This window comes from Rhineura floridana, chromosome 1 (assembly GCF_030035675.1).
Source record: "Rhineura floridana isolate rRhiFlo1 chromosome 1, rRhiFlo1.hap2, whole genome shotgun sequence".
Taxonomy (NCBI): Eukaryota; Metazoa; Chordata; class Lepidosauria; order Squamata; family Rhineuridae; genus Rhineura; species Rhineura floridana.
Window position 1 is genome coordinate 135,495,086 of NC_084480.1, and position 288,358 is coordinate 135,783,443.

Below are 288,358 nucleotides of genomic sequence, written 5' to 3' on the forward strand. Positions count from 1 at the left end.
ACAGCTCAATTATTATTGGTAACATAGGCTGCAATCCTAATATACACACATAACTGGGAGTATGTGCTATTGAACTCAGTGGAACTTACTTCTGAATAGGTATGTATAAGATTGCACTGGCAAAAAACCAGAGCACTCCTTGTCTTCTCCCAATCAGTACAAGGGAATTAAGTCCCCATAAAGACAGCCTCAAGATGTTGGACTACAGACCCTATAGTATCATCCCTGACCATTGAACCATGCTAACTGGGGCTAATGGGAGATTGAGTCTGGAGGAGGCAGGTTTCCCAGTTCTGTTCCATTTGATCCAGGACTCCATACAAACTACTGTCCTGAAAGTTTGTTAGAAACAGCAACCACAAAATAGCTAACTACAACTCTGAGATAGAGAATTTGCCAACTGTATGACCTACCTGACAGTTGTGTGACATTGGCTCCAGACACTAATAAGCAGGAACAAATGTCACTGAACACCAGAAAAGAGAGGGAGGCTTTCTTTAAAGAAGAAACCTGCTGAAAATGTACCCTGGGACAAGGAGTTGCAAGGGACAGGTGGGCGCATGAGCTACTGAAAGCCCCCCACCCCACCCCCACTGAGCTGAGTGAGAGAAATATCAACTTTCTGGATGCATGACAGGAGGATGGAGAGTATATGGGAGTTCATTGTTTACACACGTTCACCAGCCTCGGATTGGGAGAGGGGACATTTCCAGTGGGAGCTAAGAATCTATTTACCCTTGCAAATGACAAGCAGTATTTGACATGTGTGAAGGAGCCTGGCTGTAATACTATACCCTATATTTATCTGACAGAATTGTACATTAACTGCAGTGTTTTAGTAGGAAGGTTTACGCTATGAAAAGAAAAACAAAGGTCCACCTGACTCTCCCTGTATGTCTGTTGTAGCTGAGAGAATTCCAGCTCCGGTAGGCAGTCATTTACACAAATCCTCCACTAAGCACTTCACGGATATCTGGGAGACAATGTGCCAAATGGCTTCAGTTTAAATATTTATTTCACAGTACACGAGAACATTTTGCACTTATTCCCCCAGCAACTTTTTCTCAAAAGCAAGCTCACTCTTCAGCACTGGGAGAGCCCTCATTGTTCATCTGACGCTAAAGATAGGTCTTTGATTTATTAGGGTGTGGGAATGTTTTTTAAAAGGCAGCATTTGGGAGGAAATTATACTGCCTTGTCGAAAGATATGAACATTACACCCAAGAAACTATGGGAAACAAAGAGCACTTTCCTTCAGTATACGATGCTTCTCCAGCCCTGAGTTTTCAGGCCATATTTCCCGCACAAAACTTCTCATACTAGTGTCCTTTAAAATGTGATAATTGGCATTGTGTATTTTCATCCTCTTCATCCTTGCCACCGCTAGTTTATTTGTAGGGCACCTTTCCTTAAAAAAAAATGCTCAAAGTAGTTTACAACAATGCATCACATGATCCACAGCTGTGAGAATAATTTCATAACAGCAATAATAAAAGAGCAATTTATAGCAACTGTAACAACACTGCAAATATAACATTTCAGTATTAGAAATATGGCAACATTACACAACTTGGCAACAGCAAAAACAACAAGGGATGTTGAACAATGTTGCTGCAGTCTGAGATGTTTTAGAATGAGCTGAGACTCAAGTTTGATCAGACTAATGTCTAGGGGCCTCTGCTTTCCCAAAGGATCATTGTCCCTTTGACATCGCCATTTAGGGAGTAGCTCATCCCAGTATGTTTCTCACAGTTCGTCTTCTGCAGCAGTTTCTGATAAGGCTTTCAAAGGTAGGGGGTGGGGTAGGTGGAAACACTCCTCCGTTGACATTACTATTTTTGTAGCACGTGTGCTTGGAAAAGTTACTTTTTTAAACTACAACTCCCATCAGCCCCATCCAGCATGGCCACTGGATTGGGCTGATGAGAGATGTAGTTCAAAAAAGTAACTTTTCCAAGCTCCTGGAAAATTCTGTTTATTGCCAAACGCACGGCAAGAGGGTACACATATCCATTTCTGGAAATCCAGAGGAGGAGGATTTAGGCTCACAATTATGCTCATGCTGATGCTTAGATTTTTTACCTGCCCTTCACAATGAGATCCCAGGGTGGGTTGCAACATTTTGAAAATACAACATTAAAATCAGTTAAAACAAATTACACAATCAATAGGATAGGATGGTTCCTAGAAATATATAACTCAGGTATCAAAGGCCAGGGTAAAGGAGTGTGTCTTCAGCATAGAAAGGGGCAGTTGTCATTTGTCATATGTTGGTATTGATATAGGGCTTATGTAGAATTAAAACCCACAAAAATAACATAAAATAAAATAAGGTTGTGGTTGTTGTTTTTTAAAAAAAATAAATGTTAAAAATTAGGGCTTTATTCAACTAATTCATTGCACTAACTAACTCAGAAGCCAGTGCAAGGATTCTTGCTAGTGCAACAGGACTCCTCCTCCTCCTCCCTCCCCCATGGACCCTCCCCAAATCTCGGTTGGTGGGCTGAGAGCACGTGGGCTGAGGAGAGGGGAGATCATTTGGCCAGGCAAGGGGATGCTTGCTCTGATGGAACGATCTCCTTAGCACTCCATTGAATACAACACTTGAACTTGAAATATATATTAACTGCAGGCCCTTCAGTGCTGTTGAGTGTTTTACTCCACCCTCCAAAAAGCTAAATGGCACCACTACTGTGAACATATCATTTGTCAAAAATGTAAGGCTCTTAAAAAGGCAGGGTAGTTCTCCGGTGCTCACCTGTTGCCCATCTGCTCATATCCTAGTGGGTGCTGACCCAGAAGAATATTGGCAGTGACTGGGGCGGAAACCACCTCTGGGTACAAGTGTAGATGATTTATCTAAATTTTTGGATGGGGTTGCACTCCCCCTGAAGGAGTAGGTTCGTAGCTTGGGGGTTCTCCTAGAACCATCTCTGTCACTTGAGGCTCAGGTAGCTTCAGTGGCATGGAGTGCTTTCTACCAACTTTGGTTGGTGGCCCAGCTACCCCCTTATCTGGACAGGGATAACCTGGCTTCAGTTGTCCATGCTCTGGTAACCTCCAAGCTAGATTACTGCAATGCGCTCTACGTGGGGCTGCCTTTGAAGACAGTTCGGAAACTGCAGCTTGTGCAAAATGCAGCAGCCAGATTGGTAACAGGGACCAGATGGTCCAAACATATAAAACCGATTCTGGCCCGCTTGCATTGGCTGCCTGTATGTTTCCGAGCTCGATTCAAGGTGCTGGTTTTAACCTATATAGCCTTACATGGCTTGGGACCACAATACCTTATGGAACGCCTCTCCCAATACGAATCCATCCGTACACTACGCTCAACATCCAAGGCCCTCCTCCGGGTACCTACTCTGAGGGAAGCTCATAGGATGGCAACAAAGGAGAGGGCCTTCTCAGTGGTGGCCCCCAAATTATGGAATGATTTCCCTGACGAGGTGCACATGGCGCCCATACGGTTATCTTTTCAGTGCCAGGTCAAGACTCTTCTACCAGGCATTTTAGCATGTGTTTTAAATTGTTTTAAATTGTTTTTAAAAGATGTGTTTTTAAATTTGTATATTTGTTTTTAATGTTTTTATTTATTGTAAACCACCCAGAGAGCTTCGGCTATGGGGCGGTATATAAATACACTAACTAACTAACTAACTAACTAACTAACTAACTAACTAACTAACTAACTAACTAACTAAATAACTAACTAACTAACAAATAAATAAATAAGGAAAAGTTACAGTTTGCAAATTCAATTATGCACTTTTCTTCTACCCTTTATGTATCATTTATTCTCCAATTCTGCCACCAGGAAGAATTGATTGTGCAGTCCTAGATTTGCCTACTCTTGAAGTAAGTCCAACTGAGTTCAGGGGGAGCTCTTCCCAGGACTACAGCCTGAGTCTGTTTCTTCTATTCATAACAATGAAGGCCTGCCTCTGATAACTGGGACCATTACACCGCAACAATTTCAACTTTTAAGACAATGTCCAGAAGCAGGTAGTCACAACCATAAGGCCTATTCAAAACAAATTTGAGATTGTCAGGAAGCTGAATTCTGCAATACCACATCCATCTTGTCACATTACATTTATTCCATTCTGGAAATTACACATGCGTTAAGTGCAGCTTGAAAATGATACCATCAGACCCCAATACATTAAAGAATAAACTTGCAAAATATAGTCTCCTCCTCCCCCAAAGGATAGACCATTGAAATAATTCAGGAACAACCTGTTCCCGCCCACCCCGCTCAAGAGATTCTATAAAAGAGAATAACAGAAACCACATAGTGAGGAAACAGGGAGCTATTTTGTCAGTTGTGTTCCTAAAGATCACAGGGGATTTCCAACACTTTCATTACATCTTGCCTGCATGACCGTGCCCCTCTCCTAATTTGCTTTCTAGTGAACACCCCCCCCCATTTTCCCCATATGTTCCTCTAACCAGCAGCAGGTGTTCTCCGTGATTGCTTTAGCATCAAGGGAGCCAGTTTTCCTGCTGCGATTCTCAGCTTGCAAAGGCAGCAAGTCCCAGCGCCCTCACCCTTTCTTTGCTCACAAAGCAAGAGGGAAAAGGGAAGCCGCACACTGCAGGAGAATTCCAGCGTGGCAGCCACTTTGCGGAGACCTCTGAGGAATACTGCTGAGAAACCACTCACACTGTAAATTGTCTCAAATACTCACTTAACGTATTTAAAGAGCAATTATGGTATGTTAAATGAACACCAATCAACTGTAAAAACAGCAGTTACAGGGGTTTAATAGGTATATAAAGGAGAAACCCTCGCTACCCTTCAATTAATTCTAAATCACACAAGAAGTGTAACTTGAATGCTTATTGCTTATTAATACATAAAACATGTGTGGCATGTTAAAACGTTTAATTAGCATTTTAATAGCAAGCCGAACATTAAATATCAAATTATTGCTAAAGCACTTGTTGATCTGTTTAATCAGCATGTTAATGGACCTCTCGCATGTGGCGCTAAGGTCAGTGTAGAAATGAGGTACTTGCTCCACATTGGCATTTCATCGTTGAACACAAGTTATGCCCCCATTGCCCCTCTTCCCACTGGTGTTTACGACGATGCCTGGTGCAATGTAACCTTCTCTCCAGGAAGACTCTGACTGCATGGCCAATGCTCACTAGGAAGTGGCTGAGAAGCACAATGTAATACAGGAGCTGTGATCTCGTGGGAGAGCAGAGCTCTGCTTGTACAGGAAGTGGAGCCAATTGTATTGGTGCTTTTTGTGACTCTCTCCCAGCTTAGCACTGGCAGATGGCATCTTTAGGCAGATGCTAACATCAGTATCTTGGGCCAAGGCCGGCCCTACCACTAGGCAGAGTGAGGTAGCAAATGCCACTGCTGGTGAGGTGTTCAAGAACAGAGTTCTGTGCTCCGCTCATTGGCTGCTTTGTGCCCCTAAGCGAGCATGCTGTCCTCAGGTGGAAGATGAGTTGACAGAAGATTCAGCTGCCATTCTGGCAGGATTTTGTATATGGAATCGGAGAGGCAGGTGGCAAAATGTCTTAGGATGGCCATGCCTTGGGCCACCTTTTCTGACACAGTGATGAATGCCAGGTGGCCACCATTGTAATTGCCCACAATGCCCCACAGCAATACTCATCAAAGGAGGACTCTTGTCATCCTCATTCTCTATTGGTAAGCTTACCTAGCTACTCCTGCGTTTGAGCAGAAATTTGAGCAACGGGATTCCCTGCCAGGCACTGCCATGGTGAGGTGGCATTAGAGGGCCAGCTTAAACCTGGAGCCGGCTCTGGCGTCCAAATAACAATCTCCATTTATTTCTTTAATTCCTTTTATGGACTTCTATCCTGCCTTTCAGGGTATCTTCCTGCCACAATAACAAAGTTCCAAATAACCAGTGACTGTGCAATAACATGAAACATTAACATCAAAATATTAATGTTAAAATAACAACAGCTGATTTTTAATTAATTTAAGAAATTTAACATTGGAGTCAATGACAAGCATGGGCGTGTTCAGTAAGAACCAAATGTCAGCATTCTAAAAGCTAAACTTACAGCTGTTTGGCTTGGCCAATCAGGGGGCCACACCCATGCCAGACCATTATTCTACTTCCCCCCCTCCCTCTTCTCCTCCTCCCCCATGGTCAGTTTCTCCTATCCTAAGCATGATTGCATGGGAATAAATCCCACTGAACTCAATAAGTGTGTATCTGAAGTTGGGTGGCCGGGACAGAATAGGGATTCTGTTGGTGTACCACCCACCCCACTGCTCAACAGTCTCCCTTCCTGAGCTAGCTGGGGTGGTCTCGGGGTTGGTGTTGGAATCACCAAGGTTTGTTGTACTGGGGGACTTCAACATCCATGCCGAGACCGCTCTGGCAGGAGTGGCTCAAGATTTCATGGTCTCCATGACAACCATGGCTCTGTCCCAAGTAATATCTGGTTCCACTCATGCTGCTGGCCACACTCTGGACCTTGTGTTCTGTGCTGGATGGGATGATGGTGTTCTTGGTGTGGAGGAACTCTCTGTAGTTCCGTTGTCATGGACAGATCACTACCTGGTTGGGTTTAGACTCACTCGGACTCAAAACTTCTGCAGGGGTGGGGGACGGATTAGGATAGTCTGCCCCAGGAGGCTGATGGATCCGGATGGTTTCCTGAGAGCTCTTGGGGTTTTTCCTGTCACCTCGGCAGGCTATTATGTTGAAGCTCTGGCTGACCTCTGGAATGGGGAAATGGCCAGGGCGGTGGACATGATCACTCCTGAGCGTCCCTGTGATGTTCCTATATTAATGTATATATGGTAAGTGTTGGTTGTTTAGAAGATACATGGTAAGTGGAGTGAAAGAGGAGGGGGAGTGAATGGGCAGTAGAATGCGAGATGATTGGCTGAGTGTTTAAAATGGCTGAACGTATAAAAGGAAGAGTGAGAGTGGAATCTGGGTGGTGGATGAGGTGAAACTGAGTGGGTTGCTTGGTGGGGTTTAGAGAGTTGTTTGCCAGGAGAGAGTGGAGAAGGAGGGGGGTGGAGTTCGGATTAGTATTGAGTAAAACCATATGCTTATGTGCCTTAAGAAGAAATCTTGTTAATCTTGTTAGCTTTGTTATCTTTAATAAATACTTAATTTGGTTTACCAAAGGCCTGATCCTTGGCTGGGGTTTCACAGACCAGAAGGGAGGGTAAGGTAATGACCAAGGCTGAAGGGAAACTGTAACAAATGGTGGCAGAGGTGAAGAGAATAACAATACCAGTATTCAGAGTCTCTGGGAATACTAGTATTAGGACGTGACTGGTGGTTGCCTAGCAGGGGGATCTGTTGAGATCTGTGCTAGAGTGGGGAGAGAAACAATAAAAAAGGACAGTCCGGACTGGTGGAGTCCCTGGTGGTGCCTAGTGACAGGCAGTAACCACGCGCAGGTAGGAACCTGACAGGGAGAGCCAGGGAAGGGCATCACATGTGGTGGCAGTAGCAGTGGGATACGAACCAAAGAGAGTCCCAAAGACACGTGGTGACAAAGGAGAATACGTCACAGGTGGTGGCAGTAGCGGTGGGATACGAACAACAGAGAATCCAGATACGAACAACAGAGAATCCAGATACGAACAACGGAGAATCCAGATACAGTGGTGTGGCAAACAGAAATAACAAAACAAGATTTCTTGTGAGAGTGACTGGCAAAGAGTGTGTGGCAAAGAGTGAATGAACTCAAACACCATGGCTGAATACATAAAAATGAAAAGAGAGGAGCTGGTGGAGAAGTGCATAACATTCAATTTACCTCACGAGGGTAAAGGGGTAGATGAATTGAGGGTAGCACTTATAGGATTTGCTACTGCCCAGCAAAAACAACCTGTCAGAGAAGAGACCCCAGAAGGATACTTAAGCAATCCTGCTTATATAGAGTACTTGAGAGAGAAGTTAAGATGGGAGGCTGAGGAAAAAGACAAGCAGAGGGAGTTGGAAGCTGAGAGATTGAGGATGGAAGCTGATGGGAAAGACAAGCAGAGGGAGTTGGAAGCTGAGAGATTGAGGATGGAAGGTGCAGAGAAGGAAAAACAGAGGGAGTTGGAATTTGAGAGAATGAGAGTGGATGCGGAATTACAGGCAGAAAAGTTAAAATTTGAAAGAGAGAAGTTTCATTCTGATGAGACAAGGAAAGACAGAGATGGAGCAAAAATAAAAATTACTCCAAAGGACTTTGCTGTCTATGAGCCTGGTCAAGATCCTCAAATTTATCTCACAACCTTTGAAAAGGCAGCTCAGTTGTGGGGGCTACCTGAAGATAAATACATGCAGTATTTATCAAACCTGATCAAAGGGGAATTGGCAGAGGTATACCAATATTTCCCCTCAGACAGGCCCGTCACCTATGCTGAATTCAAAGAAGCAGTGTTTAAAAGATTCAGACTCGGGCCTGATTATTTTAGAAAGCTTTTCAGAAACTGCCAGATACAGACAGGGAGGTCTTTCGTGGAGCTGGGGACAAAACTGATGGACATATTTGGGAAATGGCTGACAAGTGCAAAAGCTCAGTCTGTGGAGGAGGTGAAAAACCTCATGATATTGGATCAATTATACCATCAGTTACCACCAGAAATAAGGCTCCTGGTCAAAGACCGTTCCCCTACATCGGTGCAGGAGGCCGCAGAGATGGCGGATCACTTTGCCTCCAACAGAACTGGCTGGGTGGGGAAAACAGCAAGAGATTTTAAACCCAGACCATATAACGCTGGCAGAAGGGATGTGGTACCACAGCGAGTGAGTCCTCCAGTAAAATCTGAAGGGCACAGGACACCCCAGAATGGATCTGTGTACCCTAAAAGTGAGGAGAAATTATGCTACAAATGTGGTAGACCGGGGCACCTACGTTTTCAATGTGAGGTTGCCAACCCCATTAGTAATCCTGCTCAGACAAGGGCAGTGAAAACAGAGCCCAAGGCTTTAGAAACAGCGAAAAAGGTTCAGTTCTGCCAGATAAACTGGACAGAAGTAACAGACCTGGATTCAAGTCTGAGAGAGGAAGTGAGTGTACAAGGGGCAAATTATTGGGCATTGCTTGATACTGGTGCCGCTCAGACATTACTGAGGCCAGATTTAATAAAATCTGAGGTAATATTACCTCAGGAAACTGTGACTATCCAAGGAGTGAGGGGTCAACCAGAAAGTTTGCCTGTGGCCCTGGTGGAAATGACTTGGAGAGGCTGAGAGGGCCGATATAAAGTAGGCATTAATGCCCAGCAACAAGAACCAGTAATACTGGGAAGAGATGTAATGGGAGCCCAAGGAAAGATCTATGTAGTGACCAGACAGCAACTTGGCAGAGAAAAAGAAGCCATATTAAGGGGGGCTGAAACAAACAGGGTGGAATCTGTTAACCAGCCTCAGGTCGCCATAGCAACCACTAGCAGGCCTGCTGAAGGAGACAAACTGTATCAACTGGTCTCTGATAAGAAAGAAGCAGATCAATTCAGGGAAGAGCTGCATAAAGATATAAATTTGAAGCAGATAAAGGAACAAGCTCTGACCCAACAGATTCCTTTCACTGACAAACTGAGGAATCAAGTTGTGTGTGAGAATGGGATTTTATATAGACTGTGGATGCCCGCTGAGAGAAAGGATGAATGTGAACTAGTGAAGCAATTGATAGTACCTAGCAAATACAGAACCAGATTGCTAGAGGTAGCCCACGATGTCCCATGTGCAGGACATCTGGGAATAAAAAAGACCAAGAGGAGATTGGCGGCACACTATTATTGGCCAAACATCTCCAAAGATGTAAAACAACATTGTCTATCTTGTGGAATGTGCCAAAAGGTGGGAAAAAGTGGAGTAAAGACTAAGGCACCCTTAAAGCCCCTTCCTATAATTGGACAACCCTTTTATAGAGTGGGAATAGATTTGGTGGGCCCTTTTTCCAAACCCACAAGGCATGGCAAGAAATATCTAGTGGTGGTGGTGGATTTTGCCACCAGGTACCCAGACGCAGAAGCACTGAGATCTGTAGAAGCCCCTGTAGTGGCAGAGGCTTTATTAAAAATCTTTATGAGGCTGGGTTTCCCTCATGAAGTGCTGACGGATCAAGGCAGTGTATTCATGGGAGAAGTGATGCAATGTATGTGGAAATGTTGTGGTCTAAAACATCTAAAGACCACTACTTACCATCCCGCCACTAATGGGTTAACAGAGAGATTCAATGGCGTTTTGAAGGGCATGATCAGAAGCTATGTTCAAGATCACCCACAAGACTGGGATGAACATTTGGGATGCTTCTTATTTGCATATAGAGAAGTCCCTCAAGAGTCAACAGGCTTCTCACCCTTTGAACTCATGTTCACTAGAAAAGTGAGGGGACCTTTGGAACTATTAAAAAATTCATGGGAAGGAACCCTGGGAGAGTACAAAACTTCTGTAGTAGATTTTGTATTGGAATTCCGCAATAAATTAACATCAATGATGGAGGTGGTGGAAAAGAATTTGAGTCAAGCACAGGAGAAGCAACGTTACTGGTATGACAGAACAGCCAGGGAACGTGTGTATGATGTGGGAGATATGGTTATGGCGTTCATACCCAGGAAACATGACAAATTACAGGCTAACTGGGAAGGACCATATACCATCAGAGAAAGGCTTGACACAGTGACGTATGTAATCACCACAGACCAATTAAACAAAAGCAAAGTGGTTCATGTAAATATGTTGAAGCCTTACCATACCAGGGATGTACAGGTGTTGCAAGTTACCTTATTCCCTGAGGGAAGTGGGCCTGAACTTCCAGATTTGGTACAGGAAAGCAAAGACAAAGGAGGGGTAGATCAAGTGGAATGGTCAGAGGAGGTGAAGGAGGAAGTAAAAGAAGAGATTCTGAGAGTTTTGAAAACCTATAGGAATCTCTTTAGCAACAAACCTGGCCGAACCAGTATAGTTATACATTCCATTGATACTGGAGATCATGCCCCAATCAGATCTGTTCCATACCGTGTGAATGGGAAAGTTTTGAATGAGATCAAAAAGGAGGTGGAAGAGATGCTGGAATTAGGAGTGATCAGGGAATCCATCAGTCCCTGGGCCTCAAGTATTGTCCTGGTTCCGAAAAAAGATGGAACGACAAGGTTTTGCATTGATTATCGGCTAATCAATAAAATTACTGTCCCAGATGCGTATCCTATGCCTAGGGTAGACTCAATGTTAGAGTTATTGGGGGCAGCAACCATTATCTCTACACTAGATCTCTGTAAAGGATTTTGGCAAATGGAACTAGACGAGCAATCCAGAGCCAAAACTGCCTTCAGTACACCAGATGGGTTATATGAGTTTGTGACCTTACCCATGGGACTAAGGAACTCACCAAGTTCATTTCAGAGGCTAATCAATACTGTGTTGCGAGGCATGTCAGTGGCCTATATCGATGACGTGGCCATTTTTAGCAAGTCGGTGCCTGAGCATGTCCAACACCTGACAACAGTATTGGAGGCCTTAAGAAAAGCAGGCCTCACAATAAAAGCTAAGAAATGCCAGTTTGGACTAAAGGAAGTAATCTATTTAGGACATAAGGTGGGGAGTGGGAAAATCACCCCCTTATGGAGCAAGGTGGAGGCAATACAAGCGTGGCCGATCCCCTTAACCAAAAAACAAGTAAGGGCATTTCTAGGTGTGGCTGGATTTTATAGGAAGTTTGTGAGAAATTTTGGGGGAATAGCAACCCCCTTGCATGAATTAACAAATAAGAAGTGTTCTGAGCGTGTGGTATGGACGGATGAATGTCAGAAGGCTTTTGATCTACTGAAGCAAGCCTTGTGCCAAGGACCCATATTAATAGCACCAGACTATGAGAAACCATTCATCGTGGCTACAGATGCGTCGGACCTCGCGCTGGGAGTCGTCTTGCTACAGGAGAGAGAAGGCACCAGACATCCAGTGGCGTACCTGAGTCGCAAGCTGACGCCGAGGGAGAAAAATTATTCGTCGGTCCAGAAGGAGCACCTAGCGGTCGTGTGGGGACTGAACAAGTTGCGCCCATACGTGTGGGGACGAAGATTCACAGTGACTACGGATCATTGGGCCTTGTTATGGTTGCAGACTATGAAAAACCATAACACTATGCTGCAGAGGTGGTCCTGGGCCCTACAGGACTATCAAGTGGACTTCCAGTTCATCAAAGGCAAGGACAATGTACTGGCCGATGGACTTTCCAGGCAAGTGGCTGGGACTGCAGTGACGTGACCAGACAGAGGAACAAAGAAAGACATTTTCCCCATAGAGACTTTTATTTATTAACACGACATATAAATCCTGGAACAGGAATAATACTCTGCCGTTTTAAGGGGGGGGAAATGTGATGTTCCTATATTAATGTATATATGGTAAGTGTTGGTTGTTTAGAAGATACATGGTAAGTGGAGTGAAAGAGGAGGGGGAGTGAATGGGCAGTAGAATGCGAGATGATTGGCTGAGTGTTTAAAATGGCTGAACGTATAAAAGGAAGAGTGAGAGTGGAATCTGGGTGGTGGATGAGGTGAAACTGAGTGGGTTGCTTGGTGGGGTTTAGAGAGTTGTTTGCCAGGAGAGAGTGGAGAAGGAGGGGGGTGGAGTTCGGATTAGTATTGAGTAAAACCATATGCTTATGTGCCTTAAGAAGAAATCTTGTTAATCTTGTTAGCTTTGTTATCTTTAATAAATACTTAATTTGGTTTACCAAAGGCCTGATCCTTGGCTGGGGTTTCACAGACCAGAAGGGAGGGTAAGGTAATGACCAAGGCTGAAGGGGAACTGTAACAAATGGTGGCAGCGGTGAAGAGAATAACAATACCAGTATTCAGAGTCTCTGGGAATACTAGTATTAGGACGTGACTGGTGGTTGCCTAGCAGGGGGATCTGTTGAGATCTGTGCTAGAGCGGGGAGAGAAACAATAAAAAGGACAGTCCGGACTGGTGGAGTCCCTGGTGGTGCCTAGTGACAGGCAGTAGCCATGCGCAGGTAGGAACCTGACAGGGAGAGCCAGGGAAGGGCGTCACAGTCCCCTCTCACGGAATGGAGCCAAACCAGCCCCCTGGTTTACCAGGGAGCTGATGGTGATGACACAAATGAGACGGAGACTAGAGTGATGTTGGCGGAAGACTTGAAGCGAGTCTGACCGAACACGGGGTAGAGCCTATCTGAAGGCTTACTCCATGGCAGTGCGGGCAGCAAAGAAATTATTCTTTTCAGCCACCATTGTGTCTGTGGGGAGCCGACCAGCAGAGCTGTTTCGAGTGGTCAGGGACCTCCTACATTCTGGCCCCCGAGAGGGTAATATAGTCCACTCATCAGCCCGCTGTCAAGAATTTGCACGGCACTTCGCAGACAAAATAGTTCAGATTCGTTCCGACTTGGATGCTATAGTTGATACAGGCTCAGTGGATATAACTTTGGCTCCTGCTTGTCCAATAATAATGGATTCTTTTCAATTTGTACATCCTGAGGATGTGGACAGGATCCTTGGAGAGGTGAGGCCCACCACATGTCTGTTAGACCCTTGCCCTTCCTGGCTTATTAAAAGTGCCAGAGGGGTCCTGGCCGAGTAGGTGAAGGAAGTGGTCAATGCCTCCCTACAACAAGGCAGAGTTCCAATGTGCCTAAAGGAGGCAGTTGTAAGGCCTTTGCTGAAAAAGCCCTCCCTGGACCCCTCTATTATGGATAATTATCGGCCAGTGTCTAATATCCTAATGATCTAATGATGAGCTGTGATAGAACAAATATGGCCAACTACTCTTTTTACTTCTAAGAAGAGGAACATCGCCACGGCGCAGGGAGGGAGAGCTGTTATCATCACTGCCCTTCCCTGTCGGACTGCTGTAGTTGGCAGGTGCCACACCCTGCAGGACCAGGTCCCTGGTTCCAGCCAGCTGGGGCTAGTTTCCTTTTTCCATCTGTCCCTCCTTGGAGGGATCTATAGGCTGGCTGGCTGGGGGGAGCTTGGGGAGACCATCTGCCTGCTGGAAGAGGAACATCGTCGGAGGATGAATATCGTCGCTGCCCAAGGAGAGCTGCTATTGCCGACGTTGCTGTTACTATTGCTTTCGGTTTCTGGCCACTACCATCATTGCCTTTTCCTGTTGGTCTGCTGCCGCTTGACTGGTGCCACACCCTGCAGGATCAGGTCCCAGGCACTCACATAGCTGCGACTGACTTCTCCATCTGTCCCTCTTTAGAGGGATATATAGATTCGCTGACTGAGGGGCCTGGGAGACCTTCTGCCTGCAGAAAAGGAACATCACCACTGCCCAGGGAGAGAGAGCAGCTGTTGTTCACCACTGAACATTGTGGGTCACGACTGCCATGGCTCTACGTCGTCGACACCGCCATTGTTGCTGCTGCTGTCCTTTGCTGGCCGTTGGGGCACTATTGTATTGCTGCTGTCTTACCGGCTGGCTTGGATGCGGATACCATCTTGCACTGGCGTTGTTGTCAGACAGTGCTGTGGCTCTGTCACCACGATGACTGTCTATATGCCATTGATACCATCTGTTATTAGGACCACTACTCCATTTACTTTTACAGCTATAAAATTGATTATTGTTACTGGGTGATTGATGTATGATTGTGTTGTAATACATTTAGGTTTAATTGTATGAGTGTGGATAGTTTTTATTTAATTTATAATGTATGTTGGAATGTATGGATGTGGATAATTTAGGATTTAAATCTTTCTTCATTACTGCAGTTTTAAAGGAGCAGCTAGCAGTCTCCGGGGTACATCGGGTGATTTTCTTGTTTTTTGCTTTTATTATTGGAGGGTAGGCCTGCCCTTCAGGCAACAGAGACAGGGGCATGTGTAAACCTAGCGGGGATGTGATAGAGAAGGATGGGGGCCAAGTCATACCAAGTTTGGGCAGCAGGCGCTGGATTGATGTTAGTGGCAGAGCACGTCAACTTAGAGGAACAAGGGATAGATGCTTAATACCCATCCCCTGTTCCGGGTCTGCCCAAAACCAGAAGTCAACTGGGGGAAGCAGGATTCCTACCGACCTTCGACTGCTGCTGTGTAACGCCAGGTCTGTAACACAAAAAACATCTGTCATCCATGATATGATTCTGGATGAGTGTGCAGACCTGGTGTGTATCATGGACACCTGGTTGGATGAAGCCTCAGCTCCCATTCTTGAGGCCATGTGTCCACCAGGTTTCCATTGCGTGCAGCAACCGAGGGTAGAAAGGCGGGGAGGGGGAGTGGCAGTCATCTATCGGGAGTCTCTGGTTTTCACCAGGCCTCCGCTCCCAAGGACCAAGTTCATTGATTGCATGTACTGGAGATTGGGCCCGAAGGGCAGTTTGGGGATTCTGCTTGTGTATCGCCCACCCCGCTGCACGGCAGACTCCCTGACCGAGGTGCTTGAGGTGGTCTCGGATGTACGAACACTGACCCCAGAACTGTTAGTGTTGGGGGACTTTAACGTGCATGCCGAGACCACTCTCATTGGAGCCCCTCGTGATTTCCTGGAAACCATGGCTTCCTGGGAACTGTGCCTTAGTAATATTGAGCCCACACATGTAGCTGGTCATGCTCTCGACCTTGTATTTGTCCTGGGAACGGAGGTGAGTGGTCTGAAGTTGGGGGCTATTTCTTCTACCCCCATGTCATGGTCAGATCACTATCTGGTGAACTTTGATCTCTCAATGCCACACATCCTCCACAGGGGTAAAGGACCTATTAGAATGGTCCGCCCCAGGCACCTGATGGATCCGGTTGGATTCCTGACTGCGCTTGGGGACTTGGAACCTGCTGAAGGTCGCCCGGTCAAAACACTGGTGATGGAATGGAATGAGGGAATCACCAGGGCATTAGACCGGGTGGCTCCGAAACGTCCTCTCCCCCTGAACAGAACCCAGACAGCACCATGGTACACACCCCGGTTGCGCAGTCTGAGACAGGAGGTGAGACGACTAGAACGCCGGTGGCGGAAATCCCGTTCTGAGGATGTTCGAACACAGGTTAGAGCAGCAATAGCTGCCTACCAGGTGGCAGTGAGGGCAACAAAGAAGGATTTCTTTGCTGCCTCTATTGCATCTGCAGAGTGCTGTCCCAGGAAGCTGTTCCAGGTGGTCCGAAGCCTGGTCGGTCCAGTTGCCCAGGAACCCCTGGAACATTCTAAGGCTTCCTGTGACAAATTGGCAAGGCACTTTGCCGATAAAGCCGAACACCTAAAGAACTCGATTCCGTACGCCGTGGATGCAGTAGATGATCCAGAGTTGGCCAGCTGCAATCCGGTTCAATGGGATCGGTTCCGGCCTCTTCCTTCTGAGGATGTGGACAAGGTACTTTCAACTGTAAAGCCTACCACCTGTCTGATTGATCCTTGCCCTTCATGGTTCCTTATGAACTGCAAAGAGAAATTGGGCGAAGGGATAAGGGCGGTGGTAAATGCATCCTTGAAGGAGGGTGTAATGCCATCGGCCCTCAAGGAGGCAATTGTAAGACCTATCTTGAAAAAGTCCTCCTTGGATCCCCAAGTTTTGAACAACTTTCGCCCCATTTCGAATTTGCCATTTTTGGGCAAGATCATTGAGCGAGTGGTGGCAAATCAGCTGTCAGCACACTTGGAGGAAACAGATTATTTGGATCCATACCAATCGGGTTTCAGGACTGGACATGGTACTGAAACAGCCTTGGTTGCTCTGGTGGATGATATGAGGAGGGCATTAGATAGGGGAGAATTCACCTTTCTTGTCCTCCTGGATCTCTCAGCGGCTTTTGATACCGTTGACCACGGTATCCTGATGGATCGCCTGGGAGGTTTGGGAATAGGAGGCACTGTTTTACAGTGGTTCCATTCCTTTCTGTCTGACAGGCATCAACAGGTAGCATTGGGGGATGAGGTTTCAGACCCTTGGCCCCTCACTTGTGGAGTGCCACAGGGTTCTATCCTCTCCCCCATGCTATTTAACATCTATCTAAAACCGCTGGGAGCCATCATCAGGAGATTTGGGCTGAGATGTCACCAATATGCTGATGACACGCAGCTCTATCTCTCGTTTAAATCTTCACCAGAGTTGGCTGTGGAGACCTTGTCCAAGTGCCTGGAATCCGTGAGTGGATGGATGGGAAGGAACAGGCTGAAGCTCAATCCTGACAAAACCGAGGTGCTACTCGTGGGTGACAGGGGAAGGTTGGGTATTGTTGACCTGGAACTCAGTGGGATAAGATTACCCCTGAAGGATCAGGTCCACAGCCTTGGGGTTGTTCTTGATTCCAAGCTGTCCATGGAGGCTCAGATTTCAGCAGTGAGCTGGGCAGCTTGGTATCAACTACATCTTATCCGGAGGCTGCAACCCTACCTCCCTATTCATCAGCTCCCACTGGTAGTACATGCCCTGGTCACCTCTCGATTGGACTACTGCAATGTGCTCTACGTGGGGTTACCCTTGAAAACGGTCCGGAAATTACAGCTGGTACAAAATGCGGTGGCTCGTCTGCTCACAAATAGCCGCCGCCGTGACCACATTAGGCCGGTGTTAGTTCATCTACACTGGCTTCCAGTTGTTTTCCAGGCCCAATTCAAGGTGTTGGTATTAACCTTTAAATCCCTATACGGTCTCGGCCCAGTTTACCTGAAAGAACACCTCCAGTACCACCAATTAAGCCGCCTGACCATATCAGCCACGCAGGGCCTTCTCTCAGTACCACCAACAAAAACAGCTAGGTTGGTGGGAACTAAGGAGAGGGCATTCTCAGTGGTGGCCCCCACTCTCTGGAACTCCCTCCCGTTCGATCTTCGACATGCCCCCTCCCTGGATGCATTTCGCCAAGCATTAAAAACTTGGCTTTTTGAACAGGCCTTCGGGACCTCCGGGGTGGGCTAATCTTTATCAATATTACTGAATGCCCGTTGTTTATACACTGTTTTATGATGCTGTATTGTATTTGCTCTGTATTTTAAATTGTAATTTTACTGGAATTTAATTGTGTACGTCGCCTAGAGTGACTTCGGCCAGATAGGCGACACAAAAATTAATTATTATTATTATTTTTTATTATTATTATCCCATTTCTGGGCAAGGTAACAGAGCGTGTGGTGGCCTCCCAACTACAGGGATTCCTGGATGAAACGGATTATCTAGATCCATTTCAGTCTGGTTTCAGACCTGGTTATGGGACAGAGACGGCTTTGGTCGCCTTGGTAGATGACCTACGCAGAGAACTGGACAGGGGGAGTGTGTCCCTGTTGGTTCTGTTGGACCTCTCAGCAGCTTTCGATACCATCGATCATGGTATCCTTCCGGGTCGCCTTACCGGGTTGGGACTTGGGGGCACCGTTTTACGATGGCTCTGTTCCTTCCTGGAGGAGCGAACCGAGAAGGTGGTGCTGGGGGATTCCTGTTGGACTCCTTGGCCGTTGGCCTGTGGGGTCCCTCAGGGTTCAGTTTTGTCCCCCATGCTATTTAATATCTACATGAAACTGCTGGGAGAGGTTGTCCGGAGGTTTGGGGTTCGGTGCCATCAGTATGCAGATGACACCCAACTCTACTTCTCCTTTCCACCTGATTCCAAGGAAACTGTCTCGGTTCTAAACCAGTGTCTGATAGCAGTGGTGGACTGGATGAGGGTGAACAAGCTGAAGCTTAATCCAGACAAGACAGAGGTGCTCCTAGTCAGTCGAAAGGCGGATCAGGGAATAGGGGTTCAGCCTGTGATGGATGGGGTTACACTCCCTCTGAAGACGCAGGTCCGCAGTTTGCGTGAGCTCCTGGACTCAGCCTTAAACCTGGGGGCCCAGGTTTCTGCGGTGGCCAGGAATGCTTTTGCAGTTAAGACTAGTGCGCCAACTGCGTCTGTTCCTGGAGTCGTCTGATCTGGCTACGGTGACACATGCCTTAGTTACATCCCGCTTAGACTACTGTAACGCGCTCTATGTGGGGCTGCCTTTGAAGACTGTTCGGAAACTTCAGTTGGTGCAACGAGCTGCAGCCAGAATGTTAACTGGGGCTGGTTACAGGGACCATACAACTCCCCTGCTGCGACAGCTCCACTGGCTGCCAGTCTGTTTCCAGACACAATTCAAAGTACTGGTTATGACCTATAAAGCCCTATACAGCTTAGGTCCAGGCTATTTGTCAGACTGTATCTCTCTATATGAACCTGCCAGGGCCCTCAGATCTTCAGGAGAGACCCTTCTCACGATCCCAACACCTTCACAAGTGTGACTGGTGGGGACACGAGATAGGGCCTTTTCGGTGGCTGCCCCTAGGCTCTGGAACTCCCTCCCTAGGGAGGCAAGAATGGCCTCCTCCGTGCAGTCCTTCCGCCGACAGCTAAAGACTTTTTTCTTCCAGCAGGCCTTTGGAACTGAAGGCTTTAAGGGTAATGACTGAAGAGGATGCTGTATGTTATTGTTTTACTTGTATGCTCCTAAACTGGGTTGCAGTATTTTAAGTGTATATCTAATTGGTTTTAACATCTTAATAGTTTAATCCTGTTTTAATGCTGATTTTATATGTTTATATGTTTTATATTTTTATAGGTTCTTAATGATAAGTACTTGTTTTTATCTGGAAGCCGCCTTGAGTTCCAGTTTGGAAAAAGGGCGGGGTATAAATAAAGATAATAAAGATAAAGATAATGATAATGATGATAATGATGATGATGATAATAATAAGAATAAGAAGAAGAAGAAGAAGAAGAAGAAGAAGAAGAAGCATGAAAATAAACAAACCTGCATCTTGGGCATGCCAAATTTGGTTTTTTCCCAATAGCTAGAGTCATTCCTTAAGTAGCAACATATTGTAATCAGTCTGAAACTGCAGTTTCAGATTCAACTGTTAATACACCCAGAATAGAAATAGAACATAACCTCCAATTTGAAACAGATAAGGCTGTCTTCACCATCATATGACATTGACCTATAAGAAGACTTTGAAATTAATAAAAATAAATTTGACACATTTCTAGGATGACTAATGAGGGAAATAAACTTTTCTAGTTTAGATTCTCTGTAGAAACATTAGTAAGACAGGAAAGAAGCAAAATAAGAACACCAACAAACATACAAAAATATAATTCTCTATCTTTGGAGATGGCAAGTGTTGCCACCACTCCCCATATGCTCAGAGGTACATGTTACCAAATTCTTCCAAGCTACGCAGCAAGTGGATTGGACTGTGAAAGACCAACCCAAATGGTGTTTGCATTTTGACCAATTTGTAGGGCAGTACAATATTTCAGAGAGGAGGTCAGGTCTCCTGCTCCCCTGGTGCATTCACTATAGCTGCCCAATTTCCCTGCTTTTAAAAGTTGGCTATAGGTATGTTCTTAAACTGCAAGGATTTTTGCCTATTACTGAAGAATATATGTGAGGAAGCAGGCATTCCCTCTGCCTTGAGTCTCCATATTGTTGTTGCAAATAGAATGGAGCCTCAGCAGAGCACAAGCCTGCTGGGAAAGAGCAGCTCAGGTCATCAATCTAGACATGCTGAGATTACAGGGTCAGGGTGAGGAACAGACCCAGCCTTGCCCCTTTACTGTTTGTGATGTCTGCCTTAGTTACCGTTGTAGAAGACTACGGAGATGTTATTTGGCTAAAACTGGGGTGGGTGTGTTGGCAGGGTGGGCTTGGATAATTCATAAAGGTCCCTCTGTTTTCCTGTAATTTAAGCACTGAGGACCATCTTAACAAAGTATGATGATCATTTTGTGTTGTATTCAGTCGGAATAGACCCATTGAAATTAAATGAACCGAAGTTAGTCATGTCTATTAAGCTTCAGTGCATCTACTCTGAGCAGGACTAGCATTGAATACCACCCTTTCTTTCCATGCACATAACAACATATGCACGGCAGGAAAAAATTCTGCAGGTACACTTTCCCTTATAAATGCACTTCCCTGCAAAGAAAGCTTCATCTGTTTAGCGTTTGCCTGCTGTGATCTGTTAGAGGCAAAGGAGTTCTGTCAGGGTTGCTGTGAAAGACGACAAGTGTCACTCCCGGCCAGTGCTTCTCAGACTGGCTGCAGCAATCTTTCCCTTAAGACACAGCTCTGACAAATGGAAGCCGACAGCTTGGACCAGATCCACTTGATTTTATCCAAAAACTGATCAGAATTTCCCCCCTAATCCAATTACTCTGTAGTGTAAATTAAATTAAGCCACACAGTATCAGCAGCAGCAGCAACAACAAGTCACACTCCTGAGAGGAAGCATTAACTTAATTGCTAATTGGGCCGCCAGGTTGCAACCCTGGAAAATCACCCTGTCTGTTTAGCTGCCTTCCTCAAGGCTTTCCCTTCCTCTCTGCTGCAGGGTAAAACAAGAGAAACTGGCTTTTCCCATGCTCTTCCTTTATAAAATCAAGTTTTAGGGCTGCATATAGCTAAAAGACATTTTGTAATGCGAAGTTAGGAGATGAAGCAGAAGCTCCCACTGAAATCCTCCCCCTACCCCCAAGTTCTTCCACGCACATTTGGGTGGCAAATAATTTCAAACTCAAATTTTGATCCCAAAGTTCAAGTGTCAACATTTGAACTACTTTCTAATGCTTCTATAGTTCTGGTTGCTTCATCTCAACAATATCATAGATTTGGAAATGGGTGCAGGTATAGGGCACTCAAAATAAGGGGGGGTGTTGAAGCACCTTCCCTGTGAGGCAAAACTAGCTAAAACATTTGGGGTTCTTTCATTTAAAAAATAAATAAAAATAAAACAAAAGTGTGGAAGATGCATTAGAGATGTGTAAAGTTATGCATAGCATGGGGGAAGTGGAGTGAAGTTGTTGCTTTTGTCCCTCTCTCATAATATTAGAACTTGAGATCATCCACAGAAGACCTCTTGGAGGCTGGGCCTGCCAACCAAGAGGTCTTCTGTATCTTTAAAAGTTGTGCAGGGGGAAGGGAGAATTTCACCTTGTGGTTTTTCCCATTACAGTGTTGCAAGAAAACCTGCACATGGCTGAATTTTCTCTTCTCTTAAAGATACAGAATCATTCTCAGGCCCTGAGCCTGGCAACCCTAATAGAGACTAAATAGAATGTAACTGCCACATAAGCTTTGTACAAGCAAGTCAGGATGAATGCTCAATAAACAGGTCATCTGGATGAGCTCTTAGGTGTTGGCTCCAGTTTTTATTTTAGGGAGGTGCAAGGCCAATATGTTCTCTGAAAGGGCCCATCTCCTCCTCACTGTCCCCATTTCCAATTTGCTTGTCCTTTCCCTCTGGGACCAATTTGGTCTACTCCTGGAAAGAGAGGGCAAGGGGAGGGGAAGGTATGTGACCCTGATCACATGCTTGGAGAGGGCAGGTAGGCAGGAAGAGGGATGGGGGCTCTGGAGGGTCAGCTTGTGCTCAATAACGGAGTTATTGCTCTAATCTGTTGTTTTGTGCTCAAATTTGCACAATGTAGATACCTGTGATGCAGTCCTCACCAACATTTTACCTATGCACCATAGCGTTAAAAATTTTCCTAATTTAATGATGTAGAAAACAACCAAACCTCTGCTTAGCAGCAATGACTCCACATAGTTTCTCCTATAACCTAGCTACATGATGCAGTGGCAAATGCTTTCCTTGGAAACACACAGCCTTTTCCCCATCCCTTGTATCAAGGATAAAACACACACGCATCAATCAGCAGACCACAGAAAATGATGTAATTTGGGCGATAGAGAAGGGCTCATTTGTATAAGCACCTTGTTCCTCCATGCCCCCCAATCACATTTCTACTAATGTTTTCATCAGAGCTGTGATTTTCATGTTTGTTATATGGTTATTTAATTGAGAATCTTGAAGGTTCATCTTGCAAAATATATTTTGCATAAGAATCAAAATCATCACCTCTTTCCTGAGAACAAATTATCTACTTATACAGAGTTCTGCCTCTCACTGATTGATACTATATATAATTATAGTTTACTCCTTGAATTCTGAGCATGTAATAGCCCAGTTTATTTTCTAAAAATAACAGTGATATATGAGCACCTAACTTTCTTGCAATTAGCCAGTACACATCTAACTGGGCATTAAAGATCCTTTGCGGATGTCATTTGCAGTTAGCCAGTTATAACAATGCTACTTAGCATTTATATAACACTTGTGAGTAATCAAACTGTGTTATTCTCCTTATCTCAGTAATCCCTATAAATGATTTTCTTTTTATCCCTTTATTGCTGTTGCTCCAGTGAGCAAAGCCAAATACTGACATAATGGTGAGATTTGAAGTTAGTGGGGCATACTGGTGCTCTGAGGAAAATCCCACTCAGCCATGAAGCTCATTTGGTGACTGTAGGCTAGCCACTTCTCTTGCCTACCCTACCCTACAGGGTTGTATGCAAGGATAAAACAGGAGGGACCACGTGCATCACTACTCTGAGTCCCTTGGACAAATTACTGAGATATAAATAAATTGAATTGGGAGATTCCCAGTTCTCATCTCAACCTCTTATCATGCTCTTATGTTGGTTTCTTTTCTGCCTCTAGGTTCTAATGGTTGGATGGAAGGGGCTTGTTCCAGCTTTAGAGTAAATTAACTAATAGGAAAAAACACAACCTTGTGATTTAAGAACGTACCCATAGCCAATAGATATTTCCATCAAACTTTAAAAAGCAGGGAAATTGGGCAGCTGTAGTGAATTTTACAATACTATAGACTGTCGGCAAGAGCTATTTTATTATTTGCGGGGCTAAATTTCCAGGCCATTGCACATTATTCACAACTCCAGAAAACTTTCCTGTTGTCAACTTCATCCCTGGAACGTGTAGAATCCCTTATATTACAATGTTGTCATGTGTGTTTTGCTGCCCCTACCCCCATCCCCAGCAAAAACAATGATGTAGAGCAGGGATCTGAAGGGCAGGGCCAAGTTTATGTTCAATAGGGAAGGGAAAGGGAGGCCAGGATAGCGATTTGAACATCACATTGTCTGAGTGATGTGAACAATTTTGGCAGTGGTATTGAATCTGCTTGACTGGTTCAGTCCAGCAGAATATTTACTGTGATTGTCCCACTAGTACAGAACCTGTTGAGAGATGGCCCTACCATTAGGGAAAGTGAGGCATTCCCTGGCCAGTCTGTTCCCCTCAAGTGCTATGGAGGGCTCTATCTCACTGGCATTGTTGAAGCAACATTCAACTGCCAGCTTAGTCAGCTACTATATGTGGAATGGGGTGTGTGGGCTGAGCACCATTTTGCCCTTTGCCTCAGGCAGAAAAATGTCATGGGCTGGCTCTGAATCAATTTTCTAAGTATTCCTTCCCAGGCACATCTGGTAAAATCCTGCTTTCTTTAATTTTGACAAGCTTTTAACAATTAACAGCGAATAACAAATATTTAGGGTGTTAAAATTATTTTAAATGGAACTTGAATTACTCATTTAATATGATCATGATCCAGCCAGTTAAGCACTTCTAAGTCCCACTGGTTTCATTGGGGACTATGGTATGAACATAAGTGTGTTTACTCAGAAGTTAAGTCGCATGAAGATTAATGGGATTTAACAGTGTACTTGACAGTAGTCTTTGAACTTTGGCTGGATAAATGTAATAAATGTCTGTAAGGTTTTATTTGGTATAAACTGTAAGAAAAATGAGAGGATTCAAAAATAAAAAATAAGTAAACCTTTCTGATAAAAATGCTTGAAAAGTGCAAACAGTCCTTGCCTTTCAAGGATTTTTAAAAAAGGAAATAAAAGCCCCCCCCCCCGTCAGTTTTGAAACAAGACTCAAAATAAACCAGGAATGGGGTTTAATTCTCAACTGGATAGAACCATACACACACTCGCTTTTGAAAAGTCTTTATTCGTTTTCTTTTGCCTTAAAAAAAGTTATCAGTGCAACATTTCAGAACTTCCACTCCATGTCCACCAAACACTGAGCAGTAGATAATTTTAATTAGGAAATACTGAGTTCTGAAGCCAGTGGGTTATCAGTTTGCTATTTATTTCCTTCTGTCAAACTCTGAAAAAGTCCTCTGTATAAATTAAACAAATGAAAAAAATGTTATTCTCAATCCTAGGTCATCATTACAGCCAACAGAATTATAATAATGCATCTAAAATGTGTGTCCACAATATATCAAGGTATACATTTGGGGAGGGGGGGAAACAAGAAAAAATATGACATTCTAGACTTGTTAAAAAGGATAATGGTCCCATATATTTATTAACAGGTTAGCAAAAAACAAAACAAAACAAATCCAATGGATTACAATATTTACATGTTATTTGAAAAATAAAGTAGTGATAAAAGCATGTCACAATCATTTAGTTTTATTTTTTTCATCTTTTTCATTTTTGGTAACCATTACAAACACCCAATCCAGGTATGGAACTGTTTAAATACATTTGAAATGAGGCCAATTAAAAAGGAAAACATTCAGACACAAAATGTATATTTATACTTGTCCTCCAATGTGTTTTCCACATGACTCTCCCTCCCTCCAAATTAAAAAAAATAAAAAATCCCACCCCACAAAATATGAATCCTCAAAATCAAAACACCATGCTTTTGGAGTAGCACTTATTCCACAAATGCAACAGTATTATTTCTCTTTTTTCTCCACCAATTTGATGAGAAGTTCTGTTGGATACCGACTTCTCAGCAGCTTCCTGTCTCCCACCCTCCCCACCCCATACCCTCACTTAAAAAAGCGCCAAACAAAAAATGAAAGAGGAAAAACAACAACCCAAAGAGACACATGCATTTCTAAAACTAGGTTTCAGTCAAGTACTTTCTACTTTTTGGAAAGAAACCCCTTTGTTCAAAATCAGACCATCACCCATAGACCCAGAGCTTCTGTCTTCACCTTCAAACAAAATGCCCAAAGACTTTTGTGTGAATAAGGAACACAAGCTCCATGTCCACGAGTGCAAATTCCTATTTATGCTGCGCTGTTCCCCCTCATGCGAGGAGCAAATGGGAGGTGATACCAACAGTTTAACTCCCACCTGCAAATCCACAAAGAGTAGATCTCCAGGTTCCAAATATTACAGAACTTGGTCACCTCAAGCTTTCAGAATGACGCATTTTATCAGCTCCCCCCCTCCTCCCCCCATCGCACCAAAACAAGACACACCACATACCAAAAAACAAAACAAAACAAAAGCAACCATCCTGAATAACCAAAATAACCAGTGAGAGATGTTCAATTTGACAAGCAACAGAATGATTATGAGGACCCGTTTGATTGGTCCACAACCTGCATAGCTGTGCTGTAAAAGTTTGGTTCTTTAGTTTAATGGGTTTTTTTCTTTTTTTTCTTTTTTAAAAAAAGTTACTTCTCTGCTATTTTCATATGTTAAAAACTAAAAAAAAAAACCAAAGGAAAAAAAGGGGGGAAGAAACATTATATTCACAAGGACTAATCCTCTTCCCAACTCCATCTCCTGGGTGGGTGAGTGGACCAGCGGGGGGAAATAACATTACTTTACATGGAAAAAAAAACTTAATTGTGCTGCATTTGTAATCCCTCAGGCTGAGCAGACATAGACATGGGGCAAAACAAGAACGGCACATAGTCACATGACTTTAAAAATCATAGCTGAACGCTAACAAACAGCTTACCTGGAATAAAAGATGACAAGTCACAGACAGGTATCTAGGAATTCTCTCTCTCTCTCATTCTCTTTTGTATTTTTTTTACTAAAATAATTAAAAAAATCACAGTATTTTAAGAAATAAAACCCCCACAGGGATTTTTGAGCACAATTTTGTTTTCCTTTCTTTTAAAACTTTGTGGTGTTTTTTTCTTCCATTCACCATCTTGCCTAGCAGTCTCTCTCTCTCTCTCTCTCTACATTTAACCACAATGACAACAGGTAGTACTGACAAATGCAGAGATTTGTATTTTTAAAATTTCCCTTGGTTAATTCTGAGGTACTAGGAAACAGGTGACTGTTTTAGCAGTTTCTTCTTCTTCTTCTTCTAAAGCAAGTCATTCAGTCATTCAGTCAGTCTGGAAAAGCATAATATGCATATTAAAACTAGAAAAAAGCGCCCAAATCTGTGCGCTGAACATTTTCCTCTGCACTCTTCCACCCTCATGACGATTCCATTCTCGAAACAATCCAGAGTTTCCAAGGCAAAGCACAATGGCATTATGCAAGGAACATTTGGAAGTTTGCTTCTCAAGTCCAAAGGAACATAACTTCCCACTGTTGAGATCCAGAAGAGTCGCAGAGATGTACTGGAGCCACATGTTTTGTCATCCTCAATTAAATAAATTTAATATATGTACACACACACATGTGCGCGCACGCACACGCACACACACGTACACACACACACACACAGGTACCAGTGCTTTGAAAATAGATCATTCAGTCCTAAAAGCAGCTTTGATTCTTCCTTGTCCCCCTCCCCACCCCATCACATCCATCACTGTTCAAGTAGGTTGTTTGAAATCACACCAGGTGCTCATTCGCTTTTGGCCTCTGCATTCTCTTGGAGTGATTTATCAGCAGCAGCAACAATACAGACAGCAGTTTCATTCTTGTGGGAAAAGTCCACCACTATATTCACGCTGCTTTCCATCTCTTCCGCCAATGGTACCTTAACATTCTCTTCTGTGTTTTCTTTTGGCTGGCCATCTTCACCAATCACCCGCTTGGTTTCATTCACAGCCCTAGAAATTCAGACAATGGAGAATAAGACATTGTGGACACACAGCACATGTAACCTATAACCAGTGGCAACTGATCACTGGAGCTGCTGGGATGAAAGGCAGGGCAGAGGGTAGAGCTAGGGGTAGGTGGAGCCAGAGATCACACTAGGCAGATCATACTTTACAGAGACACAGACAATGCTGAGGCAGGGGCCAGAAGGGAGCTGAAAAATAGTGGAGCTAAGGGGTAGGATGGGAAAGAATAAGCAAAACGTTGAGACGGGGAGAGCTTTTCTGTCGGGCAAGAAAAGAATTTTATTCCACTACAACACATAAACCAGATGATTTTGTTATTGTTGTGACCCTGGAGTCAGATTCCTCATGGATGAGGGTGATGACTCTGAAGCAGAAGGTGAAAGGCATGCAGGACCAGCCCCAAATGTGCTCTCAGATGAACTTGTGGGGCAAGCGTCCCACCACCTGAGGGTAAGGTGTTGCCATCCCCTGACTCAGAGGACTGCATTGCAGAAGACCCAGGAAGACCTGAGGCTCCTCCACTCTGTTGCAGGAAGAGGTTACTGAAGAAGGCTAGGCCCTTTAAAGCAGCATCTTGCAGCAAAGATAGTGCTCACAATTAGGCTGCATCTGCTGCCGGTATTACTATACAAGGGCTCAGCTTGTTCCTTGCGAAAGCAATCTTAGAGCTGTGCTCCCCAGAGCCTAGGCTGAACCATACCTTATATTTCGCCTGAACCTTAGCTCACTTTGCCTTGTCTTACATCCCAGCAGGGCCTTGCCACACTGCACTGCGCAACAGTCATGGTTCCCTGCCCTGCTTTGAACCAAAACAACACAACCTACCTGTTCCTCCTGCTGTTTCCCATCCTGTCTCCAAAGTGGTGTGTTGCTAAGCTCCTCCTTCTCAGAACAGAACTGCAGCAGCAGTAATGTGATTGGCTGAAAGTATCCTGAATGGATTCTGATTGGTCCAGGGACATCAATCAGAAAAGGGGGGATTATTTTGAAATGCTTGCAGTGTATTGATTGTGGGCATTGGTCCAAAATGAACTACTTACGCAAATTGCAGCAAATGACTATTCTGATTAGCTAGGTGTTTTCAATCTCAATGAAAGAAGCTATTTGAAGGATCTGTAGCCCTTATTGCCTTGCCTGAATACCACTTTTCTATGGGAAATTGCTTGAAAAAGCCGGGATTTTTCTGGAGCGTTATGAGGCTGAAGCCAGGCCACACCAATGCAGACTCCAAGCAGGAAGACAGACAGAGTGGGAGATTACAACATGGGAGAAGTGGGGAGTACACTGAAGCTGTGGGGTCAAGGATGGTGGACTGGATATTATTGGTGTGTCACTGCTCCTTTTGTCCTTATGAGTCAGCCACCCTTGTAATAACTGAGAAGCCCGTGCTGCTATACATTCTAGAAGGGTAACCCACATTATTCTGGGGCAGCGAGCACACCAGTCATGTGCTACCCTGAAGACTAACACATGTATTGTGGCATATGCTTTCTGTGAGGCAGTATGCACTTTGTCACATGCATGAAAGTGCCACAAGACTTTTTGTTGTTTATGCTGCAATACAGCTCTAGAAATTGCGGTCTTTATTTATTTATACCTTAAAAAACAAAATTAGGCCAAAAAGTCAAGCAAAACAAGAGAGATCTGCACGTGTATCAAGGCACTCTACAGAACACAAAAGAATGGATGTAATCCACTCCTAAGCAGTGATAGTAATGAATAGCCATAGCCACACTTGGAACCAGTGAGAGAGCATTTCAAACTCCCATAACATTCTGTAGCAGACCTAAAAGTCACCTTGATCTAACAGAAGTATTTAAAAGGGAGACTCCAACATGAAGCAACTGAATTGGAATTTATCAGCAAATTTGACAGGGTAGATTTTGGTCTCAACAGATCCTGGAAATGTTGAACTCGCTACAGAAAGTATTGCCCTCTTTAGATGCTTATTTACTCAACTGACCTTGCTATGTTTTTAATTGCCAGCAGCTGCTAGTTAGGAGTGGGTCACACCCATGCCAATTGCATATTGCATTAATTCAAATGGATTTTATGTTCATTTTGTGCTCTGCACAGTACTGTGGCACATTTGTTGCTATCTCTTGCGCTGAGTGATTGGCTTCATCTCTCTTATAACAAATGTTTTCCCTTCTCCCAGCTGTACACAAAGGATATATAAACAAACCCAATTAGATGACAGTTACACATATTGGATAAAGTGGCTTCTGACCCATGAAAGCTTCTGCTACAACAAATATGTTAGGTTTTAAGGCAAAGATGAGGAAGCTGTGGCCATGCAGAAGTGGTTAGACTCAAATTCTCCATAGCCCTAGCTACCAACGCCAGTGGTTGGGGGTTATTGGAAGCTGGAACCCAACAACGTCTGGAGGGCCACAACTTCCCCTTCTCTGTTGAAGGTTCCACAAGACTCATCTGTTATAATAGAACCTGATCTTCTGAAAAGTTCAGGTTGCGTAAGAAAATGCACTGCTGTTCCCCAGATCATTGTCTACAGAACAAATGGGCCACCAAGAATACAAAAAGCAGTCACCCCAAGTAGTTCCATAACTGTGTCTGTGTCCTTTGTGTTAAAATGTTCTGCATCAAAGCAAGCCATGTTCTTCAAAAAGAAAAGTTAGGGCAGGGTTGGAGACATGCCAGCCTAGATGTGGCTCCCAGGGGCCTCTTCATTCAGCCCACAGCATCCGCTCCTTGCTGCAATTAGGCTTAGAAAAAGCCTTTTACTAGTCCCAACATAAGGCTTTTACCAAACTTAATTGTTGTGATGGGGCGGAGTGATCTTCCTAGAATGCCTAATTATGGGGTGGGTGGGGTTGGGGAGGGCAAATGTCATGCATGTGTGCATGCAGATGTGCATGTCTATGTGTGCGGTTTGGGGGTGGTTGCATCCACTTTTGTCTTGGCAACGCCCACCACTGGCATGCACCCACTAGACCGTGGGCTAAGCAGGAATGTGGCCCCTCTCTCACCCCTAAGTTAGAGGAGGCAATCTGTATATATTAGGCTAACTGAGCAATTTTGTATACTTTTCTTTAGTTTGCATAATTTATTCTGCTTCTGCAAGTCATGCAGAGGGACAATGAGCTATGCAGGGCACTGTAGCCATACTCCTTGTCTATAGGAAATTTCACTGAGCCTTCTCATGATACCAATAGGTGATGACGGGGATGATAGTCTAGGGTGAAGACAGGGAGGGTAACTGTGAACAGTCTCATCAGTTTTTCATGTGCTGCTGCTTCTTTCTATTTCTTGCTTTTGCTTCGGCCATCTTATATTGTTCCTGCCAGCTTGCCTCCTTCTGTCTTTTTTCCTATCTGTCCTCCTTTCCACCTCTCTGCTTCAGCAGCTTCCCCAAAAATCTCTTACGGCCATACAAGGCCCTTTGGGGTACATTTGAGAAAACATCAGTCAAGCCTAATTTTGCATGCCAGGCACCAATAACTTCTGTGTTGGAAGGCACTCTTCTTCTACATGATTTACTTTATAATATTCCCTTTGATTGTTAAGAGCAGCAGGTATTAGACCAACTTACATGCCATGCCTCAGCACATGCCTTTCCCACTCTGAGCCCTCTGCAAATGTCCGGCCACAAAATTCACAGGGGAAACGTTTTTCTGGAGGACCATTCTCAGAGAACCTCATGCACCCTAGAAGAAAACAAGGCATATGTTAGTCTTGAGTAACGGTCATCCTATTTCTCTAAGAAAGCAGAAAATGAAGTTTCTTTTGAAGTCCAAAAGAATGTAAAAAAATTATCTTAAAAAGGAATTTGAGATGGCAGTCCTGGACAATTCCCACTGCAAAACAAGATTAGTTAGTATCGGTGCTCCAAACCTGATTATTGAGGCATATGCAAATTTGGATTCAGCAGTGCTCATTTAGGCAAATATGAAGTGGCCAAACAGAAATATTAACATTTTGCTAGAAGACTTTGCTTCGTGTATAAATCCTTTCAGCCTTACCAGTCTCATCTGCTATTCCAAATGTAATTGGCTAGTTATTAATCTCATACTTTCCATTCTATTTTTACCCTCACTGCACATTATCCTTCTTCTTTATACTCGTTAAAACAATTCTAAGTGCAAGGGCACAATTTCACTACCACAGTCACACTGCTTTAACTGCTACTAGTTTGTCCCCAAGAAACCCTGGGAATTTTAGTCATGCAAGGAGATTAAAAATCAGTAACACAGTATTCCCAGCACTCAGAGAATGGCTTTGGACATTACAATGATGTGAAAAGAACAAGAAATTTAAGTGTCCAGCACCTTTTGTTCCTTTGCATCACTGTCTTGTGCAAAATAGATTTTTCTCAGCTCTGTATTAGCTCTCTTGTGGGAGATGAAAAAGATCTACTTCATCTGAAATGGGAGATCCAGATGAACAGTATGAGGCATGGGCATTTACCAATAGATTTCCTCATGTTGATATAATGACTGAAGCAGCTCACTCAGAAGTATGCTTTTTCAAGGGTTCTTTGGGGTTAGAGTTAGTTCTAAGTGCAGTCGTAGAACTGGCTTGGGGGGAAAGCAAGGTAAACATTCTAGTTTTCTTGTATGTGCAAGCATCTTTTTTTCCACTGTGATGTGAATATACAGGTGATGGGAAATCTGAAAAGACAGAGCAGCTGTTCGCACAACTGCTGTGAACTTTACAATGCAGTCCAAATTCACTGAAATGAACATGGGGTTTTGCCACTGGTTTCAAATCAGACATGGACTGCAGCTATTCCACCTATACACAGGATGTCCCTTGTGTAGGGTAAAACCCAATGAAGTGTTTTATTAATATGGGTAGGTCCTGCCAATCATAACCGCAGGCACGATCCAGCCAAAGTTTAAACACTTCTAAATCCCATTGATTTTCAGCAGGAAATAACAAATAATGTGCTTAAATCAATGGGACTTAGAAATGCCTAAGGTCTGGCTGGATCATGCCCTGTCAAGTATAATTGAGCACTCCTAACACCTTGAAGGCACAGTGGACATTCCACACGGCTGAGGTGCAGGCCCTCTTTGTGAACAAGAAAGCAGGCCACCAAACAAAAGATGAAACGTTTTCTCACAAAATTAAGATGATTGCCACACAGGCCATTAAAAATAATTGCTTGGACTATCTCGCTTGATTCTTTTCACTGAAAATGAGATGGCGCCATCTGCTCCAAGCATTAATTCTTTACTGGGGATTATCTTGAGCAAGAAAACAACAGAATGCCAATGCTTTTGCCTTCCTGGAGTCCTCTCAAAGTACCTAATGAAAGAAATTGGGATTTTGCTTCATTTACTGCTGATCTCTGCTTGCCTCATTTCCACGTTTTATTATAATGTACACAGCTTATGAGCTAACTTAAGCTACTGACAATCTCTCTCCCTCTTTCCCTTTCTCTCTCTCTCTCACACACAGCTTGCCCTTCTTTCTCTGGGCAATTCCAGTGCTAAGAAGATATATTGTCACTTTCTTCCCAAAAGCCTTTTCCCATGCACTGATTGTTAAATCTATCTATCAAGGAGTGTACATTACTTTAGAGGGATTTTTTTGGTTCTCTTGATGTGAGAAGCGTCTTTCACAAAATGTTGGTTTTTATCCGCTTATCTCAGTTTAGTCCTCAAACAGAATAAATTTGCCACAGCATGGAGAAGGAAAGGGGTGTGTGTGTGTGTGGGGGGGAATTGTCTGCAGATTTATTGAAAAATCTCAACTTCTGCTATTGAAAATTAATTTTTACAGAGTGGGCACATTTGCATAGTTTTATTTCAATAAGCGTATGTTACACAGTCTGTATAATTTCAGAACTTGCCTCTCTGGGTCCCACTCACTCCCTAATCTTGAGTTTTATTTTAGTTGGAAGGGTGAAGGGGTACCTGAAAATGTTAAGTGAACAGCAAGTGATGTGGTAACCGCTTTTAGAGGTCTAGAGTTTAACTTCTCCCCCCCCCAAATCTGGTGGTTTAATAATGTTCATTGGGGTTGTAACTTTTTGAATGGGGATTATGTGTTTTATTCAGCTCAAGATGGGGTTTTTACTGTTGGCATTTTGTTTAATGATAGCTAACTTTATGTATTTCTAACATTTATATTTGTGGTACTGTAATGTTTTGTTTTAACTTTAAATTCCTTAGAGACATGTAATGTAAATGTAATAAACAACAATGGTTACCAGTTGTATATATGGAGAACAGATCTATGGCTAGCCACGACTGCCAATAATATAACTTGCATGTTATGTGTTCTGAGGCCGTATATCTCTGATTTTCTGATGCTAGGAACAAACAAGTTTTTATTTTTATTTTAAATGAAAATAGGCAACTCTTCTGGACATGAATGTCTACTGAACAGAATATAATGGCAAATGCAGAGCAAGTGTAGTCTCATGGCTAACAGAATGAGCTATAAATCAAGACATTTCCTATTCAAATCTATCATCTACCATGAAACCACTACGGGGCCTTAGATAAGTCACTCTGTTTCAACAGCAGATCTTTCCCCTGACCACTAGTATGGGAATGATAATATTGACCTGCCTTATAGGGGTGTTGCAAGGATTATTAACTTACTGTATGTGAAATGCTCCAATGCTCAGAAAGCAATCAAGAAATGCCAAGTGCCTTTATGAAACTGGTGGTGCATTTGGACAGACACACCGTAGATTCCATTATTTGAGAATCAATGAATATGGAAATTTGAACTTGCATGTCTCATAAACTTTGCAGCTCCCTAGTAAATCAGACTTGCTGTTTGCTGCTTGCCAGATTGTTATGGGAGAATATACGAATGCATACAGCCAGCCAAGTACTATCATCAGCTAAAGCCACTCCAAGGAGCAGGGGAAAGCACTAGAGCTGGGGGCCATCACACTGCCAGGCTGTGTATCCACCTTTGTGGAGAAATAATTTTCATTTCTGAGGTAAAGTTTTGTTTTAAAAGAATGTATAAATTGTATAATTGTATGTAAACGATCTTGACTTCTTGCTGGGAGCTGCAGGTGGCTTGACTGTCTGTTTAACTGGCAGTTACATCCTGTCAAAACAGAGAAAGTTCTGGGAGTGATGTTTCTGACTTTATATATAAGCCCAGCGGATTGAAAACTGGTGGCTTCTAATTGGTCAGTCAGTGGGCATTCTGCTGCATTTCACTGGACCAAAGTCATGTCATGATGGGGGACAGAGAGAAGTGAAGTGACTGGTTCAGGACCCATCTGCACTATACATTTAAAGACGTATTATACCACTTTAAATAGTCACGGCTTCCCCCAAAGAATCCTGGAAAGTGTAGTTTGTTAGAGGTGCTGAGAGTTGTTACGAGACCCCTATTCCTCTCACAGATCTACAATTCCCAGAGTGATTTAACAGTCAATCCCTCCTCCCAGAGAACTCTGGGAATTGAAGCTCTGTGAGGGGAATAACAGTCTCCTCACAACTCTCAGCACCCTTAACAAACTTCACTTCCCAGGATTCTTTGGGGGAGGCCAGGACTGTTATGTGTTATGTCATGTGGTATGTGGTACGATACTGCTTTAAATGTATAGTGCAGATGAGGCCTCAGGTTGCAGAAGTCAATGAGTCTGAGTGTGCCAGAGGATGTGTGAAGTAGAGGACAGAAGAAGGAAGAGCTGCAAGATGGAGCCAGGCTGAGGACCTCAAGGCTTAAAGGTTTGGAAAACCCAAGAGAAGCCTAGAGCTGAATTCACTAGCTGGAGCTAAGGAGGTCTGTGGGAAAGTGTGTGTGTCTCAAGAAGCACCCTTTGTGAGACTCTGTGTAGCTAAGAGTCAGTGGGGTAGCTGAGTCCCTGAGGTGGCAGCATAGTCGTCAGTGCCTAGTTGATGAGTCTTAACTGGGTAGTGAAATTTAGGATGAAGAAATGAATATCTCATAATGGTCTTCTTAAAGAAACAGCAAGCTCATAGTGTAGCCATTCTAAGTTAAAGAAACACTAACCAAGTGAGTAAGTGGAGTGGAGGAGTGAGGTTCTCCACAAGCTCTGACTTCATTGTCCCTTAATAGCTACACTTTCTTCAGGGCAGATGGGCAAAGTTCAAGCAAGGAGAGTTTGAGGTGGATGGGCACACACACACCCCTGAAATATACCTACAGCACTGTACCATTTTCTGCCCTTTCTATTCTCCTGTGGGCTTTCTGGCCAATTTGGGTTGCAAGTTTCTTTCCCATGCGGGTCTAACTGAAAATGTGCTCAGCCTGTCCAAAATATATTTATAGTGGTTATACACTTGCTTTCATGTGAAAATCCATTTGCAAACACAGAAGAATATCTGTCCTGTATCCTCACTCCCACCCCCACCCGTTGTTTCAAACTTGCTTTAAATTAAATTATCACTTAATCATTAACATCAGAGCTTGAAAAATGATGGTTGTGCAGGTGCTTAAATAGTTGATGCTGGCATTGTGGCGTATGTACAATTATATATGTGTCAGTCATGGAAAATGTTCTGGCATTGTATTAGCCATGGTCTAGCAATCTTTCTATTTTCATATTAGTTGAAAATCTGCATTAGGCCAAGAGATTATGAACTATAGTAAAGGTGATTGACTAACCGACTATTAGTTTTGAATGAACATTGGGGAAAAACATTTAACAGCTTTTGCAATTTTTTCCTTATGGTTGTTTCCCCATATCTGGCAGTTGGTTGAATATATCCTGGAGACTGGGAGTGATCATTTTACAACACCCTAGAAACAGAGTGGCTAGACAATGGCCTGTTTCACACATAATGCTAAACTATGGTTTGTTCAAGCTATGATTTAACAAACCACCAGTTAAATATGAGTTACCCCACAGATAATCAAACAAATCATGGCTTATTTCTTGAAAGCATTGCTTCTTTTCCAGCTAGTCTTGCCTTTTGCCTTTGTACTTTAACTTTGGAGTGGCCAAACAAACCATGGTTAAAGAAAGATGCTGGGCTTGCATGCGGTGCCAAGCCATAGTTAAAACAAACCAAGGCTTGCAGGCCTGCAACAAACCATGTCTTCACATTGTGGCTTGTTGGCAGTAAAAGCAGTAAACAAACTATAGTTAGTTTGGGAAGGGTTTGCACATAATGTTAAACCATAGTTTAATAAACTATGGCTTAGGCTTAGCATTATGTGCGAACCAGACCAATCTGTGTGTGTGTATGTGTATATTGCCTTAGCAGTTGTGTATCTTAGTTCCTGAAGAAAAATGCAGGCGAGCCAAAAAACAGTTGCCCTTTGAGGGTAGTTGGATGCAGCGATATGCTGGGCATCAGAGACAACACAATGATACTGACCTCTCTCTTCAGTCTTGGGACTCATCTCTTCTTCCTTTTCTTCCTCATCGCTGCTGGAACTCTCCACTTTTCCCTTCATTTGTTCCAACTGATCTAAATTAACCCGTCCAACCAGCTCAAAATTGCGACTCACCTTTGGGGAAGAAAACAATATAGCATAACCTCATTTATTTGGATTTCCCAGTCTATACATCATGCATGTTTCAGATTCCCATTTACCATTTACTAATATTCTTCACACAACAGAGGCTCTTAGAATTTTTCAAAACCAGGTCTCTCCATGTGAGCAAAGCAATAATTCAACACTCCAGAAGTGTTAAATAAGGTGTAACAAAGAAAGATGGCTTCTCTATCAGCATCCGAAAGTATGTAAGTGCGGAGGTCACTGTGAAAAGCAGCATAAGGGTGGGGGGGAGAGAAGGGGGTCAGCACCAACTGAGCTCTATAGGACAAAGCAGGAAGGGAGCATGTTTCTTGGTATTCCATCTCCTAGCACAATCAAAGCCCATGACAAGGTGGGAAGATTCAAGGAGAGGCTTGCACCACCCCAGAAGTGATTTTTTTAAATAAATCTATGCTGTGTGTGATGAAGAGGCTTCCTAGATGGTGACCCTTATAAATGACTCCCATCCCAATGCAGCCACAGCCTTGCAGTGTCAATGGCTAGTTGCCACCATGGCTGTAAGGAGGACGAATGGGAGACTTTTGCAAGATTTGGGCTCTGTACTCCTGTAGGAAGATGGCAGGAATTGGAAGGAAGAGCAGCAGAGAAGGGCATCCTTAAGCACGGTCAGTCATCCTAAAAGGATCAGTCGGGGGAGGGGGGGGAAGAAGAGGCAAAATGTACCTCCTTGTGACTCCCCAAACTGTTTAAATGAGCAGAATACATTTCATTAATTTGATAGTACCTCAGTATCACTACAGGGCCACACCTGAATAAGGCACATAATTAGCCTATTGCAAAATAGATTCTGCATCAATTCATGTACATATTCTCATATTAACAACTGCTTTATTTTCAATGGAAACTATTTAGAATGGGCACGAATGGCATGAACTCACCTTATGCTCATCTCGAAGGTGAGCATCCAGCTCATCTGTGTGCTTGGTCTCATAGTAGCAGAGTTGGCATTTGTAAGGTCTCAGTTCATTGTGCTTCTCTATGTGCTGCTGTAGGCTTTCATCACTGGAACATGTGAAGGTACACTTGTCACAGCGGAAAACAATTCCCTGCAAATATTTGGACAGCTTGGAACGGCACACTTCTATGGGAACCACTCGCTCTTCTATTGGGGTGAAAAGAAATGGTAGGAGAAGTTCCATTACTAAGTACATTATTACACTTTCTCTAGATCTCTGAATGCACTCACATTGTTCACTTCTGTTCTGCTGTTTATTTGAAACCCATCAATTTGAAATGTATTTGAAACCCATCAATCTGTTTCTCTAGTACTTTTAATCTGAACAGTACTTTTGTAACTTCCCCCGTCTCATTCTCATAATGACCAATGTGAATAGGACATAGTTCTCATTTGCGGAAGTACTTAGTTATTTAAGTTTATCGTCCAATCATTCTTAAGACAAGGAGCAGATAAAACTGTACATGTCACATGAAAATATCATTGATAATCTCTTCTTTATGCTTAGCCTTGATCTCCAAAAGCCAGTTCCCACAGACAATATGCATTGAAATATGTCTGCACTTGGTAAGTCTCTGGGGGAATGTGGTGGTATTCTATAATTTGTAGGGGGAGGCAGATGAAATAAGACATAAGCAGATTAACTGGTAGATCTGGTATAGGTGTTAACTTACTTAGCAATGCTAAGGTGATTGTATTATCACCAATTACTGCTGCTATGAATGAACTCTGGGCTTCTATAGCATAAATTTAAACTCTAACAATTGTCACAGACTGTAATTTTTATATTTTGTTGCTATTTAATAATAATAATAATAATAATAAAATTTTATTTCTGAGTCGCCTATCTGGCAAAAAAACGGTCACTCTAGGCGACGTACAATCCATTAATAAAATACAATATAACAATAATTAAACACAATAATTAATAGGTTAAAACCAAGAACTATAATTAACAGCAGCAGCAAAACTAACTCGCCACAGAAATCCCATAGGCCTGCCTGAAGAGCCAGGTCTTTAAGGCCCATTGTACTGCTTGTACTGCTCCTACATTTCTGGGGCAGCTAGGCATTCTTTTTAAAAATAACGTAAAAGTGTAAAGTAACTGCTTCCAGAATGCCTTCTTTGAAGGACCTCCTTTTTCCTTCTTTAAGAGGAGTCAGAAGGGGACATCCTCTGCAGCCATGTTAGCAATGGCAAAACATAAGGGAAGGGGAAAAGGAGTGATGGAGAAGGCAAGCAAATGGGGCTCCGAGATGTCCCATAAATTTCATTTGGGTGGGTGGGGAAAACAACCACATAAACAAGTTTTCAGTGACAAATAAATTTGATTATGCTGAAAGTATTTTTCTCAACCACCAGTAAAAAAAAAAAAGTTTGGCATTCCTCTCAAAAAGTTGATCCTCTGGGATTTCTATTCCGAGGAACATTATATTGTCTGGGACTATTCTCTTTTTGGTCTATTTTATTTTGACGAATCTGCTTCTTCACGACGCCACTAACTGTTTTGATGCTGGGAACTAAATTTGTTTTGTATTCTTGAACATAGAGAGATAAGGCAGGCTGCTCTGTTTATACTGTGATGTCATCAAGCCTGGAATATTAACCCAATTGTTGCTGAAATAAGAAGTGGTTCTTCTTTATTTTTGTTTTGTTTTGTTTTCGTGGTTTTAAAAATGGCAATCAAGAAAGTGGCTGAGAATCTGGAAGTAATTATGTTTCAGAAAATAATGGATGAGATTGAGATAACGAAACAAACCCTGCGACAGGGCAGTAAGGAGCTGAAAATGGAACTGAGCAAAATGACGCAGGAGCTTAAAGAAATAGGGGATCCTGTGAGAGAGGAGAATGAGATCAGAGATGAGAAAAGAAAAAATAAAGGGAAGATACAAGCCCTGGAGATTGGAACAAATGTGGAATTGGAAAAAGATCTGGAGTTTATGGATATTAGAAATAAAATCTACTGTTTGGAATTTAACGTTATCTCTGAAGAAATTAATGAAGATATTAGAAATAAAGTTATCAATGGCTTGGATAATCTTCTGGACTGGAATGATGTGATGGAGCTTGATATAGAGAAAATCTATGGAATTAACTGCAGCCATGTGACAATGGAAAAACTCTCAAGAGATGAGCCAGTGCATTCTGTAAAAAAGAAGAACAGAGATATGACTTTACAACAATATTTCAGCAACTTATTCAGAATTGATGGCAAGAAAATATTTGGGATAGAGGAAATTCCCATCAGACTTATTATATGACTATGGCTATGACAGCAAGATTATTATGGAATACTGATAATGGAAGATTGGACACTGAAATTACTGGACTTAACAGGACTATTGAAGATGGAAGATGGAATTAATATGGATAATGGAATAATGGCTATTGAAATTATTGGACCTAACAGATTTTGATGAGATGGATTAATCGATATGTTTATTTGGACTATGGTTATGACAATAAGATTATTATTATTATTAACGAGATGGATTAATCGACATGTTTATTTGGAGAAAAATTGATAGATATATTTCTTAAAGAATTGAAACCTCTCTTTGACTTTTTGTGGAAAGAATAAAGTAATGTTTATGAGATTTGATGATTAATTAAGATAACTACTGGAGGAAAGTGATTTTATAATATAATTTAAGAGACAGGATTGTTATATATTGTAGACCTATAACTGATTTGATCTGTGACAAATGGGAAGTCAACATTTTATTTTTTTGTTTAATCATTTTTGTTTTGTTTTGTTTTTTGTCTTTGAATGTTTTATGATTTTGTTTTGTATGTTTTATGAAAATTTGAATAAAAATTATTGTAAAAAAAAAAAAGTTGATCCTCTGATCAGAAACTTTTCCAGGAATGTCAAAGAAGCCAATGCGTCCCAAAACACAAAAAACAAAACCACACAATTTCCCTTCTGCTGAGCAATGTAAAACAGTAACACTACTTAGAAAAATTAAAGGCCTTGGGCATATTGTACTTGGTAAACTACATTTAGCACTGGAAAAATGTCAGGGCATTTCTTCAAAGGCAGCATGGGAATGACTTAACAGAAGATAACCGCAGCAAATTGCAATATCTGGACACGCTTTGGTTGGGCATGAATTTGCATTTCAACCACTCTGAGGATGGGAGTGCCAAAAAGGTTCAAGAGGTTAGGCTATTAGCAAACCCAAATACATTTATGAGCCAGAAACTATTCTTTACTATCAATGTGTCCATGCAACTACCCATGCTAGTCTTTTAAAAATCCCTCCTTAAAACCTTATAAAGTACATAGACTTCCAGCTCCCTCTGTGCCCATATAAGGTAAGTTAAAACCACACTTATGATGATGTTCAAGTTGACTGACCTGAATGAAGTGACAAAGTACTCTCTGAGGCAGATTGATAACATCCTGTAGCCTCTAACAGTTTAATGAGAAACACATTCCTTCTTTTTAAAAAAGCCCTGCTCTCTGCACCAAACAACCTAATAGTCTGGCTATAAATTATTAAGTTCTACCACCGTGCCTTAACAGTGGTTTAATGAAACCTGGTGTGCATTCTACTCTTGAGTAGAACCCATTTCACTGCCATCTATTTAAATCAAAGTTTCCCACTGTTTTCATTGTAAGCCAGCAAACCTAAGTAAAAAAAGAAAGAAATGAAAATGGATCTATCACATTCAAGAATAAAAATATAGTTATTCAGCATTGCAAAAAGCATTTTTTGGTAAATTTCCTTTGTAAAAATGTATGTTTTAATAAAACTGAATAGCTTTTTAAAAATAAAAAAAGGAAAATGAAATGGAAGGAGAGTCTTAAGTTCATTTAGAGTGGAAGAATAGGGAGCCAAAGAGCATAAAAAAAAATAAGGAGCTATCCTGACTGTCAATCAGCACAAAGTGGGAGGAAAGGGCAGCATACAACCAATATACTGCTCTTTTTTAAATAGAATGTCTCTTGCTGGTGGAATCCTGCAAATGGAATCAGGACTAGTCCAAGACAGTTCATGTGAACCCATAGTAAATTGCATCTGCTAAGTTGCTCTGTGGAGTGACCTACTATTAACATGTGACACAGTTGAAGCAGTTGCCAAATTTCAGTTGGATAATATTGGCATACAAAGCCACATATAGCTCAGGACCTGGTTATCCCCTCTACACTCAGCTGGGGAATCTTTGTTGGAGATGCCAAGTGCAGTTGGCTATAACATGGCATTAGGCCTTCAGATGGGTAGTCCCCACTTTATGGTACTCCATCTCCACCCATACAAGACTGCCATCAAATTTATCTACATTTGAGTGCTGGTTGAAATTTTGATTTACCCAAGCCTTTTCTGATTAGGGCTTAACTGTAGTGTTTTTTGTTTAACCTTTTCACATATTCTTCCTAATGTTATACATCTGTCTATGTTGCTGTAATTGGGATTTGTATTTTAACAAATTTTGCATATTGCATATTATTTTACTGTACACTGCTTAGATACTTATATACCACTTTAGAATGATGTAAGTAAATACATAGTTTAACAGATAGATGTTTGGCAAATTTTGGTGAAACATAATATTGGGCACAAAATTGAAGCTCTGTGATCAAAAATAAACATATAACAAAATCTTGGCACAAGTCAGCTATGTAAAGTGACTTCTGCCAATTGGGTCCAAGATACTGAGTGACACATTATTATTATTATTTATTACATTTGTATACTGCCCCATAGCCAAAGCTCTCTGAGCGGTTTACAACAATTAAAAATATTAAAAACAAATATACAAATTTAAAAACACTTAAAAAGCAAAAACAAATTAAAACCACATGCTAAAATGCCTGGGAGAAGAGGAAAGTCTTGACCTGGCACCGAAAAGATAACAGTGTTGGCGCCAGGCGCACCTCGTCACATGAATCATTCCATAATTTGGGGGCCACCACTGAGAAGGCCCTCTCCCTTGTTGCCATCCTCCGAGCTTCCTCTGATGCTATGAGAATTAGTTGTAGGAGACATAGCATGATGGATCAAGTCATTAATGCCAGTAAACAAGGAGACTGGAATCTGAGACTTCATAGAAAATGTTTTGATAAGGGGACTAGCATTTCTGGGTGGAAGACACAAAGGACATACCTATATCAAAGACTTAAAACTGGTTTAATAGTTATGCTATCTTCCTAACCCTAGTTTGCTATGGGGTGGAAGAACTAGGGACCTTGAACAGAGAATCTGCAGCACCCTTACCAAATAAGAACTTCCAGGATTCATTAGGTTTAATGATAAATGATATAAGGTCAACTTATGATTCTAGTTATATGCAATAATGTACCAGAAAATGATGGAATGAACATGGAATAAATGTTGTACACTTACTTTGTTTCTTAATTATAAGCCTTATTATATCATAGCAAGAGAGAAAAGGGACAGTAGTAGAAAGTTCTTCAGGAGCAAGACTGTATGATACAAAAGGTCATATGTATCTGACTATGACCCCAGCATAATGACCCTGTAATGTTAATGTAACATCACAGTCCATAGCACAGTTGTTAGTTTCCTCCATCCTAAATACTTATTTCAGTATTAAAAGTTCAGAAAAAGTTCACCTATATTATTCTTTATATTGTTGACATGTATTAAGAAAATTACAAAGTGGCAAGTGAGATCTAGTGCAGGGGTTCCCAAACTGTAGTCCATGGGCCACCGGTGGTCTGTGGTGTTTCTGTGGATTTGCGGTTGAAGATGGGAGACAGACAGCACATCCATCGCAATGAATATTCGTACTGATTTGTAATTGTGTTCTTATTGCTCCTTTTATTTCTTACATTGTATTTTATTGTATTACAATTTGAATTGTATGGAATTACAATTGCTACAACAGGCAGAAAAGTAATTAAATAGTCCGCCAAGACCCTCAGTAATTTTCAAGCAGTCTGTGTGGGGGAAAAGTTTGGAAACCACTGATCTAGGGCATCTTAACTGGTCCTATAAGACAAATAAAAATGCTGCTAAAGATTAATCCAAAGGGTTGCCTTTGGCAGTGAGGCTTCTCAACCCCTCATTTTGAAAGCAGCCCACTGTGTTGCCCAACAAGCTGCTCCTGAAATGTAACATAGGAACACAGGAAGCCGCCTTATACAGAGACAGACCATTGCTCCATCTAGCTCAGCGTTGTCTACACTGACTGGCAGCAGCTTTCCAGGGCTTCACATAAGGAGTGTCTCCCAGTCCTACCTGAAGATGTCAGGGATTGAACCAGGGACCCGTTGCATGCAAAACAGATACTGTACCACTGAGCTATGGCCCTTTCCTGAGCTATGGGAGCAGTCTCCAATGCCGGATAAAGAAGTGCAGGTGGATGGGGAAAGAGAGACAGTCCTATGCACAGGGCTCTTGAGTACAGCCAAAAACTTTCCCCCAATATAGCATGTGATATTAGAAGGTTTCTCCCTCCCTGCAACCTTACTGAAGTGCCCACCTTCACATCCACCACCCATCTTTCTCAGATCCACCCCTCCCTTTTCCTTCCTATGGAGAAATACAATCACATACACAGGTAACCAATAACATGTAGTGCTGTGAAGTGTTTCAGAAGAGGTGGTAACGGAGCAGAGCAACAAAAGAGAAGCCATCATGCAGCCTTTGGGACACCTGACAAGCACTACTACCTTACACAGTCTGGACACAGAAAGGCTCAGAAAATGTGTGATTTGACTGTCACCTTTTTGATGGTGTTTTTACATGGCAACAGGATTCATTCACTATTTCACGTTGTTTGTTCCTTGAACACCATTTTTGATGCTTGTTGAAAGGCAATTCAGGAGTGAGAGAAAACAAACCAACAAACCAGACACTTTTATGAACTGCAGACAATGTTAAAAGGTTAACTTAAAAATAATACTGTTTTTGCCACCCAGGAAAGAGTTTCCTTTTCTCCCTGTGCATGGACTTTAACTCAGATGAAAGACTGTCTTAACAGAGTCATCTTGACACAGAAATACACCTGCTTTTACTCAAGGAATTCTGAAACCCATGTAGAGTTCCTCCAAAATGGACAATCCTGTGTATAGCTCTCAGAGAGGCAAGAGGCTGCCTCTTCTTTCAGGGAGGTTATGAAAACCATCTAACAAAAGTCATGCAAGTTCATGTTGAACAAGCAAAAAAGGTGGCAAAGATGCTAAACTCATTTAACAGTTTTTGCTTTCATCCATGTTTGGACATTGTTCCAACTGTAGCTATTTACAATTCAAAAGATTTTTTTTTGGCAGCCTATTCCAGACATGGCTGAAACACCTCAAAAAGGAAATCTAGGAGGAACCAGCAGCTCAGTTGATCCACTTATGCATTCCAAAAGGTATAAAACAAAGCCCAGCACCAGCTCCAGAAGCCTCTGTGGACATGCTCATCGCCCCAGGTAAAACAGATAACCCTTCTAGCATGCCCTGGAGGTCAACAGGCTCTGGCAGTCTGGCGCTGTAACTCCCTCAGAGGTTAAGATCAACACTAGAAGCCATTGTTTGCTCAGCTTTTGCATTCACTGAGGTGGCTCTGTTACATACATTTTCAATCCCAGAAAGATTTTTTGTTGATGAAGGGCCATCTGTGAAAGTCATTGGCCTGCCTTTCTTACTCAGCCAGAAAATAACTGTGAACTCAAGTCTTCTTCTGTACCCCGTTCAGGTACTCAGAAGCAAGAGAAGCAGCAACTTACAAAGAAGTCGCACACCACCATGTGTGCTGCAAAACAGAAAACCCCAAACAAAAGATTTCCTCCTGGAGAGATGGCACATACAGCTCTCGTTATCTCGCCACCAATATCCTGCTGAGGGATGCTGCTCAGCCTGTGATCAGGCAGAATGCCACCCCAACACATGGGTATGGTTTTCGATAGCCAACAGACCATCTCCAAGCATCAAGTGTGATAACTATGGGCAGGAATCCCAGCTTGAAGAGTCCAAACAGTTGTCTCTTCAGAGCTTATAATTCAGCAGCCAACAGAATCTGAAATACCTAGTTTACTGAAAGGCGGATGGAAGTGGGGGGAGAAAACCCACAACAAACTAAGTGTTTGCAATTCTGTGCTGGAACACCAGGTGAGGCCTGATGCCAGGCAGAGAAAGATATTCTAGGCATAAGATGGCACAGAGATAGCATTGATATATACTCTAGTGATGCGCATACACACAGTATAGCGAACATTTTCTCCCAAGTGTATATGTAACCAACAAGAAGGTTCCGAGAGCAGCAAAAAAAATGCCTGCATCTTCCCTGTTACTTTCAGCTACCAAGATGCTGAAGACAAAACAACTGACAATGAATATCACTATTCTTGTGAGCTTTCCTGGGGCAGTGGGCTTTCCAGTGAGCAAAAGGAGCCATTAGCATAGATCCATGTTGACCACTGGTACGTTCTTGTGGGATTCCTTTACCTCTATGAAGGACGATATGATCAATCATGTTCCGTTTATATTTGGTGTGGTACAGACAGAGAGGACAGCGGAGATCTTTGGGTCCTTCCTCAGGAACTGCTGAATGCCCAGCTTCCACGTGCATAGTAAAAGCAGATCTATAAACACAGGGAGTAGTGGACAGGCTCAGAACAGGGTGCTGTGGAATCACAACCATTGGGTAATGTTGGTTTATTTTAGAAGCTACAGATATCACTCTGTTTTATTTCATAAACACAAGGGTTATCAAACCTTGACATGGCCAATGTCCACAAGTCACAAAACAATTGCTTTGTGCATTCCCAAGGCTCCGTCCACACATTACACTTTATTTTTATTTGTAAATATATTGGTATATTGCTATTTCATTTAAAAACATCAAAATGGGTTACAACAAGTTAAAAACAAAAAACTCTTAGCTGTCATTAAGAAATTGGGAATGAGCCACTGGATCATGTACTCCCTCCTTTCCTCAGGCAAATCCCCTTTAATTATAGTTAAACATTACATCAGCACCAGTATTTAGTCTAACTAGGATTCCTTTTAACCAGTATTTAAAACCATGCTTAAGAGGTAAAGAGCAATGTTACGTTTGCACCAGCTCCAAGTGTAACTAAAACAAAACAAGAACTAACAAGGCTGACCAGGTTTCTAGACATGAAGCCTAAAGAAGCGCTGGAAAGGAAAGAAGGTGAAATGTACCTTGCAAAGCATTTCGGGAAGCAAAAAGAAATACTCCACAAAGCAGGGAACAACTCAATTAGCCCACAATACCTATCCACTGGTACAACTAGGGATGGCACATCTATGCCCCTCCTCCCTTGGGATGGATGTGGAAGGAAAGCCATACTTTTGCATCATGATCCAAACCAGACATACAACTAAACTGGTTGGGGGTGGTGGTCAAAAGAGGAACTCCCTAACCGACTGCTCATCATTCCATAGGGAGGGCACCTTCACATGTTGAGAAGTCTAGTTTCAAAGCCAGTGGCTACTTAAGTTCTAGAGCTTCCCCAAAATTATGGCAAATGCATGCAAAGCAATTACAAGATCACATTCTTCATTAGTGATTCCAAAAGACAAATCTATAAGAATAGAGATGGGTTGGATCTGATTCTGTTAGTTAAAGCAAAATGGTAACTCCATCTTCACTTTTGTCTGAAATCTTTCATATACTGTCTGTGAAGACTTTGAGCAAAATCAGCTTCCAAAGTTAGGAGAATGAAGGTTTTGCTGACTGCAGAACACTACACACTCCATAGGAATCTACTTTTAGTTCCCCTACGCTGGTTTCTAAATTCCTCTTGTTTCAGGCAATTATCACCCTCTAACTAAAGGAGATAAAGGGAAAAGGCTGTGGGAAGATTTGTCTGTAGAGTATTTTGCCTTGCACCTTCAATCAAAGCAGATCTGTGTTTTTAGAGTGTACCAAAATGTAATATGGGACGAATGTAAGAACAGACAGAAGCAAATGTTGGTACATATGAATAAATGTCCACACTCCTTGCACCTTTGAACTTTCTTGCTTTCCCCCCTATGCGTATGAACCTTCCTTTATGGCTTATCTCAGAAGAAATTCTGGGCAAAACACAACATTGTGAATTATGTTACTTTTCAACTTTCAACTTGTAGTGCGCCCAGGGCACTCCTTAACAAATCATTGCATTGTTTGTGGAACTGTGATATGACAGATTGGACTAATTTCCAATAAAATAATGGCCATTTAAACAACTTTGAGTGCTTATTGGCAAGCCGACCAGAATGGTCCAGTTACACTGTGGTAGGCTGAAGGAACAATCAATTTAATGCTTTGTCCTACCTATTTCCTACGCTTCTATTCACATCTTAAACAAAACATTTCTACTCTCCAGTGAGATTAACCAGTGGAGGCTGGTGGCTCCGATGTCAGTGGGGCAGTGAATCCGCTCTGGAGTGTAGTTCAGAGTAAAACCTGAAGCGGATTCACTGCCCCAATGTCATCAGATCCACCAGTCTCCACTGATTATAACACTAATCCTGAATATAGCATATCGTATTAATTTTTCAAATTAATAATTGTTCTTAACTTATTTATGTATACCACTTATTGCTTGACTGGGCAGTTTATAATTTTTCCTAAATAATTTTTAATTGAATTTATTCATAATTATTGTTTTATGCTGATTTTTGTTTTATGTTTATTGTTAGCTCCCCTGGGCTTCTACAGGAGAAAGAGCAGGATATAAGAACAATAACTAAAAGGAGCCATGTAGTCCAATTCCAAAAACTGCATTTTGATGGGAATTGCACATTTATGACGGAGGGAATGATGATTTCTGGGTTAATAGACAGGAAACAGATGTGGAGGGACAAGTAGGGATAATATGCTATTTGAGATACAACAACCCTTGCCCCAGCTATTTCTCCAAATTGATCCTGAAATTCCATACCCACTTACCTGGGCATAAAACCCACTGAATTCAATGAGACTGCCTGCTGAGTAGATGTGTGTAAGATTGCACTGTAGCACATATACAGTAGGGCCCCGCTCATACAGCGGGTTACGTTCCAGACCCCCACTGTAAAGCGAAAACCACTGTAAAGTGGAACCCATTGAATAGAATGGCACGTGATGCCCGAAAACTACCGTAAAAGCAGAACAAGCACCATATGAGTGGGGCTTTTGTCTAATTCAGACCGCTGTATTAGCGAATCGCTGTAAAGGGAAGCGCTGTAAAGCGGGGCCCTACTGTACGCCTAACTCCAACACTGACAAAGGCATGCTTAAACTAACTGAAACCAATGGGCTGCAACATGCCTAACTCTGTGTTGGAATTAGGTGTTATATTAATTATATTTTAATTTTCCATGATGAGGTCAAAGGACCTATTATTTTGCAGTGTGTGGTACAACTATAGCGATACACATTTCTAAACTTGTTATCTGTGTGCTACCAGCAAGGCTTGTCCTATCATTTACAGTTTGTGGTTTTGTCTAAACCATCCTTTCCCAACTAGTGGGCCACCAGATATTGTTGGACCACAATTCCCATCTTTCCTGACCATTCAAAATGCTGGCTGAGGCTGATGGGAGTTGTGGTCCAACGACATCTGGTGGCCCACTAGTTGGGAAAGGCTGGTCTAAACCATGGTTTGGATGGCACGCTAAATCAAACCATGGCTTAGCTCAGTAAAGCACAGCACCTGATCAACTGGGGAGGAGCAAAGCAGCATCAATTCCCTCTTTGGGAGCATGCATTCACACTAAACCATAGTTTGGCTTAGTATTACACGCAAATTAGGCCTATGTATTCAAATGTGCAACTTCACTGAAGTTGTTACGGAAGTGATATTTAACTTTTTTGTACAAGTACTTACTTAAAGCCTGTATAAAAGGAGCAGTCTTTACACTTGAAGAGTTTCTTCCCTCCATGTTTGTCACGATAATGACGCCGAATGCTCTGAATGTAACCCGAGGAGAATTCACAAAATTCACAGTTAAGGATGGCTTCAGCTTTCTGGTCTGCACCGGAAAGTGGGATGGGGCTAATGTTGTTATTGTTCCTTGCCAGAGCTGCCGACTGGTAGTGGTTCAATTGCTGTTGGACATCTGGAGGCTCTGAATAGGAAGAATCTGTAGAGAAGAAGGTGAAGAGACAGTAACACCAACTTATTGAAAAACATGAAGAATCCAAAAGATTCCTCTGAGCAAAGTTATCTAGACTTTGGTAGATAGGTGCCATCAATATGTGGATGACTCCCTGCTCTGTCTCCCTTTATTTATTAACCATTGCAGCCAGAACTTTCACATCATGTCAACTTGAAACACAAATCTTTTCAATGGAGGCAGTTCATACATTTGGCTGATACTTATCAGGTAATGAGAGATCAAGCAATGCACAGGCATGTGCACATCAACCCCTGAGACAACACCAGCTCTGACTCTCTTCAGGAAACAATGACTGGTTAAACTATAAATAAAAATGCAGTTATGGCTATGGCCACACAAATGAAATGATTTATTTATTCATTCTTTTTTTTGTTATGTGTGACCTAAATGGACAGAGATGTAGAGTCTTTACTCAGAATTTCTACCTAACGAATACTACCCTAACTCACTGGCCTGATTCACACAAAATGATAAACCATACTTTTGGACTTATCATGGTTTAGCATGAATGAGCAACTTCTGCCCAATCATTCCTCCCCCGGTATGAGCGGGATGAACAAACCAGGAAGCTGTGGCTTCCCGTTACATCCATACAAGGGTTGTGGTTTGTTGCTCCCTAACAAGCTATAATCACTAGCCAACTTTAAACTATGTTGTGTTTTTGGCTGGTTGATTGTGGCTTGTAAGGCAGTAATAGTCCCTGGTTCAGGCATACTGGGAAGCTAGACCTTTCTGGTTTATTATCCTGCTTGCACAAGGAAAGGCAGAGGAAGTAATTGCACACTAGCATGCTGCTAATTTATGCTAAATCACACTAAGTCTGGCTTATCATTACATGTTAACATGGCCAGTAAGTCTTTTATTTTTGAAATGGTACAGAGAGGAAGAAAGGTGAAAGTTACAGATTGTTTCAACATCTTATTTAATATTCCATAAATAAGTTACCATTGTGCAAATATAATTTCTTAAATTTGATTGTGAAATATAGTTTGAAAAAATCTGAAAATGAGACTCATATGGCAGGACTAATAAAACTATTCAGGTAAGATTCGATGCAGTCTGAAAAAGAAGCAGATTAAATACCACAAATCTTTCTTCTTTATGTCCAATGTACGTTTACGTCCAATGTATTGTTCTGGCATACTTTATACATTATAATAAAAATGCAGTAAATAAAGTATACCAGAGCAATACATTGGACATAAATATAGCCACATCAATTTGTGTAATGGATAAAACTGTTGATTTGAATGAACATAATTTTTAATAGAGGAAATATGGGAAACTTAATCTACCCTAAAATTTGTGCATCACATCACATCATGAAATTTGAAAACAGGTTATGGAACAATATGCAAAGTCTGGCACCTACGTAAAATAAAAACAAAACCATCCTGCGCCTGAGCCCTACAAATGGAGGTAATATTTGAAAGATTTCAGATCTCACTAAAGGGAATATCCAATCACATAAATTATTTTCTCAAGTTTGGTACAATGGAAAAAAAGAAATAAAAGAAAACCAGTAAACACAAAGTGGAAAGCCAGAGATCTGTGTCCAGCAGGAAAGGTGATGATAGTGGTCACAAATCTTGCAGAATTATGATACCAAAAGGGAGGTCTTTAACTCTTGTTTTGAATGTGGAGATGAGGGATTTACAGTTTTTCCACAGAACTTCAAACTGTTTGTCAAAGGAACTGATTATAGAAGCTTCTTAATTAAAAAGAGAAGCAAGGAGAAAAGGGGGAGCAAACTCTCCACCTGATGCAATGGAGGACTGACTATGTCTAACTCACACTAAGTTAGATAATACTAACAATTAGGAAAACAATTAGAAGGCAGTAAACACTACATAGTCCTTGATAAGGAATGTTCATAATTATCATTTATGGGGGAAATGGCAACAGCCACAAATAATAATAAAGCAACATCTGAAAGGGAGACTTCCTATCTTATAGCCATTATTCTTCAAGCCTATAATGTATATGGTGAATGCTAGATGGTCAAAGCTAATTACAAAAACAACCTTCAGAGAGTCTCAAGAGCTCAAGTTTTGGTGTGTGTTCTACACCAAGTCATAACTTTAGAAGCCCACAAAGCACATCCTCAGGTCTGGGACACCGATGCAACCTTATAAAACTCTTATACCACAGTTGTAGATTTAGCACACACGTAACAGAATGAGCAGCAAATTGCACAGACCATGCAGTTGTAACTCTACATCTCTGGCATGTTCCTTAAATCACTATCGTTACATCTCATCTGCACAAATTTATTTATTTATTATTTGATTTATATCCCGCCCTTTTTTGCAGCAGGAGCCCACATAAAACAGCACATTTTTGCAAATACAAGACAAGGAGTAGTCTCTCTTGAAACTTTATCATATTTTGAGTTTAATTTTCTGTTTGGAATTCATTCTGCCTATAACTCCCTGTAAATATTCTGAACTAAGGGGGGGCTTTACACTTTATCTGAGGTTAACTGAGGTTTGCAACCATTAAAACACTTGCTGTGTAGCAAACATGCCTAATGAGTGTACCTGAATAATGCAGATGTTTGCAAATAAGATTTCTCATTCACCTAGACATTCACTTTCAAACATAGCTCACATCCACGCCGTAAGTATAAGCACTCTTATATCGCTTTTAACAGCCATGGCTTCTCCCAAAGAATCCAGGGAACTGTAGCTGGTCAAGGGCGTTGGGAATTGTAGTTCTGTGAGGGGTCTCCTAACAACTCTCAGCATTCTTCCCAGGATTCTTCAGGGGAAGCCATGTCTATTAAAATTGTGTAAGAGTGTTTTAAATATATGCTGTGAAGGTGACCATAATGCATCCTCGTTTGGGGCCAGCTATCAGAAGTTATGGATCAGGAAGACAGAGAGGGAATAAGCTTCGCAACCCTGTTGTCCCACCTACAAACAGCCAATGTAGCCTCCAGAATGTGCATCACAGATGAAGCCAAGTCTATGAAGGAAATTCCTTAGGTCAAAATGCCCCACACAGCAGCTTTGCCTTTACTTAAGACAAGATCAGGCAGTATTTTTCCTGTGTATCTCCACTTTCTTTCCATAACACAAGCACCCAGATGTTGAGAGGAATCACTCTTCTTCCTCACTTCTCATAATCTTATGTAAAGGCCCAACCAGAGTCATGGCAGCTATGCTCAAGCTCTAGGTTAGGTCTCCAGCTAATGGTTTCTGTGGGTCTGCTCTCGTAACAGGAACCAATGGCTTGAGCTCAATCTGAAAGTTGGAAACTGGCAATGTGCTAACACAAGGATGTGGAATAATATTCTGCCCAAGGGCCACATTCCTTTCTGGGCAATCTTCTAGGGGCCACATGCCTGTGGTAGATGGGACCAAAGGCAGAAATGGGTGGAGCATCAAATGTGAATTTTACCTTTGCATAGTAGGCTACTTGCTACACACACTCACACATCCCTCTATATCCTCCATCCAGGGAAGCAACAAGCATTATTAGGATTTATGTAAGCATTCCAGATGGGCAAAAGCACTCAAGAAGGGGGCACAGCAGAGCTGGTGAAGAATGTCGCCTGGGGAGAATCCTAAGAAACAGGCATGGAGTGCCACATTTGGTCCCTGGGCCTGACGTTTCTCATCCCTTTGTTAACATGAAGAGCAAAAGGTACTTGTCTGTTAACTGCACAAGAGCAGAAGGCCAGGTTCAAACTATTTATGCCCCTGGCCCCAGCAATCCAAAGCGTTCCCATTTCTAGCCAATGGCTAGGCCTCTTATTCCAACTGTTTCCTTTAAACACACATGTATGCGCACGCACACAGCTGAACCCTGATATTTATTATTATTATTATTAATAATAATAATAATAAACAACCCACCCTTTACCCAGAGGTCCCAGAGTAGGTTACAACAATTTTAAAACACATAATTTAAAACAGTTAAAAGCAACCTAAACAACATCACAGAAAATAGGGTGGATCCTAAAAATATACATCTCAGATGTCGAAGGCCAGGGTAAAGAGGTGCATCTTCAGCATTCACCGAAAGTTGTACAATGAAGTTGCCAGATACACCTTAGTGGGGAGGGAGTTCCACAGCTTAGGGGCTGCCACAGAGAATGCCCTCTCCTGGGCTACCACCCCCTCAACTTCCAAGGATGGTGGAACTACCAAAAGGGCCCCCTCTGCTGATCTCAACACCCAAGAGCGTCTGTAGAGAAGAAAGCAGTCTCTCAGATATTTGGGACCTGAGTCATTTAGGCCTTAAACACGAACATGAGCACCTTGAACTGGGCCCAGAAACGAACTGGCAACCAATGCAGCTGTTTTTAAAACTGGGGTTTTGTGAGTTCTACAAGGAACCCCCACCAGTAATCTGGCTGCTGCATTTTGGACCAGTTCAAGTTTCTGAGTCATCTTGGGGTCAAGGACAGCCCCATGTAGAACACATTGCAATAATCCAGTCTGGAAGTTACCAAAGCATGGAGCACTGTGGCCAATCTTCCCTATCCAAGAGGGCTGTAGCTGGCGAATGAGCCATAGCTGGAAAAAGGCACTCCTAGACACTGGCCACCTGAACCTCCAGTGACAGTGTTGGATCAAGGCATACCCACAGGCTGTGGACCTGCTCCTTCAAGGAAAGAGCAACCCCATCTAGAATAGGCCATCTTCCCACCTCCTGGACATGAGAACTGTGTACACATAACACCTCTGTCTTTACATGTAACATGCATTCTGATAGGTAAAATAAATAAATAAAAACACAACTTTAGAGACATGTTAGCTTCCAGCTGAAAAAGAAAAAGGGAGTAGGATGATCAGCGTTTTTACCTAGATAATTGCTACGAAGGAAATATAAAGCTCATTCGTATTCCTTATGTTCAGTATGCATTCATCAGTTTATATTTCCCCCTCCAATTCAGGGAATATATATGATCAGAGGGCACCTGGATACTTGAACAGTGCACTGCCCCCGGATTTGCAAATACCATCTCCTGCTACAAGGATGTCTGCATTTATGGCTAAGGTTTTTTATGGTTATCTCCTGCACTCTTGCTCTGCTCTCTCATGATGCTTCTTTAATTTTGGATCTCCAGTACTACCTAAATGAGTATTTCCTGATGGAAAGTAATGAGGACTGATATACACCTATGGGTTTCTTATTATAATAGATTTAAAATAATAGATTGTTTCAAATTGCCTTTCTGCAATAAAAGCTCCTAAGATTATGTAGAAGCACAATACATGTTTTTGAGGACACATGTTAGAACAGTAATTATTTTTTGTGCGGTAGTTTTTAATTATTTTAAAAGGAATTTATGTTTTAATTTTTTTAATTGTTTAGTTTTGTATTGTTTTATCTTATTCTCCATAGCTTCATGTATATCTATGCAGCAGAGAAGGTGCAATAAAACACTATATTAAATTAAAAACAAACAAACCTTAAAAGAAAAAACAAATCAAGACTTTCTGTGGCCCTTAGCTCACAAACTAGCAACACAATCCCAACCATGTCTACTCAGTAGTAAGTCCTACTGAGTTCAGTGGGGGTTATTTCAAGGGCGCAGAGCAATCCAATTCAGGGGAAGCCAGTGGAAGGGGAGCTGGCGGAAAGATCCGCGGCATCCATTTAGCATTCTGGAGCCTCTGGGCTGGCTGAATGCAGGCTCAGCTGGGAGCTGCGTGCAGGGATTGGAAAGTAAAAGCCAGCCTTCACAAGTACCCCTATCAGGGTGTAAGCACACTCCATAGGCTTCCATTTTCTTAGACCAACCTTTTTCCTGGTGTAACTTCGGCCCAGATCGGGAACTTCAGGATCACTCTGAACAGGAGATGGATGTTGCACAAATCTCCCCCTCAGCCCCTCCTCTGACACGCCCCTGGAATGCCCTTTTTCGAGCCTTCCATTAGCACTCCTTCTACCAGAGTTGGGCTTCCCCAGCGGACCCCTGGCTGCGCCACAGTGAGGGGCCCCTCACCCCAGCATAAATATGAGTTGGTTTATGCCCTAAGTGCGGTTAGGAATGCAATCTTGGCCACCAGAATGGAAACAAATTACAAATGTTCTGCTGAATAATCTGGGAGTAGAACTGTTTTAAGTTAATAGATATGGTCCTAATGGCTACTCTGAGCTTTCCAATGAACAGCTAGATATTATGTGCCTCCAACATGGTGGGTTGCAATGAGTGAAAGGACCTTTTCAGTGGTGGCACCCAAGTTGTCCAACACCCTCCTGAGAGAAGTCTATCTGGCACTTACGTTAATGTAAAATTCTAAAATCTGTATTAGGGCAATACCAATCAATAGTATCCAAGTTTTTGGTCGTCTTTGGCGTTTATTTTAATGCTGTGCTTTATCTTACTGTATTTTATTGTTATATTTTGCATTTGTTGTTTTGTAAGACAGAAAATTTATTTGTTATAGGGTGACCTATACATAACATGTAAACAAATAATAATAATCAGGTAAAATATTACCAGAAGAAAATAAAAGAAAAACAAGGGAGAATATTATTACTTATCGTGGAAGATAGAAACAAAATTCAAAGGGACCTTGACAGGCTGAGCATTGGGCTGAAAACAACAGAATGAAATTCAACAGGGATAAATGCAAAGTTCTACACTTAGGAAAAAGAAACCAAAGACACAGTTATAAGATGGGGGCTACTTGGCTCAGCAATATGACATGTGAGAAGGATCTTGGAATTGTCGTTGATCACAAGCTGAATATGAGCCAACAGTGTGATGTGGCTGCAAAAAAGGCAAATGCTATATTAGGGTGCATTAACAGAAGTATAGTTTCCAAATCGCGTGAAGTATTAGTTCCCCTCTATTCAGCACTGGTTAGGCCTCATCTTGAATACTGCGTCCAGTTCTGGTCTCCGCACTTCAAGAAGGATGCAGACAAACGGGAACAGGTTCAGAGGAGGGCAACAAGGACGATCAGGGGACTGGAAACCAAGCCCTATGAGGAGAGACTGAAAGAACTGGGCATGTTTAGCCTGGAGAAGAGAAGACTGAGGAGAGATATAATAGCACTCTTCAAGTACATGAAAGGTTGTCACATAGAAGAGGGCCGGGATCTCTTCTCGATCGTCCCAAAGTGCAGGACACAGAATAATGGGCTCAAGTGGCAGGAAGCCAGATTTCGACTGGACATCAGGAAAAACTTCCTGTTAGAGCCATACAACAATGGAACCAATTACCTAGAGAGGTAGTGGGCTTTCTGACACTGGAGACATTTAAGAGGCAGCTGGATAGCCATCTGTCGGGAATGCTTTGATTTGGATTCCTGCATTGCGCAGGGGGTTGGACTTGATGGCCTTATAAGCCCCTTCCAACTTTACTATTCTATGGTTCTATGATTATAACTCCAAGCAGCCAAGCACACTACTTAAGACACTGTCAAGAGCTTACGTACTCTAAATGGGATTTATTTATTTGAACAGCAGATCCACTCATCTCTGCACACGCACACACACACACACACACACACACACACACACACACACACACACACACACACACACACACACACACACACACACACAGTGTTGCTATATTGTAAACTTTTGAAGAACCCCTCAGTTTCATAAGCAGTTTGATACTGAAAATGAGAAAGCCACTATTCAAGAAACACAAAGCCAAAGGGATGCTTGGGTATACGGAACTATCATCATCATTTTCCTTACCTTCCTTCAAGGAACTCAGGGTGGCATACATGTATTTTTTTCTTACAACTGCCCTGTAAGGTAGGACTGGCACTTAAAAGACTGCCCCAAGATGACCCACTTTGTTTCATAGATGAGCAGACATTTACACACAAGTTTTCCTGTAAGCCAAACATATGTTATTCACTACATCAAGGGTAGCCAATGTGGTGCCCTCCAGAAATTATTGGACTTCAATTCCCATCTGCCCCAAACAGTATGGCCAATGGATGAGGATGATGGGAAGGCACCACATTGATAATAATAATAATAATATTTAATTTATGTGTTGCCTATCTGGCCGATGGCCACTCTAGGCGACGTACATGTAAACAGTTAAAACACAATGCGATAAAATACATTAATACAATATATAAACAATACAGCAGCAACAACAATACTAGTGCAGGGTAAGAGGCATTTCAGTCATAGAAGTTAACCCTCCCCGGAAATCCCAAAGGCCTGTTGAAAGAGCCAGGTCTTTAAGGCTTTACGAAATACATTTAGGGAAGAGGCGTGCTGTAGATCTTGTGGGAGGGAGTTCCAGAGGGGGCCGCCACTGAGAATGCCCTCTCTCTAGTTCCCGCCAATCTAGCTGTTTTTGTCGGCGGGATTGAGAGAAGGCCCTGTGTGGCTGATCTTGGTTACCTATGCTGCACTACACCAATCTGGGTCCTCAACAAATAGCCATGTTCTTTTGGATCCTGGTTATTGTAACCAGAAGACATGCAACGGGAGAAGCTGAACACACTCTTAGGGCAGGCTACCATACAAACATAACAAATTAATAGTGACATAAAAAGTAATCACTGTTTTTTTTATAGAAAGTTCTTTCTCTCCTGACACAGACAATAATTAGCAGACTTTAACCTCTGCCCCGATCGCTGTGGTTCTATGCCAGCATATTTCCAGCTAAATGTGTCACCAACACCTCACAGTATGTGCTAATAGTCCTTGCTGGAGCATGGCAAGCTGACTTAAATAATTAATACAAGCCTTAATTATTTTAATTATATGTTCTGGCAACACAATTCGGGGCACGTTTCTCTCTCTCTCTTTTGGGGAAAGGGTGGTATACAAGATCAGCAGGATCTGAAAAATGCAAGGACTAGTATGGCCAGTAATAACAGCAACAAAAGCCAAAACATGCCTTGCTGACTGCAACTTAATTTGTCTCTTCTGGCAGAGGTTTCACTGATGAGACGTGGCAGCTCCCCCACTCCATCAAAACAAGTAGGACAAGGAATATTTGGCAGGTAGCTGCTTAGATGCCACAAATGTATGGCAAATCTCTGAGATATCTTGGCAGGCTGCCACACTATGTTGCTGTGTCTCTGATCCAGAAGCATGCCGCCCTGGGCTCCTACTGGGAGGAAGGGCAGGATATAAATCAAATAATAAATATAAATAAATGAATAAATGAATAAATAAATAAATAAATAAGCAAGGGGACCTTGGTTTCCAGACTGCCAGAGTGGACACTGGAAAATTCCTACGATGCAAATTCCAAGATTTTTTTTTTTCATTTGCATCAAGTGCTAAGAGGTTTTGTGATTCACTGTGTCACCTTGAGTTGTGGTCTTTTTACAGGTTTCCAACAAAGTCTATGTTTCAGATGATCAAACCTTTGGCCTAGTAAATATCGCAAACATTACTTACACAATGCAGTTTGCTTAGAGTGGGAGAAAACTGCGGCGCACACCAAATAGTAAAGGAGATATCTAAAAAGAATCTCTAAATGTTAACAGCTAGCATAAGTAGCTGCAGTCCTTAATGCAATAGTGTGCAAACCAAGGTAAATAAAAAGGACCAGTGCTTGAATTACAGCAGAGCGCATATGGAAAACTAAACAAAGGCTCACAGACTGGAAGCGTTCAATATACATCCCAATTCCAAAGAAAAGGGATCCCAGGGAATGCAGTAATTATCAAACTATTGCCTTAATATCCCATGCAAGTAAAGTACAGGAATACCCCGCATTAATGTACACAATGGGTCCAGAGTGAGTACGTAAACTGAAAATGTACTTAAAGTGAAGCACTACCTTTCTTCACTTGCGCCGCCACTGTGCCACCTCTCCTTCACGCGGAGCCTCAAAGTCCCGCGCTAAAGCCTCTGCTGCTGCGCTGCTGCGCCTCTCAGCTGATCACGATCGCACCTCCCAGCTGATTCATGGTCACGCAATCGCGTCTCTTTCCACCCCCCCACGCACCGAAAGAACAGGCCACAACCAAAGGTTAAGTGTCTGTTCTTGCGAAGCCAGCGTACGTAAACAGGGGAATGGTGCTACTGTAAGTATGTCAGTACTCGCGAGTGTCCTTAAAGTGAAGGTCCATATAGCATAGCAGGGTATTCCTGTAATGCTCAAGATTCTACAGCAAAGGCTCTTACCATATATGGAGTGAGAAATGCCAGATGTCCAAGCTGGATTTAGAAAAGGAAGAGGCACCAGAGATCATATCGCAAACATACGTGGATAATGGAACGGAGCAAGGAATTTCAGAAGAAAATCACCCTGTGCTTTATAGATTTCAGCAAAGCCTTTGACTGTGTAGACCATGAAAAACTATGGAATGCTTTAAAAGAAATGGGGGTGCCACAGCATCTGATTGTCCTGATGCACAACCTATACTCTGGACAGGAGGCTACTGTCAGGACAGAATATGGAGAAACCGATTGGTTCCCCATCGGAAAGGGTGTGAGACGGGTGTATTTTATCACCCTGTTTATTTAATCTATATGCAGAACATATCATACGGAAAGCAGGATTGGACCAAGAAGGAGGAGGTGTGAAAACTGGAGGGAGAAATATCAATAATTTAAGATATGCAGACGGTACCATACTATTAGCAGAAACCAGTAATGATGTGAGAAGAATGTTGATGAAAGTTTAAGAGGAAAGCACAAAAGCAGGACTACAGCTGAACATCAAAAAGACTAAAGTAATGACAACAGAAGATTTATGTAACTTTAAAGTTGACAATGAGGACATTGAACTTTTCAAGGATTATCAATACCTCGGCACAGTCATTAACCAAAATGGAGACAACAGTCAAGAAATCAGAAGAAGGCTAGGACTGGGGAGGGCAGCTATGAGAGAACTAGAAAAGGTCCTCAAATGCAAAGATGTATCACTGAACACCAAAGTCAGGATCATTCAGACCATGGTATTCCCAATTTCTATGTATGGATGTGAAAGTTGGACAGTGAAAAAAGCAGATAAGAGAAAAATCAATCGTTTGTGGAGTTGGAGGAGAGCTTTGCGCATACCATGGACTGCGAAAAAGACCAATAATTGGGTGTTAGAACATATTAAACCAGAACTGTCACTAGAAGCTAAAATTATGAAACTGAGATTATCATACTTTGGACACATAATGAGAAGACCTGATTCACTAGAAAAGATAATAATGCTGGGAAAAACAGAAGGGAGTAGAAAAAGAGGAAGGCCAAACCAGAGATGGATTGATTCCATAAAGGAAGCCACAGACCTGAACTTACAAGATCTGAACAGGGTGGTTCATGACAGATGCTTTTGGAGGTCAGATTCATAGGATCGCTGTAAGTCGTAATTGACTTATAGGCACATAACAACAAGAACAGGGGGTGGATGGGCATCTTCTTACTGTTTCTTTTTAGAATGCTACTGAGGGTATGATTTGGCTAAAATTAGGAAAAGTCAGGATGTGGTCATGTGAATTTTACTAAATCTTCCTGCCTTTCCCCCCAGAATTTAAGCTCTGGGCAGAATCTAAGGACGGTAGAAAGAAAACAGGTTTACTACTTTACTGTGCCTGGCGGAGAGGTGGGGGAGGCCTTGGAGTGGGAATGAAGAGACATTTTGTGTTTGAGGATGTCTATGTATATTTCTTTCCCCATATTGAAATATTTATATAGGGTATCCAGCTCTTGTAATTCTCACAAGATTGCCAATCAAAAGGCAGTGTTAGAACATAACAGGCAATAGTTATAGTGAGTTGCTGCCCAGGCCCACCTCTGCAGAGTGAGTGTACTTATACAGAAAACTGAGGACTTAATATTTTGAGATAAATATAAGTATGCCACCCCTATGCAATAAGCTATCTCAAGAACTCCAAATCTCATCGTTCCTGCTTGCTTTTGCTGTTATTCATTTACTGGTGATCACTCGTGGCCGAGTAAGATTGTCTTCCAAGATAAGGTCTTTGCTTGGAAGACGCCTGTGCGTGAATTTGTTTTATGTGGGGAGATCGGCGCACGACGATCAACACACAATCTTGACAGAAAAAGGCTTTGATCCAATGGCATGGATACCACAACGATTGGAAGTCTTTTATCTGCTGCAGCCTTCATCCGCCTTCACAGCCGCTGTAACATACACATTGTTATCCTCCGCCTGTTCTGCCGTTGAGGACTTTCTTGGATTATTCTTTGTCTGGTTCCTCTCCCTTGACCTTACCGCCATGGGTGACCCTGCTGGGAGTACATGACTCCCGATGGCATCGCTCACAGGGTTCATTAGAACACGCAAGCCCACTCAGGAGAAGGAGACAACTACAACCACATTCTCAATTTCTCCTTTATTTTCTGTGGGCAGATCTTATCCCAGGGGAGAGGGAAAAGAAATAACATTAAAAGGAACTAGGAAGTTTTTTCTCTCCAGACAACTGAATTGTCACACTGTTCTTGCACTTTCTCTAGGGCTGGGGTCTGAATGTGTATCCCAAGGCCTCTCTGTTGGGCCCTCAGGTCTCCCTCCAGGCTAAACTTCCTCCCTCTCTCCTCTGGCCACGCCCTTCACTAGCAGTGCTCTGGACTCTTCCTCTTTGCCTGTCTGGAATGCATTCTTGAACTCTGATAAAGCGTCATGCTTGCCTGGATAAAGGATAGAGAGGGCTGTGTAAGCAAGTGTAGAAACTAGCCTATTGCATAAAGCCAAAATTTGCATTCGCTGAACCACTCGTGTTTGCCTCTGGCCCTGCCCACCACTTGCATGCAGCCCCCAGATGATTGCTCAGAAGGGCTGAAACAGGTTTCACACCCCTGCTCCGCACGGTTTGCTTTGAGAGCCTTTTTTTGTTTCTGGACATGGTGCTGCAGACAAGTGAGCCCAGAAAGTGAGATAAATCTATTCATTAGGCCTCAGTACTGCAGATACCACACAAGCAGCAACACTTTGTGCTCTGAATGCCCATTACAACCTATGGGGATGTAAATTAAGATTGATTGTTTATCAAACGTTAGGCTCAAAATTCAGCAGAGCAGATTTCACCACCACCACAGCAGAATGTGCGTGTAAGTTCAGACTATGGCCACAATTCCTGCTGTACCAACAGAGAAGCAACATGAGCAGCAGTTGTATGTTACGCTCTTCAGGTTTGGAAGTGGAGGTGATGTAAGTTGCATGTATGGATGAGAGCTAGCAGATTTCCAATGGAAATTTTCATGTGGTTAGATACACAAAAACAGAGAAAAGGACTGGGTATGAATTTGGTTGCTAGACTGAGAAAATAGCTGGACTCATTTACTGTGAAGAGATTAACAAAGAGCAGATAAAAATGCAGCCCTCAGACTTCCCACACTTCAGCAAGTGGAACACATCAGTCACTTGCCATGAACCCCACCCTTGTTTTCTTCTCACATTCACCCTCCCAAGTTTGAAAATCTTCACCCTAAAGCAACACATTAAATAGCGATGAGAAATGTGTGGGAGCAGTGCAGAAAGTAGGTAGATAAGAAATCAGAGTTCAAGAACACTCCAGATTTGCTCATTTCATGCTGCACAGAAATGAGGGTGGGAGAGGTACTTGAAAGGACACTAAAAGTAAAACAAAGAGAAAAATGGGGAAAACAGTAGAGGGTTTAGGAAAATATTATATAGCTACATCTTATGCCCTTAGTCAGCATCTATCATTTTTAAGTGGGGGTGACCAGGTGGGTGAATTTTGAATTGAGTAAGGGCTGAAAGCCCAACAACATTGATTATGTCCACTCATTAACAGGTATATGGCTCTTTAACCCCTACCTACCCAATGTGGACAAAAACACAGTTCTGTTATGGGGAGTGGTCCTCCTTGCCTGTGCATTGGCTTGTTCACAGGAGTAATATAAACCAGCTACTTTCCGCACTGCTGCCACACATTTCTCCTCACTATTTAATATGTTGCTTTAGGATGAAGATCTTCAAATTCCTTTGGGGAGGAAGAGCAGGATATAAATTTAATAAATAAATAAAATAAATAATAACACACACAGGGAACTCTGATATATGCTCTGTTGGTCTGGTGAAGGCAGAAAACTAAAGATCCTTTGCCTGTGTGCTAATTTATATGTATGCATGTAAATTTAGAAATGATTACTAAAATTTAAGTAGAAATACAATACATCCCAACAATGCGCAGATGACTATGAACAATGTAATGTGCCTTCTCAGTCCACTGTCCAGGTGCTAACTGTTGATTGATGAAGGCCCCTGCTGTTCCTTCTTAGGATTCCTTTGTCATTAAACTGGACTTGGACAAGACAGGTCTTCAAACAGAGTACTATCCTCTGTAAAGCAGGACACATGGTTAGCCTACTGCTACCCTAGAAAGCAACAGAGGCCTATAACGAGGTGTCTGTGGCACTAGAGGCTTTGATGAAGGACAGCTGAACCCAAGGAGCTAGATATATTTTATTTATTAGACTTTTACTCTGCTTTTTTTAAGGAGGTCAGACTAGGTTATATATGGTTCCCAAGCCCTCTAAACTGTAATTAATTAATTCAAGCATTTTATCCCACTCTTCAGTCCCTTGAAAATGTTTCCAGATTAGCTTTTATTATTATTATTATTATTATTATTATTATTATTATTATTATTATTAGACATGAAAGAAAAAAGGACTGGAAGGGAAGAAGAAAAAAACCTCAGGTAGTAGTTCTTAGTTACAGAAGTTTTTTTTTTAAAATGAACAGATGGAATATTAAAAAGGAGTCAAAAGGAGACAGGGATAACCTGGCTTCAGTTGTCCATGCTCTGGTAACCTCCAAATTAGATTACTGCAATGCACTCTACATGGGGCTGCCTTTGAAGACGGTTTGGAAACTGCAGCTTGTGCAAAATGCAGCGGCCAGATTGGTAACAGGGACCAGATGGTCTGAACATATAAAACCGATTCTGGCCCGCTTGCATTGGCTGCTCGTATGTTTCCAAGCTCAATTCAAGGTGCTGGTTTTGACCTATAAAGCCTTACACAGCTTGGGACCACAATACCTGATGGAATGCCTCTCCCGACACAAACCCACCCATACACTATGCTCAACATCCAAGGCCCTCCTGTGGGTGTCTACTCAGAGGGAAGCTGGGAGTCTGGCAAGAAGGGAGAGGGCCTTCTCAGTGGTGGCCCCCAAATAATGGAATGATTCATGTGACGAGGTGCGCCTGGCGCCAACACTGTTATCTTTTCGGCGCCAGGTCAAGACTTTCCTCTTCTCCCAGGCATTTTAGCATGTGTTTTAAATTGTTTTTATATTGTTTTGAATTTTAAAATTGTGTTTTAAATTGTTTTTAAAATATGTGTTTTAAATTGTATATTTGTTTTAATGTTTTTGATTGCTGTAAACTGCCCAGAGAGCTTCGGCTATGGGGTGGTCTACAAGTGCAATAAATAAATAAATTAAATAAATAACTAAATCTTGCTGTTCTCTTGGCTGAGTCAATGGAGAGGGCCTGCAGTCTTTCCTTAATTGTGATAGATCAGGAGGGGGACTTTTCCTTACTGGCAGACCCCCATTTTGTACAAGGGTTCCTGGCAAAAAGAATAATGTTAGGCTGCCACCAGACAGCATGAACTTTCTGACACACCCAAGGCTGTTCAACTGCTTGGGAAGCTTCTGACACCTACTGCCAAAGACTCCTCCCTTCAGGCCAGCTATAAGGGGGGGGGGGAAGAGTAACTTTAGATTTACTTTCTCAGAACCTAGAGGACACAGAACTTAGCATAACTGGGCTTTGCTTCAGCAACAGAAGTGTAACATGTGCTTTAGACTATTCTTGAGTTCCTAGACCACCAAAGCCCTATCCCAACTGTATGGGATTTAATACCCACAAGCCCATCAGTGTGATTTGTGATCAAACAAGTAGAAGAGGGCATTTGCCCTCACATTGGGAGCTTCCAGTTCTAAACATTCAAAACTTAGGTGAATTCCTACATTATTTTTTTCTTCCAGGAAAAACAGCTGACATTTTTCCAAGGTCAGAATTTGAATTCTGCACACTTCGCAGTTTGGTTAGCTGGGTTCTTGTGGCACTAGAAAGGTAACGAAGAAACAAAGATTTAACTAAAGATTGCATGTGGCAAGAACAGGGGAATGGGGTTTAACCCACAGCTCCCTCCACTAATACTCAATTCAGTCTCCTGGGAACAGGAGCCACCACTGGACCTGCCCCACACCAGTGAACCCTCCTTCCAACAATTGCAGATGCATCCTTCAAAAGCGTAAGTTTCTTGTTTGTTGGAGCAAACAAGTGAACATTTGCAGACTGTGCTACACACAGTCATGCTGTTTCATTATCATATGAGACCGCAACTGGCAATTCTTAGAAGCTTTTTAAAAAGGTCATAGGACAAGCAAAGCCTGTACCTTATGTGTCATCACATAACCCAAGATGTGTGGACTTATTTAGCAGCAGCAAGGGTTCATGCATGTGGCAAGAACATGGGAATGAATGGAATATGTAAAGTCTATCTATCCTAAAGGACACAACCTCCAAGTTTTGAACACTATAAAAAAAGAAGCTTGGGACAGACATCAAAGACAATGTAATGCCAAATGCCTAGTCTCTTGCCAAGCACAAGACTAGTAAGCTCGGAATTTCAAAAGAATCATGAACACTGCTGGTGGTGAAGAAACTGAAGGCTTTATTAGCAAAGCTGTGTACATTAAACTGTCGTTTACAAAGAATAAAACACTAAACTGAAACTAATGGCAAATGGGCCTCTGCCTCCCCCCCATCTGTCTTTGCTTGCTCTTACATTTGCCCTGTGAGCTGGAAGCCTTTAGAACAGCTGCAGTGAGGATTCTCTTGCCTGGGAGGAGTTACGGCTCTTGAGTCTTGATTGATCTTGTTGGTATCTTAGGGCATCTTCAGCCCCCTGAAGGCTTAATCTCCCTGATCTAGGGGTTCTGTATTTATCCCCCCCAAAAAACCCTGGGAGGGGCATCTTACACCTATTAGATCATTATCTTCCCATCATCCAGGTAGCTGGCTTTCACCATCGGGTGATGTCTCCTGATCTTGTCCTCGTGACAGCTGTATTCTCAAGGTTGACTGTTTGTTTTGATTATCAGGCCACTTGTTTACATTAGTCAAGTGAGAACATTCATAAGCCAATTAGCTCATCATCCCTTCAAAGGCTGAGAAGGCCATAAACAATCTCACCTGACAGAGCAGAAGCTTGGGACAAGCTGCATTGTTCTGGTTACTTGAACAAAACTTCTCAGACTCTGTGTTGTTTTGAACACAGAGGCATAGGAAAGGTTCCCAGATGTTGTGACTGTGTCAGGGAGCCTGCATTTTGAACTTTCCAGACTCTAATTCTAAGCAGTAACAGTGTGCAGAAGCAATCAGCACCCCCAGAAATCAGGGGTTTAGGGCATGAACTTAGGGGACAGAGGCCATTCACATGCCATTTCTACGCCTCCTCGATATACATCTAGATTCTTCCGGTGATTGGTAATACAGACAGTGAAAATGAAGTTTTGTCATAAAAGCTCAGGGAGTGAAGACAACTATCATTCAGGAATATATGTTCCGCTCTCCTTTTGTGCTCATCAAGAAATTGCATAGTAGCCTATCAAGGCTGGATTTGGATTCCACTGATCAACTCTGGCCATTTAAATCTATTATATTATAGAAGGTACTGTAGAGGGCAACCAGATGATGTGGGCTGAAGGAATATTAGCTACTGAAAAAGGCTGGAAAGATCTTATCCATGTTCCTTTGAAACTTTTAAATCTTTCTCCCCCTTTGAATTATGAATGTGTACAAATCTGAATGGATTAGAGAAGACAAATGCAATGCAAGTGTCAAATTTGCTTAGGAGAGAAATGAACTTAATTTAAAAAAAACAAGTTTAAATGAATTTGGAAGGCATGGGGTCCATACTGCTCTATCTGAAGTTTTTAAAAAAAATAAATATTTCCATTGATTATTCTTTAAATTAAAACAAAACCCATAAAAGCTTACAATGGGGTGGATTATACATGATAGAAAAACTTAATTGGAGTTATCTATATAAACGTACAGAAAAAGAATAAGAATTGGTATTAGGGACAGAACAGAACATCCCTCAACAATTTCATTTTCTATTCTCCCAGGCTATGGTATATAACGTACTATGTGCACACTCCCAAGTATTCAGAACATCACATATATAAGAAGGAAAGACAGTACAGTAACATATGTGGATGGACTTGTGTTATGGTACTGACAGCATTAGCCAGCCACAGCATTTTAAATATTCCACCGATTTCAGTGGACAGCTTTAGTATGTGCTTAAATTCTCTGCCACTGAAATTAATGGGACACTAAAGTGTGTAATTTTAGGTGTGTCATAGCCAATGTTTTCTTCTCTTATCATTCTTGGGTCCATGCTGACTATTTCAGTCTGCTTTCCCAAGAGAAAACACAACATTAATAAGCAAAGTAATTTGCAAGGACATATGCCTCTAGATTTGACTGTTCATCCTCTTCTTTATTTCCTCCCACCTCAAGTGAAATGTTTTCCAACATATGCGTGCCCATTGCTCTTTTTGCCTGAAAAAAAAGGAGCTTGCCAGCATATAACAGGGGATGTTGAGTGATCAGATAAAACGCAACAGGAAGTGAGGGATAAGCAGGACTGAAGGTTAGAGGTAACAGTATCTCCTTTCTGCCAGGATGAGTCAGAGATAATTTGGAACTATTTTACACTTTCATTTGCTTGTACAGCAGCCAAGGTAATCTAGACGTTTACCATAATTCACTTTCCCTATTTCCCAGGGATCCACAGCCAGTTTTTCCTCATTTGCATCGCTCTTCAAAAGAAGAGGAAATGGCAGCCTGATCCTCACATTTCCAAGGTAGTTGCTAGAAACTGCTCTTCCATAGTTCTGTTCCTTATCACTTTGGTAATTTCTGAAGCTTTAAATGAGTAGAATGATGCTGTTAATTTCTCTGCCAGTTCTGCAGCTACCACTCCCAATCTCACTGCTGGTGCTCAAAAGACAAACATGATCAGCATGACCTCACCTGATTCAAAGCGTCATATTTAGGGGCAGACTTCAGATCTACTTTGCGAGATTGTTTTATGCTAGAATCCTGAACGCCACCAAATGAAGTTAAATGCAAAAATGGTGGCTCACAGGGTGGACACAAGTACCTACTATACCTCATGAGCCATGAATTGGGATGACCTACATAAACATGTATAAATCAGCATTTGAGTCACTACCAATCAAAGATTCTAATCTCTTGTTGCTACTGTTAAAGAACAGGGAGTCAGAAACATCTTGCTCATTTACTGTACATAATCTAGAGACATCTACCAGTAGATCTTATCTACCTTCTGCCCACCGCAAATCATAAAAGGAGCACATCTTCAGTAACTAAGCTGTCCCAGTAAGACAACTGGTCCTCAACAGAAAAGTTTTATCCTACGTCTCTTTATCTGTGGCACCAACACATCAAAAGCCTCACTGATCTTCATCATGAAACACAGGAAAAGGGATACAAAACTTATGAGATAATCAAGAACACATCCCCAATTAAGAGGCTGCTGTGACATCAATAGCTAGTGTCCTTTTACTACTTTATCTGATAGGGTTTATATTGATTTTGTCTCCAAAGAATTTATACATTAACCAAATATTCTATTCGTAACTCCATGGGGTCTTGATAATTGTTTTCTTTTTAGCACAAAATTATTTCAGTACTGTAGATGACATTCTACTTAAGAATTTTATTTATTATCCTTCTACAAACTATGTGAAAGAAGGAAGTTTATTTATGCAAGTGTTCATTTTGCTTGTGTTGTATGTGTGACATTACTTCTTTTTAACTATCTAGCAGCGACTATTTCCTTTAAATTAGGGCTGGCCACTACAGACATAGGAGTTTGCTGCCACCTGGATGTACCAGGCAAGACTTTTTGAGATCTACATAACTCATCATTCAAGCAGAAATACAGTAGAGATATTCTACAAGGGGTATTAACCAGGTCACATCAGATGTTCACTTTCTGGACATTACTGTGAAACTACATGATAAGCATACAACAACAACCTTATATAAGAAACCTACTGAGTGCTACACATATTTGCTTGCTTCCAGCTTCCACCCAGAACTCACCAAAAAATATATTGTCTAGAGTCAAGCATGATTATACAACCACTTCTCTTTTGACTCGCCAGACAGACATCCACACATAAAAAATTTACATCGGGCATTCCTGAGACTACAATACCCACGCAACAAAGCGTGCATTTGAGGGGGGGGGGCCGACACATCAAGAAGGCCATATTAGTACCCACAAACAATATACTACAGGGCAGACATAATAAAGAAAATGACAGGCCACTACTTGTTGACACTTATAGCTCCAGTTAAAACCTTGAATTTAGCCCAGTAGCTAATAGGTAGCCGGTGCAATTCTTTCAGCAGTGGAGGGACATGTTGGCAATATCCTGTTCCAGTAAGCAGTCTTGCCACTGCATTTTGCACCTGTTGCCCCTTCCGGACCAACCTCAAGTACAACCCCACATAGAACACATTACAGTAATCCAGCCTGGAGGTTACCAGTGCATGGACAACAGTGGTCAGGCTATCCCGGACCAGAAACGGCTACAGCTGTCTTACCTGCCAAAGCTGGTAAAAGGCACGTCTAGCCACTGAGGTCACCTGGGCCTCTAGCAACAAAGATGGATCCAGGATCGCCCCCAGACTACAGACCTGCTCTTTCAGACGAAGTATGATCCCATCCAAAGCAGGAACTGACCAATTATCCAAACTTGGGAACCACCAACCCACAGGGCTTCTGCCTTGCTAGGATGCAGACTCAGTTTATTGGCTCTCATCCAGCCCACCACCGAATCCAGCCAATGGTCCAGGGCTTGCACAGCCTCTCCCACTTCAAATGTTACAGAGAAACAGAGCTAGGTATTGTCAGTACCTCCCACAAATCTTCTGATGACCGCTCCCAAGGGCTTCATATAGATGTTAAACAGCATGGAGGACAAGATGGTACCCTACAGCACCCCACAGCATAACTGCTAGGGTCTGAAAGACAATCACCCAACGCTATTCTCTGAAAATGGCCCTGGAGATAGGATCAGAACCACTGTAAAACAGTGCCTCCGATACCCATCTCACCAATTCGGCCCAGAAGGATACCATGGTCAATGGTATCAAAAGCTGCCGTGAGATCAAGTAAGAATAACAGGGTCGCACTCCCCCTGTCCTTCTCCCAATAAAGACCATCCATCAGGGAGACCAAGGCCCATTCAGTCCCCTAACCAAGCCTGAACCCAGACTGGAATGGGTCAAGATAATCTGTTTCATCCAAGGGTACTTGCAATCGTTGCGCCACAACCCTCTCAATTGTATGTATGTATGTATGGACTGCCTTCAAGTCGATTCCGATGTATAGCGACCCTATGAATAGGGTTTTCATGGTATGCAGTATTCAGAGAGGGTTTACCATTGCCTCCTTCTGAGGCTGAGAGGCAGTGACTGGCCCAAGGTCACCCAGTGAGCTTCATGGCTGTGTGGGGATTCGAACTCTGGTCTCCCAGGTCGTAGTCCAACACCTTAACCACTACACCACACTGGCTCTCTAACCCTCTAAATTACTGTCCCTAAAAAGGGGGTATTTGCGACCGGGCGGTTGTTGTCACAAACCAATGGGTCCAGCGTGGGCTTTTTCAGGAGCGGTCAGATTACTGCCTCTTTCAGGCTGGGTGGAACCAGTGTCCCTGCCACAACAATGCATTGACCACACCCTGGATCCACTCAGTCAAACCTCCTTGGCAGGCTTTAATAAGCCAAGAAGGGCAAGGGTCGAGAGGACACGTTGCTGGCCACATCAACTGAAACCAATCCCAAGAAGTTGCAGCAGATGCTGCACTAGACATCTCACTGGGGACTACAATAGATGTAGATGGGACATCAAGATTGCTATGGAGGTGAGCAACATTACCCTCAAAGTGCCTTGCAAACAATTCACAGTGGGCCTCCGAAGGGTCTAAAACTCCATTTTCTGGAATTAATGTCAACAGGCTGCTGACAATACAGAAAAACTCCACTGGACAGCCACTTGAGGATGCAATGGTGGCAGAGAAATAGGCCTTCTTTGCTGCCCTCACTGCCACACAGTAGGCATGGTTATGCTGCTTTACCTGTGCCTAATCAGTCTCACAGTATGTCTTTTGCCACTTGCACTCCAGCCATTGTCCATCCTGTTTCATTGCATTTAGTTCACTGGTGTACCAAGGTGCAAACCAGGCTCCACAATGCCGGACAGGGCACTCACGGCCAACCGTGTTAAAAGCCTGACGCGCCTTGCTCTTCCACAGTGTGAGAAGGGCTTCAACAGGGTCACCTGCTCTATCTATTGGGAACTCCCCCAGGGCATTCAGGAATCCAGTGGATTCCATTAGGCTCCGGGGACGGACCATCTTAATCTGTCCACCACCCCGGCAAGGAAGGATTGGAGCCATAAGTCTAAACTTTACCAGGAAGTGATCTGACCATGACAATGGGGTGACATCCACCCCTGCTATCTCCAGACCACCCCTTCCTCCATATAGAGCAAAAACCAAGTTGAGGGTGTGCCCTGCCCTATGTGTTGGGCCAGTAACAAGTTGAGACATCCCCATGGTCATCATGGAGACCATGAAGTCCCGAGCCAGAACACAAGAGGCAGCCTCAGCATGGACATTGAAATCACCCAGCACTATCGTTCTGGGCTCCTCCAATGCCACAGCCGAAATGACCGCTACCAGCTCGGTCAGAGAAGCTGCTGGGCAGCAAGGTGGATGGTACACCAGCAGCAACCCTAGTTTACTGTCTCCTCGGCCCAACACTAGGTGCAGGCCCTCACAGCCAGCTCCAAGACAGAGTGGTTTCCTGGTGACAGAGATGGAAGTTCTGTAGGCCACAGCAACTCCTTCCCCCCGTCCCTACAGCCTGTGCTGGTGCTGCAGCGAGTATCCAGGTGGGCAAAGCTGGGTCAGATCAACTCCTTCCAACTCGCCCACCCAGGTCTCGGTAATGCACACCAAATCGGCACCTTCATCCATGATCTCCTATCGTTCAGTTCACTGCACAGGCTCTCACCCTGCACAGGAACTACACATGTGCCATATGCCACCCCACTACCAATCTCCTCTGGATTGGTTTTAAAAAAATAGAAGGGAGAGCCCCCTTGCCCTCGGGACTCCCTAAGGGGCTCCTCAAGTGGTGACCTGCAAGGGCAGCTGGGCTTTTATGCCCCCTGACCCAGCCAGGAGCTGATGTAAGAGGCTACAAGATTAACTGCAGCCTTTGTCTGGAGTCACAGTCAGGCCAGTCCTTGCAGCACTTACCAGGGACTTCAGCTGTCTCAAGAGACAGCAACCCAGAGAAGCAAGCAAACAAGCACCCAGATGCTCAGGCACTCACTCCCACGGTAGGTCTTCTCTCGTCCCCCAGCGCTACAGATCATCAATGATCTGCAGCCCATCCTGGACAATAACACTTCCTTCTCACAGGCCTTGGGTGGCAGCGTGTACTACAGAAAGGTCCCCAACCGATAACAGCTACTCACCAGCAACAGTAGGGCACACACTAGGGATATGGACCCAGGGATCAGACCCTGTGGCAGACTTAGATGCCACATCTTAGTGTACTCTGGCAACACTATTACAGCACGTAAGAATGTCATCCACAACAACAGGGGTTTGTTTACCTGCTCACCTTCCCATGTAATATATGCCATCATATGCCAGCAGTCCCTATCTACATTCTACACAAGGCACATAGGCCAGTCTCCATGCAAAATATTAAATGGATACAAATCTAACATCAGAAATGGCCATATAGGAAAGCCAGTGAGGGACCACTTCAGCCTCCTAGGGCCTTAAGAATGTAAGGTCTGTGGGTGGCCTTAAGGTTGCCCTCCTTGAACCAAGAAACTTGAAAGGGAGATTACAATTTGAAAATATTAAAGAGGTTCAGTGCCATTACTTGTGCACTGAATCAGCACATTTTAAAAATCACACTACATGCATTAATTTGCTTACCAGTGGCAGGATATCTGTGTTATCAACCACTGGGTTTGATTTGGTGAATGGCAACGGTTAATAAGATAAATATCACTGTCTGTTCTTTTCTGAATTACATTCTGCATTCTTCTAACCTCACTCTCTTTGTGTGTGCGCGTATGTATGTATAGATATATGCATCTGCCACTTAGAGGATCTGATGAAACAGAATATAGCCCTCAATAGCTTCTGCCATAATGAATGTGCTAGCCTTAAAGGCGCTACAAGATTCGGTTGTTTTAACTGGAAATTCTCGACATACCAAGCTTGTGCTCTGTTACTGGACGACTGCTGTTCACAATTCTCCCTCCCTGTTGACAAACTTCCAAAAAACTTTGTTTCATAATGTACAGAGTGTTATAGATTAAATGACTTGCTAGATGAGTAATATATTTGTAGAATTTCTGGTTCAGAAGGGTCCCTATCAGAGAACGAGGCTAACACACACACACATGGACACAATCACACTTCTCTCTCTATCTCAGTTCAAAGCACATACATTCAACACCAAGGAGGTAGCTAAAGTCCTTTAGCATCAAGCAATTTTTCATTGAAAGCTACTGGAATAAGGGACTGGACTTCCATTTTCTTCCTAAAGGTTTCCCTATACAACATGTGTGCAGTGCCACAAAGTGTCCTGGTTACCTAAACTACTTGGTGCATCCCGCAACGAGCATATTCTCCCTTCCCACCCTCTTGTGGTTGCTTTGGGAGTAAAAAGGGACTCAGCTTCCATTTATTCTCAGTGCAAATGCTGAGGGGTGTGTGTGGAAGAGATGGAATCTTCTGCTATGTATCTTGGCTGAGGAAAACAAGATGTGTTCACGTCCCTCAGCCAACCTCATTAGTCCACTGTCCCTAGCGAGGGCTAGCAGCGCGATGCAGGTGTAGCTGTTCACAGCCAGAGCCAGTTTTGAAGGCTTGCGGGGGTGGAAAGCAGGGAGCCATAAGCATGCACCTCAGTATTTTCCTGGCTCACTTGAGTCCCTAGGACCTCTGCATGCTGGAGACCTTAAAACCCCTTAAGAACATCTTCAAAATCTAGAGCAATTTTAATGGCCAAGGTGCACACTGTAAAGTTGCGAGGCTGCTGCATGGAGAAAGTAGAGCTCCACAAAGGAAGCTTATACCTCAGCCCAGCTCACTGAGCTCCATCCAGCAGATCCCTTTCATTTCAACCTCCTCATGATGCAATAGCTCAATAAAGGAAAACCTTAAATGTCTAAGAAGAGAGATAATATATGACCTGGTTGTTGCAGTTAATTACTGAACTGTGTTGCAAAGGCTTGGGATAAAGCCTTCTTTTGTTGCCATCTGCTGGCTTTCCCCTTTCTTTTCTTGAGTACTCCTCCAGAAATAAAAATAACACTAGTTGTGAAGAAAACTTGCAACAAATTCTCTGAAAATAATGATAAAAAGGAAGCTTCTGTTTTGAACATTACTGGCACCATGATTGGATTTCGAGTGCACAAATATTTTTTTTGGCACGTACAGGACAAGAGGGCCTGATTCAGGAACAGGTGGGAAGGGTATTGTAATACTTTCTATCCTTTTTTTTAAAATAGAGTATCTGTGTCTCACTCTTCTAAAAAAAGACATTAACATAGCAGATTGGATGGCAAGGAACTAGAAACCTTCTGCGAGAACTTGATAGTGAGCACAAAGACTTTGAGATACGAACAGGGAGGTCATTTCCTGCTGTAAAAAAAAAGGAAAGGCAAAGAAAAGAAAAAGGTTGCTGTTTCATTTCTTTCATTCTTCTTTTCTTTTTAAAACAGATTTTTAAAAATTCCGATTGTCATAAAGTGGCTGTGCTTTCCACTATGCTGTGCGTTAAAAATTTGAGCACAATGGCTGAGGGAAAATTCCTGACTTTACCAGCAGAACCACTACCAGCAGGTAGAAAAATTGCATAAGCCAGGGGTCAGTGAGGATGGGGGAATTCAATGGAACCAAGGCATACAGTATCAGTGGCAGGGGATACCAGGCTTTCACATTACTTCCCCTCCTCCCATTTAGCTGCAGACCCACTCAGCATTAGAGGTCTCATTCACACTTACAGTTTACCCCCATGCAACATGTCCGTCACACATTCTTAGCTGAAATCACAGCAGAGTGCTGCCATGACTGCTACAGGTCAAATGAAGCCAAATAGAGCAGAAAGGGACTGTGATCCAGAAGGGCATGCCGCCTCCCCATCAATGAACACACCCAATTATTTTCATGATTTCCCCAACAGGAACTGTATTTTTTTAAAAAAAATTAAAAGCAGTTTGGTGGGGTTGGTGAAAGAGATGCTCAAAGGGAAACTAATGCCATATGTGGTAACACTGTTATTCCCCTTTTCTTGTCTAACACAATTGTATTTAAAGCCCCAAGCTGTTTTTTAAACTGAGGTTAATTTAAAAAGCAGTTTTGAGGATATCTAATGAGAGGCAAATTCTAAATATATACATATATATTGGTGTTGATAGATTTGCATAGGCAGCCTTTATGGAAAACATGACAGATATCATGCCAGCGTAGATGCCATGATGGCACACATTGTCAGTAGCAACTTCTTTAGAAGCCTCACTTAATAAAGGCTCAATCCTGACTACCAGAGTGCATTAGTTGGAAGAAAAGGACCAATCCAGCCAGTTTCAATGAAAGCACAAGTAAAATGCAGCTTCCCAAGTGCCCCTAAGAGGCATGGGTTAGATTCCGGGAGTGCCATCAATAGCTGGTTCACAGTGGCCTGTTTCAGAATTGCCCAACAATGGCTACATGAGTAGAAGTATCTAGCAAGCTCAAACATGCCTCCCCTCCCCTCTGGTGCTGGCATTTACTCTTCCCTTTTAGTTCTGGAGTTAACTAGGGTTAGTGTTATGTCTGCACCGATGACAACACTTACCAAAATTAGCCCAAACCATAGTTTGCAAACCCATTTCTAAACATTGATATAAACTCTGGTTTCATTAACTGTTGTTAGTGAAAATGCTGGTACAGATGCGAAACTAACCACAGGTAGAGATCCACAACTTAAAGTGGGATGATGGCACATGCAGAAAAAGAAGGCTGTTTCTATATTCTTGGTTGTTCTTTGGTCCTGCGCCTTCTGGTGTGTTTCTTATTGATTTGCCCTTCAGTTCCAGCTTAGTCCTAACAGTGGGGAATGAAACTGTTTCTGTGATGCAATTGTTGAAGAGAACCTTGATTTGAAAATGCATATGGTGTGCACCCTGTAGATCATGATTTGGAGAGGGCGGGAATAATACACCCAATCTTTGATGATTTTCAACAGGCCTTAAAGATTAACGTCACTTAAAATAATCTCTATACAAATCCAATGTAATTAAAATAATCTCTAACAATCCAAATTTCTGACAGAACATTCCTCTTGCGGAGTATCAGTTGTTTTCATTTCTAGTTCCCACTACCAGCTCAATTGTTTGTACATTTGGAGTATATAAGTAAATTAATCCCATAATGTTATTGGCTGGATAGGTTTATAATAGTGTGTATTCGCCTCTTCGCAGGCAAGAGGAGTACTTCCAGTTGTGGGGGTGATGGGGTTCTGCCATGATGGAGGCTTCAGCTGTGCCCAGGTGGATGGTATGCCCCCGTTGGCAGTAAGCAGCACAAACCCCCAAAACAGTGTCGGGAGGAAGTAGGCCATTAGTGGCTTTGGATTCACAAGATCCAAACCCCCATGGATCTCCTGAGGGGCCCAACGCTTGGACCCAACAGCAAAAGCAGCCTGAAACTGGTGCAACAAGAAATCAGGTGGAAACAACCCACTCCACCTTCCAATCTGGGTGGCATGAGCAGCACGGCTTTGGATGCAGCAGTGGATCTCCTGCTCTGTGCTGGCCTGGTTTGGGATTGTTCTGTTAGCATCTTACTTGTTTTTTGTTGCAAACTCACATGTGTAATGTAGTTTATCTGCCATGTGATTTTCAGAGCAATGGCTATGTGATTTTAATAAATAGATTTTTTATTCTTTTAAAAATGGCTGAAACAAATTATTATTCATGTAATTTGGGACTTTGCAAATAATAATTCAAATGCAGAAAATTATGAATGGAAAAGCTATTGCTCTTAACACACCCTGTAAGACTGTAAAGCAAGACATTTACACTGAAACCAACTGCTAAATAAGAAATTAAAAGTTAGAACATAGCTGTCACATTGGCCCTACTTTATAAAGCAAGATAATATAATCTCAGCATACTGTGGCTCCTAGTAATTATGTAGTCATAAATCAAAAAAGGAAACATTAATAACTTCTTTGACAACTTTTCCTGAAAAGTTCCCAAATGCATTAAAGGATGAATTGAAGTGCACAAGTTTGCGGAACAGAAACTTTAAAAAAAGTTTCAAGTACTATGCTTAATAGGATCAGTTCCCTATTTTTTTAATTACCTTTCCTCACCTTTTAAAAGTAAAATCTCTGTTGACCCTTGAACAATCAAGACTCTTGCAATATTTTAAAAGACTAATACATTTGGTTGCTGCAGCAGATTCCCTAAGCTTTTGTAAACTAAAGCTCACTTTGCCATATGAAATACTCTCCTGTATGGAAACATTTCAAAGAAATTCCCTTTATGGGAACCTATTAAACAGTGTGTTATGTTTCAAAATTAATTTATATATATATATATATATATATATTTACACACACACAGTGTGCATATATATATAAATATATAAAATAAAAACCCCTTGATCCATTCTATATGGTGTGACACAGTTTAACAAAGTTTATTTGCTTGTACTTTATGGTCCCTGGAGGGAGTCCCTGGGGCCATAGAATTTTGCTCCTCTGTTTGTCGGAGGAAAGGAAGACTGATGGGTGGAGCAGGAGGCCTCATTCATGGTGGCCTCCTCACTTGCAGTTAAGGAAACCTCTGCGGCTTTTCCCTATGCCATCCATGCTCTGGTGGTGGAGAGAACTAAACGAGGGAATTCTAGAGGCATGTCAGGGCACCTTTGGATCCCAAGCCCTCTTGTTCCTCCATCATGCCCCCACAATAGAGGAGAGGGGTAGTATGTCAGGTCTTGGAATTTTCCTCCTTGCCCTCTTTGGATTGGTCTGCTCCGTTGTTTTAGTGGTCAGATTTGTACCATGTTAAAAGACACACATGAAGTAGAGTCAACAGACAACTTGATTTAAATTAATCCATCCCGGCCTAATTATGTTATTTTCCTACATTATTTAGAAGTAGTCTTGCACACTATATGGCAGAAAGGCCTAAAAATCCTCATAAATAAATACTACTCTTGCCTATTAATGTGAACATTGATTGAGAAGACTTACAGCGTATATTTAAACACAAGCTCTTTGATTGGCACTGTTCATTAACTTTAATGGATCTACATTCCAGTCTCTTAACTTCCTATAGGATTGTATCTAACGCTGCTGTTTTGCTCCCACAACAGACTTCCATTTGTGCAATGGAACATCCCCTTCCTCTCTTCCTGCATCAAAATTGCTCCAGAAGGCTCAGAGATTTTGAGGAATGTATTGGGGAAGCAGAGGAAGGGAACGTTCTACTGCATAAGAAAAACTATGCTCACGCAGCATTGGATACAATCCCAAGGTTTTTTCCTCCAAACTCATGCTCACCATTGATCCAATTTTGTATCATCAGCAAATTTAACTAATTACAGCTTGTCCTCAAACAAAGGTTGCTTATACACCCTAGAACAGCAGAGATCCTCCTGTGTCATGTCTGAACACATTTTGTGCTCCCCTCAGCTTAGATGAAAACTCATTGCATATGCATCCTCTGCTTCCTGTGTACTTCAAGCAATATCTTATTTCTCCCTTATGTATCACCAGCAGTGTGTGCAATTTCAAAACCAGTCAGAGCCATGTAGCTCTGCAATTCCCTTCTAGAAATTCAGAAACAAACCAAGTCACTACCACAAACCAAATTAATAATGTCTATGATCAGCACCATAAAGTCTAGAAAATGACTGAAGAGATTTCTTTTTTTATAAAGTGGTGCTGAGAATGTCAATTTGATTATTTCAACACCTGTAATCTGACAGCCTCCTTAGCAGGTTGCTTCTATAAATTGTCAAAAATAATTTGATTAATAAACCTATTAGTTAAGGGTGAATGGGGATTGCCTCTAACTAACAGAGACATCCTGATAATAGATGCATTGGTTGCTGATTATTAGGAAGCATAACCAAGAAAATATTATTTGAAAATAGAGAAGTCCCTCCCCCAACACCAGTGTTAAAGATTTTGAGAAGATATGCACTGTTTCTTCAACAGTGCTTCAAAGGTGTATACTAAGACATTCCAGATGTTGCTGGACTCCAACTTCCATCAGCCCCAGCCAGCACAGCCAATGGTCATGGTCAAGAATGGTAGGAGTAGTCCAACAACATCTGGAGGGCCACGGGTTCTCCCACCCCTGCCCTACAGGATAGCTGTATTATTATTCCCTACTTGCAGATGGAAGATATACTGCTGTAAGGTTACAACTAGATAATGCACATAAAGCATTTCTAGCCCAAAGAAAATACTATACCAAGTAAAGTATTATTTTTTTGTGACAGAGGGATCTACTGAAATTGAGTTCAGTCCTGAAGTCTAGTTCTTTGATGCATCCATTGGATTTTCCAGAAAGCCCAGCCTGGAAGCAAACCACCAGTGACTCCCTGCTCATGCATTCATTAGCAGGTGGTGAAGGTAGGATGGGATTGCGCACCTGCCTTCCAGACTGCAAGCATCGCTGCTATTGACAGACAGGGATGAGGCATGAGGAGAATAGAGCAGTGCGATGGAACTCCTGGCACTGCCATGCCTCTCCTCTCCTCTCCTCCTTAGTCAGCAGCAGTGATGCTTGCCATCCAGAAGCCAGGTGTGCAACCCCACTTTTACTGTCTCACTGACTGCTACTGTATGTACTAAAACATTTAATGTGAATAAGAAAGGGTAGAATGTGAGCTAGTGCCTTTAGAAGTGTGTACAGTAGGGCCCCACTTTTCGGCATTCCACTAATACGGCGGCGCCAGCGGGGCGATCAGCTGTAGTGCGGGGAGCTCCAGCCGCCATGCTCCAGCTGACAGCGATCAGCTGTAGCGCGTGAGCTCCCCGCGCTACAGCTGATCGCTGTCAGCTGTAGAGCAGCGGCTGGAACACAGTAGGGCCCCACTTTCCAGCAGTTTTCGTTTTTCGGCAGGGGCCTGGAACGTAACCTGCCGTATGAGTGGGGCCCTACTGTAATAGGTGTCTGCCACTTGCAAGAAGACAAGAAGAATTCATAGATTCTTAAGATTGAGCAAGATCATCAGGATTACTCAACTGCAGCCCATTCTGCCTATTATTATTATTACTGTTGTTGTTATTATACCCTGCCCTTCCTTCCAAAGGGAGCCCAAGGCAGCAAACAATAAGTGATAAAACACTAAAAACATTTTTGGGGGAAAATTAAAAACAAAGCATCTTTAAATCCATCTTAAAAACTATTTTTAGTAACACAGACGCAGACTGGGATAAGGTCTCCACTTAAAAGGCTTGTTGAAAGAGGAAAGTCTTCAGTATGTATCAGAAAGACAACAAAGACAGCGCCTGTCTAATATTTAAGGGGAGGGAATTCCAAAGGGTAGGTGCCACAATACTAAAGGTCTGCTTTCTGTCCTGTGCATAACAGACCTCTTGATGACATGGCATCTGCACAAGGCCTTCACCGGCAGAACACAGACATCAGTTGGGTATATAAGGGTGAGATGATCTTGGTCCCAAGCTGTATAGGGCTTTATGCACCTTGAAAATAGCTAATTGTAACCAAGTGTAATCCTTTCACCACTGCCTGATCGTGCTAGAGGAATAAGCCATATAACTCCAGATTTCCTAGTGTTTCAGGAACAGATAGCACACCATTACAGGGAAAGTCTAAAACAGCTTATAGTTATTCTAATGAACCATAGGGTGCATGACTCCTGTAATGCTCTCCTCACAGATGCCATAGTTGCTACAGAATGTCAAAGGGTTAATACAGGTGCAACACAGACTGTCCCTTAACAATTGTGAGATGGGGCCGGGCCACAGGATTTCATGCTACCTCATCCACCCTCCTCGATGACTATGGATTATGCCAGAACTATAGTTATCTATGGATTAACACTAAACATATTCTCACTTAAACAGGAGTTGCTAACCAGTTCCGAAGGCTGATTTCACACCCTAATTAACACAAGGAAGTGTATGCAGGAATTTGAATGTGAAGGGAGAGCTGGAAGAAGGTATTGCATGGTCCATTCCTTAACCATAGTTGAGAAAGGGCCTCATTACATCTGTACTGGCTCAAAATGGGCTTACAAAAAAGTGAATAAATTGGTTTGTTTCCCCAAACACCACTCATACTATACTAATATATATATATATAAAAATTTATATATAATATAATTTATAATTATATTTCAGGCTTTTTTCTACAACAACAAAGGGAGTCCACCTTGTACTCCTCTGCTGGGGAATGCCTGCAACATACTTCTGTGCCTTTTGTTCTAAAGTAAAGTGTTAACAACATGGAACCCTAAAACAGTCAGGCAAATAAAAATATTTTACATGCCAATTATAGGGGTGGAGTGTGAATTAGCACAGTTCTCCAGCATCTTGTTAAACATGCATTTGGATTGTGATTCACTTATTTGGAAACTTTTTCTCCTTTACAGAATTCAAAGCTACGTCTGATCAAGCTGCTTTTTTCCAATAAAAGAGAAGAATTTGATTCCTTCCTCTGGATTGTGCGTTTGCTTGCTTTTTTAATGGAAGCGCCTCTTACCATTAGAGTCTTCCACTTCTTCAGCAGTAGTGTGGTTCATGGAGGCATGTTGAGCATGCGAGGTTACAAGGCTGACAATGCGTGGTCTTGGTAGTGTCAGTGCTTTCCCATGCACTTTCAGGGAGTGCTCTTTCAGCAGGCTGATTGTCATGGTGGAAAATGAGCAGGAGGAGCATTTGTAGGCATGTTCACCTGGGTGAGCGAAATAACAGGCAAGTCATCAGCTCACAAGACGAGAGGGGGGGAACAGGAAGGGAGGAGGGGATGGGGGGGAAATCTCTTTCTCCTCCTATTGAACTCAGCAGTGAGAATCCCCTGGGTTCCTCCTCTGGGTAGTCCTAAAAAGAGAGTATAATAATTTTAACTGTCCTATTTCTATTGGTCTCAAGGCCAATGCATACAACTGCTGCCATCATGGAGGCTGCCACTGCCTTCACCCCATGATGGTAGCTCCAAACTGTTCAAGGCAATTTTATTCACCACAAGTAGAAGCTGCCAATCCTAAGCTACACTGAGGTTGCTGGGGGAGTGGGCCGTGATGCAGAATGGGCAGCTTTTGCCTGAGGCAAACAAGTCAACTTCCAAGATTCAAGACGGGAGACACCAAGAGTTGAAGTCAACACCACACACACATTGTTTATGTGAAATGGCTCTTAGTGGGTAACCTGGCCAATGATGTGACCCGTGACCAGTTGTGACTGAGGTCATGTGGCCAGGGGTGAGGAACTGTAGACGCTCCTATAAAATGTCATTGCAGGGAAAAAAACAATGGGGGAAATGGAACTAATTAAGTTACTAATTAATACTGTCTCTGGAAGTGAACTTGACAGTGGAGAAATCATGTTTCCTTGAAAGCAAGAACAGCAGTCTATATATAAAAAACAAACCAGAATGAGCCTGATGTAGGCTGCAAACAGCTCATCAGAAATCCCTTGTATTATTGTTCCTCATATGATGTCATTCTGTTTGATAGCACCTCTTTCCCATTAGTCTTCAAAATTATTCTCTAAGAGTGGGCTGTTTCCCCCAACATGAAGCCATCTGCCAGACTGATAATCCTTGAGCTATGCAAACCTAACACAGTGAAGCAGGGGTCTGTGAATTAGATGCAACATAACCAGTGCTTGGGCCAGAGCAGGTTTACAATAAGGAGAGAACTTGAGAATACCATGTACCGTGAAGATTACAAAGGCAGATGGAAACTGTGCTACCGGAGACAAAGGAGAGAAGAAAGCCATGCAATCAGGAATTGTTTTCCAAGCCACAAAGAAGTTGCAAAAGCTGCTTTTGAAGCTTATGTGGAAGCAGTCATGACATGAAAAGCAAAAGTGTCCAAGATGGGGTTGTGATGTGGCATACAAAAGAGATAGCATCCACCTAGAGAAAATAATTTCATTTTGGAACTACTAGCCCTGTCACACGCTAATGCTTGTTGTGGACAGTCATTCATATTAAGTAAACCTGCCACTATGAAAACCCTATCTTTAACAATATATAAAAATATATAAAAGGGGATTGCCCAGCATTTAGAACCTTTTTTGGGGGATTGGTGGATAAACACCAGCCCCGTGCTTAGGATTTTCCCATTCTCAGCCAGGATTGTATCCAAGGAAAGACAGCATCATGTTTTTATCCTTCTTTGCATACACCTTTTCTGCATCTCCCATGTCCCCTACACTGTGGAGAGTGGCCAAGTTAGGAGATTCCTTGGAGCCCATGGAATAAAATTTGATGTAAGAGTGGTTATCCCACAGGGTCAGGGAGATCCCAAATTCAAATAAATGGGTATCAGTCATTCACTTCTCTGTGAGGGGGACAGGAAGTCTATGTGATCATGTGCACAAACTGAGCCCTGCTCTTGGTCCTTCCTTGGACAGAAAGCCTGAGGACCTAAATAAGTACATGGGCCATAGACCACAACACTGAATGTGTGTGTTCGAGGAAGGGTTATGATAAGAAGAAAATAAATCAAATTAATTCCTTTGAAAAATTCTGACTTAAGAGGATTGCATTCACATGAAAACTTATCAACCATCCTATTCTTTTTTTTTTTTTAAAGGTGACAGCTCAGATTGCTTGATATAGAAAACCCAGGTGTTAAAGTCCATAGCAGGGTCTTTAGAGTGGTTCACAGTACCCTTTGGGTTTGTATGCGAAAGAGAGGTTTCAAAGAGATGTATAATTTGCTTATTAAGTGAATGAGCCTCGTAAAACAAGTGTTGGGCCAATTAACTTGGAAGATAAAATTGTTCTGAAGTATTTAACTAAGCAGAGCAAACATTAGCACCTCACTCCCCGGAAAACAGATGAGGTGGTCATTGCTGAAATTCCAAAAAGATTGCAAGCAGCTAAGGCAGAATTGGGCAGAAGCCATTTGGGCACAACAGAGAAAACAAGAGAATGGTGTCACTCTCCACAAAGATAAGCATACATCATAGGACTGAAGTATACCGGAGAATATGGTGAGAGCTACTCCTCTTTTCTAACACAGAAACTGATTACATGATTTCTCCAATAAGATAGTAATGCATACCCTGAAATACATTTAATCAAGGCACAGTAGGCATCAGGGTCTCCTGTCTTTCCTTTAGTTTATGTCACCCATGCCCATTAGGCATGAATGTGACACCTACACATATAAAGCAGGGCCACAAATCTTACCCCTCTGCTCCACTGTGCTTATTACTGTTTCTGTTGGTTAGACATCACACATAGTTGGGCCTATATTCTGTGTACATAGGCAAGCTAGGTCCTGGGAGGAATATAGGTAAACTAGGCTGGGTTAAGTAAAGGAAATTCCCCTGCCTCAATGGGTGTTGCATAAATGCATTTTCATGCTCATATGAATAGGGTTTATATGTTACTTCATCTATGGATGGCTGCCATGCCCTGCTATGCCAAAACCACTACATTCAGGATTTTGAGATTTCGTCTACAATTAAACAACAACCTCTCTCATAACATTAGAACTCGTGGACATCCAATGAACTGAATGCTGGAAGATTCAGGACAGATAAAAGCAAGTACTGTGGAATTTGCCCCCAGTGATGGCCCCCAACTTGGATGGCTTTAGAAGAGGATTAGACAAATTCAAGGATGATAACAGTATCAAAAGCTACTAGCCGCAATAGCTATGCTCTGCTTCTGCAGTCGGAGGCAGTATGCTTCTGAATACCAGTTGCTGGAAACGGGGGGGGGGGGGGGAAGAGGGCTCTTGTGCTCAGGTCTTGCTTGGAGGCTTCCCCCAGGCACCTGGTTGGCCACTGTGAGAACAGGATGGTGGCCTAGACAGGCCACTGGCCTGATCCAGCAGGCTCTTCTTATATTCTTAACCACCGTTGTCCCAAATTAAGAAATCAGAAAAACATAGAACAATATAATATTTGATAATATTCTGCAGACTGACAGGTACCATTAAAAAGATAACATACTTTAGATAAGGAATCTGATATTTACAAAAAAGAAAAGAAAACGTAATGACAGCAGATCCAGTGAAGAGGCCTAAGTGGGATTTGCTGCTATACATTTTAATCCAAGTGATTTTCACACAAGTAATCCAAATTATTTGGTCAGTAAAGAAATGGGGTGGTATATCAAAAAGAAAACTTTGTTGGTTCCCCTCCCCAAGTTTTCAGAAGATAACTGGAGCATGCCCAGATTTTCCATTAAGTCAAATGAAACTAATTTTGAGCTGCATAAAAGACAGCACACCTGAGCTCAAAAGACTAGTCCTCCTAGATCAGAAAAAGGGCTCATCCAGCCTACCATTCTGTTGCCAACTGTGGCCAACCAATATCTCTGGGAAGCTTACAAGGTAAGGCGTGAAAGCAAGGGCCCTTCCTGAGCAACTGGTAATTCAGAGGCAAAATCACTCTGCGTATCAGGAATGGGGAACCTGTGACTCTCCTGATATTGCTGGACTCCAACTCCCATCAGCCCAAATCAGCATGGCCAGCAGTCAAGGATTATGGGAGCTGTAGTCCAATAACATCTGGAAGACTACTGGTTTCCCATCCCTGTTCTAGAAGAACCCACAGAAAGTACTTTACTTATTCTATGAGGGGGATCTCTCTTTATCTACTCTCTTTGTGCCTTTCATAATTTTATATCTAGTTGGAAACAGTAAAAACAAAAAGCCAGCAACTGGTTTAGAATTGTGATTAGTTTCTTGAATATAATTGTGGAAAGAAACAGTTAAGGCAGAAAGAGGCCATATAACTCTGCTATGTAAGCTTTGGTACAGATTACTATACTACAGCTTTTAGAAAAACAAAGTAGTACTGTAAAATCACACTGCTTTGATGTTTTGAAATGCATGCCTTCAATAATGAGGACTAGTATGTACTTTAAGAAAGCTTGTGGACCACATATAAATGCTTAGACTACAGGTGCCCCATCCATTTTCTCAGTTATTGTTGGAATAACAGAATTAAAATAATTGGCCTTTGGGGAGGTGAGGGCAAAATGTGACACATTCAGTAAGGCAAATTCAACCTGTCCTGCTGTCTAGCAATTTGGAAGGGTTAACTTAACACTAAACTAATGGTCATTTAGGAAGAGCCCAAGAAACCCATCAAGGAGCCAACCCTACCATCCCTCAAAACAGACAGACAGACAGGCAAACAAAGTAGTGAGAACCACAAGAACGGGACTTGGCACAGATATAGTTACGAATGATAACATGCTCAAACAACAAGTTAGTATCAATATAAAAACAAACAACATTTAAAATGATAAATGGAATTGCATGAAGCTCTCACCACCTTTATCTTAGAATCTGGCACTGTTACTGAACTCAACAAAAATATTACTGTTGCTCAACTTAGAAGAGATGCCTCTTCAACAGACAGCTCAGACTGAAGCTCTTGGTTTTGAAATGAATACCGAAGTTCCCATGAGCTAATGGGTCGAGTTCCTAAATCCAGCTACCTTCAGGTTACTGTTACAATATTGCTAATGAAGACCATGGCCAAAAAACCCTATCCTTACAAGGTAAATTTCCCACTGAACACACCCATCCATGAAACTCTGACTGCCTAGGGGCTGTTGTATGAAGTTTGGGTTTCAGAGAACAAGCAGGCTGCCATGCTGTTCTAATTCTTACTACAGCTGAGCCAGATCAGGACAGAGTTGCATGAACACATTCATACACATCATTTTTAGAATTTTTTAAAGGGGGGAGAGATTCTTGAAGAGGTCCACAAATATTTGCATGGGGGAAAGGATGCATCCCAGTTGCCTTGGCAACCGGGCTGACACTCCTTGTTTTGATGCACTGCAGCAGTTAAGGCACTGCAGTGCAGCAAAATAGGGAGCAGCAGCTGAAGTGCATTACAGCCCCTCAGAAAGCACATTTGGATGTGCATTAAAATGTGCATTCACACACACATTCCATTGTTCTCAATTAGATGTGTGCTTGAATGTACATTCTGATGCGCACCCTAATGTATGTTCTGTTGTGGCTTCATTTGCTTTCACTTGACACCATTATGTTTACTCTGGGACCCGATTGGCTGGAATCACATAGGGAAAGAACAAGATTTAAGTTTTTTTTAAAAAAATGTGCAAAGCAGCAAGATGTTTTAGCAGGGTCCTAGAGAAAGGTCATGAACAGGTGCAAAACTCAGCAAGAAAAAGTGAAAGATAAACCCCTTTCAGGATGATTTTCTTACTTTCTGAAAGCATGCATTTGAACTAAAAAGGTGTGAGGGTGAAAATTTGACACAGCTCTCTTATCACAGTAGTCAGTGTGTTTGCCTCACCAGCATCTTCCAGCCCAAGTACAAAGCCCTACCCTCAAAACCTGAGAAGGAATTTCAAGTGTATTCCTTCTGCTTCTTTTCCTGCTTTCTACCCAATAACAGCTTAACATTTGTATCTGATTTCCAATCCGGCTTGCAGTTCTGACCTGCCAGCTTAGGATCACATGATTTGTCCAATTCCAAGTTCAGCTCAGTCCAATGTAATATTGGCTTAACTCCAGCACCACACCAACATCTTGCTTCTGGTTAAATGCACACTCCAGGGTAATAAAATGATACAAGCTGGCTGATGAACAGCAGCAGTAGCTACCAGGGGCAGGGGGTAAGAGAGGCTTTCAGACCTTCTTCACTGTGAAATGAATGAACAGGACTTACCAGCATGAGCTTTGAGTAGGTGAGTTTTCAGCCGGCTGTTATAGGAGGACTTGAAAGGGCAGAGTTTGCAGCGGAATGGTTTATGATGTCCATGGTGGGCTTGCATATGGCGATCCAAACTTTGTCAAGGGGAAAGCAGCAATGAGAAGCAAAAGGGAAGAAGGGGAAAATGTGAATCGTTTTTCAGCTAAAACTGGATGACAGAAAAAAGAATGAAATGTACAGGCCATGTTATTATGCCACCAGTACTTAAAGCTTCTTTGGCTTATACTGGCAGAAATAAATTCTCACAAACATGAAGGCAAGTGGAGCAAAGACAGTAGCATAAGATGTAGACCAACAAGAGCCAAATTGGATCATATTGGGTTCACCTCTTACACCCAATGATCATGACAAGTAGGCACAGCAATTGATAAAGCCAAGAATAAAAAAAATAGTAAAAAGGAAGCTTGTTGAGAGATGACATAACAAGTGAACACCAGGACTAGGAGCTAAACCAAACTATATCTACCAGACCAAAGTTAGATGTGTGTAAACAAGATTCTCTTAGTTCGTCCTAAAAACTCAGGAATAACACAGCGTACAAAGATTGCAAGAATCACAGAAACCTAGTTGCCTGGACACCAATAAATTTGATACTTGCAGTTGCAAATGTTTGAATTATGAAGGGGCCTTGTAAGCCAACACCCTGCTTGATGCAGGAAATCCAGAGCTAGAACATTCCCACAGATGGCTGTCTAGCTTCTCTGTAGTGACCTCCATCGAGAAAGACTGCTGGTCTTAACAAGTTTTTCCTAATGTTCAACTGAAATCTACCCTCCTGTAACTTAAGCCCATTAAGTCTAGAAATATTTTTCCAGACCTGTGCTTTAACAATAATCCAAATAAAATTAACACTAATGTCAGTTTCAAACTTTCACTTGCATCACAAACTGAAATGTTAACATGACTGGGAAAACAAATCCTTAGAATTTTAAAATTTTGAGAAGCGATAACCTTGCCATGCTAATTCCCATCCTTTTATATCCAGTCCAAATATGCCTGCAGTATATTAATATGAAGAAAAGAGGTAGTTGGGTTTCTAGAGCTAATCTCTATGCAAATATGCTGTAACTTCAAGTGCTTTCATTTTTATCTGACTTGCCATTGTTCATTCATTTTAATGTTTACCAGTTGAAATAAGAATATTCAGCAGGTGGTTGAGAAGTTCCTGCTCTCTACCATGAGGAAAAGGTCTGTGCCAATTCGCACAAAGGAGCACATTTTCTTAGCAGTCCCATAGCCGTGATACCACTAAGGAGTATTTTTTAAAATTGCAAACAAATTAGATGTCCATGGTGAAATTATTGCTGTCAGAGCAAAATCAGCCTGCAAAAATGGGTAAAATTGCCTTGCTGGACTACATTGTAATAAATCCAGTTCAACATTCTGCTTCTAATAGCAACAAATTAGATGCTATTTCAGGACGGTGTGAAGAAGACCATCCTCTGTTGTTGGTCCCAACATAGCCCCACTCATATATCACATGCCCAGAAGAAAAAAACTAGCCATGTTGGGGGGGAGGGGAGGGAGTTCCTGGGATTTAAGCCCATGCAGCAAATGAGACAGAGCGGTTCTCTAATCACTTAGCCACAGTAGAGATAGCAACGTCACACATCATGGGGCATTTTCTACCTCCCCTGAACCCAGACCAAGAGCTTAGGGATTGCAAAAAGAGCCCTAGCTTTGTGCATGAGCCAACCAGCCTTTCTGGCCCACCCTTTCCTGGCAATCCACACAATCAAACCCTTCCATGCTATTTTGCCCCACTGGCTAAACTGCTGGGTGGTACCCCAGCAGGCCTTGTTGTCCTTCTCCTGCATAAACCCACCCTTATTATCCATCCCCTCCTCATTCCCCACACCCACCCTGTTTGGGTCGTATACCCATCCAATTTGTGTACGCTGTAAGGCCTACCCCCACTCAATCTAGGGAACCAAACAGAGAGGAGGAGGAGGGATTCCTGCCCTCTCCTCAGAGAGCCATCCTGAGGCTAGCAGAAGCCAGATCCTATTATGGTGGGAGAAGGGGTTCCCTATCCACCACTCCCCAGCAATAAAGAAACAACACGTGAACCAATAGCAAAGCCTTTACTAAACAGCATCTGGGAAGAAGGAGATCCTGAAAAGGAAAGACACATATGTGTGAGGTTGCCAAGCAGTCACCCCTGCAGGGTTCCTGTGCCTTGGACAGCAGCTTTAGGGATTCAGGTACCAGCTCCTGTTAGGAACATCTTCACCTGTTCCTCTAACCCTTTCTCATGGAACTTGCAAGGCTTCAGGACCCTGCGTGCAGCAAGTAGGTTCACAACTCCACAGAAGAATAGGTGGGAGCATCCTGGTGACTTCTGCTGGTCATGGGGTGGGCCTCTGTCCTGGCCTGCATGGAATGGTATGTAGGATGGATTCTATATCTGTGAGAGAACAGCCTGTGGAAAGCAACAGGAGACAGAGAAAGAATAATGAGCAGTAGTCAACAGCAAGAGCATAATACACATATGTGAAGAGGTGATAGGGAAGAGGGAATGGTGCCCCCTGGATGCTCAGCCACTGCTCACACCTCAGCCCTTGTCAACCCACCATCCCCTGGAAGGGGAAGTTGCAGTGACTGGGAGTATATTTCCCCCTTGGGGTTCAAAGTGAAACACTGAGTGTACAGTGGCTGTTTTGTTTTGCTCTATGCATTTAGACTGTGATCCTCGAAGGAAAAAGTGTTATTTGAGTGTTTGGCCTGCATTGGCAATAGTTGGAATGGGGTGCCTGGTTTTTACTAACATAAAAACTTACCTCTATGTGGGGATGTGTGCCTCCCCTGTGTGTGTGTGGGACACTCCTCCCCACTCTTGGGAGGGTGGGAGGACGTAAAAGCAATGACACAGGAAATGGGAGAAGCATGGGAGTCAGTGGCAGCAATTACACATTCCAGTATATGTCCCCCACTGCCCTTGCTTACCTGTGTTGATTGAGTCCTCTGTCTTGGCTCTCTAGTCGCTATGAGCAGGGTTTGATGACTATGTCTGGAGTCCCAAGGTAAGGTACCTGTTAGTGTTCTAGGCAGACAAGGGTTAGCAATGTCCTTAAATCCCCCATGTATATTCTGAAATTGTTTTGTGCAAAGTGTCCTTTGTCCATAGCTTGCCACTGCCAGAGTCTTGTGAGCTCCAAGTATGCACAATGTGTGTTAAGAACATAAGAAGAGCCTGCTGGATCAGGCCAGTGGCCCATCTAGTCCAGTATCCTGTTCTCACAGTGGCCAGCCAGGTGCCTGTGGGAAGCCTGCAAGCAGGAACCGAGTGCAAGAACACTCTCCCCTCCTGAGGCTTCCGGCAACTGGTTTTCAGAAGCATGCTGCCTCTGACTAGGGTGGCACAGCACAGCCATCATGGCTAGTAGCCATTGATAGCCCTGTCCTCCATGAATTTGTCTAATCTTCTTTTAAAGCCATCCAAGCTGGTGGCCATTACTGCGTCTTGTGGGAGCAAATTCCATAGTTTAACTATGCGCTGAGTAAAGAAGTACTTCCTTTTGTCTGTCCTGAATCTTCCAACATTCAGCTTCTTTGAATGTCCATGAGTTCTAGTATTATGAGAGAGGGAGAAGAACTTTTCTGTATCCACTTTCTCAACGCCATGCATATTTTTATACACTTCTATCACGTCTCCTCTGATCCGCCTTTTCTCTAAACTAAAAAGCCCCAAATGCTGCAACCTTTCCTCATAAGGGAGTCGCTCCATCCCCTTGATCATTCTAGTTGCCCTCTTCTGAACCTTTTCCAACTCTACAATATCCTTTTTGAGATGAGGTGACCAGAACTATACACAGTATTCCAAATGCGGCATTATGATATCGGCTGTTTTATTTTCAATACCTTTCCTAATTATTCCTAGCATGGAATTTGCCTTTTTCACAGCTGCCGCACGCTGGGTCGACATATTCATCGTGCTGTCCACTACAACCCCGAGGTCTCTCTCCTGGTCGGTCACCACTAGTTCAGACCCCATGAGCGTATATGTGAAATTAAGATTTTTTGCTCCAATATGCATAATTTTACACTTGTTTATATTGAATTCATTTGCCATTTTTCCGCCCATTCACTCAGTTTGGAGAGGTCTTTTTGGAGCTCTTTGCAATCCCTTTTTGTTTTAACAACCCTGAACAATTTAGCATCATCAGCAAACTTGGCCACTTCACTGCTCACTCCTAATTCTAGGTCATTAATGAACAAGTTGAAAAGTACAGGTCCCAATACCGATCCTTGAGGGACTCCACTTTCTACAGCCCTCCATTGGGAGAACTGTCCATTTATTCCTACTCTCTGCTTTCTGCTTCTTAACCAATTCCTTATCCACAAGAGGATCTCTCCTCTTATTCCATGACTGCTAAGCTTCCTCAGATGTCTTTGGTGAGGTACCTCGTCAAAAGCTTTTTGAAAGTCTAAGTACACTATGTCCACTGGATCACCTCTATCTATATGCTCGTTGACACTCTCAAAGAATTCTAATAGGTTACTGAGACAGGACTTTCCCTTGCAGAAGCCATGCTGGCTCTGCTTCAGCAAGGCTTGTTCTTCTATGTGCTTAGTTAATCTAGCTTTAATAATACTTTCTACCAGTTTTCCAGGGACAGAAGTTAAGCTAACTGGCCTGTAATTTCTGGGATCCACCCTGGATCCCTTTTTGAAGACTGGCGTTACATTTGCCACTTTCCAGTCCTCAGGCACAGAGGAGGACCTGAGGGACAAGTTACATATTTTAGTTAGCAGATCAGCAATTTCACATTTGAGTTATTTGAGAACTCTCGGGTGGATGCCATCCGGGCCCGGTGATTTGTCAGTTTTTATATTGTCCATTAAGCCTAGAACTTCCTCTCTCGTTACCACTATTTGTCTCAGTTCCTCAGAATCCCTTCCTGCAAATGTTAGTTCAGGTTCAGGGATCTGCCCTATATCTTCCACTGTGAAGACAGATGCAAAAAATTCATTTAACTTCTCTGCAATCTCCTTATCGTTCTTTAGTACACCTTTGACTCCCTTATCATCCAAGGGTCCAATTGCCTCCCTAGATGGTCTCCTGCTTTGAATGTATTTATAGAACTTTTTGTTGTTGGTTTTTATGTTCTTAGCAATGTGCTCCTCAAATTCTTTTTTAGCATCCCTTATTGTCTTCTTGCATTTCTTTTGCCAGAGTTTGTGTTCCTTTTTATTTTCCTCATTCGGACAAGACTTCCATTTTCCTTTTTTTTTTTCAATAATTTTTATTCAGATTTTCATAAAACATACAAGACAAAATCATAAAACATTCAAAGACAAAAAACAAAATCAAAAATAGTTAAACAAAAAGAAAAAAAGAAAAAAAAAACAAAAATAAAAAATAAAGAGTAAAATATTGACTTCCCATTTGTCAAAGATCAAATCAGTTATAAGTCTATAATATATAGCAATCCTGTCTCTTAAGTCATATTATAAAATCACTTTCCTCCAGTAGTTATCTTACTTAATCATCAAATCTCATAAACATTACTTTATTCTTTCCACAAAAAGTCAAAGAGAGGTTTCAATTCTTTAAGAAATATATCTATCAATTTTTTTTTCCAGATAAGCATATCGATTAATCCATCTCATTACTAATTATGATAATCTTATTGTCATAACCATAGTCAAAATAAACATTTCAATTAATCCATCACATCAGAATCTGTTAGGTTCAGTAATTTCAGTAGCCATTGTTCTATTATCTCTATTAGTTCCATTTTCCATCTTCCATCTTCAGTAGTCTTGTTAAGTCCAGTAATTTCAATATCCAATCTGCCATTATCAGTATTCCATAATAATCTTGCTGTCAAAGCCATAGTCATATAGTAAGAGTCTGATGGGAATTACCTCTATCCCAAATATTTTCTTGCCATCCATTCTGAATAGGTTGCTGAAATACTGCTGTAAAATCATATCTCTGTTCTTTTTTTCAAAATACACTGGGTCATCTCTTAAAAGTTTTTCCATTGTCACATGGCTGCAGTTAATTCCATAGATTTTCTCTATATTGGGCTCCATCACATCATTCCAGTCCAGAAGATAATCCATGCCATTGATAACTTTATCTCTAGAATCTTCATTAATTTCTTCAGAGATAACATTGAGTTCCAAACAATAGATTTTATTTCTAAAGTCCATAGACTCCAAATCTTGTTCCTGTTCCACGTTTGTTCCAATCTCCGGGATCTCCTCTCTCACAGGGACCCCTATTCCAGTCTCCAGGGTCTCCTCTCTCACAGGGACCCCTGTTCCAATCTCCGGGGTCTCCTCTCTCACAGGGACCCCTTCCAGGGTCACCTCTCTCACAGGGACCCTTATATCTTTAATCTCCTGCTTCATTTTACTCAATTCAATTTTCGTTATCTCAATCTCATCCATTATTTTCTGAAACATAGTTATTTTCAGATTCTCAGCCACTTTCTTAATTGCCATTTTAAAAGAAAAATATAGGAAAACCACTTCTTATTTCAGCAACAATTGGGTTAATACTCCAAACTTGGTGACATCACAGTATAAACAGAGCAGACAGCCTTATCTCTCCAATAGTTAAGTAAACAAAATGCAGTTCCCAGGATCGAAACAATTAATGGCAATCGTCAAGAAACAGATTCGTCAAAATTAAATAGACCAAAAAGAGAGTAGTCTCAAAACAGTATAATATTTTTCAAAATAAAAATCTGGAATAGAAATCCCTCTTCTGTGTATATCTTTAGAATGCAAATCCAGGACAGCTTTTTGCAACAAAAACAGAGATAAGCTATTAATTAGTGCGTAGCAGAGAGAAGTTACGGCTCCCCAGTGAGATGTCAAAAACCGATCAATCTGGCAAATCTCTTTTAAACAGCAACAATTTAAGTCAAGTAAAAAAAAAAATATAGAAAGAAGGGTGCTTGCCTGTTAGTGCGTTCTCTCTTAGAAGATAAGATGAACGTTCGCTTTAACAGATAGAGCTTGCTGTTGAAAATCCGTCCCACCTTCGTCGGCTGGACCTCGTCCCATAAATTAATGAGATCTGGTCGTCCCAACAAAAATAGGCTTTGAGGTTAATCTCTTCGTTTCTCCCTACCCGGGAGAAGTTTAATCAGTCAAAAAAAAAAGAAAAAACTGACTGATATATCTGAATAAGCTTCTTTTGAGGCAGGAGCCCGTCTCAAAAGCAGGCACAGGCTAAGTCACCCTTCCCGGAAGTCAAGACTTCCATTTTCCGAAGGAAGACTTTTTGCCTCTAAGAGCTTCCTTGACTTTGCTCGTTAACCATGCTGGCATCTTCTTGGCCCTGGTGGTACCTTTTCTGATCTGCGGTATGCGCTCCAGTTGCGCTTCTAATATAGCATTTTTAAACAACTTCCAAGCATTTTCGAGTGATGTGACCCTCTGGACTTTGTTCTTCAGCTTTCTTTTTACCAATCCCCTCATTTTTGTAAAGTTTCCTCTTTTGAAGTCAAATATGACCGTGTTGGATTTTCTTGGCAATTGGCCAGTTACATGTATGTTTAATTTAATAGCACTATGGTCGCTGCTCCCAATCGGTTCAACAACATTTACATCTTGCACCAGGTCCCGGTCCCCACTGAGGATTAAGACCAGGGTTGCCGTCCCTCTGGTCGGTTCCATGACCAACTGGTCTAGGGCATAGCCATTTAGAATATCTAGAAATTTTGCTTCTTTGTCATGACTGGAACACATATGTGACCAGTCTATCTCCAGGTAGTTGAAGTCACCCATTACTACCACATTTCCTAGTTTGGATGCTTCCTCAATTTCATATCTCATCTCCAGGTCTCCCTGAGCATTTTGATCAGGGGGACGATAGATCGTTCCCAATATTAAATCCCTCCTGGGGCATGGTATCACCACCCACAACGATTCTATGGAGTCCTCTTCTTTGGGTGTTTCGAGCTTGCTGGATTCAATGCCTTCTTTCACGTATAGAGCGACACCGCCACCAATACGTCCTTCCCTGTCCTTCCGATATAGTTTATATCCAGGGATAACCGTATCCCACTGGTTTTCTCCATTCCACCAGGTCTCCGTTATACTCACTATATCAATGCTCTTCTCTAAGACCAAGCACTCCAGTTCTCCCATCTTGGTTCAGAGGCTCCTAGCATTAGTGTACAGACACTTGTAAGCAGTGTTTCTCTTCAAGTGTCTTTGGCACTTTTGGTTTGGCCTGTGGTAATTTTGCCCTTCTGAATTGATATCCTGTGCCCCTGCTCTCACAATGCCTACTTCTAGGCCTACCCCTTTTAAAATTTCATCATTTCTTTGGTCTTTATCCCAGGGGGGAGGTTTATTCCAAACCGGACCTTCCTCAGCTCCTGTCGGGTTTCCCCCCTCAGTCAGTTTAAAAGCTGCTCTGCCACCTTTTTAATTTTAAGTGCCAGCAGTCTCGTTCCATTCTGGTTCAAGTGGAGCCTGTCCCTTTTGTACAGGCCCGGCTTGTCCCAAAATGTTCCCCAGTGCTTAACAAATCCAAACCCCTCCTCCCGACACCACAGTCTCATCCATGCATTGAGACTACAAAGCTGTGCCTGTCTGGCTGGTCCTGCGCGTGGAACCAGTAGCATTTCAGAGAAAGCCACCTTGGAGGTCCTGGCTTTCAGCATCCTACCTAGCAACCTAAATTTTGCTTCCAGGACCTCACGGCTGCATTTCCCCATGTCACTGGTGCCAATGTGCACCACAACCACTGACTCCTCCCCAGCACTGTCTACCAAACTATCTAAACGACGGGCGATATCCACAACCTTCACCCCAGGCAGGCAAAACGCCTTGCGGTCTACACGCCCATCACACACCCCACTGTCTATATTCCTAATGATCGAATCGCCCACTACAAGGATCCCTCTACCCCCTGGAGATATATCCTCAGCACAAGAGGATAGCTGCTCATCCCCCAAGGAACGGGTCCCTTCTAAGGGATCATTTCCCTCTTCCTCAGCTGGATGCTCTCCTTCCCTGAGACCATCGTTCTCCATGATAGCAGGAGAGGTATCATCCTTGGAGTGGGACACAGCTATAGTGTCTCTGAAGGCCTCACCCACACACCTCTCTGCCTCTCTCAGCTTTTCCAGGTCAGCCACCTTGGCCTCAAGGAAATGAAGTCGTTCCCGGAGAGCCAGGATCTCATTGCACCGAGAGCACACCCACGACTTGTCGCAGAGGCAGATAGTTGTACAAGCTGCAAGCAGTGCAAAACACTGGAAAGCCCCCGCACCCCTGCTGGCTTCTTACCTGCATAGTTTTGTTTAAGGTTTATTACGTTAATGGGTTGGGGACTGTGGTTTAGTTGAGGTCAGGGAACAGACGGGCAGAGTGGGGGGCCCTGGCCTCCTCGCCCTGCTGCTGAACTCGCTCGGCTGCTTAACTTACCTTGACACTTCGTCAGCTGGGGGCTCCCCTCTAGCTTGTGCAGCAGGTTCCCTCGCTAGGGTGCTCTGAACTTATATGTGTGGCTGGTCCCTCCCAGCTGCTGCTGCCAGCCAATGATGTGTTAATTGAGGCTGATGGCTCAACTATCAGCTGGGGCTTAACTCCTTAGGATTATCTCAGGCTTCCTTCCTTTGAGGGCAGGAAGGCAGGCTTCCTTCCTTCCTTAGTGTTAGAGTTACAGCCTCATGCCATGCACCATCATCTGTCTTATGGTCTCCCCAGATGGGATGTATATATTGGTGGGTGGTGTGCTGTAATTGGGTTACACGATATGCCATGCTCTATTGTGGTGACATGGATGGTGCAGTTGTCGATAAAGGGGCAGCTATCATGTATGTATGTATGTTCCATTGGAATTAATGGGAGGGAAAAGTACAGCGTGAAGTTGCACCGTCAACAGGAGTGTGGCCATAGACTGAAGCAGTATAGGATGTGGAGTAAGTGTGCTCTTGCTCTCTGTTCCAACCCACATCCCATCCATTCCTCTGGAATATCTACACTGGTGGAAAACTGGTGGAGTCTGCACCAGCTTATCCAAGATGTTCCACCAGCATATTGGTTGTGGTAGTGGCCACGTATCTGGCATTTTGCCAGCATAGCAGGGCTTCCATTGAATCCTATGGTCCCTCAGTCACTATATCTTCCATATAGGGTTGCACCCTACATCATTTATTTGACTTCATGCATAGGATGTTTTAGTGTTGCAGCCTCTTAAATTCCTATTGTAAAAGTAATATGCAAGTTTCTCTTGGAGTTTTGGTGTTGTTTTTCCCAGGATTGCTAGATATTTGGTCAATCAGTTGGATAAATGGAAACAATGGTCTTCTCACTTCAGAATTTATAAAGTCAGCAAGTATTACATTAAAGCTCTGTCTTTTAAATCTCTTGTTATTTATGATAACAAAACAAAGATGCTAAAATTCATCAGAATTCAGAGTGAGTAATTACCCTTTTTGTACTACCTCATCAACAGTCTGAAAATGATGTAGCCTACGAAATGTAAAAGTGTTAATGCACAGCTTGGGGAAGTTTATTAATCTAATCACTATAGGATAATGGCCTCAAAATATTAAAGATCTAATAAGTCCACCATACTAAGAAGGTGTACTGTGAATGATATTCTGGGAACATTGCAAATGACATTTCCAATATAGGAAGATATTCTATAGGCCAGTGGAGTGTCATGCACAGTCTCTTGAAGAAAAATAATTTTAAACAGCCTTGAGCTCTAAAGAGTGTGTGTGTGGAGGGCCCTCCCCCACAGAGAAATCCTATCTTTGTCACCCTGTGAATGGAGCCCCCTAGTGGTTCCTTGTTTCTATTCAGGAGAAGAAGAGAGAATCCTCTCTTTCGTTCCAGGAGAGTAGCCAGGATGGACTGAGACAAAATTGGTAGAATTTTGAGAAGTGGTGAAGAGGCTCAGCCGGAGAAAATCTAATTATAGCCTGTGTGGTGGAGGACTGACAAAAAAAAGAGAAGAGGCCTACATCCAGCCCAAGACCCACAAAGACCCTCCAGCATTTCCTATACTAAAATAGGGATTTTAACCTCCCTCGTAGACCATGGCAATGTTGTGGACATAATATATCTCAACTTCAGCAAAGCTTTTGACAAAGTGCCCCATGATATTCTGATTAGCAAGCTAGCTAAATGTGGGCTGGATGGAACAGCTATCAGGTGGATCCACAGTTGGCTACAGAATCATACTCAAAGAGTGCTTATCAATGGTTCCTTCTCAAACTGGCGGGAGGTAACGAGCAGGGTACCGCAGGGTTTGGTCCTGGTCCCAATGCTCTTCAACATTTTTATTAATGACTTGGATGAGGAGGTGCAGGGAATGCTTATCAAATTTGAAGATGATACAAGATTGGGAGGGATAGCTAAAATGCTGGAAGACAGAAACAAAATTCAAAGTGAAATTGATAGGCTGGAGAACTGAGCTGAAAACAACAGAATGAAATTTAACAGGGACAAGTGTAAAGTTCTACACCTAGGAAGAAGAAACCAAATGTACAGTTATAAGTTGGGGAATACTTGGCTCAGCAATATGACATGCAAGAAGGATCTTGGAATTGTTGTTGATCACAAGCTGAATATGAGCCAACAGTGCGATGTGGCTGCAAAAAAGGCAAATGCTATTTTAGGAAGCATTACGAGAAGTATAGTTTCCAAATCACATGAAGTACTTGTTCCCCTCTATTCAGCACTGGTTACGTCTCATCTTGAGTCCTGCGTCCAGTTCTGGACACCACATTTTAAGAAGAATTCAGACAAACTAGAACAGGTTCAGAGGAGGGCAACAAGGATGATTAGGCGACTGGAAACAAAGCCCTACGAGGAGAGACCGAAATAACTTGGCATGTTTAGCCTGGAGAAGAAAAGACTGAGGGGAGATATGATAACACTGTTCAAGTACTTGAAAGGTTGTCACACAGAGGAGGGCAAGGATCTCTTCTCGATCATCCCAGAGTGCAGGACACAGAATAATGGGCTCAAGTCACAGGAAGCCAGATTTCTACTGAATATCAGGAAAAACTTCCTATCTGTTAGAGCAGTACAACAATGGAACCAGTTACCTAGGGAGTGTTGGAATATATGGGGTTCAACTCCAACTTGGGTTGAGGCTGCACTGGGTTAAAAACGGTAGCTAGAGAGGAGACCTCTTGGTTTCTAGGCTATACCTGTCCTTTGATCTCCTGCTGTCTCTTCCTTCCTGTTAGACTGATATGCAGAGGATGTAGATCCCAGTTCCTTCCCTCCTTCCCAGTGTTCTTCCTTCTCTTGAGAGGGGAGCAGACATATTCCTTTGTCTCTCCCTCTCCTCCAAGCATGAGGGCAAGCACTGGGCTCAGTGTTTGTGCCTCCAATTTAGCTAGTTAGCTAGATATAGGACTCTTTCCTATCAAGCATGTACTTCCAGAATAAAGTAGTTATTTCTTATTTTAAAGCTTAAAGTCTCTGTCTGACTAATTTGCAGGGAAGGTAGAATCTTTAGCAAGGATTCAAACACACACACACAAGCTCGCTCAGTACTCTCCGTTCCCAGCATCGCGACTCTCCGACAGGGAGGTGGTGGCTCTCCAACAATGGAGGCATTCAAGAGGCAACTGGACACCCACCTGTCGGGTATGCTTCCAGTTGGATTTCTTTATTGAGCAAGGGGTTGGACTTGATGGCCTTACAGGCCCCTTCCAACTCTACTATTCTATGGGAAAAAATCCGTATGCTCATATTAAAAGTGTGACTTAGTACATACATGTAAATATGGCAAACTAAGCCAGACAGCAAACTGAGCAATTTTTTTAAAAAATGGATCTGGTTTTCCTTATTATAGAATTACTTGCAAGTCAAACACATTCACTAGTGTTTAGTAACCAGGTAAGCAGTTATGACAGGGGATTGAAAGAAAGCAGTGCACTGCAATCTGGGGTCCACACATGTACAATTACATGTATGTGCCCTAGAGTCAAGATATAATCATCTTCACTCTGCTGATTTAGGAAGGAACATAAGCCTTAAACTGAGTCAGACCCATTAGTTCATCTAGTTCAGTACTGTCTATACTGACTGGGAGAGGCTCTCCAGGATTTCAGGAAGGGTTTTCTCCCATCCCTAGCTGGAAATGCTGGGGATTGAACCTGGGACCTTCTAAACAGAAAGCAGATGCTCTATCCAAAGCTCTTCCCAAAAGCAGGCAAAATAAGGGCAAATTAGCTAGGGCATTTTACAATGGATGGGTCCTGAAAACAGGAACAGTTGTGAAGACCCAAATGTGCTCACCCTTCCCATATACAAGTCAGGGCTCCATCAAGTCTGGCACTCCACAACATATCAAGCTCTCTACAGACCAGGTAAATGTTATACTGGAAGTGTAGTTGCTTCTGGGAGCACAAACTTTGTGGTATTCCTAACTGCATGGGGAGCAGTATGTATGAATGGGCTCTTTATGTGGATCAGGAAATACTTTTCCATCCCAGGAAAAACACCTGAAAAATAAGACATTTGCTTGTGTGGTTAAGACTATCTCAACATCCCTCATTTTGAGTAATGTAAGATTCCCAAGGTGACAGTGGCAGAACTGACTAGAATCAATTAATTAATCATCCATTTGACCCTGCTCCCTGGTCAGTTAAGTAAATAAATTGTTCCCTTGCATCCACTTCATATAAGGAACACAAACTGAAAAGGCAAATCTCTGGACTGAGATTTGGCCAATTTGAGTTGTTCTGGGACTATACACTGACCTGTTTTGCATGTGTCAAATGGCTTAGCACAAATACACGAGTGTGCAGGTTCCTGGTGAGAGTATGATCACTTTGGTCCTTTAGAAGTCCTCCTGCTGTTATGCTGCTGTGAGCTAAGCCTTAGTGTGCCATCCAAAATCTGGGCTTGTGGTTTATCTCACTCCAGACAAATCATAAGGTGTAAACCCAAGAACACTCCTTGGCTGCAACCCATGATTTGCCTGGAGTGAGACAAACCACAAGGGAGAAGGTGACATGTAAATCTTTTACTTCCTAATTTTTAAAGAATACGTTTTCAATTAAAAACATTAATTTCTTCCGTTTCTCTACAAATTTAAACAAACATCATTTCCCCTAAATATTAAATGGCGACATAAAAAGTATGCAAGATGATACTTTAGTGGACCATCTTCTGTTGGTAAAAAGGTTCAGACTCTACCTAACATTTCCACCACAATCCCTTGGGCAAATGAGAGTTCACTTTAGTCATGGATGATGGATACCTAACGCTAGGAAGAAGTTAAGTTTTCCTAATTCTACCCATCAAAAGCAAGGGTTTTTTTGGGGGGGGGAAGGGGGGAGTCTCCTATTCCTTTCCGTGTATTTTTATTTCAAGCAGACAAATAATTTCCATATGCAGGATCCTGTGACAAAACTTTTAGGCAAGTTCAGAGCCACTGATTGAATACAGGAGTGGGCAACTGTTTGGGGCAGACAGCTGCATTCCTGTTGAGGAACATGGTTGAGGATTGCATTTCAGTGGGGGGCAAGGCCAACCCCAAAGGGCAGGGACACCTTGTTCTTCTCTCTTCCTTTCCCTCTCCCTTTGATCCCTCATCCAGAAGTATCTCCCTGCAGCAATTCAAATTTTCCGATTAAAAATTATCCCACAATTATTATTTGGAATTCCAATCTGGATTCAGGCCTTTAATCCTTCGGTAGAGGCTATTCTTTCATCTTTTTTATACCAACTAATGGGTTTGCCACGGTGCGCCCCTTCGGCTGCACTTAGGCTAGAAGCTGGCCTACCATCTTTAACATGCCAAGCATGGCAGCTGGCCCTAAATTACTGGGCCAAAATATCATACGATCCTCCAACTAGCTATTTAATCCACATGTGGGGAGATTCTTATCCCTCATCCTGGAATAATAAAATTAGGAGACACCTTTTGACAATTGGCCTATCTTCTGATTATCTAGCAACCCAAACTTTATCCTCGGCTAGATTAGCTATTCATACCCGGCTCAATGATATTGACTTCCAAATGGCAATCATGAAGGCTACAACAGTTTGTTCGCCCATATATTTCAAATTTCAATTTAAGCCTTTAATTCAGGCCCTTTATTTAGATTATCTTGTTAACCCTAATTTACGTTTGACTTTTACTAGGGCAAGATTTAACTCATTACAATCTGCCTTATTGTTGGGTAGGTATAAGGCAATCCCCTACGAACAACGTTTTTGCCCTTGTGGAAGTGGAAAAATTGAAACTCTTGCGCATACTATCCTCGACTGTTCTCTCTATGACTTTCTACGATCTAAATTCATAGCCAATATAACAGAAAACTGCTCTCTGATGCCGACTGATAAATTGATCTACCATCTTATCTCGGGTTCTAACAGAGAAATAACTATGAATGTGGCCAAATTCTTATACGCTGCTCAACGTTTACGCTCAAATGCCTTTGATATGTAATTTTCCGATCTTCTCCTGATCAAATGTATATGTTGTTCTTATTTGATAATTTTTGTACATATTTATTTTACTATACTCTCAGTATACGGGTCTCCGACCGCAAATAAATAAATGAGATCCCTCATCCATTCTCTCTTCCTCCCCACTCTCGTCAGTAATCCCCCCCATTTCTTTCTCTCCCCTACCTACCAGCCAGCCTCTCTCTGCTCAGCTCCAGCCAGCCTATTCCACTACAGTAAGCCTCCCTCCTCCTTAGATTATACAGGCAGGCAACATACAGAAGTGTTCTTTCATCTTTCAACTTGATCAATTACTACTGATCCTGAGCCTCGGAAAATGGCTCTTTCCCACTTTCTTCCTCAATTCGGTGGACTTTTCAAGGCTGAGATAGGCATCTGAGCTGCTGAATCTCAGCCTAGAAAAGTCCATACAGGTGAGGCAGGAAGTAGGGATATTTGGGGACATTTGGGGAAACCATGAAGGAGATCCCAGAGGACTGCTTGTAGTCTGAGGATTGTCCACATGTGAAACACCAGGAGAGGAAGATGAAAACTGTTCACTCTGTTGTAAAACAAGTATCAATCTTTCTAACCAGAGTAGTTCTCACTCTGCCTTCAATAGGAGAAGACATAAAGCTGAAAACCAGGTGATTCAGCATTGAGTTATGGTTTCTATTAGCATCTAAAAGCCCAATCCTAAGCATGTCTACTCAGACATAAGTTCCACTGTGTTCAAGGGGGTATACTCTCTAGTAAGTGTGTTTAGGATTGCAGCTTAAACACTGTCCTGGCCCCTGAATTGGGTGCACAATAAAACGATGGCAGTCAGTGTCTCCTGAGAGCAATAGACAGGCATGAAGCCAGCTGCCTGCTTTTGAAGAGCTTCACCACTGACAAGTCAGTGGGTTTTTTAAAAAAATGTTTTTTATTGCGTTTTGAATACATTCAAGACAAAACAGAAGAATTTAAGTAACAAAACTATATGAGAGATCAATGGAGCAGTTTATACACATGTACATGCAGGTCATAATCAGGATTAGTAAGTATATGTAAAATAACTATTGATCTATTTTGTTTTACAGGGATCAAGAAAGTGTAGCCCACCACATTTGTCCATGAGAAGCCAGAGGACATATTCCCATCACTGTGATTTACATGTGTAATAAAACAATACCAAGTTTCATAAAATTTATCAACTTTTGAAACTGGTCTCGTTACTCTTAATCTATGTGTGAGCTTCTCCATGAGTGCTAATTTCCACATTTCCACATTTCTTGGTACCATCTGTGTGGCATATGAGAGTCAAGTGTTTTTTCCAGATTAAGACTATCACCAAGCGGGAAGCAATGAGAAGGAAGTTTGTGATATCTTTATGGGCTACAATATTGTGGTTTCCATCAAATATGAGAAACAAATCCATTAAGGGATCAGGTTGAAGAGCCTGGTTAGTAATTTTGTTAATTTCTTGGAAGTTTGCTAAAAGGGAAAAATAATTGAACAGGTCCACATGTGAAAAAATGTACCTTGCTCCCCACAGCCCTCCAGCACAGTGGGGAGAGTGTAGTATTAATCCTATGTAGGATGTGAGGAGTGAGGTACCAGTGGAAGGCCAACTTCCATGCATTTTCACAAGCCCTGGCAGAAACTGATCCATATGGTGTTCTGTTCCACATGCTATCCCAAGAAGAATCACATATTTCCACTTGTAAATCCTATTCCCAAAAAGCTTTTTGATTGGTGGATAACCCTGTAGTTTCATCTAATAAAATATAATATGTGGTAGACAATATTCCCCCCCCCACTTCCCCTAGACTGTGATTAAAAAGTTTCAAAGGGAGTTAAAGGTCTTGTTGCTGGTTGCACAACAATTGGCATTGTTATGAAATTATGGACTTGGTGAAGTTGAAACCATGAGGACTTGCCATTCTTTAAATGGACTTTCAACTGAACAGGTACAGACAAATCAGGGGTGACACTGTGTGTGCAAGAAGAGTTGAGAGGGGAAAAGCTCAGATGGAGGGGAGAGTTAAAGGCACCTACATCAAAGAAAGAAATAATTGCCCTGCATTCTCTGTCATTTTCCATTGTGAACATTTTTGCAATGAGTGATTTATCCAGTAAAGAATCGCAAAAAAAATAGATGTAGGGGCATGAACATCTGAGCTGCCAGTTCACTGTATTACTTTCTGTAGTTACAGTCCCCCCCAGCACATATTTTCTTTATGAGAACAAGTAGATTAAGAAGGCCACATAAGTAAGTAAGTAAGAAAGAAAGAAAGAATTCACAGATACAGAAAGTTCATTCCCCAAATCATAGCAACAATAAGTTTACAATGAAACAAACACCTCACAGGCCACAATTCAACATAATAGGAGCAAGAGTCCCGAGCTTTGGACTGCAGTGTAGCTAAAAGCTTGTGTTGCCTTTCATTTCTGTGCCCAATACAGAGACAAATCTCTACCCTGGAACAATGGTGTCAGCAATTATGATTAAATTGGCAGTGTATCCTAATTCTAAGGGCCACCTTGAAAATAATTCATTTATTTCTATACATTTACATATTCAGAGCAAATATAGCTGTTGTACCTTATTCTCTCTGATATGATGCACATTTGTGAGACAATTTACTAAACTCTTTAACAAAAGATGTGCAGCACATTTACTTGCGTGTATAACAGACTAATTGGAAGTTTGGAATCCATTGTGCATGTGCCTTTTGGTTTCTGTCCTACATTTCTGCCCCACATTTCAAACTATATCTCCGGTAGATGAAGTCTGGAGATTTTAAAAGATTCCCAGAACCAGAAGGCCATGGTAAACAATGGGCTGAGGCTTACTGCTCTATTATATAATTACCTTGATTTCACGTTGGCAATGACAATCTAATATTAATGCAAAAAAATAACAATACATATTTTGTTATAGAAATGTGTTCTTTAGCACATGGGAAGTGCTAGCTTAATGGTAATTAGAAGAAATAGTAAATAATATAAACTTACTTGTGCCTGAAAGCAGAGACAAAGGAACAATACTGGCAGCTGTACTTGTCTTCGCGAGTAAACATGGCCAGTGCCAAGTGACTCCTCTCATGCGATCGTAGACCCTGCATAGACATCAAAACCCGGTCACACTGGCTGCAGTGGTAGCCACCAGGTCTGGTTTCATCTTCCAGTGATGGTCCAGATTCAGCTTCTGCAAGTTCCACAGTGGCAACACTGCCAAGGTCTTTGGCTCCCTCAACACCCTCCAAGAAAGCTGCATGTGAAGGATCTTCAGCTTCCTGCTAAAAGACACACATCCCCCCAAAGACATCAATTCTCTCTCCCTTCTGCCCTATTTTTACTATTAAATCTATGGAAGTCTATGATTTTCCTCTAATAGTAGAATCTCTACAGCTCCATCTATGAGCAGATTCTCTATAAACAGCCTTGCAATCACAAGAGAAGATCCCTCTAAAGAGACAAATATCCTGATTGCATTGATGGCTGACAGTGCTGCCGGAGCGCATCACTTTCCAAGAAAATATTTTTTCACAATAGCTCATTTTATCAGATGGAAAACAACACAAATTCTAAGGAAATGCCAATCTTCTTTATAAAAGGTGATTGGAATGAATGCTCTCATTCCTTCAGTTTATTGATGTAACACTGGCATAAAATTTTACTGCTAACGCTCACTTTTTATGAGAATTGCCTAAATGTTGTTCCATTTGCTTCAAACAGAACTATGCACTATCAACTACTAACCTATCCAGAGTTTTCCAAAATAAAGTAACATAATCTCTTTTGTTACATAGTATCTGAAACGACTGCCTCCTTCCTACAGACCCTCTCAGATGTTAAGATCGGCAGAGGGGGGCCTCTTGGTAGTTCTGTCACCCTTAGAAGTACAGGGGGTAGCAGCTGGGGAGAGAGCATTCTCTGTGGCAGCCCTAAGCTGTGGAACTTCCTCCCCGTAGAGGTGCATGTAGCATCTTCACTCAACAACTTTTGTTGGATGAAGGCATACCTTTTTACCTTGGTCTTTGAAAGGTACAATGTGTTTTGATACCTACCTCTACTTTCTTATTTAAACAGTATTAGTTTCTTATTTAAATTGTATTATTGTATTATTATTATTCAAATACTTTTATCTGATTTTAAATTGTATGACTACATTGTTATAACCTACCCTGGGACCTTATGTAAAGAGTGGGTAAGAAATCCTATAATAAATAAATTAATAAAAATAATTGAAGAGGAGAAATGAAGAGCACGAGAAAGACAACATAATATGAATTGCTCTTCTCAAGTACAGTGATTTAGGTATTCATTTTCTTTGAGTTAATTTGCAGGATATATCTAATCGGTATTCCTCAGGCAAAGTTCTGCAGGCAGTCAACAAACCCTCTCCTACAACAAAATACACAAGATCTAGTCCTGGACAACAAAATTCAAGGCAGCTTTGTCACTGATTTGTAGAAAGACAATTCTGAGTTTGTTACTGCATCTGAATAAGGAGATTGCTTTTTAATATTAGCATGCATCCAGTCCTTGGCTCATTCCGCATAAGAAGGCAGGACTCAGTCCAGAGAATTCCTGGAAAACCTACATATGAAAGCTTTCACTTGTACTTAAAGAAGTGCATTCAGAATAAGCCCACCTACTCCACATACCCCTATGATACAGCTCACACAGTTTAAGTGAATGATCTTCTGTAAATGGAATAATAGGTTTTATTATTATTGTTGAGATTTTTAATGTTTTAATGTATTTGTATGTTTTTATTTTGTACGTCGCCCAGAGTGGCTGGACAGCCAGCCAGATGGGCGACTAATAAATTTAATAAATAAATAAATATATACATAGGGCTGTAAATAATAATAATTTGGATTTGGATTACCAAGGTAATCGAAATTCTTCAGAAAAAAAGGTATATTATGCATAAACTATGCAAATTGAGCAAACATGGATAGCTTCTCTTTTTTGCTTAATTAATCTGCTTCTGCTAGTCAAAGAATGACGGGGTGGGTGGGGCAAGGGGTTATACAAGGCACTGATGCCTTGCCCCAGAGCCCTGGAAACCTTATTCATCAACTCCTCTGGCTCATGAGATTTCATCAGGCATTGCTAGGTGTGAAGATCTGCAGGTGATCACCTTGGGCAGAATAGCTGCTAACAAGACCGCCCCTTTAAGAAGCCCCCAGTCTACAGGAGCCAGGCCTGCACTTCAGTCAAGCAAGCCAAGAGAGCGTTGGGGCAGCTGCTACCACCTGAGAATAATGAAGAGTTCTTGAGCTTAAATAGCCAGAGGAAGCAATCAAAGGGAAGGGAAAGTAGACTGTCTGGTTAGCTAGAAAGGAAGTAGAGCCCTTGAGCAGGGCTTGTTATTTTGATACTGTGCGGGGAGGATTTGAACCTTGTACTGCCTGGGGAGTCTCTAACAAGGGCTAAAGCCTCAAAGCCAGAGATTCTGCCGTCCCATCAATGCTGTTGATAATTGGAGCTCATAGTGTAGCCTATTTCCCCATTGATCTAAGGTCATTCACCACTCCCCCAGGAAGGGTCCATACTAGGGCTACCCACACATTTTCAGGCATTGCTTCACACCCAACAAGGATTAGAAAGTTGCTTTAAAAAAGAAAACAAAAACAAAAACTGATATTCAAAAGGAAGCTGAATTCTGCAGCATATATCCAGATTTATATATATAACTTGTAACTACATCACCACATTAACAGCGCATGCTAGCATGCAGGGCACAAAAACACACTAACTTCTGGAAATGTGTGTTCCAATCCTCCTTTTCTAAAATTTATTTTAAAAAGTACAACAGTAAATCAGAGCAATAACTTTGCTCAACAGGACCCACTGTTAAAGACCTTACCCTGGAAGACAATCTTACTCGGCCATGAGTGATCGCCAATGAATGAATGATTTCCATGCATCAGAAAAAGGACTATGATCCAGGAAAGAGCCCATAAGAAACAAGCTAACATTAAAACCAATAAAAAGAGCAAGCCATATTAAGAAAAAATCTGATTATTTTTGATATGTTTAATTGCAGTAATGAGGTGCCTGAGCCAGGATACCATGTAAACTGGTCCATTTCCCTCTTGATGCAACTATGTCTTTAGTCCCAAAACTAGATCTTAAACTTTCTCACCTTGACTGCACCAGACACAGAGGAACCATTCCCATACTGGACATGCTTACGAAGGTGATTGCAGATGGCTCGAAGGGTTGGGTGAACTTCCACACAAAATTTACACTTGTATCCCACTATCTTCCTCTCCTTCAGTTTTGAAACTTCTTCCACATTACCAAAAGGCTGTAAAGCAACACAATGTGAAACTTAAAACAATCATTCCTTTCTAGAAACAAATTGAAACAGATTTCTAGAATACAACAGAACATTAGTAATATTACGCTTGTTAAAATAAGCAAGCCATTGGTTTAGTCTAAAGGCCAACATTTACAAGTCTCTAAATGCCTAAAGTGTACCATTTAAACATTACCCCAATACCTTGGACATATAGGAAAACTCAGCTCAGATTTGCAATCTCCTAGTGTGATACTGAAATATGAAAGTAAATATTTCTTATAATGAAGAGAATAAAGCATAGGTAATATGGCATTTCCCCTCTAAACCAACATCTCTTCAGCTTTGCCCATGCCACCAATGTAACCTAATTTTAAATCAGTGGGATTTTTATAGTTGTCTCCAAGTGGAATCTTGGAATTACAGTTTGCGTTTAGATACACATACAAGCACTAAAAATCTTTTCTAAAGAACCCTAATCATCCTATCACAAAGCTTCAATTCCTAAGCTTTCTTGGGAGAAGCCATTATGGATTTAACATTTGTAGTGGAGATACAGTCTTCATGAGAAGTATTCACAGTTTTGAACTGTTATGCAGGAAGAAGATTTGAATGAGTTTTGACTGAAAAAATATTTTAAAACTTTCTGAAATTATGACTCAAACACCGGAATGTGGGTCTTTTGCACCTGAAGGCAGAGATCTCAAGTACTAAGGGAGCAATCCGAACCTATGATCCACCAGGATAAGCAAGTAAAGATCTGGCGAATCTCCAGCTCAGCAAATTGAACCCCAGTTCAGCCAGGGCTGAGTTAGCGTACGTCCCTCCAAAAGGGCAGGGGGAGATTGGGCCGGGCAGGGGGAGATTGGGCCGGGCAGAGGGGGAATTATGTTGAATCTTAACTCCATTCAGCTCAGTCACATGACCTGGCAACCTGGCGGAACTTACACGGGCTAAAAGGATGGTGTAAGTCAAACCCTATTTTACATGTTTGTTTTCCCTCTTCTGCCAGGCTTGGGCCAGCTCAGCTGGCAGTAGCCTCCCTCCTGAATAGGGTTTGAATCTGGCATACTTTATGTCAGCTTATCTTCAACCATTGTAAATTATGCTGGTTTCCCATAGTTAGGATTGCTCCCTCAGCTAGCATAGAAGGCATGCAAAGTGCTGTATTTTCTGTTGCAAAACTATATTTCAAATGACTTTAGCCCAGAACTTTTGACATTTGACTTAAATTGCCCCAGAACTGTTTTGCATCTGGTCAGCCTAGTCATCGGCAGTCTGCTTAGGATCTGTGGCCATGAAGTCTTCCCTGACTTGACCTCCTTATATAACCCTTGGTTCTCATCTTCCCCTTGCCTTTTCAATGCCCTGTCCAGAACTGATTCTGTTTCTCTAAAACTGATCCGTTGGGCTGGTAGACATGTAATATTAAACTATGGCTGCCACTACATGGGTTAGGCTCTGCAAGTTTGAGTGAAGAGTCATGCTCACATGTATCCTTTCTTCCTACTATTCAGTACAGAAGGCTTCTGCCAAGATTACTTTCAGTTACAGGGAATCCCAGCTTAGCATTACGTGTGAACTGGGAATCCTGGTTTCAAACAATGACTGACTGCTACACAAACCACTTTCAAACCATTAATTATGAGTCTGATTGTTTAACTTAAAAGCTTTTTAAAAACATGTTTTTAAAGTTGTTTTGTTTTGGTGTATTTTAGGGTCTGTTTCTATGATGTTTTTTGATGTGTTTTTAGCGCTTCTGTTTGCTGCCCTGGGCTCCTGCTGGGAGGAAGGGTGGGATATAAGTAAAATAATAAATAAATAATAAATAACTGCATTGTTCATAACTATAAGACAGGATTCTTCCACACTGAAAGTCAGCAGAAGTCCTCCTTCTGACCAAATGGAATCCCATTCAGTAGGGTTCCAACTTGAGAACTAGACTCCTGGCAAGCCAAAATTCAGTCTCCCATCAAGTAGCAGTTGATCCAATTGGATGCACTTATTGTTTTCCTCTCACTTTCTAGGACCAACATGGTGGTAACCTCCAAGCTTATAAGAAGGCAGGAATGGAGAACCTGTGGACTTCCAGATATTGCTACACTCCAACTCCCATCAGCCCCAGCTAGCTTGTTCAATGATCAAGGATGATGAGAATTAGGCCCACAGGCTCCTCATCCCTGTAATAAGAGGATATTAAAACTCCTGAAGTGAGCTGTTCCAAGTAAACTAAGGATGGATTTGAGGTAGCCAATGTGGTGCCCTCCAGATGTTTTTTTGACTACAACTCCCATCATGCTGGCTGGGGCTGATGGGAGTTGGAGTCCAACAACATCTGGGAGCACCACGTTAGCTACCCCTGCATTAGGCTTTTTCAATAATTTTTCATGTTGCCTCAATGATTTAGCTGATAAATAAAAATTAAATCTTGGCTACATCATACCTGAGGGCAAAGGAACAGGTAGGAGAAGCAAAACAGGTAGGAGAAGCTTTCATATTGGAAAGCTAGTAGTATTTGCTGCCAAAGAGAAATTAGCTTTGAAATGAAGAGGAGGTGGGGGTAGAGGAAGAAAGAACATGCCAGGACTTCGAAGAAGGGGGTGTAATCAAGTGGCAATGTTTAATTAACTTAAGGTTATTGGCACACTAAGTCACTGATGTGCCCATAGCTCCTCAGCTGCCAAAGGGAATGTGCATCTGGACGCTAGTAATGAGAAACCTCCTGGGGATGGAAAAGGAGAAAGAACACCAAACATAAATCTAAAATGTGAAAACATATCCTTACCCTCTCTTGTTTGAAATCTACAAAAACACCATCTGCATATTTTTGCTTGCTCAGAAGCTGCTTCCTCCTCTCTTGACGTTTGGCACGCTTCTGGAATTCCTCATTGTGACTGTTCAAGTGCGAGGTCAGCTCCGCTGTGCTATGCAGTTTGCTATCACAGTGCCTGCACTGGAAGACGGGGTTCTGGAAACGGGCACCACTTCCCAGTATGGTAAAGTCTCTCTTCAAGTCCTTGCTGTGGTGATCAGTGTAATGCATGCATAGCAGCTCGGCTGTGCTGAAGGAGAGTTTGAAACACTTGACGCATCGGAAGGGCAGCCACTCCATTTCGGGAGCCTCTGCCTCCACCTCAGACTTCTCAAAGTCATTCCTCTCCTCTAGTGGAGCTTGCTGCTTCTCATACTCATCTGCATACACTGCAGTGAAGTAACCCCCCAGCTTGCTTGCATGCTGTTTCTTAGGGAACACTCCAGGGTGGCGTTTCATGTAGTGGGATACAATTCCTTTTTTACTAAAGGACTGGAAGGAACAAAGAGAGCACTTCTTTTTCTCCACTGCCCTCCTCAGCTCCTCACTTAACTGAGGAGAATCTTCTTTTGGGGGTGATGGAATGATCACTTTGTTGGGTTTGTCACTTACAGTCCTTGAGGCTGCTAAGCAATGAGTGTAGTAAGCATCAATGTCATGGCGCTTCTGATAATGCGCAGCCAAACCTTTACGGATAGGGTTCGTGTAGGAACACAAAGCACATTTGAAAAGGTTGTTCTTCCCTTCTGGCTGTGCCCGAACATTGTTGTGTTTTATTCGGTAGTGCCTAGCTATCCCTTTCCTGGTGGAGCAAAAATACTTACAGAGCTGGCACCGAAATACAGTGTGGGAAACCAAATGGGAACTTGAGAAGTGTGAAGGAGGCACCGAATCATCTCCAATGATCTCCTCTGGAGCAATTTCTGGAGTGGGCTTAATTTCAGTGATGACTTCAGGTTCCACAGAGGGAGGCAACTTAGGAGGAGACTGTGCAAACACATCAAATTCAGGCTGGTTATGGTATTTCTCATAATGAATTTTGAGTTTCTCTAAAGTACCATGTGTATAAGGGCACAATTTACACCTGTAAGCACCATATCCTTGTTTGAAAATTCTACTGGTCTCTTCCACATCATTCTGGCTCATGTCAGTAGGTTGTTCCACATCATGCACAAAATCTTCTGCAGTGACTTTTACTAAGGGATGTCGTTTCTGGTAGTGTGTAAGAACACCATGGATGCGTGTATTAATATATGGGCAATGCCTACATTTGTACACAGCACCTGGGTTGATGTCTATGTCTTGTGCAAAATCCGCAGCCTTAACTTTCATCCCAGGATGTTTTTTGCCATAGTGGGTGAGAAGTCCGTGCAAATTGTTGTATTCTGACTGGCACACTGTGCATTGGTATGGTGTTGAGGATATTGCAGGGTTTGCAGAAGTGAGCTGGATAGCTTTGTCTTGGGAAAGGTTTGTATCCTCTGCATATTCTGTATCCTGGTCCACCTGTGGTGCTGCCATCTGGCCCTCAGAATTTACTCTGGCCCCAGCATCACTGAATGCTGGGTTGACTTTATCAGCAGCATCTTTCTCCTTGATAATATCTAGCAATACAGATTCATCCCCATTCATAGCCCAAGGGTGAAAAGCTTGGTAGTGATTAGTAATGTCCCAAATGGAAGATGCTTCAAAAATGCAATCTCTGCATTTATATGTTTTCATCTCTGATGGTATCAGTAAGGCTGGGGGTGAAGGATCCGGCCCTGCCCACAGCTTTGTTGCCATATACGTATAGTCAACATAATGCTCAGGATGTCGCCTTTGGTAATGCACAAGCAAGCCACTGGGTTCAGTGTGAGAATAGATGCACCATTCACAGTGATACCCAGCTTCTATTAAGCCATCTAAAAATGCCCATCGCAAAATAGATGTGACTGTGGCCTTCAGGCTTGGGTGGTCCTTTTTAATGTGCTTTCTCAGTGCGTAGAAATAAGGAGACGTATAAGAACATTGCCTGCACTTGAGAGCTCTCAGCTTAGCCTTCTCTCGCTCAGCATTGGAAGCGGGAGCCTGCAGGTTGCCAGGGGAGTTTTTCTGGCCACGATCACAAAGGCTCCTGATTGTGGCAGTGTGCTGCCTAATCACATCTGCATTGGCTTTGAAATCACGGTGCTTCTTTTGGTAATGTATGAGCACTCCTTTCACAGTCCGGTTTCCATAATCACAGTGCTGGCAGAAGAACATCTCATTCTCTAAGGGAGCTACAGTACTCTCAGAGCTGCCCCTATTAAGCTGTTGCATAGATACTGTTGGTCTGTGAATACCAGGAGGCATCTCTCCAGATCTCATCATTGCTGCAGTGGGAGGTGCCTGCCTAATGTATTTTGCAGTAACTTTTATTTCCGGATGCCTTTTCTGGTAATGCACAAGCACTCCTACCACTGACCGGTTGCTGTAAGAGCAATGCTTGCAGTAGTAAAGCTCAGTGGTAAGGTCTGGAGGTGGTGGAGGTGGTAGCTGTGAAGCCATACTGGACATTTTGGGGGAGATGGGCGATCCCAATTCATAAGCCATCTGAGCCAGAGCAGAGCCCCTCTCAACAGACACCACACGCATGGTCTTCTGAATCCTGAAGTATGACGCTTTCTCTTCAGGATGTTTTTTCTGATAATGCACTAAGACAGAATGCATATTAGGACTTGCAAACGAGCAGACATCACAGTCATAAACCACAACACTGTTTACTGATGACTCCTTCTGACTTTCAGATTCTGGGCTATTACCTTTCGAAGAACTTTTGTTAAAAGCAGCAGGTACGCCAGTCCCACGTGCAACTGAAGTTGAAGCGGCCAGACTTTTCGGAGCAGAGTTCAAGATCTCCCTCAGAGTCTGAGACTCTGAGCTTAACCCTTCTTGCTGTTCAACCACATAGCTTGAGAATATCATTGCATTGTTAATTTTAACTGTTGGATGCATTCTTTGGTAATGCGGCATCAGGCTCCTAACATTAGGGCTGGTGTAAGAGCAGAAGCGACAGCGGTAGATCAAATCAGAATGATCAAAATTTAGTACATTCATAGCTTCAGGATGATGCTCACCATAGTGCTGTTGCAGGTCTTCAAAGTTTGTATAATCAATGTAACATTCAAGACACCTGTATACTGCACTGTGATCATTGGGATCCAGGATATACCTAAAGCTGAATTTAATGTATGGATGCATCCGTTGATAATGAGTGCTAACACTCCTGGCAGACTTGTTGCTGAAGTCACAGTGTTTACAATAGTAAAGCCTTCCAGAGTCACCGTAGTCAGAATTGTCATTGTTTTGATCAGACCCATATATACTTGACTGGCTGCCCAAAGCAGAAGAATTCAGTCCTTGGTCCTTCAAGCCAATAGAAGAACAATAATAGTCCTCCTCATCCTCAGATATAGTTAACTCAATTTCTGCCCCATTGGTGGAACTGTAATCATGGCCGATATTCCTGTAGTTGGACTCTTTCTGAGACTCGTTGGTATCTCTACCCCACATTTGTTGTGAAGCAAATGATGCCATTTCCATCAGTGGTTCTGCTTGTTCTTCTTCCTTGTCCAGTTCAACTTCTATCTCGACTTCATTGTCATCGTCTTCCTCCTCCTCCTCCTCTACATTAATAACTGCATCTTCTTGCTGCTTGTTTTGACTGATTTTGCTTTGCAAATTACTAGCTATCTCATCAATCCTAGTTCTCTTCTTCACTGGTGACAGATCGAGGGGAAAGTCATTGGACATCTTTCTAGAGGCTTTAGCTACAAAGTTGTTTTTAGAAGACAGCCCAAGAATTGAGGTCTGGCTTTTCTTCACAGTGCTGGGGGAGGCATGAGCATCAGGCTCACTGTCTTGTGGAGTATTTGATGATGGGCCCTCATATTTTGGCAAGTTGTCACAAAATGAGTGCTTATGTTGCTGATGAACCCGAAGACCTTTCAAAGTAGTTGTGGAATAATTGCACATGGTACATTTATATGGATGCTGTGAGTTGGATTGTGGAGACTGCTGCTGCTGCATGGAATCCATTATTCCCCCAGACTTCCTGCCATTTATATTGCCCCCTTCATAGGATACTGTGCTTTCATTTAAAGAAGAAGCTATGCTTTCTGTTTGGGAATTCACTGCATCCCAGTCTGATGCTGCACCAGTATGACACTGCTTATGAGCTCCAAGTTTGAATGAGCTCTTACAAGTGAAGGGACATTCATCACATTTGTATACCGCTGTCTTTCCAGACAGATGGATGTTTTCAATATGGCGGGAAATGCTCCGCCGATGCATGGTAAGGAAAGGACAGAAAGGACACTGGAATCTGTTCATAAACCTTCTAAATGGGATCCCCTTTGTTTCCAGCAACTTGTGGCCCTCAGACCCCATCAGTTGCTCTGCAATTAGTCCAGAGCTCTGGTGATCCATGGAGTTCAGCCCATTTTCACTGTCCAGTTCATTTAGCTCATCATCAGAACTGGAGTCATTCAGCATACTGTTTGTATCCATATCAGCGGAAGAATTGGCCATGTCAGCAATCCCGTAGCGAGATCTGTCAGACAAATTAATAATGCCAGAGTTGTGAGGTGCCTTGTGTTTCATATGAGGATAGGAAACAGAAGAAAATTTTGAAGAAGTAGAAGAGTTGGACCTGACAAGGGAATTGTTCATAGAACCTCTGTAGTTTGGGAGGTTGGCGTTAGGCATCTCTCGTCCAGAAGCATTCATAGGGATGTAGTTCGAGTTTGGAGTGGGGCTTGGTGGGCTCTTGCTTGATACATCTGGTATACTGGTCCCATCCTGTTGCTGCCTCAGGCTTGACAGTATTTTCACCATGCTGCGATGCTTTTTCATCATATGGTCACACCAACGTTCCCTTCGAGGCGTCTGGTAACTACACCATTCACAACAGAAGTTGCCTCTTGACTTGGTTAAAGGCTTGACCATAGACTCCAAAATACTGCGCTCTACAACTTCAGCTGGAAGTTCCTTACAAGAGTCCTGTACTGGCACAGATGTAGATGCTGATTCAGATATAGCAGCTGAAGCAGAAGGAGAGGTGGAGCTCTCCTTCAGGCTGTTTTTGTGGTACATCTTCTGGTGCTTAATAATCCTTGCACGCCTTGGTGATTTGTATGTGCAGAACTGGCAAGAAAAAACCTTACCAAAGCCCTCGTGCATCATAATGTTGTAATTTAAGGAGCCAGTACCAGGTGATCCAGCTGGGGATCCTCCCGCCTGAGCGCCATGGACTTTCCGCGTATGCTCTATGAGAAGGTTTTTGGATCTGAAATAACGCACACAAAATTTACACTGGAAAAATTTGTTTGCTGGTTTGGAGAGCATATGTTGGCCATAATAATTCTGGCTATAATAATTTCCAGTCCCCAGCTGAGCTGCATTTTGTCCTAAAAACAGAACAAAACATTATTTTAGAAATTGTTGCACTTACTAACATGTCTTTTCTTTATTTTAATTTTAAATTGAGAGTTATTTACATGTATTAAACAGGAACATCAAGAAACAATAAAACTCCAGACCAAAGGCCCCACAACAATGGCATGACAGCTGAAGTAACATGCCTTTAAAAATAAGTAAATTTGCATCTATCTATAAGTGCTAGGTTCATAAATACTTCCTATGGCAGCCTTTCCCAACCAGTGTGTCTCCAGATGTTGTTGGACCACAATTCCCATCTTTCCTGACCACTGGCAATGCTGGCTGAGGCTGATGGGAGTTGTGGTCCAACAACATCTGGAGACACACTGGTTGGGAAAGGCTGTCCTATGGTGTAATAAAATGGACCTACCCACTTACAATTCTCTTGTAGGGAAGTGTTGGTGATTAAAGGACATAAATATTTTTGCCATTGTTTGACTTGCTGTAAGCTATTTCATATGCAATGTGTTTTTTGTTTCCTTTTTGTACGTTGCTTTGAGTCCTATTTTTGGAAAAAAGTGACTAACAAATGCTATTAATAAATAAATAATAAATAAATAGATGCAGCATGTAAACCACAGCGGTAGAAAAGGGCAAAGACTAGTTCTCTGCTATTCCAGACAGCAGGAACAGATCTAAGGGGCTGAAGTTACAGGAGGGCAGATTTTGGTTGAATGTTAAGAGAAATGTCTTGATGGTGACAGCAGTTCAACAATGGAATCAGTTACGCAGAGGGGTAAGTAAGCTCTTCCCCTTGCTGGAGGTCTTCAAACAGAGAGGCTGGACAGCACTCTGTTGTGGATGCTGTAGCTCTGGATTCCCTGCACTGAATAGGGAGTCGGACTAGGTGGCCTCTAGGAACACCTTCTAACTGTTATCATTCCATGACTCTAATTCACATTTCACATTTTAAAATGTAAGTTGCAGAATTCCAAATGATTAAAAATTATGCATAAAACAACAACAACAATAATAATGGAATAAAATGCCAGTCTAATTTAGATGTCTAATTTAGCTGGGCAGGACCACCTACCTGATATCAGATGTTCCACCCACCTGTCAAAGTTAGTCCACTGGGGTGGGGAGATAAAGTTCTGGCCTGCCAGACAAAAAAGTTTCCCCACCCCTGACATAGGGCTATGACTGTTTAAAACAAAAAGAAAAACTTGTTCAGGGGTTGGATCGAACCTGTGATGGGCACAATTGGACTGGTGATCCACTTAATTAAAACTCATGGGAATCCCTGTAGTTGAATGCCACTGATACAATTTTATGGGATACTGCAAGAAATTCAACATAGGTTTGTAATGGAATCGCAAAACTCAACAGCAAAACATGGTCACTGCCCACTTAATATGGATGCCATCTATAAAGTGATTTCTGTTATTATATATATGCTTTCATAAAACAGAAATATGGTCGACAGGATACTAATCTGAGAATGTTGCCATCGAATAAAGTCTTAAAACTACAACATTTCAATAGCAGACAATTTACTTTTTTTTACCTGCCATCTCATCTGTAATTCCAAATTCATCTTTTATAGAAGAATATTCCACCTCAGCCTGGTCACTGCTATTCATGGAGCTAAACCTCGACTGGCTAGGAGTTTCCTCAGCAACATCTGTGGGTTGCAAAAATGCGGTGTGAACATCTTGAATGTGAGCTTTAAGATCTTCATAGGATGGTGCTCGAAAATCACACCCATCACACTGCAGCACCTCCATAGTCCTTATTGATGTTTTACATTAGGAAATCCTGGAAGGGAAAGAAAAAAAGAAAGAAGCAAATTGTCAGATAAATCTTCTATCAATTTTTTTTTTTAAGCATATGATTTACTATCCAAAAAAAAAAATGTTTCGGTAGCATAGTTTTAGACTTGTGCAAACATAGGGAGATGTCATCCAACATTCACCTTTACAAAAAAAAGCAAGAAATTATTCCAGAAATTTTAGATGTGCTTCTGGCAACATTCAGATATGACTTAGTTACTTTGTGCACAGGGCTTGCCCAAATGGCTTTTCCTCCACTCACTTTGTTCAGCTAACCTTACCTGCTGCTAACATCTCTAACAAAGAACAAGGAAGCATATAGTGGAAAGCTATATAAACAATAAAATTCAATGAAACTAGTTAGGAAAAAAAATCTTTTTCCTACACTGCCCTAAAAACTGAACAACATTATTTACTTATAACATTTTATCTGGCACTTTCCATGAAGCTCAAGTGACATGCAAGGCATGTCTCATCCCATTTTTTAATCGTTCTCACATTCATCTTTCTCAATAACCCTGTGAAGGAGGTTAGTGTATGACTGCTCTAATAAAGCTGATTTGGTACTGTAGCTACTGTACTAGATAACTGTTTCACCACAAGACTTTTAAGTACTAATCTCCCTTTGCAACCTTTTACTTTTTGGTATTACATGTACAAGGCTTGGCTCATGTGTCACACTAAACCAAACTATTGTTGTTTGTTGTTATATGCCTTCAAGTCAATCATGATTTATGGTTACCCTATGAATCAGCAACCTCCAATAGCATCTGTTATAAACCACCCTGTTCAGATCTTGTAAGTTCAGGTCTGTGGCTTCCTTGATGGAATCAATCCATCTCTTGGTCGTCTTCTTCTACTCCCTTCTGTTTTCCCCAGCATTATTTTCTTTTCTAGTGAATCAGGTCTTCTTATGATGTGTCAAAAGTATGATAACCTGTTTCATTTTAGATTCTAGTGACAGTTCTGGTTTAATTTGTTCTGTGACCCAGTTATTTGTCTTTTTTGCAGTCCATGGTGTGCGCAAAGCTCTCCTCCAACACCACATTTCAAATGAGTTGATTCTTCTCTTATCCGCTTTTTTCACTGTCCAACTTTCACATCCATACATAGAGATCGAGAATACCATGGTCTGAATGATCCTGACTTTGGTGTTCAGTGATACATCTTTGCATTTGAGGACCTTTTCTAGTTCTCTCACAGCTGCCCTCCCCAGGCCTAGCCTTCTTCTGATTTCTGGACTATTGTCTCCGTTTTGGTAAATGACTGTGCCAAGGTATTGATAATCCTTGACAAGTTCAATGTCCTTATTGTCAACTTTAAAGTTACATAAATCTTCTGTTGTCATTACTTTAGTCTTCTTGACGTTCAGCTGCAGTCCTGTTTTTGTGCTTTCTTCTTTAACTTTCATCAACATTTGTTTCAACCAAACTATGGCATAGTGTAAATGTGCAAGCTACTAGGGAGGCGATCACGGCAACTTAGCTCCTGCCTGATGCTGAGCTAAACCATGTCTTGGATTAGCATGTCCTCCCAACCCGGGCTTATGTTTTAGCTATCTCCAGACTAACCATGAGCTGTAACCAAGTTCTTGATTTGGCTTTGCATGACACTGTCTGTCTAATACTTACTGATTTTTTAAAAATCCCTTTTTTTTTACTAAATTGGAGAGAATACATCACTTAGTCCTTCCATGATGTAAAAGGAGCATCTCTACAAGTTGATAGAAAATAATTAATTTTCCATGTTTCTTGGGTTATATGATTCTGTATTTGACTAAATGATGCAACAGACTGGTACTACCTAGAGGTAAGTATAGAACTTTAGTAGATGACCTATTAAATCCATTGTTTCTATAAGTCTTGGGAATTACTGAATAGACTGAAAATATACAGCTTCCTGATCTGTTTTTGTTGTTGTTGTTGTTGTTGTTATATAAAAGGTAGGGTTTTTTTTAAAAAAGAGGCAATTCCACCCCAGCATTGCACGTATCCAGCATCAAGTATTATCTTAATCAATGAACTGCTTATCTTAAAGTCTCCTCACATACTTGAGCAGGTCACATTCAGACTAGGAACTCCAGAAGCCCAAGAGATGGAACAGCAGCCAAAATATGCCCCAATGGGAATTCCATTCTCTTATTGTGGAGAGATATAAAGTTACTTCTACAGAACATTCAAAGCTCAACAGTATTATGTCAGTGTAGTAAAGAAAGGGGCTGCTGTGAGAATTCTGTATCAAAAGCAAGTTTCTCATGAGAACATGGTATTTTTTAAACAATAAATAATAATCATCCTCCTTTTTGGACACAGAGAGCACAAAGGCACATCCACTGACAGGACTTTGAACGGTGCAATGTGTTAGAGCCCCCATCCATCCACTCTCCCTCCTCTTTGCCCCCTTCTCCTTCCTTGTATAGAAAGTATGAACGCTGGCACGGCCTTATTTTCAGCAAACAAAGTTAGCAACAATCAAGATCCTCAACCTTTTATGTGCAAGCCCCAGACTAGACTCTATGGAAAAGTTGCTATCTGCTCTGGATCAAATTACAGCAGTGAGCACTGAGGCCCCACCCCACAAGTCTCCTTTAGCACAGTCCATTAAACCTAAAAACAATTCCACCCCTCCTCGCTCCATGGTGCAGCAGACGACTCCTGAATTTAGAATGCACCATTGGAAGAAGGAGGAGGAGGAAAGGGGGAGAGGGGTAGAAGCAGATCCTTCCATCCTCCTGACCTTCTCCCCTGTCCATGTATAGTCCTTTCATCTGAGCCAAACAAACCCCACAGTTCTACTGAATGTGTTCATCACACTTTCAAGAGATATGAGCTCCTGCGTCACTGAAGCTTTAAGACTCACTAAGCTGCCCTAGTCCTCTGAGCTTCAGAGGAGAGAGAGAGAGAGAGAGAGAGAGAGTGCAGCCATTTTAGCTCAGAGAAGGCATGTACTGAGAGATACAGGCTCAGAGCTCCTAGCCACCCACAACATGGCTTCACTTATCTGAGCCTCATCTCCAGCATACAAGGTTCTTTCCCTCCACCACCATTCCCTTCCTTCTTCCTCTTAAAGAGGAGCAGGACTTCTTCTTTGTGGTTTAGCCCTTTCAGGAAAGAAACCAGATGCCTGAAGACTTCAACGTTCCTTGTCAGACCAGCATTCCCCCCTCTCCCCCCCCGGACATAGCCATGGGCAAAGAGATCTCTCAGGCTCCTTTCCTCTCCCACAAAACATTCCAGCAACAGCAGCCTTTGCTGAAGGAAAAGGTTTGGCCAAATTGTCCTTCAAGCGGAAGGAAGACGCGGAAGAGTGACCTTTTCTGAAATAAATATATAAATAGGATAGAGAGAGAGGGAGGGGAAGGAATGGGGAGGAAGAAAAAAGGGGGAGGGGGAGGGAAAGCCCTTCAGAATGCTTCAGCCTCTTGGGAGACATTCTCCTATGCACAGAAGACATACCATCTGACACTGCCTGCCAGATTCCAAAGTCTAATGACCTTTGTTAATCACCAGCCAAGCTGTCTGCCTCGACAAGCCTTGCCAATAGGCACACCCTTCCAACACAAAGGCTGGAGCTATTCCTTTTGGAGAGAGGTTCTCTGAAAGCTCCATTGTGTAGGGGGGGGAACAAGGGGAAAGAGAAGGGGGGAAATCTCTTCCTTTACAATACTGTTGGGTTGTTAAGGAACAAAGCGACAAAAATGGCCTTCCTCTCCTCTGCTCTACTGTTTCTCCTTGTTTGGAAAGTTCTCAGATTGGCTTAGGAAACAAAAGAAGATGGGGGGGGGGAGGAATTAAACATTTCTCTCCACAAGGTAAAACTCAGTTTCTGCGGTAAACAAGGAAAGCAAGAAAGAATTGTCATCACTCAGCGCAATATTGTTGCAGTTGCCTGTCCTTAACTCTGGCCTGCCCATTCATAAAGACTCGGACCAAACATCCAACTTTTTTCTAGCAAAGTAGATTTTAAAAGCTGATCAATGGGGAAAAGCCAATTGGGTGTCAATGGGGAAAATACCTGCGGAACAGACCCTGATGAAATGAATGGAAGTTGCACAAGAGCGTGTGGGGTACTCTCAATAGAGATGGCCTCCCACAGCTCCCATTACTTTCAATGGAGCTTGTGCAGAAGTTCCTGAAGGACTCTGCCTGTTGATCTTTTTTATTTTTTTCATTAAAGAAAGAGCTTTTAAAAATGGATTCAAACTTTAACAAAGCATTCCCAAGTCATGCAAAAGGTTAATAATCTCATAGGAACTGCCAGCAACAATTATTCTCAGGTCCATCTGAGTGTCCTTCAATTTAATATATTCACCAAAACCAGAAAAGACTTTTTAAAAAATGTTTTATTATTTAAGTATTTCTCATCATGGCTCAGTCATTTCAAGAGTGAGAGAAATCCCCCAAAGACCTAACACGGTTTAAGCGATCAAGGAAATCCAACATACGATGTCTGTATTTCTTTGTCTGTGGGAGATAAAGAGCAGAGGGACCCATCTGTCAGCCGAAGAATGAAGCTCATTTTCGCTGCAGATGTTAATGCGCTGTCAAGATGCACATGAAAGAGAGATATATGGAAACAATAAGGCATGTTTATCCATAATGACAAAGGCAGCAGTAGTAACATTTTCATATGAGCTATTCATACTCTGCAGTACAAAAAGCTCCAACCCTGTAACCAAGGTTAGCCAAATTTTGTATCAACAAAACCTAAACAATTATGCAACCAGAACAAATTTATGCAAATATAATAAAAATTCATGGAAATGTTTGTTTTTTATAATTCATTCTAAAACCCAGGTTTGTAATAATTTACCGCTGAGATATCTTCTGGGAGAAGGGTGAGCTGTAAGTGCAAGAGATAGAAACATACACACACGGGCCTGTGTCTATGGCATTGAAACCACCATAACCAAAAGTCACACATGCCACATACCCTATCCAAGTTTCCAATTCAGTTTTGTTGCAATCAAAATCAAAAGAATCACAAAGCTACTTCCATCTACCAGGAGGGAGCAATGGAGAGAGTGAAACTTGTTTTTATTAAACAGCAGGCCCTTCTTATGCCAAATGGCAAGCTGCTTTTGAAACAGCTGTTTCAAAAGTAGGTTGTGGTACAGCATAGGGCTGAGGGGTTCAAAGTATGTCTGGGGAAAACAAAATTCCACTGGCCGAACATAAGCATCTTTAAATTGTTGTTTTGATCCTAGCCATTGCGCTAGGTAGTTCTTTGGATCCTAGCCTTTTTTTTTTAACATTACCCCAATATCTGAAGTCTTTCAAGCTTCAAAGCACATCTCCTTAGTAATTTAAAATAATGGATACATATGTGCTTGGCCACACAAGTTACAATGCTCCAAGCTCTTATTGTGGAATAGTTGAATGCATGTTGGACATTTTCACAAGACTCAGTCAAGACAGATCTCTAGATCAACACAGGAAGACCAGAGGAGGGGAAAAAACTTTTGTGGTGAGAGAAAAATGTTGATATGAATCCACCTAAGATATGCTTCAAGAAAACAAACTGTAGTGGGGTTTTGCTTTCCTCATACATTTGAGCAAACTTTTCTTAACAGAATCCAGAAGGCCTTAGTAAGGTCTAATCTTCTGCCTGTGCTGGAGAGAGATTAGTCTACCAGAAATAAACTCTGAAAGAGCAATGTGATTCCACAGCCAACTAATTATAGACCTTACAAAACTTTCAAGAAATAGAACCTGAAGTACCATAAGCAACACTATAGGGCAAACATTTATTCCTTTTTTCTGCCACAGAAATCCTGATTTGAAATTAAGAAACACCAGTATTTACTACTTCAGAACCTTCAACTGCTACCTCTACATTGCAAGTGCTTTACTTAGCCTGCTTGCATCCCTAGGACATATTTGCTGAAAATAGCAGTCTATTAATTAATTTTTTTTTAAAAATAGTCAAGCTTGTATCACTCATGTTAAGTCTAGTGCAGACAAAACACTGCCTTGAAAACAACGGCCATTCAGAAGCCAGGCTTGGAATGCATGCTCTCTTCTCCTTCCTTTGAAGAGAATCCCTATTTCCCTTACCTAGCCACCAGTAACCATGGTGTATATTATATGTACACCAATGTTTCCAACCCCCCTCATAATTGTGCTTTGCAAACATACATAAAAACTAGAAGTTTCAAATACTGATTCACAAGAGAACCATGGTTAGCACTGACCATAACTACAGGTGCACATGTAATTCTAAACTGGCTGATGCCAAGGGAAGGATTGCTGGAAATTTGTTGATTTGCAGTGAACCAGCATAGCATCTCTACTGAGCCTTCGCCGTACATTCTCATCACACATGTAGAAGTGATATTTCCCTTTCTTCCCTGTTGGCTCTCCTTAATCTGTCTGGGGTGTGCTTTCAGAAAGCAGGAAGATATTTAGAGGAGACAAACTTATTCTGACTTCCAGCATATTGACAACAGAGATGGAAATATGCCTTTTGTAGTATTGCTGAAGAGAGAGAGAGGGAGGAAACGAGTGGTGGGATGTGGCTACTATAGAATAGCAGCAAGAGTTGGTGTGATGATCTTGCGCCTGAGAGATGGCTTAGCTTGTAGAGGCCATCTGCCTCAGATGGGTCTAATGTGGTGAAGGACCAACAGCAAGGAAGGAAACAGACAGATGCTGAGCCTGTTAAAAGCAGCTTATGAACACTGAAGAAAATACCAAGCTACAATTTGTGGCTTCACAGGACTCGGCTGAAGTTTCCAAATATATAAATAAGCTCATACTTGAATATCATGTTACAAAAACAAAAAAAAAGGCAGCAGAAAGATTTGCATGCATCACACAACAGTGACTTCTCTCTGGTGATACCAGGTATGTAAACTTGGCAATCACCAGTGGACTTCCACATATAATACACTGTTAATTTGACCCTGTGCAATAGGTGACTCCAACTGATGTATTCGAACAAGAGGTCACTGCAATGTTAAGAGGAGATTTGGCCTTATTGGTCAGCTTGCAAAACTGTCAGCTTTTAAAAAGAAATTCTAACCCATGCTATCAGAGAACAAGACTTTTTAGCAATGGTAGTGAACAGAAGCTAGACCCTGAATTCTTAGAATATATCTTGTTACCTTCCTCTGAGACCCTCAATACAAGGGTACACAAAATGGTAAACAAGACAGGCACATAAACAGAAGTGCTCCATGATGAAACCATAGTCCAAATCTGATATAACACAACATAAGCGATTAATGAAGGTTTATACAGTGCCCAGGCGTGAAGTTTATTCATGCAGCATGGTGTAGTAATGGATAGATTGTGCAGGTGGAGATCTACTCGTGTAGGGCTTAAAGATACAGGGCTGTGTTCAGCTAAGTCCTACTCATAGACCCACTGAAATTAATGAACCCAAGTTAGTAATGAGTATTCACTTCAGTCTAGGTCCCGAGTCTCAAGTGAGTCTGTGTATGTTTATGCAGAAGCAGAGCCTACTAAGTGAAATACAATCCTAGGCGTACTTATTTGGCAGTGGGGTACGATCCGCGTGCAGGTCAGACCGGGAGGGCAACCTGCTAGGCCGGTGCCGTCTCTCTTCGCTTTTGCTGCTGTTGACCCAGGACAAAACTATGCTTTGCCCCCCTCCAGTGCACGCGTTCTAATAGCTTTCCAAGTTTCTCCACCTCTCCTAATGTCTAAAGGTTGAAGCTATGATGGACGACGACAGAACACTGATTGTGAAGTCAGGGTAGGATGGATGCTCAGTGTAATTTGTTCAGAAGACAACCTGAGGGCTGAAGAGCTCATTCACGCTCTGGTAACCTCTAGATTGGATTACTGTAATGCTCTCTACGTAGGGTTACCTTTGAAAACGATTCGGAAACTTCAGCTAGTGCAGAATGCTGCGGCCAGAGTTCTTACTGGGACGAAGAAATTCGACCACATAACACCTATTCTGGCCCAACTGCACTGGCTTCCAATATGTTTCCGGGCCAGATTCAAAGTGTTGGTCCTTACCTATAAAGCCCTTAACGGCACTGGACCGCAATATCTGATGGAACGCCTCTCCCGCTATGTTCCTACCCGTTCACTCCGCTCGATGTCTAAGGCCCTTCTCCGGGTCCCAACCCATACAGAGGCCCGGAGAACAGTAACAAGATATAGGGCCTTTTCGGTGGTGGCCCCTGAATTATGGAATGCCCTCCCAGATGAGATACGCCTGGCGCCTTCTCTGTCATCTTTTCGGCGCCAGGTAAAAACCCACCTCTTCGCCCAGGCATTTTAAAGTATTTAAGCTTTTAATCTTATTTTTTTTAGTTTTCTTTCACTTTGTTTATAATGTTTATATTGTCTGTGCAATACACACTTGCTGTATTTTAAATATTGTGGTTTTATCATGTTGTACACCGCCCTGGGAGCTGCTAGCTATAGGGCGGTTTAGAAATGCAATTAAATAAATAAATAAATAAATAAATAATACTCTGAATAGGACAAGCATTGAATACCACCTATAGGTTACAAAAATTGTAAGGAGTGGCACATGACCCAGAGTTACACCTATATACCATCTTATGGATAACTTATGACCAGTGCCTGTGTCTGCCAGCACATAGTGTCACACTGGGGAAAAAGTCAAGAGATGGGATAGCGACTGGGAAAATCTAAAAAAACGATTTCTGCTTATTATAATAATAATAATAAAATTTTATTTTTTAGTCGCCTATCTGGCCGAATAAACGGCCACTCTAGGCGACGTACAATATCATGATAAAATACAATATAACCAAAAATATAATAATTAAAATTAAACAGCATTAAACAACATTAGAAACTGACCCACCCCCAGAGACCCCATAGGCCTGCCTGAATAGCCAGGTCTTTAAGGCCCGGCGGAAACCTGTCAGGGAGGGGGTGTGGCGAAGATCGAAAGGAAGGGAGTTCCAGAGGGTGGGGGCCACAATCGAAAATGCCCTCTCTCTGGTCGGCACCAGCCTAGCTGTTTTAGCTGGTGGGACCGAGAGAAGGTCTTGTGTGGCTGATCTTGTCATGCGGCATAATTGGTGATGCTGGAGGTGCTCCTTCAGTTAAACTGGGCCGTATAGGGTTTTAAAGGTCAATACCAACACCTTGAATTGGGCCCGGTAAACAACTGGTAACCAGTGTAGATCCACTAACACCGGGGTGATATGATCACAGCGACGGCTGTTCTTAATCAAGCGTGACGCCGCATTCTGTACCAGCTGTAATTTCCGGACCGTTTTCAAGGGTAACCCCACGTAGAGCGCATTACAGTAGTCTAAGCAAGAGGAGACCAGGGCATGTATCACCCGTGGGAGCAGATGTACAGGAAGGCAGATGTAAGCCTTTATAACAAAAAATTAGGTGCTATGAGGGAAGGAACCATAGTTTAGTTGTAGAGCAGTCAGGCAGAGGTCTTTCTGATACTTTGCGTGCAGAAGGTCCCAGGTTCAATAACTGGCATTTCCAGCTGAAAGTTTCAGGCAGCAGATGATGAGAAAGACCTCTCTGCCTGAGACTTTGGAGAACTGTTGCCAGTCAGAGTAGGCAATACAGAACTAGATGGACAAATAAGCTGAGAAGGCAGCTTCTCATATTTACACACACACTCTGACTCTTCACGGTTCCAAAATGTATCAGTGACAAACTCAACAGAGAAGCTTTACTATTTCTCAAAAAAAAAAAAAGGTTTAAAATGATCCACCCAAATTCCTGCACATCAAACTGTGGAACTGAAATCAGACTGCAGATAACAGCCAAAATTTAACCATGCAACAATCCACAGAGTAAATAACAGTGCAATCCTAACTTGGAGCCAAGGAGCAATAAAATGGCAGATCCCCTGCCATATCTGAAGCCCTACTGATACACACCACCTCCAGGTTGGAAGGTGGTGGTGGGGAACAGTTCCATCTAATTTTCATTTATGGCACAGCTCCAGGTTGGCCTAGTTGAGGCCTCCAAAGATCAGCCCCCTCAAGGGATCCAGTGGGCATTAGATCTAAAGCCTACAGCACCCTGCCCTGTTCTGACGGTTTCTGATTGCTACTGCTGGTGTGAAAACCGCTAGCTTTCTGCCTGCCTGGGCAAAGCAGTGGAGTCCTCCCAACTGGCAGGACTCCTCTCTGCCAATGGAGGCCAGAGGAGAGGCAACTAATCACAATCCTAATCATGGTCACTGTATCCTATTATTTGCATTATTTATCCATGATTAGTAGCAGGCTTTCATCAGTCTTTATAATGTAGGATTATCTTTACCTGGAGACATTCCTAATAAAATATTCTAACAATTTGATTCCATTTTCAAATTTACAATCACTTTCAATATGATTGTGCGGGGTCTTCCCCTAGAGCATTATTATTATCAAAGCATTTAATAATTGTCTTCTTCATCTGATCTTCTGTTGTTTTGCATGGAATTAGGATCAGTGGCCAGTTATTTGTGTGATTAATTAAGCATTTTTGTACTGAAGATTCTTCAAACATGTCTATAGAACTCCCTTCCAGTTGAGATCAGACAGGCCCCCTCCCTGTTGAATTTCTGGCACCTATTGCAGACTTTTTTTGTACAAGTATGCATATGGGCTAATTTTATAGCTTTAATTCATTTTTATTTTCATTGTATTGAGTATCTTGTACGCCACTTAGAGATGATTGTAATTAAGCAATATATAAATGATCAAAACTATAATAATAATAATAATAATAATTAATAATAATAATAATAAAAGAACTATTTTTAGTAGCTTAGTACTGTAAAAAAAGTGCTGGCTAATATTCTTGACAATTTGCTACACGCATTAAGTACAAAGTATAAAATAATGCCACCCTAACACACATGGTAGCACATGCACAGCCCCAACTCCCCTTGGTAAAGTTCTGCTTCTAGCTTGCTGAACCAGGAGGAGGCAATAGCATTCGATGGGAAAGGCAGGCAGGAGTTCACGCTTGATGCTATGGCTTAAGCCAAACCTGTGGCCCTCATTCACCACTCTGGAAACACCATCAAATCCCACTGCCTGTGCCACTTGTGGAGCCCTCTGGTGCAGGCAGGACAATCAAGTTCTATACCTCATGTATTTACAGAGCAGTCAATTATTTTGTCTTAATACCAATCAAACTGGGTGGGGACCATGCTTCATTGTAAGCAATATCCTATAAAGTTATGGTCGGTTCAAGCATTTCCTTTATTATTTTTACACCTTGATAGCTTAATGGTCAACTGCACTCTTAAATGCATTCTCCCATGAAAACTACACACTCTAAATATTCATAGTTTGAAAGTCAATTATAATCAAATTCCTTTCGATTACTATTTTAAATTGTATTTGCCAAAAAAGTACACTCCTCTTGATTTCCCTCTTTCCTTGTCTGGCCAATACAGCAAACACAGACTGCAGCTTCAACTGTCTTATGCTGTGACATGTTTTCTCCTGATTTACTCTTGGAAAAAAATATATTTGGGCGAACAAGTAGATGGGCTGACCTTATCTCTGAAGTTAATTTAAACAAACCCTACCTGGGGAAATTCAAACCCCAAAAGAAAACCCCATGTATACATTGACCTTTCCCATTCCTTATGTCTGACTGGTGTGTGTGTGTGTGGGAGATTAATTCAAAGCACTTTTGAAATGGCATCTACTAGGAATGACATTTAGGGTGGACAGGACACGGGATGGAGTCCTTTTTCTGCTATGCTTTTTAGACCACTTCTATTTATGAGAGCACCAATTTCTCTTGCCACCACACATGCTGCTCCCACTTGGTGACTGGTATATGTGGTCTACATCATCACCATCATCATTATTATTATTTGATTGATTCACATCATCAAGATGCATGTCACTTTACCAAGTAACTATCAAGAAGGCCGGTCCCTGAGTATATTAAAATCTAAAATGTTACATGAAGAAGGTCTACAGTGGGAGGAGAAGATAAAAGAGAGAGAATGTGTGCTCCCTTCAGTTGCATATCCTTAGCCTAGAACAGTAAGAGAAAACCATTTTTATACAAGAACCTGTGTGGTGTGTGTTTTAAAAGATAGTTATATTCCTTGTGATCTGTCCCGGTGTTGGTGAGAAATGCAATGCATTACAATGGCTAAAATTTTGTCTACCACAGTTCTTCCCATCATTCCTTTGCCCTGAGTTGAACTAGTTATGCTTAGTGATTAAGAAACTTAGCTTTGAACAGGAAATCCAGAGTTCAAAGCCGCTCTCTGCCATTAACTCAATAGACAGACACAGACAAACCACTCTCTCAGCTTCAGCACTCTCCACCTCTAGCGTGTTCAATATGGAGATAACACTAATCTCAAAATGAATTGCTAATATATGTGAATTGCTTTAAACACTCTCTAAAATGTAGTCTGGGGGTGGATCCAGGTCAAGAGGTCTCTGTAGCTAGGAGTACCTATTTCCATCTATGGCTAGTTCATCAGCTATGGCCATTCCTGTATCAAGATAGCCTTGCCATGGTCCTGCATAGTCTTGTTACCTCCCATATAGATAACTGTAATACACTCTACACTGCCTGCCCTTTAATATATGGAAACTGAAGCCAGTGCACGATGCAGCTGTGAGTGTTGGCTGGCATTTCTGTTCTGTGTGATGCCATATAATCAGTAGCAGCAAGTGTGGTGGGGCAGAGCTGCCCTCCCAGCACTGACATCAGATGGGGATAGAGTGGGGAGGCAGAGAGGTTGGAGCCACGCAGGGAAGCAGCAGCAATGCCGGTGTTGGGAGAATGGCTCTACCGCACCACTAGCACACATAATCCATACGGTACTGGGCTCAATTAAAGGTACTAACATAAAAATAAAAAGCTCTTAATGAGTGCCTCTTCCCATATCAACCATCAGAGCCTTGAGATTGGGATGTGTGTGCTTGTGGTTCCACAAATGGGTGTAGCTTGTTACTTGGGGATCCTAAAAGGGCATTTTCTGTAGCAGCAGCTCACTTGCGGACCTCCCTTCCCTTAAAGGCATGGGTGCCTATAACAGTAATGAAATTTTGCTGCATGGTGAAGACCTACTTGTTATCTCAAATTTTTGGAGGTCATCTTAGATTATTTTCTGCCTTAGAATCTTTCTGCATCGCTGTTGTTTGTTGCTGTTTTAACTGTGTTCTATTAATTTTACTGATACTACGATGTTATTTGCATGGAAACCACTTTGGGATCACTTGTAACAGAAAGTGATATAGAGAAGCCTTTAATAAATAAACCTCAACATATGATCTATGTATTGTATTCAATGTACCCCGTCATGACCAGTGCCAGCAGAGCAAGAAATCCCTCCCATCCCCCGGGACTACTTCATCTCCGTTTTCATAGCTATGTTTCTTCACCACAAAACTATCCATCATCATCATCATCTATTATCTGCCCTTCACTTCAAAGTCCCATATCTACAATGAAATACATTTGGTCAATAGGGGGGGAGTATCTAAATGAACACAAATCTATAAAAATAATTGAGACAATAAAAAGCTAAACTTGAAAAAACATAGGCGTTTTTTTTTAAAGTTGTCAGTGTATTGAGGGCAACTGTTAAAATGTAAACTTGATACTGATTGGGCTGATCATAAAGAACTGTGACACACCAAGTTCACTTCATCATCACCAGGGCTGTGGAGTCGGTACACCAGACCTTCGACTCCGACTCCTCTATTTTTCTACTGTCCGACTCCAACTCCGACTCCTTCATAAATGGCAAATGTATATTAACTAGAAATAACAAATTTACTGTAGTAAAATGGTAGCACAAGGCATTTCATCACCACCACGTGAATCCAGAGCTCGGAAAAGTTACTTTTTTAAACTACAACTCCCATCAGCCCCAGGGATTGGGCTCGTGGGAGTTGTAGTTCAAAAAAGTAACTTTTTCAAGCTCTGGATTCACGTGGTGGTGATGAAATGCCTTGTGCTACCATTTTACTACAGTAAATTTGTTATTACTAGTTAATATACATTTGCCATTTATGAAGGAGTCAGAGTCGGAGTCGGAACATTTCTACCGACTCCGACTCCACCCAAAATTGCTCCCGACTCCGACTCCATGACTCCGACTCCACAGCCCTGATCATCACACCAGTGGATTGTGGCTATCAAGATAGGATAACAGACCTTGCCTCTCTTGAGGGGATACAGAAATCACCTGTCATTGCATGACCAGACAAGTTTTTGTACTTGATTTGCATTATCTCACCTCAAAAGGTATGCTACAGGAGTAACTAGGTGGTCTGTTATATATACAGTGATAGTGGCCTGTACTCTAGAAAATGCACACTAAAGATGTCCATTTGACCAAAGCCTGATGGACCTGTTGGTGATGTTGCTATAAGGTGTGCAATAAGGACTGCTGCAGGGGTGAGACTGTGCTGGGACCATCAAGGGGCACGTTTTTCCATGTGCCTTGCCCCACCCCTCTGCCTGGACCTATCAGGAGGAGCTGCAGACTGGAAGGTACTGCTGCAGGGGTGAGACTGTGTTGGGACCATCAAGGGACAAGCTTGTCCACCAGCCTTGCCCCCTCACCCCTGCTCTTAGTGACATTTTTCTGGGGACTGTCCTTTCCCAGGAAGATGAATGCTTTTGGTTTTTAGCTGTTGTTGCTTTTTAGAAACGCTAGGATTTTGTTAGCTTGATTTTTTGTAAATTGTATTGTTTTTATTTGTATTTTATATTTGTGTTTTTTTATTTGTGTGTAAGACGCCTTTGGGGGCCTTTTTGGCCAAAAGGCAGCCTAGAAATAAACCGTAACATAACATAACATAACATCAGGTATAAAAATAGGAAAATAATCACAGCACTCTCAATACACACTACTTTTCATAACTGTGGCTGCAATCCTATGCATACTTACCTGAGAGTAAGTCTTATTGAACTCAGTGGGACCTACTTCTGAGTAGGCATGCACAAGATTACACAGTTTTAAACATATCCAAGAGCTGACCTAGCTATATTGTTTTATTTCTTCCCAAAATCTGAAATGGCATCCCCTGCTGTCTATCATAGCCCCCAGTGGAAGGTCAACATACTCATAGCTTATGGAATCATACCTATAATTTAGATCTATAAAGTTTAAAAAGGATGATTTATTTCCATTTAATGGAAGGCAGGAAAAAAGAAGTTTCAACTGGAAAAACAGGCACTCTACCCTAGACCTTAAACTGCAATCCTGTGCATGAGTAGCTGATATTAAACTCCATTAAACATAGTCAAACTTACTTATGAGTATATGTACAGTATACTGGACTGCATGTGTGCAACCCTATTCATGCTTACCTGAGAGTAAGATCCACTGAAGGTTTATTTTTGAATAAGCATCCATAGGATTGAACCACAAAGAAGGGACTATGAGTGGAAATTATGACTAAACTAAAGCAAATGAAGTCTAGAGAAACCACACTTTGTAAACAGAAGTCACCTTCCTTTCTTTTCTGACTGCCCTGAAACCAACTTCCTACTGGCTGCATCAAATTCAGAATAGATGTAATCCAGATTAGACACTTCTATTCTTGAGATTTTAATTTTGTTAAAACTGGTTGGCAACACTGGCTGAAATACCCTAAAATATCCTCCTCCCACATACTTTCAGCTAGGCTTTAAAATACATTTATTATTTTGGGAATAATTCGGATGTATTTTTGGTCTGACAATTTAGATGTTTTATTCCTTCCTCCCCCCACCCCATCCCTTTGCAACTCCTTTGGTGCTATCTTTGAATTACTTTTGCACAAGCATGATCATATTCTGTATATAGAAAGAAGCCACAGAAAGGGAAAGGACAAAGAAAGACCTGAATGCTGACCTGTTATAGGAAAACCTGCATTCTATAAACTCAGTCACAGGCAGCAGAAATGCTTCTCAAATCAAATTACTCAGTACTTTCTTCATACAGACTTGTTTACGTCTGCCCGTGCTGAGTAAGAACTGTTTCCAGGCAGACTTTTTGTCATTTGTAAAATAGTTTGAGATCTGTTTGTTTGCAACAAATGTTCTGGCATGCTATAGTGTTCTGGGCCAATACAGTTTGCAGACATAGTTGCAAGATTGCCCTGATACTCTACAGGCACTCCAAGATGCCATCTGAGCAAGGGCTGGAACTATCTGCCTCAATAGGTAATCACAACCTGATGGCTTCAAGACTAACCAGGAAGTGGAGGTTGAATAATAGATCTATTGGGAACTGGATTCCATGCCGAAGAAGATAAATTTAAATAGGCTTCATTGGAAGGAATGCAGACTTCTATCTGATATAGCTGTATGACTTAATTAGATTTCTTTTCAACTTAATACAACCATCCTAGACGTCCGTGCTCAGCAGTAATTAGGAACTGGTTTTTACATTATAGACTCTTGGAAGTGCCACATTGCTTGGATGAGAGATAGGAGTCTATCCCAGCTAATATTTCTTCAAATATAGCTAAGGATAGACTTACTAGCCCATTTATAATGCACAAAATTTCCAATGCATGACATGCAACTTGGGCTTCTCAAACGTATTGCGCTTTCAGAGAGTACGGTACAGTAATATATCCAAATATGAAAATCAGATATGGTTTTCTCTCCTAACATTTTGGGAAATGGTGGAAGCAGTTGGGAAGCAGTCTAAATATCTGACAGTCTAAGTATCTGCCAGTGAAGTCTACCTTGATAAAACCTCTTAGTGAAGATAAGTAATTGTCATTAAGTTAGGCAGTGTCTTTATATTCCTATTCCTGGGATTTAGTTCAAGATGGCCTTTGAGCCTGTTCTCACATGTATATTCATGAGCCATTGTAGCTATAACATCCCACTTCTCCCCATGCTCTACATGAAACCACTGGGTGAGTGAAAGATCTGTGTGAAATCATCAGATCTGGGCTGAGATGACATCAGCATGCAGTATCAGCTTTCCTTGGCAGCCAATTTGTTTTTGATCTCAATGCAAAGTGTCAGCATTTTACTTCTTCCTACATGAAAAGGCCCAAGGACTTTGCTCTTCCCAAGACCTTCTCTCTATTCTCCTTCTGACAGATGTGCAGACAGGGCCTTTTTGGTTGTTGTGCCCACAATGTAAAACAAAATAGTTACACACACACACACACACACACATCAAATCTTTTAGGTGGGCTTTGAAACACTCTTTTGTTATAGTGGGCATTTTTAAAGTTAGGACTTGCTGCAAAACAGATCAAATTAAAATTCTTATAGAATGTCAAAGGCATTTTCAGACTTTTGGTCACTCTGCAGTATACCACAGCTTTCCCAACCATTCTGTCTGTCACCATGAGGGCTAAAAATGTTTTTCAATGACCAAGATCATAAAAATGTAACAAGTAACAACAGAAGGCTTGGAACCACAATACCTGATGGAACGCCTCTCCCGATATGAACCCACCCGTACAGTACATTCAAGATCAAAGGCCCTCCTCCGGATGCCTACCCCAAGGGAAGCTTGGAGAATGGCAACAAGGGAGAGGGCCTTCTCAGTGGTGGCCCCCAAATTATGGAATGATCTCCCTGACGAGGTGCGTCTGGTGCCAACACTCTTATCTTTTCGGCTCCAGGTCAAGACTTTCCTCTTCTCCCAGGCATTTTAGCATGTGTTTTATATTGTTTTAAATTTTTTAATTGTTTTTTAAATTGTTTTTTAAAAGATGTATCTAAAATTGTATTTGTTTTTAGTTACTGTAAATAAATAAATAAATAAATAAATAAATAAATAAAGAAAGAAAGAAAGAAAGAAAGAAAGAAAGAAAGAAAGAAAGAAAGAAAGAAAGAAAGAAAGAAAGAAAGAAAGAAAGAAAGAAAGAAAGAAAGAAAGAAAGAAAGAAAGAAAGAAAGAAAGAAAGAAAGAAAGAAAGAAAGAAAGAAAGAAAGAGAAGGTACAAAAATACCTTGGGACCTGTATGTGGTACATCATATATTATATGTTGCTTGCACCTCCAGAAAACAAAATCACTACTTGATGCCACGTTGGTACTTATCACCTCAAATTTCTGGTCTCTTTCTCCCGCCCGCCCGCCCCCCCAGTTATTCATAAGCTCAGACATACCAATCTATCATTTAGCAATCAATGTGGTTTATTATCCTAAGAGAAGAGTCCGTGTAAACATCCAAGTCAGGACCAACTGGAATAATAGGAAATACTGAGGAACAGAGAACAAGGGTAGCACAGCAGGCAAGAGAATAGCGTGTGAACCAGGAAGTCTGCATTTCAAGCTCTTCCTCAGTCAAGAACTCGCTGGACAGCCTCAGGCAATCTACCCCAAAATCTATTAACATGGGGACAATAATGCTGATCTACACTGTAGGGATGTGGTAATGATTACTTAGATCATATGTAGGCAGCTTACAACCCTTGGTGACCTTCCAGCCAGCTCAAGTAGGGGCCCAAGCCACCTGCTGCCACTTATTTCCCCCTCTGTGAAATTTTGCTGGTCCCCTCCTGCCCAACATAATCATACTCCCCTCAGTCCACCCAACAGCTCTTTGTTTTTTTTTTTTTTTTTTTTTTTTTCAATAATTTTTATTCAGATTTTCATAAAACATACAAGACAAAATCATAAAACATTCAAAGACAAAAAACAAAATCAAAAATAGTTAAACAAAAAGAAAAAAAAAAAAATAAAAAATAAAAAATAAAGAGTAAAATATTGACTTCCCATTTGTCAAAGATCAAATCAGTTATAAGTCTATAATATATAACAATCCTGTCTCTTAAGTCATATTATAAAATCACTTTCCTCCAGTAGTTATCTTACTTAATCATCAAATCTCATAAACATTACTTTATTCTTTCCACAAAAAGTCAAAGAGAGGTTTCAATTCTTTAAGAAATATATCTATCAATTTTTTTTTCCAGATAAGCATATCGATTAATCCATCTCATTACTAATTATGATAATCTTATTGTCATAACCATAGTCAAAATAAACATTTCAATTAATCCATCACATCAGAATCTGTTAGGTTCAATAATTTCAGTAGCCATTGTTCTATTATCTCTATTAGTTCCATTTTCCATCTTCCATCTTCAGTAGCCTTGTTAAGTCCAGTAATTTCAATATCCAATCTTCCATTATCAGTATTCCATAATAATCTTGCTGTCAAAGCCATAGTCATATAGTAAGAGTCTGATGGGAATTACCTCTATCCCAAATATTTTCTTGCCATCCATTCTGAATAGGTTGCTGAAATACTGCTGTAAAATCATATCTCTGTTCTTTTTTTCAAAATACACTGGGTCATCTCTTAAAAGTTTTTCCATTGTCACATGGCTGCAGTTAATTCCATAGATTTTCTCTATATTGGGCTCCATCACATCATTCCAGTCCAGAAGATTATCCATGCCATTGATAACTTTATCTCTAGAATCTTCATTCATTTCTTCAGAGATAACATTGAGTTCCAAACAATAGATTTTATTTCTAAAGTCCATAGACTCCAAATCTTGTTCCTGTTCCACGTTGGTTCCAATCTCCGGGATCTCCTCTCTCACAGGGACCCCTATTCCAGTCTCCAGGGTCTCCTCTCTCACAGGGACCCCTGTTCCAATCTCCGGGGTCTCCTCTCTCACAGGGACCCCTTCCAGGGTCACCTCTCTCACAGGGACCCTTATATCTTTAATCTCCTGCTTCATTTTACTCAATTCAATTTTCGTTATCTCAATCTCATCCATTATTTTCTGAAACATAGTTATTTCCAGATTTTCAGCCACTTTCTTAATTGCCATTTTAAAAGAAAAATATAGGAAAACCACTTCTTATTTCAGCAACAATTGGGTTAATACTCCAAACTTGGTGACATCACAGTATAAACAGAGCAGACAGCCTTATCTCTCCAATAGTTAAGTAAACAAAATGCAGTTCCCAGGATCGAAACAATTAATGGCAATCGTCAAGAAACAGATTCGTCAAAATAAAATAGACCAAAAAGAGAGTAGTCTCAAAACAGTATAATATTTTTCAAAATAAAAATCTGGAATAGAAATCCCTCTTCTGTGTATATCTTTAGAATGCAAATCCAGGACAGCTTTTTGCAACAAAAACAGAGATAAGCTATTAATTAGTGCGTAGCAGAGAGAAGTTATGGCTCCCCAGTGAGATGTCAAAAACTGATCAATCTGGCAAATCTCTTTTAAACAGCAACAATTTAAGTCAAGTAAAAGAAAAATATAGAAAGAAGGGTGCTTGCCTGTTAGTGCGTTCTCTCTTAGAAGATAAGATGAACGTTCGCTTTAACAGATAGAGCTTGCTGTTGAAAATCCGTCCCACCTTCGTCGGCTGGACCTCGTCCCATAAATTAATGAGATCTGGTCGTCCCAACAAAAATAGGCTTTGAGGTTAATCTCTTCGTTTCTCCCTACCCGGGAGAAGTTTAATCAGTCAAAAAAAAAAGAAAAAACTGACTGATATATCTGAATAAGCTTCTTTTGAGGCAGGAGCCCGTCTCAAAAGCAGGCACAGGCTAAGTCACCCTTCCCGGAAGTCCACCCAACAGCTCTTTGTGTGAATGAGTGTGTGTGTGCCAGCCACCACTGGCCATGCTTTCTGACATGCGACCAACCATTAAGATCATTAGGAAAGACATTTAATAAAACTGCTGATATCATAATTCTTTTATAATCTGTGGTGCTGCTGCATTTGGAATACTGTGTACAGTTCTGGTTGCCTCACCTCAAAAAGGATACTGTAGAGCTGGAAAAGATTCAGAAAAAGGCAAACAAAATGTTCAGGGGAATGGAGTGACTCCCCTGAGGAAAGGATGCAGCATTTGTGGCTTTGTAGTTTAGAGAAAAGGCGAGTCAGAGGTAACATGATAAAAGTGTATAAAATGATGCATGGCATGGAGAAAGTGAATAAAGAAAAGCTTTTCTCCCTCTCTCATAACTGCAGAACCTGTGGACACCCAATGCAGCTGAATGTTGAAAGATTCAGGACAGACAAAGAAAGTACTTCTTCACACAGTACATAGTTACGCATAGTTAAACTATGGAATTTGCTTCTAGGAGAGGCAGTGATGGCTACCAACTTGGATGGCTTTAGAAGAGGATTAGATAAATTCATGGAGGCTACTAGTCATGACGGCTATGCGTTGCCTCCATAAGCAGAGGCAGTATGCTTTCAAATGGCAGTTGCTCGAAACCACAGGAGGAGAGAGTTCTCTTGTACTCAGGTCCTCCTTGCAGGCTTCCCATAGGTAAGTGGTTGGCTACTGTGAGAACAGGATGCTGGACTAGAAGGGCCATTGGCCTGATCCAGCAGGCTCTTATGTTCTTATGACCATATGTCAAAATGGGGTGTAATGGTTCCCCACCCCTGAGTTAAGTAATATGTGTGGATGTACTTTAAATGCTTTAAATGCTTTAAAGTGCTATATATGGGTATATGAGTGTATGTTGTGAGTGAATGTGTATTTTTATGTATATGAGTTTTTTGTATTTATAGTTTATCATGTGCCTCGGGAAGAGATTTTATCATCAAGAGGGGAGACCTGAGGGGGCCCCAATTGCCGTAGTGACGGGCAGAGGGAGGTATGGTGATATGAGAGGGACGTGCCAGGTAAGGAGAACGCAGCCCAGACATGTAGTGGCTGTGCAGCGTTCTGGTCCTTCTCATACCTGCAGAGTTGTTGGTTGTCCTATCAGCCAACTCTCAGATCTCCAGTTGCTGCTTTTTAATGCCAGATCGGTACATAATAAAACCTCCCTCGTCCATGATTTGATTGTGGACGAGGTGGCCGATCTGGCATGTATAACCGAGACCTGGGTGGGCGAACAGGGAGGAGTTAGTCTGTCCCAGCTCTGCCCACCGGGGTATCTGGTTCAGCATCATGGTAGATCTGAGGGTCGGGGAGGGGGGGTCGCTGTGGTCTATAAGAGTTCCATCTCACTCACCAAGCACCATGTCCATGCAATCACTGGTCTGGAGTGTTTGCACCTTGTGCTGGGCCAGAGGGACAGACTGGGAATCCTTTTGGTGTACCGCCCACCTTGCTGCCCAATGGCTTCCCTAACTGAGCTGACGGAAGTGGTCTCAGAGATACTGTTGAGATCCCCCAGACTATTAGTACTGGGAGATCTCAACATTCATGCTGAGGCTACTTTGTCTGGGGCAGCTCAGGACTTCATGGCCGCCATGACAACCATGGGGCTGTCTCAATATGTTAGTGGCCCAACACATACATCGGGGCATACTCTTGACCTGGTCTTTGCTACTGGACATGGGGATAGTGATCTGGATGTGGGGAGTTTTACATCTCTCCCGTTGTCATGGACAGATCATTGCTTGCTGAAGTTTAGACTTTCAGTAGCCTTTTCCCTCTGCAAGGGTGGGGGACCTATTAAATTGGTCCGCCCCCGGAGACTAATGAATTCTGAAGGTTTTCAAAAGGCTCTGGGGGTTTTTCCGGCTGATAAGACTGGCACTCCTGTCGAAGCCCTGGTCGATCTGTGGAATACAGAGATGACCCGGGCTGTTGACACGATCGCTCCTGCGCGCCCTCTCCTATGTAGAGCTCATACAGCTCCTTGGTATACTCCGGAGCTGAGAGCGATGAAACAAGACAGGAGGCGGCTTGAGCGGAGATGGAGACGAACTCCCAACGAATGCAATTATGAGCTGGTTCGTGCTTCTACTAAGCTCTATGTAGGAGCGGTGAGGGCGGCAAAAAAACAACATTTTGCCTCCACTATTCAGTCATCTCTCTCACGCCCACGGGAGCTTTTTAAAGTGGTTCGTGGCCTACTTCATCCAGCCCTACAAGATACGGCAGATACATCAGTAGCTCGATGTAATAAATTTGCTGAACACTTCCAGCATAAGATCTCATGCATTCGCCGGGACTTAGACTCCTATTTAATAGCAGTTAATCCTACTGAGGTGTCCGGAGCACAGTCTTGTCATGTTTTGTTGGATGAGTTTCAGTTGGTTCAGTTCGAGGACGTGGACAAGGTGCTTGGACAGGTTTGTGCGACCACTTCGGTACTGGATCCTTGCCCCTCTTGGCTAATTAAAACTAGCAAGGAAGGAACAGTTGGCTGAGCCAAGGAAGTGATTAATGCCTCTTTACGAGAGGGAGTGGTCCCTGGCTGTCTGAAAGAGGCGGCAGTGAGACCACTCCTGAAAAAACCTTCCTTGGACCCAGAGGATGTCAGCAGCTACAGACCAGTAGCCAATGTTCCGTTCCTGGGCAAGATCCTGGAACGTGTGGTTGCTGACCAGCTCCAGGCGCTATTGGATGAAACCGATTATCTAGATCCATTTCAATCGGGGTTCAGGCCTGGTTTTGGCACTGAGACTGCCTTGGTCTCCCTGTTTGATGACCTATGTCGGGAGAGAGACAGAGGGAGTGTAACTCTTGTTGATTCTCCTTGACCTCTCAGCGGCTTTTGATACCATCGACCATGGTATCCTTCTGGAGAGGCTTGCGGAATTGGGAGTTGGAGGCACTGCTTGGCAGTGGTTCCGCTCCTACTTAGCGGGTCGTCTCCAGAAGATAGTGCTTGGGGAACATTGCTTGACACCGTGGGTTCTCCAATGTGGGGTCCCACAGGGTTCGGTTCTGTCTCCCATGCTTTTTAACATTTATATGAAGCCACTGGGGGCGGTCATCAGGAGTTTTGGAGTGCGTTGTCATCAGTATGCTGATGACACACAGCTCTACTTCTCCTTTACATCTTCTTCAGGTGAGGCAGTTGACGTGCTGAACCATTGCCTGGCAGCGACAATGGACTGGATGAGAACTAACAAACTGAGACTCAATCCTGACAAGACTGAGATGCTGTTGGTGGATGGTTTCTCTGATCGGATGGTGGATATATACCCTGTCCTGGATGGGATTACACTCCCCCTAAAGGAACAGGTGCGTAGTCTGGGAGTCATCTTAGACTGTTCCCTCACACTTGAGGCTCATGTAGCCTCGGTGGCCCGGAATGCGTTCTACCAACTTCGGTTGGTAGCCCAGCTACGTCCCTATCTGAGTAAGGAGGACCTCTCATCAGTGGTACATGCTATGGTAACCTCACGTCTGGACTACTGCAATGCGCTTTACGTAGGGCTACCTTTGAAGACGATTCGGAAGCTACAGCTAGTGCAAAATGCGGCGGCCAGACTGCTAACAAGAACTAAGCGGTCTGAGCATATAACACCTGTGCTAGCCCGTTTGCACTGGCTTCCAATATGCTTCCGGGCCAGATTCAAAGTGTTGGTACTTACCTATAAAGCCTTATACGGCGTGGGACCACGATATCTGTCGGAACGCCTCTCCCGCTATGAACCGGCCCGTACACTACGGTCTACTACGAAGGCCCTCCTCCGGGTTCCGACTCATAGGGAAGCCCGGAGAGTGGTGACAAGATCAGTGGTGGCCCCCAAACTATGGAATGGTCTCCCCGAGGAGGTGCGCCTGGCGCCGACACTATCATCTTTTCGGCGCCAGGTTAAAACCTTTCTCTTCTCTGAGGCATTTTAATTCCTGTTAATTTTAAATTATTATATTTTGATTTTAGACTGTACAGTTTTGTGTACAGTTTTGTGTTATTTTTATTGTATTTTTAATGTTCACCGCCCAGAGAGCTGTTGCTAGTCGGGCGGTATATAAGCGTAATTAAATAAATAAATTAATAAATGCCAACTATTATTAGCGCAGTCAAACTGCTTACCCAAACTTCTTAAACGATTTAACTCCCCCTGCCTCTATAATACTTGTACCTCTACAATACCTCTACCCACCCACCACCCCTAGACTCTTTTAATTAACTAGACAGGACAATGCAATCTCCTCTGTCAGAAAAACCTTTAACCAAAATGGCATCACACAGAGAGCTACATAGTACACAGCTCATGGTGGTACTAATCCTATGCACCTTTTACTTTGGAGCAAGTCGCAAATAATTCAATGGGACTTAACTCAAAGGCCTTCAGTGGGCTGCAAGTCAGACATGTCTAGCTCTACATAAAGTGTAAGTAAAGTGTAAAAAGGGAAGATGACTGTGTTGGTGTGAGCTATTTTGATTAAATTAGTGTTTTTAATCTGTTAAAGTTATAGTGTATTATGTATTTTAATGGGCCATCAAGTCCCCAGAGAGCTCTGTTATATGGGTGGTATACAAATGTAACAACTCATAACAATGCTTATTGCCTTCATGCATTAAACCCAAAACTGGTAGATGGCACAATTACTTTATTACAGCTAAACTGAAGCCTTTAGCAAAGGGGCAGGGGGAGTAAATATGCAGCTGCATACCTTGTGCTTGAATTTTTCTATCCACAGCTGTGCTTAATAGCAAATTAGAATAGCAGATGCTAATAAATTTCCAAACAGCTCATTAATTATTGTAGCCACCTTGGGCCATCACCAGATTCACAATTTGGCCATATGTCTGGGGGGGGGGAGGGAGTTCGAGGCGCACACAGTGCAAACAGAAGAAGAAATCAAAGAAAAGGAAATCTAAGAGAATGTGTCTTTGCAGCAAGCAGTGTGGATAATATAATAGTATGGAGGTTGAGATGAATTGCTTTGTATATGAACTGGTGGTGGATGGAAAGACACTTGCTAATATCGTGTCAAGAGCATGGTAACAGAGGAACACATTTTTCAGTTTTTCTTTTGAAATAAGAAGTGCTCACAGAGATGCAATTTTTTGGACATATATAAAACACACACCCATGTGTAATATTTTATGTCTAGTTATGCTGAAAGATGAAATCTTCAGAAGAAACCATCCAAAGACCAAATTCAGAAAGATAAACTGTATGATAAATTATATTAATCAATTGTTCAAGAAGCTCTAGTAATCAGTGTGGGTCACATGGAAGAGGGTGATACTACATTAAAAATACAAACCAAGTGATTCCAAGAGATGAGGAAGCAGCTTCTATGGAGCAGGCACAACTGACCATTAAAAAAAACTATAGGGACAAAATTGTTCTATAAAAGGTGCCTCCTGCATCTATTGCAACTGGTTAGCTTGCAGGGTGTACCCGGGACATTCCATTTTTCCTTACAACAATAATGTAAAGTAGGTTAGACAATGATAGTGATTACTCAGCAAGCTTCATGTCTGAGCATAGACTTGATCCTATGTTTCTCAAGTCCAATACTTTGTCCTCTGTACCACACTGGTTCCTGCCTCCTATTGTTTTACAGAACATAATGGGGGAAAGCAGGGGAAGAAAGTAGTTCACCTTCTGCTCGGATTTGATTTTCAGATGCAGGCCAGAGAAGTGTTTTTGAATGCTGGAGAGAAAAGTCTCACTTGCAGTCTCCAGATGAAGAGACAAGCCTGAATATTAGCTTGGTTCTACTGCAGCAAGACCTCTGGCTGTGTTTGCACTTCTCTCTTATAAGAGAAAGAGAGAGACTACTAAACTGGGAGGGGTGAAGATGATTGTTACTGAGGCATATTAAGCAAACTGGCAAAGATCCAAAAATACCTTGATGAAAAGAAATACATGTGTGTATGTGCTGGGGAAAAATATACTCCATCCACTGCCTACAGTTATAAAATCTGAGGTTTGATCTCAGGTTATTAGAGATCATAGTCCTAGTAGGCACTGCATCATAGGCTATGGAAACCTGGTCAGTTATATGATGTTGATTTTGCTAATTTTCGTATGGGTGGGGTGGGTGAAAAACAGCAGTTGCAAGTATCTTGGTTGTCAAGATCATTAGTTACCTACTTTGTTCAATCATAACCAAGATATAATTCTCTTCTCAATGTGCATATGTAACACCCATGTGTTGCCAGTGGGAAGGTCAGCATCCCTTTCTCACATAATCACATTATTTACCCATTCTCTCTCCTCTTTCCCCCTTTCCCTAATTTGGTATAGAATGCTGTCTCATATATACACAAATTGTGTTCCAAGATTAATTCATTCTGACGTTTCACTTGCCAACATATTTTTCATTTGTAGCTGCATCTCATACACGTTAGATTGTGAGTGCTTATGGAGACAGGGATCCACCTCAGCTTTGTATATAATTACTACAATCCATTTTGACACCTCTTGGGATAGTGCAAAACATCAATTAAAACTACTTATATCTCCAATGTTTTATCCTGCTGAAGGCATTTGTTCCTTTGAGGTGTTTCCTTACTGAGATTCTTGCTGATAACAGTAGATCAGCCAGAAGCCCATCTCTGGTTAAAAGGTGATCTCATGTACTGAATCTGAGAGATAACTCTGCCTGAGAACCCACAGCAGCCTTCGCCAACCTGGTCCCCTCCAGATGTTTTGGTCTACAGCCCCCATCAGTCACAGCCAGCACACATCTGGAAGGTTGGTGAAGGCTGACCTAGAGAACTGTCTTCATCCAGTGGGCTTCATTCACTGGGCTGTACCTGGGGCCACTGAACTCCAACTCCAATCAGTCAAGTCAGCATAACCAATGATAAAAGCTGGGGTTATACTGTATATAGCACTAAGACACAGTCTCGTCAGTGCAAGGATTTCCACTTGTGCAACAGGACTTCCTCCTCCCCTACACATCCCCTTTGGGAGAAAGGGAAGGAAATAAATTTGATGAATAAATACATCTGTTCTAGTTGTTCCCCAGCCCTCTGGAGCAGATATGGGGAGGTCAGAAGTCACACACTGGGGGGAAAAAAGAAGGGAAGCCCCATTGTGCAAGCGGAAGTCCTTGCACAACAGGACTTGTTAGTCAAATATCGCCTCTGAGGGTGCAATCCTGGGCTAGAACGGATCATTAATCAGAGTTTATACAAGGTAGATTCTGACACACCATACAAGGTTGTGTGTGCTCCATAGTATAATTAAAGTTCTGTGGCCAGGCACTAAGAAAAAAATTATTTCAGCAGACTGTATAAATTATGCAAATGATACAACTTTACATCATCATCGTATTTTATATGATTGCTTTTCCAATTTTTACTATTTTGTGCAAATAAGAGGAGGGGTGAAAAGGAACTGAAGTCCCACTCTCAACAACTGGAAATCTTAACCTCTCTGGAGGTTGGCTTCAGAGATTTCAGCAGGCATTGCACACAGTGTTTTCAAGCATAATATTGCAGTAATTAAAAGCTTGCTTAAAAAAATATAAAACCTGAGATTCTCAGCAATCTGAATGCAGCTGAATAGTTGCGTATGCACAGCCCTGCTTATATCACTATTCTATAAAGATATAGTGCTTCTTTGAAAGAGAATATTGATGGAGGACCCAGATCTGATCACAAGTTTGCTTTGTTACCTTTAACTCTATAACTCACATAGTGCTAACACAGAAAAGGCTGGTAGCTATACTGTTCAACATCAATTGCTCACTGGCAATCTTCATATACTTGGGTTATATCAAGGGTTGAAAAAGCCAGTGCCTTCCACTTTGCAGTCAGAACAAGTAGATGCAAAGCATAAAAAAAGTCATGCAAGGCCCAAAGATACTCAGTTTAAAATGACTACTTTGATAGTCAACCAGCTGAGTGTATCTGCTCAGAGGGCACTAAAACAAAAGCAAAGTGCATTACTGCACACACAAACACCAGACGCATATTTCAAGCTACCCACGAGTGATGAAGGCAACATTCCAAATCTTGTTTGATGCTATTGGGAACTCCCCATTCTAAACACCAAGAGAAAAAGACTGCTAACTTTCACCAGACAGTGATGAAGAAATTTTGTAGCTGACCTAAACCACCTCAAATACTACAAATGTGTCTGGTTTGTTCAACAGTAAAAGCACAATCCATTAAGAGGTGTGTATGTGCGCATGCACACACGCACAAGCTTGCATGGGATATACTTGTGTGTATTTCAGTAGATTGTGCCTCTGCAAGGTAGCAGGTACTGGTTTCACTGAAATAAATGAAAGAACTACTCTGCTCTTCCTGTTGTACAGCTCTCATACACTTGAATGGGGCTTGTTCAGGAGAACTTCCTAATGGATGGTGCCCAAAATACGCAAAAACTAAATAGGAATGGGAGAAAAACTCTGGCCAAATGACATTTTCATCAACATTAGCCCAACTCTCTTCAGCCAACATCACTGTCAATTACATAAGGAGGAGGGAATGCTTATGAAGTGGAATAGCAACAACATACATTGTACTTTCTTTCCTTTTTTATTGTTCTAAGAGCTGCACAATGCATCACTTTTGGCAGGTTAAGAGTGCTTCAGGGCACTGGGGGATACTCTCATCCCCAACTGGCCAGTAGCAAGGTACGTCATAATGCACATGCAATTGTGATGCCACATAGCAATGTATTATGGATGTGTCTTCTTAGGAATTAGGTTTGCATTACTGCAAATCTCGCCGCACAAGAATGTGGACAAAGACCTAAGGAATAAAGGATGCCTACCTAACACGGGCCAAATTGCTCAGACGGTGTAAGTATGCACAACTTTGCTGAGGCAACAATGAACTGTGGGATTTAGTCACATGTTTGCAAAGAGCAAGAAGGAAAGGGAGCAATGGGTGAGCCTGTATATAGTTACAATAGAGCTCTGTGTATTATTATCAAGGGCATCTCTTTAAAATCTGTTCTTAACTGATCTTACAGCCAGTCACACAAGCCCTATTTTCTATCAAAGGAAGAATCGTGGACAGTCTCTAATTGCAGAGGCTGTTCTGCAAACCATTTGGGACTCCAAGTCGGATAGCATAAGAGTATATGTGACATGGTGTGCATGTCTTATTAACCATTTTAAAAAAAGGATCATACATTAAAACATAGAAGAGTTTTGAAGTTCTTTTAACAATTCAATCCTATGCATGTCTACTCAAAGTTCAATGGGCTTACTCCCAAGTAAGTGTGTACAGACTGCAAAACTAACTTAGTACATCACATTTTTCTGATAATTTCTACTTGCCAAATTAGAAAGGTAAGCCATACAAACATTCTCGACCAAGAATGAGGAACCTCCATGACCCTCCAGATATTGTTGGACTCCAGCTCCCATCAGGCCCAGCCAGACTGGCCAATGGTCAGAGATGATGGGAGTTGTCCAAAACATCTGGAGAGCCACAGGCTACCTATCCCTGCCCTAGAAGATACATCATCAAATTAATATCTGAAACTTTTTCTTGCTATGACCCATTCCCACTCATTTAATTTCTCATTCATTGGCGATCACTTGTGGCCAAGTAAGATTGTCTTCCAAGATAAGGTCTTTAATGGTGGGTCCATAAGTGACTGTGGAGACCAATTCTAGATTCACACAGCCTCCCACAGTGAGGACATAGGTTTCCAGATGGAAGACAGTTGCAATGAGGATTTGCTTGACATGCCTTCTGCTTAGCTCATTTGTCCCTTTCACCCTGTACTCGTGCTTCTTCAAAGTCCATAGTAACTTTGATAATAGCCGACCTCCAGTTGGGACGCTCATGGTCCAAAGCTTCCCAGGTCTCTTTCTTATGTTAAATTTTTGTAGATTAGCTTTAAGAACATCTTTAAACCTCTTTTGCTGTCCAACAATATTCCATTTTCCATCCTTAAATTGGGAGTAAAGTAGCTGCTTTGGAAGATGTGATCAGGCATTTGAACAACATGGCCAGTCCAGCAAGGTTGATGTTGAAGGATCATTGTTTCAACACTGGTAGTCTTTGCTTCTTCCAAAATGCTAACATCAGTCAGTCTGTCTTCCCAAGTAATTTGCAGAATTTTCCAGAGGCAGTGTTGGTGGAATCTTTCAAGAAGTTGGGAGTGGTGGTCCATGTTTCACAGGCTTACAGTAAGGTCGGTAGTATAATGGCTTTGTAAATAAGCCTTTTGGTCTCCCTGCGAATATCCCAATCCTCAAACACTACGCTTCATTCGGGAGAATGCGGCACTCGCAGAGCTCAGACGATGTTGAATTTCAGCATTGATGTCAGCTTTTACAGAGAGATGGCTTCCAAGATAGGAAAAGAGATTAATGTTCTCCAGTGTCACACCATTAAGCTGAATTGATGGTGCTACAGAAGGAATAGTTCGTACCTGTTGATGAAGCAAGAGCCCAAAAAGACATTTAGGATAGTTTGAAGATCTTTCTCTGAATGTAAGAGACCACATTATCATCAGCATATTGAAGTTCTACGACAGAGGTTGTAATTACCTTACTTTTTGCTTTCAGCCTACTGAGATTAAAAAGCTTTCCATCTATTCGTTATATGATTTCAACACTAGTAGGAAGTTTCCCTTCAATAAGGTGTAGAATCATAGCAATGAAGATAGCAAATAAAGTCGGAGCAATGACACATCCTTGTTTTACACCTGATCTGACTCTGAATGGATCGCTCTAAAAGCCATTGTTATCCAAAATTGTCGCTGTCATGTTGTCATGAAGGCGTTGCAAAATATTCACAAATTTATCAGGGCATCCAGTTTTCAGAAGGATGGTCCAGAGAGAGGTTCGATTCACAGTGTCAAAGGCCTTAGTCAGATCAATAAACACCATATATAAAGGTCGATTCTGCTCCCGGCATTTTTCTTGAAGCTGTCGTGCAATGAAGATCATGTCTACTGTCCCCCTGGAAGGGCGGAAACCATTTTGGGATTTGGGGAGAGTATCTTCTGAGATAGGTAGGAGGTGATTTGCGAGGATCCTTGCAAGGATTTTACCTGCGGTAGCAAGAAGAAAAATGCCTCGATAGTTCCCACAATCTGTTCTATCATCCTTCTTAAAAAGAGTGATAATTATGGCATCCCTAAAGTCTTCCGGGATCTCCTCCCTCATCCAGAGTTTTTTGATGATCTTATGAAGTTGTTATGTAAGTTCAGGCCCACCTTCTTTAAAGAGTTCAGCAGGAATCCCATCAGGTCCACTATCTTTGTTATTCTTCATTTGATTAATGGCTTTACTGACTTCATCCAAATTAGGGGATACTGCAAGCTTGTCTCTAGTTTGTTGTTGTGGAATTTGTGAGAAGACCTCACCAGCCACAATAGTTACAATTGAGGAGGTCGTGGTAATGCTCTTTCCAACGCAGTGCAATAGTCTCTTTATCCTTAAGACGTTTGGTACCAGCCATTGAACATAAGGGATTTGTACCATAATTTGTTGGTCCATAGATGGCCTTTGTGGCATCAAAAAAGCCCTGTGTATCATGAGCATCTGCAAACTCCATACAGTACACCAGTTCAACATCAAGCCTATAGACTACTTGCAGCTTCCTCCCCATCTACTTTCATCCTCCTAGGGGATGCATACACACATTCTCCTCTTTAGGGAAATACGAATGTTCAAATCCTTTGAAGAAGTGGAGGCAGGAATGGGAGAATGCCTGCATAACCCATCCTTTCCCTATATTTGGCAGCATGTGACAGAGTTGGTTCCAAGTTCTCCCATCTACTGCAGCCAACGTAGGAAGCTGCCTTATACAGTACTGAGTCAGACCAGTGGTCCATCTAGCTAAGTACCATTTATACTGACTGGCAGTGAGGCTGTAAACACACTAGTAGCCAGATCAAAGCACTCCCATTAGCCACACCTGCAGGGGGAACAGGTTGATCTGCAGATCAGCTGCAAAATCTCTGTGAAGCTGAATTAAAAAAAACACTCAAGCTGCTCCCACCAGATTTCACAGTAAAAAGGGGTGGGGTTTGACTAGTATCGTGTGCCCCCATTTTCAGAAGAGAGAGGTGGAACAGTGAGTGTGTTTCTATCCTGGCAGTGGCTCTCCAGAGTTTCAGGCACGAGTCTTTCCCAGCTGTACCTTGAGATGCTGGAGACTCAACTTGGGACCTTCTGCATGCAGGGCAGATGCTCTACCTATGAGCTAAGGCCCTTCCCAAATGCTATGCTGCAAAGCCCACCTGCACCTTTCACCGTATGAACAGATGCATGAGCGAAAGTTTTGCATGCTGTTGCATGCCAGTGCCAAATTCAAGGTGTAATAAGTAGGAGAATAAAGGGGTTGGAGGAAAGGAAAAAGAACATAAGAACATAAAAAGATAGAAGAAAGAAAAAGAGATGCAGAGAGACCTGTGGGTGGAGGAAATTGAGGCACAAAGAGACAATGGGAGAAGGAAGTGGGGCTTGCAGAGAGATGAAAGAGCACTGTAGGGTGTATAGTTTGGGAAAAGAAAGAGGGAGTAGCTGTGAGGAAGGAGTGAAGAAACAGAGAGAGCAGAGATGAAGGTGCATAACTGTAGTGGTGCACAGAGGATGAGAAAGAGTCCTATTGAGTAGAGAAAGAAAAGGGGAGAGTTAGCATCAAAAGAGGGCCAGGAAACAGTGTGCACTAGGGGCCTCAGAAAAAATGAGAAAGACACTGCAACAAAATGCTTTTCCATGGTAGACGTAGCCCTCAAAGTGATTTGAGTTTTGTAGCTCAGGCATATAGTGACAATAAGATCCTTAATAAAATAAAATACAGAACAATTTATATTTTTATGTCCAACTCAGAAGCACCTTACAGTCTTGATTTAAGCACTAGAACGAGTTTTCTGTTAAAACGGGAAGCTTAGATCCATTGATTAATCGATCTAAAGCTTTAGTTAACATATCAGTGAAATTTTAATCAATGACATTCTAATGACCCTTTACAGGGATGTTTTGGTTCAAATATGATACTTTAATAGAGAATTTGTTTTAAAGAAAGCAATTAAAGACAGTCTTCTGTCTAAGTATGAGTGGTGAGTTTACACACATATTGATATTTTGATGCCCTGCAAATCTCTTTAAACAAAGTTACCCATTAAGAGACAGATGATCTATCAGCTAGGTTTCTTGACTATATTTGTACTTCCAGAAGTTCTTTCATTCTAGGAGAAAACACTGCCACCATTCCTTTAATCAGTAGGCAGAGGTACAGATAATTTCTTGTTCATTAACTTCCTGATAAGGCAAAGATTTCTTGAGTCAGTCTGGCCATTGCTTTCTTGAAGCAGTATTTTGCATAGATCCACCCCCTGTATAACAAACACTTTGACCAGCATCAGCTGCGTGAGGTTTTTTGTTGCGGTAAACAGACAAAGTTTCAAATGAAAATTCCACAGGGCAAGCCTAGCTGTAGACCATGGAACTATCCAAATTGGAGGAGGGCAAAACAATAGGCTATCTAGCTATAAATTACCGATTGATACATTTTACTATGGAAGCTAACAAACTAATTCAGGCAGATTAGGAATGCAAAAGCTTTATCCAAGTTTTTATTGCTTAATTTCAAAGTTACACTTCTTATAATTTTGATGTAAACTGTCATGAATTTAAGGACTATTGGAAACTATAGGAGGCCAAGCATCCTAAAGAAATTTAATATCCCACAGAAATACAGTTTCCAAGGTTCTTTGGGAGAAACCTTTCCAGTTAAATCAATTTCGAGCTGGTTTCAATTTGTAGTGCAGATTTGCCAAAACTGCTTTAACCACACGCTCCCTCTGGATCCACTGTGGCTCTGTCATGTATTGTAATCTCTCCCCACATGAGTTATTAATTCTCACTGTAATTAGTTATCAGTATGCTATCAATATTCAGAGGAAGCTTTTTTGTCTTTATACTGTTGATGTTGCTTTATTGTCATTGCATTTTTAACATTGTTTTCTTTCTTGTGAGTGACGCTAAGAACTTTGTTATAGGGTGGACTATAAATAATAATAATAATAATAATAAAATAATAAAATTGTTACCTTAAGGTATGGGTTCTTAACCTGTGGGCTTCAGGGTCCATGAACCAGCCACAAAATAAAATAAAGTGTATTTATTTATGGGTCTCCATGGCTTTCATCAGATTCTCAAAGAGGTCCGTGAACCAAAAAAGATTAAGAATCACTGCCTTAAGGCAAAGGCCTGATGTAAAGACAGAGGCCCTTATTATCCAGGAGCTTTTTATTTTCTTACTTGAATCTTACAGCAAATGTTGTCCTCTTCCCTTAACCGTAAGAAAGTCTGAGATGGACACAAGAAGAGCTTAATACAATTCTGTCTATGCTTACTGGAATTAAATCCTGCTATGTTTAATGATATACAATCTTAGCAAGCATCTAGAAAATAATTGATAATTGAATCCACATGCTCAGTTCAGTGAAGTCCGAAGGTTTGGGGTGGGGGATGGGATGGAAGAGAGAAAAGAGTGGCTTCTTGCAATTGGCTAGCACAACAGCCTTGACTCTCACAGTAAACTGGCAATTCCCAATCATTCCAAGGTTGGCATAGGAAATTCTCAATTCTCGGCATCCTTCCCAGACCAAAAAGCATTTCCACATATTCTGAATATTGGCGCAGAACACACATAGGAGGCATGAAATTCAAGTATAAACACAACTTGATAGCAATAAAGCATTACTGGTATTTTTGTTCCAACAAGTCAGAAATGTGGCATGGCAGACTTGGGCTATGAAGAGCACCCAAAAGAAAGAGCAAGAAAGTTCACCTGCATGAGAAAGTTTACAAAAGGGCAATAAATGTGCATTGATGTGAAGTGTGGCTGGAGAATCTTAAACAGCCTATACTTAGAACCAACACAAAAATTCTTAGAATAATTTTTCTGAGAAATTGTTTTTAGAACTGTTTTAGAATTTGGCTTCACTTTGCCCTGAAAAATGTTCAGCAAAACACACACACACACACTTTTGCCACCAGAAAATTTGGTAGAGATTTTTGGGAGGCACTTTTTTGCTCAGACCTAGCTGTTACCAAGTAGGGTTAGGGGATCATACTGTATGTAGTTTGCTTGGGCTGCTCAGTCACTGATCACCAGAAGACGGTCTTCTAATCAGGAATGCAGATAAAGATACAGCCACAGAAGCAAACATAGGAAATATAGGAAGTAAAAACCAATAGGTATGAAAGCTATTTTAAGCACCATTGCCATTCTGGAATTCAAAATATTTAGAACTGAAAAGTTATTTCTTAGAGTGAGTGCATGATAGTCACATGTTGGAATTTTAATGCAAATGGATGAAGTCTGTGTTGGGTTTTTTTGTATTTTTGAGTTTCCCTTGAGTAGGAATGCTTTAGTCCAGGGATGAGGAGCCTGTGGCCCTCCAGATGTTTTACTCCAACTCTTATCAGTCTCAGCCAACATGGGCAATGGTGAGAGATGATGTAGTCCAACAACATCTGGAGGCCCAGATTCCCCATTCATTCAAAACACAATGAGATTCAGCATAGTGTGACCTGTTAATTTTTTTTAATTGTTTTTTATTTCCTCTATTCATCCAAGCAGGAGTCTCCCGACAAGCAGTTGAAAAAGTATGACTTCATTGGCCCCTCTGGGAGATGCTCTTGATCAGGGATGGGGAAACTTTGGCCCTCCAGATGTTGTTGGACTGGGGTGATGGGATCTGGAGTCCAACAATATCTAGAGGGCCACAGGTTCCTCATCTCTGCTCCACATTATCAAAACAGGTACAGGCCACATTTGCCACTTGTTCTCTTACGTACTGCTCTTCAAACATGATGGGAAGGCTAAAGCAAAATTTTGTTGCATGCCGAAATCCAGTATGTCAGAGAAAAGACTAGCCTAGAAGCCTTCACCTTGACAGTCTAGATTTATGTCAGGGGGAGGGGACTTTCTAGCAAGAACCTCCCCCCATGTGCATCCTAGAAGCAGTACAATCCCATGACAGGACTGTTCTCAATAAGTCCCATGGATGCAGAAATATTGAATCACTTGAATATTATGTTCGTTCTAGATATATTTCTAGCTTGCACAGATTAAAATGATCATTCAATGGATAGACCAGATCCACAGTAATGCATATGTAAGTTGTAAAGATAGCAGAGGGAGTGATAAAAAAGACAAGAGTTAAAAATTAGATCTATGGCAGAATTAGTTTACAGAACATTTTTCTATTGAGATTTAGAGTTGGAAATGGGGACAGGGAATTCCTTCCATTTGCAAAATGGAAAAAAGGGTTGTATATAAATTATAATTGGAACATAATGTCAGAGAAGCCATATAACAACAATATGTAATAGTAATCTACCAAAACTGAGATTAAACAAAATATATTATTTAATGCCTGCAACTCAAAGTTTTATTGGAATCTTTTTTAAAAAAAATATTGATTTAACCTTAAGGAAGATAATTTCTCTTGGTCTTTAACCTGCTCTTAATAGCAATTTAAGCAACTAGTATAGTTGTGATAAAAATGAGAGAGGGGTTACTCTGCTATGTCTACAATAGTAGAAAGGCAGTCAGATATTTTAATTTTAAACTCTAGATCTAGACACATGGTCCACACATATAATGACTTCCCTCAAAGGGTAGAATTCTGCTACCAGGTTGTTAAATACACTTACTTTACCCACACCTCTTATCAACTAAGCTGCCATATACAGTCAAACCATTGGTCCATCTAGCTTAATATTGTCTACACTGACTGGTAGCAGCACTCCAGGGTTTCAAACAAGTGACATTCCAAATTCTACATGGAGATGCCATGGATTGAACCTGGGTCCTTCTGCACCCAAAGCAAATGTTGTACCACTGTATGCCCCTTTTCCATTTTGTTATGAAGGAATTCTGAAACTCACAATATGGAGATCCTGGATAAGACTTCTTGCCAAAATCCCAAAATGGGATTTGCCTTCTGCTCTGTCCTTCACTTTCTCATCCCTTTGCCACCCCCCAAGAAACACCAAGGTGTCATGGTGCATTTAAGTGCCACAGAAAGTGCCACAATGTGATGGAATTAATTACTTCTCTTAATTAATATGGATGGGGAATCTGTAGCTCTCCAGCTGTTGTTGGACTACAACTCTATCATCCCTGACCACTTTGGCTGGGGCTGACGGGAGTTGGAGTCCAACAACATTTGGGAGATACGAGCTTTTTTATCCCTGTCTTTGGCTAATGCTCTAGTTCAGCCTTCCCTAATCAGGTGCTCTCCAGATGTTTGGGACCATAACTCTCATTGGCTCAGGCAGCATGGCTAATTGTCAGGAATTATGAGAGTCATAGTCCAAAATATCCAGAGGGCACCAAGTTGGGAAAAGCTTCTCCAGCTCAATCTAATCTAATCTAATCATCATAATCTAGACTTCTTGGTTGCTTGTTTCACAAAGGTTTTCAAATGACTTACAGCGTATTTTAAAACATAAGCATAAATAAAAATATATATTACAATATTGACACATACAACTCGTCTTTTTAAAAATGCACAAACAAAACCCCACCTCTGACCAGGAGAAAGCTTTGGCAGCACACTAACAGCAAAACAACATCATAATAGTCCATCAAAATCCATGGGGAAGGTATGTTTTTACCTGGAACTGTTAAGATGCTAGCTCAAGGGCCAGGTGGACCTCACTGGGAGGAATATTACACAAGTGAGACGCCACAAATGAAAAGGTCCTCTCCTATGTCATAATCAAGCCCGGCACCAACAGGTGGCCAGGTTGGGCGCTGGGTAAGGGCCCATGAGCTCACAGGGGCCCCTCACCACCAGCAGAGTGGGACCTGGTCACCTCTTCCTGCCTCCCATCTTGGTTGCTCCGGGGCCTGCCATTGCTGCCTGGTGCGACCTGAATGAGTGAGTGATGCAAGGCAACAGGTATGGGCACTTGCTTGCTCACGCCAGAAAGTGGCAGCAGCAATGGCACCTCTTTCTTCTCCTGCAGGAGTTGCTGGTAGGTGAGGTGGGAAAGGATGGGTAGGAAGCAGGGAGGCTTTTGCTTGAACACCTGAGAAGGAAGAGGAGCATCTGTTGCTGCCGCTACTGCCTCACACATGAGTGAGCACCCACACCCTTCACCTCATATCACTCACTCACTCGAGTTGTGCCAGGCAGATGAAGATGACAAATTGTGCGCGGCTGCATAGCTCTTGTACAGTTTATGCCATCATGCAAGGAGTCAAAATGGGGAAGGAACAAGCACCCACACTCCTTTTTCTATTGGTGTAATCTCAGACTTTTGTTTTGAGTGAATGTTGCAGGAGTAGGGTCCCAAGTGCCTCTGTCCAGGGAACGTGGCAGAGCCAGGAACTCTAGGCTATTCCCATGTAACTGACCAATGTGAGCCTTTGCTTGGGGGTGGGGCACCAGGAGATAACACTGCATTACTCTTGTTCTTAGAATACGTGGAAAGAATAGAGCAATAAGCCAAGGCACACCGTTTTGAATAACCTCTGTAGTAACGAATGCTGTTTGCTCAGGACTGTCAGAATGTAGCCTTATTAGGGTAGAGAGAGCATTCCTATTTCCAATAACTGAAGTTCTGCAGGAACTGAAGTTAAATAGGAAAAACAGCACACCACGAGAACTTTGGTAAAATTGTTAAGTAGACAGCTCTCAAAACCAAGCCATCCATTTTCAAGTCTCTGTGAGTCTGAAGACAGCCAGGCAAGAGATGGCACTTGCACCTTAGTGCTGATGTCAAAGTATGTGAAATATGAAAGAAATTGCTGAGTCAACAAATTAACCAGTTCGTGCAGCTCCAAACCTTGCATTTTTTGCTCAAACTTTTCTGACAAGTTATTGTTAATATTTTGCCAAAGGATCACTTCTAAAAGCCTCAGCATTGCAGATGCTGTCATGTCCTTTTATCATGACAGGGATGTGTCCGTATGCGTAGTTATTTAAATTACGGGGGAGGAAGGGGGGAGTTTGGCACATTTCCCCCAATTCCAGATGATATCAGATCCCTCTAAAGCAGCCTCTCTGAACCTTGGGTCCCCAGATGTTGTTGGACTACAATCCCCACCGTCCCCAACCAATCAGCATAGCCTATGGTCAAGGATGATGGGAGTTGTAGTCCAACAACATCTGGGGACCCAAGGCTGGGGAAGGCCACTCTAAAGAGAGGGACAGCTAGATATACTCTTGCTGAACTTGCATCTGGGCTCATATGCTACACATCAGGAACTGTACATCAGTCTTGAAAGTTGCCTGTATCCTAGTACAGCATTTCACCAGCCCTCTGAAGATTGTGATTAGATTGCACCTATAATTTCTTCAGTTTACTGTAAGCTGAAGTTTGCACTGGTTGCCCAGCCCCCCATGCAATGAGCTCTAAGTTAGCTCTTGCCACATGCAATGAGCTCTGTTGAGAAAGGAAGGATGCCACCTGTAACCTATCCCAAAAACGTATAGTGCCAGTTGGGGAAATGGTTCAGTCTTTTATCATGTAGTCTAGAAATGGCATACCTAATGACTCCTGGAGTCACCAACGTACCTCTCAGGAGATTTTAGTAAAAGAGAGAAGCTAAAGGAAACCGAGAGACAACTTCCCATGGAGGAAGACTATGTCAGAAGAAATTGCCTGGTAGGAGAGGGGGCAGAGATATCAGGAAGATTCAAGGACCAGGGCCAAGGAAGTGCAGAATCAAGGAGATCACATGTATAAGACAGGAAGCAGAAGAAATATAAGACTGCATATTTGGGGAAAGATGCCCCATATGATTAAAGAACCAGTCTCACAGGATAGATTCAGGCAGCCATTTTAAATGACAGTTGGTATGATTCCTTGATGTGTCACAGTAGAAACTTGTCATTAGGCATTTTTTTTTAAAAAAAATCCTCCATTATTTTGTACTAATTTACTGCTAGTTTTACTGTTAATGTAAGTCGCTTTTTTGATAATACTGATAACCAGAAATTTAAAAGTACGTCTCCCATTTAAATCCCACAGAGTAACCTTTAAAATAAATCCACAAACATTTGTGTTAGCCTGCTTGCCTATACATATCTGTATTATTTGTTTGATTAAAAGGTGGGGTATTTTTTTCTTTTATGCCACACATTTCTTTGCCAGATCACCTGGAGAGTTTTGTTTTGTTTTTTTACTGGTGGTGATCAGACAACTGGCTATTTACAGTACTGCTACATCTATATTTTCATATTAGTAACATACAAATAAATGTAAAAAACATTGTCCCCATTATTAATGTTAGTCTGTCATGAGTAAAATTGGCACAGAAATGTGGCTATAATGCAGAGCTACTTTGAGATTATCAGTTGGCAAGCAGTGCCTTCACTTGCACACCCAGCATGGGGACACCTTCATTTATCTGAGAGCTGGGAATGCATGTTGCCTTCTAGGGTAGTAAAAACTATAAAATCACAGACAGTGCTTCTTGCATAACTTACTGAACCAATGATAAAACATCCAATCAGGTTTTGGAAAAACCAAGTGATCAAGACTGTGTGCTACTTAAGTGAAATTCAATTAATCAGAAATCTGATTAGGAGTCCTTTAATTATAGCATACTTGTGAGATGTTCCAGTAGTTAGTTCCTCATTGTTTGAGTCTTTAAAAAAAAACTACTTTAAATTTTATCTACTGTTCGCTTCCAAGGATCAACTCCAGGCCTGTATCATACATCATGAACAAGTCCTTCTACATTTCTTGTACCTAATGAGATAGACAACTTATACCTGGCTCACAAAACTAAATGTCTCCTCCTTACAGCAGCCCAGTAAACACAAGTCCATATTATCCCAATATATTCCCAATGCATCTTAAGCCTCACTAAAGGCATAAGTACTGAAATGCTTTCATAAGAGTATTTTTCCAATATGGTCTTCTTTAGAGACCTCTAAATTTTTTTAAAAGCACCCCAGTACTGGCTCAGAAGGCCTCAGAAGATGAGAAACAAGAGAATACTTTTTGTTATTATCAGATCTTTTGCTTTCAGGATATCTTTGCAGTTTCAAAAGTCACTTCTCGTTATTACTTTGGCTGATCTAGAATTCTTTTAGCCATTTTTGACACTATTTGAACGTCAGTCAAGTTATTTATTTACTTTCTTTCAAAACACAAGCTTGTTGACTTCCCCACTTATGTAGCCATCTTCTACCTGAGAATGGGCCAGTGTGCTTCACAGAAGGAGGACTGATGAGAGCTATTCAGGACTCATTGGGACATGTTATGGCAGGGATGGGGAACCTGTAGTCCAACAACATCTGGAGGACCACAACTCCCATGATCGCTGGGTCATTGGTCATGCTGGCTGGGGCTGATAGTAGCTTAGGTCCAACAACATCTGGAGGGCCCCAGGTTCCCCATAACTGTACTAAAGAAACTAAAATAGCCCCATGATCCATTTGTTTCATACATACCCTTCAAATTTCCAAAGCAGTGGAAGCATATACAACAAAGGGAATTTTATGAACAAGTATTTTTCCCTCAGAGTGAAAGAATAAAATACTGATTTCTAAAAAGGCAAATTAGTAGTGTTTGATTCCTGCTCAAACTTAAACATCAGGACTGGGATCCAAACAGCTATCTCAGGGGCACCCAAGGGTTGGGCATGCTCAGAAGTGTGTGTAAGTGTGCGTGTTTGTGTGTGGGTTCTTTACACTGCAAACACCACTGCCATGCTAACATCACTAACATCTTTCAAAAGTCCCACCACTTTCAGAAGCAATTTGCTACATGGCATTTGGGGGCTGCTTAAAACACGTTAAAAAAAGCTACTTGTGTGCACGGAACTAGCATAGCCACCCTGGGCTCCTCCTGGGAGGAAGGGCAGGATATAAATCAAATAATAAATAAAATAGTCCTTTGGATTGTAGCCAATATTTTATTCAGAGCTTATAAAGCTGATAACTTACTTCTGTTCTATGTAAAATAACTATACTGATAAAACCGGCAACATTTCCCCCTATTTTAAAAAAAGCAATCTTCTGTTTATACCATATTCATCACTGTAAAATCTCATTCCACAGTTGCAGCTATTTATACTACACTTCTCTTCTTCAGGAAAAAAAGGGAAGGGGAACCAAAGCTCCAGAAGCTTGACACTTTGGGGTGGGATAGACAAAGAAGTCTGATAATAAATGAGGGCAGAGTAAAATTGCCTTAGAAAAGGAGCACAAAAAAAATCAGAGAAGTAAAAGTTAGAAGTATCATGAATATATAAAGTGAATAAAGAGCTGCAGTTCTGCAGCAAAAATGCAAATCCTAGGAGACAACCAAGGAATTTATAGACTGTAGATTTAAAACCAAACACAAAAATATTTTTCACACAAAATTCGCAACACAATTAACCTGTGCATCTCATCGCAATAGGAGATGCTAACAGAAAGGACAATACCAATGGAAGAGAGGTCCCTAAGTGACTATCAGCCAGCATGCTCAGGGAATGCCGCTTCATTATTTAGGTGTTCCCAGCCATGTATTATCCACTAAATGGAAAACTCTTTAACACTGCCATATTTTTCAAGCATTTTGCTCAGATAATGAGCGACAGGATCACAGGCTGATATGAGAACTCCGAGGGGAAGTTCCTCAGCACCACCAGGCTGACAGTTATCTATGCTTACTCTTAAAAAAGTCAACTTATTTTTTACACCTGCACAAACTGTGACCCACCAAGCAAAATACAGCTCACACAACCGTATGTTGTGGTCTGTCAAGAGACTGAGAACACACACATGGCAGTTCCTGGTTTACTGAGCCCCTGTTGGGCTACCATACATGGTTGGTGGGCTATGTTCAGTCTAGAAAATACAAACTTATCTTTGTAGTTTAGAAAACCTGCTGACACTTTGGAGGAAAATATATCAGCTTGGTTAGAACAATACACCTTCTCAGAACTCTTTCGTACAGGTTATATTTTGCTCTCTCTCTCTCTCTCTCTCTCTCATGTCAACAAGTTAGAAAAGCCTAAAATCTGTCCTGGCAAATATCTAGGAGCTATTAAGTATCTGAAGCCTGCCTCTCTATATTCAAACTATTTTCTACTGAAGGCAGCAAACATACCATCTGGCAAAGACAGCACACAAAAGGGCCAGCTATTATGCCTTACTGCATGCTCTTCTCTAAGTTCCAAACAATGCATTTCCCGGACCCCGCCCCCTCTAAAAGCCAAACCATTTGGGCCAGGAGCCAGACACTGCACTTCACAGTGTGTTAGTACTACTGAACTTTGTTCAAATGTCCATTCCCCTTTGGGAAGAGCCTTCCAATTTGCTTTTCTGAAACTGAGCAGCTGACAGCATGGGCAAGTATGGGATAAAAGTGGGGATATTTTTTCTAGAAGCACGAAGTAAGAAGCCTGGAGGTCATTTCACTTAAGGAGGTGTGTTGTGATGAACATATAGGTCTTCTTCACCAATTCCTCAACAACAACAAAAAGTCCTCCAAAACTCTTGTCCCAAATGAGCCTCACAATGCAAAGAAGTGGAGAAGGTGACTTAACACATAGCTCAGTTCCCAGTATCTCATATACCATTTGCACAGGGAGTTGCTCTTGCACTTTTTTTTAAAAAAAAAATGTATGCCAAAAATATTGCTTAATGTTGACTCTGCCTATTATATATCTATGCTCCTGCTTTTATTAGCTTTAACCAATAAATAAATGATATCTGGGGACATGAGGGCAAAGAAAAGTGGGTGATTGTACTCCAGCTCCACAGGCATGGGATGATCAGGCAGGGATAGGAACACAGGAAGCTGCTTTATACCAAGTCAGATTATTGGTCCATCCAGCTCAGTATTGTCTACACTGACTGCGAGCGGCTTTCCAGGATTTCAGGCAGAGAGTCTCTCCCAGCCCTACCTGGAGGTGCTGGCGCTAGGAAGAAGGCAGATCTGGACTGGTAGACCTGACAGATCTACAGTAAATCAGCAAGGGTACCTGGACTACCACATGTCCTCCCTTCCCCCTCCCCAAATTATTTATTTATTAGATTTCTATCTAATTACGTTGTTAAAACAACAGCAAAAAGCTTGTGGGGGGAGGAGGATAGGATTTACATCCCAGAGCTCAAAGTTGGCTGAAAATAAACTCCTGGGATGAAAGATGCTCACAGGCACCCTGTCCCTTGAATTCTGTGTCTGTCTGCCCCACCTCCCTATGATTGATCATAGTGCAAAACAAGGAGATCCCACAAGACTGAAGTCTGCCTGGCTCCTGCTATAAGGCTATTCATCTTCACGATTGAAAACAGGGAAGTCAAGAGTAAAATCTGTTATGATGAATTCAAAACAGTTTTCAAGAATAAAAAAGAAACTTTTACTCTCCAGCAAAATTCAAAACAATAAAGTAGACTTGGTTGCTTCTCTTGGGAGGCTGATCTACAACAGGCATGCCAACACTGAGAGTACCCTGCTTCGTGCACTCACAGATGGAGCTTCTCTAATTGAGGGCACACAGATCAAGCCATCATCCCCCAGTCTTAGGACCTAAGGAAGATTATTATGTTCTCCTCCTCCTCCTCTCAGCATAATGGATACATCATGGGAAAACAATTGCTCTCACTCATGTGTAATCTCATTGCAGCCAGTCTCAATCCCCTATAAATCACAATTACTACATTCTCTATAGACTGAAGGATCTATGGAGAACACATTTCCCCAAAGAATAAAGATGATTACATCCCCCTCAATGCTAACTTGGTACACATCACATTCTAACTTCTAATAATATGGGACATCACACATACAAAGGAAAGATCTGGCCACAGTCTCTCTCACACCCTAATTATAAACCAGATTAGATCAGTGCAATGTGCTGTAACAGAGGACACAACTTGCCAGCCTACCGGTTTACTTTTGGGCACAATTGAAAATGTCGTGTTTTACCTACAAAACCCTAAATGAACTGGGCTGCTTAAAGGACTGCTTGCTCTCTTATGAACCTGCCCAACTAGCAAGATCAGGCTTGGAGAACCTTTGGCCCTCCAGATGTTGCTATCCCTAGCTATTGGGCATGCTTCCTGGTACTGATGAGAGTTGTAGTTCATCAACATCTGGAAGGCCAAAGGTTCCCACACCTGATCCAAGATCTTCTTTACAGGCTCCGCTCAGAGTGCCCAACTGAGGTACAGTGAATGGCATCCTGAAGCGGAATCTTACCAGCCACAGCATCTTACCTCTGGAATTGTGGATGGTTTTTAGTGATGTTAGTGATAAAACTGCTTCATCTATTGAGTTTTATTTGTTTTAAACTGGACATTTCTTACTAGCCTATTTGTCCCCACATTGTCATTTTAGACCTTTAAAAAAAATCAAAACACCCCAACATTTGTAAAATGTGGTCCACTTGCCGGGAGACGATTCTTACTTGCTATTCACTTGCCCATTGAAACAGGGGAATTTCAGTCTGACTGCTAGAAACTATCACATCCAAGGAGAAATAATGTTATAAAACATTTTGTTGCCTGCAATTGGAGAGGAACCAAGAATGCCTCTATATGAACTTAATGTTTCTTTAAAAAAAACAAAAACCTATGTTTGAAAGTTCATCATTTAGAAAAACCTACAGTATTTTCCAAAATAATCCAGCAATTATATGATTTCAATTCTATGATAAGATTCGACTTTTCTTGTTGTTATCTCCATCTTGTTTAGTGCATACTCTTTATTAGAGTGCATTCCAGGAAACCTAACTGTAGACTTGGGTCAACCATTAACCAAATAAAGTGGGTGGTTGCTTAGAGAGGATGCCCTTCAAAAGCTTGCTTAATGAACTAACTCTTTAGAACGTGTCCCTCATAACGACTGAAGTTCATGGCTTCCATGGATTTTCTTTAATGCTGCTTGGTTCATCAAGGCTTCTAAGACATGCCAGCTTAAAAATCCAAGGTCAGAAGATACATCAGAGCAGTCCAAAAGAGTGCCACATACATGAATCTCATCCCCATGGCTTTTCTGGTTTGGTATGCATGGGAAGATGGTGGATGTGTTTTTCCCAGTTTCATCTTAAAAATATTCATTGGACTGTTTTTGTTTTTGAGACACCATTTGTGAGACGAAGAGTCTTAGTTTCTATTATCACTTCTCAATAGGAAAAAAAATTGTCATTGAGGAAAAACAATTGCCATCAGAGTTGCCAGCAGATATATGCATTTGTATCACAGCTGAGCCCTGTGAAGTCACTATCCTTCTTCTTCCCCTGACATTCCAGGGGTCAGTGGTAAACTGCCTGAGAATCAAGAGGTTTCATTACTCCAGTTTTACTACCAAGACTAAATCTCAAGACTTACATTGGTCATTCCGCAAGGAAACAACCCTTTCTGATCTGAAAAATTAATTTTCAGCAGGCAAAAGGGGAAAAAAAGAATGGGAAAGTGTGGTTCTAAAAAGTTCAGAATTGTCATGGCCTTTGAATACCAGTCACTGAAGAACAACATCCAGAGAGGACTACTGTTTTGCCTGCTGGCTTCCCTGAAGTGTCTGGTTAGCCACTATGGGAAACAGGATGCTGGTCTAGATAAGATTTCGGTCTGATCCAGCAGGGCTCTTCTTTTTTGGCATTTACATTTTGTCCTTTGGGCTTAGTGCACATGTTGAATACAGTAATTCCTGAATATGATGGGAGTCTTATCTGGGCTGTGCACCTGGTTATTATCCCACACTCTCTCACACACATGCAAATGGTGGCATGGGAGGAAATAATGACTCAACTGTAAATTTGTCAGAAAGAATGATATATCACTAGGTTACATATTCAGATGAAACACTCTATCCATGGCATCATTACTGGCTCTTAAGATGGCATGTCTGTAAAGGTATACAGTAGGGCCCTGCTTACCGGCGTTCCGTTGTGCGGCGTTCCGCTGATGCGGCGGCTTTCAATTAGGGGAAATTCCCCGTTTTAAAGCAGATTTTGCGATTTTACAGCATTTTGCGACATTTCTGCGTGACGCGGCCCATTATAGTCAATGGGTTCCGCTTTACGGCGATTTCCGCTTTACGGCGGGGGCCTGGTCCCTAACCCACCGTATAAGCAGGGCCTTACTTCTTCTGTCACTCCATATTGAGGGGAGCAGGGAGAGGAGAATAAAAATTGTTAAGGAAATTGACAAGCTTGGAAAGATTCAGATATCACCCATCTATGCTGCTCTTGAAGATGTGGCCATTCATCTTTCCCATAGAGTAAGTTAATACAGGATAGTTTTACAAGTCTTAGGGGATCCATGAGTGGTATTACTCTGCTGAGGCACTGTTGGCATATTCTCAGCAAGAGAAAGGGGGAATAGGACCTCCCAAAATTAGTATCTTTCTGGGAGAAAAAATGGAGAGCACAACATTTTATTAAGCTTGTTTCTATTGGCACGATGCACCCACAAATAGCTCAAGGTACAGAAGCTTCTGCAAGTGCAGAGAAAAAACTGTGATAATATGGGCTGTTATGTTGGCCCTGAAATGACTAAGAAGGCATGTGACTAAAATGGAATGTATGAAGATATTAATCTTAAGTCTTGTGATGTCTCCAGAACAATAGACACTGGGTCTTCATGTGAAGACTGTTGCTTCCTTTTTGCCGATATGCCCTCATTAACTAATTGATATCTTCCCCAGCCATCCTTATTAATAATTAGCTGACTATCTGAATCAATAATCCCTTTGCAATCATGGGAAGCATATCCATAGGAAGGTCATCACCACTAGAGTGGTATACATGGGGACATCTCTCATTCTGTTCTCCAATAACTCTGTGGGATATGCCAGGCAGACATAGTGAACATGACAGTCCAGAGAATGTCATGGCCATGTGGCAGTTTGAACCCAGGTTCTTTATATCTAAAGTCGAACACTTGATCCACATGACAGGACTTAAGCATGCAGTAGATTCTGATCCCGGAGCCTGAAGGATGTGAGGTAGCCTGTATTACCGCTACCTAGGCCAAAGGAGGAAACTACCAGGCAACTCGTGAGACCAGTAAAGCAGCCTTCTGAACAGTAATAGGCCAGAACAGTTCACATAAAAAGGCCCAGCACTTACAGTGGTTAGAGTGTTGGACTAGGACCTGGGAGACCAGGATTCAAATCGCCATTCAGCTATGAAGCAGACTGGGTGACCTTGGGCCAGTCACTGCCTCTCAGCCTAACCTACCTTACAGAGTTGTTGTGGGGATTAAATTAGGAGGGGGGAAACCATGTATGCCACTTGGAGCTCCTTGGAGAAAAAGTGGGATATAAACACAATAATAAATAAATATTAAAACGTACTCTCTAGTCTCACAAGAGGGTGCTCTATTGCGATTGTCCCTTGTTCTTGCTTGGGATCTATCTCAGCACAACCAACTTTGGTTCACTCCATGTAATAGACCTGGCACAAGGCAGATTTACTACCACTATGACCAATCAAGCTCTTGCCATTGTCAAAATATGTTGTGGTAGCACTGATGAGCACAGTCCCTGGCTTTATCAGAAAGTCATGCAGTTACTCAAAAAAAATTTTTTCTCAAAGAAAACCGTTTGCATATTTGCAATTGTAAACAGGAAGATGAGAACAGTCACCTTAAGAGGACTATCTTTTCCATTATCCTCTCAATTCCCCAGCAACTTGTCACAGCCAGATTCCACCAGTTCTCCAGAATGACTACAAGGCAAGAGTTGAGCCCCATTCTTCAAAAGTTGGCCTGCGCTACTACCGTCTCCTGCCAAGCCCTGCCTTGAGGAATGGAAGTAACCCAACTGGCCTTGAGCTACTTCTACTCATTCCAATGTGACTGTGCACAGAAGAAGATCCTAGTGATCCCACAGACTAACTTCCAAGCAAATTATGACCCAATAACACAGAGAGGAGTAAACACAAGCAATGTATTTATAAACCTGTCTGCATGGTGAAGAAAATCAATATTTATTTAAAGCATTTCTATGACACAAAGCAACAGGGAGGAATGTGGGCAGAAAATGGAGAAAATGCATTCACTCTTCATTATGCAATGAAGCTACCATTTAATGTGAAAGTTTGAAACAAATGATTGATAAACTGCACGCTTCCCAAAAGGCCAAGGTCAACTTTGGTGTGAGAATTTGGATGTGAGTGTAAATGAAGGTGTCCACTCATACGATATGACTAGCAGCAATGTAGGAACAGTTTGTGTGAGGTGGTCTGCTACCTATCTCATTGTAACTAAATGTAAACCTTGAACAGTCATCCATAGATTAGATAAATGCTCACGTCCTAACTCATGTGTGTTTTTAAAAAAACTTATTGCAAAAACTAGTGGAAAGCTAGCAAAATAAGGTTCCTGCTACACAGACTCTGATTTATGTGCACCTTCCCATCCCATGTGCTGCTGGGAAACGTAGACTATACCTCACATTGAGATCTCAAGGCCATTTGAATCTAGTCATGCTGCAAAAATAACATCTCAGAAAAGTAACAATTCACAGGCTACAAATCCGGCTCAACAGGCAACAGAAAATCAAGAAAGCTATTCTGTGCTCATAACTGAGTAAATTTTGGAATGCTCCATGCTGTGGCTGTAAAATAGAGCTCAAATGATGATGGTGATGATTTAGCCAAATTTCAAATGCACCTGCCAGAGAAACTGACAGCCATGCAGGCCACTAAATTTTGAAGTTGAAAAGCTTCCTATTAGCATTTGGGAACTCTACTTATGAGATGTCCTGCAGATGCCATTTTCCAGGGTTTTTCTTAATTGCCAACACAAAACCTATTGGTGGCACTGCTAATTAAATGGCATGGTTTTATATAAAAGGAAGAAAAGGCCACCTAATCTATAGGGCCTTCCTATTAAGAGACAACCATGATAGCTTTCTACTGTTACGTAGCAATTACATAATTGCATGGTCTATCCCGTATCATTTGCAATATTCTGTACCCTTCTCCACTTCACAGCTACAACACAATGTTCTCAGATGATTGCAGCTACTGAACAAAACCGTCTTAGTGCTGGAGACAAAAGGATCTGCATGTTACAATGGAGCTTCATCAGAAGCTTAGGACTTTTCACATGACTGAATGCTTCCTTTTCTCCAGATTTGTGAAACCCTCCCTTCCCAGACTTCATTATACAATGCTTTTGGAATATCCTTCAGTTGCTTCAGGAGAAATAAAAAGACAGGTTGAAAAAAGAGAAGGGGTGAAGCCAAGAAATCCTGCTGGGCTGAACTTTTCAGATGACAACACACAAAGGTGCTCCTTTATTGCAGAATGGGAAGGTTGCAGCATAAAGGAAAGATGCAGAGTGTGGAGCGGGGGGAAGAGAAATCTATTTAGACTTCCTGCACTGGCATGAAATGGCTGCTTTTCTTCTTAGTGCCAGCTCCAATGCTTCATGTTGACATTACACATCCTGTGCTGTAGATCCACCCCCATGCTTCTGCTTGCCCAACAGAATTATCTCCTGCGTCACAGCAGTGGCAACAGATCTGCTGGCTCTGCAGATCTGAGAGGCACCATTTCAAAGCTCTCTAGTACAAGCAGAAACTGGACACATTTACCAGATACTCTGGGTTAATCTGTGGGCCACTCTCAGCAAAACATTACTCTGCCTAACCTTCTGTTATCCAGATGGTCTCTTTTCCCTCTTGGGATTAGACCCATTAAACTTTATTTCATTAAAGGAAAAAAATACACACCCACACAACACAACACAACACACACCAAAACGCCAGTCCTAACATGGGGATCGTGTGCAGCAGTGTGCCTGGTATGTCTCCAACAGGGCTGCTGAGATTAACATGATCCAAAAAAATAATTGGAAGCTGTAATTCACACACTAACAGAGAACAGAAATTTTCTGGAGAGAAGGGAAAATATTGAAATTATCTGCCAGATTAAGTACCCTAACAACATAAGCTGCATAAATACCTAGTTTTATTTTTGAACAATAACATACTTCACTCATCATAAGGTACTGGTAACATCATCCCTTTCATTGATTACTTCAGCATTTTAATTGCCAACTACAGCAATAGTCTTTAACTTCAAACCTGCATGTTTACAAGGCCCTTTGTGATATTCCCTTGCTGCTAGACTCATCAATATAAACAAGGGTGATGAAAGAAAAGAATGTGGTTGAGTATGGATGGAGAGAGAAAAGGTGACATCTACAGCACCTGCACTGCTGTAATATACATCAACTCTCATCAGCTACTTCATGTTCAACCAAAACTCATGCTCTCCAAGCTAACAAAATGATTCACCTGAATTACAATAAAATTACCAAGTGCAGTCCCCACCCAGCCACCCGCAAGACAATCTGGATGCAGATGCATTTAGGATCAGAGCAACATATCCTAAGGGTATACCTATGCTACATGCATGTTTCAGTTTTATTGACATTCAACTAGCTATCACAACTTCCCTAGATAGTAGGAAATCAAGGTTTTGTAGTTTGGTTTACATCAGTCATCCAATAGAAATCAAGAAGTCACTGAGAGTACAACATTTAAAGGAGTTAGGCCAAAATTCCTAATTAAATTATGTTCCATTAGACTCCAGTCTATTGAACTGTGATCTAAGAACTACAAGATTTCCCAAGATTTATCCATTATTTTCTTTTTATTGCCACTGTGCTAAAGTACTAAGGTAGGTAAGCTTTAGGGCTAGAACCGATTTCTTTAGGAAAAACCATTAATTTACATGTTTTGTAAATATATATACAGATGTTTTTTCACACTGATGCCAAAGGAAACAGGAAGCAAATGATCAAACAAAGCAAAATTCTGGAAACGGTAGCTGCTGAAACAACAACCAGTGGTCTAACAACACTAGATCTGTGTTAGATTTGCTTAAAGCAGGAGTTCTGTTGGAAAGGAAATTTCCTTTACTTCCACTATGAGCAAGATCATGAAGTACACTCCATTACCTTCCTCTTTTGTCTCCCTTGCTCTTGCATTTTAGTTTGCAAGCTTCCTCAGAACATAGACCTGTAATTTTTCTTAAAAATTTCATCACTCTGTAAAGCACCATGTACACTGATGGTGCCACAAAAATGATGATGATGCAAAAATATCCAAACGGCCTTTCCCCATCATCAGATTACTTCACTAGAAACAATAAGGAACCTTTTCCATAATTTAAAAACAAACATAAGAAAAGGTCGGGTGTATGTTACCTTCATCTATCTTTATTTCCTGAAGAGTTGGAATTCACCTTTTCAAAACTTGTTCAAGATATTAGCTCATCTGCAAAACATGATGGCATCCACACATGCACGCACATACAAAAAGAGGCAACCCATGTCTGTATATGGTCACAGAACCTCCAAAGCACCATTCCATAATCTGAAACATCATCTACCAGACAGGCATGCTAAAAATAGTTTACCAACCCTTGAAGTCTCAAGAGACCATCTGATATTGCAGTACAGTATTAGCAAAGCTAAGTAGACATGAACGCTTAAAATAAACAGAAGGCCAGAAGGCTGTCATACCCTATTTCACCCCTTGTGAAGTGACTTGAGAAGCACCTGAAGGAACATATATAAAGTTATTTTAGCTCAAGAACAGCATAGACCCAACTTCTTCTGCTTTTATAGTACGAGATAAAGATTAACGTATTTTTCTCAAAACACCAGCTATTGGCCTTTGAGAGAAAAATGAGAGAAGTTAAAACCACTGCTGAGATATGATGCCAACTACTGATGTCCCTACTGAGATTCCATTGCTCAAGAGAAATTTTTGTCCCTTTCTCGTAGTACTAGTAACACAAGGCACCTTAGTGATGCTGATTGGCAGCTTAGTTCAGGGATGACAAAAGGATATTCTTTTTCAAATCAAAAGCATTTTTAATTTATGAAATTCATTATCACCAACTGTGATGATGATCATTAGTTTATGAGAATTTTAAGGAGAGGGAAAATTGGGGGGGGATAGGCAATCAGTGACTACTAGCTATGATTGCTATATAGAATTTCCCATGTACAGAGGTTTTTACATAGATGATGGGAGAAACAGAGGCAGATATAGGCCACCACCTTCATGCCCTGCTTACTAAGCTTCCAAATGTATCTAGCTGGCTAAGTATTATCATCACTATTATTATTAATTCTGCTCAAACTGTGCAACTAGGGCAGGCAGTGAAGAGCTCATATTAGAATAACAACCCAATTTCAAACCATGGTTTAACATTCTGACTTGTTCCACATCTGGTAACTATAGTTTCCTGGTTTAAACTAAATGGGAAACTATAGTTAATTAGGAACTTCTTGGTTTGTTTGCTCTCACCACGAAGGTACAGACACAGGGGCTGCATGAGTGAGCATAAGGTTCATTTATATCTTGGCTCAATAAACAGATGATGATCCAAACTGGGCCTATGATGAAGGAAAACAAACCATGGGTAATGGTCATGTCTTCACAAGGCCTTTAATTTAAACCCTGCTTTTCTATGTAGAAGCAAGACATCAATTGAAAATAAGATTATACTTTTGAGGAAAAACAATAGGTCACGTATTATTGTTCCAAGCTACAAATACTGTAATTGTCAACCAAATAGCACAGACACCCAGCTACAGCAATTTTAGATCTCACTGTCTTCAAAGGGAACTGTGCCGTGCTTTACTCTCCCACAGAAATCAATGGGACTTGACTATTAACTTTGCATTGTATATTTACTTTCCATTTCACTGAGAAACACTGTTCTGACCTTTCACTGCCAGGCTCTGCTTCTGAATATGTTCTGGGACACAAGTCTTCAATGTGATCTTCCTCAGCGTCAGTCCCATGTATAAAGAAAGACCCAAATAATAACCCATTACACTTCATAATTGTCCAGCAATTATCTCAGGGATATAGGGCTATATCTAGCTCAGTCATACTCGGAGTATACCCACTGAAATTAATGGACTTAAGTTAGTCATGTCCACTGATTTCAGTGGGTCTACTTTAAGTAAAACTTAGCTGGATACAACATTGTTTGGTAGTACAAGAAGCATATATACTGTATGTTCAAAGGTTCTTGATTATGCTCTTAGGCTCTATTTAGGCTCTATTTAGCTGCAAAGCGACATGGTTTTTCAGAAAATACAGGAATTACAAAATGGGAAAAAGCTGGTTTGAAATTTTTATTTAACATTATATACTGCTTAATCATAAAAACCTCTAAGTGGTTTACATACTATAAAATATACATTAAAATTATCAATAAAAGCCAGAGTTAAAAACATGTTAACCTAAAAAAATTCAAAATATAAATAAAATAAGCATTTAAAAATATACATTATAAGATAAAACTACATATTAAAATACACATCAGCTTTACATATGTGACTAACCATCTTACCTAAACAAAAAAAGCTTTCAGCAGGCATTGAACAATACCTGCCCAACATCAATGGCAGGGAGTACCAGAGAGTAGCCATGCTAAAAGACTGATTTCTTAAAAGCGCAGGATGAACATTATCTGGAACCTGCAAAAATTTAAATCAATTTAATAGGTATTTTTGTTTCTTTGAGGACTCAAATAGTTGATTTTAATCAATTTATCCCAAAATCAACCTGTTACTCTAGAATTCAAGCTATAAATGACAATCTTTACAAAATCCTACTGGGCTCCTACTGAAAGGAAGGGTGGGATATAAATCTAATAAATAAATAAACGACAAGGCTAACACTTCAGATATGGACCCAGCCTGTACAAACATTTAAGAGGCAATAAAATCCTATCCTTGTTTGCCAAGAAGAAAAGTCCCACTGTCTTCAATGGGGGACAGCATGCATAGGATTGCAGCCTAAAAGACCTTAACTCTCTAAATTATGGAATCAATAAACATCATCAAAATGAACAGCAAGTGGGAGAAAAAAATCAACAATGGCTACAAAGACGGAGGAGGAAATCACCCAACAGCAAGGCAAGATTTGCCATTAACAGAAATAATGAAAATCTTGTTTGTCTGAATCCACTGTGGCCCAATGCACTGGAGCTGTGGCATCTTTGGTTCAAACCAGTGTTCATCTCTGACCTAGTGCCCTTGAATAGAGATATTACCCTCTCAGCTTTGTTCCTCCTATTCATTATAAAAGTAACCAAAGTGAAAGATTTCACAAGACACAGAAGATTGTAATTGCTATACAAACATTTCAGTCTGCCCACTGAGGGCAACTGAGCATAAGTTGTAAGTCTTCTTCCCCATATCGCCAAATGAATACACAAGAATATAAGCAAAGGGAAATAAAAATTTGGAATGTCAGTTTCATAAGCATAGTATTTCACAAATTACTACACACTTTGAACAGTGGGAAAATATAACCTGATTGATCACACTGATTTTCACCAAACTGGTTATGGGTTTCTTTGTTTGAAACACTTGAGATAGCAAACGTGATGGGAAAAGATAGCAAAAGTCTGGGGTGCTTTGTCTGTGTTTGCTTTGGTTTTTAAGTAGAGAGCAAAGTAGCTGAACCTGAGAGCATTTAGCTAATAGGGCTTCCAGTGAACTACTAAAGTGTTTGGCTAGATCCAGATTTGCCCTTATGCAAACAGGAGGGTCCCTTCTTTTTGCAGTAGGGACAGAGAACCCAAACATAATCCCACTGGAGGAAGTGGGAAGGCAATATACACTTGATTTCCACCCACCCACCCAAAATCATCTATCAACACTATTCTGGAGGATCCAGAGCATCTACTTTGCATGCAGAAGGTTCCAAGTTCACTCCCTGGCATCTCCAGGTAGGGCTCAGAATGTTCTCCTTCTGAAACCCCGGAGAGTTCCTGCCAGTCAGTGTAGACAATAGGGAGCTAGATGGGTCAATGGTCTGTCTCAATATAAGGGAGCTTCCTAAGTTCCCATGGGGAAGTTCCTTGGGGGAAGGGGAAATCAGCAAAAATCACTTCTTCTCTGCCTCTAATGGAACATTGTGTGGATGGAGTCTTGAGCCTTCAGACCCACATATCAGGCTTAGGCAAGCCATTTCCCCAAATCCCTGCAAAAAAGTTCCTTGGAAAAAGAAGTCGCTGACCAGGGATCGGTTGTAAAAAATGTTTCACAATCTTAACGTTATTTTCAAACAAATGCTGCCATCTTTCCAATACCTCTACATAAGATAAAAAGTCCTTGGAAATGTTCATTTCAATGGAAAACATAACTACAGTTATGACCTAGTATAACACGAGGGTTAAATTCACATGATAGCTCCTTCCATAAACACACACTTCAGCTATGTTATAGTTTGAATCTACCAACCTTCACTGATGGAACTGTTTGTTTTTCTGTTCCACAGCCATCTGTCCAAAATATCATGGAACCAGACAGTGTTCACAAATGACATCACTTGCCATTTTCAGTACTTGTTGACCAAAAAAACCCCACCCTTCTCTCATACTTTGTCAACTGAAACTACTTTTTTGGGAGGGGGGTTTCACCTGAAGTCTACAGTCTTTCAGGTTGTGTTTCTATAGAAACCTTTATAAAATACTACCTTTTTTGTGTGTCCCATCATTAACTATACCATCTCTCTTCCCTCAGCACAGATAGTTCTGTTACCAGAGGGTTTCCACTACACATTGCTTATGGAATGCCTTAACCTACTTTTGTGCTTGCTCAACAGCTCTGTCTGCTTTCCGCTTCTGTGTCTCCTGTTTCCTTTTCCTGACAGTGATCCTTACATCCTTTGAAAGCCAACCCTATATGTTGACATCAACCACTTTTTAGGCTCCTTCCAGTGCTTTCCATTAATAATAGTCATGCATGGTTTTAACATCACATATCTTAATTTCCAAGACAGTTTAGATGCTTCGGGTGTCAGATGGCTTTACCAGACGTCAGATGGTTTCACAAGAATGTTATGCCACAGGTCATTCCTTTCTCTTGATAATTACTAAGTAATTAACTGCAATGTAAAGTAGGAAAGAGAGAGGAAGCAACAAAAAGACTCAGCAGGGTGGAGAATATAACAACCTTTCCTTCATTCCTCCAAATATTTAGGATAAGAATCCTACAGACCAGTGTAAGCTAACCTATATTTTAAAAAACAGTAAGGCCTTCATAATCTCCAAAGAATTACCTGAAGCACGTAAAGATTCTTATTTAGCATTATTAAATGGCTAAAGTTTTGTTTGCTTGAGGCTGCCCATTCTACCTTAACCCTATGATCACTGGCTGATGTGAGCTATGGTGAGTCAGGAAATCTCTGGCCTCTCTCCAAAGTTCCACCTGCAATATGGGGATAATAATACTGAGCTACATTATAAAGTTGTTGTAAGAACTGCTGTGTTGAAGTATGCAAATCACTTTGAACACTAAGGCATAATATAAGATCAAGATATGCCAATGCTTGCAGTGACTTCACAGTCATGGCTATCAGGTCTGTGATCTCAGGAGGCAATTAAATGAACGCTCACATTGGTGTAGCTGCATAGAATTAACTAAATTACTAAAACAAGTCACTGTTTACCTAATCTACAGAATTTAATTCCCATTTTTTAAAAAATTACCTCAACATATCTTGCCTGTAAATTCTCTGTTAACAGCAATAAGTTTGACTTCCCCTAATCAAAAACAATAGCTTTGTTCCCCTGCTAATCACTTGTACATTCCAACACAAAACAATGGAGCTTTTCAGAACATTTATGACTTCCTTCAGAGGTTTTTCTATTCTTTCCACCAATGACCAACTTCAGAACATCAGAACTTCCCCAATCACCTAATAAGAACCTTTCCGCAATACAATTTGTTTTCACCTTCTCCTGCTGTCACAGGTATCTACAATGTATCTCCAAAGCAAGGCTGAGTTTGTTAACCAAGGAGGAAAAGGGAAGATATACCAAAGAACGGTTTGAAGACACAAGGTAACATTTAATTGCCGAAGCTAAGGTGATACGATTCTAAGCAACCCCTGGAAGGAAGACCACCTGGAGCCACATATGGGACATGTGGCCTATAAACAGATATTCCAGAATCTTTATTTTCAAAGACTATTTTTAGGATAATTGTAATACTGGCAATATACTAACACTTTGAGGGAGTGTACATACACACAACCAAGCAACTCCAAAGTTACTGATATTTGTTACAATTACTGTAGTGAATGGAATTGTTGGAGGGAAAACTGAGAAGGTCTACAAGACCACCAAATGCAATTCACTCCCCAAAACCTACCTCTCACATTGCATGTCTATGCAATCTAAACGAAGCCCTTTCAATATTAATCTACCAAAGTCGGAGTAATGTGGGCAGGAGCCAATTGTGTTGTTCTTTCAACAGAATCAGCACTCCCATGCAGCACAGTGGCGATTTCATGGTCAGAACCACATGGTCCTCAGCCACGTGGCTGGGTCAGTTAAACACTACTCCAGCCATGCAGGAGCTACTCATGGAAAAGTAGCTCCCCTATAGGTAACATTTAAATCAAGCAAGCAAGCCAACCAAACAGGCTGCTCTTAATGGAAAGGCAACACAACTAAAAGCACTACTGCTCACATTAACACTGCTAAGGGATACTACAATATTCACATCCAATTTATCACTGGTACTATACCATGCCTTCGGTTAAGTAATGGAATTCTTCTTGCATGAATAATACCTATTGTCACTCTGAGCCTCATTCCAACTCTGTTGATTTTGTCCTCTAAAACAATAAAGATGGCTTATGAAAGAAAAAGATTAGTGCTATTCTTATATTTAGTCCTATGTTCAGGCTTCAGTCTGGCTAAAAATAATTATGACTTAAGCCCCATTAAAAGCAACAAGTGTAAGACTAAATTGTGCCACAGATTTCAATAGGACATAAGTCACAAGTAACGTTAACTGGATCTAGTCATGGGGTTCAGATTTTTGTTATTAAATTATCATGATTCTATATTTGGGGATGGGAATAAAGTATTGTCTCAATACTACCTAAACAATCTTCATTGATAGCTAGGTTGAGATGCTAGTCAACCAACCAATCACAATTATTATTATCTGTAGAATAATTCCATCAGGTCATTTACTCCTTTGTGTAAGCAGCAGCTTATCTTTTATAATTGCCTCATGGAGTCATCTGATAGCAATGGCAAGAGTGAAATCCCCTTGGTCCAAAGCACTTTAGGAGTCAGTCAGTCAGTCAGTCAGTCAGTCAGTCAGTCTCTCTCTCTCTCTCTCTCTCTCTCTCTCTCACACACACACACACTACAGCAGGAACACCCTACCTTGTAACTCTCCCTGAAAGGATATTCTGTCCTCTCCCATCCTGATTTACACCATGCAGTCTACTTCTTTCTCATGAGTTAGTAATCATCAGAAAAGCACCCGTAGTAAGTGTCCAAGAGTCAGGTTGACCAGCCAGTCCACTGCATTTGTTTGGACTGGACAGGCCTACATATGAATAGGCATGGTGCTCTAGAGAGTCTTCTAGAAGGCAGTAATGAGTGTAATTGTGCCCTTTATTATTATTTTAATAAGTCAATGCTGTGATCACTTGACTTGCTTTGACATACTTGACTGATCAACAGATTGACCAAGCTTAGTACCAACTTGATGCACATAGATTCAATTGAAAACAAACACAACATGTAGGCTATAAACACCCAAGTTTTGGCATACCATGTTCAACTTAAAACATGCAGGACAATTTTTAAAGTATATTTGTCATAGTGCAATGTCAATTATAACAAAGCTCTCCCATTTCCTACTTTCTTACTCTCTTGAGGGAAAAAAAGGAAGCAGAAGAATGCATCAGAGATAACACCAACAGATGATGTCAAGAAATAATTCAGATGCATCTCTGAAATTCTGTTCCTTTCCACCAACAAGCTAGTTGAACTTAAGATAATTATCTTCTGTGTCTTCCCCCTCTTTCTTCTCTCAGCACTGGCATACAAACCATGCTATTTTAACTTCTTTCCTGTTCTCCCAGTTCTTCTGGAACATTTTATTTTCAACAGTCAACTCATCTGGAAAACTGCCATGGTGAAGTTCATCTATTATATTGTTAACTATATCTCTCCCAGCAGCAGCTATCACCTTTGCATTCAAGAATTTATCATCACTGCTCTAAAGGATTAACAAAAAGAGAGAAATATAAACTGCTTTACAGATTTTAACTTTCACCCCAGCTTCTTCTCCCTAAATTGCATGCTCTGTTCATGTCAAAAGGATCATAGAATAGTCAGAAGTTTTTTTTAAATATAAGAACACCCAGTGACATTGTTAGTTCATGTTATCCCCCAAATACAAGTCTGTAGAGAGGAAAAGTCTTCACATATAAGGGCAAAAGTGTTGATGCAAAAACAACAAAAACCTCCTAAGAGTTGCTTTCCTGGATCAGACCATAGCCTCAAGGAGTCCATCAGCCTGTTCCCAACAGTATCCAGGCAGATGCCACTGAAAAGCCACAAGCAGGCCTTGATGGAGATGCCTCATCCCTCATATCCTACCCACCATCTGATAATCAGAGGTGTCCATTCCTCTGTTATGTGTAATATTATTTAATTTATTTATTTCTTACCTGGCCCTTAGCACAAGGTCCCAGAACAGGTTACATTAATAAAATATACAATTCTAAAAATAGCTAATCATACGTCTATGGTCTATAAACTTGTTTAAATATTCTTAAGTCATCTATGCTAGTGGCTATTGTAACTTCTTGTAGTAATGAATTTAATGAGTTCTATCATATACCATGAGCTTCAAGACTCACTGTACCATATCCAATGATGGTCTATATATGGAGACAACAATAAGTATTGACTGTGCCAAATATTTGCAGTTCTTCAAAACTGTGTCAGTTGCAGCACTTGTGTGCTGCATGAACCATGGCTTTCTTTTACTTCTTCTTGAAAAGAATTAAACTCCAAGAACTGGTCTAGTCCTCAGCTAGTGTATTGTGGTGGCAATGATTTCATAATCACTTATTGCATGAAATAAAGGGTTTCTTTTGCTTGTCCAAGTGATACCCAAACTTGATGCAACAGAAGGGGCTGAAATAGATCTTGAAAAATTAAGCCACTGTATTGGATGCCCACCACCTTGTGTCATTTGGAATAGGAAGGGCCCCTCTAACATTTCCCCCCCTACCCCACCCCAGCTTGCCAATATATAGATAGTGACATTGTTCCAGGGATGGAGTAAGGATGCACCAAGATTCCCTGATCCAGCTTACACTCCAACTAACAAGTGACACGAGAATCCCAGGCACATACCATTCCCTAGAAAGTATAGTCCCATCTTCGAAAAAGGATTGGGATTCTTAGAGTTTATGGTTAACTGTGTGCTATTCCACAGTTACAAAGAGGATGCCTACCCATTAAGAAGGCATATATGTCTCTATTTTAGTGAAACACACCTCCAATTTGAATACAAAAATATAACAACTCCTGTTCCTGGAATCAAACATTGGGGAAATATTTAACCTGTACCTTGTGGTTTTAATATGCATTGCTTTTCTTGTAGAAATCATCACAAGAGCTTAGAATTATCTAGTGCAATTCACTATTAACCTGTTACACCGCCCAATTTCAATAAAGGTAGCCTTCCAATCTGGAGGGAAACTACTGCAACTGTCCAAATAAAATAGCTTTCTAACCATGGTTGTTATCATACTTACTGAGAAGGGAGCAGTAGATCAAAAGAGAAATTAACATTTCCTTAAAAAATTCATACAACCAATATCTATCAAGGAGGGTTTTCTTGATTTGTCAGTGCAAGATAAGGATCCTCCACGTCTTCAGTTTGCTCTTTGCAGCATCTTAAGGTTTGGTGAACTCTTAGTTACAACGTAGCTAACTATAGATAGACCTTCCCACCCACTTCCTCCAAGCCTGAACAATTAGTGTTAACCAGCATTGTGCTTCTGGTTTCTTTTTTTCATATATATATTCAGCAATATCCACAAATTTCATTGTGTTTTCTCACAGTTTAAATGACAGTCCTATGCTCTTCAGATTAATCTGAGAAATTATCTATAATACAGAGACAAAGCTGTTGCAGAAGAATCTTAACATTTACTGCAATCTTCACTATATTGTATTGAAAATAATCCACAAACACCTGCTTACCTGCACTCTTCCCCCACCCCCACCAATTAAGAATATAAATTTCAAGAACAGCTTCCTCAAAACTCAGATTTGGTTTATTGTAAGACGTCAGTACTTTCTTTCTAGCACTAAAATTATTTTTGTGAAATGCATCTTCCTTTCTACCATTAAGAGAGCCAGTGTGGCGTAGTGGTTAAGGTGTTGGACTACAACCTAGGAGACCAGGGTTCAAATCCCCACACAGCCATGAAACTCACTGGGTGACCTTGGGCCAGTCACTGCCTCTCAGCCTCATGAAAACTCTATTCATAGGGTCACCATAAGTCAGAATCGACTTGAAGGCAGTACATTTACATTTTTTCCCACCATTAACTGTCACCATAAAATTCTGTCTGACCAACTGCTATTGAAACATGTCTCTTTATATTGTTGAGATAGTTGTTTGATTTTAAAAACCACTTCACAAATCAGACACTGGGGTCACATACACCCCAAAAGTTTTATTTGGCAATATAAAATTATGAAATTGTATTATGAATTATTGCTTATAGCACAGGAATGCAACTATCAAAGATGGCATCTGGGGTCAGTAAAGTTAGTTCCTATGAGTCTAAATGATACTCATGCTTTTTCGTGCAATTCAAAATCCACCCAAAGATCTGAACAAGCAACAATAAATGTTTAACACCTCCTTATCTTAAAAGCTATTTTCAGTACAAATTAGCTATTGTCGAAATATTGTTTCCATCACTTTGGGGGTCATGTATATGTCTACTACACTGAACATGCAGTGTTTCATTTTCCCCACTCACTTTTATTGAGGGCTAACTGACCCCCACTATAATGAAATCCTCAAGTTACAAACAAACTCATCCATAATGGCAGGTTTAAAGAAACTATGGAATGATACATACCATTATTGTAGAATAATAAATGGAGTATTACATGTCACATTATGGGGGGAAGTTCTCCATATTTCACATCCTTTTGGGTCAGTGATGACCCAAAAAGCATAGCAGAAAAAAATATCTTGCAACTTACATATATATGCACACTGAGTGCTTTTGGCGGTTGTTGCTACTGTTATTAGAATATAAAACTAAATCTTCAAAAGACCTATATTTTCTTCCCCTAGTTTCTGTTTCAAACATCTCATTATATACATACCAAATTCTTCACTTTATGGAACATTCATGCATAGAATATGCATAGAATAATAATCTTTCATTGACTAATATCTCTGGTTTCCTTGTGAAGAAGGTAAAATTCCTTTTTGTCTCTCTGACTGTCATGCTCCACTATAAGCCACAGAGAAAGAGTGCAATACAAAAAATACAATGAATGAACTTATCACTGCTGAAGAAAAAATTAGATACGTGGCCACTATATTATAGGTATATGAGTGATTTTCTCAAAGGTCTCAAAACAAGTTCATCACATGTTTGTCACTCAATGGCTACAACATCAAGTGAGGACTTGTATGTGTGAAATGTCACATCACCTGACACCATTTCAAACACAATGGATACAGTTCATATATTCAGTTTAAGTTAAGAGGAACCGTCAAGTACTGAACTGGTTATATAATATACACATGTGCAAAATAGCTCTTAAACATTTTTCTTTTCTAAGAAAGAAGTACAATTGCAGTGTTCACTTGGTTCCTGCAAAGTTGAACTAACTGCTCAGCTTGATAGAAGCTGCCTTAGTCAAGTCGTTTTATTAGCAAGAAGAATCTGGGGCCTTCTTGTTTGTTTGCTTTATAACATCTGTCATCAACTATGATTAAGCCATCTTTAAGCTGCATTTTAAATATGTCTTCATGCAAAAGGCAATCACCTTTCCCGTACCAATTGTCCTGTATGCGGACAATGCAAACTTTTAATTATGTCTAAGCTATCTTTACTTTAAAATCTGAGAGACATCATCCATCTTCCGTTAAAACAGATAAACCAAGTTCTTATAAATAGAAATTGTCTATGAACAGATTCATCATAGAAAAAACAAACATTAGTAGTTTGACTCAGTTTTTACTAAAACAAATAAAAAAGGAATTCACTGACATCAGCAAGCAATGGATTGGGCCTACCACAACATCATTAAAGACTATACAAGTGATGTCTTGCACTGAGCCATTGTGCTTTGTTCCACTGTTTACTATCTAGACATATATCTCAGAAGCCCGAGAAAGAAATATGCAACCACAACCAAATGTTAACTATTAAAATCAAGTGTTATCCAGTTTTTTTAAAATACAATAAAGGAGTAGTGTTTCATCAGCAACAAAACTAAAATCACTATGCTCTATCATCCAAAATTTAACATTTTCAGAAATTACCATCTCATTGGCTGCATATAGTTCAAGGTAGGAGTTTCCACATCTTCTCATGATTATACACATATATATCTAAATTTATATCACTTAGTTTGCTCTTTCAGTTTGACTCCTCACTTTGGAAACCCAAACTCTTCTTGGTATTTCAAACGTTTTGGCCACCTCACCTTCATTTATTTCATCCTCTATTTACCAACTCCTCAAAGCGAGAATGAAACTCTTAATATTCATGGTCATTTGTTCTGGAGAATTTGAGACACAGTAAAGTGTTAAGATAAGGTGGAGCTACTGATGAACCTGCTCACTATAATTACTATAGATATAATCTTTCATCAACTTTAGATGACCCTAGAGTATTCCAAATTAAAAGTTGAAACCAAAGGTTAAAAAAAGAGAAAAAAACACCATGTTTTTCCTGAATTGCCATCATATTGTTGAAATATTAGCTTCCTATAATTACATCTAAAAATAAAATTCATGTTCCAGACAAAATGTCAGCTTTTTAAGATAAGTCTCACTGGTTTCAAAGAGAAAGAGTTAAGCATGCTGAAGGCTGCTATCCTACACACACTTGCCTAGGTGTAAGCTCCATTGAACTCAATGGGACATACTTCTGAGTAAGCATGTACAGGATTGCACTATAACTCTTCCACTGAAATCAATGGAACAAATGTACAGAGGTCTGGCTGGATCATGATGATAATCCTAATGAAACTCCAACATTTCTGGGCTCCAAAATTGAAGTTTAAAGTCAGTTTTTAAAAACACAAGAGAAATTCCTTCATGAATTACAGAGTCCTAAAGATGCCTTGCGGAATTTTAGAGGAACTCATAAGGACACCATTCATTTTTTTAAAAATCAAAAATCAAAACAGACACATAGCTCCAAATTATCTGCCAAAATTGTAACACTTCCAGAGGATACCATCAATTGGAACAGCTACTGTAAGGTTATCACAAATTTTTGCTTGATTGGCATTGATTTCATTGACATTGTCAGCTTCATCAGATACTTAACCATTCCTTTTTTAAAAAATTAAAGCATGTCTCTGGTCAACAGAATCAGTCTCTTGAAGGCCAAAAGTTCTAAAAGGGGTTGGCTTCAAAATGAAAGTATAAAAGAAGCAAGGAAAGCATGTCCTTTTTGAGCATAGGTCTCTCACTCTCTGTCTTTCTGTCTCTGGAGAATCTATGAAAAGAATCAATAAAACTTCCTCAAACCGTCCATTTCCTGGAGTCAGAAAGAGAAGACATCAAAAAAACATTGCTCACTGAAGGAAAAAAATTGTCAAGCCAGGCTTTGCCAACAAAGCTTCAAAAAAAATGGAGAAACATCCATAATTGCATGAGCACTTCCCATCTCAGCTTTGTCTAGTGGAAAAGCCTGCCCTTGCTCTCCCTCTCCTCCATTTTCTGGTGGAGCTAGAGAACATGACATGGCTTACCTGACTCAGATCACAGCCCTCTGTCCAACTATTCACTTCCTCTTAGACATGCAAGTCGCTTCATGAGACAAACAGGCATGCACACAAAGCAACAGCAGAAAGCAACCCCATATCTTGCCACCTTTTCCTCCCTACTAGAAGGTCCTTCCAAAACCAAGAGGAGAAAACTTTCTCTAGGTGCAAATGGCTGAGAATCTCATCAGAACAGAGCATTTCTAAACTGAGGATCTCTTAGGATCTTCAGCAGGATCTCCCCTACCCACCCAACCCTGTGCAAAAGCAGAAAACTAAGGGAAGAAAGAGGGTTACTTCAACAGAAAGAGAAGAGAAGATGAAGCCTGGAGACTGTGTGCGCAAAAGAGGAGTAGCTTTGTGTTTTGGAGTCTGGACTGGAACCAAAGCAGACAGCTTGCAAATGGAGGACAAGGAGATAAAGAAGGGGGGAAGGGAGATGGGGGGGGAAGCTCAGCTGCTTCTCATTCCCTAGAAAGCCATGGACACCAGGGGAACTGAACAAGAAGTGAAGCTCTCTGTTGACCCCCCTCTTCTCTCTCTCTCTCACTCTCCTTTCTTCCCTTCTCTCTCTGTCTCTCAAAGGAAGGAGCAAAACTGTGTAATGGCTTCTCTCCAGCTCAACCGCTGTCCTCTTCCAAGCCAACCCTTTCAGAAACCACAGCCAAAGGGAGACCCCCACCATCTCAACTTCAGGAAAGGCGGGAGCCTTGGCGCCTCTGTGTGTGTGTGTCGAGGGGGGGGAGGTCCAATATACCTGCTTGAGAGAGGGACCAGATTTGCAAGGAGTGAAGGAGGAACAGAAAGAGAAAGCAAAGAAAGAGAGAGAGGTCACCGGATTGCCTGGGTCGAAGCAGCCCAGAGCTCGGAGCTGGCTTTTTTCCCCGTTTGTGATCCAATCACTTCCCCACATCCAAACCCCCAACTGCCCCCACACGCTTCTGAGCTCCGCTCCTCTCACTTATCTCTCACTCCCCAACCAACACCACCTTAATGCAACAACAAAAAATTAATTAACCGCCTTCCTCCTCCTCCCACCAGCTCCACCACCACCACCACCTTCTCCTCCTCCCCCATTACAAGAGACAGAGACCTCTCTCTCTCTCTCTCAACAAAACCACCAGTTCTACCACCACCACCTTGTGCGTGTGTGTGTGTGAAATTCCTCTGCCTTGACTGAATGAATGGATTCTGGATTTTAGACCTTTTTATTCTTCTTAATATTTGAAAAGGTGGTGGGACAGCCAAAGGAGACCTCGCTCGCTCTTTCCGATTTGCTAGACCCGAGATGGGTTTTTAATTGCAAGAACTTACAGGAAGGTCCCGGTGCTGGTGCTGGTCTTTTCACACTCCTCTCCTGTCTCTCGCTCTTCTCCTCGCAATTGTTGTGGAAGTTGTTTTTGCTAGTCTCATGTGCTCCTTGCCAGGTCTCAGCAATGGAGGATCGCCATCTTTTTCCCTGCTTTTTTTCCCCCTCTCCCCCCCTCTCCCTCTCTCTCCCTCCTTCACTGGCTTGCTGCAGCTGCAGATGACCTGAGATATCCGTCTCTCTCTCTCACTCAGCCCTCTGTGTGTCTCTCTCTGAATAATGAGCAACCAGAGGGAGCGAGAGAAAGAAGACAATCTCCTTGCCTACCACACAAAACGCAAGAGCACCAGGGGGTGCAAGAAGGCTTTCTAACAACAACAACAAAGTGGAGGTGGGGGGAGAAAGGAGGGAAGGAGAAAAGGGGAGGCAGGAGAAGAGGGGGAAGGGGGAAAGAAAGATATGTGGAGATGGAGGAGGAGATGTTGATGGAGGTGGTGGTGGTGGTGGTGAAGATGAAGGAAGGGGGAAGGTGCCTCCAAACTTGAGTCCTCTTGGATGATTTCTGAGGCGCTCCCAGGCTTCCTGAGGCGGACGACCTGGAGAAGGTTTCCCCAAGTGCCCCAAGCTGTTGCCTCCAACCTCCAGCTCTAGTTAGCCTTGGAGGTGCTGGGAGAAGCCTCTCGCCCGCAGCTCTCTCGCTGCGGGGTCATCATAGTCTTTTCCACCGAGCGTGGCAAGTTCTAAAAAAGCCGGGGCCACCCAAATTTCCTGCATACGGATGCGCCTTCTTGTCACCTAAGCTGATCCCTGAGATACGTCCATCTGGGAGAGGCTTAATTCGCCCCCCCCCCAAAGAAGGGTGAAAGGACATAAATGGAAGTGGAGGTGGCAAAGTGTTTTTTTAAAGGCATAGATCTTCCATGTGGTTGATTTTAATCCCCCCTCCTCTTTTAGCTTGCATTTGAGGTGGGGGGGGCGGAGAATGAGATAAAGGACTCAAATTGTCCATTTCTAGCACGTATTTTGAAGTCTTCTCCCGGAAATAAAGACTCTTTGTCGTTTGATTTCTTCCCCTAGCATACATGTATGCATACACACACAAAGGAAGGGAGCTTGCAGCGCTGAGGAGCAAACGCTCCTTCTACTTTAAAATCGTTGTGGAATGTTTTGACTACCACTGAATCCTACTTTATTTAAAAAAAAAAAACTTTGGTGCCACCTTCTCCCCTCCTTCCCTCGCTCCTCGTTGACTGCTCTTCGGTGGCTGACTGATTGTGCACAGGCTATGGAAAGTAACAATCAAGATTCCCAAATGATACGGTGCCATCACCTTGAAGGCAAGGAAAGAAACAAAGATGAAGTTATTATAACCCAGCGTCTTTATTTTCCCAGGAAATCATTCTGAACCCCTTCTGAGATTTTTTTTTAAGTGTCTGTGTGTGTGTGTTTCCCTTTCCTCTCTTCATATCACCATCCATGCCAAATTTAATACCTTCCAGACTTTAATCTGGTACTGGGGGGAGATGAAGTTAGCATTGAAAAATCAATAAACACTGTAGTGAAGGGAAAAGCAATTTGAATAGGAAGACGTGACACTATTGGAGCTTCTTGACTGTTTCTTTAGACCTCAAACTAGTCTCTCTGGATCAGAGAGGTAGTAGAACCTTAAAAGCTTCTTTTGAACAGCCCTTTGGGTGGAGAAACCCTCTCTATGGAATGAGAAACCTTGAGTTAAAAAAAAAAAGTGGAGATCTTCTTAAGATATTAGGATTTAATTTAGACATGGAAAATGATTCAACTCAAGCTTTAGAAACTAATTGTTGCCCTAAGTCAAGGAATCAAAGGACAAATGAGGAACTGGCAAGAGGAGAAAGATGTTGATCAAATACGTAAGAGTAAGATAGCAAATTTACCCGCATTTTCCCATGATATCCCTGATGTTGTTCTCCATTCATAAATTAATTACACAGAAACACTAAACATTTAAAGTAGATCTAAAGCTCATGGCTTTCCTCAACGAATTGTGGGAACTGTAGTTTGTTAAGGATACAGTGAACTGTAGTTCTGAGAGGGGTGAACTGCTCCCAGGATTCTTTAGGGAAGCAATGTGCTTTGAAAATGTCCTTTAAACTTACGGTGTGGGTGATGCAACTCAGTTGTTTTAAAATCAGTGGGATTCATGTCCTGTTAAAAGACAGTAATGGTTATCAGTGTGTTCTCCCATTACATTATTTTGATTACCTTTTTTTTTTTTTGGTAGTGTAGATGCTCATATATTACACCTGTGCTGTGGGAACTACACTGGCTGCCAGTCAGCTATTGGGCCATGTTCAATATCTTGCTATTAACGTATAAACTCCTAAAAAACTCAGGATCAGGTTACTTCAGAGATTGTCTGATTCTGCTTTCAAGTCGATTCTGACTTATGACAACTGTATGAATAGGGTTTTCATGGTAAGCGGTATTCAGAGGTGGTTTACCATTACCTTCCTTGGAGGCTGAGAGGCAGTGACTAGCCCAAGGTCATCTAGTGAGCTTCATGGTTATGTAGAGATTCGAATCCTGGTCTCCCAGGTTGTAGTCCAACACTCTAAACACTGCACCACACTGGCTCTCAAAAACAACAACGATAGAATAAAAAACAATAACAAAATAAAAACAAAGGTTAACTTTTGCAACAAAAAAAGCATCTTAATTGTCTGCATAAGCCTGGCGGAAAAGAAAGGATTTCAGCAGGAGTTTAAAAGTTAAAATCGAAGGTGCCTGCTGAATTTCTGTTGGAAGAGCATTCCAGAGAACTGGGCTGATGACACTTAAGGCTCGATTTTGTGTTGATATTAAATCAGCCTCGCCAACTCAGGGACAACCAAAGCCGCTCCTGCAGATGATCTCAGTGATCAAGCTGGAATATAAGGGTTCAGTCGGTTCCTAAGATATCCTGGACCTAAGTTGTTCAGGGCTTTGTGAATTAATATATGGACCTTGAACCTGGCTCAGTAGCGGACAGGCAACCACTGCAGATGCTTTAAAAGTGGTGTCACAAATTGTCAGCCATGTGCTCCCATCAGCAATCTGGCTGCGACATATGTAAAGGAGCAGCCATAAGTTGCTTCAGATGTCTTATAAAGATGTATCTTTTCACCCAGGCTTTCCCTGACCAATAAGATTGGAGCCTGTTTTAGTGTACAAATCTCCTGAATCTGTTTTATTTGCTTTTATATGCTTTTATGTTTTTATACTGTTTTATTGATTTTAGGCTGTATTTTTGTTTTAATGGATATTGTTGTTATATTATACATAGTGCCGACCGCTTAGAGGTTTTTTAAAATATTAAGTGGTTTAGAAATGCTTTGAAATAACAGATAAACAAATAAAGACATTTCTAGTAAGGTGACAAGTAACACAAAGGCCTTTTGCATTTGGGTATAATCTAATCAAAGTGAATCACTTTAAGATTCACTGAAGACCCAGTGGAAGAGTTAATCATGTGCTCAAATCTCTTCCACTGACACCAAATAAATTGAGCAAAAGTGCTTAAGGTGGCAGCCCTACTCCCACTGATCTGAATGTAATTCGCATTGAACTTAAAGGGGCATACTTTTGAATAGAAAATACATACCTACGGGTAAATTCAAATGAATGAAGTGGGATGTTCTTCTGAATAGACATCATTGTCACCATTATTTATCTGATTTATTTGTTGCCTATTACAAAATGTCTCTAAGCAACTTACATACACAATTAAAAAACAACCATCAAGTTTATCAATAAAACAATACCCCACTCCCCAAAAGCAAAATCCTTCAAAAGCCTGGGGAAAGAGGTATGTCTTAACCTGGTTCCCCTCCAGGATGCACACCCTAACGTGCTGAGGGGTTTGAGAGTGTTGAAGAAGCTGAGAGCAATGCCGTCAGGAGTCTAGACCAAGAGGCTAGACTCCTAGCAGGAACACCAAAAGCGGAATGGTCAAAGCTGTGATACCAGACTAAGATGCATCCAGACTCAGAGGAAGGCAATGGTAAACCACTTCTGAATGTCTCTTACCACAAAAACCCTATGAACAGAGTATCCAAAATGCAACAGGAGATAGTGCTGGAAGATGAGACCCCAGGTCAGAAGGCACTCACCAAGCTACTGGGGAAGAACAAAGAACAAGTACGAGTAGCATTGTGACTAATGATGCAGCTGGGTCAAAGACAAAAGGAAGCCCAGAGGCTGATGCGCACAGATGCGAAAGGAGAATCCGGAGTTGTACGACACACACAATAGGAACATGGAATGTGAGAAGCATGAACCAGGGAAAGTTAGAAATTGTCATGCAAGAAATGGAACGTATCAACATTATAATAGCGTGAGTGAATTAAAATGGACGGGAATGGGACATTTTCAATCAGGCAACTACAAAATATGCATGAAATGAGAAATTAAGAAGAAATGGGATTGTTTTAATAGTGTAATAGATGTAGCAAAAGCAATTAGGAGCTACAATGCAAGGTCTGAGTGAGTGGTATCAATGAGATTAAATGGGAAACCTATTAACATAACCATCATCCAAGTCTATGCTCCAACAGCAAATGCAGAAGAAGAGGAATTGGTGAGATTTTACACAGAAGTACAGGAAGAAATTGATCACACACCAAAACAAGATGTGCTGATAATCATGGGAGACTGGAATGTAAGAGTAGGGAACAAAGAAGAACTAGGAATTGTGGGGAAATGGGGCTTAGGAGACAGAAATGAAGCAGGAGAAAAACGTATTGAATTCTGTGAAGCCAATAATTTGTTTCTTGCGAACACATATTTGGAGCAACCAGAAAGATGACTGTACATATGGACATCACCAAATGGTCAATATGGGAATCAAATTGATTATATAATTGATAGCAGAAGATGGAGAAGTTCCATACTTTCTCCGAAAACAAGACCAGGAGCAGACTGCGGTACAGATCATGAACTGGTCCTATCGAAGATCAGAGTAAAGCCAAAGAAGAACAACAAAGCAATCATAATGCCAAAATACAATTTAAATAACATCCCAGATAATAATAATAAAATTTTATTTTTGAGTCGCCTATCTGGCCGAATTAACGGTCACTCTAGGCGATGTACATTTACATAGTAAAATACAATAAAACCAATGAAAACCAAAACAGTAATTAATGTACCAATATTAAAAGCAGCCTACCCCAGAGATCCCATAGGCCTGCCTGAACAGCCGGGTCTTCAAGGCCCGGCGGAAACCTATCAGGGAAGGGGCATGGCGAAGATCAAAAGGAAGGGAATTCCAGAGGGCAGGGGCCGCAATCGAAAATGCCCTCTCTCTGGTCCGTACCAGCCTCGCTATCTTAACTGGTGGGACCGAGAGAAGGTCTTGTGTGGCTAATCTCGTCAGGCGGCATACTTGGTGATGCTGGAGGCGCTCCTTCAGATAAACATAAACAGATGAATATAAAGATGAAATAAGGAACAGGTTTGAGACTTTAAACTTAGTTGACAGAGAACCAGAAAAACTATGGAGTGAAGTCAGGGACATTATCAGGGAAGAATGCAAAAAGACAATACCTCTACTTAAAAAGAAAGACCTCAATGGATGACTAAAGATACTCTTAAAATGGTTAAAGAGAGAAGGAAAGCAAAAGCAAAAAGAGATAGAAACATGGTCAGAACCCTAAATGCAACAATACAAAGATAACTATTACAATATTGTATGGAAATAGAAGAGGACAACAAAAAAGGTAGAACAAGAGCCCTGTTCCAAAAGATTAGAGAAATTAAAGGGAAATCCAAACCGAGTAGGGATGTTGAATAATCAACAGGGGAACACACTGACTGACCGAGATGAAAGAAAAGGAAGATGGAAGCAATACACTGAAGAACTCTACAAAAGAGATGCCAGGCTGACAGATTCATTCACGGAGGAACCGTATAATGAAGAACCAGAAATTTTAGAATGTGAGGTGAAAGCTGCTCTTAAAATACTCGGAAGAAACAAATCACCAGGAACAGATATCATACCAATAGAGTTGCTACAAGCTACTGAGAATGAATCTGTCCAAATTTTGACAAAAATCTGTCAAGAAATATGGAAAACTAAAAAATGGCCCACAGACTGGAAGCATTCAATATCCATCCCAATTCCAAAGAAAGGGGATCCTATGGAATGCAGTAATTATCAAACTATTGCCTTAATATCTCATGCAAGTAAAGTAATGCTCAAGATTCTACAACAAAGGCTCTTACCATATATGGAGCGAGAAATGCCAGACATCCAAGCTGGATTTAGAAAGGGAAGAGGCACCAGAGATCATATTGCAAACATATGGAGTGGAACGAGAGGATCGCCGGGGCGTTAGACCAAGTGGCTCCGAAATGTCCTCTCCCCCTGAACAGAACTCAAGTATCACCATGGTACACACCACGGTTGCGTACTTTGAGACAGGAGGTGAGACGACTTGAGCGCCAGTGGCAGAAGTCTCACTCCAAAGATGCTCGGACACAAGTTAGAGCAGCAATAGCTGCCTATCAAGTGGCGGTGAGGGCAGCAAACAGGGAATTCTTTGCTGCCTCCATTGCATCAGCAGAGTGCTGTCCCAGGAAGTTGTTCCAAGTGGTCCGAAGCCTGGTCGGTCCAGTTGCTCAGGAACCCTTGGAACAGTCTAAGGCCTCCTGTGACAAATTAGCAAAGCACTTTGCTGATAAAATCGAACACCTGAGGAGCTCAATTCCGTGCGCCGTGGATACAGTGAGTGAGCTAGAGTTGACCAGCTGCAAACCGGTCAAATGGGATCGATTTCGGCCTCTTCCTTCTGAGGATGTGGACAAGGTGCTCTCATCTGTAAGGCCTACCACTTGTCTAAATGACCCTTGCCCATCGTGGCTCCTTATGAGCTGCAAAGAGAGATTGGGTGAGGGGATCAAGGCAATGGTTAATGCATCCCTGCAAGAGGGTGTTATGCCACTAGCCCTCAAGGAGGCTATTATTAAACCCATCTTAAAGAAGTCCTCCTTGGATTCCCAGATTCTAACCAACTTTCGCCCAATCTCGAACTTACCATTCCTGGGCAAGGTCATTGAGAGGGTGGTGGCGGACTTCCGGGAAGGGTGACTTAGCCTGTGCCTGCTTTTGAGACGGGCTCCTGCCTCAAAAGAAGCTTATTCAGATATATCAGTCAGATTTTTTTTTTTTTTGACTGATTAAACTTCTCCCGGGTAGGGAGAAACGAAGAGATTAACCTCAAAGCCTATTTTTGTTGGGACGACCAGATCTCATTAATTTATGGGACGAGGTCCAGCCGACGAAGGTGGGACGGATTTTCAACAACAAGCTCTATCTGATAAAGCGAACGTTCATCTTATCTTCTAAGAGAGAACGCACTAACAGGCAAGCACCCTTCTTTCTATATTTTTCTTTTACTTGACTTAAATTGTTGCTGTTTAAAAGAGATTTGCCAGATTGATCGGTTTTTGACATCTCACTGGGGAGCCATAACTTCTCTCTGCTACTCACTAATTAATAGCTTATCTCTGTTTTTGTTGCAAAAAGCTGTCCTGGATTTGCATTCTAAAGATATACACAGAAGAGGGATTTCTATTCCAGATTTTTATTTTGAAGAATATTATATTGTCTGAGACTACTCTCTTTTTGGTCTATTTTATTTTGACGAATCTGTTTCCTGACGACCGCCATTAATTGTTTCGATCCTGGGAACTGCATTTTGTTTACTTAAGCATGGAGAGATAAGGCTGTCTGCTCTGTTTATACTGTGATGTCACCAAGTTTGGAGTATTAACCCAATTGTTGCTGAAATAAGAAGTGGTTTTCCTATATTTTTCTTTTAAAATGGCAATTAAGAAAGTGGCTGAGAAGCTGGAAATAACTATGTTTCAGAAAATAATGGATGAGATTGAGATAACGAAACAAAACCTGCGACAGGGTTGTAAGGAGCTGAAAATTGAATTGAGTAAAATGAAGCAGGAGATTAAAGATATAGGGGTCCCTGTGAGAGAGGTGACCCTGGAAGGGGTCCCTGTGAGAGAGGAGACCCCGGAGATTGGAACAAACGTGGAACAGGAAAAAGATTTGGAGTCTATGGACTTTAGAAACAAAATCTATTGTTTGGAGACACAGGAGATTAAAGACATAGGGGTCCTTGTGAGAGAGGAGACCCTGGAGACTGGAACAGGGGTCCCTGTGAGAGAGGAGACCCTGGAGACTGGAATAGGGGTCCCTGTGAAAGAGGAGATCCCGGAGATTGGAACAAACGTGGAACAGGAACAAGATTTGGAGTCTATGGACTTTAGAAATAAAATCTATTGTTTGGAACTCAATGTTATCTCTGAAGAAATTAATGAAGATTCTAGAGATAAAGTTATCAATGGCATGGATAATCTTCTGGACTGGAATGATGTGATGGAGCCCAATATAGAGAAAATCTATGGAATTAACTGCAGCCATGTGACAATGGAAAAACTTTCAAGAGATGACCCAGTGTATTTTGAAAAAAAGAACAGAGATATGATTTTACAGCAGTATTTCAGCAACCTATTCAGAATGGATGGCAAGAAAATATTTGGGATAGAGGTAATTCCCATCAGACTCTTACTATATGACTATGGCTTTGACAGCAAGATTATTATGGAATACTGATAATGGAAGATTGGATACTGAAATTACTGGACTTAACAAGACTACTGAAGATGGAAGATGGAAAATGGAACTAATAGGGATAATAGAACAATGGCTACTGAAATTACTGAACCTAACAGATTCTGATGTGATGGATTAATTGAAATGTTTATTTTGACTATGGTTATGACAATGAGATTATCATAATTAGTAATGAGATGGATTAATCGATATGCTTATCTGGAAAAAAAATTGATAGATATATTTCTTAAAGAATTGAAACCTCTCTTTGACTTTTTGTGGAAAGAATAAAGTAATGTTTATGAGATTTGATGATTAAGTAAGATAACTACTGGAGGAAAGTGATTTTATAATATGACTTAAGAGACAGGATTGTTATATATTATAGACTTATAACTGATTTGATCTTTGACAAATGGGAAGTCAATATTTTACTCTTTATTTTTTTTTTTGTTTTTTTTTTTTCTTTTTTTCTTTTTGTTTAACTATTTTTGATTTTGTTTTTTGTCTTTGAATGTTTTATGATTTTGTCTTGTATGTTTTATGAAAATCTGAATAAAAATTATTGAAAAAAAAAAAAGAGAGGGTGGTGGCAAATCAGTTGCAGGCACACTTGGAGGAAACGGATTATCTAGATCCATACCAATCGGGTTTCAGGACTGGACATGGAACTGAAAGAGCCTTGGTCGCTCTGGTCGATGATATGAGGAGGGCACTGGATAGGGGAGAATTCACCTTCCTTGTCCTCCTGGATCTCTCAGCAGCTTTTGATACCGTAGACCACTGTATCCTGTTAGATCGCCTGGAGAGTATGGGATTGGGAGGCACAGTTTTACAGTGGTTCCACTCCTTTCTCTCTGATAGGCGCCAACAGGTAGCATTGGGTGATGAGGTTTCAGACCCTTGGCCTCTCAATTGTGGTGTGCCACAGGGTTCTATCCTCTCACCCATGCTATTTAACATCTATGTAAAGCCACTGGGAGAGATCATCAGGAGACTTGGGCTGCAGTGTCACCAATATGCGGATGACACTCAGCTCTATCTCTCATTTAAATCTTCACCGGAGAGGGCTGTGGAGACCATGTCCAAGTGCCTGGAATACGTGAGTGGATGGATGGGCAGGAACAGGTTGAAGTTGAACCCTGATAAGACCGAGGTACTACTTGTGGGAGACAAGGGAGGGTTAGGAGATGTTGACCTGGTGTTTGATAGAGTGAAGTTGCCCCTACAGGACCAGGTCCGCAGCCTCGGGGTTGTTCTTGATTCCAGGCTGTCCATGGAGGCTCAGATTTCGGCTGTGAGCCGGGCAGCTTGGTATCAATTACACCTTATACGTAGGCTGCAACCCTACCTCCCTATTCAACAGCTCCCACTTGTGGTGCATGCCCTGGTCACCTCTCGATTAGACTACTGTAATGCGCTCTACGTGGGGTTACCCTTGAAAACGACCCGGAAATTACAACTTGTACAGAATGCAGCGGCGCGCTTACTTACCAACAGCCGCCGCCGAGACCACATTACGCCAGTACTATGTGATCTACACTGGCTGCCGGTTATTTTCCGGGCCCGATTCAAGGTGTTGGTATTAACCTTTAAAACACTGTACGGTTTCGGCCCAGCTTACCTGAAAGAGCACCTCCACCGCCACCAATTATGCCGCCCAACTATATCACCCACTCAAGGCCTTCTCGCAATCCCGCCAACCAAAACAGCTAGGTTGGTGGGTACTAGGGAGAGAGCCTTCTCTGTGGTGGCCCCCACTCTCTGGAACTCCCTCCCATGTGATCTTCGACATGCCCCTTCCCTAGAGGTATTCCGCAAGGCCCTGAAGATGTGGCTTTTCCAACAGGCCTTTGATGTCCTTGGGAAGGGTAAATCTTCATGATTTTACCATCTATCCTATGCTGTTACTGTCCAATATTTTTCTCTACTGTTATTAATATGACTGCATTCGATATTGTTGTATTTTATCTCATTTTAATGTACGTCGCCTAGAGTGGCTAATTGCCAGATAGGCGACAAACAAATTAAATATATTATTATTATTATATTATTTATATGTTGGATAATGGAACGGAGCAAGGAATTTCAGAAGAAAATCACCCTGTGCTTTATAGATTTCAGCAAAGCCTTTGACTGTGTAGAGCATGAAAAACTATGGAATGCTTTAAAAGAAATGGGGGTGCCACAGCATCTGATTGTCCTGATGCGCAACCTATACTTTGGACAAGAGGCTACTGTAAGGACAGAATATGGAGAAACTGATTGGTTCCTCATCGGAAAGGGTGTGAGACAGAGGTGTATTTTATCACCTTATTTATTTAATCTATACACAGAACATATCATATGAAAAGCAGGATTGGACCAAGAAGAAGGAGGTGTGAAAATTGGAGGGAGAGATAACAATAATTTAAGATATGCAGATGATACCATACTACTGTGAGAGCCAGTGTGGTGTAGTGGTTAAGGTGCTGGACTACAACCTGGGAGACCAGGGTTTGAATCCCCACACAGCCATGAAACTCACTGATTGACCTTGGGCCAGTCACTGCCTCTCAGCCTCAGAGGACAGCAATGGTAAACCCCCTCTGAATACCGCTTATCATGAAAACCCTATTTGTAGGGTCCCCATAAGTCATTTGAATGCAGTCCACCATACTACTAGCAGAAACCAGTAATGATTTAAAATGAATGCTGATGAAAGTTAAAGAAGAAAGCACAAAAGCAGGACTACAGCTGAACGTCAAGAAGACTAAAGTAATGTCAACAGAAGATTTATGCAATGTTAAAGTTGACAATGAGGACATTGAACTTGTCAAGGATTATTAATACCTTGGTACAGTCATTAACCCAAATGGGGACAACAGTCAATAATAATAATAATAATAATAATAAAATTTAATTTATGTGTCGCCTATCTGGCCGATGGCCACTCTAGGCAACGTACATGTAAACAGTTAAAACACAATGTGATAAAATACATTAATACAATATATAAACAATACAGCAGCAACAACAATATTAGTGCAGGGTAAGAGGCATTTCAGTCATAAAAGTTAACCCTCCCCGGAAATCCCAAAGGCCTGTTGAAAGAGCCAGGTCTTTAAGGCTTTACGAAATACATTTAGGGAAGAGGTGTGCCGTAGATCTTGTGGGAGGGAGTTCCAAAGGGTGGGGGCCGCCACTGAGAATGCCCTCTCTCTAGTTCCCGCCAATCTAGCTGTTTTTGTCGGTGGGATTGAGAGAAGGCCCTGTGTGGCTGATCTTGTCGGGCGGCATTATTGGTGGCGTTGAAGGCGCTCCTTTAGATAAACTGGGCCGAGACCATATAGGGATTTAAAGGTTAATACCAACACCTTGAATTGGGCCCGGAAGACAACTGGAAGCCAGTGTAGATCGAAATCAAGAAATCAGAAGAAGGCTAGGACTGGGGAGGGCAGCTATGAGAGAACTAGAGAAGGTCCTCAAATGCAAAGATGTATCACTGAACACTAAAGTCAGAATCATTCAGACCATGGTATTCCCAATTTCTATGTATGGATGTGAAAGTTGGACAGTGAAAAAAGCAGATAAGAGAAAAATCAGCTCCTTTGAAATGTGGTGTTGGAGGAGAGCTTTGCGCATACCATGGACTGCGAAAAAGACAAATAATTGGGTGTTAGAACAAATTAAACCAGAACTACTACCATTAGAAGCTAAAATGATGAAAGTGAGGTTATCATACTTTGGACACATAATGAGAAGACATGATTCACTAGAAAAGACAATAATGCTGGGAAAAACAGAAGGGAGTAGAAAAAGTGGAAGGTCAAACAAGAGATGGATTGATTCCATAAAGGAAGCCACAGACCTGAACTTACAAGATCTGAACAGGGTGGCTCATGACAAATGCTGTTGGAGGTCACTGATTCATAGGGTCGCCATAAGTCATAGTCAACTTGAATGCACATAAAAACAACACAACTTAGCCTGGCTCTGAAAGGATGTTAATACTGGTGCCAGGCAGACCTCATTGGTGTAACAAGAGGGCACAATCAAAAAGGCCCTCTCCTTTGGCACCCCCTCTCAGAGGGTACATCTTGAGAAGAGCTTCAAATGATGAAGGCAGGGTTTGGGTATGTTCAAATGTTATAGTATCTTACATGCATGTAAGTGTGGGTGGGCCTGTGTTATTACTATTGTTGCTGCTGCTGCTGATCTACCCTAAGCCCTGAGTGCAAAAACAGAATTTGCAATGAGTGCTGTTCAAACAGGAGACAGAAGAATTTCGGGGGGGAGAGAGAGAAGTAATGCTGCTGGTTGAGAAAATCACTTGGGGGGGGCAGGAAAAAATTATATCGACTCTCACGGTTTCACACAGACAAACGAAGCGGACACCTCCTAAGATGCTGATGAAAGAGCCTTGGGGAAGGGAGGGGACCTGTCTTTGCTACTGCCAGGCTGTGCATGTGCTCTGGCAGCAATTTTCTATAAATCATCCCTTCTCGTGAAAGGAACGCCAGGACTTTGCAAAAAGTCTTTGACGTACCTTCAGCACTCCAGCAGATAATGTGTCTCTTTGTCTTTTCATAATGAATCCTGACTTTTCCTGTCAGCCACAGCTTCTTGCAAAACAAGAGCTGCAGTGCAGAAGGAAGCCTGGAACTTCACGTCAAGCATGGAAAGCCTGAGCCTCATCAATCCTGTAATCTTTAAAAACAGGTGTGTGCCCAATCTTCCTGGAGATGCTTTCCTAGCTGACCTCATTTCCATCAAAATGACCACAAGGGTTTTGTCTTCCTGGTAACCCAGCTTGCATAATGTATAGATTGTCTTAGGTAGCACAATAATGACTGTTCAACAGTCATTATTGTCCTCCCTAAGAAAGCCACATAGCTTAAGGGCAATCCTTTCTTTGAAAGTGCTGATTCATCTTTCCAGACCATCACAGCGCCATGCAGCATAATAATGGATGCCTCTTAACTCCTCATGCTGCCCAGAACTCCATTGAATTGGCAAGGGCACTCCATGATGTGTCTTATTTATGAAAAGTTGACCCAGCAACAGTATTATTACTTGCTGCTGCTGCTCAGCATCAGGTGGTGAGATTGCCAGGGTAAATCCTTGACACAGAACTCCTTTCTTTAACAGTCGCTTTGCACCTTGCAACATTGCACCTTGCGCACCTTGCGCACCTTGCCCAGAAGGGACTTGCAAATAAGAATGAATGTGAACAGGGTGTCTAGATCAGTGGCAAGTGAGAGCAGCTTGCAGGCAAGCAGGCGAGAACATTTCGACAAACTGGAGTTGGTTCTTCTCCCGCCCCACCCTTTTCATACCGTGAAAGCGTCACAGACATTTCACACTGGTATGTGTGGGCAAATGGGACAAGTACAATTTTCTGTGTGGGGGCTAGTAAGTGTTTGCTTTAGAGTTGGCCTTGATACTCAGTTCTCCCCCCACCCTTTCCTTCTAATAGTAGAACACATGGTCATCCAAAGGGTATGTATCCAATGCTCCTTTAATACATCTGGCAAATTGGTGGGGATTGAGATTTGCCTGCTGGCCACACCTCCTGCCACCAACATATCCATAGGGATGCCTCCCAGTGGCCATACATTCCTTTGCCAACCTCGTGCCCTCCAGATATTTTGGCTTCCAACTCTTATCGTTCCCAGCCAGCACTGTGCTGTCTGGGCCTGGAAGGCACCAGGTTGGTGAAGACTGCCCTTGGCCATGTGGCATGGATAGGAAACCCAGATGCTTTGGCACTACAACTGACCATACTGGCTGGGGCTGATGGGAACTGGAACTCGGCAACATCCAGAGGGCTGCAAGTTTCTTAACCTTGCCCTGCAGTGAACGCTCACACCAAATGCATAGCTTTTGTAGGCGGGGGGGGGGAGCCAAAAGACATGTTTACATTGGGAGCATGGCATTGGCCACTGGGGTGCAGTCTGCTCAAGACAAAGGGAAAAAAGGCACCTTTACACAATTTATAATTACCATGGGATCCAGCAAAACAAACTGGTGACTTGTTAGACCGATTAGAACAGATCTGCCAAGGCAAAGGTCTGGGGGTCTTACCAGGTGAGCCCTTCAGGGCATCTAACATAGCCTGTGGCTCCCCTACCATGCTCCACACACACACCTGCATTGTCTTGACAGCTAAGAAGCAGATGCCCTTAGCAGCAGGAGGAAGCTGATTCAGCAACAGCTGATACTGCATAAATCAGCATCAGGCTCTCCCGCCATTCCCCTTAAATCAGCAGTAGCACAACTGTCAAAGAGTACAGAGAGTATAAGAGCACAGGTTGCAGCGCGTTTTGAGTGGAGCAGGATATGGAAGTTGCAATTTGCCAAAATTTTGGAGGGCAAACTGGGAGCTGCAGGGGCTTCTGGTGAAGAAATGATGCAAGGCAGAAGAGTTGCACCTTGGGATAGGCTGTCAAAGGGTCTGTTAGAAATTCACAGCTGATCCTATTACTGCTGTCCTTCAACCTAGAAAACTGACAACTGCAAATTGAATTTTATTTACACAGCCTCTGGACATCCGCTAGGCAAGGAGTTTGGCTTTCTAATCCATTTGAGTTTAATGCCTGGGTTAGGCAAATTCATGTAGGATAGGTGTATCAATGGCTATTTAGTCATGATACCTGAATGTATCACAGAGAGAGCATTGGCCTCCAAAGACTGGATGTTATGTTATGTACAAACCACAAGGATTATCATCACATTCATGTCCTGCTTTTGAGTATCCCAAAGCTTCCATATCCATCTACTGGAAAGAGAACAAGTGGGACCTGCAGCTGAGGGCTCTTCCAGATAACTTGTTTATTGAGCATTCATCCTGATTTGTTTGGATGGTGATTAGATAGCATTGGCTATTCAAAGAGCATTAATTCTGATTTGTTTGCAGGGAGGTAAGATGATGTTGCATCAAAGCAAGTGTTATCCCATGCTATCCAGTGCATTTTCCTTGTCCGATCTTTTTCTGGGGAAGTGGGTTTATTGCACAAGTCTCCCCAGTCAGCTATAATTGTGCAACCCAAATCTGCCACTATGTGATTGAATGCCACCCAAAAATAGTGACAGTCTGGAAGCACCCTAAATGTTCCAGTTACTTATCCTTAACAGGAGCCTTCCTTTCAGGGTTCCAGCCAGCCGTTCCCTTCAAGCAGGGCGTTCCACTTTTCATCATTCCCCCACCCCCAGGCTTTCTTTTCCGTCAGCCAGTCAACATTCCCTAGCAAGCTCAGTTGTTTTAGGAGGGGGTTCCCTCCTTAGATTTGGGTGTGTGTGTGTAAGATATCTTTGTGCTTCAGCAAACATGCTCATACTTCTGTTTCACTTCTCTGTGATCCTGTTTTGGCTTCATTTCAGACCCAAGGGCTCTCCCCAGGACATCCCCCTTCCCAGCCCACTTCCCCACTGGCTCTGTTATGTACGCTCCTTGAGTGCTTTTGCCTGGCTGGAATATATTCTTGAACTGTGATAATGCTTCTTGATTGCCAGGATGGAGGAGGAAGAAGAAGATTGTGATTGTGTAGACACCTCTATTTATTTATTTATTATTTGATTTATATCCTGCCCTTCCTCCCAGCAGGAGCCCAGAGGCAACCTCTGACTTTTGTACAGCTGGAATGTAGCCTGCTGTACATAGGTAAGAGTCCCATGCATTGCTCCACCTACTTTTTTTCTCTGGCCCCGCCCTTTGCTGGCATGCAGCCCCTAGAAGGTTTCGCAAAAGGTAATGTGGCCTTTGGGCCAAAAAAGGTTTCCCACTCCTGATTAAAACATTTCTACCACTATGCCTTTAAAGTAGTTCATAATCCAAAATAAAGCAAATGTCATGTGAAAAACTGCAACATTAAGAACAATGTAGTGACACTCAAGACAGTAACAGGGTCAGAATCATATAATACATGCATTTTGTAACATGTGAAACAGCCCAAAGTGTCTTATGTTTGGAGGGGGGGAAGAAAAGGAAGTTGCCCTTAAAATATTCTTAGGCATACGCCCTGAAGAAGAAGAAGAAGAAGAAGAAGAAGAACCAAACCAACAGCATGTAAACTTGGAAGTATGACCTGGGAGACCAGGGTTCAAATCCCAACACAGCCATGAAGCTCACTGGGTGACTTTGGGCCAGTCACTGCCTCTCCGCCTCAGAGGGAGGCAATGGTAAACCCCCTCTGAGTACTGCTTACCATGAAAACCCTATTCATAGGGTCGCCATAAGTCGGGATCGACTTGAAGGCAGTTCATTTCCATTTCAAGAGCACTTGGGATTGCAGTCCAAGATTGTTAAAACTTTTTGAGATGAAATTTTTGATCAAGATGCTTTAGGACACGATAATCTTTCCAAAGTGTAGTTAACATTTAGAGAAAAAATGTATTATGGGTAAATCTTTTCCTGTCATCCCAACGTAAGAATTCTACATCTTCAGCCTAAATTGGCCAATCATGTAAATGAAAGAATGTTACACTTGTGGACTATTGAAATGATAGATTCCTTCTGAAAGGACTTTGTAATAGAGAGAATAAACAAAAAGGGATCTGTTGAAATGTGAAGACACTGAGCTTGCCTCAGTCAGTATTGATCAACTTATGCAGAAATCTCAGATAATATTACACCTAGGTAGGCAGTATGTTCTTGACTGTGTACCCTGGAGAAACAATAACCAAAGTTAAGCACTTTGAGTTCCACATTAGTGGAAGAGTTAGGCCCATGCGAAATCCCCCCCCCCAAAATGAATAGCTGGACTTTCTTAACTTTGGATGCATTGTTGCACCCCCCTTTTTAAGGAAATAATAGCTGACTGTTTTAAACAGAGCTATTTCACCTTCAGGTTCATGATGTAATAATGGGATGCCACATGAGCTTTCAAAAGCAGCATCCAATTATCCAAAAGGAAAGAGACGGAAGTCTAGGGATTACAGGTAAAAAAAAGAGTATATGATGTTCAAATTGGCATGGGGTATTCTAAGAGCACTTTTGTTGTGACCTATGCTCTCCCATGCAAATCTCCCTGTTTACTTGGTGTTGTTTGATCACTAATGAAGGGCACTGTGGTGTAATGAAGCTGACCATTCAAAAAGGCATCTTAGGAATGCAAGCCACACCCACCAGCCTGGGTGGGGAGTTGAGGGGGGAAAACCACAACAGTCTGGTCTGAAGGAAAAGAGCCTATTTGGTAGGGGAGTTGGAGGCTGCTGGCAAAGAGAAAGCAAATTTGGACTGTGAGGATAAAGATGCTGATATTGATATTGAAACTGATGCTACATTGTGCCTGCTGCTGCACTTCTACAAGAATGCTCAACCTGTAAATTGCAATTAAACACCATATAAAAAGGAAGGCTCTGGTCATCAGATAGGGGGCTGAAGGGAACAGTCTATCTCCCAGATATTCTGGCACCACTTCCTAAATTTTCAGCTTTAATTTTAAGTTAAAGTGTAGCCACTACCTTAGGATGCACACCTTAACGTGGTGAGGGGGTTTAAGAGTGTTGAGGAAACGGAGAGCAATTCCATTAGGAGTCTAGACCAAGGCGGAATGGTCAAAGCTGAGACACCAGACTAAGATGTGTCCAGACTCAGAGGAAGGCAATGGTAAACCACCTCTGAATACCTCTTACCATGAAAACCCTATGAACAGAGTACCCAAAATGCAACAGGAGATAGTGCTGGAAGATGAGACCCCAGGTCAGAAGGCACTCACCAAGCTACTGGGGAAGAACAAAGGACAAGTACAAGTAGCGCTGTGACTAATGATGCAACTGGGTCAAAGCCAAAAGGAAGCCCAGAGGCTGATGCGCACAGATGTGAAAGGAGAGTCTGGAGTTGTACGACGCACACAATAGGAACATGGAATGTGAGAAGCATGAACCAAGGAAAATTAGAAATTGTCAAGCAAGAAATGGAACACATCAACATTACAATACTTGGAGTGAGTGAATTAAAATGGACGGGAATGGAACATATTCAATCAGGCAACAACAAAATATTTTATGCATGAAATGAGAAATTAAGAAGAAACGGGGTTGCTTTAATAGTGAGAACTGATGTAGCAAAAGCAATTAGGAGTTATAATGCAAGGTCTGAGCGAGTGATATCAATGAGATTAAATGGGAAACCTATTAACATAACCATCATCCAAGTCTATGCTCCAATGGCAAGCACAGAAGAAGAGGAATTGGAGAGATTTTACGCAGAAGTACAGGAAGAAATTGATTACACACCAAAGCAAGATGTGCTGATAATCATGGGGGACTGGAATGCAAAAGAAGGGAACAGAGAAGAACTAGAAAGTATGTGAAAATGGGGCTTAGATAGAAAGATAGAAATGAAGCAGGGGAAAGACTTATTGAATTCTTTGAAGCCAGTAATTTATTTCTTGCAAATACATTTTTTGAGCAACCAAAAAGACAACTGTGTACGTGGACATGGTCAAGATAGGAATCAAATTGATTATATAATTGGTAGCAGAAGATGGAGAAGTTCCATACTTTCTGCAAAAACAAGACCAGGAGCAGACTGCAGAAAAAGATCATGAACTGGTATCAGAGTGAAGCTAAAGAAGAAGAACAAAGCAATCATAATGTCAAAATACAATTGAAATAACATCCCAGAACAATACAAAGATCAAATAAGGAACAGATTTGAGGCTTTATACTTAGTTGACAGAGAACCAGAAGAACTATGGAGTGAAGTCAGAGACATTATCAGGGAAGAATGCAAAAAGACAATACCTCTAGTTAAAAAGAGAGAAAGACCTCAATGGATGATTGACAAAACTCTTAAAATGGTTAAAGGGAGAAGGAAAGCAAAAGCAAAAGGAGATAGAAACACGATCAGAACCCTAAATGCAATAATACAACGACTAGTACGTAGGGATAAAAAGAACTATTACAATAGTTATTGTATAGAAATAGAAGAGGACAACAAAAAAGGTAGAACAAGAGCCCTATTCCAAAAGATTAGAGAAATTAAAGGGAAATTTAAACCACGACTAGGGATGTTGAATAATCAACAGGGTAACACACTGACTGACTGAGGTAAAATAAAAGGAAGATGGAAGCAATACACTGAAGAACTATATAAAGAGATGCCAGGATGACAGATTTTTTCACTGAGGAACCGTATGATGGAGAACCAGAAATTTTAGAATGTGAGGTGAAAGCTACTCTTAAAATACTTGGAAGAAACAAATCACCAGGAACAGAGCATACCAATAGAGTCACTACAAGTTACTGAGACTGAATCTGTCCAAATTTTGACAAAAATGTGTCAATGAATATGGAAAAGAAAACAATGGCCCACAGACTGGAAGTGTTAGATATACATCCCAAAGGGGATCCCAGGGAACGCAGTAATTATCGAACTATAGCCTAAATATCCCATGCAAGTAAAGTAGTGCTCAAGATTCTACAACAAAGGCTCTCACTCTATGGAGTGAAAAATGCCAGATGTCCAAGCTGGATTTAGAAAGGGAAGAGGTACCAGAGATCATATCGCAAACATATGTTGGATAATGGAACAGACCAAGGAATTTCAGAAGAAAATCACCCTGTGCTTTATAGATTACAGCAAAGCCTTTGACTGTGTAGATCATGAAAAACTATGGAATGCTTTAAAAGAAATGGGGGTGCCACAGCATCTGATTGTCCTGATGCACAACCTATACTCTGGACAAGAAGCTACTGTAAGGACAGAATATGGAGAAACCGACTGGTTCCTCATCGGAAAGGGTGTGAGACAGGGGTGTATTTTATCACCCTATTTATTCGATCTATACGCAGAACATATACGGAAAGTGGGATTGGACCAAGTTGAAGGAGGTGTGAAAACTGGAGGGAGAAATATCAATAATTTAAGATATGCAGACGATACCATACTACTAGCAGAAACCAGTAATGATTTGAAACGAATGCTGGCCAAAGTTAAAGAGGAAAGCACAAAAGCAGGACTACAGCTGAATGTCAAGAAGACTAAAGTAATGACAATAGAAGATTTATTTAACTTTAAAGTTGATAATGAGGACATTGAACTTGTCAAGGATTATCAATACCTTGGTACAGTCATTAACAAAAATGTAGACAATAGTAAAGAAATCAGAAGAAGGCTAGAACTGGGGAGGGTAGCTATGAGAGAACTAGAAAAGGTCCACAATGCAAAGTTGTATCACTGAATACTAAAGTGTGGATCATTCAGACCATGGTATTCCCGATCTCTATGGATGGATGTGAAAGTTGGACAGTGGAAGAAATGGATAAGAGAAAACTCATTTGAAATGTGTTGGAGGAGAGCTTTGTGGATACCATTGACCGTGAAAAAGACAAATAATTGGGTATTAGAACAGATTAAACCAGAACTATATTTAGAATCTAAAATGATGAAACTGAGGTTATCATACTTTGGACACATAATGAGAAGACATGATTAACTGGAAAAAACAGTAATGCTGGAAAAACAGAAGCGAGTAGAAAAAGAGGAAGGCCAAACAAGGGATGGATGGATTCCATAAAGGAAGCCACAGACCTGAACTTATAAGATCTGAAAAGGATGGTTTATATCAGATGTTATTGGAGGTCACTGATTCATAGGGTCGCCAAAAGTCAAAATTCACTTGAAGGCACATAACAACAACAAAGCCACTTAGTTGTTCTGACTCATTTCTGACTGAGCACAAAGCTAGAAAACCACCTGCACATTGTATAATATATGTGGTTTTTGTTAAGAGCTCAGTAAGAACTTAGCTTAGCACTACCTGCTTCTACTGGCTCTGGCCAATGAGTGCAATGGCACAGAGATGATTGATAAGGATGTAACAAAAACAATGGATAAGATTTTAATAACTTTAAACATATTTGATTACTTGTATTTAGGTTTTTGTTTTTTCATGTTGACTTACAATCGCACCTTCCCGTGTATAAAAAAGCAAGAACATCATTTCTATTGCTTCTCTATCTCTTTTCCACCATATAAAGATTCCCTGGAAGAGAAGCATAAAATGAATGTTTCCGCTACAGTTAAACTCCTTGAAGTCCCAATGATTTCAAGGGGAGATTTAAACACATGCTTAAATTTCCTCCTCACTAAAAATAATGGGACTTCAAAGAGCTCAGCAGTAGCAGGACTATGCCCATTGCTTTGTAATCACAACAGAGGTGTCAACGCGTAATAGGTAAATCCACCATCCTCATCAGAGGACATCCTCACCTCTTGTTTCACTAGGGCCAGTTAACACCCAAGTGTTTTTAATGAACTTCTCCAATTAACAGCACATTAGGATGAATAAGCAAAGTTTACACTTTAGCTTTCCTGATGACATGACTTGCCAAGCCAGCTGCTCATTTGTTTACATTCTGGAGGTTAACATGAAGCCCAGGAATCTAGTTTGATAACATGGAAACATTAAATCTGCATCAGGGGTTCCCAAATAGTGGTCCATGAGCTTCATTCTGGTGGTCTATGTTAAGTATTCATATTGATTTTTAATCACATTTTTATGGCTTCTTTTCTTTCTTGTATTGTATTGTGTATAAAATACACAATAAATACAGTTTAAAAATCATACAGCACCTAGCACAGTGAGTTATAATTGCTACAACAGACAGAAAAATCATTAAGTGGTCTGCCAAGACCATCAGCAATTTTCAAGTGGTCCATGGAGAAAAAGGTTTGGGAACCACTGTGAAGTAGGTTAGGCTGAGAGACAATGACTGGCCCAAGATCACCCACTGAGCCTCATGGCCAAGTAGGGATTTGAACCCTGGTCTCCCAGGTCCCAATCTGACACTCTCAGTCTGACACTCTAACCACTACACCACACTGGTCTTCTCCAAGCTGGTGTCCTCCGGATGTCTTGAAGTACAACTCTCATCAACCCCAGCCATCGCCCCCATAGCAGCCCAAAACTTCTGGAGTGCACCAGCTTGGCAGAGGATTTGCACTTGGAAACGTGCAGGGCTTTCATGTTAGGGTTGCCAGGTTCTTGGCCTGAGACTGATCCTGTATCTTTAGGAGAAGAGAAAGTCAGCCAAGTGCAGGTGTTCTTGCAACCCTGTAATGGGAAAACCACAAGGTGGAATCCTCCCGTCCCCCTGCACAACCTTTAAAGATACAAAAGACCTCTCCTAAAGATATAGGATCAGTGTCAGGCCCTGAACCTGGCAACCCTACTTCAAGTACAAAGCCAGCATTTTCAGTGAAACCCAGAACAAACCGGCACTCAGTGGAGTTCTGTCAACATGATCCATGTAAATTAATACACAAGACTTAAGGTGCAATCTCAAGTTGCAATCTTACGTGGGAGTAAACTCCACTGAACTCAGTGGGTCCTGCTTCTGGGTAGCCATAAAAAGTAGAAATCATGTTGTGCACCTGTAGTCTGAATGTCAAACTGAATATGTTGGGGTGTTTTTTTTACAGGTACTCTTAGTTAGCCTGTGTACACTGATATTTTATCATGTAGTCATGGGTTAGTATAAGCAGGAAAAGTTCTCTAGAACTATAGTGTCCTAGAGACAATAGTTGCTGTCCCAATCCAGCAATCCTTTGTGGGTGAGGAGGCCTCAGTGAATGCATGGAGCGTTCCCCCCCCCCGCATTCATTGCAATGCAGGAGGCAGCCCTGCATGTGCGTGCATACACACATGCACACACAGCTTCAGGTTAGGACTAAAATATTTTAATATTTATTTTGTACTTGCATCTGCAAATATGTTAAATAAAAACAATGGGCCTATTCTATGTCTGCATATTTATTTAACTACCGAGGACTGAGAACAAATTACACTATTTAAATGTGTGATGATAATCACAGAAAACTCAGATTACTCACAGAGCGATCACAAGCATGACTACTCAGAAGTAAGCTTCAATGAGTTCAATTGGATTTACTCCTAGGTAAGTGAGAACAGGACTGCAGCCTGAGTAGCTTTGGGCAAGACATAAACTTTTATCCTAACCTATACTGATCAAGAGTTGTTGTGAGGATAAAATGATACAGACCCATGTATAACACCTTGAGCTCCTGTGAGGAAGTGCTATATACAGGTAATGAACTAGCACTGCCAGTAATTACGTGGTGCACAATTTGCATTCACACTGCAAAATGATGCTATGGGGATGCATAGTTTCCTCCACACCCTGTAGAACATATGGGGACCACAGCACATGCCTCTCATCTGGATGTGCATCATGACCATGGATTCACAACCACATCTAGTCTTCATGCATGGTTCTTAATTCACCAAGGGGATCCTTCACCAGAAGTGGACCTGCTGGGCCAGGGAAACAGACTTTAAGACTGTATGACGGGTTCCATCCATCACTTTATGCACAGAAGTCTACTCACACAACCGGACATCTCCTTGGGTCCTGTCACTCTGGAGCAGATTTTGAGGGTGCAGGGGTTGCGCTGCAGAAAAGAGGAGGGGAATGTTCCATTGCGCAAGTGGAAGTCTGCTGCGCCAGCTGAACAGCAGCATGGGATACTACCGATTAGACTTAATTGCTGGTGTTTTGTTATTAACACACTGACCGCTCTAGAGGCATATTTGTAAGCAAAACAGTTAAGTGTGAATTGCTTTGCAAAACCTTGACCGTCAACTAAATCTTTGCAGTGAAGGTGTTACTTTAGACCACACTCCAAGAAAAAAAAAAACTGTTAAGGAGCAGGCTGGCTTATCTTTGGAATGGAATGGAAAACATTTTTTGTTATGCTTCTGAGCATCTATCAAAAGGCCATTCTCTATTGGGCATGAGAAAAACAAAGTGGCTCCAGATCTTAATAATATAGAAAGGGATATAGAAAGTGTGCTTGGGTTGCAGTGCTTGTGCTGGTGCAAGCAATTTACTTCCAAAGAGGACAGTGTAGCTCCCCTGTGGGGAGATATTTATACACTGATACCCCAACTCTTTCTCTATAGAGCTCAGTGCGGCTTACCTGTGACTCTCAGGTGCTCTCTTCATGACAGAGCCAGATCTACTAAGGCAAAACTAGATAAGACCCTAGAGATTCATACCTAGATTTCTCACCATTTGCTTCTTTTTTATAAAAACAGTCACGTGTTCCTCAGGTAGGATCGGGACCTTATCACTAGAGGAAGGGGTTAACCCTTTCTCTCACCCATTTTCCCTGATCTAAAGCTGATCCCTGATCTGGCCATCCAGTCTTTAAGGCTGGGTTGGGAACCTCAGAATCGGGGGCCAAATGTGGCCCTCCAGGCCTCTCTATTTGGCCCTCAGAACTCTCCCCAGGCCACACCCCCTATCCTCAGACCACAAGCTTCACATTCATTGCTCTACCTGCTTTTGCCTCTAGTCCCACCCACCACTGCCATATGACCCTTGGAAGACCGCTCAGAAGGGAATGCAGCCCTTGGGCTGAAAAAAGTTCCTCACCTCTACTTTAAGGCATGGTGCAAGAGATCATGTCCATTGCATTCCCTGCCAGCCACTCATTGGGAGGAAATCTGCAGAGTGAGCCTGCTCTATAAAGATAGACTAACACACATACATGTCCCAGTAATGCAAATGTTTTAAAATACAGGGGGAACCCCTGCACATAGAAGAGGCTCAGATGTTGCTGGACCAGAACTCCCATCAGTCCCAGCCAGCATGGCCAATGATTCATGCAACATCTGGGAACCCAAAGATGGGAAAGGCTGTGTGAGTTTTTACAGCTAGCATGGAAGATATGGCCAAACTGCAAACCAAGAATAACCCAAATGTGTCAATGCTTATCAGTATTTTGTAGATGATTTCAAGTTGAGAATATATAGGAAATATTGTTTGTAAGACAATGTCCATCTTGCATTTGATCTCTTATCTGGCCTTTGAAAGAAACAATATAAACATCTTACTACAGTGCTCCAAAGAGCTGACCCTGATCAGTTACTTAACTAAGATGTCAGATATTCCCATAAAGATACTTCTGTCTCATTTCAAACCAAGGGATGAGTTTAGCTACACACTAATACCAGTATTGTTTGGTGAAAGGATATCGCAATCTCTCACTGCTCAGCATGTCACTTAAGGGGCTTACATGAAGAATTGTTTTGAATGCAGGATCATTCAGTTACTTCAGAAGTGGGAGACCTTTGGCCTTCCAGATCATGTTCCTGAACTACATTTAGCATCAGCCCTGGCCACTGACCATGCTTGCTGGGGCTGATGAAAGTTGAAGTTCAGCAACATCTGGAAGGCCAAAGGTCCTCCACACCTAAGTTACATGATCCCCCACCTGCAGTCTGAAGTAGTACAACCAAGAAACCAGTTTACCACTTCATCTGCTATCTGAGTGAATGAGGTGTCATGATGGTCTGCATAATCCCCTGCCTTTCCATATACAACTTTCCCTTGGTCAAAAATGGGATAGGCACATCTCCATCACCCCGTCTTCCAATACACAACAGTGTTTCTCTTTAATTAAAGCTGTCTGACAGTACACCCAACAAGAGATCCTTCCAATGTACACCTCTTCTCCTCCCTAGGCAAAATGATAACTGCCTTCAAGCACCCATCTCCAAAGGTTTCTGGATGTGGTTGCACTCCCCATGAAGGAGAGGGTCTGCAGTTTGGGGGTTCTCCTGGATCCAGCCTTGCTGCTAGAAGGGCAAGTAGCGGTGGTGCCCAGGGGGGCTTTACCTCAGCTTCGGCTGTTGTGTCTAGGGTTGCCAGGTCCATGGCCTGAGACTGATCCTGTATTTTTAGGAGAAGAGAAGGTCAGCCAAGTGCAGGTGTTCTTGCAACCCTGTAATGGGAAAAACCACAAGGTGGAATTCTCCCCTCTGCACAACTTTTAAAGATACAGAAGACCTCTTGGAGGCTGCAACCAAGAGGTCTTCTGTATCTTTAAAAATTGTGCAGGATGAAGGGAGAATTCCACCTTGTGGTTTTTCCCATTACAGAGTTGCAAGAACACCTTCACTTGGCTGACCTTCTCTTCTCCTAAAGATACAGGATCAGTCTCAGGCCAAGAACCTTGCAACCCTAGTTGTGTCAGCTGCAGCCCTATCTTGGAAGCTCAGATCTGACCACCCTCACTCATGCCCTAGTCACCTTGCATTTGGATTACTGTAATGTGCTCTATGTGTCGCTGCCTTTGAAGACTACTCACAACAGGCCCTCTTCCCTGGCTCTCGTGTGATGGTCATGACTAATGAGGAGAAAGTGGGCAGACAACCCCAATCCTGGTTAGCATTTCTGCTCACCAATAACACCTCTGTCTTGTCCAGATTTAATTTCAGCTTGTTCATTCACATCCAGTCCATTACCACTGAACTGCTGATACTTGCTGAAGGCATGGATATTTTTATGCTTTCTGCAGAGTATTACACAGGCCTTGCGAATGATTCATTCAGCCTTCCAAGGTCTGGAGAACCAAAAAGCTTATCTCTTGCCAAAGTGTCTTTCATGCCCTTGAATCTCTAAAATCTGCATTATCTAGCTCCCAGTACCCACTCCTTTAAACTGTGACAGACTCAGACCTCTATTTGGTAAATCCATCCTATCAGGCACGCACTTTTCTATAATTTGCAAAAGTCTCCAATATTTGCAAAATGCAAAGGTCACAGTCTTCCAGGATACATTAACATAAATGTCATTCTAATACATTTCCCACAATTGGTATGCAAGAATTTATTTTCTGTAACATCTTCTATATTTTGTAGTATTTTTCTGGTATATAATCTATAAACCTACTGAAATTCAAGAGGTTGCATCCTTGTATCAACAATGAATTCAGTCCATACATTCAGAATCAAGGTAGTGAAAGGTATTACTTTTTCTTTTTAACTAAAATGGTAAAGGTGTCCCCGCACTTGTAGTGTGAGTCGTTTCTGACTCTTAGGGTGACATCTTGCGACGTTTACTAGACAGACCGTATATATGGGGTGGGATTGCCAGTTCCTTCCCCGGCCTTTCTTTACCCCCCCCCCAGCATATGCCGGGTACTCATTTTACCGACCACGGATGGATGGAAGGCTGAGTGGCCCTTGACCTCTTTTACCGGAGATTCGACTTCCTCTTTCAGTTGGAATCGAACTCTGGCCGTGAGCAGAGCTTTCAGCTGTGTTACCGCCGCAGATAATCTTTGTGAAGCCCATTTCAATTAGTGGACCGACTGAAAAGGGTCACAATAGTACCCTTCAAATACCTGAAGAGCAGTCCCTTAGAAGAGGTGTAAGAACACTATTGTTCCAGGTGGCAAGACTGGATCTCATGGCTTAAATTACAAGAAGGTAAAGTTGAACTTTAGTAGAAACTTTCAAGAGCAGTTTGACAATGCAATCAGTTTGCTATAAGGATGGCAGACTCTCCCACACTGGAGGTCTTCAAGCAGAGGCCACATCCACACAATCGAGTTACAGCACATGACTTCCCCCAAAGTATCCTGGAAGCTGTAGCTTGTGAACCATGCTTGGAACTGTAGTTCTGTGAGGGGTAACCTACTGTTCCCACTATTATTTGGAGAGAGCCAGGTGCTTTAAATGTCTGATGTAGATGTGAGAAGCTTGACAGCTGTCTGATAAAGAAGCGGAAAGGGTTCATTTCAGCCAGGCCAAGGGCCAGCACAGGTCTCAGACTCTTAACTTTCATTAAAAAAAGCAAATTTATGAGTGTTCTAGATCAAAAGATATACATCAAAATGTGAACTACTGCTCCCCCCCCCCATTTTTTGTGTGAAATGAGCTATCTGGGTGCTCCAATTCCCACCCTTTCAGGTTTTTAGCCAATCCTATTTTTAAAAGCAATTAGCAGGGTTTACATAGGTGTCATTGCTGTTGTTTGGCAGGAAACTAATACTGATTTTTTTAAAAAAAAGTTCTACAATGACCAACTGGTTTTGACAATAAACTATTATATGGGATGCATGTATATTAACATCTCCAGTATGTGCGTATGGAGTCTTTCCAACAACCCTGTGAGTTAGGTTAGGCTGAGAGTTGGTTCAGTCAAGCTGCACATGCTTAGAATATTTGTGCTTGTGTGTGTCGGCAAACTTTTTGTGTGTAATTTGCTGTAAAAAAATCAGGACTGTGGAATGTTGACATTAAAGCAGTTGGGGGTAGGGCTGCTTTTGTGCCTGTTTTTCCCTTTCTCTGCATGGTTTGTGAATATTTGCACCTTGCTTTTTTTCCTGTGTCCTCTCTCCCCTTTTTATCTTTGCAACAACCCTGTGAGGTAGGTTAGGCTGAGAGTCGGTTCAGTCAAGCTGCATGTGCTTGGAATGTTTGTGTGTGTGGGTGTGGATGGGCAAGATTTTTTGTGGTAATTTGTTGTAAAATATCAGAACTGTGGAATGTTGCCATTAAAGCAATCAGGATGGGTGCTGCCTTTGTGCATGGTTTGTGAAGATGACATGATATGTTTTCACCTTGCTTTTCTTCCTGGGTCCTCCCTCCCTTGTATCTTTTCAACAGCCCTGTGGGATAGGTTAGGCTGAGAGTTGGTTCTGTCACCAACAGTGTGAAGCTACACACTGAGTATTTTTGTCTGTTGCTGTTGTTATCAGGGATTCAGAATAACTGTTCATATTGGTAATGTATGTACCTAAGCAGCGGTTCTTGCCAACAGATTGTCAGTGGTGGTGGTGGGGAACATAGGGGGCCCAAGCTACCTACAGTGTATCAAGCCCAGGAACTCCTGTTGGCACCCCAGCCATCTGTTGGGGATACTTAGCTCTGAATTTCCTAATCAAGCAGAGGGTTGAACTAGATCGCTTGCAAGGCCTCCAACTCTGATTCTAATTGTATATTTGTGTAAATGTATTTTAAAATTAGTTATTAGAAAGATAACATCAGAACCATGTCAGGAAATACAGGCAATCTTAGTCATCAGGCAAAAATCAGTGTCTCTCTCCGTAGCCAGGCTGTTATTACATCTATCCTACTCAGTTTTATGCTTTTCACCCTAGGCCACACCTGCAGTTCCCATGCATGATTCTAAGACAGTCTGATACAATAAATGTAGCTTCACAGAGAGAGGTAGGAGCATCTGTGAAAAGGCCTCTTAATCAACCTGAATTGCTCTTGCTAATCAGTGCATCACTCCAAGCAAGAGTCGGGTAAGCCTTGGTTCCATTGCAATCAACGGGATATCACACAATTACCTGGGAATGTGGCTTCCTTTCAGAGGCAGTATTCCAGATTTTTGTGTTGGTGAGCAAGCATCAGCAAGATGCAAAGGCAGAATGACAGCAGGAACCAAAGTGTTCTGTGAGTGTGTGCATGGAGGGAAGCAGCTCTAGGGAACACTAGCAGAGAAATGAAATCTAGCAACTGATGTTTTGAGATCAGTTGTAGTAAGAGTTCCACAGTGTAGAGTAATTTTTTTCCCTACACTTCAGTCTCCTGTGGCATCATTTTATAACGTTTCCAGCAGGAAATATTACATGGTGTCAGAAGAGAAACAGAAAGTAAAACAGTGAAACAAAAAATGAACCAGCTACCGCCTCCAGAAAAGTTGATGTTTGAAGAAAATGCTGCAGATAAAATGAAAACAAGGATTGGAGTGATGTTACACTGCAACTGGAGCAGATAAGAGACTTTAGTTATCAATGTTATATAAGAATTTTACAGCCCATCATTCCATTAAAAAGTGCACAAGGCAGATTAGAATAGATTCATAAAAATAAAAAAAATACTAAAATAAGAATAAAACAGTAACACAGAATAAAATTAGGAAACTATAAATGAACATAATAGCCATTTTATGTTAATATTTTAGTATTTTCTGATTTTATCTGTGTATTCATAACTCTTGCATTGTTTTATGTACACTGCTTAGGTTTTCTAATTAAGCTGTTTATAAGTTTTACTAAATAAATAAAATAAAAGCTCTGGGGAAAAAGGATGATTTTAGGCTGATTCCAAAATTATAGTAACAACAGTGAATTTCTTTGGGGAGAGTAATCTAAAGTTAGAATGTCATCATAACATAGCAGCTATTTGATAGTCAATATTTTAAAATGTTATATTTGCCAATTTTATCTGTGTATTATTGATAATTGTTTTATATTGTTTTATGCACATTGCTTAGAGGTTTTTTCTTAATTAAGTGGTTTATAAAGTTTTATAAATAAATAAATAAGCTGGGGGGGCGGAAGATTGCCTTAGGCCGGTGCTAAGATTACAGCAATGATAGTGAACTTCTTTAGGGAAGCTGTTCCAAAGCTAGAATGGCCTCACAGAAAAGACCCATTGGTAAGGGAACCCCAAAAAGGGCTTCCATTGTTGACCCTAAATGATGGGCAGGTATGTATGCTAGAAGATGAAGATATCTTGGTCCCATACCATTTAGAACCAGCATGTTGAATTGTGCCAGAAAAAAACTAGGAACCAACAAAACTATTTCGATATTGGTGAAATAGAGCTCCAGTAAACAAACCGGTCACTCCAGATTGGACCAGTTGCATCTTCCAAATACTTTTCAGGGTCAGTCCAACATACAGCCTGCTACAGTAATCAAGCCTAGATGTTATCAAATATGGACAACTATTGTCCACAGTGCAGAAACCACATAAGCTTTGAGAGTCAAAGCTGAATCTAGAACGCCCTCCAAGCTGAAAGCTTGATCCTTAAGGTGTACAGGTGAAAGACGGATGAGATGAAGAGAAGCAGAGTTAGGTGTCATCTGCATATTGATGATACTTCACTCTAGATCCCTTGATGATCTCATCTAGCTATTTCATGTAGATGTTAAAAAGCATGCAGGATAAAATACAGCCCTGTGGAATTCCACAGCACGAAGTCAGAACAACAGTCTCTCAGAAGAACATTCTATTGTCAGATAGGTATGGAGCCACTGAAACACAGTCACATCCACACCATACATTTAAAGCACATTTAATGCACATAGATTCCCCCAAAGAATCCTGGGAATTGTAGGTTGTCAAGGGTGGTAGGAATTGTAGTTCTATGAGAGGTAAACTACAGTTCCCAGGATTCTTTGGGGGAAGCCATGTGCTTTAAATGTATGGTGCAGATGTGGTCATGATCCAGGAGGATCACATGGCCAATAGTATTAAAAGCCATTGAGTGATCCAGGAGGCTGCCCCCCCCTGTTTTTCTCCTGGAGGAGCTCATCAACAAGGACAGCCAAAGCAAGCTGGCCCCCAAACCCAGGCAAGGTTGAAATGGGTTCTGATAATCAGTGTCAGCCAGAAATGTCTAGAACTGAGTAGCCACACTTTTCTTCGTAAGAAAGGTGAAGCATCATATTTGAAACAGTTTGATGATAATGCAGATAAAGGAAAATTAAAGTTTTGACAAACGGCATATCATTCCCCTAGGAGACATGTTGCAAATAAAAGGCACAAATTATTCACTAGACCTCAGTGAAGATGAAAGCAGAGACCCAAAGGTGACTGATTAGCACTAGCTGAATTGAGGGAGCTCTATGAGTCGCTTATTAAATATCACATAGTGTGTGGCATAAAGTCAAACAGATTTAGGGCCACATTACTGAGCGAGACTATTTTATGCCTGGAATGTGCAGAGGAAGTGTCTACAAAGCAATTGAGATACTCAGCAGAAAAACAAATGGATGCCCAATAGTGCTAAAGTATTTTAAAAAATGCTAGGGTAGCCAGCCTCAGAACATTTGAAGTTCTAGCATTAACAAAAGTCCTAAATAGAAAGAAGTGGCACAGAGGTATGCAGAAGTGGCAAAGGGCCGTTGCTCAGTGGCAAAAAATCCACTTTACATGCAACAGGTCCAAAGTTCAATCCCCAGCATCTCTAGGTAGGGCTGGGAATATCCCTATTCTGAAACTCTGGAGAGCCACTGCCAGTCAATGTGAACCATGGTTGGGGAAACTCTTTCATCCTGAGGGCCACATACTCTTGTGGGGAAGCTTCTGGAGCCACCTGCCAGTGGTGGGCAGGATCAAAGGCAAAAGTAGGTGAAGCAACAGATGTGATTCTTACATTTGTACATTAGGCTGTACTTCAGCCACACAGATGTCACATTCTAGGCTACATTCTAGCCACACCCTCACCTCTATCCAGGCAAGCAAGAGGTATTATCACAGTTCAAGGATCCACTCCAGCCAGGCAAAAGCGTTCAAGGAGGGCATGGAGCAAAGTCAGTGAGGGGTGTGGCTTGGGAAGAGGGGTTACTTTGGTTAAAGCTTGTAGTTTGTCTGGAGCAAAACCAACATGAGTCTGGTTTCAGACAACACATTAAGCCAACCCATGGCTTAGCTCAGAGCAACGCAGCAGCCACAGGACCAGAAGAGAAGCAAAGTGGCCCCAGTTTGTTCACCTGGAGCCACATACTTGCATTTTCACACTAGGCCATAGCTGTGCTGAGCCTAATTTGGCCTGCATGCGAGAGGTTCCCCACCTTTGATATAGGCAAATAGCAACATCTTCAGACAGAACTAGATCTAATGGTTGGAGGATGGCAGATTTCAGCTGAACGTCAGGAGAAACTTCTTAATGAGTACTTTGAGAGTGGAACCAGTTACCAAGGCAGCAGAGCTCTATCACGCAGCAGAGCTCTATCACGCAGCAGAGGTCTTCATGCAGAGGCTAAACACTCATTCTTTGGGGATAATCCAGCTCTGGATTTCCCGCAGTGAACAGGGGGTTAGATGAGACAAGGCCCTGTTCGTGGTCACATACACTTAAACACATGGCTTCCCCCAAAGAATCCTGAGAACTGTAGTTTGTTAAGGATGCTGGGAATTGTAGCTCTGTGAAGAATAAACTACAGTTCCCAGGATTCTTGAGGGAGCTTTGAATGTGTGATGTGGATCTGACCCAGTTCTATGATTCTATACTCATTTTGTGACCCAGAAAGCTAAAAGGGAGAAATAAGAAGGTTTATACATAAAACCTTTACAAATAGAATATTTCCACACAGAAGATTCAGGAAAGAGGTGACTTCCATTTGTGTGTTTGTGTGTGTGTATATGGAGCGCTTAAACATGAAAAAATCTAGAAACTTTCAATTTAAAGTAACAAAATGTCTACTTAGAACTCTGGGTATGTTCCTGGAAAAGCTAATTTTGAATTGAACATTGCTGTGGCAATCTCCAGGGATGCAGTTCATATCCACACCAATATGTTTAAAGCACATGGCTTCCCCAGAGAATCCTGGGAACTGTAGGTTACCCCTCACGGAGCTACAATTCCCAGCACTCTTAACAAAATACAGTTCCCAGAATTCTTTGGGGGATGTAATGTGCTTTAAATGTATGCTATGGAAGGAACTGACCTCTAACTCAAGAAGATGGTAAGCCCTCCACAGATAGGAGGCAACTAGCACTCTACATCAAATTGTGGCTCCTTACAGGACATACCCTACAGCCATACTACCCTGAACACTCCCAATCTCATCTGATTTCGGAAGCTGAGCAGGGTCAGGCCTGGTTAGTACTTGGATGGGAGACTGCCTGGGAATATCGGGTGCCGTAGGCTTAGAGGAAGGCAACGATAAACCACCTCTGAATACCTCTTACCATGAAAATTCTATGAATACATCCAAAAGATTCATAGGGTTGCCATAAGTCATAATCGACTTGAAGGCATATAACAACAACAACAATTTTAGAGAGCCAGTGTGGTGTAGTGGTTAAGGTGTTCCACTACAACTTGGGAGACCAGGGTTTGAATCCTCACACAGCCATGAAGCTCACTGGGTGACCTTGGGCCAGTCACTGCCTCTCAGCCTCAGAGGAAGGCAATGGTAAACCCCCTCTGAATACCGCTTACCATGAAAACCCTATTCAAAGGGTCGCCCATAAGTCGGAATCGACTTGAAGGCAGTCCATTTCCATTCACAGGGCATAATTCAATACAGTAGAGCCCCACTCATATGGCAGGTTAGGTTCCAGACCCCCGCCGAAAAGCAAAAACCACCAAAAAGTGGATCAGCTGTAGTGCGAGGGTCTGGAACCTAACCCGCTGATCGCACCAGAGGAGGAAAAGATCAGATTTTCTCCTCCGGCATGATCAGCTGGAGTGCGGGGAGTCCCGCTGGCACCGTATTAGCAGAACACCGAGAAGTGGGGCACCGAGAAGCAGGGCTCTACTGTATTAAGCACACAACAAAAAACTGAGCCTGCTTTAGTCTATTTAATGTGTGTATATATAGAGTATCATTTATTTAAAATAAAATGAAAAGAAACTAAAGCGTAATCATCTAAATATTTATATTAACCTAATGTAAGTAAGAGAGCCAGTGTGTCGTAGTGGTTAGAGTGTTGGACTACGATCTGGGAGACCAGGGTTCGAATCCCCACACAGCCATGAAGCTCCCTGGGTGACCTTGGGCCAGTCACTGCCTCTCAGCCTCAGAGGGAAGCAATGGTAAAACCACCTCTGAATACTGCTTACCATGAAAACCCTATTCATAGGGTCGCCATAAGTCGGAATCGACTTGAAGGCAGTCCATTTCCGTTTCAATGTAAGTACTGTAAAAGTATAAATAGTGAGTACATAACACAAGTGAAAGGTTGCCTACTGAGAATCCAAGATAATACTAATCAGTGGTGGCTGATGCCCATTGGAACTGGTAGAGCAGAAGGCATAGAGGCCTTCCAACAGGAAGTGGAATCGGAACCAGTGACAGGTGGAGCCAGAGCTAATGAAGGCAGAGCCAGCTAGTTCTAGTTTTGTCCCTACCCTCCTCCCTTCTGCAATATCAGCATTGAGACTGAGGCGGAAGAAGCTGGCATCCAATGCCATCTCTTGGACTGGACATAAATACAAAGACGGGGGTGTGTGTCTAAGGGCAGACTGTGGGTGGTGAGGCAGTGCCTCATTCACTCTAATGGACCAGCCTCCAATGATAATAACTAGATTGGGTTGGCCCACCCATTGAAATAAGTTGGTAGGCTGGGCCAACTGGCTCCTCCTTGCCTGAATCCAACCTCTGCTTATATTGAAAGGAGGGCTATCCATCAACTAACTAACAAACCAAATTAAATATATTTTGGTGTGAATAATTCTTCTTTGTGTGTGTGTGTGTGTGTATATGTGTGTATGTATGTATATATATATGTATGTATGTATGTATATATATACATATATATATATACACACACACACACACATATACACACACACACACACACACACACCTTGGTCATTCTCTTACTTTAAATGTTTCTAGTTTTCTTCTCATTTAAAATTTTGTGGTGGATGGGTGGGGGTTTGCGTGTGTGAATAGAGGTCACCTGTTTCCTGACTCTTCTGTGTGGAAGTATTATATGAAAACATGACACTGAGCTCCTTGGCGTTATAAAGGATTGACTTAGTGGACTGATCTTTCTGTTTCAAAAAAACAAACCAACCCACACACAACAATAAACAACATCATTCTGAACTAATAATAAATATAACATGAATATGAAGGAAGACTTTAGACTTTCCAAGTTTAAGGATTATGGTTTTAGATTAAGCAGACTTTCTGAATGGAAAAAAGGAAGGATTAAAGAGGGGAAATACAAACTCAAGATCAACTGCTTCTCTTTGTATGATAGTTGATAAGTAAATTGGAAAGCATTGTTAAAATAGTTCATAGCTAGAACATCTGGCCAAATGGAAAGGTCTGGCTTAATGAGGCAGATCTTTTGATTTTTATTTTTTTTTAATAAGGCTACAGACTGATGAGCTGCAAATCTGAAATTATAAAGGGGCAGAAGGATTCTAGCTCACTGGCTCTGCTTTATTTAAGTTAAGTTTTTTTGGCTAGAATTACAAAAATCTAACCACAGAAAAATGATATGCTTGGTTTACAGACTGCCAAGCTGTCCCAGGCTCCGCTTTCTCGCCCTGGGATAGCTTGATCATATGCCTTGCCCTGTTCAAGTAGTGAGGATCATTTTACCATACATCAGACCCAGTTACACAGAGGTATAGTAAATTATACGTAATCATTGGGACTTGAAGGGCACTTAGAAAAATAATTTGCGCCACAATAAAGCCATAGCTAAGCATATATTTCAGTATCAGAGTTCAGAACACGCTTGCACCTCTGCTATGAAAATAAAGTTGAAGAGTTGTATGCAGCTAAATCATGGGACACATGGAACAATTTCCACAAGCAATGGAACTTGCCCTCCTTCTCGTCCCCTTGTGTGCTTTCCACACTGCCTCCCAATCTGTTCCAGAGGAGGGGGGAAACCCAGAACAGATTTGGGAGAGAGGAGGGAGGGGATGTTCCATTGCCCTCTTGGAAGTTGTCCCAAACGTGCAGTTATTTAGTTAGGTAAAACCTAAGATGTTTAACTTTCACGATGGATAATTTCCTTGTTTAATAAACTGAAGTTACCTGTTACTTCCTTTAGTATCTCAAAAAGGCATCTGGCCAATAAGCTTCTGGGAGGATTGAGGGCTTTCATCCTGGGGTAGTTTAGTAACTTCTGAAGGGGTGAATCAGGATTGTGCCAGATATCTAGTACAATATATTATAAAATATGTGATAAATTGGTAGTCTGTATGAACTCATTCTACCATTCTTTGGTGTAAAGCACATTCTATCACACATTAGGTAAACGCTGTGGTATATTGTTGTCTGTATTTACCAGGATCTTGTATCAAATGCAATTTATGGTCACTTTTCAATTATGTAAAGGGAAAAAACTGGCAACATGACTTCCAGTTTTCTACCAGAACAGTTTTATTTCTGTTCTCAATTTTTTTATACTTTTTCTTTCATCTTTCTCTTTGAGTTTCATAAAGACAGACTAGTAATATTTATTACCCCTTTGTTATGTTTATTACTTTTGTCTATCGAAATACTATGTGGCCTATTTCAATCAACTGTGATTGACAATCTTTATTTCAAGAAAAGGCCCAAGTTTTGCTTTTAAACTCAAATGGATTGTATGTGTTTTTATACAAGAAACTTCCATAAAATGCTACATTGTGTTGTTAATGGGAACGTCACAGCTTGGTCATTTCATTTAGCCTACTTCCACATCTTTCTCCTTTTCAGTTGGTTCAAAATGTTCCCAATGGCATCTTTCTTACACTGCTCTGTGACTATATCACATAGCTCCTTAATTCCATGTGTTGTCTATGTTAGGACAATCCTGGTGAACACTTCATCAGTTTTGGGCTTCTAAATGGTTCTTCATCTTTCTGTCCTTGATCATATTTCATCCTTTATCTCTTCTTAGGCTATGTCTGCAATTTAGTATCTTTTTGGAATAAGTCTAGGCTAGCCCAGGAGTAGCCACCATGGTGTCCTCCAGATGTTGTTGGACTTCAACTGCCATCAGCCCCAGCCAGTATGGCCAATGGTCAGGGATGATGTGCTCCAACAACATCTGAAGGGCACCACACTGGCTACTCCTGGGCTACCCTTTACAGGACTGATAGTTCACACGTGGAAAGAACTGCTCTTGCTAATTGCATTTTGCTGTGAATGAATCCACTGATATGACATACCCCATCCAGGGGAGAGGCCACAGCCCTTCCTTATCAGCAAAGTCAGGTCGCGTCCAGATGGCCTGCTTATTGAGCCATTGTCTTGACTTGGTTGCACAAAGTTTGTGGAGATGTTAAACAATGTTGGCTGCCTATTCAGCATTCATTCTGATTTGTTTGCGGGAAGGTCATACATATTAAGCCATTGCTATCCCACACTTTCCAGTGCATTTTCCCATCACTTTTGTTATAGCAAACCATCTTGGGGGGGGGGACGGGTTTGTTGCTCAAGAGTACCGAATCAACTATGATTGCACAACCTGGATTTGTTGGTATGTGATTGAATCCCACCTGAAACTAGCAACAGTCTGGAAGTGCTCATACTTGCAAAGAAAAATAAGGCAGTTGGTCACTTGATATGGGAGGTTGGAGTGCCCTTTCTTGCAAAGCAATGATGACGATGTTTTATAATATTTAAGAGTGACCTTTTTTGTCTAAGGGTACCCGGGGAAACAAAGGTTGTTAAAAACACAATGCAACCAAATATTAAAATGTAGTTAAATCTGTGTAAACCTAATAATATAATTAGAAAAGCAGCAGCAAAACAAGTATGCCATAAAAATAAAGAGTTCAAATGATATACATGCTACAGACTAGCAATAGACTTTTAAGTATATTACAAAGAACATAGTGGGGGGGAATTACAGAGCAAGCCTAGCTCCCTATCTGTTGCACGGGGGGTGGGTTAGGATGTGATGGAGGATTCTCTCCACTCAGCTCTGTTGGCGGGGGCCTCTGCCGCCTCCAAGGTCCCCATGGTTTCCACTGAAAGTGCAAGTGGATAGCCAGCATAACCTCCTGAAGCGTGGCATTTTGGGAACAGGGACGGGCAGAGCAGGGCTAGTCAAGGATCCACTGGATCTTACCTTGGTCTGGCTGGCAGTGATGGCCCCAATCTGAGCCTCTGCTGGCAGAGTGAAAACAGTCAGTTTTACACACACACACACCCTTTCCATCCTGATTGGCATATGTGGCATGGCTTAATGTGTAGTAGAGGCTCCATTGTGCTGTGCAGCCTTGCTGCTCCCAGTTGGGAGGTAGGATTGCAACCTTAGTACGACTTTAATGAAGTGGATACTTCCCAGCATAATGTGAGGAAGGCTTTTTCTCCTTCCTCCTGTGTATCATCTGCGGCACATTAAAAAAAAATTCACAAAATTGTAGCAGAGAACCGAATCTGAAACCCAGTCCTCAACACTCCCGCTACATCATGTGTTTAATTTCTAAAAGGAGTGGGGGAGCCAGGTCCTAGACGTCGCATCTTTCACATACATGGGAGGGCTGTCTGGAGAGAGTCAGAAGCAGGGAATCTGGAGTGAGGCTCTCAGAACAATCAGGTCCAATGGAGGAGGCAGGACTGTAGAACAAACTGAATGCCTGGACCAAAGAGCAGCCAGGATCAGAGGGAAAAAAGCTAGAAGGCCAAGACCAGAAATACAAGACATGCCAGAGCTCAAACAGATCTTGTTACTCAAGCAAAATTCCACTAAGACAAGAGCACTTTTGTACTCCTTTCTACCCAGGAGGAGCCAATGGCAGGGCCTGGATGGAGCTAGTCTAGAAGGTTCTTCACTGAGAAGCTGCTATGACTTGCCCAGGAGGAGCCAGTGGGCAGCCTGGATGGAGTTACTCTGGAAGGTTCTTCATTGCGAAGCTGCAGTGACATGGCGCACATGATGTAGCAGTCATTAGTTCCTGACAAAACACGAACGCCCTCCCCATAATTTCAAACATATTGGGGGCTAGTTGTGCTTAGTCAGTGAAGGAAAGGGACTCCACTCATTCTTAGTAAATATTTTACTGAAGAATCTTGCGTTTCATGAGTTTGGAATTTCATCTCAAGACATGTGGAAAGCTTTCTGTTGGCAACCAGGTTTCTTTCCCCTTCATTTTCACTGGAGCTGGCCTTCTAGGTTTTGGAAATTTTACATAGATAAAACATTTACAGCTGTTATTTAAAATCTTAAGTTCTTCTGAACTTATTTTATCAGCTGTTTCAGATGGCCTTAGATTTAAGAGGATATTAATTTAAAATCAAGTATTCACAAGCTTGTTTCCAGATGATAATAGATACATAGTAATAGAAGAACTATAATCCTGTCAATAGAATCACTAATAATAATAATAATAATAATAATAATAAAATCCTAGCTTAGAATGCTGCACCCATTATGCTACAACAAAACTAGCAAGAACATGCTAATGGTGCTTAGAAGTAAACTATATTACAAAATATCCATAAATTTCTGAAGCATTTTGCATCTGGCTGCATACACACCATACATTTTAAAGCACATTTCTTCCCTCCCCATAGATCCTGCAAACTGTAGTTTACCTCTCACAGAGCCACAATTCCCAGCATCTTTAACAAACTACAGTTCCCAGGATTCTTTCGGGAAAGTCATGTGCTTTAAATGAACTGTAAATATCTAGTGTATGTGTACACAGCCTCTTCCTGTTCTTGAAGGAATTCAGGACAGCTCGTTTCCTTTTCCCCAACTTTTGGAATGCTTTTCTAGCCACTGATCTGGCCAGCGTGGCTAGGGCAACTACTTATGGATTGCTACTCACTCCCCACCCCCCAGAAATGCATCACCAAAACAGGACAAAAGAGGACACCAATCTGCATAAAATGTGCATATACGAACTTATATGTATAGATATAAATTTAGAAATAGTAACTCAAATTTAAACAGAACCACAATAGATCTCTCCGTAATGATGGAAGACTGTGACCGGGTGAGCTGTGTGCCTGTTCACTCTATTGTCCAGCTGCTAACTATTGATAGCTCTGCCTATCGTTGGCTCTGGCAACACCTACTATTGGGCTGCCTGCTTTCCGTTCCGTCAGTCCCAAGGAACAGCAGCTGCCACTGGGATGTTCCCTTTTGTTTTGTTTCGTTTTGCACATCCCATAGCAACATCCCACAGAGCTCTTTCCTGGGTGACCGACTGCACCATTTCAAAAATTGTCCCATAGCTGAACTCGGGAGTCCTAGGCCAGTGGGTCCACCATGACGTTGTGGACTCTGTAAGCCTCATCAGTTGTGCCCTGCCCAGAGTACGTAACAATCTCTGTCTTCAAATATCTGGGTTGAGTTCTCCACATAGTGGGGACAATTTAAGCCCTTTTTCTTACAAAGGCACACTCGATTTTTGTGCAAGCTGCACGTGTGATCAGGAATACAGGGAATGAGGTGCCTGCCTTCTTCGAACTAAAACTGGTCCCCCCTGGTCAGCTCTGTGGTGCCACCAATTGGCTAGTCTAACCAAGATGAAGAGAGGTTTCCTAGCCCTGCATCTGCTAGTCTTAGGCCAGCCTGCCTGCCTGCCTACTTATGATCCAAGCAGCTGTTTCTGCTTTTAGGAATCAGTCATTTCCTTTCTTCCAGAAGCACAAGCCAGCACACAGCCAATATCTGGAAACCTGCTGTTGCACAGTAGGCCTAGAGTCTAAAACTGGTACTTTACTAGAAAATGGTAATAAAGCTGTTTGAATTGCTTTTCATCCTTCGTACTCTTAATGGCTTTCAGGTTCATAGGAGACCAATCAATTAATCCTACTTCAGACCTACAGGAGGAGTAGGATAGATGCTTCTTTTCTTCCTGGACGAAAGTGGAGCCCAGAAAGGTCCCTCCACCCCACTCCCAATGCATATGTAGCATTCCTAAACTGCTTATTAAGCCATATGTCAAATAGTGGAGTGTGGCAGAGCCTCTGGCTAAGGCTGAGGCCATATATTTTGCAATTCGGTATAACCTTAATGCTGACTACCTCTCTCTGCTAATGAATTGCCAGGTCAGAAAAGGCAAGTTGTAATTATTGTTTTAAGAGTTAACTGTTTCCCCTGGCCTGATTACATGCTTGCTGTTTTAAGGGTTAAGAATGATCATTTACCTGAAAGGTACATTGACTTCCCTCTGCTACAACCTGTATTCACTCTTCAGGGAGCTCTTTATTACTTGCATCACAGTGAGATACCACCTTTATTGAAGTACCCATTGAAATCACAAAGACTACTCATGGAGTTGGAAAGGCAGCAAGACAGATGGATTTTGAATACTACTACTACTTAGCATTTATACAGAACTTCAGAGTTATACTGTACTGTCAATAACTCTTACAATAGCCTTGCAAGGTAGGTCAGTATGACACACTTTAGACAATGAGATGGCCCATAAATGAGTTTTGGGACACTTTCAGGTGGCCCTTCAAACCTCTATGAAGCTAATAGAGAAATGATGAGGACCCAGAGGCTTCATGGAGTTCCCCCCTCAGTGCTGTATATTATTATTATTATTACTATTCTTATTATTGATATTGATTGCCTGTCCTTCACCATTAGGTCCCAGGGCAGGTTACAAAATCTAAAATACAATATTAAAAAGAATGAAAACACATTTCAATCACAAGAATAGGATGGGTTCTGAAAACTTGCATCTTAGGAGCCGAAGGTCAGGGTAAAGAGGTGTGTCTTTAGCATTTCGCCGAAAACTGTATAGCGCCTCTGTAGGGAGGGAATTCCACAACTTAAGGGCTACCCTAGAGAAAGCTCTCCACCACATCTCTGTGGGTAACAGAAGTACCAAGAAGGCCCCCTCTGCTGATCTTCATAGAATAGTAAGAGTTGGAAGGGGCCTATAAGGCCATAGAGTCCAACCCCCTGGAGTCCAACCCTCCAGATTAAAGCATACCTGACAGGTGGCTGTCCACAACCTCCCTAGGTAATTGGTTCCAATGTCGTACCACTCTAACAGAAAGTTTTCCTGATGTTCAGCTGCAATCTGGCTTCCTGTAACTTGAGCTGATTATTCCGTGTCCTGCACTCTGGGACGATCGAGAAGAGACCTTGGCTCTCCTCTGTGTGGCAGTCCTTCCAGTACTTGAAGAGTGCTATCATATCTCTCCTCAGTCTTCTCAAGGCTAAACATGCTCTGTTCTTTCAGTTTCTCCTCATAAGGCTTTATTTCCAGTCCCCTGTTCATCCTTGTTGCCCTCCTCTGAAGCTGTTCCAATTTGTCTACATCCTTGTTATGTTATGTTATGTTTTATGTTATGTTAATGTTTATTTATACCCCGCATTTCGGCCAAAGGCCCTCAAGGCAGCTTACAAAGAGTAAACACAAATATAAAATACATCAATAAGGCAATACATCAATAAAGCAATACATTGTACAAAAAATTAAAGTAAACAGCAGATAACATTAATTAAGAGAAAATATCCAGGAAAGGCTTTCCGTCTCGCCTGAACCTACAGCCATTTCAAGAGGCAGTACACCAGTACAAGATGGCGACGGCCTGCGGCTCAGGCCAGGAATAGTACAGCTTAGCGCTGAGAGTCTCCGTCTGCATGCCCTGGCCCATGACGATGCTGCTGCTGCCGCTGGCGGACTGGAAACAGGCAGCAGCAACTGGCTGGCTGGCCAACTGATCTGGCCCATGGGCCTTCCAATGCTGCAGCGGTGGCTCCCAGGCCTCGTATCCTTGCAGCTCTTCCGGGGCAGTGGACGCCATCGTAAGTCCCTCTTGGGCTGGCCGAGCGACTCCCCCGGCGGCCTCTGCGGGTGGAGCAAGCAGCCCAGGTAGATGTAGACTTTGGTCAGCTCATTGTCGGCGGCGGCCAGGATGGGAACGAAAAAGGCACAAGCCATGGCGCAGACAACAGTGCAAACGGAGCTAAGACGGTGCGTGGGTGCACTTGCTGGGGTGGCTTGCTCTCACAGTTGTAGTAGCGTAGTAGTGTAGCGGGTGGTAGTTGTAGTAGCATAGCGGGTGGTAACAGAGCAGGAAGTCTGGGCAGAGCCGGTGCCCAAGCCGCTGGTGCTATTCCCAGCAGGGCAGAAAGCGCTCCTCATTGCTCCGCAAGTCCACGGTGACTTTGAGGGGCCCCAGTGTGTAGTGGAGGCAGCGGCGCTACGGAAAGCTGCTCTCGCACTGGTGCCATCTTACATCCTTCTTAAAGTGTAGTATCCAGAACTGGGTACTGTACTCAAGGTGAGGTCTAACCGGTGCCAAATAGAGGGGGAACAAGTACTTCAAGCTATTTGGAAACTGTGCTTCTGTTAATGCAGCCTAAAATAGATTTTGCCTTTTTTGCAGCCACATTGCACTGTTGGCTCATATTCAGCTTGTGATCAACAACAATTCCAAGGTCCTTCTTGCATGTAGTATTGCTGAGCCAAGTATCCCCCATCTTATAACTGTGCATTTGGTTTCCTTTTCCTAGGTGTGGAACTTTGCACTTATCCGTGTTAAATTCATTTTTTTGTTTTCTGTTCAGTGCTCCAGCCTTTGAATTTTGTTTCTGTCCTCCAGAGTGTTAGCTATCCCTCCCAATTTTGTATTGTCTGCAACTCTCAGAAGCGTTCCCTGCACCTCCTCATCCAAGTCATTATAAAAATGTTGAAGAGCACTGGACCCAGGACTAAGCCCTGCAGTACCTCGCTTGTTATCTCCTCCCAGTTTGAGAAGGAACCATTGATAAGCACTCTTTGAGAACGATTCTGTAGCCAGCTGTGGATCCACCTAATAGTTGTTCCATCCAGCCCACATTTAGCTAGCTTGCTAATCAGAATATCATGGGGCACTGTGGCGTCCTTCCCTGGCTCTCCCTGTCAGGTTCCTACCTGCTCGTGGTTACTGCCTGTCTCTAGGCACCACCAGGGACTCCACCAGTCCGGACCGCACTCTCTTATGGTTTACCTATCCGCTCTAGCACAGATCTCAACAGATCCCCCTGCTAGGCAACCACCAGTAACGTCCCAATACTAATATTCCCAGAGACTCTGAATACTGGCATTGTTATTCTCTTCACCGCTGCCACCATTTGTTACAGTTCCCCTTCAGCCTCGGTCATTACCTTACCCTCCCTTCTGGTCTGTGAAACCCCAGCCAAGGATCAGACCTTTGGTAAACCAAATTAAGTATTTATTACAGATAACAAAGCTAACAAGATTAACAAGATTTCTTCTTAAGGCACATAAGCATATGGTTTTACTCAATACTAATCCGAACTCCACCTCCCTCCTGGCAAACAACTCTCTAAACCCCACCAAGCAACCCACTCAGTTCTCTTCTCCCCCCAGATTCCACTCTCACTCTTCCTTTTATACATTCAGCCATTTTAAACACTCAGCCAATCATCTCGCATTCTACTGCCCATTCACTCCCCCTCCTCTTTCACTCCACTTACTATGTATCTTCTAAAACAACAACACTTACCATATATACATTAATATAGGAACATCACAGGTACTTTGTCAAAAGCTTTGCTGAAGTCAAGATATATTATGTCCTCTGTATTCTATAGTCCAACACCCAAGAGGATCTGTAGGGATAGGGGACCTGTTACCCTCCAGATGTTGTAGATTCATAGAATCATAGAATAGTAAAGTTGGAAGGGGCCTATAAGGCCATCAAGTCCAACCCCCTGCTCAATGCAGGAATCCAAATCAAAGCATTCCCGACTGACGCCTGTCCAGCTGCCTCTTGAATGTCTCCAGTGTCGGAGAGCCCACTACCTGTCTATGTAATTGGTTCCATTGTCATGTGGCTCTAACAGTTAGGAAGTTTTTCCTGATGTTCAGTCGAAATCTGGCTTCCTGCCACTTGAGCCCATTATTCCGTGTCCTGCACTCTGGGATGATTGAGAAGAGATCCTCATCTCCCATGAATCATAGTCAGCATGGCCAAAGGTCAGGGATGATGGGAGTCACAGTCCAACAACATCTGGAGAGCCACTCTTTGCCACACACTCTTTGCCAGTCACTCTCACAAGTAATCTTGTTTTGTTATTTCTGTTTGCCACACCACTGGTAGGGATTCTCTAGTATTCGTATCTCACTGCTACAGCCAACACCTGTGACGTAGTCTCCTTTGTTCGGATCTGGATTCTCTGTTGTTCGTATCCCACCGCTACTGCCACCACGTGTGGTGCGTCCTTCCCTGGCTCTCCCTGTCAGGTTCCTACCTGCTCATGGTTACTGTCTGTCTCTAGGCACCACCAGAGACTCCACCAGTCCAGACCGCACTCTCTTATGGTTTACCTATCCGCTCTAGCACAGATCTCAACAGATCCCCCTGCTAGGCAACCACCAGTAACGTCCCAATACTAATATTCCCAGAGACTCTGAATACTGGTATTGTTATTCTCTTCACCGCTGCCACCATTTGTTACAGTTCCCCTTCAGCCTTGGTCATTACCTTACCCTCCCTTCTGGTCTGTGAAACCCCAGCCAAGGATCAGGCCTTTGGTAAACCAAATTAAGTATTTATTACAGATAACAAAGCTAACAAGATTAACAAGATTTCTTCTTAAGGCACATAAGCATATGGTTTTACTCAATACTAATCCGAACTCCACCTCCCTCCTGGCAAACAACTCTCTAAACCCCACCAAGCAACCCACTCAGTTCTCTTCTCCCCCCAGATTCCACTCTCACTCTTCCTTTTATACATTCAGCCATTTTAAACACTCAGCCAATCATCTCGCATTCTACTGCCCATTCACTCCCCCTCCTCTTTCACTCCACTTACCATGTATCTTCTAAAACAACAACACTTACCATATATACATTAATATAGGAACATCACATTTCCCCCCCCCTTAAACAACAGCAGAGTATTCTGTTCCAGGATTTATACGTCACGTTAACAAATAAAAGTCTCTATGGGGAAAATGTCTTTCTTTGTTCCTCTGTCTGGTCACGTCACTGCAGTCCCAGCCACTTGCCTGGAAAGTCCATCGGCCAGTACATTGTCCTTGCCTTTCATGAACTGGAAGTCCACTTGATAGTCCTGTAGGGCCCAGGACCACCTCTGCAGCATAGTGTTATGGTTTTTCATAGTCTGCAACCATAACAAGGCCCGATGATCCGTAGTCACTGTGAATCTTCGTCCCCACACATATGGGCGCAACTTGTTCAGTCCCCACACGACCGCTAGGCACTCCTTCTGGACCGACGAATAGTTTTTCTCCCTCGGCGTCAGCTTGCGACTCAGGTACGCCACTGGATGTCTGGTGCCTTTTCTCTCCTGTAGCAAGACGACTCCCAGCGCCAGGTCCCACGCATCTGTAGCCACGATGAATGGTTGCTCATAGTCTGGTGCTATTAATATGGGTCCTTGGCACAAGGCTTGCTTCAGTAGATCAAAAGCCTTCTGACATTCATCCGTCCATACCACATGCTCAGAACACTTCTTCTTTGTTAATTCATGCAAGGGGGTTGCTATTTCCCCAAAATTTCTCACAAACTTCCTATAAAATCCAGCCACACCCAGAAATGCCCTTACTTGTTTTTTGGTTAAGGGGATAGGCCACGCTTGTATTGCCTCCACCTTGCTCCATAAGGGGGTGATTTTCCCACTCCCCACCTTATGTCCTAAATAGATTACTTCCTTTAGTCCAAACTGGCATTTCTTAGCTTTTATTGTGAGGCCTGCTTTTCTTAAGGCCTCCAATACTGTTGTCAGGTGTTGTCGGAAGGCAGAGTTGGGGTCCCAATCCCGGGGAGCTGGATCCCGGAGAGTTGGGAGAAGAGTATTCGGATGGATGGCAGAGGGAAGGGGGAGGAACTTCCCCCCTTTGGAGCGAAGACGAAACAGAGGAACTGCCAGTGATAAGGTCGCTTAGCAACGGGGAGCCTGAGCCCTCCCTGGACATTCTCACGCCTCCCCCTCTTTCAGGCTCAGAGCAAGAGGGGGAAGAGGGAGGGCTGCTCACAGCCGAAAAGCGGGGAGGCAGTTTACCATCAGCCCCTCCCCTATCCCCCATCCTGGAATCGGAAACTTCAGAAGAGGAGGGGGTGATGCTTCCCCCCTCACCGTGCACACGCAGACAGCTGAAAAGACAGGAGAGAAGGGGGGGAAGGCGGGCAGTACCTGAGGGGCAGTTAAGGAGGAGCGAAAGATTGCGCGCCTGTTTGGCCCCTTCTTAAAGGACAGGCGGGAAGAAGTCCCTTGCTCTGTCAACTTTTTCCCAATGCCGCAGGACCTGTATCCCTGTATTGATTCATGAGAAAACGCAGTCTTTGTTTGGACAGTAATCCTAATAAAACACGAATTAACTACAATCGTTGGTCTGGTTCCTGAGTCACATCCTGGGCCTGACAGGTGTTGGACATGCTCAGGCACCGACTTGCTAAAAATGGCCACGTCATCGATATAGGCCACTGCAAAATCTGACATGCCTCGCAACACAGTATTGATTAGCCTCTGAAATGAACTTGGTGAGTTCCTTAGTCCCATGGGTAAGGTCACAAATTCATATAACCCATCTGGTGTACTGAAGACAGTTCTGGCTCTGGATTGCTCGTCTAGTTCCATTTGCCAAAATCCTTTACAGAGATCTAGTGTAGAGATAATGGTTGCTGCCCCCAATAACTCTAACATTGCGTCTACCCTAGGCATAGAATACGCATCTGGGACAGTAATTTTATTGATTAGCCGATAATCAATGCAAAACCTTGTCGTTCCATCTTTTTTCGGAACCAGGACAATACTTGAGGCCCAGGGACTGATGGATTCCCTGATCACTCCTAATTCCAGCATCTCTTCCACCTCCTTTTTGATCTCATTCAAAACTTTCCCATTCACACGGTACGGAACAGATCTGATTGGGGCATGATCTCCAGTATCTTTGGAATGTATAACTATACTGGTTCGGCCAGGTTTGTTGCTAAAGAGATTCCTATAGGTTTTCAAAACTCTCAGAATCTCTTCTTTTACTTCCTCCTTCACCTCCTCTGACCATTCCACTTGATCTACCCCTCCTTTGTCTTTGCTTTCCTGTACCAAATCTGGAATTTCAGGCCCACTTCCCTCAGGGAATAAGGTAACTTGCAACACCTGTGCATCCCTGGTATGGTAAGGCTTCAACATATTTACATGAACCACTTGCTTTTGTTTAATTGGTCTGTGGTGATTACATACGTCACTGTGTCAAGCCTTTCTCTGATGGTATATGGTCCTTCCCAGTTAGCCTGTAATTTGTCATGTTTCCTGGGTATGAACGCCATAACCATATCTCCCACATCATACACACGTTCCCTGGCTGTTCTGTCATACCAGTAACGTTGCTTCTGCTGAGCTTGACTCAAATTCTCTTTCACCACTTCCATCATTTGTTTCACTGGTTCACATTCACTCTTTCTCTCAGCAGGCATCCACAGTCTATATAAAATCCCATTCTCACACACAACTTGATTCCTCAGTTTGTCAGTGAAAGGAATCTGTTGGGTCAGAGCTTGTTCCTTTATCTGCTTCAAACTTATATCTTTATGCAGCTCTTCCCTGAATTGATCTGCCTCATCATTATCAGAGACCACTTGATACAGTTTGTCTCCTTCAGCAGGCCTGCTAGTGGTTGCTATGGTGACCTGAGGCTGGTTAACAGATTCCACCCTGTTTGTTTCAGCCCCCCTTAATATGGCTTCTTTTTCTCTGCCAATTTGCTGTCTGGTCACTACATAGATCTTTCCTTGGGCTCCCATTACATCTCTTCCCAGTATTACTGGTTCTTGTTGCTGGGCATTAATGCCTACTTTATATCGGCCCTCTCGGCCTCTCCAAGTCATATCCACCAGGGCCACAGGCAAACTTTCTGGTTGACCCCTCACTCCTTGGATAGTCACAGTTTCCTGAGGTAATATTACCTCAGATTTTATTAAATCTGGCCTCAGTAATGTCTGAGCGGCACCAGTATCAAGCAATGCCCAATAATTTGCCCCTTGTACACTCACTTCCTCTCTCAGACTTGAATCAAGGTCTGTTACTTCTGTCCAGTTTATCTGGCAGAACTGAACCTTTTTCGCTGTTTCTAAAGCCTTGGGCTGTGTTTTCACTGCCCTTGTCTGAGCAGGATTACTAATGGGGTTGGCAACCTCACATTGAAAACGTAGGTGCCCCGGTCTACCACATTTGTAGCATAATTTCTCCTCACTTTTAGGGTACACAGATCCACTCTGGGGTGTCCTGTGCCCTTCAGATTTTACTGGAGGACTCACTCTCTGTGGTACCACATCCCTTCTGCCAGCGTTATATGGTCTGGGTTTAAAATCTCTTGATGTTTTCCCCACCCAGCCAGTTCTGCTGGAGGCGAAGTGATCCGCCATCTCTGCGGCCTCCTGCACCGATGTAGGGGAACGGTCTTTGACCAGGAGCCTTATTTCTGGTGGTAACTGTTGGTATAATTGATCCAATATCTTGAGGTTTTTCAACTCCTCCACAGACTGAGCTTTTGCACTTGTCAGCCATTTCCCAAATATGTCCATCAGTTTTGCCCCCAGCTCCATAAAAGACCTCCCTGTCTGTATCTGGCAATTTCTAAAAAGCTTTCTAAAATAATCAGGCCCCAGTCTGAATCTTTTAAACACTGTTTCTTTGAATTCAGCATAGGTGACGGGCCTGTCTGAGGGGAAATATTGGTATACCTCAGCCAATTCCCCTTTAATCAGGTTTGATAAATACTGCATGTATTTATCTTCAGGTAGCCCCCACAACTGAGCTGCTTTTTCAAAGGTGCTGAGGTAAATTTGAGGATCTTGACCAGGCTCATAGACAGCAGAGTCCTTTGGAGTAATTTTTATTTTTGCTCCATCTCTGTCCTTTCTTGTTTCATCAGAATGAAACTTCTCTCTTTCAGATTTTAACTTTTCTACTTGTAATTCGGCATCCACTGCTCGTTGCTTCTCCCTCTCCTCAAACCCCATTCTCAACTTCTCAGTTTCCAACTCCCTCAGTTTGTCTTTTTCCTCAGCCTCAAAGACCCGCTGTTTGTCTTTTTCCTCAGCCTCCATCCTCATTCTCTCAGTTTCCATCCTCAACTTCTCTCTCAAGTACTCTATATAAGCGGGATTGCTTAAATATCCTTCTGGGGTCTCTTCTCTGACAGGTTGTTTTTGCTGGGCAGTTGCAAATCCTATAAGTGCTACCCTAAATTCATCTACCCCTTTACCCTCGTGAGGTAAATTGAATGTTACGCAGTTCTCCACCAGCTCCTCTCTTTTCATTTTTATATATTCAGCCATGGTGTTTGAGTTCACTCACTCTTTGCCACACACTCTTTGCCAGTCACTCTCACAAGTAATCTTGTTTTGTTATTTCTGTTTGCCACACCACTGGTAGGGATTCTCTAGTATTCGTATCTCACTGCTACAGCCAACACCTGTGACGTAGTCTCCTTTGTTCGGATCTGGATTCTCTGTTGTTCGTATCCCACCGCTACTGCCACCACGTGTGGTGCGTCCTTCCCTGGCTCTCCCTGTCAGGTTCCTACCTGCTCATGGTTACTGTCTGTCTCTAGGCACCACCAGAGACTCCACCAGTCCAGACCGCACTCTCTTATGGTTTACCTATCCGCTCTAGCACAGATCTCAACAGATCCCCCTGCTAGGCAACCACCAGTAACGTCCCAATACTAATATTCCCAGAGACTCTGAATACTGGTATTGTTATTCTCTTCACCGCTGCCACCATTTGTTACAGTTCCCCTTCAGCCTCGGTCATTACCTTACCCTCCCTTCTGGTCTGTGAAACCCCAGCCAAGGATCAGACCTTTGGTAAACCAAATTAAGTATTTATTACAGATAACAAAGCTAACAAGATTAACAAGATTTCTTCTTAAGGCACATAAGCATATGGTTTTACTCAATACTAATCCGAACTCCACCTCCCTCCTGGCAAACAACTCTCTAAACCCCACCAAGCAACCCACTCAGTTCTCTTCTCCCCCCAGATTCCACTCTCACTCTTCCTTTTATACATTCAGCCATTTTAAACACTCAGCCAATCATCTCGCATTCTACTGCCCATTCACTCCCCCTCCTCTTTCACTCCACTTACCATGTATCTTCTAAAACAACAACACTTACCATATATACATTAATATAGGAACATCACAGGCACTTTGTCAAAAGCTTTGCTGAAGTCAAGATATATTATGTCCTCTGTATTCTATAGTCCAACACCCAAGAGGATCTGTAGGGATAGGGGACCTGTTACCCTCCAGATGTTGTAGATTCATAGAATCATAGAATAGTAAAGTTGGAAGGGGCCTATAAGGCCATCAAGTCCAACCCCCTGCTCAATGCAGGAATCCAAATCAAAGCATTCCCGACTGACGCCTGTCCAGCTGCCTCTTGAATGTCTCCAGTGTCGGAGAGCCCACTACCTGTCTATGTAATTGGTTCCATTGTCATGTGGCTCTAACAGTTAGGAAGTTTTTCCTGATGTTCAGTCGAAATCTGGCTTCCTGCCACTTGAGCCCATTATTCCGTGTCCTGCACTCTGGGATGATTGAGAAGAGATCCTCATCTCCCATGAATCATAGTCAGCATGGCCAAAGGTCAGGGATGATGGGAGTCACAGTCCAACAACATCTGGAGAGCCTTTATAGATGTTTCCAACGAGGGAAGAAAGTGAACAAATGCAGTTTCATGTACTTTTGCTTGGTTACAGGTGAAGATTACAGTTGGGCATGAAGATTAATTGGATAAGCCAAAGTCTTCACAGAAAATTCAAGTTTTGAGGAGGAATCTCGAGGAGAAAGAGAAGATACTGCATATTTGTTCACAGGGACATCTGCTTGGCAAATCTTCATTTATCTGAACAATCTGTGGTCACCACAATAGTCAGAAATTTGCATCAATGTTCTATCAGTGGTTTTACTGCATTAAGCAGGGGGTTGGATGAGGTGACCTACAGAGGGATAAGAGTTAGAGCAGAGAGACCTCGGTTCAAATCCATGCTTAGCTATGAAGTTCACTGACTAGCTTTATGTTAGTCATTCACTCATAACCAGACTTCTTGTGAGGATAACTGGGGGAAAGTGTGTATGCTTTCACTGCCTTCATCTCTTTGGAGGAAGGGGAGGATACAACTAAGCATAAGAAAGAAATTGGGTTCTGTCCAATGAAGTTGTTGCAGCTGGAACTACTTCCACTCACACACCAAAACGTCCTCTCTCTCTCTCTCTTCCCCCTGTGTGCTTCCCACATCTCCCCAAATCTGCTCTGGGTTTCCCCCCAACCCTCTGGAGCACATATTGGAGGGTGTGAGGGAAGGAGATGGAGGGGAAATTCCATTGCGCAAGTGAAAGTTGTTCTGCTCGTGCAACAACTTTCTTGGATTCAACCCAATAACTTAGATACTAAGCTGAACAAATGATCCTCTGGATTGGATGAGTCCAAAATTTGAGAACATTACAATAAAAATATAAGCTCAGTTTTTGTTCAGGACTGATTTTGAATTAGTTTATCCAGAGATTTGCAGCTGAGCGAAATGGCTCGTCATGGGTGCTTCGTGGATATTCATTTCTTAATACAGAGGATGAGCAGATGTTCACTGATACTGGTTCTATCCGGGTGTTGAACACTGAAGGAATGTTCCAGCAGCTCAAATAGCTACTGCTAGCTAAGACATACTTGCTTTTGATTCCCTCCAGCCGTCCCCTTTAACACTCTGTAACTCTAGCCAGTCTGTGAATCAACAGGGAAGACTTTCAAACTAAACTCAGTGGCACTGGACTCAAACCAAGCTTTGCTGCCAGATTCTTAGACACTTGCTAAACAGAGTCCTTTAATCCGACTTTCAGCTAGCATTTCAGCCATAGCTGGTGACAAATCTGGTGTACAAGATCCTCAAAGCTGCTAAATATGTACATTGCTCATCTATCACCCCTCTTATGGGTTGGTCAATAACTCTTAAAATAGAACAGGAGTTAAGTAGTAGAAAGCGATAAAACCTGAAGATACACGGCAACTTAATGTGTGTGCACAAGTTAAGGGCCTTGTGTGTACAAAGAGCCAGAATTCAGAAGTAGAGTATCAGTTTTGCATGCAGAACACCCCAGGTCCAATCCTAGGTAGGGCTAGGAAAAGACTCCTGTCTGAGTCTCTGGAGAGTGGCTGGCAGTCACTGTGTGCAATACTGAGCTAGATGGATCAATGGCCTGATTCGGCATAAAACAGCTTCCTGTGCTCCCATGTCCTAGGCAGGAATCACCATAATTTCATGTAAGGATCTGCCTTCAGACTGGCTTTAAGAGAGGCCAGTGTAAAATTGAAAAACCACCTTACTGGATTAGACCAGAGGCCATATAGCCTGGCAATGAGTAATCTTGGAAATCACAAGCAGGACAGGAAGGTGGTAACTTTCCCCGCTGCTTTGCCCCCAGCATATATTCAGAGGGAAACTGCCTCTGCACATGTTTTAGCTATCATAGCTAACAGCCATAAGCAGACCCATCTGCCATAACTTCGTGCAATCTGTTTTTAAAAGCCACCTAAGCTAGTGGCCGGCCCATTGCCCATCTTGTGATCATTAATTCCGTAACATATTCCAGCCAAATTCTTCACACATGGAGTTGTGAAGCACTTCCTTTTGTCAGTCCGAGGCAAGACACAGGTGTCATCTATCTCTGGCCTAAACCTACACTGATTTAACTTCATGGTATGTTTCCGTTGCCCATCCAACCTCAAGCCCTGCAGATTGCAGCTAGATATCTCCAAAAGGATTTATCTTCAACACTACCCGTAACAATACCAAAACACTGTCGAAGGCAGTAATCCTCTGACTGCCAGATGCTGGGAATCACGGGGTGGGGGACAACAGTGCTATTGTGGCACTCGGGTCCTGCTGCAGGCTTCCCATACACATCTGATTGCCCACTGTGAGAATAGGTTGCTGGATCCAGCGGGGCTCTCATGTTCTTGCGCTCTAACTTTGTAAATCCCCCTAGCTCCTTAGAAGAATGAATGCCTGTTATAATAATCAAAAGCAACAGATTTAACATTTCCAAGACACAATAAAATAGCTGATCTTCCGCTAAGTTGTTCTACCAAGAAAATGGAATGGAACTGAAGATAGAGCCTGACACTGATTTTATGTCTTCTACGTTAAATTTTACCTTTGTAGTCCCTTTAGTACCAATCCCTATATATATGTGTGTGTGTGTATATATATGTGTGTATATATATATATATTGTATTTTATGTATTTTAATTGTATTTTATGTATTTTAATTTATTTTAATGTTTTTGTGATTTTACTGCTTACAACTTTATTATGTACATGTCTGATTTTATTTTTGTAAGCCGACCTGAGTGCCCTATTATAGGTAGAAGGATGGGATAGAAATATTTTAAATAAATAAATAAATAAAATAAACACTAAACTCCAAAGCAAGTCCCTCTTTTTTTAATATATATAGTTTCACGAAAGTAAGAGATTTCTTGATTGCTGAGAACATCAAGCAACTTCTACTATGAGCAGGTTCTGCCTTACCTGAACCCTTTGCTCTTTTTTTTAACCCTTCAGGGTCCACTTCTCATAACACCGACTTGTATTCAGCTAACTCCTGCTTAAGGTAGGGCCCACTGAAATTAGTGAACCTGTGTTAACCATGTTCATTCACTTTAGTGGGTCTACTCTGAGTAGGAATTGCAGAACACCACCCATTATTTTAACAAGTTAATGTTTTTGTCATCCATGCATACCCATCCTTTGATGACTCTTTGATCTTATATTTGCCTGTCCCTAACTTTCAGAATGGTTTTGCTTTTCTCCATGTTGTATCACTAGTACTGTTAATGTTGCATACTTGTTTAAATTATAAAAGTAGAACTTTCATTTAAACACTTAAAAATAGTTTGAAAAATGGCTCTAATTCTGAGACGTAAGCCCTCCCAATCACTTTAAAATGCATGTAAGTGTAATATATCATACTGCTTACTAATGTGGATGGAAAGAGTTTCACACCGAGTCCTTTCTCTAGAACACTTGGGTGCTTCACATGACAGTCTATTGTGGACTCAGGGCTTCTCATGCATGCAGGTTTTGCACAGTGTCCACATGACATCATGCTCATCAAAATGCTGTCTCGTGTTATTTCCCCATATAATTCAGATTTACCATTTCCTCAGAAAAATTTGGTAAGTTTTTTGTGTTTTTAAAAAACCAAAGTGTAAAACTGATAAATCCATTCCCCCCCCCCCGGGGGGAAGACATGGCATGGCATTTTGATAAGGATGACATCATGTGCATGCTATGAAAAACTTGCATGCATGAGCAGCACTGAGTTCACCATAAACTACCACGTGGAAGTGCCCCATGTGTCCCACGGTGGTCTGTAGACCCTGTAGGATGGCAATAATATTGGGTGAAACTGATTATCTAGATCCGTTTCAATCGGGGTTTAGGCCCGGTTTCGGCACTGAGACAGCCTTGGTCACCCTGTATGATGACCTATGTTGGGAGAGGGATGGAGAGAGTGTAACTCTGTTGATCCTCCTTGATCTCTCGGCGGCTTTTGATACCATCGACCATGGTATCCTTCTGGAGAGGCTTGGGGAGCTGGGAGTTGGGGGTACTGTTTGGCAGTGGTTCTGCTCCTACTTAGCAGGTCGTCTCCAGAGGGTTGTGCTTGGGGAACATTGCTCGACACCGTGGGCTCTGCAATGTGGAGTCCCGCAGGGTTCGGTTCTGTCTCCCATGCTTTTCAACATCTATATGAAGCCGTTGAGTGCGGTCATCAGGAGCTATGGAGTGCGTTGCCACCAGTACGCTGATGACACGCAGCTCTATTTCTCCTTTTCATCCTCTTCAGGTGAGGCTGTCAATGTGCTGAACCGTTGCCTGGCTGCGATAATGGACTGGATGAGAGCTAACAAACTGAAGCTCAATACAGACAAGACTGAGATGCTACTGGTGAACGGCTTCCCTGATCAGATGGTGGATATGCACCCTGTCCTGGATGGGGTTACACTCCCCCTAAAGGACCGGGTTCGTAGTCTGGGAGTCTTTTTAGATCCTTCCCTGTCACTTGAGGCCCAAGTGGCATCGGTGGCACGGAATGCTTTCTACCAGCTTCGGCTGGTAGCCCAGCTACGTCCCTATCTGAGCAGGGAGGACCTAACATCAGTCGTACATGCTCTGGTAACCTCGCGACTGGATTACTGCAATGTGCTCTACGTAGGGCTGCCTTTGAAGACAGTTCGGAAGCTACAGCTTGTCCAAAATGCGGCGGCCAGATTAATAACAGGGACCAGGCGGTCGGAACACATAACACCTGTTCTGGCTCGCTTGCACTGCCTGCCAATATGCTTCCAGGCTAGATGCAAAGTGTTGGTTCTAACCTATAAAGCCCTATACGGCGCGGGACCACAATACTTGTTGGAACGCCTCTCCCGATATGAACCTGCCCGTACACTATGCTCTACATCGAAGGCCCTCCTCCGAGTTCCGTCTCATAGGGAGGCTCGGAGGGCGGTGACAAGATCTAGGGCCTTCTCAGTGGTGGCCCCCAAATTGTGGAACAGTCTCCCCGAAGAGGTGCGTATGGCGCCGACATTGTTGTCCTTTCGGCGCCAGGTTAAGACCTTCCTCTTTGCTATGGCGTTTTAATATGTAACTTGTTTTAGTTTTAAATTTTGTTGTAATTGTTTTCTGATTCCTTGTTTTTATATATGTTTATGCTGTATTTATTATGAGATTTTGAGATGTTTTATATTTTGTTGTACACCGCCCAGAGAGCTAATGCTAGTCGGGCGGTATAAAAATCTAATAAAATAAATAAAGGGCAAGAGCCAATTCACATGATCACCTTGAAATCATGCCTGACCCAGGAAAGTCATGCTGAAAAACTGTTATTTGATAAAGTATTTTTGTTGATATACATGGAACCCTGGGTGTAGGCACTGCTTCCGGAAAACTTCCATTCATTTCAAAGGAAGGCTTCTGTGGGAAGCTTACTTAAGAAAAAAATAACCCTAAATGGAAGCCCCACATCCTCAGAGATCAGTGGATTATACACTTGATATCTCACAGCATCATGTTGGCTATTATAATTGCTAGTAATTAGTATGCTAGTAAAGGGAGGAAACATGATTTGCACAAGACTGCTCAATGAGTCCAGAGGCAAATATGATTTCAAACCCAAATCTCCTTGACCTATGTCCAGTGCACTGGCCAGTGGCAACCAAAAATGTGAATTGGTCCGGTGTCTGGAGCTCTTAAGGGAACTAGCCAAAGGGCTCAGATTGCCCTTGCCCTTGAGAAGGTGAACCATGTAATTTCTGGGTGCAAAACTTTGAAACCCTCAATGGCTTGGGCCCAAGGTATCCAAGGTATACTCCTTCTGCGCACTTTATTTATTTATCTACTGCATGTATATTCCACCTTTCCTCCAAAGGTTCTTCCCTCCCCATCTGATCCTCACAACAATCCTGTGAGGTTGGTTAGGCTGGGAGGCAGTGCCTAGCCCAAGGTCACCCTGTGTGAGCTTCACAGCTGAGTGGGGATTTGAACTCTGGTCTCCCAGGTCATAATCCAACACCCTAACCATTACACCACACTGGCTTTTCCTTCCCATTATTCCTCCTTTTCAAGAGGCATATCTGTACACAACAAGATCTCAGTCTTTCTCTTAAGTAGAACTATGGATCTTGAATTCCCAGGCAAGGGAGTGGTGTCTAGCCAGTTCTCTCCTCACATTTAGGAAGATGCTAAAGTGTGTATTGTTAACAGAGTTTTTGGAGAGATCTGAAGGGTGCGGTGATTGCTGCTGGTAGCACTTTTGATGTAGCATCAATTGATGTCTGTTTTAAAGGTTTTATCATCAGCATCGTCTATTTGTATGCCACTTTTCTGTAGTAAACCATGCTTTATGGGAGAGTTGGGGAACTGGATCTGATGGGTAGGCTAGATCCTTCCTTCTCCTACCACCAGCAGGCCAACTTTAGCAGATGGGCAGGGCCAATTGCCTGATGTCACTATGATGTCAAGAGACACCTTGAAAGGGGCTCGCCTTTGAGGTCTGTTTGCAAGCATCTTCAATACAAGCTGCCTGTAAATGGACTTCCAAGGCAGTGTCCATCAGTTTACTAGTGCTGAGAGATGCCTTTGAAGTCCATTCATTTTCAGTACAATCATTTTCAATACAATTTGAAGTCCGCTTGCAAAGGGACTTCAAAGTGATGGCAGCCACACCTTTGCCCGCTTCACACCTGATGTCGTATATGGCATCAGAGGTTGGGCAGGTGGGCGTGGTTTGGGGGAAATGGCCTCACAAGCCAAGTTAGGGCCTCTACTGGGCTTAATTAGGCCCACGGGCCAGAGGCATCTGATCCCAGCTTTATGGTATAATGTCATCTTATTGCTAAGTATCTTTGAGATTTCTGTTCCAGGCTACAAACTGAAGTAATGATGATGACGATGATGGGTGGTATTCAACTATTTCCTCAGTTCAAGGATTTCCACTTGCGCAACAGAACTTCTCCCCCTCTCCTCCCCCTGCACATCTACTAAATCTGTTCTGGGTTTTCCCCCAACCCTCTGGAGCAGATTTGGGAAGGGTGCTGGGACGGGGGGGAGTTCTGTTGCTCAAACAGAAATCCTTGTCCTGATGAAATAAGTAAACAGGACACTGCAACAGTAGTAGTAGTAGTAGTAATAAATAAATAAATAAATAGATAAATAATGGTTGTAGACCCATTTCTAACATTTGAAATCCCTGCTTTCAGTGGTCTCTATAGAAAATATTTTCTTTACCGAAAAGAGCTAAACGTGAAATAAGTTGTCTCATTGCAGGAGGCAGGGCCTTTTCAGGGGTGGCAACTGGTTTGTGGAGCTCTCTTCCCAGAGAGGACTGTCTGGTGACAACTTTATTTTCTCCGTGGTGCCAGGTGAAAAGCTGTTCATTTGCCCAGGTCTTCTAGTTTTGTGTTTGTTTCATATTGGATTTTTACTGCCTGCTGCAATTTTGTTAGTGTTTTTAGATGTTTTGTATTTTCATATTTTTACTGGTAAAGCTTTCCAAGAGCCATGGCTGAAAGGCCACAAATAAATGTTTTAAAATCAATAAATATGTCTCATTGAGACCCCCGAGAAAACTCCCATGGAAAGTTCTGCATTGGAAACACCCAATAAGGCTGGAAGAAAGAGTTGCTTTACTTCACCAAAGGTTGGATTAGCTCATAAATTATCCATCTCAAATGCTGTTCCTGCATTAAAAGGCCTTTAATATGCCTCTGGCTACTCTTCACAATTGGTTAATAGCCTAACATGGAATTTAGAGATGTCCGTGGGCAAGGGGGAAGGGAAGAGAGAGACAGCTCATATGGGTTTCCATGTTGCTTAACGGGATTGATTCCTTTAGCAAAGCCTCATATAAGATATTCATTCTTAGCATTGCTCAAGGGTGGCAGTAATTTAGTTTTATAACAATCTCTTAGGCACATATGTTGGTAAGAGATGTAATTTATTCATGGGACCGTGAAGTTTTTACATACTATGTCACATTGGCCCGAAGCAACAACTGGAAGTAGCTATTTTCCTAGCATAGTGTGGAGAAATAAAATCAGTAGCGCACAGTGATAGGTCAGAATAGCTTTATGTTTGAACAAGTTGACAGGCCCCACCATTATAAACTATGCTGGATTTTTAAGAATTCCTTTTTTTCAAAATGACTTGTTCTCTCTGAGAGCATGAGATATAAATATCAGTTGGGGAAAACATCTAATGTTTTCTCCATATAAATGCCCTAGAGCAAGGATTGCCAACATGGCACCCATGGGCTCAATGACACCTTTGAGGTCTTTCCATGGTGCCCGCAACGTCTCTGAGCCCCCCCTTCACTCCCTCTTTAGTCATGAAATGGTGAGGATGGTTTCCTTTTTCTCCTCTGAAATGTATAGAGGAGATGTCAATGTCTTTCAAGACTCAAATTATTTCTAATGGATCTGACTTTTTACCCATATCCCTTGTACAAATGAAGTATGTGTGCATGAGCTTTCTGCCTGGACTAAGAGAGGTGGCCCGAAGGATAACACCTACAGGACTTGCTCAAAAATCCAAATGTGCCCACAGATCTAAAAAGATTGGGGACCTCCTGCCTTAGAGTATAATGGTTCTTAAAGTTGGTTGACCCAAGGAACCTTCTCCTGGTTTCTTGTTCTTTGTAGACCACCACAGTTCTTCTCTTAAGTCAACAACCTTAAAGGGCTTCCATTAAAAATAGCAACAGACACTCAGCACGTTTGATTAAGAACAGCCGCCGCCGTGATCATATCACTCCAGTGCTAGAAGATCTGCACTGGTTACCAGTTGTTTACCGGGCCCAATTCAAGGTGTTGGTATTAACCTTTAAAGCCCTACACAGTTTTGGTCCAGTTTATCTAAAGGAGCGCCTCCAGCATCATCAAATATGCTGCCTGACGAGATCAGCCTCACAAGACCTTCTCTCGGTCCCGCCAGTTAAAACAGCTAGGCTGGTGCGGACCAGAGAGAGGGCATTTTTTATTGTGGCCCCCACCCTCTGGAATTCTCTGCCCTATGACATCCACCATGCCTCCTCCCTGGCAGGTTTCCGCCGAGAATTGAAAACCTGGCTGTTTCGGCGGGCCTATGGGACTTTTGGGTAATCTCGTTTTATTCTGTAAAGATGTGGGCGGGTTTTGATTATGTAGAGTTGTTCATTTGTATTTATATGTTATTTTATTCTTTTGTACGTTGCCTAGAGTGGCCATTTCATACGGCCAGATAGGCGACTTAGAAATAAAATTTATTATTATTATTATGTTGGACTGCCTTCTCCTGCATCAGCCTGCCCATCCACTGAGATCATGATCTGAGAGACCATTCTCTGTGTGCCCTTGCCATCTGAATGATGACCAGAGGGAGCCTTTTGAATGGAGGTTTCTTGCTTTTGAAATATCTTCCTCAAGAAGGCCCACCTGTCACCTTCATTATCAATTAGGGACCAGACCAAGACATTTCTTTTTACACAGACTTCTTAAGAACCACTACTATTCATTTTTTTAAAAAAAAGAATACTTTTTTTATTTTACTGGCATTTTAAAAGGTTGTTAGGGGTTTAGTTTTGTTGTGCTAGTTGGTGTGCTTTAATGTATGGTTTTCTTCTGTTATTGTATTTTCATCATTTCTTACTACTTTGTTTGCCACGGTGGGAACATAAATTTATGTTGAAGGTATGGGATATAAATTATGTAAAGAGATAAAATGAATAATTAATTATTATTTTGAGTCGATATGGAGACAGATCTGGCATCTGAGTGTTTCGTTCTTCTGTGTGATAGGCCCCATCTGCACTGTAAGGGTGCTGAGAGTTGTTAGGAAACCCCTAGTTCTCTCACAGAGCTACAGTTCTCAGAGCAATTTTAACAGTCAGTCCCTCTTCCCAGAGAACTCTGGGACATCCCTGTAGCCAACCAGTTCCCCCCATCTTGTTGAAGAGGGCCAGGGCAGGTGAAGGGAAAGGCAATAAGACCTTCCTCCTCACTCTGGAGGCTCCATCGAGAAAGTGTGTTAACTTACATAAATGAAGTTTAATCTGTTCAATTATCTCACTCTTTTTTGAGAGATCCCCAGGAATAACAAAAGCTTAACTTGGCCTGTAGCTACAATCCTCTTTCACCAGGGGGTCTGTCCCTGTGTTCTGATGATTCATGAACTGAACTACTTTGGTAATGACAGTGAGCTCCTGAGCTTGACTTTGATGCTGCATTAGATATCTCATTTTAGATTCCACCTGAAAAACAAACTTGCCCATCCTACAAGTTTAGGGACGAGCAATGAGAAAATAAATACCTTAAGACGTGTTTGTTAATTTCTCCTTGAGGATCCCTCCTTCTAGTCTTTTTGACATTTAGATTTTCTTTCCTGTTGGACAATGAAGGGAAAACCTTTTAACTAGCTGCTATATAAAAGTCTTACTAAGCAATTGGAGACTAATTGTGGAAAGAAATTGGATTTTTTTTTTACTTGTTGCTGGGTTAATTTTTCTATCTGGAAACCCTGAAAAGACCTCATGCTGAGCTGCATATATTGGGAAGGACAGAAATTAGGCCCTATTACAGCCTAGGTGGTCAGCCAGCTAGCTAGCTAACTGAAGTGTACACAGTAACATTTCTATTCCTCTAGGGCTGTTTTCATCCTTTGCCATTAAGTACTCAAGAAAAAGAAGAAAAAATGGCAGCTATGATTACAAGTATAGTGAGTCCTTTAAAAGAGTGAAGGGTAACTCAGGATAGCCATTTTTTTTCCAGATCATAAAGAGATAAGTTAATTTCATCCTTTGACAATAAGCACCCAATCCTGCTCTACTCATTATAATAATTGCAGAATAAAAAACTCTTCCTTCTTACTGCAGGCAAACAAATATGCTTTGTTATTGCTCGGTAGAGAATATAACTGAAATTGTTCCTGCATCCCCTCTTACATATTTTAATCCATGGACTCAGAAGTGACCCAACAATGGTATTCATACTATTACCACCCCCATTCTGTAATAGTATTATGTAGTAAGCGCTGTAGTTTCCCATACTGCAGATGGGGGAAACAGTGGCTGAGAGCTAGCAACTGGCCCAAGGCCATCTCAGTGCACAGGGCTTTTAACCAAGGCCTCTAGACTCCAAACTGAGTATCTGTCTCTGGGGGTCATGTGAACCCTCAAACTAAACCACAGACAATGCCAATCTCTTCCTCCATCTAGTCAGCACAGTAACGCTCACGCTGCTCAATCTGTCAGCTGGAGAACACAAGCCAAAGCGTCCATTAAGGTTCAGTGGTGGCTTAATGTATGGTTGCTAGGTAATAATCTTTAGCATCCGCACACTAAGCCTTATGGGGTGCTATTCACTCTGCTCACAGCCCAGCAGCATCTGCCACCGAAGCCGAAATGAAATTCCTGCTGCTATTGTGTGATGGGACATAGCCCTGGATTTCAGCCAGTTTTTTCTTCTTCTTTTCCTCTCTTGGGAGCTGCATTGGGAGAAAGTCAGCTCCCTCCTCCTAATGTACAGATACCTGACCTCATTGTACCTAAAGAGTAAACAACAAAAGCACTTTCATTTGACACAAAATTAAATTAGTCCCCTTCAAAATGTTTGCAGATGACATGGCTGTGCTTATGTAAAGATTAGCCTTCAAAGCTGGCTCCCCCACCTCTCTTTCTTCCACAGAAAAAAATGAAATGAAAGGGAATTATTTTCACCTCGACCCAATTTTCTTTCATCTGCCAAAAAGAAACACTGAAGTCTTCAAGGGCTATGGAAGTTCTCCTTCTTTTGCCTTTCTTTTGAGATGAGGTGTTTAACTGCTTTCCCACCGTCTCCCCCCGGTTTTTGTTCATGATGAGGTTTCATAGCATAAGCCTCCCCTGTCTCTTTAGACGAAATCGTCAGCCTTACCCACCAAATATCAGGAGAAAGTACCCAGAGCAGTCTCAAAAATGTTTGTGTCAAGTGGAATCTCATCAAGTACTGCTTCAAAGATTAGCTTCTTATGTTCAAATTATCTCTTGTGGTGTTGCTGTTAGCAGTTGATTTTTTTTTTTACATTATGCATGATTTGGGTTTCCTCACACCATGTTAATCAGACTACAGAGAGTGTTTCATTAATAATTTCCATTGGCAAAGATTTCAAGTTTGTTGGTATTATTTACAACAGAGTAGGTTAATGCTAAATTTACTCAGTTGTATCATACAGTGTCATAGCAATATGCCAGATCTGAAGAATTATTAGAGGATTGCTTCAGGAGCCTCTCATGCAAAGCTCACTGACGGGAAAGTTCCCTTTTCTTTGGACAAGGCCATGAAGAATCGGAATGGCGTCAGGTCTATACGGAGGCCTCAAAAAGATCCATGTTTTATATTTCTGCTAGAGAAAAACAGAACCTTCTTACAAATTCATTTTATAGAACCATCCTCCCAGAATCCATCACAACATTCCCATAATAACTTTGCTGGACTTGGACAAAGAGTGTTGTCTGGGTGTAAATGCCACTGTGAATCCTGCCTGCTCTGGACAGTTGTCCATTATTGTTGTTGTTGTTGTTAATATTATTAACCTGCCCTTCACCCAGAGATACCAGGGTGGGTTACAACAATTTTAAAATATGACATTAAAAACAATTTAACAACAACCAGTAACAACAATACTGTTGGAGCATAGGAAGCTGCCTTATACTGAGCCAAGCCATTGGTTTACCTAGTTCAGTATTGTTCACACTGATTGGAACAGCTCTCAAGGCAGGGTTCAGGGATTGAACCTGGGCCCTTTGCATGCAGAGGATGTACTGTACCACTGAGCTACAGTCCTTCCCCAAGGCTGGCATCTTCTGGTTCCACAGCATGACATTATTAATGGCCAGTTCATAAATTCATTTTTTACTGCCTCAATTTTAGATGTATATTCAAAAGGCTTTTCCTGACATATGAAACTTACTCTGGAAGTACATAGAGCAAAGTACTTAAAAACTATGCCTGCTTACTCTACTTTGCTCTATTCTAGATCTCTGCTGTTTCATTTTTTGTTTTTAAATATTTGCTGTTCCATTAAGACTTCAGTCCTTAGTATACTAGCAGAGGGGTAGCCAACATGGTGCTCTCCAGATGCTGTGGACTCCAACTCCCATCATACCTGACCATTGGCAATGGTGGTTTCTGACCATTGGCCATGGTGGGCTGATCAGAGTTCTTGTCCACAACATTTGGAGGGCATCACATTGGCTACCCCTATGTTAGAGTGTACAGCTGGTATAGCATAGTGTGGAGAGAGCCTGGCTGGGAGTCCAGAGTCTGTGAGTTCAAATCCCCACTTGTGTCTCCTGGGTGTCAAGGGCCAGTTAAAGATCACCCCCACAGTGAGTGGCTCAGTGGTTATGTGCCCTGCCACCTGTGCAGCCGTGGGCAAACTGCATAGTCCCAAGGAGCCCAGTTGCCCCCCAGCTGGCAGTTGCAGACAAGGAAGCATGCTTCTGAAAACCAGTTGCCGGAAGCCTCAGGAGGGGAGAGTGTTCTTGCACTCGGGTCCTGCTTGCGGGCTTCCCCCAGGCACCTGGTTGGCCACTGTGAGAACAGGATGCTGGACTAGATGGGCCACTGGCCTGATCCAGCAGGCTCTTCTTATGTTCTTATGAAGGGGCTGGCTTGTGCAGCTGTGGCAAGTTGAGCAGGCCCTAGCCAGATGGGGAGGACTAGTCTCAATGGTAAACCCCCGCTGAATACCACTTACCATGAAAACCCTATTCATAGGGTAGCCATAAGTCAGGATCGGCTTGAAGGCAGTCCATTTCCATTTATGTATGACCCACAGAACATAGTGGGACTTACTTCTGAGTAAACTTGCCTAGGATTGCAATGCAGGTGACTTTGTGGTTGTTCCCTCACCCTTTGCCTTCGCCACATTTCTACTTACTCTTTCTACCTGCTTTCTTAAATCTTTGAGCTCTACTCACAGTGATTCAACATGAGGAGCTATACTTTTCATTTTTAATGCAGGAGTCCTGGAAGGAAGAGACAGCCAAATTTAAGTCTGCTGTAAGCAACAGTCATGCCAAGTGTTATAGTGCCAAATGCAGTTCTGCCAACACCACACCATAGAATACCAAGTCAACATGAAGTATAGGCAAAGACTGATGTTTTCAAAGGGTGCTAATGTGAAGGTCCACCAAATCCAGTTCAACTGAACCCATCGCTGTGGATTTTATTTATTTATTAAACTTATATGCCGCTTTATGTCATGCAGACCTCAAAGCAGTTTCCATAAAAATATACCTCAATAATAACAAAATCAGTAAAATACTATAATGAGAGCCAGTGTGGTGTAGGGTGTTGGGCTGTGATCTGGGAGACCAAGGTTTGAATTCCCACTCAGCCACAAAGCTCACTTGGTGATCTGGGGCCAGTCACTGTCTCTGAACTTAACCTACCTCACAGGGTTGATATGAGGATAAAATGAGAAGGAGAGAACCATGTACATCACCTGGAGCTCCTTGGAGGAAAGGTAGGATATAAATGTAAGGAATTAAAAATAAACCATACAAAACATACGTAGAAAATCATAACAAATTCACTCCGCAGTATAAGAAAGAGAAAATGGGAGGAAAAAAGAGTCAACTTTCAAAGGTTTTTCAAAACAAATGGAAATTAATCTTGTGGCTATTCATTCTTCCAGGGGGAAGGAGCTCCGTAACTGGGGCAGCACTACAGAGGAGGTCCTCTTCCTGCCCTTTTATTGCCCTTGCAGGTACAACACTAAGGATACATCTCCAAGGGCAATTAAAATAAACAATGTGTGCTCTTTTATAAGCAAAACCAGTCTGGGGTTTCCAGCTGGCCTCAATCTCTGCCCATCTATACTACACACAAAGTTGCTTGCAAGGTTGATGTGGATCGTGCAGCTGACCTTAAACCTACATCATTGATGCCACATTCATTGAAATGAGTGGACCTAAGTTAACCCATTCATTCAAGTGGGTCTGCTCCAAGTATGACTAACTTTGGATCCAACCTCTTGCATCTGCATTTTGGTAGGGTTTGGTGTTAAACTGCTAACTGAAGAGAACAAGAGCCTTCCCAGGAAACCTCCTTCTGAACTGTGCCTTATTTCATTTACAATGATTAATGAATCCAAATGCAATCCCTACCCAACCACAGAGACTGACTTGTGTCTTTTAATATCCTCTGGTTGACTCAGCTCTACAGTCTGCTTGCTTGTTCTCCTAGACACAAGAGCATCCATACATTATCTCTTTAGGATTCTTGCAACTCTGAGTCACATATCTGCACTGGCAATACCATGTAACTAATAATTATGATCCATTTATAATTTTCCTTCATTGTGGATTTGTAGCGATTACGTTTCCATTGAGAGTGCCAGCCCTTCTGCTTCCTCGGCTACAGTCTGAGTCATATTTATGTTGCTTGCTGGACGTGGTAAAAGAAAATTTAGGCACCTGTGACAAGTAATTTGAAACTACAAAGTAGGGCTCTGAATTCATCTAGCTGTGTCATTTGAGGACATGCAAATCATTCCCGGCAAAGCAAGAAATTCTCACTTGTCAATGTATTTTGAGGGAAGGAAGGCTGTTCTTTCACAAATGAATTATCTGCAATCCACAGAGTGAGCTTCTTTTCTTCTTGCATGTCACTGTGTTTAGGTATATAGGATATTATGTTGGGCTGAAATATTTTCTTCTGGCCAAAGGGCACAAAAATATATTGTTGTTGTTATTTTGCTTTCCTCACACAGCAACCCAAAGTGACTTACAACAATAAAACATTAAAACAAATCCATTCAAAACAACAAGAACAACACAACAACCCAAAAACACATCAGTACAGATAAAGACAGGTTTTGCAAGACATGCCACATTAAAAGAGGCCACTGATACCTGAAGCCCGTCAAATTAAGGGCCAAAAGCCCAAGTAGAAAGGAAGGTTTTTGCCTGGGGCCTAAAAATAGATAATGATGGTGCAAGGCGTACCTTCCTGAGGAGAGCATTCCACAAGTGGGGAGCCACCACTGAAAGGGCCCATTCTCATGTTGCCATGCTCCAAAACTCCATCAGAGGGGACACAGGGAGAAAGGCTTCAGATGAGCAAGGCAGGGTCCAGATTGGTTTGTTTGTTGTTGGTTGGTTCATTCATTCATTCAATTTATATCCCGCCCATTCTCCCAGTAGGAGCCCAAGGGCAGCAAACAACCCCCCTAAAAACACTTTAAAACATCATTTAAAACTATTACACGCTGGCCCCAAGGACATGGCAGATCCATCTGAGGCCCACTGTAATGAATTTGCTAGGCACTTCCAGGATAAAATCTTTATCATCTGCCAGGACTTAGACTCCAGTGTTATAGCAGATGAATCAAGCGGGGTATCCAGAGCACAGCCTTGTCCCAATTTCTTGGATGAATTTCAGTTGGTACAGCTTGAGGACGTTGACAAGGTGCTTGGACAGGTTTGTGCAACCACTTCTGTACTGGATCCTTGCCCTTCTTGGCTAATAAAAGCTAGCAGGGATGGAACAGCCGGCTGGGCCAGAGAAGTGATTCATTTTAGTAGTATTTAATATGCATTTTAGTGTGTGTTTAATTATGTTTTCTTGATATTTTTAACTTATTTTTAAACTGCTTAATATGAGGTTTTAATTGTATGTCAGATGTTTTTTACCTGTTGTAAACCGCCCAGAGAGCTTCGGCTATGGGGCGGTATATAAATTGAATTAATAAATAAAATAAAATAAATAAATAATGCCTCTCTGCGAGAGGGGGTGGTCCCTGGCTGCCTGAAAGAGGCGGTAGTGAGACCACTCCTGAGACACCCTCCCTGGACCCAGAAAATCTTAATAATTATAGGCTGGTGGCAAATGTTCCATTCCTGGGCAAGGTCCTTGAACGAGTGGTGGCAGGCCAGCTCCAGACACTCTTGGATGAGACCAATTATCTGGATCCATTTCAGTTGGGTTTCAGGCCTGGTTTTGGCACGGAAACGCCTTGGTCGCCCTGTATGATGATCTCCGTCAGAAGAGAAACAGGGTGTGTGTGACTGTTGATTCTCCTTGATCTCTCAGCGGCTTTCGATACCATCGACCATGGTACCCTTCTGGGACAACTGGCTGAGTTGGGAGTGGGAGGTACTGCATTGCGGTGGTTCCGCTCCTACTAGGCGGGTCGGCTCCAGAAGGTGGTGCTTGGGGAGCATTGCTCAGCACCCTGGACTCTCCAGTATGGGGTTCCGCAGGGGTCAGTTCTGCCCCCCATGCGGTTCAACATCTACATGAAACTGTTGGGTGCGGTCATCTGGAGTTTTGGAGTGTGCTACCATCAGTATGCTGAACACACGCAGCTCTATTTCTCCTTTTCATCTTCATCAGGTGAGGCTGTCAATGTGCTGAACCAGTGTCTGGCTGCGACAATGGACTAGATGATGGCTAATAAACTGAGGCTCAATCCAGACTGAGATGCTGCTAGTGGGTGGTTTTTCTGACCGGATGGTAGATGTCCAACCTGTCCTGGATGGTGTTGCACTCCCCCTGAAGGAGCAGGTTCATAGCTTAGGAGTTCTCCTAGAACCATCTCTGTCACTTGAGGGTCAGGTAGCCTCGGTGGCATGGAGTGCCTGCTACCAACTTTTTTGGTGGCCCAGCTACGCCCCTATCTGGACAGGTATAACCTGGCTTCAGTTGTCTGTGCTCTGGTAACCTCCAAGTTAGATTACTGCAATGCACTCTACATGGGGCAGCCTTTGAAGATAGCTCAGACACTGCAGCTTGTGCAAAATGCAGCGGCCAGATTGATAACAGGGACCAGACGGTTCGAACATATAAAACCGATTCTGGCCTGCTTGCATTGGCTGCCTGTATGTTTCTGAGCTCGATTCAAAGTGCTGGTTTTAACCTATAAAGCCTTACATGGCTTGGGACCACAATACCTGATGGAACGCCTCTCCTGATACGAACCTAGCTGTACACTAGGCTCAACATCCAAGGCCCTCCTCCGGGTGCCTACTCTGAGGGAAGCTCAGAGGATGGCAACAAGGGAGAGGGCTTTCTCAGTGGTGGCCCCAAAATTATGGAATGATCTCCCTGACGAAGTGTGCCTGGTGCCAACACTGTTATCTTTTTGGCGCCAAGTCAAGACTTTTTTCTTCTCCCAGGCATTTTAGTATGTGTTTTTAAATTGTTTTTTTAAGTGTTTTTAAATTTGTATATTTGTTTTAATGTTTTTAATTGTTGTAAACCGCCCAGAGAGCGCTTCGGCTATGGGGCGGTATACAAATGTAGTAGTAGTAGTAGTAGTAGTAGTAGTAACAACAACAACAACAACAACAGACATAAAAACATCACAAAACCAACCATTAAAAATATATGAAAACAAAACTTTTTTTAAACGTTTTTAAAAAGAAGGTTTAAAAATATATTAAAAAGCAATTTCAACACAGATGCAGACTGGGATAAGGTCTCTACTTAAAAGGCTTGTTGAAAGAGGAAGGTCTTCAGTAGGCGCTGAAAAGATAACAGAGATTATGCCTGTCTAATATTTAAGGGGAGGGAATTCCAAAGAGTAGGCACCACTACACTAAAGGTCCATTTCCTGTGTTGTGCGGAACAGATCTCCTGATAAGATGGTATCAGCAGGAGGCCCTCGTGTGCAGAGCATGGTGATCGACTAGATATATAAGGGGTAAGTCGGTCTTTCAGGTATCCTGGTCCCAAGCTGTATAGGGCTTTATACACCAAAACTAGAGCGCTGAACTTAGCCCAGCAGCTAATACGTAGCCAGTGCAATTCTTCCAGTAACTGAGTGACATGTTGGCAATAACCTGCTCCAGTGAGCAGTCTCGCTGTCACATTTTGCATCACCTGCAGCTTCCGGATCAACCTCAAGGGTAGCCCCACATAGAGCTCATTACAATAATCCAATCTGGAGGTTACCAGTGCATGGACAACAGCGATCAGGCTATCCCTGTCCGGAAACAGCTACAGCTGTCTTACGATCTGAAGGCTGGTAAAAGGCACTCTTAGCCATGGAGATCACCTGGGCCTCTAGCAACAAAGATGGATCCACAAACACCCCCAGACTATGGACCTGCTCTTTCAGAGGGAGTACGACCACATCCAAAGCAGGCAACTGACCAATTATCTGAACTCAGGAACCACCAACCCACAAGTCTCCATCTTGCTAGGATTGAGAGTCAGTTTATTGGCCCTCAACCAGCCCACCACCGAGTCCAGGCACTGGTCTAGGGCTTGCACAGCCTCTCCTGGTTAAGATGTTACAGAGAAACAGAACTGGGTATCATCAGCGTACTGCTGACATCTTGCCCCAAATCTCCTGATGACCGCTCCCAAGGGCTTCATATAGATGTTAAACAGGACAAGATGGTACCCTGAGGCACCCCACAGCACAACTGCCAGGAGCCAAAAGACAATCACCCAATGCTATTCTATGAAAACAACCCTGGAGATAGGATCGGAACCACTGTAAAACAGTGCCTCCAATACCTATCTCACCAAGTCAGCCCAGAAGGATACCATGGTCAATGGTATCAAAAGCCGCTGAGAGATCAAGTAAGAATAACAGGGTCACACTCCCCCTGTTCTTCTCCTGATAAAGGTCAACCATCATGACGACTGTCAGCTCTGCACTGAGTCAGTAGTGCCGGTGGGGGCTGGAAATGCCTGGGTCGTTGGCAGGGAAAGAAAGTCCTTAGCCGGCAGTCTGGTCGTAAATCTGCCAGGCCTATGAGGAGGGAACCTGATAAGGGCCAGGCCTGTCCGAAGCTTACTTGCCGAGTCAGAAGTCCAGAAGCGAGGTCAGTAGAGGTCCGGGATCAATTGCCAAGGGGTCAGTCCAAGAGATGTCGCAAAGAAACCAGGAATACACAAAGCCACGCCCTGACGTTGCAGTCAGCAACCAGCTGAAACCAAGGGGTGCCTTATAAGGAGCAGGTTTGACAGCAGGTGTGAGCCCTCAGCGTTTTGGCCTTAAGGGGACAGGCCGGCCTCTCTTCTGCCTGACCTTCTGCTGTCTACGTTCTGCAGGTGAGAGGGGAGTATCCTGTTCACTGTCTGCGTCTGGCTGCAGGGCCTCTGCTGTATCTGAGGTGCTCTGCAGCTGAGGGGGAGAAGGAGCTGGATTCTCAGGAGTTTCCTCCATGGCTCCTTCTGGGTCTGCTGCTCCTGGGTCTGCTGCCGTTACTCCCGAGTCGTCCTCATCGGAGGAGTCCTCTGACGGGGCCATGACAGCGACCAAGGCCAATTCAGTCCCATAACCAGGCCTGAACCCAGACTGGAATGGGTCAAGATAATCTGTTTCATCCAAGAGTACTTGCAATTGCTGCACCACAACCCTCTCAATCACCTTCCCTAAGAAGGGGGTATTTGTGACCAGGCAGAAGTTGTCACAAACCAATGGGTCCAGGGTGGGCTTCTTCAGGAGCGGTCAAATCACCGCTTCTTTCAGGGCGGCTGGAACCACTCGTTCCCACAACGATGTGTTGACCACACCCTGGATCCACTCGGTCAAATCCCCTTGGCAAGCTTTAATAAGCCAAGAAGGGGAAGGGTTAAGGGGACACATTGATGACTGCATTGTTGCAAGCACCTTGTCCATGTCATCAGGCCGCTCAACTGAAACTGTTCCCAAGAAGTTGCAGCAGACGTTGCACTGGACACTTTAGTGGGGACTACAGTAGATGTGGATGAGGCATGAAGATTGCTACAGAGGTGAGCAACTTTACCCTCAAAGTGCCTTGCAAACAATTCACAGTGGGCCTCTGAAGGGTCTAAAAATGCATTTCCTGGAGCTGATGTCAACAGACCCCTGACAATACGGAAAAGCTCCACTGGATGGCTACTGAAAGATGCAGTGGTGGCAGAGAAATGGGCCTTCTTCGCTGCCCTCACCACTGCACAGTAGGCATGGTTATCAGCCTCACAGCATGTCTTTCACCACATGTGCTCTAGCCATTGTTCAGCCTGTTTCATTTCCCTTAGCTCACTGGTGTACCAGGGTGAAAACCAGTGCTCAGGGGCAACCGTGTCAAGAGCCTGATGCACCTCGCTGTTCTACAGCGTGACAAGGACTTCAACAGGTCCCACCTGGGCTCGTCTTCCACTGTCAGCCTCTCGTCACAGACAGGTCTGTTTTTCAATTGTTTTTTTAAAAAGTGTTTTTAAATTTGTATATTTGTATATTTGTTTTTAATGTTTTTAATTGTTGTAAACCACCCAGAGAGCTTCGGCTATGGGGCGGTATACAAATGTAATAAATAATAATAATAATAGGTCACATCCACACAATATATTTAAAGCACGCTTACCCTTAGTGATGGCTTCCCCCAAAGAAACCTGGGAACTGTAATTTCTTAAAGGTGCTGGGAATTGTACCTCTGTGAAGTTCTTTGTGGTTTCTTTCAGGGAAGAATTATTTGAGGGGTGTGTTGACTGTTAAAGTTGGTCAAATGTGCTTTAAATGTATGATGTGGATGTGACTGTCATGTTTTGAATTTACTTTTTAAAAGATCATTTTTGTATGCTAGTTATCCTATACTAATGTCTCAGCTTGTGCAGTCTGTTGAAGCCCTTCTCCAGGTGCCCCCACCAAATGGGGCAAGGTGGGAGGTTACTAGGGAAAGAGAGACTAGCCCCATAAAGGCTTTCCCTACAAAACTCCTAGGCCTGATTCACCAGGCATGCCCATAACTGATTTCTATCCCATCACGTGATGATCTGCAAGTGTTAATGGGACATCATAGGCCACATTCACACCATACATATATTTCACTGTCATTCCACTTTAAACAGTAACGGCTTCCCCCAGAGCATCCTGGGGAGTGTAGTTTGTGGAGGGTGCTGAGACTTGTTAGGAGACCCCACTTCTCTCACAAAGTGACAATCCCCAGAGTGGTTTAATAGTCAGTCCCTCTTCCCAGGGAACTCTCAGAACTGTAACTGTGAGGGGAATAGGGGTCTCCTATCAACTCTCAGTAGCCTTCCCAAACTACACTTCCCAGGACTCTTTGGGGCAAGCCATGACTGTTTAAATTAGCATAATAGTGGAACAAATATATGGTGTGAATGTGGCCCTAATCTAACACTATAAATAGAACCATCTCAAAGTCTCTAATACAATTCTTTCAACGGACTCTCTGTTTAGCCATTTAGCTGCCAATCATCAGATATGTAATAATCAAGAAGAACGTACATTTATATGTGGATAAGTCCCTAGACTTCCTTTTAAGCCCATCACAAAATTCTGAGTAAGCTGGGAAGGAACAAGAGCAAGATCTTTACATATCAGAAACCCATGACAGCTGGATAAGAATGAAAGCTAGTTTTTCTGGCAGTGAAGAAAACATCTTGTAGCCACACTCTGTGAGTGGTAATGAATAATATGGCCCTTCTCCTTGCCTTCCCGTGTTGTCTATTACTTGAAGCAATACAGACACCCACAGACACACAAGGGACATAGCTGACAATCTGTGGAAGATACTGTTCCATTGGCAGCAAATCGACAAGGCTAGAATGTATTTGTTTTTGCTGGCTTCTCCATACAATATTGTTGAGCTAAGTGTGAAGTCAAAGATATGGAACAGAAGACTGGCAAATACATACATCAATGCATGAGATGCAAAGTAGTTCAAAGATGTCTTGTTACTCAGCTCTTATGGGAAAGGGAGGGTGTATGGAGATTGTTTGGAAATGCATATGAATGAAAATTTCATGTCAGCAAAAATATTGGTTGGTAGCCTGCCTGCACATCGTTGGATGATATGCTTTGAAGAAGTCAGTCTTATCTGCTAGCCTGGGAATCATCTCTCATAAAGCTTGCTAGTTTAGGCTTAGATTTAAATTATATTTGTATATGTAGATCCAATTGATGGGATAGATCAGGGATGAGGAACCTGTGGCCCTCCAGATGTTGTGAGAGACCATCTTACCTGTGAGGCCTTGCAAGACCTGCTCCGGGCTTTGCTGGCCTATTTACACCTGGTCTGGGAGGGTGGGGCCCTTACTGATTCCAGCTACAGTAGCTGCAGCTACTGCTGAGGGGCCAGAGACATCTTGCTGTTAGTCTAGAACACCGTTACCCAACCTTTTTTGACCCAACACCCCTTTGCAAAATCTTTTTGTGCCCAGCGCCCCCCTCAGATTAAGTATATGCCAATGCTTCCTATTCTTCCCTTAAAATATGAGTAATGCATAAAAGGTATTTTCAATTATTATTACTGATCGTTTTTATAATGCTTTTTTATTGCACTTAGATTACACATTGAATTCTTAGTATGATTTATTAATATACATACATAAGCAAAAACTAATTAAGTCCATACAGTATGAACCAATAGAATACACTGTGTTACTTAACAACAAACTCATTCAGTTTACCGGCATTGTTTCGTTAAACAAGTTCATTTAAACATCACAGAAACAATGGGTAGCGAGCGTGTCCCATTCCTGAAGAAAACCAGCGAATAACTGACTGTCTGCATCACCCGTTTGCACACGGCACTCATCCGTTGGAAGAATTCACCCTCCACCAATACACCCAGCTTATCAAACACTCTCTCGTGATTGGTTCCAACATCCCTCAAGACAGCATCGGAACATTACCTAGTGCCAGGGCGTGGCTAATATCCCCATTCCTTGATATGACACTGGCCGCTATTCAGAATTTCTTTACTAAAGAGCACACACTATAGTGTTATTTCCATGAATTGAGACTATTAAATACATTCTAACTGGGGACAAAACAGTTTAAAAATTAATGATTTGTGTAATAAATAAAATTAAACTTAAATGCTTCAACTGTCGCATCAGACCGCCAAATGTCAACGCCCCCCTGTTCTATTGAATTTTAAACTGTTACAACCTACCATGGGACTTGCTTGTGAAGGCCGGGTAATACAATTATTAATAGTAATTTTTAAAATTTGGGAAATTTTATTTATTTATTTATTATTTGATTTATATCCCGCCCTTCCTCCCAGCAGGAGCCCAGGGCGGCAAACAAAGGGCTAAAAACACATCAAAACATAATAAAAACAGACCTTAAAATACATTTTTAAAAAACAACTTTAAGAACTTTAAAAAAAAAAAAAAAGCTTTAAAAACATCATTTAAAAAGGGTTAAAAAACATATTGTTTAAAATAAAATAAAAAATATTAAAAGCAATTCCAACACAGATGCAGACTGGGATAGGTCTCAACTTAAAAGGCTTGTTGAAAGAGGAAAGTCTTCAAAAGGCACCGAAAAGATAACAAGAGATGGCGCCTGCCTAATAGTTAAGGGGAGGGAATTCCACAGGGTAGGTGCTGCCACACTAAAGGTCCATATCCTATGTTGTGCAGAAAGGACCTCCTGATAAGATGGTATCTGCAGGAGGCCCTCACCTGCAGAGCGCAGTGATCGACTGGGTATATAAGATGCATTATTTTTGCTGTTATTAAGATAATGGTTTTGTATAATACTATGAATTACTTGGAGACTGTTTAATTTTGTTGTATATTTTATTCGTTTATTATTTGTGGTCATTTAAATTCTGTTATATTTTTGTAGCTGTTAGTGAATTTTTTTAAAATGTTGTAAGCATGGTTTAACTTATGGAAATGTGGCATACAAATAAATGATGATGACTCCCAACTCCCATCAGCCTCAGCCAGCATAGTTGGTGGTCAGGGTTGATGGGAGCTGTAATCCAGCAACATCTGGCCACAGGCTCACCATGCATGAGGCAGATTAATACCATATATACAAAGTGACCAATTAAAATCAGCTTTAAAAAATCCTAAAACCTCACTCTCCCAAATCCCACTCAGTCGTGGGAACGATGAATGGTGCTATACAGAGCTTTGAGTGCTATTGTGACAAAAGATGTATCACATAGGTTTTGAAACAAGGAAAAATAGGCATTTATATGGGATCACACAAGAGGTAAGTGTGTAGATTGCAATCTAACAGTGCAATCCTACACAGTCTACTCATCAGACTATTAAGGCATAATCCAAACCTAATCTGCCAAAATGTGCCAGTTTGGAACAGGCAAATCTTGCATTGTCTCAGGGAGCTGGGGCTTAGTTGGCATAACTCCCTCAGCCTGGCTGAGCCAAGGCTATGCTGCAGATTAAATTGGCAGAACCTGAACTGGTGTATGTCACAAAAAAGGGGCATTCTGGGGGCAGAACGGGAGGACAGTATCACCTTTTCCAAACCTCTTTCAGTTCAGTCACATGGCCTGGCAAGCTGGCAAAAAGAGTGATGTAAAGTCAAACTCTATTTTAAAAGCTTGTTTTCACTCTACCAAGCTTGGGCTGGCAGAGCCGGTAGTAGCCTGACTCCTGCATGGAGTTTGGGATAGGAGCAACTTAAGCCAGCATAAGTTTTTCCAGCTTCCTATACTTAGGATTGCCCTCTTTGTCTTGATTTTTCCCCCTACTGACATTCTATACAGGACTAGCATCCTAATTTTGTTTTGGCCACCCCCTTTGCTCTGCATCCCCATCAGTAGTATAGCCACAGACATGAAGCTGTGGTTAGAGCCAGCCTCACAATACCCCCATTTGTGTTGTGTGATCTTTGCAGCACTCTTGCCAGAACAGCCTTGTTAGGATGATTTTTTGCATTCTGCAGAGAAGATTTCATACAATGACTTTGTCTAGTGAGACCCTAATCATAACAAGAGGCCTCTGAATGTTACTGCGACACAAATAACACTAATAATATTAGCCTGCTATGTGGCAAAGAGCTTTTTAATTAGGAGTCGTAAAAGGATTACCAGCTTTGATTATTGCTATCCATAGTTACACAGTTCATGGCTTGAAGACATCAAATATACCGGAGGAGGAGGAGGTATCCAGCACAACCAGTGCATATTTATAGCTAGTTAAACATCTCTTAGTGCTTAGTGACTACCCAGCTAATTGATGTCTATAATCAACTTTTTTGCCTCCACTCTCTCTGCACTTTTATTTAGGGACCCAGGCTAAGTACATACCATACATTTAAAGTACATGAGTTCCCCAAACAAATCCAGAGAAGTGTATTGTTAAGGGTGCTGGGAATTGTAGCTCTGTGAGGGGTTAAACTACAGTTCTCAGGATTCTTTGGGGGAAACAATGTGCTTTAAATGTATGGTGTGAATGCAGCCTCAGAACTTGTCCAGACACAATATTTCCCCATGCTCTCAATTCAGCAATGTAGCGTGACACATAGAGAACACACAAAGTGTTCCAGTAGGTACAACAAAGGAGAGTGGGGGTAAGTGGAGGGAGAGTGGGAGACAGTACACACACACACACAATTTTAGGCCACATGTATTTATTTATATATTTATTTATTTAAAAGACTGATCAAAACACTTTTCAGAACAATCATCTCATAAAGCTCTTTATAATCACTGCAATTCATCAACAACTGTCATGCACAAATACCACAATAAAACTACTGAATCTGATTACAATGAGACAAATAAAGAAACTAAAATAGGCTCGAACCACCACAGGGCACACATGGCTGAACCATTCTACCGACCCTTCTATGTTAATCCCCAAAGGCCATTCTTTTTTAAGTATGTCTTTAGAGCTCATTTAAAAGAGATTAGTGATGAGGCTTCCCTGATTTTCCCCGGAACGGAGTTTCATAGTTGAGAGGCCACTGCAGAAAATGCCCTGTTTCTTTTTGCCTGCTAGCCTAATCATTTTTACCTGGGACATCGTGTAAAAGCCCCAATGGCTTAAGTAATAAAATGCACAATTAAAATCTCAAATCACAATTAAAATCTTCAATAAATTAATAAAATGATAAATTACGTGGAGATATATTTTCTCTCTCTCTCTTAACACTAGACAAGGCTGGCCCAATCATTAGGCAGAGTGAGGTTTCACCTGAGGCAGCATATGGTGAGGATGGCACAGCAGTGGCCCCCTAATGTTCTCCCCTGAGCTTCCTACATTAGCCTGTCCTCTGCACCCTAAACTAGACTGTTGTCCTTAGGTGCAATAGAATATACTGTCATATTATGCCAGATTGGAAGTAAGATTCAGCTGCCAATGTGGCTGGTTTTGGTACATAGAATCTGTAGGAAGTGGCTGAGTTTTCTCTTTGGCCTCAGGCAGTAAAATGTCTTGGGCTAGGCCTGAAACTCAAGCTCACCCAATGTAACTTACTCACAGGAGACTGAATACTTCTTCACACAAAGTTTAATTAATTTACAGAATTCACTGCTACAAGCTATGATGATGACCACTGGCTTAGATTAGACAAATTCGTGGATAGTAGATCTATCAATAGCTATTAGCCATGCCAGCTAAATAGAACTGCTTCCACAGTTAGAGGTTATATATCTCTGAAAACAGATACTGGAGATGGAAAAAAAACCAGATTGCGGAGATTAGAAGCAGCTGTCACTTTCATGCTTTGTTTGTGGGCTTCTCAGAGACAATTGGATAGTCCCTGTTAGAAACAAACCTGGACTAGAACTGATGCTTGGTCTGATCTCACAAGGGTTTTCTTATGTCAGGAGTGGGAAATCTTTGGCCCTCCAGATGTTGCTGAACTACAACTCTCATCATCCCTTGCCATTGGCCATGTTTGCTGGGCTGATAAGTTGCAGGTCAGCAACATCTGAAACGCCAAAGGTTCCTTACACCTGTCTTATGTAGATATTTCCCTACTCAACCATACATGGTTTCAGGTTCACAGAGCAATCCTATACCCACATACCCAAGAAAAAGCCCCAATGAGTAACTTTTATATTTATTTAATTATTTATATACCGCTTAATTTTTAAAAACAAGATCTAAGCAGTTTACATAAAATAGTATAAAATAGCCATGATAACAACAGATTTTATCAGCTGTAGCCACAATAAAGTTATTTAGCAATATTTATATACTGCCAAATAAATAATCTTCAAGTGGTTGACATAAAATAGTATAAAATAATCATTAAGAATAGTAATAAAATAGCTACGGGACAAATGTCTGAATAGACATGTACAAGGGCCTTGTACACAAGCCCACAAAAGTTACTAGCCTGTAACAATGTTTGCTAGCCTGATAGGCGCTGGCAGAGGAGAGAGAGAGACCTCAGCCCCGCTTGCAGCAGCTGGCTGTATTTCTATGCTGGGTTCAAAGGAGAGGGATTCCCTCCTCTGGGAGCCTACTTGACTTCTATGCTGAAAGCTCTGCCCCTCCTCTACCAGCCTGCCCAGTTGCCTGCAAGCAGTTGGTTTCATGCAATTCCTAGTCCCTTATGGCTACCGGGCTAGTGCTTAAATTCAGGGCTGATTGTACTGACAATGTCTGGCATGCCTGTCTACAAAGAAACTTGGGTAGCAGAGCTAGGAGAAAGAATGTGTCTTGGAGAGCTGCTTTCAGTCAGAGTAGACAGTACTGGTCTCGGTATATCAGTGATCTGTACAAGGTAGTCTTGTATGTAGTTTTCCATATTGTTATTTATTTTTAAAAAATTCTTTAAATACTGCCTGCCTGTGTCTTAAAATCTTTTATAGAAGCCCTTCTCCAAATACCTTCTTTCACAGAGGTATGTTTTTTACCTGCATAGGAGGTGGGACATTTCTGTGGTGGTACACCCCCAACTTTGGAGGCCCTTCCCAAGGTCTGGCATCGACATGGCGACTTTTTCAGCACCAGAAGACTTTTTTATTCTGCCCAGGCATTGTTAGTTGGAGCTGTTTATATTCTTTAGTTTTGTGTGGCTTTAGCCTGCTCTTTATTTTGCTGTTTGTTGCGTGTGCTTATTTAAACATATTGTATTTCTCAAGAGTGGTCAGTGAAGAGGGGCAGCACCATGCATGTGGCCTCCTGGCAGCAGAGTCACCTACAGAGCACCAACCTCTCCGCTGCCTCTCCCCTCCCACTCTCAGTACACAGCAGTAACTCCACTGCCAGGAGGTCAGGTACACGGTGACACCCCTTCTCTTCTCACTGACTGCTCCTAGTATTTATATGTTGTGTATAGAGATGGGATCCATTCGCTGGTGCCAGTTTGAAAGCATTCCGTCAACCTAACAAGCTGGTATTTATTCAAGTTTATTATTTTACTGATTTTTTCCCACGATCAGCTGCTTTTACTGATCCATTTTTTCCCTCGCCAAAAAAAAAAAATACTAACATTGATATTTTAAAGGAAATATAAATAAAATTATCATTCTTAATATTGATATTTTAGAGGCAGATTTATTTATTTTTAAATTAAAAAATCCGTTTTCAAAACATTTTATCAAATTCAAATTGGGCAGAATTCTCTAATTGTGTGAATTATTTTCACATACTTGTGCACTGCCCTCAACTGTCTGATGAAGGGCAGTTAAGAAGTGTTTTAAATGAATAAATAAGTCTATTGGCAAATATCATGTAAATTTCAGAAATCAGCATTAAATTGTAACAATAAAATAATTTAGCAAAAAAAACCCAGCAATAATAAAATCAATAATTTATTAAAAGCTCATGAGATTCTTTACCTCGTACTGAAAAACAAATAAAATTAGCCCCAGCTAAATGCCTCTTTGGAGGGTATTCCACAACCAGGGCAGTGCCACTGAAAAAAAAAAATCCTATCCTTCTTAATTTGTGTTCTATTTCATTTTTGTTGTGCTTTCTGTTGTTTGTTTGTACATGTTTTTGTGATTTTTTACTATGATATATTGTATTTTATCTTGTTTGTTCACCGCCCTGAGAGCTATTCTGCTAAGGGCGGTATATAAATTGAAATAAATTGAAATAATAAAAATAAATAAATCCACCTCACCTGTGAAGGTAGAGGCAATTGGAGCAGATTTATATCTTAAGGAGGGAGCAACTTCATATGGCTATTGCCATGGAGAGCTGGGAAATAAAGCGGTTAAATTGTGGATATTGTAGATAACATTTAAATCATTATCATCTTTTGTTACAACCAGACACCAACTTTCCTTCCTGCCTTCCTTCTTCAGGAAGGGGGCAAAATGCAGCAATCAGGGAACAACATTCTGAAGTAGGTCTTGCCATTGTGTCAGCCCTGCAAGAAGAGAACCTGGGCTCCATTCAGGTGGGTGCTTGAAAAAGCTTTCATGGCCTATTCCTAGATCACAGAGCCAGTTCTTCTATGCATAGCAGCAGAGACAAGGCAGACAGACCAAGCTTCATATTTGACAAACAAACCACATGTGGCTTTCCTTTTTCTAAACTTAACAAGCTATCTAGAGTAAGAGCCTAACTAGTCAAGAATGACCGAGATCAGCAAATAGCAGCCAGTGGGGAGTGAGACTGAGACTGTGAAGGGGTCCTGTGTGAAGGAGCTGACCCTTTCCACGGTGTCAGTTTCCTAATGAACAGTGGCCCTTCTCACCCCCCTTGCTGCCCTTTGCCGTCATAGTTCTGGCAAACACACATCATGGACTTTCAAGAGCATGGCTGGCTATCTCAGACTGAGACTGGAGAAGCCAAAATGCTAAAGCCCTCTTCAGGCTTCCAATATGAATGTGTGAAGGCACTCTCTCGCACATCGGTGCTAGTCCTGTTCCCTAGATGACATGCAATTGGCCAGGCCCATCTGGCTGATGAAAGATCAGTGTCGGTCTAAAGGGGGCCCTACATTCATGTCAAAACACACACACCCCTGGGCTGCCAGTTTACAGGACAGCACTCTGGGGTATCTCAAATTGCCAGCAAATGGCTAGTGGGGGAGGACATCTAGACACTCTGCATAGATTTTTGCCCTTCCCTAGCAGAAGCAGAATAGAAATATACTAAGCACATTGGCTAAATTAGAATAATTTACACAGGATGCAGAATGCCATTTTTAGTACAGAATTAGTCTTACGTTTATACAGAATTTAGCACCACTTACGAGTATAAGAAATATGAGATCCCGCAAAGTGTGCCACCATCTGGACAATGCTATCGGTTTGTTTTCTAGATACTGTTTTCAGTATTCTCTTGCAGTACCCATCTATTCAGACAGCCTGGCTGTCCAATTAGATACATAACAACAAATAAGAAGAGAATATCTGCCAGTTTTACATCTTGCCCTAGATGGGAGGAGTGAAAAGAAAACCAGGCTGAAAAGATGTAATGATTGCTCTCCTACAGTATGCTGGTAGTGGCAATGTATTCATCTTCTACCGTTATGCTTTCATCTTCAGTGTCCAGACAATATTTGATGCAATATGAAAATGTGACCAATATAATATTCACTAGTGCCTGCTTTCCTCCTCAGCCTGAGGACTTTCAGGAAAATGAGATGTGACATTTTATGCTCTGTGTATTAATTTAACTTGGACCTGCACCCCAAAAGCAAATATATAAGTAAATACAGAGACACCTTATGAAAAAATATTTATGATTTTTGATGGGAAAAGTGCAGCATTCTGCTGAAGTCACATTTGCGTTTTTACTTGTAATGACGAGATAAATTTTAGAGGAAATCAGAGGTAATACTGAAGGAAAATCGAAACAAACTCACTTGAAGAGGCTGTCTTCAGCACTGAAACTAGCCATCATTTTTATGCACATCACCACCTCTTTAAAGGCTTGTGGACTCTTAAGCCTTTAGCCCTGGGGTATGGAACCTATTTCAGACTGACAACCATATTCTCTCATGAGCAACCTTCTGGGGGTCACATGTCAGTGATGGATGAGGCCAGATGTGAAACTGGTGGAGCAACAGATGTGACAATAGGCTACATTCCCACCCATGCAAAACCCAGAGGTTTCCCCCACCGCCACAGACTTCTCTCAGCAGGGACAGTGTGTCCTTGGGAGAGCCCCATGGGCCAGAGAGAGAGGCCTGGAAGGCCACATATGGCCCCCAGGTCTGAGGTTCCCCATCTCTGCCTTAGCTATTCCAGAAGCTTCCTCCAGCATGTCAGTGTCAGGGTACCCCTCTGTGCTTAGAACTATGGAGTGTGCACAGTCCCAGATAGCTCAATGGGGCTAGGGCTGGATGTAGGTTTGCTGGAGCAAAAGAGTGTCCGGTACCTCTTCAGATTTCAGGAAAGTGTGTGTAGGACACTTTTAAAAAAAAAACCTGTATTGCTAATACAAAACTAAGACAACAAGGAAAGGGCTGGCCTAGAATCCTTCTTCATGTGGTAGTTTTTTCATGTCTGTGAGGTTTAATTCTTTATTCATGGGAGCATTCAAAAAGGCTTCCCCTCACTTTTGCAGTCTGAAGTGGAAACGCCCACTCCATCAGGTCAGGAACCTCAGCACCGTGAGGTTCCTGGCTTAGGCCCTGGAGTGCCTGACAGCATTGCTGTGGGGAATTCAATGGCTGTAGATTTTTTTAATGGCTGGGCAACAGAAGGCCCAGACCTGAGGGGTTGTGGGGGCCAAACCATGACAGCTGGCATGTATAACCCAGACTACAGTACTGATTTATCTTCATTGCCAAGCCTCCTGGGCTTTTTAGTTTGAAGCAAATCCATATCGAGGAACTCTCTGGCCTCTCCCAGAATTAATCACATCCAAATCCACCTTTAAATAATGACAGGGTGGCAGTTCCAGCTGATAAAAGCCAAGGAAATCCACCTCCAGGCCAACAGTCCCTCTCTTCAACATAACATGCCAGAATCCCCCCCTCTTTCCCCCCCAACACTCAAAAGGAAACATCAGCCTTTTGATTGTCCCCACTACTGCTGTCATATTCATCCACAATTTTTTTTAAAAAACCAAATCCGCTGCTTAATACTGGGGATCCTAAATTTGTCTCTAAGCCCTTTCAGCAAGTGAAGTTGCTGCTGACAGATGGTGGAGGGGGAAATGGGCTGTTCTGGATTTCTTCCAAATATTGTGTATAGGCTAGCCACAGTGTGTCTAGAGAAGTTGCTTTCTGAAGGAAAGAAAGAAAGAAAGAAAGAAAGAAAGAAAGAAAGAAAGAAAGAAAGAAAGAAAGGTTAATTTTGGTTGTTGATTTTTTAAAAAAATCATTTAAAAAAATCATTAAAACCAGTGACAGTAGAGTCGACGTTAGTTCTCATTGTTTTAACACTTGGCATTTCTTTAACTCCCTAGACAGGAAATACTAAGAAGTATTGCAATGGAGAATTGGCCCATTTCCCTGGAATTAGATGTTCACCTTCAGATGGAGAAAGCTGTGGCTGCGTGGGCGCATTGAGTTCCAGGACATCTCCTTCAGTTCCCCCCTCCTGGCCAGACTACAAGTTCTGCAAGACTTCTGCCTCACCATCCTTGCTAGCAGGATGATGGCTGTTGTGGGTGGATGGTGTGACTGCTGTTTACAGCACTAATGTGGGTCACTAGTGTGGGGCAGTGCAGCCAGACTACACATGATGTTTGTTAGTCATGGTAGGCACACATAGCCAGTATGGACCTCTCAATGCAGATCATACCCCTAGTGTAGGGGATTGGGGGCTTCAGCCTTTGGCTCCCTGCTGTGGACCAGGGCCAGATTGCCCTTCCCCGTGTCTGCAATGTTCATTACCAAAAATGGTCCCAAAATGAGATGGGCCTTGGGTGAGAGGGACACAAAACTGGCATCTGAGAACATATCATATGACTAAAATCATGTTAATATTTTGTTTTCAGTATAGAATAATTAAATGCCATTTCAAGATGCTGCATGAAAAGCCAGATAACCAACATAGTCAGAGGCAACCCAGGCAGAATGCAACCTTTAGTCTCAAATTGCCCCAATGCTTACAGCTTACTACAATATAGCACATTCAGCCATCACATATTGTTGGAGGTGGGAAAGGGAAATCACTAAGGTGTGATGCTGACCTTGGACAGTGGCAATCATTGGTTTTGTTTTGTTTGCATAACAGCTTCTGAGCAGGAGCAGTGTTATATGAGCAGTGAAAACTTAAGATTTCCATAGCCAGTACCCTTAAAGTAGGGATGAGGAATCTTTTCCACCCGAGGGATGCATTCCCTTGTGGGTACCCTTTTAGAGGCTGAATGCCAGTGGTAGATCGAGCCAGATCCAGAGGTGGGCGGAGTAACAGGTTTGAGTGCGACTCCTGCCCTTGTACAGTAAGCTACATTCCAATCACGCAAAAGCCAGAGATTTCTGCATTCCCACCCCACATACCCAACCTCTATCCAGGCAAGCAAGAGGTATTATAATACTTCAAGGACACATTCCAGCCAAGCAAAAGGACTTGAGGAGAGCATACAGCACAATCAGTGAAGTGTGTGGCCTGGGAAGACTCCTAAGGGCTAGAAAGATCTAGAGGGCCAGAGGTGACAGGCCAGAGGTTTGTCACCCCTACATTAAAAGCAGAGATGAGTGGCCCACAAGATGGCACAATGCTTCTATGCCCTATGCTTGTACTGATATGTGTGTGTAGAGCATCTCCATGTGAGGAGGGATTCCAATTGGCTTAGGATGTCTCCTTGTGTGGAGGAGCTCTGCACTCATGTCAGGACTGTATACACACAGAGCACTTTCTCACCATTGCTGAGCATGACACTGATGAGTGGGGCTTGCCCCTGTGGTCCCGCTGCCCCCTTGTGTGTGCTTTTAGTGTGCGAGGCCAGTATCTGAAGCCCGCTATTATTAAACTCATTCACAAGAAGAGGATCCATGCAGAATTCTGCTGCAAGCTGATTCTCTGGAAGTCATACACATTGCAATTAAGAGGGACAAAGATGGCTCAAGACATTTTGAAGTCTGGGGAAGAAAATCCAAATTTCAGCCACCCAAATATAATAAGCCAAACAATATAAAGTGCAAAAATCTAAATCAAATAATCCATAATCAGCCTACCTAATAGTAGGTCCTGATCCAAATAAGACAAATGGCAGAATGAATACTTCTTAAAGAGCACACAAGAAAAGTCACGACAGGCAGACTGCTTTATTATCAGATAATAAGCATTTATTAGGACAGTCTTGTATTGAAAGGCAGGAGTCGCTGAATATGTAGATCTTAAATAATGGAAAGTTTTAATGCTTGACAACTTGCTGAATTACTCGATATGTTGCTTGTTATATTTTTCTGCTGGTGATGTATTTTTTTTGGTAAGAAGTATTTGTTAATTGTTGTGCTAAATTAAAGTAAGAATCGGGGGGGATTTCACTCAGCCTTCCTTGACATTGTGGTAGATCCCATGTTGTTGGTCATACTCATTCTACTCTGACATCTTAAGGGGTGTTCACACATTACATTCAGTGAGCATATAAACTGCGTACACAAATAATTGGGCTGTAGACTCATTCAGTTATGTATTCAATGAGTGTACAGCCTGTGTACTTGAGGATACAATTAGCTAAGCTGTACAAATCAACAAGTGTACACTCTTTCACACAAACACTTGTACATGTGTAGGGGCAGCGTGTTCCCATGTTCAGTGTAATACATGAGCAAGCTAGTAGTGTATTCACATTGTATCTAAGCAGGCCTCAGGTAGGCCAGCTGTAATTGTACAAAGCAATAGAGAGTTTCCACAGATTGATTAATAACCTTAGTATAAAATCTTCTTTTTGTACCTGAGGAGGAGAACCACCAGCCTCCTGGAGAAAAGGTCAAACGTTTTGAACATAGAGAAAGGCAGTGAATTTTAAAGAAATTGGATCAAATTACCACAAACTGCACATTGTGTATTGTTGTAATTTGCAAAAAAAAAAAAAAAAAGCACAGAAGTAGGTCAGTAATTCTTCATGCCTTCCGTGTCTCAGTACAATTGTTTGACGTTAGCACTATTCCAAAAGAAGTGAACCTCGACCAAGAAAAATGGAAGCAACAAAGCTCTCTTTGATGGAATCATAATCTTGTAATCTACAGCAGGTCTGAATGACTTGTGACCCACCAAGCCAAATGAAGTCCAGTAGTCATCTGTTCCAGCCTGACAGGCATTTGGCAATCCTGGACATTTAGCAAAACCAGGAGATTTACTGAGCCTGTGTTGGGCTGCCATATGTGGCTAGTAAAAAATAAACAAAAGTAGTCAGGATAAGAGGGTTAATTTATGTGCACATAACATTGAAAGTGATTGTGATGGCATGAGGTTCCCTTTGAATTCTGATTCACTGTCATGTATATGTTTGTGAACAAAGAGTAAGAAGTATATGAGCTGAACACTGAGAACCAATGTGGCTTAGTAGCTGGAGTGTCAGTGTAGGACTGGGGAGATCCAGGTTCAAATCCATACTCTGCCATGACGTTCATCTCCAGATGGTTGTGAGGATAAAATTGGGGGAAGGGACCATCATGAACTCATTAGAGGAAAAGCAGGATATATTTAAAAAAAAAAAACACTTATAAGAAAGCACTAGTATAGGCCTTCACAGCTTATGATCTCTCAAGCTCATCAGATATGTATGGTGTAAGCTTAGACAACTGGATACATTTTGCGGAAAGGGAGTGCTACCTGTGTGCAAGGCCCAGTTTCTCTCCACACAGCAGGGATAGGAGAAGAATCGGCTGGTCCTCAAAGACTTTGATAATATAAGCCTTGCTGCCTTTAGTGATGTCTGAGCCTGAGTTCTCTGAGTGAACAGCAGACCGATGCAAAGCTAGCTGCTTAACTGTCAAAAGTCTGAGAAACAATGCTGCCAATAGGCCTACACAACTCCTGACCCGCCAAGCCTAGGGCTCAGTAAACCTTTCAGTTTTTACTGCCTGCCCGTGGGCAAGCAGAAACAGAGTACTCAAGTTCCTGGAGAGTCACCAGGATGTGTCTGGTAGCCTGCATTTGGCTCAGCAGGTATGACATCTGGAGGCCTCCTGTTGACCCAGCTCTGAAGGCCATTCCATAGGCTGGTTTCTTTTCTCTCTCTAGTTCAGGCCTGGTGACCAAATGCAGCCCTCAAGCCTCTCTGTCTGAACATTGGAAAACCTCGACCCCAGCCTCACCCCCCACTCCCCAGGTCACCTCCTGCATTAGTCCTGCTTTGTGCCCTCCTTGAAAGTTTTTGCCTGCCTGGAATGTGTCTTTGGACTATGCCTCTCGCTTTCCTGGATGCAGGAGACAGCGGGGTGTGCAAGTGTGCGTAGACACTAGCCTATTGTATAAAGGTAACATTTACATTTGTTGCTCTGCCCATCTTTGTCTCTGGCCCCACCCACCACTGTCATGCAGCCTCCAGAAGGTTGTCCAGGTGGGAATGTGGCCCTTGGGCCGAAAAAGGTTCTTTACCCCCACACTACCTCCTGGAGCTATTTTTCTCAGGCATGAGCTGGCAAGAAAGAGGAGGCAAGGAGCATATTCCCAGTGGTGCTGTTTAATTGTACGTCTCTGTTTTCCTACCTTCCTTCTTCCTTTCTCTCTCCCCACCCCTTTTGCTACCAGATGATGCTCACACTCCGTGTTCTTCACTCTTTCTTTCCTCCAGGCATTTTTTTGGTAACAGCAGCAGCCGGCTTCTCCAGCCCAGGAGTAGCTCCTTGACCAACATTCTCCTTTGCAGCTCACCCACACAAACACCACTTCTCTTTGTATTTTTAACAATGTGATTTTCTTGGAGTGTTTTGATGCCCCCCCCCTTCCCACTACCCTAAATTTGTTCTCTCTTCTCTTTCAGTGCTTACAATTGCACACATCTTCAGAGGAAAATAGAACATATGTTTCTCTTCACCTCTCTCTCCAAACCTGTATGACGCTGGAGTATATTTCTAGAAGATCAAACTTATGGAAATGAAAAAAACCTTGCAAGATGAAAAGTTTCACAACTTTTTTTTACCGTGCTCCCCCTTCCCTGTAACCCACCAACATTTAAAGTTAATTCCATGCTTGATACTCTGCCTCTGTAAGAAGATTCCATTCAGCTGCAGTGGGGAGCTTGAATCATTGTCCTCTAAAAGTTATTCTGTATATCCCCCATTACAGTCATACGCAAAATCTTAAAGCCCTAAATAAAATATAAGAAAAATAGAAATACATAAAGCCACTAAAAAAAAATTCTCTTCCATTCCGTCCTACACACATAAATAAAAACCCCATTACGTAATTCAAGGTGACAAGGGCCTAATTCTTGCTCCCTGGCAATAACAGCTCCTTTCCACCTCTCTCTCTCTCTCTCTCTCTCTCTGATCTAAAACTCTAGAGTACAGCCCCTTCCTTAAGGTTTCCCCACCCACAGGGCCAAACTAATAATACATAGGAGTTATACTGACATGTGATTCCCCTTCCTCTCCTTCCCTCGCCCCAGTGGCCCCTTAAAATCTGCGCCAGATGGTCTCCAAGCCTGCTGGGGCAGATTTTGAGGATTCATGGGGGAGGGAAGGGGAGAGGAGAGGAGAGGAGAGGAAGGGAAGGCCCTGTTGCACAAATGGAAGTCTATTGTACAAGCAGAACAGCAGCATTGGATACAACCCTATGTTTTGAAATTAATTGGTATTAGACAGTTTATTTTCATGATGCATTGTTACTGTTGTTTTGCGAGCTGCTTTGGGCACATAGATGTGAAAAAACAGCATATACATTTAAATAATAATAATAAGCCACCCTAGTAACACATAGGGATGGAGCCATTAAAGTTCTGATGGATCTGTACTAGTTCTGCATTGCAGACAGGGCTAAGACTGTGCTGTCCTGTTTGAATTTTTAAGGGGAAAACCCTTAAAAATCTGTAGGGGAACACAAGGGCAAAAATTGTTGTTAAGAGGATAAAAGTACTTATGAGATGGTCTGAGGACTGCAGCACTGCCTTGTGGTCTTCTTTTTCACATGGTTTAAAAAGGATAATCCAGGCACCTAGCGTGGTTATCCTAGAGGGGTCCTTGTAGCTGTGGGCTTATCCACATGGGAGCATAACTTTGTGCGAAATATGCTGGTTTTACCTCCATTTTCTGTTCGCACTGTCCACAGTAAGGGCTCAATGCAGCTGCAAACAGTTTTCTAGTTACACTTGAGGGGAAGCATTAATCACATAGTTTCCTAAATACCACACCCTCTAATTTAACATGTCCACTCCCTCTGGTTACCTGGCAACCGAGCATGCTCAGTTTGTTCTACGAGTAAGTTTCATTTAAAAAAACAATCCGGAAGTGTGATTATTTGTATTTTCACAGGTACAATACAGCTGAAATACAAATCTTTGTTTGAGCAGTGTTATGCTTTTGCGCACAAGTTAGGGGGGAAAAGAAAATAAAGACACCGTTTGCAGCAACATAAAAAAGGCTTGCAAAACGGGAGAGATCAGCGGAAGTTTCTCTTCATCCCACAGGAAATGAAATGAAAGAAGGGAGGAGGAGGGAGTGGGTGTGGAGAGGGAAACGATTGACAAAACCACCTGAAAACATCAGAGCAAAGTGTCTGCAAGCACTAGAGATATGGAGTGAAGACGTTTTTCCCTTCCCTTTTTGGATTATCAGAGGATTGCATTAGTACAGATTTACAGGGGGAAAACTGTGTGATAGCTTGTTTGCCAGTAACGTCATGTGAACCATGCGAATTAAAAGGAGATGCAAGTAGCACCAGACACACAGTAAACCCCTGCGTAGATAAGCCCTGTGTACTTTGTATTGGAATACTTCAAGTTCCCATGGGAGGCAGAGGACTTGATGTGACATCAGTCTCAGGGATAAGTTGTATGGAAAACATGCATACATCCACACACACATATACATACACATGTGTCTAAGTAAAATGATCCCCTACTATCCATGAAATGATTCTATGTGTGCTTGCAGGGCTGTGTTGAGCCAGGCAGGTCACAAGGAGTCAATGCCTGATCAAAGATGATGTGATCTCATAGAAAAGCCTGAACTGCAACGCACTCACAGTTTATCAGGATGAAAAGGTAGGCACAATTTCATTCCCTAATGCTAATAAAAAGAAATGGGTAGGAGCTTTAGAAATCATCACTCCGACAGTTTGCTCTGTAGGTTAAACAGGTCTATGCAGGCATGTACAACTTGTGACCTGCCAAGCCAGACACAATCCACCAGCCATGTATTATGGCTTGCCAGGTGCTTGGTGCTTTGCACTCTTCTTCCAATCCCAGACACGCAGCACCCTTATTGAGCTCATGGTGGACTGACATATATGACTGGAGGGCTCTGTTTGGCTGGTCACAAGCTGTGCAGACCTGGTCTACAGCCTCTCCAATTATATGCAGATCATCTGTCTTGATGCCAATAGCAGTGTTCTCTGGGGGAGTCACTGCAAAGCCATACTTTGATTATGATGGCAATTTTTCTGAGTTCTCTTCATTCTGATTTGATCATTTTTATAACATAAAAAGTAATATTAGCATGAAAAGAAAAATAAATAGGAAGAAGATACTGCTGCTGCTGCTGCTACTAATGTTCCATCTTGATCACTCAGATTTTCTGATGGGGCACTTTTGGTGGTTCCCCATGACCCTGGTTCAGTTGGCATCCACCAGGGACTGAGCCATTAGTTGTGGCAGGCCCTGCGCTGTGGAACTCCTACCAATAGAGGTTCGGCAGGAACCATCCCTATTTTCTTTCAGGCATCTCTTGAAAACTGAACTTTTTAGACAGGCCTTCATAACAGGATTTTCTCTCTAACTAGTACAGTATTTATTGATGCTTTTATTATTGCTTTTAATGATGTTTTTATTGGGTTTTAAATTTTGTTGTGTCTTTGTATGTTGTAAGCTGCCTTGATGTACTTCTATGAAAAGTGCTGCTTATAAACACTGTAATAAATAAATAAATAAAGCAACTCACTTTCTTATAACTTTAAGTAAACCTGTCTGAGGTTTATTACCTCAGAAAAAAGAAAAGAAAAATTCTTCACAATTCAAAACCCACTGAAATATTTATTTTCATTTCACCTTAGTGATTAATGCAGTCATCATGATAGATTATTGAATCTTGGCACAGTGGATTTTAGTTTCATAACAACCCTGTGAGGTAAGACAAGTACTACTCATATTTTACAGATGGGGAAGGGAGGCACAGGAACAATTAAGCGCTTCATAACCTTTGACAAAAATTCATTGTTAAACCCCTTAATGGTCATACCTAGCTCTAAGCTTTCAATCCACTCCTTTACAACAGACAGACTCATTCATATAGTGTGCTAAAAAAGTCTACTGTACACACAGTCCTTGACTCACTGACCACCCTCTTATATGGTCTACAGGTGAGGAGATATAAGCAAGCCAGCTTTCAGAGAGCGAGCGAACAGAGTGAGCAGGCAGAGCAAACAAGAGTTTGACAAAGGAGTTCCACAGGGGACGTCAAGGGGGAGGTCCCTAAAGAAAAGAAAAGAAAAATTACTAATTCCCCTAGTACAGCACATACCAGTGGGACTCTCAAGTTTACCCTGAAGTAGGACAGGAAAAAGCATAGGCCACTCCAAAAGTAGTTAGAAAGAAACAAAGGTAGAAGAGAGAATGAATGGGAAGGATGCTCCAGTGGTTGTGACCTGCAAGGTGTGTGCCATATTTGTTTTCTTGCCTGAGAACAACATGGCGTACACATGCAACAAGTGCAAGCTGGTGGTGCTGAAGAAAATGTGAGAGCCTGGAACGGCGAGTCACCACACTGAGGACTATAAGAGAAGATGAAGTGTTCTTAGAATGCTGGAACAACAGCAGCAAAGAGAAGTGGAGGTGTAAGAACAACAGCTTGTGGTAGCAGAAGAGGAGACTGCTTTGGAGAGGAACAATGAAGTGGAAGAAACTCTGTGGGAAAGGGTGATAGTTAAGAGCAGAAAAGCTAGAAGACACCCTTCACCAGTGGAGCTATGGAACCGCTTTCAACCACTCAAAGATGAGACTGGAGGACAGCTTGTGGTGGAAGAATTACAGGAGACCCTGTGCGACAACAAGAGAGAGTCTGAAGCTCAATCAAGCAGGGGCAATGAAACCACACCCTACAACAAGAATAGAAGAGTACTAGTAGTGGAAGACTCCCTACTGCATGGGATTGAAACCCAAGTATGCTGAGAAGATCTGTGGACTCGCCAGGTATGCTGTCTACCAGGAAGATAGATTAGAGATGTGACGGAAGGGTTGCCATCACTTATCAAGCCCACCGACAGGTATCCCTCTCTCCTCATCCATGTGGGAACAAATGATACTGCCAAACGGAGCTATGAAGAAATCACATCAGACTTTGAAGCTCTGGGAAGGAAACTTAAGGACTTTGGGGCCCAGATAGTTTTTTCATCCATCCTTCCAGTACTTAGAAGAGGAGTAGAAAGGGTAAGGAAAATACTCCGTGTGAATGAATGGCTACAAAGGTGTTGCCAACGTGAGAGATTTGGATTCTGGGACCACAGGCTATACTTCCTGGAAAATGGACTGCTGGCAAGTGATGGGTTGCATCTCACAAGGACTGGGAAGAATGTGTTTGGCCACAGCATGGAGAAGTTCATCAGGAGGGCTTTAAACTGAATCCTAAGGGGGAGGGAGATGTAAACTTGGGGGTAATGATTTATGAAGGCTTGTGCACAGTAATGGGAACAGAGACATCGGCTTTAATAGGGCCCAGTAACAGTCCTCAGAAAAAAGTAGTAAGGAAGCCAAGCCATAAACCACATGGTCTTCGATGTCTGTATACTAATGCGCAGAGCATGGGAAACAAGCAGGACGAACCTGAACTCTTACTACAGGAGGGGAATTACGACTTGATAGGTATAACTGAAACTTGGTGGGATGACTCCCATGAGTGCAATACAGCAATTGAAGGATATAACTTGTTCAAAAAGAACAGAAGGAATAAAAGGGGAGGTGGAATCGCGCTATATGTTAAAAATGTATATCCCTGCACAGAAATACAGGAAGATGAGCTTGGTAGTTCCACCGAGAGTATCTGGATTAAGATTAATGGGGCAAGTAATAAAAGGAATGTGGTGCTTGGAGTCTATTACGGACCACCCAATCAAGGAGAAGACGAGAATGTAACTTTTGAAAAGCAAATTACCAATGTTACGAGGAGGCATGATGTAGTAGTAATGGGGGATTTCAATTATTCCGATATCTGTTGGGAGACAAATTCTGCCAAACACTGCCCCTCCAAGAAATTTCTGACTTGTGTTGGAGATAACTTTCTCCTACAGAAAGTGGAGGAAGCAACCAGAGGATCAGCTATCCTGGACTTGATTCTAACCAATAGAGATGATTTGGTGGATGAAATGGCAGTTACGGGAACTCTGGGGGAAAGTGACCACACCATACTTGAATTCTTGATTTTAACAGAAGCAAACGCTGAGAGTAGCTATATGTGGACCCTGGACTTCAGGAATGCTGATTTTAATAAACTCAGAACAATTGTAAGTACAGTTCCATGGCAAGCGATCCTAGTGAGAAAAGGAGTCCAAGATGGGTGGGAGTTTCTAAAAACAAAATTCTAAAAGCTCAATGGCAAGCAATTCCAACAAGGAAAAATGGGAGGAAACAACAGAAGAAGCCAATGCGGCTTCACAAAAAGCTTAGAGAGGACCTGAAAACAAAAAAGGACACATACAGGAAGTGGAAAGAAGGCCAGACCACAAAGGAAGAGTACAGGCAGGTATCACAGAATTGCAGGGATGGTGTCAGGAAGGCTAAAGCTAAGAATGAGCTGAGGTTAGCGAGGGATGCTAAAAGCAACAAAAAAGCTTTCTTCAGGTACATCCATAGTAAAAGACAAAGAAAAGAAATGGTGGCACAGCTACTCAGTGAGGATGGCAAAATGATAACAGATGACAAAGAAAAGGCAGAAGTCCTCAATTCCTACTTTGGCTCAGTCTTCTCCCAAAAAAGGGTCTATGACCCTCCTGGGAAACATGAAGAAGAAGGGGCAGGATTGGAGCTTGAGCTTGACAGACAAACAGTCAAGGAATACCTAATCACTTTGAATGAGTTCAAATCTCCAGGGCCCAATAAACTGCATCCTAGAGTATTGAAGGAACTGGGTGAAGAACTCTCAGAACCGTTGTCTATTATCTTTGCGAAATCATGGAGGACTGGTGAAGTGCCAGATGACTGGAGGAGAGTTAATGTTGTCCCTATCATCAAAAAGGGCAAAAAGGAGGAACCAGAGAACTACAGATCAGTCAGTCTAACATCAATCCCAGGAAAAACTCTGGAGCAGATTATAAAGCAGTAAATCTGTAAGCACCTTGAAAACAATGAAATGATTACTAGGAGCCAACACGTATGAAGAACAAATCCTGCCAAACTAATCTCATCTCATTTTTTCATCGGGTAACCTCCCTTGTAGACTGTGCAAATGCTGCGGACATGTGTACCTTCAGGGTTTTTTTGGAATACCAGAGATGAAATGCAGACAAGAGGTTTGCTTACAAAGAGTTAAAATTTATTGAGTAACTTACAGCATTCAGCCAAGTATTCCCAATAAAAGTGGATCAGTCCCACCGCTCTGCAGTAGCGGACGTCAGAGACTGAACACCCATACTGGGCACAGGTCAGGTTTATATAGCATAAATTTTGGCACATAACATTGGCATACACATGCAGTTACATATATGATTAATGAGATTATACACTTTGAAATAACATATCATGACATATCATTGGCTATTTTGATCTGTTTACAGAACATCTTCAAAGCAAACTAATTGCTAAAAACTATAGTATCATTCCAGGTGCACCTTAGTATCCTCCCTTGGCAAACTTCATAGCTATCATCTTTATCTTCATCTCTACTAACAAGCATTACTTGGCTTGTGTACCATCACGCAACTTCTGCATTATCTGTGCATTGACCGTCCTTCGACCCATCCATGGAATCTATGCCTATCAGAACTCTCTGATGTATTACAAGGTGCTTTCCAGTACCATACTGGATACTGGATATCTTAGCTATAAAACATCTACAAATAAATATATTCTTGAACCCATGCCTAATTGGGCCCCTTTATACTAACGAGATACATTCCCAGCATACTGGCAAGCTATCATATTTTCATTAGAACACCTAGATACTGCAGGTGACTATGAGGTGATCTGGCATACTCAAGGATGCTGGGGCCTAGAAAGGGAATACAAGCTTCCAGGAAAATCAAACCTTTAACTTTAAGTCTGTTCTACTATGCTAAGGCCTGAAAAAGGTACAAGCCTTCAGGCTAACTTAGCTAACAAATACATCTTGATCAGCTTTAGGCTAATATGATATGCTAGCGCAGGGTATACATTCCACCCCTGGATGGTCAAAGGACGTCAATGCTTCGCGTCACATTCTCTTCTTACTCCCGAAGGAGCCGGTTCTTCATTTGCCCTGCCGTTTGACCCCAAGGGTAGTCTTAACTATTTACCCATTAAAACTACGCCAGCAGGACAAGCATATGCAGATTAATATAACACCACAAATGAGAGTGAGTCCAATAGAAAATAACTGTTTCCACCAACCACCTATTCCCTTGAACCATTCCGCAATAGGATTTAAGAAGGAATCTTCTTCCAAATGCTTGATTTTACTGCTTTGTCTATATAATGCTGCTACACTATGATTAATTACACTCTGTTTATCTGGGATATACACACAACACTCCTGTTGTAACATTGCGCAGGTTCCCCCCATGCTCGAGGTGATCATATCAAGGGCTAGCCTATTCTGCAAAATGGCTGTTCTCATGCTGGTCATTTCTATTCCTATTGCTTCTAGGGCCAAAGCTGTAGCGTTCAAAGCTACTTCCATTGCCCTTCCAAAAATGTTAATTTTATACATGATGTTGGCTACCCCTCCACTGGGAAGCAGGGTCCAAGCATATTCAGCTGAGCTAAAGATGTCTCTTTGCCATCTAACTTTCCAAGCTCTGTAATTCCCTACAGAGGAACTTTCTAACGTTTTCTCAAATCTATGAGGTCCCCATAACAATCCTAATGAGCACCTCCCAATCCATCCTGGGGGAAGCCAAGGCCAAGCTTTTCCCCCACAAATCCAATAAGTTCCATTAGGGGCTCCCCAATTAATGCCAGGTCGTAGGGTCCAACTAGTACATATCCAGCCCTGCTTATTATCACTGGGATGAGGACATTTATGCACTGTCTGACACCCTCTGCTAAAACCCACTCGTCTTTGAAACTTAACTGCAGTTCTATTATGCTTTATTTGTTCCCAACAAACTTCAGGCTGTGGTGGGGCATTTACCCTTAAGGGGGTGATCCATCCTAAACCATCATGAAGCTGTTCAAATCCCCCCCTGATCCGGACAGTGGCATTGGACTTCTGAGTACCTATTCTGAATGCTCTGGCCTGGGTGGCCCTCACATCAAACCATTTGGGTCCTTTTTCAGTATCCTGTGGGGTGACTACTGACTGTAAGGATGTCTGCAAGTGCTTGGTCTCATTTAGAAAATCATAAAACGCACACAGCAAACTTTTATTAAAATCCATTACTAGCAGAGGAAAACCAGCAGAATGATGTGGCATAATCGAACAGATCCAACAATCATATCGATCTTCCAGTCTGGCTAGGCTATAGCTGAGTTGTTCGTACGCGTTAGTTTCAGACGCGGTCCAAACCAATGGGATGCAGCAGCACAATATCCATAAATATGCAGTGAACATTATTTCAACTGAAATAGGAAAACAATACGCTTAACAACGTGGGCAAATGTACTGTGACAAAACCACTTCTATCTGTCGAAACTCAAGGGCCACATAATCCCACAATTCTACAGCATGGGGATCTGTCAAATCAATGTGTTCTTCTTCTCCTTCTGCAGTCATTGGACAGGGAGGGCCTACCCAAACTCCCTCAAATCGAGACCAGGTGCGCAGTTTAATATGAACCACGCAGGGAGGTGAGTAATGCTCTGAGACATCAGAGGTAATCATTACTGTTCCCAATGAACATCTATACCAAAGGTGCTTCACTACCATGTGACGACAGTATCTCTGGCGCATTGGGGCTCGCTTCTGCCCATGTGTGAATATCTCCATATGGGCTACCCATGCCCACGTGGGGGCAATAAGAGAAAACTGTTGCCCTTCCATTTCCCTTATGGGAGATTCAATTGGAAGGGAAACACTCAGGACAAAGCAATGTGGCTAGTTCACTGTAGAGGTTTCTACCTCTCCACAGCAGCCCTCTTTGTATAGAACGAAACCCATACTGTGCACTTAACATCCAAATGCCATGTACCACACTGGGTACTGTTCTCTGAATATTAAAAACTTCTCTCAAAACTTCCTGCCCATTAGCTGGGGTGGCCCGACAAACAATAAATTCTATCACAACGTTAGGGAAAAAATCTCTTGTATATTCGAATGTCCAATGTGAACAAAAATCCCCTGACACTACTTGATGTTCTTCACGGAGATCACGGCGTGTGTATAAAGGCACTAAAAATAACAACAGTCCATGTAACCCAGGGAAATCATCTCTATCATTGTAATCTACGAAATCATTTCTAATGTTATAGTCAAAGAGATCAGCCATTTACAACTCAAAATACCAAAATAGGAAGGATAGGGTCAGAACTACTATCATGCCTATTATGGCTACTGCATCTTCCTTATCCCGTTCCTCCCAAGCCATCATCTACCATACAAACAGTCTGCAGGCAGCATTCGAGATGAATCTTCACCCTTCAGTACGGCATAGGTGTTGCCAGCTCCGGCATAAAGTACCTCTCCTTCCTTCAGGTCTACAACCCCTGGCAGTTGTACCCATATGTGGCCTCCTGTAGATCCAAATCCTCCAACCCCTCTCGCCGTTTGGTCTGTAGGCTGGGCAATTTCCATGACTTGCGGAACCAGGAGAGCTTTTTCCAGTACCAATTGTG

General features: G+C 42.2%; 1 protein-coding gene and 1 pseudogene across 7 annotated transcripts; one reads left to right on the top strand and one right to left on the bottom strand.

Moving 5' to 3' along the window:
- Positions 1-24,736: 24,736 nt before the first annotated feature.
- On the bottom strand, positions 24,737-188,526 carry ZNF462 (zinc finger protein 462). Of its 7 annotated transcripts, none has more exons than XR_009763542.1 (14): positions 188,368-188,526; positions 120,528-120,778; positions 113,534-118,989; positions 110,593-110,757; positions 107,448-107,731; positions 89,004-89,122; positions 82,867-83,058; positions 49,800-50,055; positions 46,426-46,562; positions 37,945-38,168; positions 36,883-37,015; positions 31,149-31,263; positions 26,521-27,580; positions 24,737-24,928 (listed from the first exon to the last, which is right to left on the bottom strand). XR_009763542.1 is itself a non-coding variant. In XM_061632982.1 (14 exons), exons 3-14 carry the CDS (start codon positions 120,745-120,747, stop codon positions 27,373-27,375), a joined length of 7,509 nt encoding a protein of 2,502 aa, XP_061488966.1. In that variant the 5' UTR covers positions 120,748-120,778; positions 125,237-125,332; positions 188,368-188,526; the 3' UTR covers positions 24,737-27,372. The 7 variants fall into 7 exon arrangements, 6 of the variants coding, with proteins under 6 accessions (XP_061488966.1, XP_061488972.1, XP_061489003.1 ...); XM_061632982.1 differs by adding an exon at positions 125,237-125,332 and having other exon boundaries at positions 24,737-27,580; XM_061632988.1 differs by lacking the exon at positions 188,368-188,526 and adding exons at positions 125,237-125,332; positions 185,764-185,838 and having other exon boundaries at positions 24,737-27,580.
- Positions 188,527-222,302: 33,776 nt separating this feature from the next.
- Positions 222,303-222,421, top strand: LOC133375775 (5S ribosomal RNA; annotated as a pseudogene).
- The last annotated feature ends 65,937 nt before the right edge of the window (positions 222,422-288,358 follow it).

Excerpts from the sequence above, each read along its gene's own strand:
- ZNF462 (XM_061632973.1), bottom strand. The coding sequence starts at position 120,747 with ATGGAGGTGCTGCAGTGTGATGGGTGTGATTTTCGAGCACCATCCTAT. Across the intron at positions 118,990-120,527 it reads AATTACAGATGAGATGGCAG|GACAAAATGCAGCTCAGCTG; the intron begins GTAAAAAAAAGT and ends TTCTGTTTTTAG. Across the intron at positions 107,732-110,592 it reads CTGTGTCTGGTGCAGTCAAG|CAGGAAGCTGAAGATCCTTC; the intron begins GTGAGAAAGTTT and ends TGTGTCTTTTAG.